The sequence below is a fragment of the Anas platyrhynchos genome, chromosome 21 (assembly GCF_047663525.1).
Source record: "Anas platyrhynchos isolate ZD024472 breed Pekin duck chromosome 21, IASCAAS_PekinDuck_T2T, whole genome shotgun sequence".
Classification (NCBI taxonomy): Eukaryota; Metazoa; Chordata; class Aves; order Anseriformes; family Anatidae; genus Anas; species Anas platyrhynchos.
Genome location: NC_092607.1, coordinates 7092130 through 7308686, shown reverse-complemented (window position 1 = coordinate 7308686; position 216557 = coordinate 7092130). Strand labels below are relative to the sequence as shown.

Below are 216557 nucleotides of genomic sequence, written 5' to 3'. Positions count from 1 at the left end.
CTGATCTCTGCAGTTGAAATACTGACTTTATCCCATATCCACAAGAGCTTTTCCCTTTCCCCTTCCTGCTCCCATTTATCACAAAACTGATTTAAGAAGAAAAACGTTTTAGGAATTGACCAATTATTTCTTCCCCCAGATACTACTACTCAAAACTGACGCCTGCCATCTACTGGCATTTTTCTCAAAATGCAGTCAAGGCTTGGGCAAAAATGCTCATTTCTCCAAGAAATCTTACAGAGTGGTGCAATTATTGACAGGAAAAAAACATGCAAGCTCTCGAGTACAAAAGCTCTGCAAGCCTGAGAACCAATGAGACACTGGACATAAGGTCAGTTTTTCTGTATGCACTTATGTACATCTTCCAGCTAGTTTGTTCCAAATTGTTTTTGTAAGAAAAACTGAACTCCAAACTCTCTTTGCCAGTTGTTGATAGTATTGCCACTTGATAAACAGCAATGAAAAATTATGGAACCACACTGATAAACAGTGATTCCAAGCTGCCTTCACCGGAGTTATTCAGAAGTGATGAACTAGTCCAGCAAAGGCCACTCACCAGAATGATGGGATGCCACCAGCTGCCGACGCATATTCATGCTCCCAAACACGTGGGTTCTGAAAAGCTTGTGGAAAAAAGACACAACGAGTTTTCCTTGGTAAAGAAAGCAGTTGGAACATCAGGAAAGATTTTGACAACTACATTTCAGAACAGAATCGCCCTTCAAAGCCAAAGGCAGTGTATGGCCTGGATGGTTTTACCCCCAGCGTGGCCAGGTGGGTTATCACCTCTGCCTTCCTGCAGCAGCAGCTGCGGGATGCAAACCAGCAGTGCAGGCCTCAGCTCCAGGACTGCGGGTCAGTGATCCTATCACAAGATACAGACATCACGCAAAGGGGACAAGCGCAGTGAGGCTGCTCAGCTAATTAATTCCTAATCAGCTTCTGGAAGTTTAGGTTCCCACCAAGCAAGCCAGCAGCTCAGTAACCACTTGTTCAGCAGCAGTTGGAGGAGTAAACAGGCAAGGCACTGCACTGAGTCACTGGGTGAACCAGTGATGAAGAAATTTTGCACCTATTTGCACCTTCCCTACAGATATTTCTGCCTCTCTACACTTTTCCCTCCTTTATTCCCTACAATGGGGGTTCCTGACAGAATCCAAGAAGCTGGCCAAGCCCTCCCTTGTGTTCAGAAATGTCTTTCCAGAATATGGCTGGAATTACCAAAACAATTCTGACGTGTTACAGCCCTGTCCTCCCTCATGCACCCTCCCCGTGGTAGCATCGCTGCCCTATTTCTCCATTTGCTGGAACAGGAAACTATTCACTGCTTGCACTTGCCCACAAGCTAGAAAAGATCTGAACCACAGGATCCAGAATGAGTCACACAGATATCTGACTCTAATAAACAACTTTTCAGATTAAAGATGCACACAACCTGACTTACTGCTTTTTTCCCATGCCCATATACCAAGTGCTTAGCGTAACATACACAAAATCAATCCATCCTAAAAAAAAATCATATCTTGAAGTTTAGAGAACACTGCTCTGTGCATGCCTCAGTTATGTATTCTATTACCATATTAATAATATTATATTATTATATTATATCAATATCATATCAATTATATTATTATAACTAATATCATAATATTATTTTATTATCATAAAACAGAATATTTTTTATCATAAAAAGTATTTAATCCTAAAGCACTGAGAAGTAATGGCAGATAAGTCTCCCTAAGCACTATATTTACACCTTTAATTTTAGCCAATAAATGGTCTCTTTCCTCAAATTAAACAGACAGAGCTGTGGCTGTGTTCCTACCCATTTAGCAGAATTATTTTAGGCTATAAGAAATACATTTCAATTAACAATGTCTTACCTGAATTTTTATTCTGATTTAGCACCATCTTATTCCACCACTGACAACACTGAAGCCATGAGCAGAAACACTGACAGCACTTCCTGCTGAACTTCAGTAATTTGAAATTGATGGATTGTAGGCTTACTTCTGAAAAACATTTATCTCCTTGTCAGTGGTAGCATGACTTCTATTTCAAACAGCATTTTAATTCAAGAGTGATGTTTTAACATCATTCCCTACAGGCCAGATTTTAAGTCTTAAACTGTTTCATAAACTTCCTTGCATTCATCTTCAAATGCCTCCAACCTCCCCCACAACAGCACACCGACTGTTTATCCAGCAAAGAGCCAACAACAAGGCAGAGTTGCCCATCTCCTTAATCAAAGTTATTTAAAGCATAGAGCTACACAGACAGCTGGCAGAGAGCTGCAGGCCACAATTTTATAAAGTAAAGACATTTTCAGTCCTTTCAAGTTTTGGGTCTCTGACTTCAAGCACCTTCAAAGGGTCCACCTTTCTTGATGAAAGCAGTGCTTTCTCTCTAAAGATACCTTAATATGGATACTAAAAACACTTATTCTTGCCTACATCTCTAGTATAAAGTCTACGTGTTCAACCTGTGTGTGCACCTCCGGCAATCCTTCTACAGTCTGTAAAACTACCTACCCACTGTGAAGACAAGTCTCCATTTCTGTTTTTGTTTATAAGACATATTGCACTTGTTCTTATAGAAGTACAATTGCTTGCAGCATGTTACAAAGCTTTTACATCCCTGGCTTCTGAACTTGGCAGGAGTCACAGTCATTCCAACAGAAAATTTTGCAGATGTAAAGCCAGGCTAAAGTACACCTGGAGAAGAGAGTTCAGACCCAGCTGAAATTCTCAAAGCAGCAAGTTCAGTGGCCACCCTCTGCATGCCAAGCACCACCCAGACCAGCACCACACAGCCACCCAGTATGCTGGGAAACCACCCTCTAGGCAGCCTGAAGTAATGCACTCTCAAGCTTCCTTGATTCAATGGTTTTTATTTTTTGTAAGAATATTTCCAGAGGACGGAGCGACACAGACACTTGAAAAGTCTTCATATTTAGTTCATTCTCTGATCCTTTGACAGGAAAAAAAAACTGCAAATTGATTATGTTCAATAAGTGCCGGCAATGCTCTCAGCTCTGGCTAGGAGACAGTCCCTGCCCCAAAGAGCTTCCATTCTAAGAAAGTAATACAAAGGTGAGGATCCCAGGGAAGACAAAGAAAGTGACGTGGTTTGTCGTGCTGCTGGTGGCTTACGTTGAGACTGGTCCATCTTTTTGTGCTGGCAACCAGTATGGAGACACTGCACAGACAACACGTTGCACATGACAGAACATATTCTTTCTGCAGGTGTTTGTAAAGGAGAAAGTAAAGAAGCTCTCACAGTTTTCAAGGCAGTCCTATTATGAGTAAGGCATTCACTCTACATAGAAATTTCTGCCTATTTACATACTGTTGCTTTTTTTTTTTTTTTTAAAAAAAAAAGAAAACGAAATCACAGCTAATGTGCCCAAAATATTCATCACATCAATTGCCTTACAAAAATAAAATTTTAGAACAATATGTTGTGCCTTTCTAAAATAAATATTGATAGAGTAGGAAAAAATAAATACATGTATACAAGCTATTTTATTAAAACACAAAAAATACAGTTCTTTACTGAAAAGTAGCCATGGAATTCTGGTTAAAGCAGGAAGTGTTCAGAGCATCCTTCTCTTGCAGTAACACATGCAGTCCCAGGCAGCAAAGAACAAATTCTTTTTTCTTATTTATATGTGTGTATATATATATATACACACACATACACATATATGTGTGTGTATACATACACACACACAGTGTTCCTTATTAGGAAAGTACAGAACATACTCATCTTTGCTGAATGAGACACTAGAATACGTGTTCCCTGATGATATTTTCTGGGATTTCCAGGCCAAAAGAGGCTAACAGCTTTTTCTTGTTAGAAATAAGAATAATAAAAAAAACGTAAAGCCCCATCTGCAAATCTGAATAACTGTTAACAAATATATAGTTCCTTGACTGAGGAAAAAAAAAATCCTTCTTAGAAAGGCTGAGCTGTTTCTCTTCCTCCCCCTCCTCAAATAACTATTCTCAAGTATGGAAATGAGACATTTTAGATATTATGCCACTTTCTATAGGACTGTTACAGCAAAGGAAGCAAGGGGCAGCTCAGCTTCAGGCAGGAGACTGTTATTGCTTGGGAGCACAAGTTGCACCAGTTCGGGATGGTCCAACATGAAATCAATATTTCCATGGCAGTCCCTTGTATTTCAAGGGCGACTTCCTTGCCCTGAGCTACCTGCTGTCAGGAGTCAGTCTCAGTTTGGCCGGTAGTAGTCACAGTGCTCTAGGTAATAGGAGGCAGGGTACCCTATTCCCCACTCTCATAAGGCAGCTGTACCACTCCAGGAAATCAGCTTCCCTCTTGAAGGCTTTTTTGTGGTCCTGTATGTCCTCTTACTTTTTTTTTGTTGTTGTTGTTGTTTGCCTATTTATTAAAAGGAGCAACATGCCTATATTAACAACAGTGGTCAATTAGGCAAAGAATAAAATGTCCACAATGCAAGCTCTACATAGGTTTACAATGTACTGGTCATGCATAAACCCCTACAGATCATGGCAGGCATTTAAACATTTAACTTTATGCAGGATCAAATTGGTAATGAACTAACTGCTGAATGGACTGTAGCCAGCTTCAGATCACTGGTAGGTTCTGCATCTGCTGTCACAAGTCATGTAAAGTCAGTGGTCATCCACTTTAGCTCTTTTGGCTTTCAAGGAAAGATGCTGCAAAAAGAAAAGAGAAACTTCATAGCACATACACCACAAATAGAAAAGAGTTCAACTAGAATGTTTTCAGTTATTAATCATAAATTAAATAAATCCTTAGACAAATATTACCCTTCCCAAGCCCTGCTTATTATTGATAAAGCTAAAATAAATACATGAAATCCATTAAAAAAAAAAAAAAGAAACCCACATGCATCCCCAAATAGTATTTTGGCTTGATATAAAACAGCATCTTCTAGTATTTCTGTATTGACTGCAAGCATATGAAAATTCCCCAGCTGAAGCAACTTGCCAACATGTGAAAACGCACATAAAGATAGATGTGCTCCCAACAATGCATCTGCACAAACACCAGGAACACATACACGAAGTATAAGATTTTAACTAACATATTAACTCTGCAGCCGTAGTTTCAGTGGAGCTTTGCATCTATTTCTCCTAAAGAAAAAGGCATGCCAAAAAGCGCAATGGAAGAACACCCTCCAAAACCACTGCAAAAGTTAGAATGAAACACAATTGTCTGAAACTGTAATCAACGTGTAGAAAAAAAAGTCTTAGCAGAGAATCTATTCAGTTCTAATTTGTGTTTTTTTTTTTGTTTGAATGATATACGAATAAAAATCCTAAGATTTCAGAAATATTTAAGCAGAAAGATGTGTTCTTCAGTATAAGTCTGAATTAGTATAATTCAGCATAAATTTTTGTGCCTTGCAATTGTTTGCATATACAAAATTTACATCTATAATTCAAAGCTTTACACAACAGATATATATCTGATTTTCAAACATTTTTATAAATACATCCAAGCCTTTTGGCTGATGAAGATAAACAGAGGCTGACCAAACTGAATAAGTTTTTCAAAAAGTTTTCCTCAAAAATAGCACCACCTTCGGTAACTTCCATTACTTTAGGATGAATGCAATGCTTACTTCATCATGCAAACAGATCAAATCTAAAGAATGGCAATACTAAGAGTTAGGTGATTTTATGGAGCATCTGCAACAGTGGTAATGGTGCCTTGGAAAACATGTTCTCTCAGTCAGGTAGGTAGTACAGCTCGAGACAACTCTTATTCGCTTACAAAAAGCGATTCTATGAGTCACTGAATCACATTTCCCAACACCACCTATTTAAAGTAAAACCTCACACTGAGTTTTAGCCCACGGAGAGGTCATTTCCTAATGAGATGTTGTGTTACATATGGGATGTTTCAACACGTAAATATGTGAGTCAAAAGGATGAATTATTCCAGGAGCAGATTAGATTAAACACGAACATTGGCTCATCTTTCTACACCATGCTTGCAGAATGCATCTAACAGCAGCTAAAGACTCGAGGGACTACCCTGCATGGTCATTACTACCTTTGTCAAACGTATTATAGAGTAAAAGGCAAAAAATACTCAGCTACTTAATAAATGTATTTATAGACGGCAAATGTCTGGATAACCAAGATGAATTCTTCAAGCTCAGCATTCATAAAAATAAGAAAAAACACCCTCTCAAGTCAATTGTATGGATAGATGCCAATTCTGTTGTACACTGAAACCACATACATATGTTCTAAGACAATCCATGTAGCACAATGTTTTTTGTTTTTTTTTTTTTCCCAAAAAAAACGAGAAGTAGAAAAAAAAAAAAAAAAAAAAAAAAAGCGTAGCAGATGTATAAACCAAACAAGCATTTTTGCAACCTGGCTGCTCATGTGCTCAAACAAATCTCATTTTGCATTATTCTGATAGGCAAGTGCATTTTTTCACTCAGCATTTTGGAAATAGTTCACTAATTCATATGACTAATGTTAATCCCAATGGGAAACTCGCATGCAAGACCAATTTGGTTATCTTGCCTTTATGGTATCTACATGCAATGTGGTATCAGAAGCTTTGGCATAAATAACATTTAGATAATTGTGAAAACTGGATTGGCATTAAATATTATCAGTGAATACGTCTTGATTGATGAATTTGCATAGGGCAGAGTAGCTAAAGAACGATAGGAAAAAGTGGTAACTTAAGAGATATCTGTGAAGAACAGAACCACACACAGGATGGTTGAGGTTGGAAGAGATCTCTGGGGTCCATCTGGTCCAACCCCCCCGCTCAAGCAGGGACACCTACTGTAGATTGCCCAGGGCCAAGTCCAAGCAGCTTTTGAAGATCTCCAAGGAGATCTCCACAACTTTGGGCAACCTCTGCCAGTGCTCTGTTACACACACAGTAAAGAAATACTTCCTGATGGTTAGACAGAACCTCCCGTGCTCCAGTTTGTGCACACTGCCTCTTGTCCTGCCACTGGGCGTTACTGAAAAGAGCCTGGTTCTGGCTTCCTCATGCCCTCCCTTCAGGTATTGATTAAATTGATAAGATCTCCTCCTGGCCTCCTCCTCTTCTTCTTCCTCTACGTATGTATATAGTTATGTATATCACACGTTACAGAGCTTAAAGTAAAGTTTTGCACAAATAGCAGCTATTCTTTGACATTTCGTGTTTTAACAGATCAGAGCTGACTTTTGCAGCTCTGAATCATGAGCAGGCGGCCTGGGATTTGCACAAACATTTGCAAAGCATACAGAGACTTAAATTTGTGAAAAGCATGACCTCTGCCAGTCCTAGTGCTGCTCCCAGAAGTAACACCAACCACCTACATTAAGTGTAAAATAGTTCAAGGTTTCATTTACTGGAAGAATATACTATTTTATAACTTTGAAATCATGCCTGTTAGTTGGATAACTTTTGTATTGTTACATAGATGAAAAAAAAAAAAAAAAAGCACTTAAAAGTTCAGATACAAGAGCTGTTAATACAGCAATGGTACCGTTTGGGCTTTATGCCGATTCCGTACCGTTCCTTGCTGGTAAAAATGAGGTGCCAGTTCCAAGAGCCATGCTGATTCAATGGCTGTCACATCTCTCATGTAGTATTTGGCAGTCTGTATGACTTCATTGTAGACTACCCTAGGAGAAAGAAAAGAAAAAATAATGTACTATAAAGCTATGAGGGAGGCAGGTGTATAATGGCATATTTAAATAGTTTCTCATACAAGCTGCTAGAGGTAGTATTCACAGCACAAAGAAGTCTATAACTTGTATGGTCTCTTACCTCTTTCCTTCCAGTTGCTTGGAGTGCTCTACATGAAGACAATTTCTAGACTACCATTAAAAACACTTTCACATACTACGATGACAGACTGCTACAAGGTATAAAAATAATGGTGCCAAGGGGACTCAAAGCAAATCCTCTGGAAGACAGAACATTACTTATTCTGTAATATCAGGAGGAAGGTTGTCAAAGGCACCAAAACCCTGTGCCCGTAACAAGCTGGACACAAATACAGCATGACTACCCCTGGTGTCTGCAAGCAAGCAAGATAAGGATTTGGAAAAGAAATCAGCTTCATACCCTGATAGGAAATTTAGAAACAGTCACATGGACTCATTCATTACTGCCTGCATGAACAGAGTGGGCAACCCATTTCAGAAGATAACCTTCTGCAGGGAAAGTCAGTTTTACCAAGGAAGCACAAACCCACGCTCTGAACAGTTAGTCACCAAAGCCAGAAGTTATTTGCCTTCTATAAGCATAAAGCTGCCACAAGGTTTGTGGTCTCTCATTAATTGATATTTTGCTCTCAAAGCAAATAGGAAAGAGTCCAAAATTCTCTGCCAAATGCAGCCAGACTCATGCTAACCAATCCAAGTAAAGAGAAATCAAAGGAAGAGAAACAAGAACACACTATGAACACTCGTAACAGATCAAAAACTGAAGTTCTCAGTACAGGAGGTGCTCTGAGACAGAAGTAGCACTGAAAGCAGGGTTGCCAGGTAAGTTAAACCCCTGTCTTAAAAGATGTCCTTAGCAAGTAGGGTGTTGGGGTTGGCAGTGACAATACCACATGGCCTTGGAAGACAGCTCCAAGAAATTACTGCTGCCACCAAACAGCCAGTGAAGCAAACAAGAGCGTTCAGGTTTTACCAGTTAAGGCTTCCAGCTATCCACAGTTCTGATTTCTGGAAGTGCCCAAGGCTAGGATGGAGATTCTGCTCTGACCTCACTTGAAAACTGAACCCTGCAGTACTTGAGCCCTCTGCTAAGAGATTGCAGAAAGTGTGTGCTGGAGCAAGGAATTCTTCCAATGCTTTTTTACTGCTGGATTTTCTTTACAGATTATTTTCTTCTCAATTTATTCTTCTTACTGTCACTCTCCCATAACAGAACCTCTTTCAGGATGTCATCATCTTCAGCAAGCTAGAAAGTTTCAGAAGTGTATCTGCAAAGCATTCTTTTCATCTTTTCAAACAGTTTGTGTCTTATTTTCAGTAGCAATGACAGGAGGTTAAAAAATAGCGAAAAAGGGAGAGGATCAGGCTGGTTTCATTGGCAAAAATTACTGTAGCTACACTCTGCTCGACTCAGCCCTGAAGAATCGGTCCAGTTCACACCAAGTGAGAGCTGGACTCATTTCTGTTTTGTGAGCCAATGTAATCGATGGCTAAGTTCCAATCAGTTACGCTTCTGCAAACCATACGCACAAGGCGTAGGAAGCCAGTTCCAAGATAACAGATAACACAGGCCAAGTTTACCCTTCAAATTCTCACCTACAGGACAAGAGTCCAAATACATCAGGTTCATCATGTTGATCTGGCAGTTGGAAGCACATTTCTAGTTATTTGAGCATTTTTGGCATAAATGGAACTGTAATATCCCAGCTAAGAGGAAAGTAATACTATTAATGTCATCTTTTAAACAACCATATCTCATCTCAAAGGATTCTGGATCACGAAATTTATATCTAAGCCCTCTCCCAGGAATCCAAGTGCAAGTACTGCAGCATCTATTTGATAGGACATTTACTTACTAGGTTTAATAAAAGCAACGTAACTCTAGCCACATCTAGGTACAGTGACCACTCAGAGAACAATTTGCAGTGCAAGACATGGTGCCTATTAAAAGGGTCACTTGCCTCTCCTTTCCAACCTCTGCAAGCTTTTTGATTGTTAAACATCATTTTATTTCCCTGATTTATTTGGATACTGCCTATAAAAAGTTGCAAAGGAAACACCAACCAAATTATCTCTGTGAGAACCATGGCCTGCGTTTATCTCTCTCTCCACAAAAAGTCATTCATGAAAAAGTCTGGATGCTCAAAACATCTTCTAAAGATCACAAAGCAAGTGCAAGTTGCTTTAACTTACCAGCGTGGAGGTTTCTCTGCATACAACACTGAAGTGGGGTGGATATGAAGCTCATGGTCATCACGGATAGTCCTTGAAAGCAAGATACTATTTCAGATCATGCACAGATTTATTATTTAACATTTGGTTTCTTCCATCCACAGTACAAACGTTAACAAATGGCAACAGTGAAAGAACTGGAGCAAACTAAAAACATTCACATTTAATGAACAGGCTTTCAGCTGAAACCAGGCTTAAATCCTGGCAAAAGGAAAAAATTATAATTTAATGATCTAGAAGAAATCTATCTGTATTAAATGAAGAACTAGTGTTTCAGGCTTTTATTCAGCGCTCTGAAGCACTACAAAGACACAGTACTTGCTTGTATTAACACAAATAATTCCTATTAGTAACAGGTTCTTGCTATCAATAATTCTAATCATATTTGCCAAACAGAAGAGAGAAGAATTGAAGTAGCTTGAACACGCAAGCCTTCAAAGATTTAGCAAATCAAGTGCCATGTTTCTTACTGCAAGTGCCTAGAAGAGCACCCATTTGTTGATTTATCCAGTCAAAACTTTTAAACCAAGCAACAGTTGTAATGAAAGTACATATATTTACCTGTAAGCACCGGTAGAGTGGAATTTAGCTGCGTTAGCAAAGAATCCAGAAACTATGCATCTCAAAACAGGATCTGGATCACCTGAAGAAAATAATGTTTGTCTGTCAAATTCATCAATGTAAATTTAAAAAAAAAAGTTTGATTCATCAATCAAACTTTGATAGCAAAGGCTTGAAGGCAAACCCTGCAATCTCTTCTGACTTCAATTTCACAGCAAGTCAAAATTACTGTGAAAAAAAATACTGTTGCCACTGATGTCTCCATGAAGATAGTTTCACAGTCCTTAGAGCAACCTTGTGCGACAGCTAAGCATTGAAGTCTGATTTTTCAGAGCAGTTAGAGACAAGTTTTGAGAACTAGTCATACCATCCACATCCTCACAACACAGCTGGAAATCAGATCCCAATGTCTATGCATTTTGAACATAGTAGAAAGAAATGCGTTTTTTGAGAAGTCAAATAGGTCACCCCATTCCTTCTTTTATGATTTTTGTAAAATCTGTCCTTTAAATATATAATCAATGGTGATAAACTCTTGCTGGAAAACTTAACTAATGAAGACTGGACTAAATTCAAATCATAAAAATGGGCTACATTGCTCTTTTACAGTCATTTTTATGGGAAAAAATATGCTTTTAATTAATGTTATTTTTAGGCCATAGAGAAAAAAAGGTTACAAGAAAAGTAAAAGGCAGACTAACAATTTGGAAACTATCCTCAAAGCGTATCGGACATGTTGTTGTTTTTTTTTGTTTGTTTGTTTTGTTTTTTAAAAAAAAAAGCAAACTTTCACCTTCACTGGACTTCTTTGGAACTTTAAAACGTACAAGAAGCTTTTTCAGCTGCTCTCTTACAACAGAAGCTCTAACAAGACCTTTGTAGTTTAGAAAGTGCTCCTGACACCACTGAGAGCTCTTGCTGTGCTGTAGAATGAGAAGAAAAAAATTACAGTGAAATACCCCCAGCAAAACAAAAAACAATCTCTCTTGGATCACAGTCTCATTCTGTTTTGTCTCCTACAACACTATTTATTGTTCTTTTCCCTGAAAATTATCTGCCTACACGGCAAGTAACATGAGTTAGTAATCGACAGTAATTACAGAACATGTTTGAAGCAACTTCTAAATGGCAGCAGAATAAACACTGTGAGGATATGTTCAAATAGTGTTCCTCATTTCTTCACATGTGGTCAAAGAGAAAAGCATCAATCATTTAATTTTCACACACAAATGCATTATATCATAAATTAGTCTGTTTTTAATCTGAAAATGTAAACGAACTTTTCTGTTTACTGTTTTCATTAGTTCAAATGTTTTCACTATTTCTCCAGAAGCCAGCACTTACTCCAAGAATCTCTGCAACTGGCTACTTCTGAGAGAATTATGCAGGTACAAAATCTAAAGGGCAAATTTTTGGTTGGTACCTGAGCTTTGGTTAGTACCTGGAGCTGGGGAGAGGAAAGTCACTTTTTTTTAAATAGTAGAGCTGTTATACTGGTTCAACTCAAGACTGTTGCAAATATATTATTACAGACATGCTTTATACCAGCAAAACATACTTCTCCCTAGCAGGTATAGTACTTCAAAACTAATAGGTAAAACCTCAGCTTACAGAAAAGTATTAAGATTGCTGTTAAACCTTAAGGTAAATACATAAAGTTACTGAAAAAGATGATGCATTGATCAATGAGGCAGCTATTTTAAAAAATTGCTAGACTTGAATGCAGTTTATCATCAGTAAAACTTGGCTACGTTTATAAAAGATATGGTAACATGAATTTCACTGAGAATTTGAATACACGTTTTTCCTAGACCTGTTCAAAAATTCCAATGGAGACAGTTCTCCACAGACAAGAATTTTGTGCTGTACCCAAACCAGAGAATTTTTTATTTCCTGTTCAAGGTCTATGGCAAAATACAAACAAAGCAGAACTATCATTTAATAGATTTGGCAAGTCCTCAACTTTGAGGATGCTATATCCAGAACTTCCAGAATCAGAACTGGGGGATGTTCGAGTTCCTTACATTTCTGCAAATCCACATACACTTGAATCAACTTACTTTGACAAAGGCTTCATAAACGTTAAGCATAGTGAGGTGATCACCTTCTTCCACAGCAAACTTTCTGTGTTGCCTGGCCTGAAAAATAAATATATTTTTTACAGGCAGATTGATTTTTTGCAATGATCATGTCTAATACCCTCAGTTCCCATTATCTCCACGTTGACTGTCAAAATTCTTACCATAAAGAGTAGTAGTTCTAGGCAACATCAATATTCTACTAGCCCACCTACATTGAGGTGGTGTTCTAAAACTTAAATTAGAAAAGTGAACTGAGAAGGAATGCCAAAAGTATGAGAAGGATGCATTAAAATTAGGCTCTTACTACCTTTTAAGAATTTGCTACATTCTAATACTTTTTTTTGTTTGTTTCTCTCAAAAGGAAAGTGACTTGGGGAGGTGTTTAAATTTTATTTGTTTCTTTTTAACCCATCCTTTAACAAGCCCTCATGCTGGTCAATATTGGACTATAACCCTCCGCATTTCTGATCCTCAGAAGGAGGCTTTTATCACTGGCAAGGAACTCCAAGGCTCCCCCTGTTAATCAGATTCTCCTTTTGCCTATAACCAATAGGTAGAGTTTAAAACTGTTTCATTTTCATGTAAACTTGCAGTATGCAATGAGCATCAGTATAATACCTTACATATGGAACATACAAAACAACACAGTTGAACTTACAGCTTGAGATTTTTGATTTGGAGGGATCATAAAAATATTTTGAATCTGCATCATGGCAGCAATTGTTAAAATTTCCTGGGAGCAGCCAAAATTTCCTGAGGAGTAAGTGGAGATATTCAGTACATGAAATCTTCTATCATTCAACTTATCGCCATACAAAATAAAGAGGAAAAAAAAGCACGATGTATTTTTAAAGCATACAAAAATGCAATATCTAAACTCACGGATTTTCTTCACAAGTATAAGAATGAATGTTTTTAATGAAAAATAACAAGACAAATATGTTAGACTTAACAATTATTGATGTGTTAATTGGTTTAGACACTATCAGAGAGGACCATGAGTTTAACTACTCTTTTTACTAAGCACCACGCCAAGATGAAACACTATATTTCAAGTTTAGCAAATGTCTAATACTACTCTACAGTTACGAAAGGCAGTATTCACTACCCAACACAAGACTATGAAGAAAAGTATGAGGTGGTTTTATATTTTTTCTTCTTACCTGATTCCAGAAGCATCTTTGCAAACATAGGATTCAGAGGAAACTCTGCTATTCTTATTCCAAGAGGCTCTGTTAAACGGCAGTGCATATCCAAACCTGCAGCACATTAATAAATGTATCTGTGATACAGGCAGAAGTAGCACAGAAAGACTTCTTTCGGAATTTAAAGTGTACAGAAGAGCAGAATTAAGAGCTAAAATATAGCAAATACACCTGGGAATGGAAACAGTTTTCTGACTTATATCTGCTTAGGTCACAGAGAAAAATAATTCAATATAATCTGAACCAGAGATGCACAACTGCTGAAGATTCTCTGCAGTTTATCCTGCCTCATGCATCAGTTAGTGAACTGGCAGCCACGTTCCAGTTGTAGCCTTTTTACTGGAGCTGAAGCAGTACAGGACGGAGGCATGGCAGCTTGATTTCAGTGCACGAGAGAGGCCACACAAGAAGACTACGAGGAGCACAGGAGCAAGACTTTGGAGCACCGCAGATTGCGTAAATAACCATAGAGTATTCTGAGGAAACATAACTGTGACCCAGGCATTATATAAGCATGGTATTTGTCAGACGGCTTGGTGGCAAGAAAACCACAGCTGTACTTCAGCTGTGTTTCACAAAGAAAACCAAAACCACAAATCATTTCAAAGGAGAATAGCTCTGAAAACTTGTGTCAGCATACCTAAAGCCATAGATACCTCTATCACAGTTACTTTCTTTTATTATTTGATATACTTTTATAGAACTTCTTATGACAATGTAGTAAGTCCCTCACCACACCCCTACACTAACACTTTAAGACATTTCACATGTCAAAATATTTTCCTCAGAAGCAGGTACAACAGTCAGCTTACGTGAAGTGATAAAGTTAATGAATTTAAACACAAAGTAAAAGAAATTGCAGAAATTAAGATATGATTAGCTATCATTTGACCAGCACAATAGAAGAGGCTTAAGTGCTACCACCATTAATACAGAATCATAGAATATCCCGAGTTGGAAGGCACCCATAAGGATCATCAAGTCCAACTCCTAGCACCACACAGGTCTACCCAAAAATCCAGACTACATGACTAAGAACACAGTCCAAATGCTTCTTAAACTCTGACTGGCTTGGTGCTGTGACTACAGCCCTGGGGTGCCCATTGCAGTGCACAACCACCCTCTCGGTGAAGAACCTCTTCCTGATATCCAGCCTGAACCTCCCCTGCCTCAGCTTGACACCATTCCCACGGGTCCTATCACTGGTCACTAAAGAGGATTGATCAGCGCCCTCCACTCCCCCTTGTGAGGAAGCTGTAGACCGCAATGAGGTCTCCCCTCAGTCTCCTCTTCTCCAGGCTGAACAGGCCCAGGGCCCTCAGCCGCTCCTCATATGTCTTCCCCTCTAGGCCCTTCACCATCTTTGTAGCCCTTCTCTGGACACTCTTCAACAGTTTCACATCCTGGTTGTACTGTCGTGCCCAGAACTGCACACAGTACTCAAGGTGAGGCCGCACCAGCGCAGAGTAGAGTGGGACAATCACTTCCCTCGACCAACTAGCGATGCTGTGCTTGATGCACCCCAGGACACGGTTGGCCCTCCTGGCTGCCAGGGCACACTGCTGGCTCATATTCAACTTGCTGTCAACCACAATTCCCAAATCCCTCTCTGCAGGGCTGCTCTCCAGCGTCTTGTTGCCCAGTCTGTACATACAGCCAGTGTTGGCCCATCCCAGGTGCAGGACCCGGCACTTGCTCTTTTTAAACTTCATGTGGTTGGTGATCGCCCAGCTCTCCAACCTGTCCAGATCTCTCTGCAATTTAATATCTTAGAATAAGTAGCCCTTCATTTAGAGATAGTTAACTGAGTTCCCAAGTATGGAAAAGGAGAAATTAACATTTTTTCAACTTTCTACGGGTACACCAAGCCATAATCCACTGGTTTCTGCTGAATTCTATAAATCTCAAAGCAATTATGCATGAATATATACAGCTTGAGCACAGATGCCTTTGTAGCAATATGCCTGATTATAAACCAAATAAATCTGAGCCCTGCTTAAAGATAAAGATATTGCTAAGATTATTATTGAACATGCTCAGTAGAAATTATTCAAGAGTCTTGTCATTAAGCTTCAAGTAACAATCACTAGTAAAATGTGATGGGCTGAAGGAGACAAACAATTATTTTAAGCTTAGCTGGAGTGGTTGTTTCTGATAGGCAATAACTTACAAAAATCTTCACCAAGATCCTGGATCTGAAGTAATGCTAAAAATTAAGTCACTTTTTGCCTACTTATCTGTATTCCCCTAAAACTTATACCAGCCAAGACCTATACTTAAAACTTATACCAACTGAGACCTTCAAAGGGGCATCAAAGAAGGCTAAGAGGTGCTCCTGATGTAATCTGTTTGCATCACTGTAAAAATAATCGGTCTGAGAACAGTGATGTGTTTATCCAACAGAACTATCTCAGCCTTAACAGCGTTTGCTCTGCACGTTTCTCTGTTGGCACTGCAGTGGCATAATAGGGTCCTGACCCTAAACTGCACATTTGCATGCTGTTACAATGCAAATGATGAAACACATGTTCATACTTGCATAAGGGATTTATTCCTGACTGCACCTGCAAACTCTTGGGCAGCTTCAACTCTGCAACTTAAAAAAAAAAAATCTATAGTAAGCCACTGAAAACCTTAAACTTCAGCAAAAAATTGAGAGTGAATCTATATCACACACATACATTCCTTTCCATCTCAGACACCAACATCAGCGTTTCTCTGCTTTGCTACAAAAGCTGGACAGCCAACAAAGTAACAGCTCTACACTTTCCTGTGAACCTACCACGAGCATAACACTTTTGCCAAAACATCAAACAGCTAATCAGTGAGTTTATTGACCTTTCCTCTCCATTTCCCTAAGGTGGCTTTGGCTGCAAATTCATCCTTGCAACACACTTTGGAGCCAGTGTGCAGGTACTTGTTCCAAGCTTGAAATGGCTGCCAAGAACCAAGTGCCTTGAGTGAAACCTTCCTTCACAAGATGGAAATGAATCAGCACAGAACAAAATCACGGCCAAGAGAGCTACAGTTCCATGAGAATTAGAATCGTGCTGACTGCCAGAACTTACAACATGGCATTTGTAAGTGATGTAAAACCAGCTCCAAATGTCTAGAAGCTTCCAAACTTCACAGTCTTTTTTACACTACCCTTTTCCTAGTGTTTACATTATGTAGCAAATATTCTTAACCTAGTATTTGTAGTTAATTAAGAAGTAGAGCAGACTTTCATTTTGATTACTTGTTCCTGCAATTTCTTGTTTTGCTTTAAGTTTGTTGCACTCAAAAAGATTAAATAGCTGTCAGAAAAGAACTGTTCTGATAAACAAAATTAGATGACATACATTCTGCTAATCACAACAAAACTGAAAATTGTGTATAAAACTATTGCTAGGGTGTGATTTTGATGTTAGCAGTACTCAACAGGAGCGTAACAAATACAAACCAAAATGAACACATTTAACCTCTATCGAATTTGAGAACATGATATGAATAGTAATTTAGAAAATATTATGAAAAGATACTCTATTAAGTAACTAATAAAAAGTACTTTGAATTATATTCTCATGGTTTTCCACGTGCCTTAGCATGGTTTCCAGGAGGTTCTGTCCCATGATCTCGTCAGGCACAGAAGTAAGACTGACTGGCCTGTAGCTCCCCAGGTCTTCCTTTCTTCCCTTTTTAAAAATAGGGGTTATGTTTCCCCTCTTCTAGTCAGTGGGAACTTTCCCAGACTACCTCAACTTTTCAATAGTTGAATCTTCTCACAAAAGTACATGGCAATATGCAGAAGATAGCTACTAAGTACACTTTTAAGCAACCTAAATGGTTAAATTATAGTTTTATATTCCATTTATCCAATTTCTAGTTGCTCCCATAAAGTTACTGCTGCTTTTTGCTTGCTTACCTGTGTAAAATAACCTTACAGGAAAAGAAAGTAAATTCGGAGGAGGCTGAAATACTTTTCAAAAAAATAAAAAATAAAAAATAAAAAAATAAATCTTTCACTGGTCAAATCTGTTATTTCTCTTACTCTGTTCTCAAAAGCAAACTTAATTAACATCCATCCAATCACCAAATCCAAATTAACAATGTTTTTCATAACTTCCGTAAGATAACTAAGTAAAGCAAAGTATATTCTCACCTCCTAAAGCATACAGCAATTCCAAAGCTTGTACCATTGACTGTGCAGGAGGTGGCTGTGAAGAAAAAACATGAGTTGCTTAAAAGTTATCATCACAGAACACATGAATTTTCACAAAAAATCTTCCACAAGATCATTACATTCTAATTATCTACTTTCTTTCTTAAGCAAAATGAAAAGTTCTCAGACTCTTCCTGTCAGCTTTCCATTAACCACCAGTGCTGCAAGCCAAATCCATCTCAACAGGTTCATCATGATTACTATGACACTTTCAAGATCCTATCTGTATACAGAATTAGGCCAAGATAGAAAAGGCAAACTTTCTTTACCCAGAAGTGACTGCCATAACAATTGCTTCTTAACTGTCTCTCTAATGCTATCGTATCAGATTTAGTTATCAATATAAGAGTAGTTAGAAACTTCACAGAAATATAAAAACTGGTATTGCTCTTTTTAATGAGACAGATTTGGTTCTGTAGATATTTCTTTTCCCCCTGAAAATTTAGTGTAAAACAACTAGTTAGTATTGCAGAACCTTACAAGTGTTTTTCTTTCCAAGCTGTTCTCAGCACTTCTAACAGCAAACTCCAGAACACAAACAGTTATTTCCAAGTTGCCACACACATTACTTGTACTAGCTGATTTCCATAGAGCTATTTTACTGCCTGATAGTAGGCAATGAGGCATGCTTTCCAAATTAACAGGGCAATAATTACTGGTTCTATGGGTTACCAACGAGTCATCTCACGATATCTGTTCTCACTAAAGAAAGATGACAGAATCCATTTTCTAGGACTCACTGAAAGAAAGTGGAACCTGAGCACGTTGTCAATTCCCAAAGCCTTCAGTTGCAAGATGACAGGTGCAAGATTACTGCGCTGCATCTCAGGAACAGTGGACTTCGGCAACTTCTCAAAGTCTTCCTCTGTTGCAGGAGAAAACAAAGCCATTTTGGATTCAACTCTTACCATGGGCAAGCCAACATGATAGAACTGTACCCATTTCAAGTTCAAATTCAATTTTAAAGACCAAACAGGTGTTAAAACAACTAACTCAAAGATGATGTTTCTCCAATTACTGTATATAAAATTACTTTAGTATGAAAATTTTGTTTTATCTACACTGCTGATTCTGTACTTGACCCACATTTCAATTGGAAATTGAAATTCTTCATAAAAATCTGGAAATACTTTATTTTTCTTCCCATAGTTTGTTGTAATACTATAAAAAAAGCTTTGATTTTTAAAAAGGGACAAGGAAAAGTTCAAAACAAACATGTTCTCAATATAAAAATACTATTTTTAGTAACTATACAAGTCAATGAGGTTTTAAAGTGTATTGAAAATAACAACTAAGGATTGAAAAACAAATTTACTCAACAATGCCTTTTTTTTTTTTTTTAAGGCATACTTACTATAAATTCTAAGCATGGAAAAACACTTCACGTAAGGTCAAAACCCCCGCAACCTCTCTATCCATTTCTTCTACACACACACACTCCTATGCTAAACTCACCCCAAATCCAGAGAAGAAATGATTCTTCTCTTAAGAATCATTAAGAATGATTATTTTTACCTCACTTATTTTTCATGTCCAGACAGAAACTTCCTCCATTTCTGATCTCTCTCATAGCTTCACTAAGACAAAGGTATCTTACCTTTCCTGTGCTTTGGTCCAGTCAGTGCACCTTTTATTTATTATTTTTTTCTTTAATGTTTCTTAAAACACTCATCATTAGGCCATCTCTGGGGCACACAAAAATAATTTAAATATAGTCATGTAAGAGATTATGTTGACAGGAGCACTAAAACCACAAAGGTTGACTAATCCTGGGACGCAGAATCATCATGGCCACCTACAGAGTAAAAGTGCTCAGTGCCACTGCATATGTTGTAAGAGATCACAGTGGTATCACCTGAATTCTTAAACAATGCTCTATGGAAAAATGCTGCAAACCTACATGGGAAAAGGTGCTTTGAAAGAAAGATGCAAGGACCACACATGCGAAAGAAAGCTATGAAATAACTTTTTTTTTTTTTAATAAGATGTATCAGCAAGAAAAATGCTCTGTAGTACATCCAAACACCTACCTCATGAAATGCGAGCCGATCTCACACAGATGTATTTTGACAGTATCACCAAGACCTAATGACAAATTATTAATCTCAACAATCTACTAAGCACTTGCTTTAGTCTGCAGGCTCTCGTCCATTAAAACGTCTGCTAAATTTAAAGCTAAAGCAATTCCATTCACTCTCGTTCTTCGCTGGACACACAAATTTAGGTAATAAATCACATCTTTGTTTAATGCAGCAACTGCTGGAAATCACATGTATGTTGCAAAAAGATAAGCCTCAAAGCTACAGTAAAACTAGAGGGAACCTCAGGCACGTAAGCAACTACCATGCTCAACTGTAAAGCCTTTTCTCATTAAACAGCTGAGAATAGAGACAGTTGGATTGCAACTTTCTGAACACTGCCGGGTGGGTGACAGATTCATTTATAACAGTTATTTTTCTACAGTGCCAGCCTAAATAATTCAGGACAGCATTTGGGGTTGGCACCTATTGCTCTGAAAAAGAGACCACATAAAGAAGTTTTTCTCAACCATCTGATGAATCCTTTATTAAACAGAGTCTAAAGGGAATTTTAGTCACAGAAGAGTGTCACATGTGAAGCAAAGCCTCAGAAACAAAAACAGGAGTGTTTTTTTTTCTTTTTTAACCAAGAAAGGTAAACTGAGTAAACTCGTCACTCTGAAAGGTGTCAGCAACTGCAAGCCTGAAATGTTGATGCAACCTCACTGCACTTTCCCTGCTCAGTTTGTATTTCTGTTTCATAAAAACAATTCAGTTTCCAATGCTTAGCATGTACAAACAATGCACTTTTAAATATGCCAAAGGAATAATGAAGGGAAATTTCTGTCTCTTGCTGAAAGAAGAAAATGCAGTTTTGGTTCCCTTTAGCTAATGCTAAAACAAAACACAAGTCATACCAGCAGGTTCATCTTCCCTACACAAATTACTGACCTGTAAACAGTCTGTAACATTTTCCAGAGCGGTTCCGTCCGGCACGCCCTGCTCTCTGATTAGCTGACGCTTTGGACTCTGGCACCACCACGAGGCATTCAATAGCTGTTTTTGGATTATAGGCCCGAAGCTTCACAAACCCACAATCAATTACAAATGTAATTCCATGAATTGTGATAGAAGTCTCAGCAACGTTGGTGGCTACTATCACCTGCAGATATGAACACAAGGAGGATACAGTGAGATGCCCCAATTTCCATTACACTGTCAAGCCCTACCATCAGTGCACCAGGACTGAAATACAAGCCACCATTTGAGATTGAAAGATCTCAAATACGACAGTTCCAATCAACACACTCTGCAGCACAGAAGGATACAGCAGACACAGCAGAAATAGCTGACAGCTTAAAGTAAGCCCAGTTTTTTACAGTTTCACAATTAATTTCTTATTCAAATTTTTTTCTCCCTTCAGAAAAGCAGTAGAACTTGGCTGTATTTACAAAGAAAACCATAACCTGACTGTAAATTTAACGTTTTTATGTAGTGAACTAAAATATCTCCTCTCTGCTTCTCAGTTACAGTGACCTGTTACTTGTAACACTGGTGCAGGGCAGGAGATAAGAGAGGGGCAGAGCTGATTCATTGTTCCACGTTCAGTATTCCTGCAGAGATGTCCCAAAATATTAAAAAATAATTGCTCCCTGCTGACAGGGGGAATTTTAATCCTTATTTCACTTAAAAAAAAAAAAAAGTAAGTCTTGGCAATTAATTGACATATCCTGGAGAGAAAACAAGTACTTATCACTCAATGTTTTCCAACATCAGATGAACAGCTTTACTCATTAGACTCCAGCAGGCACAAGAAGTATAACAACTCACCCCTGGGTAATTGTCAGCTTATCTCAGCCCCAACACAGGCTCTGCCTAAGCAAAAAGCACTAATAATTGTGACCAATTAGATGATAGTTCTGTGATGTTAAACATCCAAACAAGACTTTCAGAAGTCAAAACAAAGCATTTTCTATGTAAGCCAAGCAAGTCTTAACTTGTATCTTAAGTGAAAACAGAGCATTTACCCACTGTCATTATTTTTTCCTTTACTAACAGAAAATAGACATAGGCAGTCCACAGAAAGGAAAGAAAACAGGTGAAAGCAGAAGACTTCAGAGTGTAAGAAGCTGCAACTTGATATAAGCAAAAGCTGCAAGTGGATACAGATATACGTGGCATGTAAAAAGGCTCTTAAAAATTGAGAGCTGAAGTAGACAGGAGAGCTAGAGCTAACATACCTAGGAACAATGGAAGATGAAAAGGGAAGCCAGAGAACATGTTCTTGGTTCGCGTTATGAAAATAACAGGCACTATCAGGAGATGCAAAAAATCTTCCTTCATAAAAGTTCACAACAGTCTTGTGATGAGAACGCTATGAATGGTACCTGTGAAACACAGACGCCCTTCTGGGTGGTAGAAATGAAGACACAAATTACAGCCGTACCTTCCTGACATTTCGAGAAACTCTCTCAAACACCTTCATTTGCTCCGGATAAGGCAGCCCAGCATACATGGGGAGAACACGGAGGTGTCTTTTCATTCCAGTACGAGAAAGGGCCCGAGCCTGTTCTATAAGCATAGAAACAACAGTCTCCACTTCCTCCTAGAACCACAGCAAGACAAAAAAAAAAAGGCATGAGGAAGTTTTCACTTTAATACCATACAGCTATCACCTGTTAAAAAAAAAAAAATGCACGAAAATAATCCTAATATAGTTTTAGTTGTTCAAAATCCAGGACCACATGAATAGCTCCCTCAATTTTGAAATATTCTTATATTAATTGCCATTTATATGAAATATATATTTACATAAAATATTTATATCCATTTATTCAAAACAGCGTTCCTTCACGAATTCGTGAGAAGAATCACAAAGGAAGGACTGAACAAAGCTCAATAAGTAGGAAGCAGGTGTTTTTCTGTGCATCTCGTTGCATGAGAGAGCAAAATGAGAGGCCATATTTTGACTGTGCTGTGGGTCTTGATGAGGCATGACACAGTACCAGCATTAACACCTATCCTCACATTTTCTCCGAGATTACATTCAGAGATCAGCTGTGGCATCTCACTCAAAAAAAGACAGAAAACAAAATGTTTAAACATTGCCTTATCATATATTAAATTCACTTTTTCAAAGTTGAATCAATAACAGGGATGAAAACTTTTTTGTAGAAACATGCAAGATGCTAGTGAAGCTATTCAAGGTAGCTTGCTCTGCATTGGAAGAACCGTAAGCCACCTCCCATTTACTCTTCTGGGCTGCAAAGCAAGCTGACAGGCACAAACAGAGCAAAAGGGACTCGCAGATCTCATAGCAATTTGTTTTTCTGTCAAAGACATCAGATTTTAAGCCTAACAAATGAAAATTCCATTTGCCCTATTAATGATGATTCACTGTCAATTTTAACAACTTTGTAGGTGTGACTAGCACCAAGAAACAAGCTGTTCCACATTATCAACAATGCCATAACCATACAGCATTAAACAAGGGAAAATGTTAACCATTACTAGCTCTGATAAATTCAGACCTAATTACATTTTCTGAAAGTCCTTGGGACTGGCCTAATTCTGCTCCCATTGACCCAGAACGGCTCATCATCTTTAACAACTGTAAAGTAAGCACAGCTAGGGAAAGACGGAGACTTTGCAAAGCCAACAATACAGCACTGTAAAGCAAAAAAAAAAAAAAAAAATTGCTTTTGTCTATACCTGGCCAGTTAAAAATGCCAGTATATCACCATCATTCTCCATCTGGTGAATTTTCATTGCAGTTTCCACAGTTGATTTTACGTAGTCCGGAACAGGACTGTGGGGAGAAAAAATAGCAGAGATGTTAGTAGAAAAGTAAGTACAGATGCCTCGCTTATGTAAGAGTAGAATAAAAAGCTAGCTTTTGGACACTGTAAATCACATGCACATTTAATTCAGGATGTATTCTTACGAATCAGCCTTTGACAATTCATTTGTTTCCTTGACAGCAATGTGAGTTTAAAAAAAAATAGTCTTTCTACATGTGTTTTGCTGCTGTAAGCAACATCCCATCATTTCAAGGGCTTTTTTTAATGCTGTGTTTCCAAGCAAATATGCGAATGCTTACTTCAAATATATAACAGCTATGACCATGGGCCTGCTCTAAGGAAAGAAATGTAACTGTAAGGATTATCATATTTTTCATACAATCAATTTACCATTTATTAGACATGTTCCCAAACACATCCAAGAACTGGGGCATCTCCCCAGAGTGAACTGACATGACCAGAGCTGTTTGTACAAATGTGAATTCACGTACGTGAGTTAGAAGGCTCTTTTGAGAATTCTGTTTTAATGATTTCCACTTCAGGGGCTTTCAAGAGCCTATATGCATTTATTGCAAAATGAAACTGATGGATCAAGAAAAGACCCTTCAATTTGTCCACAGTTTTCACTGTTTCATCACTTTTGTACTTATGTTCCTGTTCTTCACAAAGCCAGAAGAATCATTCAATCTGAAAACAACGCTGCACTTATATCCTTAATTTCTTGGTATGAAGACTATGAAAATATTTTGAAAGAACGACTGTTTGCCAAATCAAACATTACACCTCCTTACTACTGGTTTGTGTTTCTGACCTTAGTCAAAAATGATACCACGGTCAGACACCCTCCTAATCATCACTGAGAAGATCAAAGAGAAACACACCTTTGTAAGTAAAAGATGTCCACTGGAAACGTCCTCCCCTCCACAGTAAGGATCACGCTGGTATCTTTGCTGGGGTCACCGGTGTCATTTTGATTAAAGAAATCCCTGAATTTCTACATTAAAATAAAGACAAACACTTTCAGTTTGTTAAATTCAAAGAAGTGAGGGAGAGAAACCTCAAGACAATAAGAAGTCAAAATACTACATTACTCGACATATTCTTCACAAATTTGACAGTCTTTTGATACAGTACTAAATTAAAAAAAAAAAAAGATTTTGTTGCCTTATATTCTGGTTAGGATTCAGGCACTGGAAAAAGTAGATGTATAATCTTTTTACTGGATCTTCTGAAGCTAAGTAGAACATAGAAATTATTGTTCTTACAAGTTTGAGTGAGGCTTGCACATTCTTACCTATATTTTTTGGATGAATAAGTAAATTTTACAGTTTCTACTGAAAACCAAGACCTTTCTTTGTAAAAGCAGAGTTAAGCTGATTTATGTAAGTTCTGGACTTGTGAGAGACTTCTATAAATTTTAAGTTTAGAACCATGAAATATTTAAATACACAAGAGTGAACAGCAAGAACGCAAATAATCCATCTCTAATCACAGAGATACTGCAAACTCGCTGTATTTAAACATATGTATATACAGTCACTAGTTAATGAGTAAAATTACTATTACTTTACACTCATTGCAAAGGCAGACCATTGTCATGTTCTCTAATGTAACATACAGAATACACAGTATTGTAAGTACCGCCAAAGCACAGCATATTATCACTATTTATTGCATATGGTATTTGTCACTTAAGGAAGTCTCAGTACACCTGCATCATCAGTGCTAGATACAGCTCCCACCACCACATCTCATGAAAGACACAGTGGAGTTCAGAGAAATACAGCGAAAAGCAGTGAACATGATGAAGGAGAGAGAGTAGCTGTCTTATGAGGAAATGCTGAAAAGGCTGGGACTCCGCCTGGGGAACAGAAGGCACACAGCTGAGACTTACAAAATCAAAGGTGAGAGAAAACGTTTTTTTGTTTGAAAAAATCCCATACTACTTGAACTAGGAGGCACCTGATCAACCTAGCATGTTTAAGAGTATCTCATTAAATAGTAGGTGTTCTTACTCAAAGTTACTCTGTTCTTACTCAAAGTTAAACTAATGACATTTTTAGTAAGTTAAATTCCCAGAGGCTGCAAGTCAATCACAGAGTTTATTTCTCACTGAAATAAAACCTCCTTGTCTGTCACTTATTTTTATGGTCTATGTTTGTCTCAAATTATTGCTATCAGTAAAACAGAACTAAACCAATGTCTCTTACTAGATTAGATTAAGCCAAAAGAACATCTTTTTATACAATACCACTAAGATGGAAAAAAGGCATGAATATATGAAAAACAGATTAATATTTAAACTTACTTCCAAAGAAGTTTGGTAATGTAATATGTAAAGCAATATGTAAAGCAAACACAGCAACCTAACTGTAGCAGATTTTTTTCTTGCATTTGTTCCCCTCTTCACCCCTCAAACAGAAGCAATACTTCACAAGAAGAAAGCAGCACAGAAGACAAGCTGTATATAAACAGAGGGAGAGCTGCCACTTCAGGTCACTTCATTACAAAACACAATTTGAGAGATATACCTCTGCATCCAAGGTGGCTGAAGCTACAATCAGTCGAAGATCCCCACGCTTCTTTTGAATCTAGTATCAAAGAGAGCAAGAACATCCAGAGTAAAAATTATTTTCTGAGGTATAAGGCTAGAAGCAGGCTCCTAGAGCATCAACCAGAGAGCTGTGTGTGGAGCTTTATCTAATTAAGAGTAAAAACCAACTGGGGGTATTCAGTCTGTAATCACAGTTTACTCTTAATTTCTGGTGGTAGTGAGGCCCTTAGTAGATTGAAAGTCAGCAGCTCCCTGTGAGATTACTTCACACAATCATCATCATCAGCACCAAGATTGTCTTTTTGATATCACCACGGAGAGAAAAGGCAGCCTTACAGGGAGGAAGAAGAGCAACCCAAGTGTCAGATGTATAATGTATAATGGGCTGTAAGATAAATGAGGAACTAGAAATCTCCCTCTCTCAAATGGGCGCACTAATCAGCCATCAAGACCAGAGGTCTAGCAAAAACAATAGCAATGAAAAGGGTTAGAGGACACTAAAAAAAAAAAAAAAAAACAACCTTTTTTAGTAGGCCGATGGCAATATCTGTATAGAGAGTCCTCTCATGGGCTTCATCCAGCATGAGAACACTGTGAATAAAGCAGAAAGATGAGATTTTAGAAATGGTTAGATTAACACCAGAATCACTGTCTTCCTATGTTCTATGAAATATCATTGTTTGAAATTTGTTGCTGGCTTATTAGTGTTTACAGCCCCTTAAAAAAATGTGGAGATAAAATAAAGAGAACAGAAGCAAAATGGGAGGGAAAAAGTAGCTAATGCATGTGGTACATACAAAATGTTTATTCAGGCTGTTTTTTGGAAAGGGGTGGAAGAAGCAAGGTTTATCTTCACTATACTGCATAGGTTTTGTTTAGAATAAGCCTGTGGTTTTGTTTTATTAATTATTATTATTATTATTATAAGAAAGAAAAAAAATGAGTTTAAAACTAGCATATGAATCAATTCAGACTCCACAAGGTACATTTATATTTTGTTCCAAAAATCACAGCACCACTGCTGGGTTTGGCATTGCAATGATCAGTTGATTTTCTAACAGGCTTTACAACATATATCTCCTGAATAATTTTCACATCTTTTTATTTAACTTATCATACCTCAGCCTAAAAAAAAAATAGAAAAAACTTCAGGAAGCATCATTCCATGTTTCCTTACCTGTATCTTGTTAATAGAGGATCAGCCATCATCTCCCTCACCAGCATACCATCAGTTAGGAACTAAAAGTGAAAGCAAAGAAAAATGTTAAAAAACAAATGAACAACACACACCCTAACAGATAGTCCTAATTACCCACGTGATTTTTTGATATGAACGATTTTTGCCTTAAGTTTTACTTGTCTTTCATTTTCTAACGATCTATTAAGCTGATCTACTTCCAGCTACAGAAGCCAAATCTATTTCTGAGTATTAGCCTCAAGATAAGCAGAGAGATTGGTATTTAATCAGTACTGAACTGTTGAAAATGAGTTGTTTTCAAAATGAAAATATAATGGACTGGCAGCACTGGAACGCTGCAATAGAAGTTTCTTCACTCGTCTGTAACATGACAATCTCTTCTACAGATAACGTTCTCCATGTCAGTCCAGCTTTGACACTCTCAAAGCAAACTACTTAACAGCAATCGGGCATCTGACCAGAACACAAGCCTTAACATTCCAACAAAATACATGTTCATTTAGTAATTTCTTCTTACTAGCCAGTGGAAAGAAACAAGCTTCACATAGGCATCAAGCAGAGTTTGACTGAGGACTCCAACTTTGACTTTGAATTGGGCAAGAACTTGTCAAGGTAAAAAGCTCCAAATTTCCAACCCCAAACGATGAATCATCATCATCAAAAATGAATAATAAATCTTTATCTCTTTCAAACTGCTCTTAGCCTCAGAAAAATAAAAATTCGAAGACTAAATTCTCATTCACCCTCATTCCTCTTCCAACATAACTAAAACAAACTCGTCTGTACACTACACAAGCAAAATATTGCTCAGAGGGCTAAGGAACAGCTGCAAATCTCGCTATTTAATCCATATTAAATTACCCTCAGTTAGCCTGCTCATCTTCCCTTTTATTTGCACTTTTAATCAAAATCTATTTTTAGGGTGGTGAGAATACTTCAGCTTTGATTCACTGCAGCCTTTCGCTATGACTTTGAGCAGTGCATCAGGTCACACTAGCACCGCATCGATAGCTAGCAACAACTAACTTGAAAATCTCCTTTACTTTAAAAAGGTGGCTGCCAGAGCAGCAGAACAGAGCATATCCTAGTAAGGTCTGGAGAGCCACAACCATTTAAGCACACTCTTGGGGTATGCACTTGGAAACCAGAAATGCTACCTGTTCTCTTTACTGGGCATTACAAGGTTCTCATTAATTTTGCAAAAGCACTTTAAGAATTTCAGCTAAACTTTTCAGAGGAAGCACATACTGTTTCACCTTAATTCTTGTAGCCTGGGGATCCGTGCAGTCATCAAACCGAATGCAATATCCAACTTCATGACCCAACACTGCACCCCTTTCATCAGCAACTCGACCTGCGACCTGAGAAAAGAGATCCGCATAAACAAGAGACAGCTCACAGCAAACTTCTTCACTCTATCATCGTTTTGTCTGTAGGGAATTGGCATTACAAAAGGAATAGAGCTACTGCTTCTAAAGAACTACAACTTGTTTTTAATGAAATGCAGTATTCTGTTTCACACCACAGTGCATACCTAATATAGAACTAGTAAATACTTTTAAGATGTTTCAATATAACTTGAATCTGTTTCACACTGCTTCCACTTAGAAAAGCTACAGAAGTACTTCTTTGTGATAAGGGCTCTGAGATACCTACAAAAGCAGCCCCTCAATCAGTCATAAAGCTGGGGAAGGACTCCATACCTGCAATTGTGGGAACACAGTTTAAGAACACAGCATGCAAATAGGACAGGTACATAGCATGCAGAAAAAAAAGTCATCAGTTAAGCTGACCTGTCCCTGAACTTACTCGGACTTTTTTTTCTTTATTTTACATGAAGATGCTACTCTCCATTTCATAATACAGAATCCCCTATGCAGAAATCAGACAGAAAAATGGCAGAATAATTAAAAGCAACAACAATTTTTGGAACAGTAGATCTCTGAGCCAGTTTAAAGCCAAGAGCTCATTTAGCTAAATCTCAAATCACTTAGACTTATCCTACTTAATATTATGTATTATCAGATTATGATTTCAGCAAAGTGCAGAAGACATTTAAAACCTGAAAACACAATAAAAATCCAGAATGCATACATTAGTTTTCTTTAAATTCCAACAGCAAGCTACCTTCAGTCACTTGAATGACATTATAAACCATACTGGTAGGCAATGAATTCATTTTCACTTAGGATCTTTACACTCCTTCACTTTCAGGCAAACCTTCAGGATAACTGTCAGCCTGAGTTATACAAGCAGAACTTCAAAAACTTCTAAACTGCATCTTGTGTCTCTGCAACTACTGCTCTTCACTTCTGACAGCCTCCATAGTCCTAGCTGAGAAAGCAGGTAAAATTTTAAAATAAAATTAAAAAAAAAAGTTTCAGTTCAAGACAAAGCAATATATCATCAATGTCTCTCATCTCCCTGCAACTGCCAAATAGCACAGGCAGTTTGTAACAACATTCTTAAAGAAAAATCCTACTGTGACTATATGCTAAGCCCTAATTGAGTAATCCTATTTTAGACTTAAAAATAACATGCTCAAAGATAAAAGGGAGAAGAGAAATAAGTTTGCCAGAGGACGTCATTGCAGTATATGCAACATCTTGTGAAGAACCATCCAATGTCAGATGAATGTCCTATGAAGGGGAAAAGGAAGGACACTGCAGGCAGAATGCCCAAAGCTCAAGAGGCAGCTCACTGCTAGGGACTGTTTCCTTAACCACAGTGGATCTAGTCAAAGACTGCTGATGAGATGATACATCCAGGTAGACAACTGCTCAATCTTCTACATTTTTACAAGAGACATACACTGATGTACTGCAGTTACAGTTTAATGCCATTAACAAAAAATAAGCAAAAAGAGGATTACAAAAAGGCACCTCAATTTTCTATAGAAAGAAATCAGGCATGAATTGCTAAAAAGAGGTACACAACCTCCCATTTCCTCCACTGGCAACGTTACTGCACACAGATCTGCATCACTACTTTATTTTCAGAGAGCAGTTAGGGGTTATGCAAGCATTATTCTAGCTGAGAGTCAAACACGGCTCAACCTTGCACAGTCCTAACTCCCTGTACGGTTCTGCTGATGCAACTCAATTTTATTTCTAAGCTTTTACATCTGCAATTCTGGGATTGGAATCTTTGGCAAGACCTACTAATCAGGTTGAATTCAGCATATAGTACCAGCAATTCTGGAAGGAAGATGAGCAGAAATGTCTGTTCACTCAGGAGCTCACAGAGTTAGCAGTTTTGCTGAAAAGCAGGAATGACAAGACATCAGAGGTTATAGTGACAATAAAGTGAAAAAACTGGGGAGAAACTCACTGAAACAGCAGCAACTCGACGAGGCTGCGTCACCCCAACAACTCTTCCTTCGGCTGTCCAGCCAGCTTCTGCTAGGTACTGCAAACCAAAATGAAGGATAAGAAATGAGTCACCCATGTTGTGATTACAGCAAAGTTTTGGTTCTCCACACTCTACATTTCTTCCTGGTTCTGACACAAAACGATGCATGACCCTAGGCAAATTGGTTACTTGGAGACCGTGCATTATTCATCTCACCATTAAAAACAATACGGTACAATATTACTTCCTAAGCACATTAGCTTCCAGAAAGCATTCTAAAAGCAGTTCTTTGGGTCTCAATTTGATTTATTTTTTTCCCTTTTCTTCTCTTTATTTTATAATCTCTTTGAGGAAAACAAAACTAAGCAGCACAACTCCAGTGGTCACACTGAAACAGATGGCATTCATCATTAGCTTGTAATTATTCAAACTAAACCCAAGAACTAACTTCTACATATTCTTGGATTTTCTTCATTCCTTTCACAACAGAGAAAGTTTTAAGAAAATACAGAAATATGTACTTCAAAAATTTCCAAGAGCAAAGCTCGTTAGAAACCTGCACTTTTTTTCCTACTCAAAAACATATTCTCTGCAACATTTTAAATTTCAGCTAGACAGAATAAGGACACCTCCTATAGCACAGTAACTACTATTTGTACCAGCATAATCTTGTTTTGTGTGGTCCTTCACTGTAGCGAAAGAAGACTTTGTATTACAGATATATGGGCTCCTGCTATGCAAAATTAAGCTTTATTTTTCTCTCCTTTTGTTCACACACACGAAAAAACACTGGTAAATTCCCACTCTTAAAGTGCGGTTCTGAAATGCTGTTTCAACATTTCATGTAAAATTCCCTGAGGGAATACTTGATTTTACTGAGCTGAATGCACACTTACTTGTGGAATTTGCGTTGATTTCCCACATCCTGTTTCCCCAACAATCACCAGAGTTTGATAGTTCTCCACTAGATAAAGTATGTGATTTCTTAGCTGAAAAAATGACATTTTAATCTCAAAAACAGATTTGTACAAAAATAAGAAAATAAATTAACATTACAGTAGTTACATAATGGCACAGTAAATTCATTTTACAGAGTACTTACTATCAAAAGTTAAGTCATACTTTGAGATTTACATGCATTATACATACAACACATAGTAACTTAAATCTACAAAGCCTGTAGATTTGCATAAAGGAAATAAACTTTTGCAGGAAATTTCCTGCCTAAAGGAAACGCAACTATTGCTGTATGCTGCACAATGTTTGTATGCTTCTTTCCCAAAAGAAAACCATGAAAGCCAGGCACCACACAACAGATTTAGTATTCCCAAAAGAACGTCTGTACCTTAAAAACGGGCAGCTTTTGTCTTTGTTGTTCAATAGAAAGGGAAGCATAAGGATTATAGATGATAGTTACACCACCGCTCTCAGCAGGACTCTGCCTCTCTTCTGAAACACTGACACCAGGACCTTCTGTGCCTAAAGGACATAATTTTAATGGGAAAAACACACTTCTGTCAGCTGCATCACAGTACTGCCAGAATCAGTATGCTCCTTACAAAGAAGAATCATGCATAGCAGCATGCATCAAAAGACCAACTTTTCTAAGAAAATAATCAAAAGCATTCAATAACACAAGCAAGAATTCTTTCAAATGAAGTATCTTTCTCGAATAAGTGTATGAATCTTTAAATGAGCCTTGTCAGGTTATGAGGTACACCACTCACTTCAGCTCTGTATCTACCTTAGTAATTGAAATTTGATTTATGTCTGCTGCAAATTAACATAAAACTACTGACAACCACAAATACTGAATTATGTAAGCAAACCTGAAGCTAAAACTCATCTCAGTAAAGGAACGTATCATCTGGGGGGATGATACGTTCCCGATGAATGTTCCTGATGAACGTATCATCAGGGCTGCACGTTCAACTGGGGAAGCCTGAGAGCAAAGAGAAGGCTCCTCCAGTTTTGTAGGATTTGCTTGTTTGGGCTTCTCCCGCTGTTCAAGAACAGTTAGTCCCTACTCAAAGCTGCCCAGCTGGGGCCATCAGGAAGCTCAGCAGCCTCTTGTCCTGTCCCTGGGCACCACCAAGGATCCGCTCCAGCACCCCCCGCTCCCCCCAGCACAGTTTGTGCACAGAGGCACACCCCGAGCCTCCCCTTCTCCAGGTGTCCCTGCCACCCCCTGCACCGGCCCCACATCACCTCAGCGACCCCTCGCAGACCCCCCCCCAGCCCGGCCCCTCCTGTGTGGTGCTGGCAGCCCACGGAGCGCCCCGAGAGGTGCCGCAGGACGGCCCGGCTCCCCTCCCGCACAGCCCCTGGTGCCGCCGGCCTTGCTCCCCGCAGGACCCCGGGGTCCCTCCAGGCCGAGGGCACGGAGCCCTCAGCGGTTGGGGGCAGCCCAGGGGAGCGGAGGAGGCCGGGGAGCCCCCTCCCAACCCAGGCCTCGCCGCCCTCACCCGGCTTCCAGAACTTCACCGGCCCCACGGGCGCCGCCATCTTGAGGCGAGAGGCGGGGACGCACCGCCCATTGCCTCGGCCCCGCCGCCACAGCGGGGAGGCGCCGAGCGCGGCTGCTGCCCTGTGGGAACGGCGGTGGGGGCCGGGACAGAGCCCGTCGAGCAGCAGTCGGAAGGATCTCAGTCTCCAAAACGGCCTTCTGTCGTTAATTAACTACAGTTAATTGCTGCCCTCCCCGCCGTGAATGATAGCGCCTCACTGCGAACGCGAGGGACTGAAAGTGAGCAAAGGGACAGCTGCAGGCACAGTACTGCAACCAAAGGGAACCATTACTGAGTCACATCTAAGCTACAGTTTGAATTATTTAAGCATAAGCTGAAGTAAAATAATAATAATAATAGATTCCAATAAGGAATGCTGTCAAAAACTCACACTTAAGGAAAACAGTAATTCCTGCTATGGCTCTAGATAACCTGCCCATAAAACCCTCATTCAGTTATAATTAAAGACATTGTTACAATTCTAGCTACTTATTTCAATGGAGTTGTCACATAGGAAAAAAAAGTATCAAAAGTAAACACAATTGTTACCACAGAAGTTTGTACCATCAATATATTAACAGCTGCTGAGAAGAAAGTCCTACTGCTGAGCAGTGGAAGTAGTAAGTAGTGCCCTATTAAAAGAATGAGATGAACAACAAAGTTAAAAACTTGTATTTGAGAAAACAGATATACAGACAATCATCGCCGTGAAATATTGCACAAACAACATTTTTCATAGAGTACAAAATTATCTTTTTTGCCTTTATGGAAAATATAGTTAAGAATAAAAATATACATTTAAAACTTTTTTACATCAGGATAAAATTTAAGACTATTAATCTATAAACTATTGAACATTTACAAATTAGGAGGCAGAAATATTACATTTCCGTGTTTGTAAGTGTAGAAGAAAAAGGACACACAGTAGTTGTATCCTAATCAGTACATCATTGCATTGTCAGTAAAGAGCATTCCTGTACACTCTCACATTCAATGTAATATCGTCCTACTGGCATTTAGCATAGGCCCATACAACATGCCCCAGCTAAGTTTATAGATTCCCCTTTGAGGCCCAGAATCCACAAGAATCCACAAAGGCAAGAATGTACCCAAGATTTCTGCAGCAGCAGAGCCCCAAGAACAGCGTGGGACATGGCTACTACGTTTGGGTTAACAGGAGTTTCTGCACTGGAAGGCTGGTGGAACGTCAATGCATCTAAGTACAACAGTTTGGGAGGATGTTTTATTCATTTATTTTTTTTCTCCAGAAAACAATGGATTTTTAAAAAATTGAGCTGGCATGAAACTTTAAAATTAAATGCTTCTGACTTCCACATTATTACATGTCAAGTAGAAGTAAGGTTTGTTTTTTGTTTTTTTTTTTTTTTAGAAGTAGCAGCATCTTCACAGATTTCAGATCTAATCAGCTTTTCGCCATAAGATCAGGCAGCAGTAGCAACCACAAAATAGGTATGTAATGCCAAAAAAAAAAAAAAAGTATTATTTGCTACAAAGATTAGTAGGTTCTTAGTAACATTACCCCTTGATTGCAGGCATTTAAAATACATTTTTTGTGATGGTCAACAAGTATTCTTGTTACCAAAAAGAAAAGGTAATTTGAAATTCAGTCATGGGAAAACCGTGATGGCCTGATGTGTTAACTTGTTCTGCCAGCTGCACAGCGTCATGTAAAGAAGATGTAACATCTGAGAACCAGGACTGGTAATTATCTAGTTTCTAGATTATGGCTACTTCAGTTCTGTCACAAAACGGTTTGTTGAACACAAGATCAAGCTTAGAACGATTTCAGAAATGTACAGCAGTCCATTCATCCTTAGAAGCCCATTAAGCAATATATACATATTTAAGGTATTTGGGTATAGAAAATAAAGTTTGAGTCACTTTGCCAAGACATTGCTAACCCATTAGCTTAAACCATTCAAGAACAGGTTGAAAAATGAAAAACTGACAGAACGCAGTCAATAATGGCTTTCCAGGTGCTAGGAGTTTTGTTGTCTTTGGCATTGAAGCACTTCTTAGCCTAAGACAATACCATAACTGTATCTGCTGCTCAGCATTATAAAAGTGTTCAACTGAAACCACAGCTCCAATATCCCTTTCTCTCAGTTTGAGGTTGGTTTCCCAGCTGCTTGCAAACACACGCTGTTAGACAGTATGTCATGTAAGACACGGACCATGGGACATGGTTTCGAGGTTCTGCATCTTGCTGTGAGTGAACTTGCAATTCATCTCTCTATGATCCAGTGTGGCCTCATAACTTGAGAGCCATTCCTCTTAGTCAGTGGTGGAGAAGCATGCATTGCATTATTTGACACGTAGACTGCCTCCCTCGAGGCATGCAGCCAGTTTCGTTTCCTTTTTAGATTTCCTACAAATGCTCTAAGATACAAAAACTCCATTCTCAGGAAGTTTTCTCTGGTTAAGTCTCTGGAAGCCACTGTTATCCTGACCAGCTGATCCAACACCTTACTCTTCTTGCTGCTGGAAAACTCTCTGAGGTTGACAGGTTTTGACCGTGCATAAAGAATCCGAAACTCGTGGTCAAAGTGTGCAACTGCAGGGCCTGACAGGATCAAAATGTTACTGCTGTTCAGCTTCCCATCTGTCCACGTAAAACTAGCAAAAGAAGAATGAGAAAATTTCAAGTTAATTCAAAATGATAATAAAGAATATCATTTATTTAAAGATTATTAACTGAAAATTCTCTTAATGATGTGCCTTGTTTTAAGGCTAAATATTACAAGCTGCTTGTTAATAAGGAAAGTAGTTTTGAAATGTAACTATTCTTGTCCATTTAAAGAAAACTGAAGTTAAAAAAAAAAGAAAAGAAATTGCCACTTGCCTGTAGGAGCCTGTTGTCACTCTAATGCCATCAATTAACATGAACTTTTCACGGACTTTTCCAACAATTTTGGCACCTGACCTTGTGTAGTATGTATTCCCAGTGATATTTCGGATTCTCATCGACTGTTAAAAAGAAAGATGTAGAAAGATTATGTAAATTTCAAAGTTAAACGATTGCATTTAAAGGAGTAACACATGCTAATAAAGATCACCGACAAACTACAAAGGTTGCTGTGCAGCAGTGCAGATTTCACCCTCCAGAAACAATTTTGTATTGTTTTAGCAGGCAGAGAGAAAACATGCTAAGGGACAACCCCATACGCTGGCTGTGCAGAATATGATTGTAAAAAACGTTGCCAAATATCAGAGGGACCTGAACTCCACATCTTCTTGAGAACATCCTCCATCAGCCTTTGAAAGCTCAGCAAGCCTGAGCAACTCCAGTCATCCTTTTAGAAACCAGACATTCCTCCTTCATTTTCTTGGATGCTCCACTAGTATTTGTACTCAGAGCAACTGTGACAGCCTCTTGTAAAGATTTCAGCTTTTCTATTAAGTACCTTCTTTTGCAAGAATGGTTACATCTTACAAGAGAGTTAGAGCTACATAAAACCCAATTTAAGTTGTCAGCAGGCAAGAAAGTGTCTTCTAACAGCTCAAAGATTACAGTTATTATAGGAACAACTCTCTATCCCCAGAAATATCACAAGGCTTACCTTTTCCTGTTCAAGGTCAACTCCTAGATCTCTGCACATTTTCAGAAAGTGGGAAAATGAAGACTGATCTAGAAGGATATATGCTTTAACTTGCCGCTGGCTACAAGCTTCCAAGAGGTCTCTGAAAATATCGGTATCTGTGAAGGAATCCATAACCAAGGCAATCATCTGCAACAAGTTTCAGAAGAAATCATTAGGCTGTTTCCACAGCATTCTAAGAGAGATGGCGCATGAGGAATTTGCCTTTGAATTTAAATATTTCCCCCCCTATTTTCTTCTCTTTGGTGGTTATGCAACCTGGCAGTCTTCTACAGTACAATGCATTCTTCTGTTGTTCACAGAACCGCTGAAACATTTAGGAGACGTATAAGAAATAGCAGAGAAAGGAAGAAGTAACTGACTAAAACGAAGTTATGTGATGAGGAGGGTATTTTGGTAAAGATGATTACAGACTACAGTACACCGAGGTACAGGAGATACAACATACTTCACTACAATCACTTATTCATGTCTCTGTATAGTTAAGAAAACAGTACATACCGAACTCAAGGATGGAACCCATTGCTATTTGCCCCAGTTTTGGTGTTGCTTGACTCACATATAACAGATAATATCAATTAGGATTTCTATTAACCCATTGTAAAATTTCCCTTTTTACAGTAGTTAGAGCTGTAGTTTTTGTAGCGACTTTGAAGCTCCTTTTGCCAGGATCTGTATGGGTTTGGTTCATCTGGTACACGCAAACTAGACTGAAAGCCTGTTGAGGAGAAACACCCCTTAACTATTTTTAAAAACTGGAGTTCATCACTAACTGCCAACAATGAGAGCTCCTACACCCGTTCAGTAACACACTGCTCATGGCTTTTCATTAAGGTGGTACTAAAGCCTTCCCCTTTTTTATTCCATAACTTCACCTTCAAGATCCAGTTACACAGATCTGAGCATTTCTGCCTCTTCCCCAACCTCTGGAGTGGTCCAAAAGACACCTCAGGACATCCAGGAGACTGACACCTCTCCAAAAACTGAGCGAGCTCATGTAAAAAGAGTCCAAAAAAGAAAGACATTTTGCTGTTGGTCTTCTTTAGCTACACTGCTCCTCCAGCTACACACACTGCTTGGTGTGACAGGCGCACTGAGCTCACCGGGGGCTGTCAGGGGGTGAGAAGATCTCACACAAATCAGACCAGCGGAAAACAAACGTGTTGCTTCAGGATTTTCTTCATCCTCCCAGGTGCCAAAAGAGGCGTCTGGGTAAGACAAATTTGGTCTCTGATTCCTGGATAAGAGCTCTTCTCCTGAGGACAGTCCCCTTGTTGTTAAAAACACTCTACAAAAATTTTAAAACATGAGCTTATTTCCAAAACATAAATGGGCCGAAATCTTTCAAACTTTTCGAATAGGAAGCCAAATAGGGAAAAAAACCCACCTGCGTCCACCCGTGGCTGCTCATCGCACCTTTTTAAGATACACCCGAACTTCCCCTGCAGCTTACGGTTCATTTTCCCGTGACGCGCCCTCACGGCTCCCTCACGGCTCCCTCACGGCTCTCCCGGTGCTCGCAGCCCTCCCACCGCCCGCGTGCCTTCGGGACACCCCCTGACGGGGCACTTATCGTGCTTTTTTCTCCTGCCGAGGCAGCGCGGGGGCAGCCCCCGGGGAGTCGCCGCGCACCCACCTGCCGCGCGGAGCGGATCTGGCGCCGCACCGCCTCCTTGCAGCCGCAGCCGCCGTCCCCGCAGCCCGGCTGGAAGTGCGCCTCCACCCGCGTCAGCCCGCGGAAGGCGCCGGCGGCGAAGCCCGGCCAGCCCAGCTCCAGCGCCGGCGGCTCCACGTCCGAGCGCTCGGGGAAGTAGGTGAGCGACGAGGCGGCCGGCGAGGCGCCGAGCGACGGCGGCTCCTCCTCGGCCGCGGCGGGCGGCACGGCGCCCCGCGCGATGGCCTGCACCTCGGGCTCCGACAGGAAGGGCGGCAGCTGCTCCCGCCGCAGGAAGGCCCGCAGCGCCTCGGGGCCGCCCGCCACCAGCTCCTCCAGCGCCAGCCGCTGCGCCTCGCTGTACAGCCCCGGCCCCGGCTCCGGCCAGCGCCCGGCGCCCTCCTCCAGCCACTGCGACGGGTTGGCCATGGCGCGGCTCGCTGCCCGCCCGGCCCGGCTCGGGATGCTTTATAGCGGCCCCGCTCCCCCCCCGCAGCCCTTCCCCGCCTCACGTCCGGCCCGCCCTGGGGCGGGGAGCGGCCGCCGGCGCTGCCCCGGGCCCGGCCCCGCGCTCCCCTCAGGGGGCGCCGCGAAATGGCGGCGGGGATGGGGGGCTGAGGCAGCCCTCGGAGCGTCCCGGGGAAGGGGGAAGCAGCGCGGCCCCAGGGCTGAGCTCCGGCTGCCCCCCGTGAGGTGCCGTGTGAGGGCAGGCGGCTGCCTTCCCTTCTGCCTTGCCTTCATTCCGCAGCAGCCAAGCGGGCAGGGCGGCGGCCAGCGGGATGCGGAGGGACAGGTACACAGACGGCAAAACGCGGAAGGGATGCGGCGAGAACCCCTGTGGCAAAGTGAGTTTATTTATAAAAAAAAAAAAAAAAAGGTATCGTTCCTGGGAGAGCTCCAAAACAACCGTACAGGGCACCGAAGCCAAGACCGAGAAGTACAGAGAACAAACGCGGTTTTCAGGTGGGTTTCGTATACATTCAAGCATTGCCGAACACGAGGCTTTTAAGAATACAGCTCTGACATTGGTCTGAATGCGTATTGCAGCTCCCTCTTTGCAACCCCCTTTCGTCTCTGTTCCAGCTCTAGGAGCTGTGCCCCTCATCCATTTAAGCAGGTGCAGACAGCTTTTCCCTTCCCTGCACCTCTCTGTACATCTGCCTTGCAACTTTAGGAAAGAACTGGCTGCTTTAACCTCCAATCTATAGAAGTAGCTAAGCCTCTTTGTCAATACAGGACTCAAATATAAAAGTTCTAGTCAGTAGAATAAAAGTGCCGCTGTCTACACTGCGGTTGCAGCTCTGCGGAGTTTGGGCTGTTCCCTATTCATTCATTGCCCCTTGTGGAAATAAATAACAGCTGAAACATGCCACCTACTGGACAGACATGCCTATAAACGAGAAGGAAATACCTCACCCAGACTCTGATTTGACTGAAGAATACCACATCAGGTTGGTCACTAGAACTGTTGGCACACAGGTCTAAAGAATAATATCACAGGTCAGATTTCAGAGAGAACTCGGAAAAACTCACATACTACTCAAAAAAAAAGTGATCCATCAAGCATGGACACATGCACAGTAATACTAACAAATATTTGTGTAGTGTCTGCAGACTGACTTAACCCAAGATTCAGTTAGTGTTGAAAGCAGAATATTTTCAAAAGCTAGAAAGGCACTTAACTCTTTGAAGAACCTATTAGTGGATAAAATACAGACAGAGCAGGAAACAGAATACTTCAGAAAGCACAGCTTAGGATAAAAATAAAAACTCAAAATTACTTGTAAAAGAATAAAAACAATCTATAATGTTTTTGTAGTGTGTTTGAGCAGGGGCTTTGTTATGCGTCCTCAGTGATTGTTTCACCACTAGGTTGACCCCAAAGATGCCATTTACAGGTCTCTTAACAGAAGCAAGATCATGGAATCATTAAGGCTGTAAAAGCCCTCCAAGGTCATCTGGTCCAACCATCACCCTACTGCCACTGTCCCCCACTAAACCACATCCCTAAGCACCACATCCTGCCTTTCCTTGAACACTGCCAGGGATGGTGACACCACCAGCTCCCTGGGCAACCCATCCCAATGCCTGACCGCCCTTGATGAGAAGAAATGTCTCCTAAATTCTAACCTAAATCTCCCCTAAATGGTTCAGAAACCTCCAAGACCAAGCTAGAATACAGCTTGGTCTCAATTCTGGGAGAGACATCGAACAAAAGGCATCTTCTAAAGTTATGCCAAAAGGGGTGTACAACAGGGGCACATTGTAGTGTCTGCTATGAGACACTGAGCTCCAACTATTACCTCATCTCCTGCTCACAAGCAAGATTTGCACCCCCAAACACCTCATTAATACATTTACATTAAAATTCATACAGATCCAACAGGTGCTTCTAGTATTCAAAACTAAAAGCTAGTTAAATGAGGACAAAGTTCCCCTAAAATAGGTATGGCTGTCTTGGAGTGCTAGGTTGCTACTTCCTTGACTTTTTAAAGATGCTCCTCAGAGAATGTGCACATGTATACAAATGTGATACAAATGTGTATGGAGAGAGAGAGACAGACATGAGGTGATCTAACTGAATTGCTGGCTGGCTCAGTACTATTCAGTCCCTTTCAGAATGCTTAAGCAATGGAAAGGGGATGCAGTAAGAGATACACAAGAACCTGCAACTGTTCCCATTGACCCTTCACAACTTTAATGGAAGGGTAATATTTCTTTCTTTTTTTTTTTTTTAAATCTGTGAAGTCAGAAAAAAAAATAGCTTTATGATTAATTTTTCCCCCTAATGCTGAGTATAAAGTTAAAGTCCCAATATTAGAAAGGGGAAAAGAGTATGTATTGATAAAGCCATTCTGAGCAAGGTCAGTTGGACTCAGATTTTTCCAAGTTTACAGAATCACAGAATTTCTATGTTGGAAGAGACCTCAAGATCATCGAGTCCAACCTCTGACCTAACACTAACAGTCCCCACTAAACCATATCCCTAAGCTCTACTTTTAGATAACTTAAAGCCAGAAAATTAGCAATCCTGAAGAGTAAACATATTAATGCTTTCTAAGTCAAGTATACAGAAGTATTATACACCTTTACCACTAATGCATATAAGAGAAACATCTAAGTGGTTACGGTATAAATAAAAACCTGTTCTTTATTACTTAAATTGCATAGTATAAAACAAAGTGCTGGCAAGGGATTTACTCTTGTTGGTATGTGTGCAAGTACCGGAAGGAATTAGAAGAATCAGTAGACAAACAAGTGCATTTTGAAACCCAAACTTCTGTGCTCTGCATTCAGTCCAGCTGTCATTTATTCAGAGAAAAGAGGGAAACATCCCGGAGGCTGCGCAGGCTGGTACTGATGTCTCGCCTCTGATTTAGATTGCATTTTCCAGTGTAGTGGTTCATGTAGTTTTCAGGCACACGCCTCCTTCGGGACAGGATGTCCACCATGTGGCTGAACTTTGACCTGATGGTGGAGTAGTGGAATTGCCTCTCCTTATGCAGTTTCTGGAAATACTCTGCCCTGTGACTGCTGGAGTATTCGATGGAACAAATAGAAGAGAGCGAGCTGGTAGAGCTCGTAACAGAACACCGGGACGACGATGAAGACAGCGATCGCAGGCTAGAATTTGATACAGACTTTCCAGGTGGAAAGGATTCTTCTTTTGATGCCCTTCTGTAAAGCAGGGGTGTTTCTGCACACTCTTCCTCCTTTGTCTGTGTCACTGCAGTCTTCAGCAAAACTGAGGTCTGAGTCCCCGTCATTCTAGCAGCAACAGAAGTTTGAGTGCCAATTTCATCTGTGAGAACATTGGTCTGCGTGCCAGCATTACACACCATCACTGCAGGCTCCTCTTCCCACTGGCCAGTTTGAGTTGATGCATTCTTTTGCTCCGCTGTAGCCTCCTGATCACTGAACCACTCCACTTCACTGATGCAAGAGTGTCCCAGGTTACAAGGTTTGCCTCCGGGAGTACCTTCAGCCAGATCTAGTCCTTTTAACATTTTTTTGGGAGTACTAGACATCCTGGCAAATTTTGCTCTCAAATTGCTTTTCACAGAGTATTCTTTAGAGGACTCTCTTCTGCTCACCAGATGATCAAACATCCCACTGTTCCTGGAGCTTGACAGGCGTTTAGGGCTGATAGGGTCTGACTGGGCATAAAGAATTCTGAACTGGAGGTCAAACTGTTCAACCACTTGACCTGACAACACCAGCAAGTTACAGCTGTTCAGCTTCCCATCGGTCCATGTGAAACTATTGAAAACAAACCAAGATTCACAGTTAAATTTCAGCTCACTTCAACACATGAAGTTACAGGTAACAAGACAAGACTCAGCTCAGGACTGTTGTGCATAAGGGAGGTATCAACTTGAGTGAGTGTTCGCTCTCCTTCAGGAGAACCCCTACATAGCCATGGCCATGTTCCTTCCTAGCTGTGTAAGCCAACGCAGTTTTCCCACTGTTTCTCCAGTTTTGTGTTAGTTCCACTTGAGTCAGATAGCCCACTTTATATTTACCAGTACCAAGCAAACAACAGAGTTAATACACCCTTCCTGCAAAGCCTCCCCCTTTTCACAGCATCATCAGGCACTGACAGACCCCAATACTTGCCTGTAGGAGCCCGTTGTCACTCTGATGCCATCAATTAACATGAACTTCTCATGGACTTTCCCAATGACTTTGGCGCCTGACCTCACGTAGTATATGTTCCCAGTAAGAGTTCGAACTCTCATCATCTGTTTCAGGAGAGAAGGGAAAAAGTAACATCAGATTTCAGTTAAAGCTTTGAGCAGTAATTCCGCATAAAAACAACTAGACACGTTATGGAAGATAGGAATGAAGTGAGCCTCCTTACATTATTCAGCAAGTGAGTCGTACTAATGCTAAATTTCTGTTAGTTTAGGAGAGGCTGTAGAGTCAGCCTGGAGAGAACTGCTAATTACTTCCAGCTAATTACTGACCGCAAAGCTAGGAGTGCCTCCCCATCCAGAGAAGCTCTCACTTGGGTCAGCACAAGCCTGTCCTAGCCAGGACATGACGCAGTCACGTCAGCTTCCATTCAGAGGAATTGGGTAAGCCACCTGGGTCACATCATGCAAACCCTGAATTAGAAAGATGTTCCCAAAGCCATGCCACCCTTGAGCTTCCTGTCTTTGTTTTCCTTGGAGTCACTTTTCCTTAGCAAGCTCAAGGAACCCATTCTTGGGTTAAAAAGAATAAAGCTACTTAGATCTTGCAAAATTAAGTGCTTGAAGTTAGCCACTTCGTCAGGACGCTCCATCCAGCACACTGGGAAGCTGCACAGCCTGGCAGTAGCTCCTACATACTGGTAGCGTAGGGTAGAAGTAAACGTGCCTTTTCTGTATGGTTTTCAATGAGTTTGTGAGCAATTTAGGAACATTGTTTAGTGGCTGATACTGGTAGTAGGGTAATGGTTGGACCAGGTGATCTTGGAGGTCTTCTCCAGCCCTCATGATTCTATGATACTAGCCAGTATTGGGCCTTGATCTTCAAGAGTTGAGAAACATTTCAAAACCAAAGCAAGACACCACCACGCTTTTACTTCAGTTACCAGACAGACGGGATGCTTCAGTCTTCCAGGGAAGATGATTTACAGAAGGGTGTCTGTGATGTCCAAAATCATAAGCAGTAACACAAGAAGTAGAAACAAACCACCTCCCCTTCACCATGTTTAGTACTTACACTTTCCTGCTCGGGACAGACTCCTAAATTCTTGCACATTTCCAAGAAGTAGGGTAGAAAGCCCTGGTCAAGAAGGATATAGACAGGGACCTTGCGCTTGTTGTAGGCATCCTGAAGGTCACTGAAAATATCAGTATCCGTGAAGGAATCCATCACAATGGCAATTACCTGTAAAGAGAAGTGGCAACACTTGTTTAAGAGCTTTACCTTACACAAGGCAAGATCATTGCCTCCCCCATCCATTTTCTCCTGCTGTACTGTCAAAGCCAAATACATATTTCTTTGCCCTGCTGCTTTGGCCTTGGCAAGTTTTAAACAACTCCTGCGTTCTCCCAACATTTATATAAATTCATCGTGTCCTGGTGTGCAAAGCATGAGACTGAAGAGATTTTTCCAACATCTGCTGCAGCGTTTGTGCTCAGCCTGCTTTCCTACCTCACCTCCCATGAGCTGACCATTTCTTAAAACCTGGGAAGCTGACACGGCAGAGTCAGCAACCCCAACAGGCCATCCCCGCTCCTATGCTTCCCGAGTGTCAGTAGCTGCAGGGATTATGCTGAGTGAGGAACTGCCATATCCAAAGAGCAGTTCTTATAGAGTAAGAAACAGGGAGGTTTTAAACTAAACCTTACCAGCTTGTGCCTCCTGCAAAGCATTCTCAAGACTCTCTTCTGTGGCAAACCTGCTACAGACAGCTGCTTCTCCCAGGAGAATTAGCTCAAACAGCCTCTCAGTGTCACAGACAAACATCTCAGACACTCAATGCTGTCTCTTCAGGCCACACACCCCTATGTGAATTACCATGACAAACTAGTTCTGTGGCAACAAAATAAACTGAATACGTCCCATAAGAGTCTGGAAATGGCATATTCCAAGCGTCCACCCAAAACCCACACAAGAAAGCCATCCAGCTGCCCAGGAGCAGATGCAGACTTGTACTAACAGTTCTTCATAGCAGGCAAATCCCAAGATGAAGATTTCCTTCCAGTGGGACGAAGACAGAATGGTCTTACATTTGCAAACAGCCTCCCCATTCAGAACAACACCGTGTGCCATTTCTGTGCTAGAATCTCAGCCCTTCAAAACCGGGAACATGCAGCTGTGTGGGTGCAGACACAAAGGATTTGGCTTCATTACTTCCCTTATTGTTCCACTAGACCAGCATCAAGGACACCAGTTGCAGAAGCGCTGCAGTGCCTGCTTGTATCAGATAGGGTGTGTGCCCTACTACCACATGCCCAAGGCATCCATGCACGCAACACAGCTGCTGTGTGTGGCATCCCCTGTGCTCAGAGGAAGTGTTTCCCACAAGAACAGACTGAGCTTTGCATTCACACCTGTGCCCTGCTCCTCAGGGGATTGGCTCTAAACAGATGATTTCTTAGTTATAAAAAACACAGACACATTGGTATTTCTACATAAAGTTAGTTCACACCTGTGCTTCTTACATATCTCCTCTGGTCTTCTGCACCCTATCACTGCACTAAGTGCCAAAGTAAGATAGAGAAAATTAAGATATTCTGGACGAGACCAGGTGAGTAAGAAGTTAGCCCCTGAAAACAGAACGAGGGGTACACAGTTCACAGTAAGCTCTTTGGAACACAGCTGCCTTCAAATGACTACTCAATTGGAAGAGCATTTGAGATCTAATCCCGGAATTATAAACTGAAAAAGAAATAAAGTTGTACTCAAAGTGAGCAAGAGCACAGTGATGTGTGTAGGAGGTAGAGAAAACATTTTTCTCCTGAGCCATTCAGGATAGCAGAGGCAAGACAGCAACAGTGCCCAAGGTAGTCTCTCAAGCCAGCTGTATTTTAGCAAGCTGAGAAGGAACTACACAGCATCTGCAGCTTTTCTGTTCCTCACATTAACCCTGGGAGCTCAGCTGTGACCACACAGCTGCTCACAGCAGCTCAAGTGACAAGGGTCAGAATTCTCCCTGTTCCACACCCACAGAGCTGTCTCCCAGGCCAGGCAGGCACGCTGCAGTGACCAGCACAGCTCGGTGGCTGTTGGCTCCATACGAGGGAAGATGCTTTGGCCAGATGCTGCAGGCAAGAACGTGACAAGCAAGAGCAGCTTTTTGGAAAAACAGGCGTTTTCACGGGGTTTGCTTGAACCACCAGACTGCTCACAGCTACCTGATACAGGCCCTTTGCCAACAGATCTTTGTGTGCGACAGCTTCTGGCAAGAAGCCCACGCTCCTGTCATCCTCACACGCCCCAGGCTTCTGCTCTCGGGCAGGCTGGGACCCGGCTCCTCGCTAGCTCTGGGTGTGCCTGTGTGAGCACCTCACCCACAGCCAGGCGTTGCTTCACCTGGAGAGGAAGCTGAGCTTTAAATTCTGGCCAAGCCAATCGAGTGGCTGCAGGTGGGGAAGGAGGCTCCCTCCTGGGACTGCAGTTAGAGGCCGCCAGCTCAATTAGCGCTGCGAGTTACGGAGCACAGTTACAAGTTACTCCTCAGCACGGCTTTTCCAGGCCATGCCCTGCGCCAGATCAAAGCCCCTGTGAAACGGGAGCCCCCCACAAAGCCTTGGGTCAAGCAGCGAGCACAACAGCAAAGAGAGAAGCTGCTGACAGCACCGCCTCGCCACAGCCGAGCACCCCCGGGGCCGTGCCCGCCGCGCACCCACCTGCCGCGCGGAGCGGATCTGGCGCCGCACCGCCTCCTTGCAGCCGCAGCCGCCGTCCCCGCAGCCCGGCTGGAAGTGCGCCTCCACCCGCGTCAGCCCGCGGAAGGCGCCGGCGGCGAAGCCCGGCCAGCCCAGCTCCAGCGCCGGCGGCTCCACGTCCGAGCGCTCGGGGAAGTAGGTGAGCGACGAGGCGGCCGGCGAGGCGCCGAGCGACGGCGGCTCCTCCTCGGCCGCGGCGGGCGGCACGGCGCCCCGCGCGATGGCCTGCACCTCGGGCTCCGACAGGAAGGGCGGCAGCTGCTCCCGCCGCAGGAAGGCCCGCAGCGCCTCGGGGCCGCCCGCCACCAGCTCCTCCAGCGCCAGCCGCTGCGCCTCGCTGTACAGCCCCGGCCCCGGCTCCGGCCAGCGCCCGGCGCCCTCCTCCAGCCACTGCGACGGGTTGGCCATGGCGCGGCTCGCTGCCCGCCCGGCCCGGCTCGGGATGCTTTATAGCGCCTTTGAATCCAAACAGCCCCGCGCCGCCGCCGCCACTGGGGCAGCCTCGCTCCGCCTCTGCCGCCCGTTGGCTGCGGGACGCGGCGCGGCCCCGCCTGGAGGCCGGGCCCGGGCTCCCCTCAGGGCCGGGCTGAGGCGGCGCCGCTGCCCTCACAGGGAGCGGGCTCAGCCCACGAAGCCCCCGTCAGAGCCCCGGCCTCCAGCAAGGGCAGCCGCGGTCTGGGCCTTCCTCCCCGGCCCCATAAGGGACGGACAAAGTTAAAATTTGTCACACCCGCCCCTGCCCGCATCTACCCCTCCTGGCAGTAACAGCCACAGGAGCGGCAGAGTCACTCAGGGAGGGTCCCAAACCGTCAACCAAATAATTGAAAACCCGCGGGCTTTTCTGTATTATTAAAAGAAATTTAATATAATTTTTAAATTAAAAAATTCAATCTCTATTAAAGACACAGGTCAGGTACTAATACTGTCAGACATACCCTTTTGGCATGGGTTTTACATACAATTTATGATTTTATGCATTGCTTCAACATGTTAAGAAACCATCTCTTCATACTTACAGTAGCAATAAAGTCAGTTCCATACAATATCAAATATCCTTTTTTAAAAAAAAAAAAAAGTTTTAAATATATTAGACTCTGATTGCCAAAATGCCATTTTATACACAAAGCTGCTAATACAATATACACTTCTTACATTATTTTTTTTTCACATAAAATACATTTCATCAAGTTTTATTTGTACATCGTTTACTACTGATCGATGGAATTAGGAATTATTGCAGAAGGCGTGCCATCGAGTGTCACCTCCCGTACACGCGGCGGTCGCACCGGGCTGTACAGGGGCTGCCGGCGCTGCCGTCGTTCCCTCGTCCCCTCTCGGGATGCCAACAGCACGATCCACAGGCTGAACGTGCCGAGGTGGCAATGCTAAGGCTGCATTTGCACCATTTTAAAACCCGTATGTCCCGGCCAGGTGGAGACAATTGTATTGGTGTAGATTTGGAACAGGTCTCTTGAGCACTGTCTCCTCTACCACAGCTTCTGCAGTTGAAATACAGCAAAATATTCCAGGCCCTATTTTTGCCATGGCAGATGTTGCCTGAAGAACCCAGTGGTACTCGAATCATGCGGGGCCACTGACAAGTCCATTACCAGCATGGCCAACACCAAAACAGCAGAATAAAGCTGAAGAACAACCAGGAACAATGAATTATGTTGTACAGCCACAGACAAAACAAAACTAAATTCCAAATATTAACTGTTCTGTGGTAAGAGGCTAGGGCTTGCTACTCAAAGTATCTTCTGGGCTCTGTGGAGAACTGCTATAACTGAATAGGTCTAATTTGTTAAATTAGAATGAAGATCCTGATCATTTCCATTCCCTGTGTTTAGAAATGGTGATCATGAGAGAAATGAAAGAATGAAAATTTCAGTATCCTACATGCTCTGAACTGCTTTCTTCTTGCAATAAAGAACGGCACAGCGTAGTCACTGCAAACATTCCAGAGACCAGAAACCAAATTCATTTCAGCAAGTGTGATAAGGCACAGAAATATCCAGCCATAGGGAGGACACCTTCCAGCAGATAGACAACAGTAAATCTGTGGCTCACTACAGACCAGTGCTATTGCTTTCTCTGTTAAGATATTCCTATTTCGTGGTATTGCCAATTTTGTTTCAGCATAGATGATTTAGGTAAACAGAAGTCCAAGATTAAAGCAAAAGGACGCCGAATGGAAGTTCTGCCATTGGGAGATTATAAATGCTTTCACCTGCAACCCCATGAAATAAGACTCGCTCAGGGTACTAGAGAACCCACTGCCTCCACTGCACATTGGACTGATTTGTTATTGCTATTGCCCTGCCATGCTCTTCTCTTCCCTACCAGGAATTCCTCAACCATGTCATTCCCCAACCACGCCTACAAGATGGTGCAGAATCGCATCAGCTGGAGTCAGTTCTTACCAAAACCAGGAGGGTTTTAAGATTCTGGAGCACCACAGAAGTGAGGCTAACTGAGATAAAATCGCATCACTTGGTACATGAAGCACAGACCCGGGTCTGAAGCCAAACAGATCCCAGCAATGGTACTGGAGCCCTTAACTAATATGTCATTGCTGGGACTTTCCTGGTGGAGTTCAGCAAAGCAGATACACTATTTTGAGATACTTTTTTTGCATCTAAAGTCTTTCAACATGGGAAGTAAAGCTGCTCTCACTAACTAGTTAGTTTGCTATAAACACTACGACTAGCACTTTGGAAGATTTTGCAAGCAGAATTACTCCCACGTGCAGCTTTGCCTACAGCGGGCCTGTCAGCACACCAGTGTTCTCAGATCCTTGCGTAGCCTGCACCAACTACAACCTTCAGCTTACAGCCGATGAAAGTGGGACTCTGAGCTGACCTTCCATCTGCATGTAGAGCTTTACAGAACCTAGAGTCACTGAGCATGGTGTAAAACCCCCAAATCTTCCTCTAATAAGCCAAGTGCTTGATATCTTGCCCGTCACAATACGATTCACAGTTTCTACAGCTTTTTAGCAAAATGAAGATCCAGTGAATTATCCAAGGTGCCTTCTGCTATGTACTCAAGAGCTTTCCACTGGGATGGTCTTATTAAAATGCACAGGTATTTGAGAGCACCACCATGGTAACATTGCTAAATTTTACAATGAAAAGCCCTGTTCCTAGAGGTAGACTCCTGCAATGCACGTACAAGAACATCTATGTTTTTATTGCTCCCTCCGAAGCCTGTTTGTCTCTACAGCACTTTAGAAGCAGGCTGAATGCCCGCTGTACTGAACCGCTCATCCCAGACCTCCACCCAACAGCTCTTCAGGCAGCATAAATTATCAGCTCCTTCCCTGAGCTCATTTGCCAGCGCCCCGTGGGCAGTGACTCTTAGATCTGAAATGTCACCAGTACAAAAGCATGAATCCATTTTAGGTCACTCTTCAACTGTCTTCCCAAGTCCCACTCTGATGCATTCTGTGCAGTGGAAGATAAATACTTGGATTGGCTGTGAAACAAATCCTGGGATATTTATCAATTACCAATTCTCCCCTCTGAATGAGAATTGATTACATTTGATCAGACAGCACTTGACTTCAGAGGGAGTGCTAGCTTACAGTGCTAACGCCACAAGAGCTGTATTATGGCCAATTTTACAATTGCAACGCAAAGTCCAATTAATGGGATGCTTTATAATCTAGAATCTGTAGCTTTTTTCTCCTGATAGTAAATCAATTGTTGTTTTGCTCAAATCACAGCTAGAATAATGAATTTCTGGGGCTTCACACATAACCAAAGTGAGGTACCAATGAACTCAACGTTATTTGTCTAGTGTGCACTGGCGTCCTACAGCTTTGCTGTATCAGTAGCTCCTAGTGAGAGCAAGGCTCTACCTACTTAACACCATTGCATCCAGCTGCCTCCTTTTCACGTGCGTGGAGCTATGCAGCATTCAGGGCACTCATAGCACAAAATTCCTCTGAGAAGGAAAACGGCCCCACTCCTCCTACCTCCAAGAGGGAAGGCATCAGCGGGGCCAAATCTTGCACCACTCACTACCTGGTGGGTAAGAGCACCAACATTTGCTATACTGAGTCCAGAATGCTCGTGGGTTTGGATGTGAGGAGGCAATCCCAGCACCATGGGAGAGCAGGGGAATCTGGAAGATCATCTTCCCCCACTCAGTAACACCCAGGCTACACTTGGTTTTATCCCAGATAAATTTTCTCTAGGTAAGCAGAAGACCTACACACAGACGCTGTATGGCCTGTCCAGTTACTAAATCATCTTCTTCCTACTGGATAGTCTTTTAATTTCCCTTAAGGTTAAGCACAAGAAGGATTTTCTAGTCTTATATTTACACTATGCATTCCAGTGACGGAGGGAGATCAGCTGAAGCCTGCACATTAGCCACAAACAGGGCAGCACAAGCTACTGGCTCTGTGTCAGAAAAAGCCCAACTTCTCTGTTTCAGAACAAACACAGGAACCCCTTAACTGAAGGGAGGGTGCAAAATAAATAGATAAATAAATAAAAAAGCAGACCGACTGCTGCCATTTCCCAATTCATTCCTAAACAGGCCCGTGGCCCTGTGACATGACACAGCCAGCCCCAACGAGGGGCCAGACCTCAGGGCACGCTGCCACGGCTGTGCTGGGAGCAGAGAGAGCCTTCCCTCCCTCCGTGGCGCTGCCCAAAATGCTGCACGTGGAGATCGAAGGATGCTTCTGGCTGCCGGGGAGCAGAGGGTAGCGGCTTATGCTCGCTGGCAGCCTCAGCCAACTTTTTATGGCCTAGAAAAAGGCAAGGCTGTGGGGATTCCCAGAGAGGAAGCGTACATGTGAGGTGTAATACTGATGTCTAACAGCTGCCAGCTAAAAGGATGACGGGTGGAAGCTGCGTTTTCTGTTGCTCGGCTGAAGCACAATTACACTGCTGCGAGCATGATTTAACCCACCGATGGCTTACAGAGCCCCGAGCAGGCGTGTTTGCAGTCTGGGATTTCAGCTGCCCAAGATGACATACTCATAGAAATAGTTATCTGTGGGACAGCCCCTGTGCAGAAGAAGGTTTGAACATCTACAATTATTTCTGCAGATGCAGCTTGTTAGCTCAGCTGTAGCCAGTTCCTCAGAGCTGGCTCCCATGGGGCACTTTCCTTTCAACCTCACCCAGGTACACAAAAAACATGACTTGCTGAAACAGCAGGGCCAAAACCCCCTGTTACACCGTGCAGGAGTTTCTCAGGTACGTCAGAGCTACATGAACTACATCAAAGCAGTGGTGTTGCTGTGCCAACCTCTGTACAGCAGAGAGGCTTTGCTGAGGATGGTGTGGTGCTGGGTGCCCTGGCACACAGGGGCAGTTCAGCCCCATTCTGACAGCTACTGATGGTGATGATTTCATCACAGGAGCAGGAAAAAGCCAAAAAGTCTCCTGTCCTGCTGCAGCATTCAACTACCAAAGCAATGACTTAACAGTTATTCATCAGCCAAAGACTGCAGGTTAACCCAAGTGTTGTAACATCTGGGGAGGTTAGAAACATTTTCACATTTTTCTAGGTTAGTGCAGGCAAGCCTTCCCTCCTCTTCTCTTCCAAGCCCTGTGGTTCTGGAAATCCAGAAAAATCTGAACACAAAGCACACTGCCCCAAGGATCTGTGTTGAGCATACAGGGTAAACAGAATCAACAGGAAAGTGAGATCAGCAGAAGTCTTTTCAGTTTTAAACAAATTAAAGTCTAAATAGTACAAATAAGTGTTTTAAATTACTTATCCCAATATAGACCTTTGTCAGTATTTTATTGCAGTAAAATTCTATTGCCAGGGCCCCTTATTGCAACACCGGTTTTAAAGCCTGTCGAGTGAAGCCTGTTCCAGGAAGAGTTCTGCTTAAACCCTGACAGCAGTCTGCATGAGGAGTTCACACGAGCAGAACAGGACCCAGCCAGCACACAGTTTCTGATGGTGAGCTGGCACTGCAAGGAGACAACACCTCGCAAACTTCCTAAAGCAGGCGCAGCATCCACAGATGCAGGATCCAGCTGCAGGGAAAACAGCTCTGTCCACTCGTGCAAACCTTGTGTTGGGGCCGACGGCCCCTCCAGGACATGTGCATCACCCAAGAGTGAAAATTCAGGTCTGGACTGCCACCCTCCAGAAGCGTGGTGGCTTGCAGCAAGAGACTCAGATGCAAATATATTTTAATTCAGATCATTTCTCCTTTCCAAACCATCCCATGACTCCTCAAGGATGGGAAAGCAGCTCATACTTTCTTCCCCAGGGGGAAAGACATGGGCATCTCTTTTGACATCATACCAATGCATATCCCTTCCTCTCCTGGGAGCCTGGCTCCACCTGCATTACTCATTCAACTTCAATGGAAGTAATTGGCAGGGTAAAGTACAATTCAAGATGAACGAGGCGACACAGTCAGGATGTCCGTAACCAGATCCTCCCCATGGAATGCCAACAACCTGGCCACAGTGATAGATCCAACCAGCCCACCCGCTTCTCGTTTCCTCTGGGGCAAGCGGCAGGTGAGACTAGGAAATTCTGCAGCACCCATGCACCTTCTCTTCCATTTCCTCCATGGGAGCTTTGAATTTCAAGAGGGGTGGCTCACCACTGGACACCGTGTAATACACCGAGGTCCCATTGGAGCTGTAGGGAGAAGTCCTGGATCCGATTAGGTGCGACTTGGCCTCGCCCCCATTTTCGGCAACTCCTCCCATGCCACTGCCAAAGTGGGTGCTGAGGAAGGGGTGGTTGAGGAGCTTGGCCGCAGCTCGCTGCCGCTTCAGTTCTGAGAGCGTTTGGTGGCCGTGCTCCTTGTAGGTGCCCCAGAACTGCTGCGTGTCGGGGAGCCCGGGGTTGCCGTAGGGCAGCACGTGGCCCGGGCTGCCATCAGGGTCGGCGTGCATGCTCCAGATGTCCCCGTTGGAGAAGGTGTACTGGTACGTGCTGGCCGATGCCATGAGTCCATTCTGCAGGGGGATTTCGGAGTCACACTGGGTGCTCTTGTTTGCTAACTCTGGAAGGAGGGAGGAGTTCTCCAGCACTGAATTCTGTAACAAGAAGACATTAAAGAAGAGCGTCTTCCCCTGTTCTCCACGTAAAGTTCATCCCTGTGACAACTTCCTAAGCCAGCTCACACTCAGTCTGTCAGCCAGAGGTAATGCAGCAAAAACACCAAATTCACCCACCAACAGGAGCCTACGATGCTGTAAACCCCAACCAGGGGCTACTCCCAGCCAGGAACACGGAAATGTTAGCACAGAAGGACTCAGAAAAAGAAATATGGATTGACTGACATGCATGTTAACAGAACATGACAATAACTCAATTAAAAACAAGTAACTGCAAAGCAATATAGAAATTCCTTTGTGATTACCCATTTGTTAGCCCTACAGAGAAATGCATGTGTCATAACTAACTATTCAGCTATTTTTTCTGAACACTCTGGTTCACTAGGGTCATATCTGAGACCTATTTAAGCAGCTGTAAATCCCAAACAGCCTTTCCACTGTAGTGAGATATTCCTGTTTATATATATGTCTTTTGCTTAAATCTGATGGATAATAAATAATAAATAAATAATAAATGTTTACAAATTTTTCAGCCACGTCCCACCCCAGGGCACCCACTGCTATTGGGCCTGCACTACCCGCCCTCCTCTGAAACTCTTTAAGACAACTGAGATTCCTTACGGGGTCTGTGTTCTCCTGGTCAGGCCGAGTCTCCCCTATTTCCCCAATGAGACCCGAATTCCTTCCTTCTTCTGCAGCCCCCAGCTGCTGCCAGACGATGGCCTCTTTCTCGCACTCCTTCCTGTAAAGGTTTGTTCGGTCCGACAGGCTGGCCCTCCTCACCACCTTCCTGCAGGACACGGGGAAAGAGCATCAAAGCTGTGAGCAGGATACGGAACATCTTACCCTCTAACTCCTCTCACCTCCTCCTCGTGCTTCAAGGCATCTCCCACTGGAAAGTAACATGAATTTAGCTTCCTGGCACCCACGCGAAGCAGACAAAGGCACTAGTGTGGATATTAAAGGTGGGAGGAATTTTAAGTTTTAAAGTAGTACTGCAAATGTGGGTTAGAGCTCACACAGCTCACCTGATGGATCTACTCTGCAGCCAGGGGAGTAAATACAGAGGGAAAGGCCCGTGAGACGGGGGAGTTCTGTGGTCTGCAGGACTGCTTTGATGTCTAGCAAAGGTCTTATAAAGGCATTTGCAAAGTGTCTGAGCACAGAATCTTGGCCATGAGAATTTATTGCTCTTCATTCCCCTTCCCCTCCTCCTTCCTCATTAAAGCTGTCAAGAAGCTCAAGTTAATCCATCTGAAGCGCTGATTCTCAGTCCCAACATCCAGCGGTCCAGCAGGGAAAATCCTCACCACCTGGCTCTGCTCAGGGCAGCTCTAAAGAACCCCTTGTCAGAGGAGCTCTGCCTTCCACTGACAGCCAGCTTCTGCCTTCCAGAGTGTGCTCTGAAAGGGCAGACGGGCTCACTCTCTGCACGCTGCCCGCGGGGTGCTCACACCTGGGGGGCCAAGCAAAGGCGCTGGGTGACCTGCGGGGAACAAGGCACTCACCCCCGGCTGCCGGTGCTGGAGGTCCTTCGGCTCAGGGAGGATTTGTGCCTCAGCTGCGACTTCATGATCACATCGTGCTTGTGTTTCAGCTCCAGAAGTAAGACTTTGAATTCCTCTTCTTCACAGAGATCTACAGGGCACACAAACCAGGCCATTAGTCAGACCATTCACACATGGCACCATTCACAGCATGGTACCACCTGCATCTTCCTAGTATATACAACTCCGAACAGCAGGAGGAGGAGAAAGGAAATTTAAGCAAAATATGCTTAGACACGTTCATCTCCAAACAAACTGCAGGAGGCACAATGGTTTGGACACCTAAGTGGGATCAGAAAACAAGAGCTGCTCACTGTGACAGCAGCTCAGCTTTGCAGTGATCCAGCTATTCAGCTAGGTTTTATCCCATCTCTAGCAGTACACTCTGCCTTTACCTGTGAAGGGGTGAAAGAAATATTGACCAGTGTCTCAATACTTCAAGGTATGAGGAAAAGAAATTTCCGTAATTACCAGACTGCACCTCCCCTGGTTATAGCATTTTTACTTAAGTCTCCAGAATTTAAGACTAGACAAAGGCAGAGCAGGTCAGGGTATGAGAACTTCCACCCTTGTAAAAAATCCTGTAGAAAAATGAGGATGCACAGATTTTGCAATTAAAAAAACCTTCATGCCAAAACCTGAATGCTCAGAAAACATTTTGCCAAAAGAAAATGTGGCACAAGATAATAACAGACATGGTCAGATGCTAACACTGGCATTTTTACTTCCAATCTGTTCCAGGACTTGTGTGTTTTCTCTTCCCTCTCCAACCCTAATAGGTCACAGCACTTCACTGCATTAAGGCAGAACTAGAGACACACAAGTTTTAGGGCTGCACTCAGCTTTAGAAGTAGTACACCAAAGACAGGTCTAAGACCATGATCCAAGAGCAAGGAGACTCCAAAGCACAGGAACATGAGTGTGGACAGACAAGACAAAAGCTTGGTGCTCAAAAAATTCATTCTCCCTTCTTTTTTTGAGCAGGAAGAAGCATTTTCGGGAGTAACAAAGTAGGCTCTTTAAAACTTCAATCCCTGTTAAAGTCCCTATAACTTTGATTCTAGACACCTGAAAAATGAAGTGTTAATGCTTCTGAAAACACCATCTGAAGACTCCAGCAGGCTTAGAGGCAAAAGCTTCTAAAGGATTTTCTTAATGACTTTGATCTCGTTATTTAAGATTAGTAAACCCACCTATTGGCATCTCATCCAAAGATGTCCTGGCACTCAAGCTAGCCCCATGGGACACAAGCAACTCAGCCATCTGCATCTAAAGAAACAGAAAGAAAACCCAGTTGGCAGAGGTATTTTAGGAAATCGTTTCCCACCTCAAACTGAAAAGTTGGAAGATGACAAGAAGCAATAGGATGCATGCTCAACTTGCCTCACATTTTTCTGGTACATGTGTGATGTTAAGCATAGTTCCCACCATTCAACTGCACAGACATTCTCTTACTGAGCTTTCTCAGCAAGAGCTTCTTTTTGGAGCCCCGTGGATCTCATCTGACACCATCCAGCAAGTCCAGCCCTAGTACAGATTGCTTGTTTGTACAGGGGGAAAGAAATGTCACCCTCGTACACGAGTTTTGCAATAGAATCCTTACCTGTCCCCAGAAGGCTGCAGCATGAAGAGGTTCCCAGCCGTCCCAGTCCTTAACATCCAGGCTTGCCCCCTGGTCAAGGAGGACTTCAGCTGCATGCAGATACCCATTGGCCGCAGCTATATGCAGCTAGGAGACAAGGAACAGAGCAAGGACCATGAACATTTTTTCACACTGAGCTTCAGCGGAATTTCCTGGATGATGTCTGACTCTGGATTTAGACATGTTGGGCATTTGGTAGATGCACTCCATCAGGTCAGAAGCAGGTTGGTCCTGTTACTGATACTCGGTATTACCTGCATGTAATTCTGCTTGGAGAGGAAAGTGCTCAACAGTGCTTAAGTTATCTTACATATATGGCTTAAAACATAATGTTTTCAAGTTTTAAATCAAGGGCTCCTAAGTGCTTCCCAATCAGCACACAAACAGCACCATCAAAATGCAAACCTGCCAGGGAGAACATCTAAGGCGAACTCTACATCCCTCATGCCAGAAAACATCCCCTCTTCCCCACTAAGTGCTGTGGATGTGATTTTTTGATGAAACGGTCAGCATGCTTTAGTCAAGACTCCCTTTGTGCAAGTGCACTTCCATGCAGTCTGTGATTGCTTTCACCATTTGAAAATCAGAAACATTTAAATTCACGGTGACTTCTAGTTAAAGAAGTCTGATTTTTCAGATACTGGCCTCCAACTATACTCATCACTTTGGAGACACGAATAATCATCTCCTGTACTCCACCATGACCCTTCATGTCTCTGAGGATTTTCATAATTGCTGTCTGCTGCTGCCTCTCTGAGCACACCATTGACCTGTACGCCATTCTGAAGGTATGAACTTCATTCAGAGCTCATCCTACTTCAGCTGTGCTAAAAAGGAGCACAAAAGCGTCTTTTCAAAATTTTCCGCATGAATTCTACCTCTTGAAGTTAAAACCTCATCTGGAAATAAAGTCTGATGCTTTCTGGCAGTTCAATTAATTTCTACATAAATTTTATGGCACGGGGTCATTTCCTCTAGAGGTCGTATGATTTAACAAGGTATCAGTTAATGCTCAGAAGCAGTCCAACAAGCAAATGCGAGCTTGAATCTGATGCTGAGAGTTGTTAAAGCAGTTACCAGTTTTCCAGGACTGGAAGGCAGTTTCACAGCTAGACCCTCTATGAGCAAGGTGGGGGTGATACAGAAAGGGAAGCCAATACACCTGTTTCTTTTTTTAAGTATATAAGCCATTGAACAAGTATTATATGTATAAATTTATATCCTCATTGCAGGATATTTTGAACCTTTCTGTGGAAACTGCTGGTACCAACCACTGTCAGATGTGACATGTAGGACCTGACCCGTAGGACAAGTGGCGGAGGTCACAGCAACAAGGGATTTGCTTCAGAAAGCTCAGGGTTAGGCACTAAGTTATGCCAGCTGTACTCATGGACAGAGCCCGTTCCTACGTGACGATACTAAAACAGAGGAAAAGATCCAGACAGCTTCCTCCCTCCTTGTACGTGTTGATTTTGTATAACCTCCTGCCACGGGGCAGGTTTCGTAACCCACAGGCTAAAGGAAGGCAGAAGCGAAGCCGCGGCAGTTTCACTCACCAGCGTAGCACCCTGGGCATCAGTCCTGTTCAGGTCTTGTCCAGTAGCAAGTATGTCATGAATGTCACAGATCATGACCTGCTCCGGGGCAGCCCGCATCTCATTGATTTTTTCCTGTGTAATTCCTGTTAAAATTCCAATTGAGGAGAAGAGTCAGAAAGGATCCTTGTCTCCACTGGTTGAGCACAATTATACTCATGATTCCTTGTTGATACGGCCTCATGTTCTCTCCAGAGGCTGAGGGGACTTCATAATTTAGGAATCAGAGAAACTAAACAGTTCCAAAACATTACACCAGGCAGCAGCTCTCTGCTTCTCTCAGGAGGCAAAGCAAGAGCTGAGAAGGTCATTTAAAGTACTACACTGGCCCCTTTTTGAATTCTACATGTTCTCGGCCTCCTTACCCTGATAGGCCATGCAAGTCTCGATGACATCCAGGGTTGGCTCGTCTTCACAGAGGTCGTACGGCATGTTGCCATCCGCGTTTACTGCCAGCAGGTCTGCTCCACTGCAAGGGGAAAAAGGTGTCACACGAGAAAGGATTCCCATATTATCCTAGAGCAGACGGTGCCAAACACTGCGATAAATGTTTGGCAAAAAGCAGCGGGGGTCTCACAGTTGCCCAAATGTCACCAAGATTTGTTTGAGAATTTAGATTTAAAACAAAGCCATGGAGCTACGAGTGGGGAAGAAGACAAATTCCAAAAGCAGATGAAAGGCAGCCCCTCCTTCGTGGGCTGTGGGGGACACAAGCCACTGAGCCGTTCCTGTCCTCTCCTGACCTACCACTTGTCCTGGCACTGTACAGACCAGCAGCTTCTCAAGGATAGAAGTGATTTATTTGCTGAATTTCTGGATATTAATGCCAAGCAACTACCAGGTGCTTGTTATTTGGGCACTTGGCAGCCCTTGAACAAAAAGTTCACGAGGACCGGAGAAGTTGTGGGAGATACAGGCTGAGTGGTGGAGGGAGCCTTCCACCTAACCAAGAGCACACTGGCAAAAATGAAAAATAAAATAGTAACCATACAAATTTCTGGCAACTGCTGAATTTCTCCATCTGATTTTCCAAAAGCACTCCTCTAAGCCACTGTATCACCTCCAGGAGGTACTATTTGGAATGAAAATAGTCACTTTTATTGTTCACTAGCCTCATATTCTCACATGGTAAAAGAATTTCCCGCACCTTCTGAGCTTTGCCATTTTAGCTAGCTGTTAAGAACTCCTCAGCTGACCTCTGCTCTACCTGGCAAGATGGCAGACAACATCCACTTGCATTTACATTCCTGTTCCTTTACTTTTTTTCTCCTCTCTCTGCCCGAACAGAGCAAACTGCACTGAAAATCACACCTGCAATGTTCCTGTGTTAGTTTAATCAGCAAATAAAAAAGTAAGGAACTGAACATCTCGTGTGGGCTGCCACCTCTGATGGTCTCCCGGGGCTCCAGGTGCCACCACCAGTACCACTGCCTTCCCTGGCAATGTTTAACCGGCCATTTGATGTGTGAGACCTGCTCCAAAGGACAACTTTCATCATAGCAAACAGATCGCCCATTCCTCAAAACTCCAGTGGAAGACTCTTTCTGAGCATGACACTATGCCTGCATCCTCTGCCTCACCTCCTTCATTTTAAGTCAAGAAAGAAGGGCAAAAATTTCCATGCTAATGTCCCAGATGGCAGCACTGTGGGGAGAAGAGGCTCTCAGGGAGAGGTGACAGGCTGTGATGTGCAAAGCAGCACAGTAAAACCCCAAAACACATTTTGCCCTCTCTACCATCACCCTGGCAAATGGAGGAGAGTCCTCTGTTTGCAGCCAGGACTGTCTGCTCCAGCAGGTGCTCATTAACAGCTGCACATGGTATGGCTCAAAACGCCATCCTTCCTCTTCCTCCTTGCCAACAAGCCCAGGGAAGACACGAGCTTTGTGGTCCTTGAAAAGGCAAGGGGGAGGTACAAGGTGAGCGCCCTGCGTCATACGGCTGGGGAACAAATGCATTATGAGCAGCTATCTGGTCACTAATTAAGAGCCAGTAAGGCAGGTCAAAAAGTTCAGCCAAGCACTCAAGCCATAGGAACCTGCTGTCCTCCTGCATCGGTGTCTGACTGTGGCTGGAAGATCTGAAGCTGTGTTTAAAAGCCTGAGAGTAGGTCGTGCTGGCTGCTCCTGTTCCTACCCATCCAGCAAGCGCAGTTCAACAAGCACAAACACAAGGCACCTACACACCAGAACACAAGGCAAAATGGGCAAATTTCAGCCCAGTCCTGAGCACCTTCCTGAAACTGAGTCAGGCCACCTGGGGTTTTACTGCATCTCCTCAACCTTTCTGCTCTTCCTCCTCCACCTCCTCTTCCCCCACGCAAGAAGGAGTCCCATAAACGGCCTGTGAGCAGGCAGCAACCACCACCAAGAGGTACCAAGCAGCCCCAGTGCCCACCCAGAGAAGCTGCAGGTTAAATCAGACTTGCAGAAAGGGGCAGACACAAGAAGCCACCTACTGCTGGATGAGGATCTTCACCAGGTTGATATGACCACACGTAGCTGCTGCGTGCAAGGGAGTCCACAGCTCGTTGTCCTTGGCGTTGACGTTGGCCCCGTGGTTGAGGAGAAGCTTGACTATCTCTTCGTAGTTGTCTATGCAGCACTGGTGAGGAAGAGATGTAGACAAATTGTTTCGGTTTGCTTTTTACTTTGGGAAGGTGAGGGCTCATCCCTGCTCACCTGTACCACGGTACCTGGACACGGGGACCTACTTTATGCTGCGGTATTTGATGAGCCTCGCCAACAGCATCAAACACCAAGTTCAACACAACCAGGCCAGAAAGGCACCGTGCAGAACACCCACATGGTGGACTGAAGGTCACTGGTGTTCTGCAGGGCCTTCTGGCTTGGGGCTTGAGCAGGAGGGGAACATCAGCAAATATGCACACAGCTGCTGCTTCACTGGCTCTTCCATATTCAAGAGCAAACAGAGCAGAAATTCAAGGTAAGCAGCACAGCTGCATACCGAGGGAGGAGCTGACAAGCTGACATTCCCTTTTCTTAGGGAAAATCCCACGCACTGGCACACAATGAATAAAAAACTTCTAAGCAGCTCACGCTACCTACCACAGTTATCTGAAGAGATGCAAGGTGGATTCCCAACAATATGAAGTGCTTCATGGGGCATCTTTCGTTTCCTGGAAAAATTGGCATCCCCCATGCACTCACACCAAGAGGGGCCTCGACTGCTTCCTTTGGGGAAGGTGGAATTTGCTCTTTGACCCACCTCGTGCTCAATTTTTGATATGAACGTGCGTGTGGGACACTAAAATAAGATCGGTCCTTGTGCAGAAAGCCCGTTTGTGGTCTGCCCACGCTGGAGCCTCGTGGCCCAGTGCTCCAGTGGAGGCTTGTACAGGGGCCGGAGCACACCCACAGCAAGCATCTCGGCAGCCGAGCGACAAGGACCCTTTGTGTATTTCTATTTCTGTTTACTATTTATATGTGGAAGTGAGGCTAAAATCATGCCTGTCAGACCGCCAAGTTATCCCAGAAGCATAAGCCGCATCCTTCACGGGAAGCCACTGCCAATGGGCATTTGTGTCCGTCTGGCAGCTCCTCTCTGTTCAGGGATACAATTAATTCTCGTGAAGTCAAAGCTTCCACCTCAGCCCCCAAATGCACCTTTACAAAAACTGATCCTTTAGTGGGCAAAGCCTTTCACAGCTCCAGCAGCTGGCGGTGGAAGCGCAGAGGCTGCCAGCAGCACCAGCTGCCTGCGTTTCTGTGTGCAGAACAGCATCGCTTTGGAGAGGAGGTGGCAGGAGCTTTTGCTCTTCTAGGAGCCGCTTTGCCTTTTCAAGCAAGCATCCACCCAGCTTTGAAGACAGAAAGCGACTCGCAGAGGAATCCAAAATGCCAAGTCAATGGGAGCATTTACAGTGGGGACAAATGGAGAGAAAGCCGCGTGTCCCCGTTCCACCCTCGGAGCGAGCTCCACAACTACACTGTTGTTTTTGGCGGAGGCGGTGGCTGCCAGGCACGGGGAGCCCCACGGGACTGCCACGGGGACTGTCCTGAGGCTTTGGCACCGAGCATCTGGGCTCACGAGGTGGGGTGGGGACGGGGCCGTGGGAAGAACAAAAAACCCTGGCAGCACGGAGGCTCTGAGGAAGGACACAGGCTGGCACCCCAGGACAGCAGCCCTGTGTTTTCCTGCAGATCTGCTGCTGCCCCTCACACCGACCATGAAGTCACACAGCCTGCGGAGAGCTCTTCAGACACCTTGGGCACCATTTATCTAAGCCCCTTCCAAACCTTGTAAGGTCGCCATAGTCTCAGAGTGAATTAACCAGCTTGAAGAGTTTACCGCCCAGCCCCATAAAGATTATAGTGTGAGCAATGTCGGTGTTGGTGCCTGAAACCCAGCCCCAATTCCTGAGCCCTTACCACCACAGAACAAAGCCTTGTGTGCAGCACGAGACGGGTTTTATCTCGGCTCGCTCCCGGCACAATGTGGCAAAGCTTCCCTGTTTTATCTGAGCGAGGAAATGAGGCAGGGAGCGTTCCCCGTGCTGTGCCTCACCTGATGCAGTGCGGTCAGTCCGTCTTCATTGCACAGGTCGGGGCTGATGTTGCTCTTCAGCAGGTAGCACACTGCAAGGAAGAGAGGAGAGGGCGGTCAGAGCGGGCACCTCTGTGCACAACCCCAGGCAGCGGTGGCAGCGGAGCAGCCCTGCTGGCTTTATCCAGCAGGGAGCAGCAGCACACAGCTCTCCCCCCTGCCTCCTTCCAAAGGAGGCTTTATGACAGCCATCATTTCCACACGGCAGTGCTGGAGCAATTTATGTTTTCTTCTTTTGCTTAAGAGACAACCGGGAGCGACCTCTGCACGCTGCAGCCCAGGAGAGCTCCGAGGCGATCGGTGACTTTTGGGTCCTGAGCTACAGCCATAGGAGACATCACAGAGTCACAGAACCATCTAGGTTGGAAGAGACCTCTAAGATCACCCAGTCCAACCTCTGAGATCTCACTCTGGGAAGATGAGGTCTTGCCTCAAGAAGTTATCAGCGTGGTACTGGAAGCCCAGTACATTCATGGAACATCTAAAACACACCAGGGTTGCTTTGGACACTTCACATGGATGGGTGGGTGTTTGAGGAAAGCTTTCCAGAGGCTTAACTTTTAAATTGCTGCTTTGAGGGGGAAAGGATAGGTTTTATTCCATTAAAATGCAAATTTGGGGAACAGATGAAAAGCCTCCAGGTAAAAGATGAAGTTTGCTCTGGGGTGCAGCTCTTCCATGGGTAATAGCAATAAGGCTGGCAGAGGGAGCAACCGAATAGCAATAGCAGGAACTTGCAATCTAATGAAATCAAATTCACTGACAGGTCTCGGTGATCCATACCTGTCTGCTGGTGCTTGCTTTCTCCTTCCCTGCTTTTTCTGTAGATGTTTTCCTACCTAATGCTTTTCCCACCCCAGCTGTCGCTGCCAGCGCAGGCATAAGCCAGAGGTTCGCAGTCATTTCCTTGGGGCCAGCGCAGCAACATGTTCCAGCCCCACCTGATCTGTTGGCAAGGATACAACCACTGAGCGAAACCAGAGCTGCAAAACAAGGAGCAGTAACGAAGCTAAACAGGCAATAAACGTCAGAGCTGGCAGTCAGGAACGGCTGCAGGGCCGGCCGCTCCCAGAGCGCCCGTGGTGCTGATGCCCACCATGGGCAGAGGGAGCTCCCTCCCAGTACAACTGGGGGAAACTGGGAGCAGGGCAGCTCCTGGCAGCCAGTGTGGGGCCTGGGGGCTTCCTCGCTGGAAAACAGGGCCAGGAGCACACTGATGCTGATTTACGAAGCTTTGTTCAAGAGAGGTGGAAAGCACACTTGTAAGTCAAACTGGAAGCAAAGTGGGATTTTGTTTGGACACCACCGGCCTCATGTCAGCAAAAAGGGAGGCAAATGTGGACAAAAGAGGAGTAAGGCACTTCCCATCACGGCACCGTTTCACCAAACGCTGGCGTTTCCCTCAGCTGGAAACAACCTGCAGGCATTGACACCTGCTGGGTAAACCGGTACAAAAAAGGGAAAGACAGCGAAGAACAAAACTCGCCCCACACCACGGCAAAACCCCCTCACCACGGCGAGTCCAAGGCATGCCGGTTTGTTTCCAGCTCGGAGGCCAGCACAGGAAGCCTGCAGCTCCTCCAGCTCCCCCAGCACTCTCCTGCGTGCCTGCATCGAGGCGCTGAGCTCCCTCCGGGCAGCACGCCCACCACCACCACCGCGCTCCTGCTGCCCGGCCAGAGCTCTGCTCTGCTCATCGGGGCTGGCTGAGAGGCACGTCACCCCCAGCGGATCTGCTGGCCTGTTATTTATTCTGGATGCTCTGCCATTAAGGCTTTAATTCAATCTGGGCCATTTAAGAGCCATTGTGTCCTAACGACAAGCAGCTCCATAATCACGTTTCGCCTGATTATGGAGATTTGGACAAGTAGATGCTGGCGGATCGACCTTGCGAGTGCTGTCCCTCCGTGGGGAAGATGCAAAAGCATAAATCCTGGCTCATTAGGGTGTTTGGGGTTTTGTGCTGAAGGCTTTGTGGTCACGGCTTGACAGAGCTCGTGGGAGTCTTTAAAGGGTTAAGAATCAGACAAGGATTTGTCTTACCCTAAAGCAGCTTTGAATTCTCCACTGACCCCTGCAGCAGCCCTCGTCTTGGCTGTGCACCACGGCTCCCACCTGCCCGCGGGACCTGCTCACCACTGCCTGCAAAACATTTCCCTCTACACCCCGACACACCAGAGACTGATGGTCACGAGACACCAAAAAAAGCCCCACAAGGTAATAAAGCCCGTCATGGATAGGGTGCCAATGAATTCATGAGGACACTGCTTGGGTAAGAGGCCAGACACCTTGCCAACTCGCCCTAAAGTCAAGTTGGCATCGAGAGGCGCAGCAGTGGGAGCACAAAGCTGGGCAGCAGCAAGTCCTGGCTCCTTCCTCCAAAGCCAGAGGGACGTCACATTGAGTGCTCGCCCACTGCCTGTGCTCCAGGCAGGCTGCAGAGGGACACTGAGGGAGGACGTGGACATCTTCATCCCCCTGCCAACCACCCTACAGCGACCTGGCTTAAAAACATCCCTCCCGTGTGACTGGTGACACCAAACCCGGCTGTAGGAGCAATGTGCATTTGTGGGTTTTCCAGTGCCTGAATAAAGGGGAGCCCAGCTGTGGAGCTTTGCAGTGCTGGAAGACAACCCACCACTTCCAGCACTGCCCCCGATCCCCTCCGCTGTCTGCAGCACGGTGCGAGAGGCAGGGACCTGAGCGAGCAAAGCGCTTCTCTTCGAGGCTGCTGGTGCCACACGCCTGGCTGGGAAGCTCAACTCCTCCTCCTCCCACCACAGCACCAGCGAGGCCATACAGGCAGGAAGGATACGCTCCAGGGATGCAGAGCGATCGCCAAGAGCAGCCGATTGCCTTCTGCTGGTAAAGCCTCAGCACACCGCTCGCAGGGACACTGCTGAACTCAGGCAGCACAGCAGGAAGGGCTGCAGGGGTTAGCAGCCAAATCGCTGCCAGCTTAAAGGGTCGAGGTGACTGCAGCCTGCAAAATGGGCTTTTATGGGTCACATCTGAGCGATCAGCAGGCAGCAGCCTCCACTTCAGCACTTCTGATTAACTCCACTCTGACACTTCTGATTAACTTCTTAAGGAGAGCTCAGTGCCTGCGATGCTGAGCTCTTTCAAATCTGTCCTTCGTGGCGTGTAGGCGGGGGGAGGTGGGGAGAAGGGGCTGGGTGCGTGGATATACTTCATTACAAGTTGTGGGAAGCAGTTCCAAACGCAGAGCAAATGAAGGAACGAAAATTATTACAATAAGAGTGGGGGTGAACAAATTGTTGTGAATAATTCATTGCAAATGATATTAACTGAACAATCACTCAAACGTATTTTCCATTATTCTGCTTGCTCTGCCTATAATTGAACCTTTCACACGCCAAGATGCTGTACATTAATCTTCGATTTATATTTTATCATTCACATCTGCGCTGAGTTAAATGGAAAATGCTCTCACAAAAGCTGTGAAAATGGATCCCCAAAGCAGCAGGTTTTAAGTCACCCTCTGCCCCAGGTCCTGGGGCAGCCCCACGCAGATCCTCCTCCCCGCACACCACAAACCCACTGCCAGCAGCTCCCAAGCCTCGCTTCTCCTCCCCCAAACCTACAAATCAGGGGGAAGACAAAGAAGCCGCTGCAGAGGCCCTAAGGAAAATTCAGCGTGGGGTAATCAGCTCTCTCACCTGAAGAGACAGGACAGCGCTATCATTTTACATTTATTTTACTTCCCACAGAGGTTATACGAGAAACAAATGTTCCAGGAAGGTTCCTGAACCAGATGGAGACTTCTCCGTGGAGAAAAATGCCTTTGTCAGTGCAGTTCCCCCAAAGTCAATAAACTACACCATAAAATTCTGGATAATATCACACTCCCATCTATACCTGGCTTCTGCATACTTCAAGTATTACTAACCCATCACAGACAAAGCCAGCTGATACAGGGAAGAAAAATGAACAAGACAACAAACAAACAAACAAAACACCTTTCTGATAGCAGCTCCCAAAAACATTCAGTTGTCCAGACTGGCAAGCAGGCTTCCCTGCGTGCTCCGAGTTTACACACACGCACGGAGTTTTTGCAGGTCCAGGTTTACGTACAACCTTTGCACTCAGCGACTTCTTTTTGAAAGTGATGTGTAAACTCTTCTGTTTCACTGTCTGGTTCTCCTCTCCTGAAGGACACCTAAAAGCTGCTCTTGCAGTGAGGTTCCTAAGGCAGTGGAAGGATTCTCTGACATTTACACACGATTTCACACAAGTTTCACCTGGGTTACGGTGCACACGTCTGTGCACCAGTAGAAGTCACTTCCACCCAAACACAGCTTTAAGCCAAGCCCCAGTTTGGCAGAAGAAACTCCTCCAGCATCACTCGCAGTGCTGTACGGGTGGTGCCAGCACCAACACGTGTGCCAGCAAAGGTCTCGGCAGCCTGACCCCCGGCCGGGCTCTGGATGGGCTCAGCTACTTCATGATGGGCTTCTCCTGCTACGGTTTTGCAGGGATGTTTATCACATAGGAGAAACTTTGCCAGAAAAATGGTATTGAGGCTACGAGTGCTTTGCCAGCATCGCATCTAGCTGCCTAACGCCACATGCCATGATATTGATATTTAAGAGCCCAACTAAACCCCGAGCAGTCCCAGGAGGAACGTACTCAGCCCTGTCCTCTGCTCCTGCACCGCACCACTGAGAGCCCAGACCGGCCCACTGACAAACTCTGCAGCCTCCTGGAGCTTTCTGAAAGACAAAATAAGCCGTGGAAAACAAAAACCATGCTCAGCTCAAACATTGAGCACGCCTAAAAATAAATATGGCCCGTTTTGCCTGCTGAGCTAGCAGGCGAGACATCCCACCCTGCTTGATGGCTGAGCTTTCTCAGGCAGGATCAAAGCCTGCGAAGACACCTCCCACCTCGGTTACGGCTGGGCACACACGTCCCTCCTACCATACCCACCAAATCTGGCAGGTTTGGAAAGAGGCCAGCAGAGTCCCGTCTGCTTTGTGCCACGTGCACGAGGGCAGGGAACATTTCATTTCATCCTCAGCCCAGGAGCTTGCAAGGAAAGCCTATTTCTAACTGTGACACTTCTCGACCATCGGAGCGCACCCGCGGCCACCCGCAGAGCCAGCCATAGCACTGTCTGGTGACTGCTGCCTACAGAGAAAATGCTCTTTGGTCAGTGGGCACAGCCAGGTGCCCGAGCCCTGCCGCATCCCACATTTCCCATGTTTTGTGTCTAGGTTCACCTATAATCCACTTAGCGCTAGCGATGCCAAAGCGTCTTTCCTTTATGGCGGCCATCCACCTGGGATTGCTCTGACCAGTAACACTGTGCGAGCTGCCCATCTGCAACCAGCAGTGCTCAAAGGACACGGTAGAAACAAAGCCAAATTCGTTTCAATAGACAAAATAAAAATTATAGGAAGCTGCCATCTGATGAACCCTTCTAAGGATGCAGCATCCCGTTAAAAGGCACCCCCACCCTCTCCTCCTGCTCAGGCTAACAGTGAAATTGGCCCACTCGGGAGATACTAAATACATAAAAGAAAGCTGAGGTCAGAGACTAGTTTTTCAGTTTCCTATTCCTCACCTGCTATTGGAAGAATAAATAAATCATTTTGGTATGGTCTTTAAACAGATGATGGTCTCAAAGGGCTGAGTGTTTTATGTAACCTGCGGGCTCAGCTGCCTTCAGCACGATCGCTGTGGGCAGGGAGCCAGGGAAGCAAATTCCCCAATATCTTTGTGACAGTGACACCTGGGCTGCCAAAGAGCCTCTTCTCTCTTTAAGAGGCACTTTGGAGTAGGTATTTGTGAATTGTGCCTATTTGAAGAGGGCCAAAAAATATTTCTGTCAGATTTACGGAGCTGTGATCAAGGAGATCAGGGCCAAGGTCCCCAGGGTGACCCAGAAGCTGTAGCCACGAGCAGAGCAACGCCAGCTTTTGGGGTGCCGTGGTGCTGGGCAGAAGTCCCTGCACAACATGCAGAGAGACTTGCCCACTGTCTTCAGAGCCCTGTGAGGCAGCAGCCTCAGCAGGGAGGTCCAAGAGAAACGAGGGCTGGAGGACAGCCACGTCCTCCAGAGCGGCTCGATAGGAACCTGCACCCCCCAGCCCCTCAGCTGGCTCCTCACACGTGGGGTCGGGTGCATGCAAGCAGGTAAGCAGCACGCCTCGCTCCTTGGTGTCTCAGGCAGAGCCAGATGAAGGGCACCTCCAGGATCAATAACTGCTGACCAGGACCTCCTCTTCTCCTACTGGCCTCTTCCAGCTTTCTTCCCACAAAAAGTTCTCCCTGGAAGTCGTGAGAACACCTTCAAACCCATTCAGACATCTCAACATCAAAGCCTTTTATCCAAGTAGCACAGAAGATCCCACTTAAATACCTGTTCAAAGACCGCTTCTGATCTGCAGGCCCAAAACCTACCCACTGACACGTGCCGCTGCAGCAGTCACCGTCTGTGAAGTCGATCCTAAGCCTATTAGAAAATAAACCTTTCAGAGCACCGGAAAGAAAAGGCAGGGAGAAAAAATTATTTGGCTTTAATAGAAATCTAAACACTTCTTCAGCTGTAATAAAAGGGAGCAGCGGTGTCAGGAGGTAAATTTCTCCAGCTACCCGAGTATCGCAGAGCTCCCCCCGTTACCCCACTGCGGTGATGCAGCAGGTGAGCGGTGCCTGGGGAGCAGAATTGCTCCGTGCAGCCTGGCAGTATTTGCAACAGGATACTCGAATACGCTCTGTATAGCAGGAAATAGTTCGTATTGCCATTTTAAAGTGTTACTTGGTTCCAGAGTCAACAGCCTCTGCCCCAGCTCGTATTTCAGGCATTTATGGGCTCAGCTCGGCAGCTGTACGTTGACCTGAACACCACGAAGGCTTTTAAGAGCCTCAATTATAAAACAGGAAACTTTCTATTTAGAGTAACGGGAAAGAGGTTTTGCTAGAGGGGTGGGCAAATGTCTACTTGCTTTTCAAGCCGCCCTGCATTAACACCAAACGATCCCCTTCAGGCAGAGCCTGCGGGCTGCAGCCTGGCTCCTGCTGCCCAGCCCCAGCTCTGATGGGCAGCTCCCACCTTGCTGCTCTCCTTGGAGGAGCTCCTGCTGCTTTGGGTCTTTCCGTCCCTTCTTCACCCTCTGCAGCACCCCCTGTGACCTTGATCAGCACGTTGAGGTTTTTTTATTTCCTGTGAATTTGTCTACACATAGTACAGGATGAGTACACACAGGATGAAGATCTTCAAGAGATGAAAGACCAAATCTCGTAGGGAGGTCTGATCGCTGCACTGATGAAGCAGGCTTGAAGCAGGCTCCTTCCTACCTAAACACTCGAGAGCACGGTGTGCCAGGACACGCTCTGTGACAGAGCCCTATAAAACCCCTCCTGGTGTGAAACAGCACCCGCAGGAGCCAGTGGCAGCCCCCAGCTCACCCCGACCACACCACTGCCCCGCATGGGAGACCCTGGGGGCACGGCAGGAGTTAAAGCTTAATCTGCTAAATCATCCCCCCCTGCCCGACAGCACGGCTTCTTACTGGAAACTCCGCACTGCGATGCGGTGCCGGAAGGGAAATGTCTGTCAAGGAGAAAGTCCCCGTCCCCCCCCACGCCTCTTTTTGCTTTGTTAATAAAAAAAGATTGTGGTTTCCTTTTAAAAAGCAAACGCTACAGAAATAAAACTTTCACACAAGTTTAGCAGCACCCTGCACTGTACCAGGGAAACACCGGCTGGTCCTCCGCAGATCCTCCCGCTTCAGCAGCCTGCAGTTATTCGGCAGCAAGTTGTAAGCGATGCCGAGATCTGAATTTCAGCACAGCCTTGCAGGCAGAGATCTCTGCAAGCCCTGCTGCCGTTAGCAAAGCAGCTCCAGGCTCTCTCCTGGGATTTTACAGCCGGCATTCGCCTCATTTCACAGATGTGACATCTCAGCCTGAGTTAGACCAAAGGCTCTGGAGGCTCGGGTTTCTTCACCAAGGTCACAGCGACGGTCCCTGGCACGGCTGTGACGGTGCTGGGAGTCCCAGCTCTCCTCTCCTCTCCTCTCCTCTAGGAGAGGCGGAGAGTGAAGCACGTCAGGTCACCAGGCCTACCTTCTACAAACGTCCCTGAGCTCCACCAGCAACCCAGCCAGCCCAGCTTCTGTTTTACGGTGTTCTTTTTAAGTCTCCCCTCTCACAAGCCTGAGAAGTTTGCCGGTTTTCAGTCCACACTTGGCTGCGTATCACAAAAAGACAAATCGCACGGCTGAGAGCCTTGGTTTTGGTATCAAGGAATAAGCACGTTTCATTTGCTCTCCAGGCCAAACACCTCCGATCTCAGGGACTGCTCCAGCTCGAGCATCATCCCCGGGCAGTTGCTGCTCGCGGTGCCTGCGGCAGCCTGACGCCAGCACAGGCAGCTGTCACGGCCACCAAGCAACTGCACAAAGTCACAGAGCCAGCAGCAAACAGCCCCTCGAAGGGACCTGGCCTGGAGGCACAGGAGGTATTTGGACCATTGCGAACCAAGTAAAGGTGTTTCCAGGAGGCATCCGCACTCCTCATGCCACAGGTTTGGTTTCAACACGAGCAAACCCATCACGAACTGATTGCCTGCAACACCACCACGCTGCTGGGGAACAGCAGCCAGGGGGTGAGAGCCACGGGGACTTCTCTCGCAGCTTTTGGCAACCACCAAACCGTTGTCAGAGCAGTCGGAGATGGAAAATGTCAATGAAGGCACAGAGCGCTGCGTGGAAACTGATTTTTTGCCTCGTGGAGCTGAACCTGATCCCACTGAGGATGCTCTGCTCAGTAAAGACCACAGCATAAACCTGCTTCAGGTTGCTACTCCCACAAATCCTCCTTTAAGCCCCATTATCTCAAGCATCCAAGTTAAAGAAAATAAAAAAGGCCCCATTATGAAGAACACGACAAACACTTCATTCCCTAATTTCACAGCAGAAGCTCTGAAATCCCCCATCACGACTCCTCAGAGACTGCACAAAGACAAAAGACCTTTAGGTTAGGTCAAAGCAAGTGACTCTAAGTGGTCCCTAAGTGACCAGAAAGTGCTCTGCATCCAGACCAACTCGTTTCAACACTCGTGCTACCTGCCCCATCACACAGAGCTGAGCCTCTCTCCTCCTGTCCCAAGTTTTATGTGATTTCTGCTCCCCACAAAGGCACCCGGTAGAAGCTGAGCGCTCCCAGCCCTGATGACGCACTACAGGCAGGAGGAGAGCCCACAAGGAAGCAACCTCAGAGCCTGACGTGCCACTTGGACTATTTTAGGGGTAAAAAAAAATAGCCCAGCTGGTTGCCTTCGCCCTCAGCCAGCTGAAGGCTTTCACCTGCAAAAATTGAGTTGAATTCAGCAAAAGCATTCAGAGCAGAGCTGGGGAGCGAGCCAGCTCCTCTTCACAGAAAGGGAAGGGAAGTCTGGGGCCCGAGTGTATGGGCACGACTCCGACCAGGACTCTCAACAGTTAGAGGAGAGCTCGAACAGGTTTAGGGTCAGTCTAGGGTTCTCTGGGCTCTCTAGTGAATGTTTAACGTAAAGTGGAAAGGAGACAGCTGAAATTCTCCTCCACAACTTGCTTTGGCTTGGTGCTTCACACCGGGTCACTCGTGGCTCAGATTCAGGGCACACATCTCTCCCAGCTGCCGAGGGGAGTGCGTCAGTCTCAGCAATGGTTTTGCTGGGTTTTTTACTTTTTTTTTCACCTCATGAGCTTGCTAACAAAAGTTACAGTTTAAACAACCAAATAATAAAGAAATAAGTAACCATAATTCCTACAGTCCTTAGGCAGGTGATTAACCTGTGTTTAAAGCATCCCGTTTCTCAGAGCAGTGTCACAAACACCGAGGATGTAAATCCTCGATGCTGGGAGCAAGGAACTGCACCTAACAGCAGGGAGCAGAGAGAGCACGATGCGTCCTGCTTCCCTCCCTTCACCTCTCTGAGAGGTTTCCTGACCTGGGATGAAATACTTTGTCCAACCTGGCATTTGCTCTGCAAGTCCATGCCTCCCACTCCCTCTTCAGCAAAGAGCGAGCTCAGAGGAATTACCATTTGCCTTTCTGCAACAGTGGAGAAAAGCCTCAGTTTGCCGAAGTATATTGCATTTCCCGAGAAGAACAATTTTCAAAATAATTGAGTCATTAAAATCTCCCATTAGGCTACACCATTAGCAGTGGCAGGACCATTTCCTCTCCACGGTGGTGGCAGAACTCCGCTAACTTCTGTATTAAAACAGCTTTTTTAATGACCCATTTTATTCTGTCCCGTTTGCTTAGCAAAGGATTCCTTCCCCAGCAGATTCCCCACGTCGGGGAGTTTTTCGTTACGCATTTCATGCTACAGGAACCCCGCCATCGTGGGCCACAGCCGGGTGTCTCTCGGCTGTCACAGCACAGGAAAGGTGACATCCATCCTCGGTGCCTGCATGGCAGGTTGCCCTGTGCTGCCCGCATCCCTCACACCCAGGTACCAGCAAACAGGGCAGAGATGAGAGCTTCCCCATGCTCCCCTGCCACGCCGTGGCTGGTTCTGCACCACCACTGAGGAAAGAACAGGTGGTTCCCTACAAAATAATAGAAAAAAAGCTCAAAATTAAAAGAGAAGAAAAGACAGGCACAAGCTTGGCATCACCTCCCACCAATTCCACAATCCCGTAAGTTGACTTTAAGTTTACAGTAATAACAGAATGCTTTAGGAGCTAAGCCCACCTCAGTAAGTTCATTAAAGCAATTAGTGATGCCTGAAGGGGCTGCTCACCCCGCTCTGCTGACAGCACTGACAAGTGGCTGCGGGGGTGGATGCCAGCGCTGGGGGCTCGCACGCGGTGCTGGGAGGGGTTGCAGCCCCATCCAGCACCCACCACCACCTTTTCCTACTGAATTTGATTTGGCTTTTAGCACCTCCAGCACGGAGCGTAGCTGAGCACCTTTGGCAGAAGACCACGCTCAGAGCATCCTGAGGACGGGACTCAGGGGGCACGGGTTGCTGGGGACACCAGGGGCATTTCATCATTTGCAAAGTGACCCAGCAGGGGGGAGCTGTCGCCCCCACACCCTGCAGCAGGGCTCCAGCCTCCCCCTGCCAGCAGAGCTGTCCCACCCAGGCACCCAGCTGCCTTGGGCGATGCAGGAGGCCTGAGCCTCACCGCCAGGTCTGCGGTCAATCACAGAATCCCTCCCTCCTTTGGTCCTCTCACCTCTGGTCCTACCTTCTCCTGGCAAAAGCAGTCTTTAAAAGAATAAATAAAGAAGTTTCCAAGCAGCTGTTTGTGGCAAAGGCTTCTGAGGTGCTTCCCGCAGCTTACAAAGAGTGAAGCAAACCCCTTCCAAGCCCCCGCTCCCAGCCCAGGCAGTGCTGCAGCAGAGAAGCCCCGTTCCTCTCTGTACATCTCCCCCCAAGGCGTTATTCCCGGGGCCAGCACCCAGCCAGACCAGGAGCAGCCAGCAAGGCCCGCGTGTCACCGAGCAGCTGAAAGCAGCACGGTTGTGTAATGGAAACCTGATCTTGGAACCTCGAACCAAATTCCAGCTATTCCCCCTTGAAAAGAGAGCAGCTGGAGCCGACCCCGCACACCTCTCCGGCCCCGGCTGCTGCCAACGATTTCAGCTGGGACCCCCCCGTGGCTCCCAGCCCCCCGGGAGCATCACCTCTGCTGCACGGAAACCTGCAAAGCAAAAAGCAAGTGAGGGTGGCAATCCTTTCCTATGCTGCTGCTGCTTCTTCACCACATCCTTTCCAATATTCTTGCTGGAAATGAGAAGTTTGCTGCCGAAGCACGTCCCCCGAGCACACCAGCTTCACTGCTCCCATTACCGCCACGCAGGGCGATGCGTCTCCCCCGCCAGCTGACCCCTGCACAACAAAAAGGGTTTGATACCAGCTGCTGACCCCTCTGCTTAGCACGTGAGACAAATGAAAGCGGGAGGCAGGGAACAGCCACGCGAGCCTCGCTGGAAGATGCCCACGTCGGTGCTAGAGACGACGGGAGCACGGTGAGACGTATTTTAGACATCACACGTGACTGCGCTGGAGGATAACTCATTAAAAACCTGATTTCCTTAACAAACATCACAGCAACTTTTCTGCAAGCGAGTGGCTTCACAGGAAGCCGGTGCCCCGCTGCCGCTCTGAGTCACGGGAAGCGCAGCTCGGCGGCCAAGCCCCGCAGCGAGACCGGAACATCTCCGCTTCCCCGAACCGCTCTTATCTTGTCTCGCAGTAACTCCAGGCTTGTTCTCAAAACCAGGCCCATGCAAAGCAAACAAACAAAGCACGGCGTTCACTGCACCCTGCTGCGTCTGGGAAAACACAGCACATCACGGGTGCGGGCAGGATTTGCGTGCAGAGGTGATGAGGAACGCGCATTGGTGAGGACTCCACAGCACACCAGCAGGTTTTTGTCCTCCTAAAAACAGGCACACCAGCACAGGTCACATTTGTGTGCCCTTAAAAACAGGTGACTTAAATCTGGGGCTGTCACAGGTTTTTATCTGGAGCTAGTTATTTCCTCTTCTATGCCCAAACGCAAGTCACCATCATCCAGAGGGCAGAACTCACCGAGATCAGCTTTCCTGAAGACAGTCAGAGTACGAGGAAGCAATGCTCTGCACGGCAAAGCAGTTCAACCACTGCCCAATAAAGCAAAGATCGATAATTAGCGATTTAGTGTGTTCCTTCTGACAGCCAGCAGCAAACGTCCTCTCCTTAAAGCTAGTGCACTTGCCAACTTAAAACGAATCGGTCTGAAAATGAAACGAAACTTCTGGAAAAATAAAAATCCCAGTGAATATTAGCTAAGATTGACAAAGTGATACACCTGCTGCAGCGTGAGACAATTCAGCCATAATTAAGGCAGAGCTGAGATGGCCTCGTGTAAAGAGCCACCGGATGAATGGAAAATGGATGGGAATAAAGCTGCATCAGTTTGGGTTTCTCTTAACAGGGACAGATCAAAGGAAAACTAACCTGATTAGGAAGGAGAGGGAGGCTGGTCCAGATCTGTCTGGCAAAGCAGATCAGCTCTAAAGTGACATTTATGGTTATTATTATGGTCAGACAAAGCAGCCAGCATGTACCAGCGGATCTGGCCCAGATTTACAGGCCAGGGGTAGACTCTTTGAAATAAGGGCAGCTTCCTTCCCTGTAGCTTACTTCCCCAGTCCAAATGAAATAGGCCATAAAAAAAAGCCTGGAAAAAAAATTAATTAGTGTAAGCGATGCTCACTGCCTGCTGGCAGTGTCCCCCTGCCTTTGCTGGGCTGTCCCGCTCACCAGCAGGTCAAAGCCGTGCTGCTCGGCTCGGCCCGGCCCCGGCAGCAGGCAGGAGGTGGCTCAGGTGCTGGCATCCCACTCCCAGGAACTCTTTCCTACTGCTTTCTGGAGCTGTGCCCATGCCAGGGGACGCACCGGAACAGGTAGATGTCCTCTTTCTTGCTCCCTGCATGCTGAAAATCATGCCAAATCTCAAGAAACTTCTGGTCCTCCACGAGGCTGTCCTGGAGCTGGGGCAGGCGGCACCCCAAACGTCTCTGCAGGGCCACCAGCCGTGCTGGGTGCCCTGCCCACGCTCCTCCTGCAGCTCCACGCCAACCACGCTCACCCCAGCGCTGCTGCAGCTTCCCCACTTTCCTCCTGCAACGCCTCCATCAGCTTCTTCCTCATCCCTGCTAAATGAGACTTTCACCCAAGGCTTCTCATGCTGTCCAGGAGCTGGATCCGAGCGGCATTGGGTTGGACACTGTTAGGTACTAGGACAAAAAAAGCCCAGCATGTGCTCAGGCCCCTTTTGGTTTCTGTTGTTTAATGCCAAGAACACACGTACTAACCTGGGGGGGATCTCTGGCCCACACAGCCCCCCTTTGGGGCAGGACTGTCTCCTGCAGCCCAGCCCAAGCACGGTCTGGGGGTGCCCACCAGCTGTTCAGCTCCCACTACATCTCCCCCACAGGGATTTGAAGCACCAAAGCTCCAGCATTCCCACCCCAGCAGCTCAGGACCCCCAGGCACGATGCTGCAGGGATCAGCTCCTTCCAGTGGGCACAGGGAGCCGAGGCAGCTGGCGCCCGTGGCGCTGCCGCCGTGACATTGCAAAGCCGAGCCTGCAGTCAATGGCAGCAGCTCAGCGGGCAGCTGGCGGCATCCCCTGCGTTTTTCCTGTTCCTGGGGAAATGCTCCTCCCTGCAGCAAGGAGAGAAGGCGTTTCCACTGCTGCTGGGAGCTCCTGGGGCTGATCGGGGCAATCCCCGAAACCCACAGCAGTGTGTTTGAATGCCCCAGGACAGGAACGCCTAGCTGGGGCTCTGCACGCCCTCCTCCAGAAGGGAGCTGAATATTCAGCAGCCAGACTCTGTGTTCGTCAGGAGAACAAAGGCACGAGGTGACCAAAACAAACGGACTTGAGTGGAACTTAAAATACCCCGGTATCTTCACAAGACCTGGGCCAAAATGCTCCAGGGCGCACAAGAAGCTAATGGCAGCTGACTGTGCTCCTACCAGAGCTCGGTCCAGGAGCATTGTGCTTCTGGAGGCTTTCAGGATGAAAAGAATAACAGAAGGATCAAGCAGACAGCCAGACCTCTGCCTCATCACCACCACACTGCTCAGGGCACAGCTCCTGCACCTCCAGCTGCAGCCCAAGCTGCCAGCCCACCTTGCAGGAGTGATGAGTTGGTCGGCACTGCCCTGTGGCTGCCAGGAAAGTCTCTGGGTGCAAGTGAAATGAGAAATATTCCCTGCTCTCGTTCCCCTTAGGATAACTGCACAGACCAACACCATGAATGTTCCCATCACGAAGTGCATGGGAAATCTTACAGCACTGACAACGCGACGATGACCCAAATTTTGAATCCGTGGCACAGCTTCGGCACCGACCAGTCCTCGAGTGACAGCTTTCCTTGCTGTGAGGAGGGATGGAAAATTGTCACAGAGCAGAATAATTTGGGCCAGGGGGCAGAGTGGTAGCTCGTTCATGGCTACTTTGCAACCGCGTGGTTCAAGTTCTCGAAGAATAAATTTACTCTGAAAGCAGACAGGGAATCCCTTTGGGTTGCCTTTTATCACGAAGTTTTAATGCCACCGGCCTTCCTAGCAGGAGCAAGGCGCTCTGTGAGCATCTCTCCAAGACCTGCTGTCACCAACCAGCCCGGACACGCTGCCACTTCGGCACAGCCCCCAGCAGCAGGTTGGAAGTTGACTGCTTACAGCCTGTGCTGGAGCTTCGTATCACATCCAGGGCTAACATCATTGTTTTGACAGCATCGCTGTTAGGAAGGAAGAAAAGCTCTGCTCAACAGCTGACGGCCAGGAGAATGTCCCCGTGCGGGTCCACGGGGACCGTCCTCCTTTGGGGGAACTTGGCCCTTCCTAAAGGCTGCTATTTTGGGCTACCAAACCAGAGCTGGAATTAAAAGACGAGTCCCATTTAGTGCCTGTGGAGCCCTGCTGTGGCCTAACAGTTTGCTAATTAGAGATGAACCAACAGAATCTGAAATGGAAAAATAAACCAGGTCGGAAAAGTTCGAAAGTCACAGAAAGAGTCTGAGCTAAGTAGGTTGAAACTCGGGGTCTGTGGGAGCCCCATGTGTCATTTCTCAGCCAGGAGCTGGTCCCTGCAGGGCTGACAGACTTTCCTGGGGCTTGAGCACAGCCCTCCAGCTCAGACCTCTTTCGTCTCCGTGGGCAGTACAGGGGACACAAACCTCACACAGGCAGACAGACGCAGCAAGTGCTCTCCTTTCCACATCCTTAACACGAGTGAAATGTCTGTCTTCTGCTGCAGGGCATCGCTCCTTCCCCCCTCCAGAGGCTGAGGGCTGGCAGGCATTGCCAGGGGATTTCCTCACCCCAAGGCAGGGGCAGAGGGTAGGCGTCCCGCCGCGGTGACACCTCGGCACAGGCAGGCTGCTGTATCCCCCTGCAAGGGCTTCACGTTTTCATCCAGGAGTATTGTCTGGGTCAAAGTTTGCTTTCATTGAAACTGACGTTTTTGACAGAGAGGATCTTTCAGACTGGAAAATGCGAAAGACTTTGCTTGACCGCACCAAGCCATTCCGTCTCACCCTGTGGTCGAGCGGTATTGTTTCAGCTGGCACCGGGCAGCTATCAGCACTCGATCTCCAACCTTTTTTGTTCTGAACCAGACCAACGTGGAAATACTTTGCCAGAATCCCCACCCACTCGAGACGTGGAGGTTTGCAGACAGATGTGGGTGTCACACAACCAGGACAAGATGCAAGCTGCATGCAGGCAGCGCTTCTCCGCCACGCCAAGCATCAGCTGCCAGCCAGGTTAGAAGAGGGCTGGAGAAGCCAATGAAGGCTGCGTGCGAGCACAGTTTACTAATAAGATCTCTCTCGTCAGCCCAGGTGAAAGCACACAAATTGAAATGAGTCTTTCGGAAGTTCCCCGTGGCAATGAAGAGCTTGGTGCTCAAGGCAGGGCCGGGTGGAGCTGGGCAGCCCACCAGGAAAAAGGGGAACCAGGATGGAGCTCGAAATCCTTGGCCAAACCAACGGATGCTTCAAGCTGTTACAAAATGCACATTGAGCATGAGAACAACGGAGCAACTTGAGGCACTTTCCTACACAAATAACGTTTACAGCCAGTCCGCTTCGTGCTATCCAGGGAATGCAGAGGCCAAATTCAGCACTAAGCGGTTGCAAATTGCAGGGACCTCAGTGGAAACTGCATCTGCTTGCTAGGAGCTGCACATGGGCTCTTGTTCCCCGAATTAAAAGGAGTGCAGGGTGCTTGATTGCATCTCAGCTCTTGATTACAAAGGCATCAGCAGACAGCATTAAACAGTGTGCTTCCTGTCCTATTTAGCATCCTCCGGGTGACGGCTCAGAGAGCAGGCGAGGCTTAGGACATTTTTAATAGTGGTGCCAGAATCTGATTTTTTTTTTCTTTTGTCAACTGCAGATGATAAGGTTTCCCAAAGATCTGGCCAGGCTCCAGAGGAAAAGCCAAGCAGTGAATGTGTATGTAAAAGCAGCTCTGCACTAGGTTAGGAGGCACTGCCTGAACCAGCTGCCATAGCAACTGCTATTAGAGAAAGAATTAGAGCATTCTTCATGGAAGTAGGAAAACTCAGTCAATAAGCATAAGGATGGGATGCAAAGAAAAAAGAAAAAAAAAGAAAAAAGAAAAAAAAAGAGGATAAATAGGATAAATATAAGCAAGTGGGAAGAATGCACAGAACTGAAGGAGAAGCTGGGCTGTTTGCACAGGTAATATGTGCTCTTGTGTGGTGGAGATGCCTATAAATACACTAAGATACCTAACTCCAGCCTCATTAGCAAGCATTTTAGATACAGTTGATCCTGCCTTGGGGCAAGAGGTGGATTACATGACCTCCCAGGGCCCGCTCAACCTCTATTTTCCATGATTCTAGGAGGAAGAAACCTACACCAGCTGAGCAGGGCTGGCCTCAATCCAGCAAGGAAGGAATTTAAATCTGGAAAAAATAGATTTAATCCACCTTTAAAGTTCTCCTTGGCCAGGAGAGGGGGCAAAAAGCAGAGCCTGCAGCCATGCACTGCCACAGCTTGCAGCCAGGTTCCTCCTGTGCAGGCACGACACCCAAACACCGTGTCCTCAGGTACACGAGGGTAAAGCAGAACTGCACAACTTGGTTCTGCAAAAAGGCTTCACCTCCAGAAATATTCATTTCTCCACCACTATTCATTTACAAAGAGTTGGTCGTGGAACCATGCCTCTTTTTTTTTTTTTTTTTTAATGTACATATACAAACAAAACCCACTTGTAAACACAATGATGCTGCAAAATGCCAGTAACAGTGAGTGCTTACGAGCAACCACGCCGACACCGTCCCTACCCCTGGCAGAACTGGGTTAGCTGTCACAGCACAGCGCTGCACAGAGCCTTGGCCGGGGAGGTCACAGCCAGCGTGGGCACAGAGCCGATATTTCACTCCGGGTTGCTGCTGCTTATTACGCAGAAAATACCCGGGGTCCCTGACTGAATACGCTCTTGTTGCTCATTATTGGAGTGGGACAAGAGCACAGTTATCTGAGCGTAGGAAAGAGCACACACCTGGAAGGCAGCCAGGCAGGCAAGAAGCACAGCGAGTGCAAGAAACCCCATTTCACAGCCCCTTGGAGCGAGGAGCTGCAGCATCAGCCCTCCAGCCTTATCCCACCGAGCAGACAGCCAGGCAAGCTGTTTGGTCCCAGCACCATCGCTTCCCTTCCGTGCCTTGGTCCCCCTCATCCAGACAGCAGGCAGCGGTTCCCCCTGGGGAAACCACGAGGACAACCAAGCTGGGAAGTCACTGGCTCGAAACGCCAGCAATAGATCAGCAAATATTATCGGGCAGAGATTTGGAAGTTCTGACTTTGACATTTGGCAGCCCATAGATAACAAGAAGAACAACAAAAAGCAGCCACTCAAGGCTGCCCCATCATCGGGAGCAGAGCAGCCAGGATGGAGAAGGGAGAGGTTTAGTGGGGACTGTTAGCGTTAGGTCAGAGGTTGGACTCGATGATCTCGAGGTCTCTTCCAACCTAGAAATTCTGTGATTCTGTGACATGAGGCATTTAGCACTTGGCTGTACGCACGAGCATTGCTGAGCACCCGGCTGAATCGCAGCAGCAGCAGCAACCCACCTTCGGCTGACAGAAGCCCCGAGGCTCCCAGCAGAGGCAGCCACAGCGCCCGAGCCCTCCCTGCTGCGATTTGGCCGGGCAGGATTTGAGAGCAGATGGTGACCTGACGTATCCTACCTGCTGCACCGCGCCAAGAGCTTCAGCCTCTGCTGCCCACCACCTCCATCCCCTTCTGAACGCTCCCTTCTTACAGGTGCATGAGGAAGAGACCATCAACAGCACAAATACGTTGTGCAGGATTTAAACATGAAGCCCATGCACCCTCGTCTGCGCAGCATCCCTGATGCACGGCAACAGCAGATAGGAGCCATTCACTGCCAGGAAACTCAACTTTTTAGCGTGCTTTTCTAAAAAACGAGAACTATGTATAGACTGCTCAGATTTTTTAATGCAGCTGAGCAGATGGTTCCTGACTTTCACTTCCACAATATATTGTAGGCAAATTTTAGAAGCAAATTAAGGTGATTTAAGTCTCTTTTAGTAAGAAACAAAACCTGGGAGTGGCAACAGCCTTTGACTAATCCCTCTTTAATTTAAAACATCTTGAATCCAAACAGAACCACCATCCTAAAGGGACGAGCAGTTTGAACCCAACATTTAGTGTTTATTTGCTACGATTATTACAAGATACACAAAAAAATACTTTCAGTAGTATGAGAAATGGTAGAAACTGGCACACATAACAGTCAGAAACTGAACCAACATGAAACCAACCCATTGCCATGGCGCGAGCTGACAGGATGCACTGCTGAAACACAGCACAAATGGGAAGATGTGCCCAGGGAGGTGTGGGTGGGTAAGCAGGCATCCAAACATTTGGAGGTTTCATTTCAGTTAAAAAAAAATCCCATCCAGGATCCCTGTATTTCTGTGTCTTAGCAAGGACAGCCAGGATGTGTTATTACAGTGTGCATTTGCAGTTCGTTTTAGCCAGGAAAAGCACTTGCTCGCTGGGTGCAATGCTACAAGCCTTACTAGGAATTGAGAGACTCCACAGATGTAGTTTCTGGTGCATACACATGGGAAAATCCCACTTCTCAACTCACACCTCGAAACGGCACACTGCAGTGCTCAGCACACCCAGCAGCCAGCACCCAGCGAGCAGGCACCCCGGGTCTCCTGCAAAATGACTGTCATGAAGAGGCTCAACCTGCTGAAACCAATGCTCCTCCACAGTGGCTTATGCAACATTAAAAAAAAAAATAAAATTAAGGGAATATTTTGTTTTGATATTAAAAAAAAAAACAACAACATGCGTTTCTGGTCATGTCTTAAAACTTGTTGAAATAGAGTTGGAAACAAAAACGTTTCAGTTGACTCAAATCTGGGGAGGTAGATCTGAGATGGACTTTCAGCAGTAATTTCCAAAAAGGAAAGTTTGCATTTCAAGCTCTTATGGAAATAATGTTCCCACTTCACTGAAACTCCAGCAAGTCAGGGGGAAAAAAAAATTACTTGTTATGACAACAGAGAAAGTTGCATATTCAATATTGCTTGTGCTCCCAGCTGACATCTCGTTAGCTGTCATATGCGAGCTACCCCGCCTTGGCATCAGGTTCAGATTGTGTGAAAAAAAGCCAAGTTAAATCTGGCCAAGTGCGTGAATCTGCTTTTGGAAGACATACCAACTGCCATTAACAAAATTAACAAAATCCGTCACTGCCAAGAGCTCCCACACGTAGCTTCTTGAAGAGAAGGGGTTTCATTTCCACACCAACGGAGTTTAAAAACCCGAGAAATGCTTTTGTTATTGAGCAGAGACTCTTCGCTTCTGACTCGAGTCATTCCCCAAAAGCACAGGTACACACTCAGACTGCTGGCAATAAAAGACACTTTCTTTCAGAGCCCTTCAAAGGGCACAAAACCCAGGAGAAAAATCTTCTGAAACAGATAAATGCACTTGCTCATAGACTTGGACACAGGAACTCTATGTAAAAAGCTTCAGGAGACTAATAATGTGGGTGGAAAATTAAGGCACCTCATAAAAGGTTTTTAGTAACAAGGGAACAGATCACATCAGCTAGGAAAGGTTAACGAAAGCAATTTATAGACACTAATTAGGGCCTCTCTTTAAAGTGCCTTTGCAAATGACAAGGTTGGTTTTATTCCAAAAAGTGGAAAGAAGCTGCCCGGGGAGGGCTGTGCTTCTTGCACACAAGGGCTTCTCACCCTCCATATTACCAAGCTTTTAGGATTTAAGGGTCATTATGAAGGGAAACTTGGGGGACGTGCTTGTATGAATAAGCTGTGCAACACTTGCACTCTTGTGGTGGAAACCTTCTCAACAAGATGAAAGGCCACCTCAGCTTGCCCTGCACTACCCCATACAGAGTGTGCAAGGTGGTGGGGTGGGGGCACGGGCCCAGCAAACCCCAAGCTGCTCACAGGAACAAGTCTGCTGGATGCCAGATCCAACACTGAGTTTTCATTCCCCTTTTGGCACACCAACCATTAGGATCTGCGTGTTTGAATTCCTCCAGAAACAGTTTTACGTAACTCTCCGGCCCTGACAAAGTTTTGCTCACAGGAGGTGGGGGCTGAAGGACTTCACCGCGTGCAGTGATGCTGCTGGAGCTGCGTCCATAGGGATGGGAACCCATAGGGATGGAGCAGGAGAAACCAGGGCACTTCTAGCACTGCGGGAAGGTGAGTCAGTCCTTCAGCTTTATTTCTCTGATGGTTTCCTGAAAGGAGCACAGCTCGCCCAATAACTGAGGTGAACCCTCCAGCCCCCCATTGGGGTAGCAGCTCCCCCTGCAACTTGGCCAGGCATGCAGAGGCACTTCCAGGCAGAAAATGCCATTCGTCCTTGCACATGGCCACTGAGAGCTTTTTTTTTTTTTTTTTTTTCCATTTACAGGATGCCAGCCTCTCTCTCAGCTCCCCAGAACTGCTCTTACGGCAGCTCAGTGATGCAGAAAGCCCCAGACTCGACAGCCCGACAGCAGACACCACCCTGGGACCAGCCTCCTGCCAACAGCATCCGCCTGCCACCTCACAGCCTTCGGCAGCCCTTGTAATTTCTCGGAAATTAGTACAGTAGCTATACAGTTTTTTTGTATTATAAAGCAAATCTCCTTCCTAACTGTTAGAACTGAGGTTAAATACAACACCACTATACCACAGCTAGCCTGGGGTCCTTCCTCCTAGCTTTACCCCAGTGTTCATCCATCTCCTATCCCACAGCAGATGCACTTCACAACAAGCACAGAGCTGCCATTCTGTTTTCCCTCCTCTCATCCCCTGTAAGTGCATCCCCTGGTCCAGCAGACACAAAGGACAGATCTCCTTTCCAGATCTCTCAGTGACTCCCTCACCCATCCAACCCATCTACAGCATCATCCTGCAGCCAGCTCAGGTTGTGCCTAAAGCTGGGCTTGGGGCTTCAGCAGATTTTCATTTAGATTAACTACTGGGCATGACGTTCCTCCAGAGCGTGGCCTTCACAGCTCCTCCATGGGGGAGGATGGAGTGGGTCCTGTCTGGCACCTGGGAGCCCCCCACTCTCCCCTCGGGGCTGTCTGTAGGCACTTCAGCTCCAAACCGCAGGTCCCTGCCACCACTCTGCAGCCGAGGGGGGCGGCTGGCCCAGGCCTGGTTCTGTCAGCAGAGATCTCAGCAAGCATTTCATAGCAGCTTGTTTGCTAAACCGGGGACATTTTGACAGATCCGTTGCAGGAGATGCACACAGCTCCTGCCCACATGCCCCATCAGAGCCATCTCCTTCAGCCCCATTTCACTGCCTCGCCATCCCAAGACGGGAAGCTGTGGTGGCTTGGCCTTTGGCTGAAAGGAGCAGGGGCGATGTGAACCCATCGTAGTGCCTGTCATTGACAAGCCATGCCCCACAGAGACCTACAAGGCTCCACAGAGATAACTCTTTCTCCAAAAATCCCCTCACATGACCACACCACATCCCCAGTGCCACCAGCTCGGGCCCTGGGCTGCACACGTGGCAGCAGGACCAGGCAGCTGCGCTGTCACCTCTCCTCACGCCTGAGCTGCTCTCAGCGTCTCCGCCCTCCAAGCAAACACTTCCCAGGCTGACACGGGATTTTGAAAGCAAAATGTTGTTTTTTGAGCAAAACAAGTGCTGCTATTTCAATCACACCCGTGTGAGTCGCAGGAAGCAGCAGACGCAGTCAGCATGGCCAGGCCCCGGGGGACACAGAGCTCTGAAGGGCAGGGTCAGGTTCCTGCCCTGCTGCTGCCATCTCGTGGGACTTGGCCCACCTCCATCAGGAGGTCACACCACAGCACAACACGCCTTCCAGAGAGAAAGCTAACTTGCTCTTCACCTCCGCTCATCCCTAATTTCATTGCATGGCACCTACTGTCATCCCTTCTTCCAACTCAGGAGTGAGAATGTTAAAAAAAAAAATAGAGAAAACTAATAAAGGATGGAAATTGCACGCCCGCTCAGAGGTAGTTCAGAGATGACGAGTGCTAACGGCACCCCCAGCCCTAACTTTCCTCACAGAAACTTCTCAACTTTTTAATAATGTATATTTCTCCTCCCCCTTCACTTCCCACATGGAAACAAAAGATGATTCATATGCTGAAATCATCCCCTGGGACCTTCAAAAGGCCATTAATTCACTCACTTTGGCCTAGGGCTCTTGATAAGGAATTTTCCCTGTTTGGCATCTGGGATCGATGCTATCCCCTCCTTCCCTTTATACTGGTGCCACACCACAAAAGGAAAGACCCTGTCCGCAGGTTATTTTTAGGACTTAATTGACCACCAAAACCATCAGGTTTAAGAAACTTGATGCATCTGAGAAACCCAGCTACGCAGGTGAAGCACTCATGGTTCAGGCCTGCAGTCGCGACCTGGGCTCACCAAGAGAAAGAGGCCAACACGATGACAGCCCCAGCGCTGAGTGGATGCACCACTGCTGTGTGAAGAGGGGGACAATGAGGTGCTTACTGCCCACCCCAGCACTGTGACCACCTGCAGTTGCGCCCAAAACCCCACTACACGCCACCAAGTGTCTGTCAGTACAGGCATGGGTGATAAATGCCATATATCTGTCATTTCAGCTGATGCTAGCAGATATAATTTCACGGCATGGCTCTAGTTGGCTTTGTTGATGGGGCTTTCCGAGAAGACCAGAACTGCTCAGAGTGAGAAACACAGGCTCAGTGGAGCAGAGAGCTGGAAGCAATTGTTAAACCTTTAAAGCAAGGAAGAAAGAAAGAAAAGCCTGCAGGTTGCTACGCATTATCACAGGTCTGCTCTCCCATGGGGAGATAACAAATGAATGCACAGACACAAAGCAGGACTTGGAAATGCTTGTAACCACATGGGCAGAAACGAACTCCACCACCAAATCCCTCTGTTTCCAAACAGCATGAAACGTGCACTGGTGAGATGTGAGGGCAAGCAGTGGTGCATGAAAGGCCTTCTCAGAAACAGGAACCTAACTCTGGGGAGGTTCCTTACAAGACAAGGTTCTTACTTTCCACACACATACACTGCTTCTTGCAGAAGATGCTGGAACCAGAGCAACATTCACTAGTAGAGATGCAACCCAACTGGTCAGGTTTCCTAGGCATCTTCCTTTGTCTCTGCGACACCAATGGATGATGAAGATCACACCAATTTCACTACCTGGCAGAGCAGCAACCCCAAAGACTGCTCCAGGTCTCCTCAGAGAAATGTTTTTACATCTCTGGGGAGCATTTGTCCTTATTTCCTAGTAGGGAATAGAGCCCTCGATCTTCACTTAGACTTTTTGAGTGGTACACAGTGACTGGGTTGGTAGGAAATGAGGCAAAGATGGAGGGAGAGGTGAGGCAGACAGATTTCTGTCTCTAAAAGGTATCTTCAGCAATGGGAAACCAGGTGTTTGCCCACTGCTTGTAGTGGCAGGACTGGGAAAACAGGTGACCCGAGCTCTCTTCCCAGAGAGGACTTCTCATTAAAAATGTTACTGTGTTGGAAGACAAAAGTTCTGCATTTCATTTATAGAACTCACAGGAGAATTGCAGTGGCCACTGTAGGAACAAAGCCCCAGTTCTCTCATTTGGCAGAGTAACAGAGGCCTCTTTCGTTGTCCCTTCAACAGGGCTGAGGAGCCCTCCGACCCAGCAGCAGTGTTGCTGGAAGCACCAGAGCTCAGCCCAGCTGTCCCATTTCCAAACCACTGCCAGAGCCCTGGCTTCCCGGAGCTTACAGGTTTTTCCCATTGCATTACTAAGGGTAATTTGGATTGACTTTTAGACGTTTTTTTCCCTTTGTTTTAAACAAAAGCAAAGGATTTTGACCCACTTTGAAACGGAGCAATTAAACTGATTTCTGAACAATTTGGAGTTTTCTATGGGAAACATTAAGCACAGAAACGAATTTCAGTATTCTAAATGAGAAAATTCATACATCGAGGTAGCTCTCAATCCATCCCCCAAGCAGAAAAGCTGAAAAGATTTACACTGACATGTAAATCCCTGTGGCAGACTTCTAAAAACCCTCTAAAATAGGCACACCCAAAAGGCGAAGGAGTGTTTCTCACCTTCTGTAAATGGGAAGTGTGAAAAGGAAAGAGATGAAAGCTGTCTTCCTTTTCCCAAATCTTGCTGTTAACTCCTGCCCCATCCTGTCACTTGTGCACCCACTCCTGGTGTCATCCTAGGTAACGATGGTGTCTTACCATGCTTTCAGCACCCCAACCCTACAGCTATGCCAGAGATGGCAACACTCTAGAGATCAACACATGCCAAGGGTAGTCTTGTCCATGGATGTCAATGCAGATGCCTCTGCACGCCGAGGAGCTACATGGACCTCAGCAGGCAGCCAAAAAAATAAATTGCCAGATACAAACATCCTACCTTCCTCCAAGTCATTCCTCAGAGAGGCCTCCAGCAGAGCAACACTGGCTTCAAAAGACACTTTCTTCTGGTTAACAGCATTCCTCTTCTTTTCATGCTTCCGCTTCTTGTGCTGCATCTCCTTCTCATACTGTGCCCACTTCTTCAGCTGCTGAGCCCTCCGCTTCTGGGCTGCCCGCAGCCTCTCCAGCGTGGGCACCTTGTCCAGCAGCTGCAGCTCTGTCAGGAGGTCCACGTGGGCATCCATCGCCTCTGCCGGGAAAGAGGAGGTGAAGGACGTCCCAGCTGGAAATGATGTCCTTCCACAGGTCCTCAAGATCACGGTGGCCTCGTGCTATACCAGCATCTTGGGGCTGAGCTGGGAAGGGCCCATCGCAGAGAGTGGTAGGAATGTGGTGGAAGCCTGAAATGAGGAGGAAAGTGTGAGGGATAAAGTCACATCCACGTATACAAATGATTAAGACCAGCCCACTGGAAAACTCAGCAGGCAACACCTACCATCTCAAAAGACGGCTCTTTTTATTGCATTTTAATTGCTTGGCTCTTCTCACTGGCCTTTGTGATTCCACCTCTCACCCACTTCAAACACCCAAGCAAAACCCTCTTGACTAGGTAGCAGTTTTAGCAAGCAATTCCTTCATGTCTACAGTTCAAGGTAGCCTTCTTTTATCAGCAGAAAAAAAGTCTGAGTGAGCTAACAAAGATCTTACTTAGTCTTTCACAAATGTCACTCCTCAGACAACCTGTGAGAGAGATACCAAGACACATCCTCAGGCAGGTTTCTACCTTCCACGAGCATCACCTGTGCTCCACTTCTTCATCCATCACCCCTTATTACTCCAGTCTTGCCGAGGGCAGATGGGTTGGACATCTCCCAGAGAGGCATTAGCAACACTTTAACCCCCTCAGCTGCATAAAAACACGGTGTTTTGTGTTCATTTCACTTCTCCCCAGATATTCTCTTCAGCACACAGTGGGCCGTTCTGATTTTGCTGTACAGGCTCCGTGCTCAGAGCAAGGAACACAGTTAAATCAGAGCTGGACTTGTGGTGTGACCACACCACCAGCCAGCAGCCCGCAGCAGCACCCACAGAGCAGCCAGCTGGGAGGCCCACAGGCAGCCGCCCCATCACCTGCTGCACGGCAGAAGGAAACGTGCCCCAGATTCAAGGAGCTGCTCGACAGGGAAAGATGCACATGAAATAAAGTCAGTGCCGCAAGCAAACTGAGCAAATCCAATCCAAACAGACCCATGTGTAGCACGTCGAATGGCAAGGCTAGCGTGCCAAATCAGGGTAAGCTGCAAATAACCACACACGGTACCAGAGCTCCGAGTTGCTGCTGGGAGATGTCCAAGCCATGCTGCACGCCCGCAGCGTCCCAACAAGTTGCACAAGGCAGAGACATCCACTCCTTTCAAACATTGCCACAGCCCTGCCACCGGGGTTTGACCTCACCTATAAATACCTCGGCAGACTGACAGCGAGGCATGTCCTTTCCTCTGCGAGATAATTGGGTTGAAAACTGAAAACAAACAAACTCAGCCAGAGTACACAGGCAGCTCCTGGGCAGTTGCTTTATCCAGCAAGGGGCCAGCAGAGGCCAAGGGCAGCTTCAGCAGCACCTGCAAACCTTATTTTGAGGGTTTCAGAATAGATCTGAACACAAAAAAAATCTGTTTCAGTCCCATGAGAACTCAGGATCGCAAAAGTAAAGATTGGATAAGTAAATAAATTATTAATAATAATGAGAATAGTAATTTAATATTCTGTTCATATTCAGTAATAATCATTTTCAGTAATATTTCAGTTCATATTCAGTAATAATTAAATATTTCAGTTCCACATAGGTACAAACCCAAATCCTTGCAAACTTTTTCATCAGAAAGACACCACCAAGAAATTCAAGTACTTGCTCCAGCTGACCTCCTCCAGCAGTTCTGCGAGGTTGGCACCAACGCAGACCTCTTCCCCAAATGGTTTTGTTTTGGGACCAACGCCTTTCCCAAGCACAGGCATTTTGCTGGGAAGCTCTTCCCCACCTCCCATGGCTCCTGCCCCGCGCAGGCGTTCCTGTGCAGGTATCTCTTTTGGCGATCTCCGCTGCAGTAACACAGGCTGCAGATCTGAAGCCCGCTGACAATACCTCGAGTGGCGGAGATAAGGGCAGGAAATGCCTCTCAGCATACCACGCCTGCACTCCCACCCGGCGCCTTTCCCACCCCGCTTCCACCATTGTTTGCTGAAAGATGAACAAATATTTCCCAAAATACACCTGAAGTAGAAATGATGGCCGAATTCTGCAGGTTTTTGAACGCATGTGAACTATTTCAGTGCTCCTGGTTACCCCAGAAAGCCGGGAGCTTTCCTCGTGGACGACACCTTGGAAGGACAAGAGGCGAGGAGAAGCATGGCTTGCTCTGCTCCCCGTGTTCCAGCTCTCCTGGCTTTCCTGCTCTCACAACAGCAAAAACAGGGAGGGGTGAGCTGCCTTCACAGGGGAATAAATGAAATGGCAACAGGGGATACACAAACACCAGGAGACATCTGCTGCTCCCGTGGGGATCAAGCTGCCCTGGCACCAAAACCAGCCCGTCCCCAAACCACCTAGTGAACCTCTAAAGGAGCAGAGAGGTCCCCTGGAGAGGACTTCTTGAAGGGGATACAGGTCAGCTGCTTAGGCACAAGTCCCCTAGCACCCTCCGCAGACCCCAAAAGCCTCATGAAGACTTTAGCTCCATCACTCCAGCTACCTGGTTTCCAGCAGCCTGGTTTCTCTGTACCGAAAGATGGCACATTGCCTTCTGGTCACACAAACCAGTCGGTGTCATTACAGCAGAGGTACAGGCCCAAGCGTTTGTTTACCTGCAAAGTGACACAGGAGCTGGCTGTGTGGGTGTCTGTGGTTTGCAAGGCATCGCATTTTGGTTTCTGTTTTATTTAAAGAAATGAAAAAAAGCTCCGTTCCTTGCACTCGGTTTCCATGAGCTCAGCAGATCTGAGCCCCGGAGCCGAGCACATCCTGTGAGGCGCAGGGACAGCGAGCGCTGCTGTGTCGGGGCCAGGAGGGAGGCGAGGAGCTCGCTGGTGGGTTGTGCTCCTGGCTTTCGGCAGGGAAGGACCCACTCCAACAGTGCCAGAGAGCAGGCCCTGCACAGGGCGTGCAAACACAACCTTTAAAGAACTTCGTATTTCCTACATACTTTGCCTCACCTTAACACAAGATAGGTCTGGCTAAGCTCAGAGGGACTCTTTCAGGGCATTGGTTACTCACTTGCATTACCAGAGACCCTGATTGTAGTGAATCCCTGGCTGCAACAAGCTGCTGCAGTGCAGGGACTGGCGGGGGCCTTCATCTCCTGTACACACACTTTTTCCACATCAGATTTAGTGGTTAGTAGAGGAAAACACCGAGTGCATCTGTTTTCCTGTCCCAGCAAGCACTCAGGGCTGCCCCCCAGTCCTTCCTACCAAGCACTCCACTTGCAGCCACTTTGCCACAGCGTCACAGAGAGTGGAGCTGGATGCGTTCAATCAGCACCGCTGCTGGGTGATGCCAGAGAGCACTCTGCTCCCCCCGTCGGAGCTAAGACCTGCAAATCCTCTGCCACATCTCCTCAAGGAGCTACTTAAAGCACAGCACGACACCAAAGCAGAGCACACACACTTGCAAGAGTCATTTGCTTAAGTACCATTAAGTGATTTAATTTTTATTCCACTTTAAAAAAAATAAAAACAAACGGGAAAAAAAAAAAAGCACACACACAAACTCTGGCAGAGCAACCTTTGAATGGGACATGCTGAAACAAAATAGTTTGGCAAACAAATAATTCCTTTAAGTTGTGCACCTTTCCAGCAAAAGTAAAATCCAAGGCCTGTGTACACGAGCAGACTGCTGAAGTGAAGGAGATCGTTTCTCTTCCCTGGATCGCTTGTGGGAAGACACCTGCAGGACTGGGCCCAGCTGACTGGGTGAAGTGTCTGAGTTTGCAGCATGAAGTCAAGCCAGTGGCATGAAAAGTGACAGAAATAGCCCACTCCTCCCCACCTCACGTTAATCTTCTCTGGGCTGGAATTGGAAACCAAGTGCAAAAGCCTATAGCAGGGATCTGAGCACATAAGCAGCCTGCAGCAGAGGTGGCTGCCCGATTTATTTATTTCCTTAGCATTGACTGCTGCACCACAGCAAGGTGAGGAGTCTCCAAACTTACCCCTGCTCCTTCTCAGCAGGACCCAGGCTCATCCATGCTATTCTGGATGACCAGCCTGTTGCAGTCCTGAACCCATCCTCCAGCAACGAGCACCACTGATGAATTCACAGGCTCCTTTTTCAAGCAGTACCCTCAGCACTGTCACTGCTCATCAATATGAGACGTACTGCACCACGGCCTGGGTGACCAGCAAGGATCTCTCTCCCCAAGGCCTGGAGAAAGCAGTTCTTCATCATTTTCTTCCCAGCAGCACAGCAACACGGTGAGGGAACAGCCAGAGAGGTGCCAGAAAGCCACCAGGAGCGGGAGGTGACAGGCTGTGGGACGGGCAGGAGGAGGCAGGCACGGGAGCTCAGCTGTCCCCAGGGAAAACCAAGGCAGGAGGCAGGCGGGGTTGCCATTCGCACAACGCCATGTGATGAGGACGGCAGCAGCGTCCCCCTCACACACAACAAGCTCTGAGTCATTTCCTAACTGGTGTCACTGCGGGGATCTTCAGGAAGAAGATCCACTTCCAGATCTTCAGGAAGACGAGAAAGCAAACCCCTCTCCTGGCTTGAGGCCAAGTGTTACAGCCCAAATGCCCGAACCTCCTCCACCTCACACTCCTGGAACCGAGGGCTCAGCTGCTGGGCCTGCCAAATGCAAAAGGACAGAGCACCAGGCACCAGAGGCCACACAGGCAACTGGGAAGGGAAGGTCAAAGCACCCAGAGCTTGCACAGAGATGTGCCTGCCTCGCCAAGGAATCCCAAATGCCAATTTCCCCCCACAGTGCCACAGGAAAGCCACATTTCCTATTAACCCCAGGGGAGGGGGATGCCAGAATGCCCGTGCTGAAAGGCCGCAACGCCGTGTTTCCAGGCCTCATGAAGTGTTTCCTTCCTCCTTGAAACCCAAATGTGCATTTCCCCAGTCCCACACCTCAGTGGGCAGGTTGCACCCTCACCTTCAGCTGGATCTCCAAGCAACGAGGGTGCCACTGGCTGTCACCTCCTCCAGGACGGCCCGGCCAGCAGCAGAGCTGAAGGCAGAAACCTGCAGCTGGTAACACACAGACCGCGAATGCAGCCCAAGGCAGCGCGTCAAACAACCCATTAACACACACCTGAGCCAGTGCTTTCAAGATAAAAAGCAGCAAAGCCTTCTGCGGGGGTCAGGAGCCTGCACAGACAGGCAGGGGGAAGCAGAACAAGGTCACCTGCCTGGCTGCGGGCTGCAAGCTCGCTGCGAGAGCCCCCTCGGGACTATTATTTCTGGCTCTGTGCTGCACAAGGTATCGGTGAAACCCTGCTCGTCCCCCAGTGCCACGCTGACAGCTCTGACCGTGGCTTCTGGTTGCAAATTATTCTTGCAGGCACCATGCAATGCTTCCTGCGCCCTGCTGCAAGCCCCACAGCACCCGCAGGTCAACCACACGGAGGAGTGAAAATTCAGAGTCGCTGCCACGTGACTCGATGTCACTGCTATCTCCGAAGCAAACAGCTCCTTCCCTCGCTCGGCTTCTGCAGCATTTTGAGCAGCACACGTGCAGCACGACTGAACGAAAGGAAAGAAGGTCAAAGTGGCAAGGAATGTAGCTTGAAAAAAAAATTAAACACAAGATTTCAGCCAAGACCCCTCAGGGAACGCAACTCCTACAGGCTGCCGTGGCGTGCTGGGGGGGGAGAGAGGGTACAGAAGTCTTCTGGGTGAGAGATCTCATCAGAAACTAGGGGTTTGGGGAGAGATTCTTGGCTTTCCCACAGGTTTCTTGTATGCAAAGTAAGTAACTTAATCTGTGCCCCAATTACCTTCTTAAAGCGAAGGTACCGCTTCACCTGGCTGCCACAAAGGAGGCTCCATCGCTGGTAAAGGTGAATTCGGTGAGGAAGGTGCTCCAGTGGAAGTTGTATTCCTCACTGGGTGGAAAGCTCGAAATTTAAAGCTAGGCTCTTCCCCAAAGAATTGAAAACATTTTGCTTTGGCTGCGTTAGCTCTGGTTTCAGATAATCTCTCCCTCTTCAGTGAGCTCTTTCCTAGCGGTGGGAATGAAATTCGAGTAAGAAGGAAAAGGAAAAAAGTGAAACAGCAAGTCCAAAGAATTCCTTGGAGCTGATGCTGGTAGGAGAAAAATGTAAGTGCCTCATTCTTTTCTCCTCCCAACTGTTCCACTCTTAACAATATTGGCACTTGTTTGAGGAAAGCCCCTCAGTATTTTCACCGTGTATTTCCTGTAAACACCCAGCACAGCACAATATACTTTCTTTTTCCCAGCAGTATTTCAGCATGGGCTTACTTTCCTTGCTTCCTTAATAAAAAGCCCTCCCCTGCCAAGCAGTCCTCCCCCACACGTTGGGAACCACCCTGCTCCTCTGCGACAAGCAAAACAAAGCCAGCGGTGGTCCCCAGGCGTGTGCACGCTGCCCTCGAAGCTCCTACAAACAAGGGGAGAGCTGTACCTTCAGGGCCAGCCTTCACCACCAGCTTTGCTTTAGGACATGAGTGGGATGCAGGATGCAAGTCTGCTACAGCACCAGAGCCGGGCCGGCTCCTGTCAAACAGCAGCAATTTTACCACACAACGCTTGTGTCCCTCTGAGTGGGTCATGGGCAAAGCCACTCTTTGAACCCGATTCCCATTGCAAGGCAGCAGGACTTTGGGGCGTTTTATAAAACCTCAAGCCAGAGAAGAACATCTGCTGTGCAGAGCTCCTGCCTCTGGTCACCACAGCGCCCTCGAGGCTGCTGCCCCGCTGCATTAAGCAGCCCCCTTTGGCTTTCCATGCACAAAACTGCAGTTTTGCCTTTTGCTTCCAGGTCAACCTGAGCTCTTGGTCATCAGCTTCCAATCTGGAGAAGGGAGAGGGACATTTCAATCAGCCTGAATGTGGAAAAAAAAAAAATCCAATTATGGTTTTGAATCAAGTCCAAATTATAACTGAGTTTGGGGCTCAGTTTCAAACTGTACACCAAATGAGTCTTGTGCAATAGAGAAAACTGCTCAACAGCCCACAGATCTGCAGAGACCGCGCACCAACTGCACCAATTCCTCTTTTTCCTTCAATTAGGGCCATATGCTTAAAACCAGGAGTGAAGTCCCCACTGTGCCCCTCTGCCTGTCCCCGAGCCAGCGCAGACACTGGCTCAAGGGCAGCACTGAACGACTCCAGAGAAGATGATGCTTGAAGACAAGGAAATTTTATTCCTTCAAGAATTCATTACACACCACTCCCCTCTCCCCGTTGCTCTCCCTAAGCAGAGTATCTGCTAACAAAATTTATCTCCAGCATCAGAGGAGCAGCAGGATCCCTACCCTTAGGCAAAGAAAGGAAGATCAGAGCAGGATTTCTGTGCAAACATGAACCGAATCCCAGCTTCCCTCGCACGGGAGCAGGCCCATCCTCTGAGCCAAGCAGCTAAATAGTGAAGGAAAAGCATGCAGCAGCGCCGATTATGTGGAACAAAAATTAATTGAGGGCATAAGTCTCCGATTCGGCTCTCCATTTATTTTTCCACAGCAAGTTATATGTGAGTGCAGGTTGCAACGCAGACACCTGCAGGGAAAGCATCCCGACCCGACTGTGACAGTGAGATTACCTCCTTTTATTTGTTTTTCAGGGTAAAGCTTCCATTTTTTATCAGACCTGCAACAGGCAAATGTACACGATCTTTCAGCCCTGCATCCCCCTTCCTGACGTTTTGAACTACACGCTTGGAGATTCTGAATGTGAAAAACCACAACAAATGCCTGCAAAACAGGCTTTAAAGTAAGAGACAGAGGGGAAAAATAGCTAATTTCCAACAGAACCTCAAAAACACCGCTGCAAAGCCCACACCCTTCCCGTACGATACCAGCCGGAGCCCTGTTTGCCTGCACACCGCTTTTTGACCGAAGTCCTTTCATTGTGCAAAGCCACCCGCACACATTGTGGCACATGGAAAAAACACGGGGAACAGCCCTGCTCCAGCCCAGCAGCCAGCTCGATAAGGGAACGGATTTTCCATTTGCAGCTCCGCGGTACCTGCGGCCGTGCCAGCCCTGGGACTTTTCAGCCACACCAACATCAGCGCTGAGAGCCCACCGAGAGACACCCAGCCCTCGGCACTGGGTGGGCCCAGCAGGATCCAGCCCAAGCAGAAGGTAGGAGAGGTTCTCACACCACGAGGCCACAGGGCAAGCACCGTGGAGCCCGTCAGCTGCAGGCCATGGCACAGATGTCACCTGGGCAGTGACAATGGCATGCGGTGGGAGGAGAGGGCTTGAGAGCCTGGGAAGCAGCTGTGCCGTCGGAGTGGTGTGCTGCTTTTGGAGTGGAAATGACTGACAGGACCTGAAAGCGGCTGCTGCACACCTGACAGAAGGGATATTGATTTCTGTGGGAGATGCAGGAGAGGATGCTCATCCCCATCATCTGCTTCATTCCTTTTAAATAGCAGTTGTGTTTAATTATTGCTAACCACATGCCTTCAGCCCTAATGCTTGCAGACATTACTGAGCTCATCCATAAGCATTCCAGTGATCCTCGAGAGATCTTAACCAAGTAACACACAAAGGTGCCCACACATCTCCCAGCTGTCGAGGAGCCCCCACGTCTGCCCAGCAGGGAGCCTGCAGGCCCTGCAGGAGAGGAAAGAGGTGAGACCTTGGGAAAAAACAATTTATCCACACTACAGCGCATGAAATTTTGCTCCATACAGCTCAGACATCTGGATTTCTGTCCGAGGCACTGCCCTTATTCCCTGGTGAACCCCACAATGCCTTATGGATTCTGCTGCTAAGCCACGCACACGCTGCCCCTCCACACCAAGAAATTCACCCCCTTGTCCGCCTCTCCCCCAGGCTGAGGCCAGCCATGAGCAAGCACGAAGGGAGCATGAGGCTGCAGAGGGTCCGGCTTCCCTGCAGCATGGAACAGTTGCTCTAGGGTATGGCTATCAGCTCACTCACAACAGCAGCAAGGACCAGCACCACCAGATATTGTTACTGCAGGGCAATCACCAAGATTTGTGTCTCCTGAATCCCACAGGAGTACCCTAAGTGCGTTTTCCAGAAAGCTGCCCCCTAACATCTCAAGAGCAGACCAGCAGAAGCCCTGCACGGGATGCCGTTTGCTGCCAGCTGGGCTTGGCGAAGGAAAAGCATCCCCACCAACAGCCCCACCACTGCCTCTCAGCCCGAGCACAGCTCGAGAGCAACTTGTCTTATCTTAGCTGCAAGCCGTCAAATCTAAACAAACACACAGCCTTCTGCAGCGCTAACATCACCAGCTTCAGTCTTAAATCAAACACTCAGAGCAGCTTGCCACTGCCTTGCTTGCGAGGCAGATTTTGCGTTTCTAAAGTACCTTATTTTTAGGCGCAGCTATCAACCCGTACGTCACCATCCATGTCCTACTTTTCATGTTTTCTGCATCTACGCTTGGCCACAGCCAGCGATGGCATGGTGGCTTCACTTGCTGCTCTGACCACACGGTTGCCCTTACATTCGGTTTCAGACCTTTACCATTTATTGCTTCGCAAACATGATTTAGGATATTTCACACGGACTTGATTACCAACACAGCATCAGAACTGCAGGTCCTTCTCTCCTCCTCGGCAGTTGCTTTGCTTCTGCAGCTACGAGCAGCAGGGCTGCCCGGCCACAGGTTCCTCTCCTTGTCTACCCACGAGCACAAGGCTTGGCCTTCCTCCTCTGCTGCCTGGATGTGCAGCTCTGCCTGGATTTGCAGACACACAGACTGGCCCAGGGGAGAAAGACTTCCCCAAAATACTGAGATTTAAGGGCCAGACCTCAGCCAGGAAGAACGGCTGCTCTCAAGGGAGACTTTCTGGAGTTTTCCAGGCACGGGTACCCAGCTCGCCGTTCTCGACCTGCCTCAGCTGAGCACTGCTCTGAGAAGCGGCTCTAGTTGGGTGGCAGAAAGTTGTTCTAGTTGTGAAAGTCATATTCAGGTCACATCTTAAAGCCAAAAATCCAACCCCGCAGGTGGTGGAGATGGCCCTCCTGTATCCCACTGCCACATCTAAAGCACGGCTCCCTCCAGTTGCTTTGGTGGCTCAAACAGGTCAGCAAGCACAGCCCACCCAGGACAAAGCCCCTCTTACTTTCACATACCAGCTGGATGCTGCTTGCTCAGGACCTCGGGAATAAAAAGCCAAGCCCTACACAAATACCTAAATCTCAGCTTAGCGCCAGGCAGCAGAGCACGATGGTGGATCTCATTAGACACTTCACAGCCAGCACAGGGCTCACGTCATCCTTGGTCTTTCTCTGATGGGTATTTGACCTCTGAGCTGCTCAGCAAGCAGCTCCGCAGAGCTCATGGCTGTGCAATGCTGCCAGCATCCAGTATTGCTACATGGAGCTGCTGCAATGCCTCGTCCTTGGGGTTTTCCCGTACAGACCATCAGAGGTGCCATCACTGTACCATGAGGTCACATGTGGCAGCTGGGACAAAATTAAGGCAGCTGGGACAGGTAAGTGAAACCGTGCATCTCCAACCCTCTCTCCTAGCTGCCCCCTCTCGTCCTTCCTAAAAATGCTGGACCTGCAGCTCCCGCCCCCTCCAGCTGGAGGGCAAAACCCCAGGGCGCAGGGTGCTGAGCAGCCCCTCACCTGCAACGAGGAGGCAAGAGCTAATGAGCAAACTCACAGGGGAGGTCTCTTGGCAACACGGGGTGAGAGAAAAGGAGGGGAAAATTGCTGCCAGCTTGTTTGTGTGCACTTAGGGTGGCATTTCCAACCCTGTAATTGTTGCATAATGAATTTAGCAATGGAGTTCAAGAGCTATGATTCATTCAGGCCAAAAAAACATGAGTCAGCCCCCAAAGAATCATGAGATGTTAAAATTATATACATTTAACTTGAGCCTGACAAATCCGAGGGAGCAGCGTAGCAGCAGAGTGTCTCAGCACAACTCAAAACATCATGCAAATACCCTGCAAGGCGAGCACCGGGCAGAGCAGCGAGGCGCGCCGGCAGCGCAAATAATTTACGGCCGGCACCTGAAGGCGGCTCAGGTGATCAGACCCAGCTGGGATCCGGGCACCTGATGCTGTGTCTTACCTGGCACTCAAATCGCCTCCTGGGTTAAAGGGAATGAGGTCCCGTCCAGCCTGGCACAAGGGCCTTGTGCCACCTCCCTGCGGAGAGGAGCACTCGAGATGCTCGCTGCTGCGTGCGAGCAGCACAAAGGCCGGACAGACAACAGGGGAGGAGAGGAGAGGTTGCTACGGGGAGCTGGCACTCCGGATGTTAAAACAAACCACAGCGTGGGGCTGGAGAGGGAGTGCGGATCTCTGCAGGGGACAGAGCAAGAAAGAGGGCAGATTCATTACGGCAAAGGATGTCTACATTCAGGAGTGTGTGCGGATCGCCAGGAGGCAATGTGGAGAAGACCTCGGGAAAAATAAGATTATTTTTCCTAGCTCTGTTGGGTGAACTTGCTTAAATCGTGCCCTGTATTCTGTGCTTACGGAGCTTATGTGGAAAGGAACATTATTCTGAAGATAGGGTGCAAATTCAAAGCAGAGCAACTATTCTGGGTTAACTCCCCAGGTGGCTGCTTACTCTAGAGTGGCAGTACCTTTTCCTAGTTTAATTCACTTTAAAAATAGATTAGGCCAATGGTTCTGATCCACAAGGCCATCATAGCTGGCCGGCTGCTTTTAGAGCACCCTTAATTAGAGCCTGGATATGGGGACCTGTGGGGCTCTGGGATGGTCCCAGTTTGGCAGCGCTGGGTTAACCCCGTGGGAAGGCAGGAGCTGCCTGCAGGAGGGTCTGCACGGAGCCCCCCTGTCCGGGAGCTGCTGCCCAACAGCCATCCCACACGGACACGTGCTCCCTTCTCCTCCCTCTCTGTACGACAGGGGACAGCCGGCACCACGCGCTCTGCCCAACCCAAGCCAGGCAGCGCTACAATGAGCCTGCAATCCGTGCCGGGAGTGCAAGCAAAAGCTGCCTTACACAGCCGTTTTTGTTTAATGTTCATTTGAGTTTACCGTTTATCAAAGTTCTCTTTAGCCTCATTAATCACAGCCTATCAAGCTCTTTCGAAGGCAAACAGAAAAGAGCACCCAACAACTGCACTTCGTGCTTTATCCTTCTCCTCCTGGAATTGTGGAAAGCCACGAAGCAGGAATGCCCACCCACCTGCCTCCTGCTTTCCAACCACTTCCCATGGGATTAAATCAGCTGACTACTCTGGAAAATAAAAATTATATCTCCTTCTAGCAATATTCCAGGAGAGCAAACAGTGTGTTGTGCTGGAGGAAGAGCAGAGGGAAGGCAGATACACCGCTCCCAGCTCTCGGCAGCACCGGTACCTGCATCAGGACTCGGGTGCAGTGTCTGAAGGCAGGGATGGCCAAGCCACCTTTGTCAAAGGCTTTGTCATTTCCTACCCGGGCCTCTAGAGCTGGAAACCCTGCAGCTCGCCTAATCCACATCAAATATACCCCATTTGTTTGCTTCATACCGGTATCGAGGCTTTGTGTTCCTAAAGCTATTTGTTTTTTTCTAGGTGTGGACGGGGCTCAGTTAACCACAGTATTTACACACTTCTGTGAGGCCTCGAAGGAGAAGGTCCATCAGAAGAACCGCGTTACTCTGGAAGCTGTACTTGCCCCTGCAAGGAGGTGACACCGAGTTCAGGCTCACACCGAGCAGCCCAGCAGGACCCGGCACAGCAGCAGGCTCTGGGCTGCTCACCTCCACCCCAGCCAGCAAAGCACCAGCATCACCTTAGAAATAATTCATTATTACTAGAAATATAGAAATATAAACATACAGAGACAGAAAAACATGTCGGGGAGCAAAAAGCAACAGGCTGCAAAGGAACATGCCCAAAGCAGGAGCACTTGGGCAAGACACAGGCAGTGCCGACGGGCAGCAGCGCCGGCAGCACGGTGCTGTCGGGATGAATGTGCGAGGGAGCACGTGGAGAGGAGCTGAGGAGAGACGAGCAGATTAACAGAAGACAACAGATTTCTAGTAAGATTGCGATAAGCCTCTTTAAACATCCCTGAAGGATGAGCCAGCTGGCAAGGCCGTCCTCCGAGGTGGTGTAACTCAACTCGGAGCCTTGCTAAAAGCGAGCAGCTGACCCCTTTCACACATCCCGGCTCGCTCCTGCAGCTCTTTAGGCAACGTGGCCGAACGTGCGGTGCCTGGATGCTTCTGCACCCGCCAGCAGCCTGCAATTACAGCCTCCCAGCAGAGAGGAAGCCAGCCCTGAACTATTTTCAATGAGCAAACAAGACGCGAGGTCGGGCTGATCGTTAGTGCCGGCGGAGCGCACCGTTCCCCCGGCCTGGCCAGGCAGCACAGAAGGCAACGCGCTGTGTGCGCGGGCTGATCCCGAGCCACGTCCCCAGCACGAGGCCGTGCCGCTGCCCCACGCGTGCCGGCAGGGCTGGGGGCAAAGGCACATCGCTCCTGGAAAGGGCTTTGCCAAAGCAGGGATGGTGAGGTGAAGAGGGGGGCCCCGCTATGGTGCTCTCGCCTCCTTCCAAAATTCAGCTCTGCCAGGCTAGGGGCAGAGCCGAGTCCCCTTCCTGGGGACACCACATCCCCGTGAGCAGTGCCCCCTTATGAGGAGGAAGAGGAGGGGAAGCAGGGGAAGGCAAGCTGCAACGTTACCATTCTGATGCTTTTTTAAGGGACGACACCTGCAAAACCTCCTGAAGCTGGAGTGGACCCCTCACAGGTACGGCTACGGGAAGAATTTGTCCTGTCCCTTTTCCAGCACCCCAACAAAAACCCACAAGTATGAGCAACCAGAGGGATCACCTGGAGCAGGGGAGGGCTTCAGAACGAAGAACAGCAGCAGCGGGTTTGTTTGATATCAGGCAAGATCTTCTCCGGCCAATTAGCTGGTGATACAATTTGCCCACTCGGGTCACTGAACCCCCATTTAGCAGCTCCGAACAAGCCGAACTGAGGCCAATCTTCCCCCTCCAGCAAAACGAGTGATTCAAAGTGCAGCTAATGACAGAGGGTCAGGAGGATCTGGCCGAGGATTTGGCCTGCTGCTTTGAGAGGGCCATTTATTGCCCAAAAAGAGACTGACCTCTTTCAAGCCAAAGAAGTTAATCCTGTGAAGACGAAGGACCTGAATTCCCTATCTTAATTCACAACCAACAGTGCCAGAGAGCTGCCAAACTTGAGGCAGATGCAGGTAAAAGCAAAAAAAGAAAAAAAAAAAAAAAAGAGAGAATCACACCCAAAATCAGGTTAAGGAAGGTCACAGTTAAACCCCCCTTCATCTCCAGAGAGCAAGAGACATTTTTAAGGATGGAAATCGGAAAGGACTAACGTCTCCTGAAGACTTTTTAGCACAAACCCTGCTTTTTCACTAATTTACATAAGACAAAAATGAGACATCCCCTCACCCACAAAGGCTTCATTATTTGTCAGCCTCAGACTCTGTAACCATTATTCCAGCAAACATTGGTTGATGTTTTTCTTCTTACTGGATGAAATGTGCCTAGAGGCAACAGGCATTTTATAAATTATTAAACCAAGGGAAAATGAGGTCCTAACAAAGTGGCTGCAGAAGCGATGCAGAAGCACCAAGGAGCCGGTACAATTGGTACCAGCACACTCACACAGGGTCATTTTTCCAGCACTGAAGGACTCAACAACAAGACATTGTCTGAAATGGGCAGCCTGCTCACACGAAAAAGAAAAAGTTGTATCTCAGTGCTTCATCACATCCAGCAGACATCAGAAGTTCAACACTTTAAAGCTTATTTTTGTTATGAAATCCCCATACGTGTCTTTCAGCTAGAAGGAAAATAAGCTTTTTAACCTCACAAGAGATCTCAGAAGATGAAGCAAAACCCACAAAAATAATGTAATGAGAGGACTTTCTAATGTAAGAAGAGTGTTTTCAGGATCACACAGAGTTTTTGAGCAAACCCTTAGCACAGAGGTGAAGCCAGGAAAGCATAAATGAAAAGGTGCTCTCCCTAGTCAGGATTTAGCACGTCTTTCACAAGAACAACACAACCCCTCCAGTTTCCTTTGGCTCCAGATTGGAAAGCCCGTCCTGCTTTCTGCCCGACGGGCACCGGGCCCCTCTCCATCAGGAGCAGGGCACCCGGCGGCAGCGGCCAGCTCGGGGCAGCCGAGCCGAGGCAGCCAGGGTCAAGGTGAGCACTAGGGCAGCCCCTGGGCCGCTCCTCCCCAGGCTCCCCGAGCTCTCTGGGAACACCAAGGGCTCAAACCGAGATCATCGGCTTCCAGGTTTGCGACCCTCGTGCTTTCCTCCACCATGGCGAGAAGCCACCTTCCCTTCTCCTCCCCTTAGCTTGAGTCACCCTCCTCCAGCAGAGTTAGCCCAGCGCAGGAAGGACCTTCCCACGATAAGGAAGCGGGGTTAGGAGCAAGAACTTCTTTTCTTGCCAGCAGAGCCAACCGAGAGCATCCCCAACGCCGCAACCCCGGCGCTGCGGAGTTTGGGCTGCGCTCAGCCCTGCTGCCGGTGCCTGAAGGAGCCGCTCCCCACGCGGGACCTTCAGCGCCTCACACGCAGCCCAGCTGCAGTCCCGGTGCCACTGCAGGAATTACGGCTGCTTATCTTTATGCTGCCTCAGGTCCGTCTCTTCCACAGCACGCTTATGCCAAAGGGGAGAGGGTTTCCAAAGGCAACCAGCAAAACCCCTCGGTGAAGCGAGGGAAGATTCCCCCCTTGGGTTCCTTGGGCTCCGGGCCATGACCCACGGCCCAAGGGTGTCCTCAAACACCAAACGCAGCCCTTGGCCAGGGGAGCAGAGTGCCTTAAGGACCTAATTCCGTCCTCAGCGCTCGATGTGTCCGAGATAAGGTCGGACACATTTATTGTGGGATTACCCGGGTGCCTTGAGCCACCGGGGGCGGGCAGCGGGCTGCATTATTTAAGCGGCTCTCACCAGCCCTGGCTAGGATTGCACAGGGCTGGAGTTACCGAAACTCCGTGATTGCAGCCACCCGGGAGAGGCGACAAGGACCCCGGGGGGAGGTGGTGGAAGGGGGGGGGGGGGGCACCCCCACGGCCCTCCCCTCTCCCAAACCCACCCTCCTCGGGCGACGAGCTCCGCAGGGGCTGTCTCGCCCCCGAAGGGGTCATCACCCCCGAAGCCCCTTCCCCGGCCCCCCCCTCTCCATCCCCGCTGCCCCGCACTCACCCGATGCGCAGCGGGGCCCGGCCGCCGAGCTCCCAGCGCCCCGGCTCCGGCTCCGGCTCCTCCGGCGGCGGCGGCTGCTCCGCCCCGAGGTGGGGCCGCGGCTTTCGGAGGCGCGGCCGCGGAGCTGGAGGCGGCGGGGGGGCCGTGTGGGGCCGTGCGGGGCTGCCCGGCCCTGCAGGTGGCCGCCCGAGCATCCTCCGCACCAGCCCCTCTCGCAGCATCCCCCGGGGATGCTCCGCAACGTCCCCGGGGGATGCTGCGGGAGGGGCCGCTGCGAGCGCTCGGCTGCGAGCCTGGGTGTGCGTGTGATAAATTTAATGACAAAAAATGGAAATCGACACATCCATCGCCTTTCTGTCGCAGCCACCGGCCGCGGCGAGGCTGCTGGCTGCGGCTCTAGGTGCGGGTTGGGCTCGCAGCGCGCTGAGCCGGAGTTGGAAGGTCTGGGGAGGAAATCCGGGTGAGCGGCCTCGCTGCCCTTTATTTTCAGCACACACAGCCGAGGCCGGTGGCAGGTTCCTGTTTGTCACAGAGCGGAGTAACAAACGGGGGAAGGGGGCTCTCGGGGAGCTTTTAGGGGAAACTGCGAGCCAGCCCCGACGCCACGCCGCGCTCACATCAAGCTTGCAAAACACGGCGATGCCGAAACCAAACGGCGTGCCCAAAGTATGCCTCATGCCCATTGCACAGGCCGACAAAGCGAGGCAGATAAGAGGCTTTGCCCGGAGCCCAAATCAGTCACCGAGGCTGGGAGCGCAGCCAGGAAGCTCCAGGGAGCTCACACTCACCTCACAGGGCTGGGGAGCACCGCCGAGGGGATGCTTCACGCTGCTGTCAGATCCTGCCTCCGTGCTTGTCCCAGGGTGAGATAGGTTTCGGTAGGGTTGGAGGATTAATCACCTCCCGCCCCGTTTCCTTTTGGGAAAAGGCCTCCACACAGGCTCCGGATAACAGCAGCGGGGAGGCAGCGCTGACCATCGAGCTGTGGGATTTCCTTACAATGTTCTTGCTCTACAAAGAGCTGTTGGCTGGGGTCACAAATTGCTCCTTTGAACTGGAAGTGCTTAGGGGTAACAAACCTGGATCTTTGCAGTTGTACCTGGGTGTGAAAGGGCATCCATAGCATGAAAGCCTTTAAGGTGGGAGTCTCCTCCGGTGTGTCTCAGGACATCTATCCAGAACTCACGTACAGCACAGCAGAAATGGGTTTCAAGAGTCACCAAGTGCCTTAACTTGTCTTACTGATGGATTTATAAATGATCAGGTCTGGAAAACAAAGCTGATGAGAAGGAATTACGGCCACGTCCTCCTCCTGACTGGATCCACAAAGGTGTGGGTTGGGGATGGAAGAAATAAGAAAAAGTTTAGCCAAGGTAAAGGTTAGTTACAGAGCTGGGACCAGACTCAGATCCTCACCAGCCAGAGGCCTCAGCGGCCCCGAGGCTCCCAGGGAGGCTCTCCAAACCTGACAGCTGCAGCCCTAGCCCAGGGCGCAGGAGAGCCAAGCGACTTAGGATCGTCCTCTGAAGTCCATAATTTAGTTTGTTTATTGAAGAAGTGTTATAAGCACAGCTGCTTTCTGAGGCACGTATGGTAATGAGGGGGGGAACCATATAAATAAACTGGCTCCGTGCCAGAGCAGTGAGTCAGCGCGGAGAGCTGAAATGCATCCGAACAGTTACAGGAGCAAAAAAAAAAAAAAAATAAGGCTCGCTTTCTGTTCAGGCTGGGGTATGAGCATTGCAAGCAGGACAAGAAGCCAGCTCCCACCTCTGCAGGCCCTCGCCGTGCCCAGAGCCCAGCAACGGAGAAGGTGGAGAGCTCCAGGGCCGAGGGAGGACCCGCAGGCATCTGCATGTCCTCCTCCTTGCTGGCAGATCAAAGCTCTCGATTCAGTTGCCAACTCAAAGATTTGGAGATAGAATAGAAATACAGCTTGTTTGTTTTCTAATGCAGTCAAAATTCCCTGGTCAGGTTTTCATGGTTTTCTTTGGTACAAATTATTAAAAGAATAATAATAAAAATAAAAAGAATGCAAAGATTTAGGTTTAAAACAAACAAACAAACAAAAGCTATTTCAAACCTAAAGTTCCACAAAAAGCACTCCTAAAGCATGCAGCATGTTCAAGGACCCGGTTCCTAGCATCTCTTTCCTCATCCAGACTTCAATGCAATTTCACAGCTAGTTTTGGTCCCTCGGGTTCCTTTCTTTAAGATCACTCTTTGCTGGAAAAATTTAACCTGGGTCTAAGAAGAGGATTTTTCTCGGGTGTTTTCCCAACAAGCAAGTTACTCAGCGTGCAGACCAGGCGCTGACAACCAACTCAGTCTTCCAGAGAATAAAAAACAAGTGGGAAGCTGCAGCGATTGCGGCAGCTCATGCACACAGAAGGAGCTGCCAGTCTTGTGCTGGGGATAAAAATGCAGAAGTGAGGGGATGGCAGAAACCAAGTCCCTGCTCTTCATGTGTACAGGGCTCGTGTGCTTGGCATCCCTGCATCGTATGTGTGTGGGGAAATCTCGTCTCAGCAGGGACCAGCCGGCACCAGCTGAGTGCCCTGGGAGCCACACAGGTCACCCCGTGCAGCAGCCGAACCCACTGCCTTGTTTTCCCTCTCCTCTTCATTTCATGCTTCCAAAGATTTCTTTTCAGGTTCTCATGATGTATGTTCTTCCAGCTGATGGTAAGATTTCTTTTTTTAAAGGCCTCAAATGGCCCTGAGCAGCCCCTGTCTGTGCTGAAACCTGCCCCAAATGAGCACAAGCCTCTACGAAGCACGGGAGCAGCCCAGGCTCCAGCATCTGCTCTGCTGGGCAAGGCTCACAGGAGACATTTGGCAGCACCACCAGGGCTGGGGGAAGAAACGAGCCACGAGATAAGAACTGAAGGCACATGTTGGTCATGGCAATGGGCTGCTTTGAGCACTGGGGCTGGCCCAGGGCAAGAGGTGAAGTGAGCTAGGCAGGGGCACAGAGGGGTGGGAGAGATAGGGACAGAAAAGGGGGATGAAGGGGGAAATCTTGCAGGTTTAACAATGAGGATAAGAGGCTCTGAACACAAATGGTGGGAGGAAATGAGCAGTGCAAGGGGAGGAGTGACCTGGCTGTGGGGCCTGGCTTGTTGAGGAGGAAGCTGCCAGGGACAAGACAAGGAGACGGGGCTGAGATGGGTGCTGTTGTGGTGAGACCACGGCTGAGAGAAGGGTGCCCCAGCACGAGCACTGGTATTGGTAATTCACTGTGAAAAATAAACTCATTCAGGGGCTTGGGAAGTGCTGAAGTTATGGGAAGGCTCTCAGTGCCTTGCAGATAGTTACATGGCATAACCAGGGCGCGACTGGAAAAGGAGAGCTGGAGGAAGGAAATCAGCAGCGAGGAGGCAGGAGGGCACCCAGGGAAGGCTGAAAGTGGCAGCAGAACCATGGGACTAAAGAGGCAGAGGGGCAGATCGGCTGCCTGGCACCCGTTCCTCCTCCTCCCTGTGGGCATGGAGGCCAGCTCACCACAGGTAACGCGTGTCACACCAGCTCCAGCAGCAACACAGCATTAACATCCAGGCCTTACCCAGGGGAAGGACCATTTGTAGGCACAAAACCAGGAGTAGGCTTAGAGCAAACCTCTCCAAAAGCTGGAGAGAGCCAGGGCCAGGCTGACCTGTGCACGTACTGCAAGAGTTCACACCCTTGGCAAGAAAGAAACATTGCAGACCGATGGGCAGAGATCCATGGCCTGCAGGGTTCCTGGTTAAAGTCCCTGTGGTCAGGAGCTGGCCACCTGCCCGGTGCCGAGCGTGAAGCTGAGCTCTCCTTTCTATCCCCATGCTCCTCTCCACCCTCGGGTGCCTCGCCTGGGGCACTGGGTGCTCAGCTCCCAGTGCAGGGCTGCCGAGCGCCCAGCACTGACACCTGGGGCTGGTTTCCACCTCCCAACACTGCACCAGAGTCGAGTCCACCTCAAGCACCAGCCCTTAGCAATCGTGGCTTTAATCCGCTAATTAATCCCTACGTCTTTGCTAATGCCCGAGTCCCCTGTGCAGCCTCTGTCCTGCATGGGGCAAGCGCTGTCCCAGGCGGTTTCTGGGGGAAGCCCACCTGGACAACACTGCTGCGGTCTTCTTCTGCCTCCAGTGTGGTTTGTGGGCTGAAAACCTCTTATGCTATCACAGCTCTGCATCTTACTCCTCTCCTCCAATCCCCGAACCGCAGTTAATGCCTGTTACTTACCTTCTTCACAGCAGGGTGGGGAGATTAATTAGAAAGATTGTCTCAAGGTGCAAACTTTGCATCTGGCTGGAAATTTTGAAGGTCAGAAGTAAGCTGGTCTAACCCAGTGTTTGCAAGCCTCCGAGAAACTCTGATGGAAAGACTTTATGGGCCAGACACAACTTAGAGTCAAGACACAAGGGCATGGCACGCTCCTGGTGCCACACGAACTCGCTGTGCTAACATTAGCGCAGGTGCTGCCATTGGAGAATTTGAAATGACAGCTCAAAGCCACCCTCCTGTGCCAAAAGGGCTTTGAATCAGAAGCAAGAGCTTCTGGCTACCTGAAAACAGACACCCCTGGGCAGCCCAAGGGTCAGTGCTGAAGAGTTTTTGTATGAGAAGTTGGTCAAAGCAAGGCACTCCCAAAGCACCACCTGGATGCTGGAACTTAATGAAGGGTGGCTTTGCTTTTAGATAACACAACGTTATTTTATTTTCAGCTATGCCCACTCCCCTCCTGTAACTAAAATAAGCCATTGCCGTGGGTAATGGTCTTGAATTTTAGAGAAAGACTGGCACGGAAAGCCAGCAGAGAAGTGGCTCCATCCATGCCTCGCAAAGAGCAGAGCCTGCCCCACAGGAGCGAGGTGGGAGCCACCAGGAGGCTGCAGCTCAGCCCCTACCCTTCCCCTTCCTTCTAGGCCAATGGCTCAAGCTGGATCAAGACCTGTCCTCAGAGGCAAGCAGGTTAGTCACAGCAGTCGTGCCCATAATTTGCTTTGATATTTCCTACCCTACCATTAAAAGCCCTTCTACCTTCAGCTGGACACCTATCGATTGGCAATTTATGACATTATCTCCGTGCACTGCACTAGAAACTCATCAGTGCTTTGTTCTCATCCGCGAGCTTTCTCCCCAGAATAAGCAAATACTGTCCGATAAGCTGGTTTGCACAGCGCATGGAGTGTTTAGCCATAAAATCCCCTGTGGCATTCAGGTATTTAACAAGCTGAAGTGTTTAAGGGTGTGTCTGACATTTGTTTAATATACAATTATTTAATGTATTATAAATCCAATCTGAAAGAAACTTGGCCTCGCAACCTTTGGGAACAGAAAAAACGCAAAGGGGGTTCCTGAATCCCAAACCCTTGTTTTTTGTGGGCATTTTTATCCTGGAGGCCCTCAGATGAAGCAGCCCTGCCATGTCCCCACCTGCTGTTTGAGGAGCTTCACCTTCCAGGTGCCAGGTGAGGCTTTTCCATGGAGCTGTCTCTGCTGCCACACTCAGGTCCCTCTCCTCTCCCAGGAGCATCCCCACACTGCTCTCACCCTAGAGCAGAGCCCCAGGAGGAGATTTCCTCCTGACTCTGAGCCCATCCTTACATCAAGGCACCGATGGCTCTGCCTGGACAGTCTGGCTCAGACACACAGAGCTCATCAGCTCCTGACCACAGGAGAGGAGCCCACGGAGAATTTCAGCACTGCAGCCCCCACCCAGACCCAAGCAGCCCTCACCAGCCCACCAGGAAACAGAGATGCCACAGGCCATGCATCTTTAATGCTGCTGCTCGGTGGAGCACACATCTGATAGCCGGAGGCATAAAAGCCTCGCCAGGAGCAGGCGTGTCAGAAGTCTTTGTCCATCTTTTAGGGCCAGATCTGGTTTCTGCAGTTAATGAAAGTCACCCCAGTAGTTTTTGCAGGATTTGAATCAGGGCCTGAGCAGCCTCATGCAAGAAAGCTACAGCCAGGACACAGCGCTGCGAGAACCAGGGAGCAGGTCACAGGGATGTAAATGCCTGCTCCATGCTTATGACTTTCTCCTTCCTAAAAACGGTGGCCTTACCCCTCAGGTGCACTGACAGTTTTACATAAGCAGCAAAGAGCCAGTACGTGGATGGCTGTTGCAACATAAGAGGCACTCCTGCCACCAGCTCCGGGTTTATTCTGCAGCAGCCCAGACTTTCCCCACTCACTGAGCTTTCAGCAAAAGCAGAAAGTTATCTCCTTTCTCACTGCATTCAGCAAACAGCCTAGATACAGCTCTACAATTACTACAGGTCTAGTGTTTTTCCCCCCTAAATTGTTTCCATATGTAATCCAGTTAACTAGGTTCGTAATGATATAGAGGAAAGGAAAGGCCATCTTTTCGTTCACATTCCAATGAGTAAACAAAGCCAAAAAACAGCTGTAACAAGAAAAAGTGCTAATGACAACACACACCACACTATAGTAGTTACAATAAGAAAAAAAAAAATGTTTCTAATCAATACTAATTGGAAGTTTCCTACTTTGAGAGCTTGTTAAGCATCTGTCTCCCCGTTGTACCAGCTAGTCTGATAGCAGGCAAGGCTCTCCTGCTGTTTGCCAAATTCATCCTTCTGTCTAATCATATTTCACAAGAAAGATAAATAGCAAAAGAAAAGGAAAAAAAAGAGAACAAGATGGCTCTTTCTCAGGTGAGGTTGTTCACATATCCCTCATTTTCATAAGAAAAAAACCTCTTACTCTCGAGTTCTAACCAGGAGACTTGCTGAATAACCTGGAAGGGCTTCACATGTTCACTGATGCTCTGCATCTCCTCTTTCCTGCAGGGAACTACCACTGCTCGACTAACAACGATGGGGTTTAATCATGCAGTTATCCGGCTGCTATAAAGGTGACTGCACACATGAAAACTCACACCACCAGGGATGAATTCATTAAAAATGAGCCTCTGCCACTGATGTTACATAAGCATCTGCAACATATGAATGCCTATTTCATTCTGAAAGCATTAGAGGTGTTGACTCATTAGCAAGGAGATGAACAGAGGTACTGAACTGTTCAGCTTCCCAGGAAAATACGAGGGCAGAAGGGAAGTCAGCTTTACAGAAATACAAAAGACTTTGGGTAAGTTATCACAAAGCACGTGAGATGCTTCTGGATTTTGATAACTGCTTTGCACGTAAGTTCTCTTTTAATTCCACCCACAGACAAAAGAATAAAAGCCCAGTTTTAGAAACAAGTCACCCCCTAAACTCCCAGTGCAGAATCCTAACCAAGTCACCGCTGTGATGACTCAGTGCACGTTGCCAGCAGGACTTCAACTTGAGATGTGCAGCACTGAAGGCAAGGGGGTGTCTTCCCACCCCTGCAAGCCTGACCCAACCACACAACCAGGGTTTTTAACAGGGGTTGTGCTGGAAAGGAAGGCTAAAAGGGGGATTTGCAATGCTTAACCTGAGTAGCCTTAATTTCTCAAGGAGTCATAATGTTTTCGTATTACCACACCCAAGAAATATAAAACTCTGCAGCTTCTCCACATTGAGGGAGTTCAGGAAGACTTTGGCACTCCAGCCTCTCCCACTAACTTACAGCAGGCTGTAAGGTGCACACAGAGCTCCTCCATCTGTTAAGATGCTTTGACATCAGCGTTTAATTATTTCCAAGGGGGTTCTTGCAGGAGCTGAAGCCTGAGACATTGGTCTGCCTCATGCTGACAGACCTCTACATCCAGCTTGGACAAAGGCTCTCAAAAAAAAAAAACCAAACAAAACAAACAACAACAACAAAAAACAGCCCCTCAAGCTCCCAAAGTGTGTCGATTTAGCTACCTAGCTCTTCCTCAGAAGCCCTTGCTCAGCATTTCAGGGCTCTATCACAGAGCACAAAATAGTACAGCTAAGCTTCTTTGGTAAGGTCTTAAATTTTCTTGATAATGGTGTTTTAGAGGCACATGGAAAGGTTGAAAGGCATCAGCGAAGCCACCAGAAATATGTAAGTCTGGCAGCTGTAGCAACTGCTCTCAGCAGAAGTGATTTTCCTTGCCATGCTTTAAATCACACTCCAAGAAAAAGCAGTGATATGTGGGCTAGGGGAATCTGATGTTAAAATACTGGTACCTTGCATCAACCCCATCCCTGACCATAAAGTCATCCCCGTAAGCACCAGGACTGTGGTGGGAGGTGTGCTGCTATCCATTAGGAGGTATAGCAAGGGGTATGGGAGAAATCCCACCGTGTCTTTTCTCTAATTCCAGCAGGCAGCTCTCAGCCCCTTTCTAAAGATGAAAGCTGAAGTTAATGGGACAAAAACACAGAGCAGCACTGAATGAGAAATGCCAGTGCTGTTTCCTCCGGCTATCACGCATCAATGGCACTCCACACTGTGGCCTGAGGGAGGCCTCAGCTGGGAGACCCAGCACAAAGACAAACGAGAGCTCTTGCCAATGTTACAACAAGAAGGGCAGAAGGTGCCTGGAGGTGCAGGAGCAGCACAGGGAGCAAGCCAAGAGCTCAGGTGAGGACCCACGAGCAGTACATAACCCCTGGGACACAGCCTTATTTATACCCTGATCGTTTCAACCCTGTGCTCCAGGAAACCTATTTGCTGTGAATTTAAAAACAACCCAGAAGTCCACCCCTCAAGGCTCTGAGTGCCCCAGCACTGCCCAGAACAATAATCAAGTCTCAGCAGCCTTACCTCCGCAACAGCTCTGGCTACACCTCTCCGTCTCTTCTTTCCCATGGGTGTCATTTGCTTTCAATCCTTTCAAAGTCCAAGGCCTTTCTGTACTGTGCTGAGAAGGTCACTAAACCAGATTTGTGATTTGAAGTGCTAGCCCCTTCTGTGCCTCTTCATCCAGGGTCAGGGCACACTGCACCTCCAGGGAGTGACGTAGGGCACCATAAGCCTCTGACCAGACACCTCGCTCTCAGTGTGTCTTAAAAAACACAGCCAGACGCATCCGTGTAGATCAAGCCAGCATCCAAACCACAAGCCAATGCCAGCAGAAGGAAAAAAAATGCTTGAATAGTTCATTTGTGTCCTCTCCAGCATCACCCTTCACGTGCACTCATGCAAGACGACAGCCCCTTTCCTCTGGCAGCATCCACAGGGCCAATGTGGCCGCTGCCAAGCTGGAGCTCAGCCAGTCCCTGCAGGTCCACAGAGCTGAGGGGTCGCTCCTCGGCCTCACTCACACCTGGCTGAGCTCCTCCAGCCCCAGCACCTTGCCCCAGCCTCCACACAGCCCCAGCACCGCTCGCAGAATGGACCCAGGCCGGCCTGTGCCACCTGGCACCAGCCCTCGAGCAGCCACACACCGCTGTGGAGGGGACGTTCGTTGTGGGAGGCCCACCAGGCCTCAGAGCTGCTGTCCGTGCTGCCACGGACACTTCAAAGCACAGGAGAAAGCAGAGCTGCAGCAGTTTTTTAGTTTTTCTTCCATTTATCCTCCCCGACCACCCCCAGCGTTCAGCCCAGACTCACACAGCTACACCACAGCAGGGTTCACAGGGCAAAAGTTAACAGCAACAGCACCAGGAGGAGCACTGCAAATATATATATATTTTTAATTACCTAATGTGAGCCTCTTCCAAGCAAGGCAGAGGTAGGCTGCAGCCACAAGAATCCCACAGCTCTGTGAGGCCAGAGACCACAAATGGGGACACTGCTTAGTCAAAGCACCTTCTGAGCCCCACGCTGGGGCAGCTGCTGGTCCCACAAGGCTTACCCCAAGCAAAGAACTAGCGCAGGAGTCTAACAGGAGCAAGAGCACCTGTTAACACCCAGCTGGGTACTGTGCCACACAGCAACCCCAACACAGAAGGAAAGCAGCACCTGACAAATAGGACCCATAGCATCCCACATGCAGCCCACCTCCTACACCCACCTCCCTAGAAGTAGACTTCAGTGAGTGAAATCCAGCAAACACAGAGCTTCTGGAACCCCAGATCAGCACCAAAGCCCTATAAAGTAATACACATTACCTAGCAGAAGCCCCCAGCACACCCTCCCCTTTTCCCCACCTAAAACCCCCAGCCCAAGGGCAGCCAGGCACAGCTGGGCAGCATCCCCTCCACTCTGCAAGGATTAGCAATGCTCCAATCAAGCTGACCATCTAATTACTGTCGTTACCAAGCAAGGTGGAGGGCTGAGTGGTTCCTGCTGCCATGCTCAATTGCAGGTGATTAGTTAAGTTGTAGGATTTTTTCCCCCTCCTTCTTCTGTGGAAAATTCAATTTGCCTTAAGGCAGTCTCAAGAGCTGATACCGAACTAATCCCTCAGCAGCCCAGGCCTGACCTGCTGCAAATTTCTGTGTCTATCAATAGTGCAAAACCACATTCCTCTCCTGAACAATACAATGGCACAAGGATCCACTTACCTTCAAGCCCTGCTTAAAACCTGTGTTGCAGAGCACTTTATATAATCACGAATCAAAAGTCAAATCCATGTGAACCAGCAGGTGAAAATGCATTTTGCTTGTTTGGCAAGCCCTAAAAAGCATTGTTAAATATTTTCTATAGTCCTTTCTTTAAAGGCTTACAGTCTTTCCTTCTCCTCCCTTCCCTGCTATGGGCTTAAATCCTTCCTGCTCAGCAAACATTAATTTTCCTTTGTCCCAAAGCGCTAAAATTGACATCTCTGTTACTCCTACCTCCTCACTTCCCCATACAACTAATTGACCATTACTGCTAATAATGTCAGCAGAGATCTGGGAGGGATGCTTAGTGCTGAAGTACTACTAAGGGAGTACTGCAGGCAAAAATAAGTGCGTGTTTCTCCTTTCAGCCCTGCAGAAACAGCTAGCTGAAGTACACTCTCCTCCCCCTGCATTCAGAAGTTTAAACAAATAATTCGGAGGTCAAGTTTGAGATCACAAGTTATTTCAACACCCTCTTGACGACTCCCTGGTCAGATGTATCCTCCCAAGGGTGAAATGTGAGTGTAAGAGCAGCCTTTTCCCCTGGCTGGGCTGATAAAGGGGTATCGCTGTGGGTAGAGGGAATGGGTGTGAACGTATTTGCACCAAAACCTGGGGGTTGTGGCTGTGCCCCGAGGCAGACCAGCAACCTGAGGACAAGGGTGAAGCACACGGCGTTGGAGTGCAGGTGAAGCAAGCTCCAGTCACCTAGCTCTGCTCCTGCTGAAGCCATCAACACTGAACTGCCTTCACAAGAAGCTAAAAGCTGCCAGGCTGAAGGACTGGACAGGACAGCAGAGGACGTGCTGCACAGGAGACAGCGGGGTGCCTACCAGGGATGCCGGCATGTCGAACCTCGTGGGATGCATCAGAGCAGTGCAGGGATGGGCACAGCGCTGTGCTTGCTTCACCCTGGGGCATGAGGATACCCCTGTGCTGTAGGGGTGTGCATTACAAAGGTGCAGCAGCATGCCCTGACAGCAAAGGGTCTGCACCGCCACGCTTGGTGCTGACACGCACGTACCTGGAGGCACGTGGAAACGTCTCCCTGCACGCAGGCTCGCAGGTTTCACAAGCACCCGCTGAAACGGTGCAGGTGCATCAGCTATGAGCTATTCCAAAACCAAGCCTCCAACGCTGATTCAAAGCTTGGCAGAGCAGGGCTGAGTTAAAAGCCAGGTGCTGTGGTCACAGCGGGGAGCAGGGGCTGGGCAGCGCAGGCCCACGAGCAGCACAACCCTGTTCAGCCCCAGCTGTCAGGCACCATCTCTAGAGGCTGGATAGGACAGCGGGGTGGTTGGTAGTTCTGCATGCATTTGCTGCTTCCAGAAAATGGCTGGTAGACATACGTTAGGCAAAAATGGGAGATAGAAATTAAAAGATGAGGATTTCCAGAGAGCTCTTTTCACTCTGGGTATACCATGGGATGGCACTGGGAAGAGGAAAAGGGAGGGCTCCAGGGGACATCTCGCTGCACCCTGATCCTGGCTGGGAAAGGGGAGAACAGAGGAAGGGTCACCAGGACTCGCTCCCCATCTCTGAAGCAAAGCACTCTGCATTTTTTGTCCTGCTTCAATCCTACATGCTAACAGCTCGAACTTCTTTTTCCAAAAGCTAAACTGTTAAAAAATCTTTTGGTTTAGTCCTGTGAGGAAGCTCTCTTTTCTCTGGAGAGATTATTCTATCTTTATGCTCGGTAGGGAAGAAACTTAAACATGATCATATTAATTATGGTTCCTCGTTTAACATAAAGCTATAATCAAATGACTTATACGTCTAAACAGTTGTGGCAGTGGTATTAAGAAATTATGACATTAAAGGCTTACACTTACATTCAAAATGTTCAAATTATACATCTCGGAAGAAGCTGATGCCACATTTAGAGAATTACAAGCTTTTTATTTTCAAGTACAAACACGAATCTGAAGGAGCAAAACACTTTCAAAATAAACATATTTTCAACTTAATTTCAAGAAATCCTTAGGATGTTAATCAAACAAAACTAGATTTATTTATATTTTTTTGCCTAGATTTGAAACACAGCACCTTCTTTAAAAAGAAAGGGACACCCTGGCAAAAACCTGCTGAGGACATGAAGTCTGCAGAGCAGGAACTACCAAAATTGTCACGTTTGGCAGGACTTCATTCACTCGGCTTCTGCCAGCCTGACGGGGACTTCTGGTGTCTGTGGCCCCAGAGGAGCCGGCCTCGGGTCCGAAGAACGACTTCCTGAGCCAGAAAACCCTGGAGCACTTCTGTCCACATTTCAGGAAAGGACTTCCTTCAATTCAGGAGCTGGGGCAGCTCAAACACCCTCCTACAAAGAATAAAAATAGAAAGCGGTCAGCCTGTCTTCTGCTGAGAACAAGGCCTGGGAGGGTCTTTCTGTGGAAAATACTGAAATCGGAACAGTGGGATTTTTTTTTTTTTTTTTTTTTTGGGGGGGGGGGTTAATGTTGTGCTAGGTCTTTATGTGTGTATGGTTTTGGGGGGGTATTTTTTTTTCTTTCTTAATCTCCACTTCTTGCAGCATAGAGACCGTCACGTTTGACCCAGGTCTGCTTCCCACAGGGCCCTGCATCAGCGCTGCCGATGGGCTGTGCAGCTGGGTAGGGGAGAGAACTGAAAGCCAGAGGTCTGCTTGTTATAGGGACAGCACACAGAGCCGCCCCACAGCTGACATGGGGACAGCACACCAAGACATCCCACAAAGCCCAGGCTAGCAGCAAAACCTGCTCTGGCCCCACCTCTCAGGTCTTTGATACCCTATAAAAACACACCTTCCTGAGGGCTGGCTCCTGCTGAGATGGGGTTTGTTTGCAGAATCTGCCATTCATAGCTCATTGGATTTGTAATCAAAGACCCATTTCAGGCCTGCGTAAGGCACATGGCACAACCAGGGCTTGCATTTGTATTTCAGATCCCAGCACGCAAAATAGCTGAGGAGATTGAAGGGTGATATAATACTGTAAGTGCATTTTGAGTTGTGTAAACACACTTCAGGGTTTTAGAGCTCCTGGGAATTGCCTTGTCTGGTGCCTGGAGAATCTGTTGTGTTGTGAAGAAACAGCGTTCACGGGGAACTTTAAACTGCACTTGAGAGAAGGAGCTGAGAGGTAGCAATCGTGAACATGAGCTGTCTCCTCCAGGTTTGAGCATTGTCCCCAAGCCATCATGGACAGCAGGATGCTGGGGACAGGGGCCTGGACATGGCCCAGAGAGGTGATGGGTGGTGGGTATCTCCCGACACCTGCAGCTGTAGATCCTGTGTGGTGGACATCTACTGACTGCTGCAGGTGCAACTCTGCAGCTTGAACACAGCACAGAAGCTCTGCAACGTCTTAATTCTTTTATTCATAGAAAAACACCACAAATTCCCATAAAAGCCAACTGCTTCCTTGCATCTTACCTCTCCACCCACTGGCAGTGCAATGCCATCAGCTGCTCCCACCTGAGCTTGAGCTCTCGCCGTGCCTGCTGCTCCCCTGGCAGGCTGTGGTCGCAGGGAAGGGCAGGTGTTGGGCACAAGTTGTCATCCTGGGGACAGCCCCTGGCAGCACACAACTGTCTTCCCCGGGAGATGGAGAGCCCCATCTCTGCCAGGCTGCAGTGTGCTGTGGGCAGCCAGGCTCAGCTCTTCCCGGCTGGAGCTGGATATCAAAGGCCTGCTGCAAACAACATCAGCGAGAGCATAAACAAAGCCAAAGCAGAGGTCACAGCGGCTCCACAACCAGAAGTCACCAGCGCCTAACAAAGGATAAAAGCAAACCAGGAGCCCCCAGCCCCCAGTTCCTTCCATCTGCGCCGCCCAAGGTGTCCATGGCTGGGGATATCAAAGCTTTCCTCCCCGTTGTTCCTTCCGCAGCCAGGACAGCCCGTGGCCCTCTGCCACCACAGAGCTGGATGAAAGCAGGCCGGTGCCTTTGTGTCTGCTCTGCAGTTCCTGGCATCACGAGACTGCAGAAAAGCCCCTGTGTGGAGAATGGGGCATGGACCATGGTGTGGGGCTACCACAGCAGCATCTCAGTAGGCTCCGACGTGCTCACAGCCCAGCTCATGGTGCCTCCAAAGCAGATGCTCATGGCAGCACATGGTGCTGCTACTCCAAAACCCACTGCCTTGCAGAGCTCTGTGGTTTGTGTTCCTCAACCTGCCCTTTCTGACGGGTGGACAAGGGCAGAGCCCTGCGGTGGTGATGCTCTTCTCCCTCAACATCTCCCAGGGTCCACCACCAGGTCCAGGCCGCAGCTTTATGTCCATTAGGGTAAACTGTCAGAGCCTGGAGCGGAGCTATTTTCCCTCGACAGCTTTTACGTTGCCTTGTCTGTATGGAGAATTTGGCCAGATCACAGCGACTGGCAGAAAAGTCAAATGCCAACAGCCAGGAGGGGCACGTGTGTCCCCATCCTACAGCAGCCTGCCCTGCTCCAGCCACCAGCCCTGGAGCTCGCCCCAACACCACAGCACAAGCAGAAAGTCACAGTCAAATGAGGAACTCCAAACTGTTTGCCATTACCAGACAAAGCTAGGTCTGCCATGCAAGGACTATCTTTCAGGGAGATTTGTATCCTAAATGGGGCTTTTCATGAGAAATCCACTTAGTATTCCTCTAAAATTCCAGGAGGGTGAAATCCCCCACTCCCTCATCTCATTAAAGATGAAGGAATGCCAGGTATGTGGCAGGAATCTGGGGTGAGAGGAGGAGTGGGGTATATTTTAACCAAGCTGCAGCACGGAAAAAGAAATTATAGTGATCTAAGGACCGGGGTTTGAAACATTTCCCAGCGCTGAGCAGCAGTGCCAGCCAGGAGCATCCTGCTAATGCACAACGCTTAACCCAGGGGACGTAAAACTCAGTTTAAAGATGACAGGAAAAAACCCAACCCTGCCACATTCAGGAACCAGAGCTGCTTTTCCTAATACTTGACAAGCTGTGCAAGGTATTATGCAAGCAGCTTACCAAGAGCTCACAGCCAGCGCTAGCAGATGGCATCTACCTGGTAACAGCCCTCCTGGCCTCCCGTAAAAACCCGAGGCGGATCCCAGGGGCACGCTACTGTGGGTACATCCGAGGGAACAGCTGGGGACATTTTAAGGGTATTTTGCCTCCGGAGAGCTGGCAGCAGGTTATAAAATCGAGGAGTAAACAAAGTTATTTCTAGAGTTGTGCAGAGGAGCCCTGCGAGTGCCTGCCAGCCCCCAGGGCAGGCCCTGCGGGGCTGGTTCTCCCCTGACGTGGCTGGGCTGCCACTCGGACCACAGAAACCAGCGTGAGTCAGGCTCGTGCTCCTTATTTATTACCCTTCTCCTTTGAAGAGAGCGAGAACACCCCAAAGAACAAAATCTCCACGTCAAACTCTTTCGGGGAAAGATGTGGCTGTCCAAAAACCGCTGTTACAGACTGGACCTGGCCTCCCAGCCAGCCTCAGAAGAGGCAGCGAGCCCTCGGCCTCCCCTCTCTGTCAGGACAACCTCCCCTGCGAGGTTGGGCCCGGAGGATTCAGCAGGAAGAGGTGCAGAAAGAGGGAGATAATTTAGAGAGGTGGGAAATCAGCCTCAGCCAGCAGCCTCCGGCCCCCCTTCTGAGCACGGGGGCACAGGACAGCCCATACACAGCAGCCCCACGTGCCACCACAGCAGCTCCAAGGCTTTTGGGGCTGCAGATCACCAGCGTCCTCCTGAACTTCTCGCACCCAGAGGTCCACAAGGCTCCCTTGCCTGAGGGAGGCACCCGACACACCGCCGCCTTCCTGATGGCAGCCAGAGGCCCAAACCTCATTGCTCCCAAGCAGTTTGATGCATTTTGAACCCTAAAACCTGAGTGATAGGGCTCCAGTTTAAAGGCCGCCTGCTCTGTTACCCCAGCGCATGTCCTCCGAATGCAAAGAGCTCAGATGCTTTCCAAAGGTCTCTCTCCTCTGGAATATATGTCACCTAGGTTTGAATAAAGCCATATTTTTTACCCGAATATTGTAAAGTCCAGTCAGACTTGCCACAACTGTAGCCCAGAGGATCCTTTGGGGATGAGCTTCCTCTTGATTTAACAGCCTGATTTCACAGCTCTTGGAAATGCAGGAACCCAGATGCCTACAAGGAAGCCCATTGGCAACAAAAAAGATGTTTTCCCCACCAGCACGTCACTTTTATTTCCTGACAGGTAAAGGGAGAAGCTGCTTTGTACTTTACCTCCCTATTGAAATAAATTAATAGGCAAAGAAATCCTGTCCTGCCTAAAACCAGGAATTTTAAGAGCATAAAAGCTTCTGAGTCAGCCCATAAATCCGGCTTGTTCCATATTCTGACAGTGATCAGTAGCAATTGCTTAAGAATAAAAGAATATATAGAGAGTGATTCTTACCCCACTGCCTGCCTCACCCGGCTTCAGGCAATGGGCGGTTGGAAGACCTTCCACCTGGCCTAAATGTGCATTAAATGAGCACAGCCCCATTCCCCACAGCCCCATTTCCAGCCTTCCCACCACTCTTACAGTCTTCTGCAGTTTTGCACCGCGTGAAAAGTCTCTGCCAGCATGCCTCCCAGGTTAATTCTGCTGTTACAGATGCTGAGACAGAGAACCAAGGTCGAAGCAAACGAGCACAAACTGGCTTGTCAGGAGTAAATAGAGATGAAAATTAATGCACGTCTCCTGGCTCCTGATGTAGCGCTATCATTATGGTCTTTACTGCATTATGAAATTGCAAGCAAAAAGAAAAAAAAAAAAGATCCCTATGGATGGAGAAAACCCAATACAATTAAAATCAAACAAACAAACAACAAGAACTTATGGCACTTTGCCATCCTAAGAGCTAGGGCTGGGCTCGTGAAGAAGTGGGGCAAAAGGTGTGCATCACCTAAATATAGCAAACCCAGCCTCTGAAAAGAGGGCACAAAATGCGGCGTGAAGAATCCCTGGCACACCAAGCAGCAGCCTGAGCCTTTTAAGAGCGAGCAGTTTTGTTGAAGCTGATGCTCGGGGACTGGCTCGCTATCGCACGAAGCAGTGGGAGTGAATAATGGGACTTGGAACAGCTGCTCTGCGCCTGACGTGTCGAACCGGGGTGGAAATCCCACCATCTGACTTGGGGGATAATGTTAAATCCATTACAGCAGCCTGCCCTCCCCTGCTCATCCCACACAAGCTTCAAAACTTCTCGCTTACGATGGGCTGCTACAGGATCCTTGCAGGCTGCCTCTGGAGGGATAATCCTAAATTTTAAGTGACAGCTCATGGGCATCTTCTCTTTCTTCTGACATGCTGTCTTACACAGCACATTAACTCTTCTGGAGATTAATAACTGGAGCAAAAAGCTCTAATCTTGATGTCCTAGTGGAGATTTAGCAAGGAATGGTTACTGTTTGAAGACGTGATGGCGTAGGAAATGTAAGAAGCCTCCAAGACCAAAAGCAACCCTTGTATGCGGCTCGAACGGAAATCTGGGACAGCAGACACGTGCTCTGTTTGGTCTCCAGGGCTCCTCACTGACGTGGTGTTTCCACTCGGAGCAGATCTTAGGGACCCTGCAAAAGGTGGAACCCAGATTGAGTTCTCGTTTCCATTAAATAGACGAGCTCGCCAAGCCTGACGAATTGCAGCTTGTACTTTTGCCTTCTTTGACCTCAATTAGGCGATAACTTGGTTGCATAATAAGGTTACAGCTTGCTTTGAACTTCAGGTATTAAGGACCAACCGTGAACCTCTCAACTACCTCTGACCTGGCAGCTGCACTTGTCGGCGTGCAGGATCGGCTGCACTTGTCGGCGAGGACAAACACCCTACAGATTTTAGGGCTGCTTACGCAGCAGCTCACTCAGTGGCACCTCTACAACCGCTTGGCAAAGGCCCTCACAGCGTCACTTCAGGTTTCCTGTCCACAGAACTCTTTTCAATATCTGGTTTTCTCATTGTAGCAGTTCCTCCAGTTCCACGGAAGTCCCAATAAAAAGAGACGAGGAGGTGCTTTCCTGGCCTCTTCCTGGAATAGGGTGGCATAAGCCACTGCACAGAAGAAACGTTCCAAGCCCCTTTGGGTTTGGTGAACCCTGTGACAGTTACATGGAAAACAGACACCCAGCTCCTGGCACGGGCACGAGAAAACCCTGCACAGAAGCATCCAAGTGGTGGAGCTCCAGGAGAACTTCAGCCAACGCTGCTGTCAACATGAACACCGCTGCGTCTGCCTGCCCTCAACATCCCACCCCCGTCCCACTTCTGTGCCACTGCTCATGTAGCACTACAGCAAACGTACCAGGGAACCAAACCCAAAACAGGCAGAATTCATCCTGCTTTGCCACATCCATGCTTTTCACATTGCTACTCCAAGCAATTAAGTGACCACCGGCATATTTAGCACAGCTTCTGGCTGTAATCGTAGTGCCCAAGGTCATTCATTACCCCAGCTGCTACAAGGATAAAGTAACAAATTAACTGCTAATATTTAGGACAGGATAAAATTATGCTTCCTTGAAGGTGTTTAGGCAGCTGATCTGGCATTTCTTTACTCCATCAGACTTTGAATTCCCACAAAAAAGTGGTTGGAATGATTTGGCCGAACATTTAAAGCAATGTAACCATCCTCTGCAGAGACCCTTTCAGGTTTCCATGCTGGAAGTTTTCTGCACAGCACCCAGCGCCAGAACAAGTTTCTGCACCACAAGCATTGCTCCTGCCGTGACTGTCAGAGGGGTCAAACAGCAACAGGCCATCAGAGCCTGCACTGCAGCTCACCCACCCGAGCTGAGATCAGAAGAGACACTTGGCTGGGGTGTAACATTTCTGCTGTCAGCACAGCACGTTCTGCCACATTCCTTAAACACCTGCAGAATTGCCGTAATACTCCTGAAAAGCAGCAGGCCTCCGGGCAGCTGGGGACAGAGCGGCAGGCCGAATCTGAGGCCATCTGAAGGTAGCAAACTCCCTTCCCCATCCAGCTAGGGCCAGGCTACGAAGAGCAACCAGCTCAGGGAACCACACAGGAGCAGGTGACAGCTCTTCCCCCTGCTGAGCCATGTATGACTGCAGGACTGCCTGCACACGGGCGTGCCCTCGGTGTTTGATAGCAGATTTTTCTTAAGGTCAGGTGTCTGAGTAATGCTTTCTGAATCCAGCAATGTGCGTATTGCATCCTGTGGCAATAAACTCCACGCTTCAGCACCAAGTACCTCACATCCTTTGTTTTCACTCTGCCAGATGACTTCTCTTGGAGCTCTGCAGTTCTTCGGGGACTGCAAGCCACCACCTGTTTACTTTCCTTATTCCAATTATGGTCTGGATATTTTCCCCCTAGTCTTACCTTTTCCAGACTAGAGGTTTACTTGCCAAACTGCTGCAGTCTGCTTGGGTTTCGGTTCAGCATCGATTATTCTTTTGGGAAAGCAACAGGGAGTCGTTCAGTGTGAGAACTGAATCCCTGGTCAAATTTCAGGTGGAGAGTGCTGTGCAGCAGGACAGGGGCCTGGCTCAAACCCGCATTTTTCAACAACGTACCATCACTCACAGCCTGCAGTCATTAAAGAGGTCAAACCACTGAAACACACACAGCCATGGTAAAGCAAAGAGTTTGCTTTACTGATGAAGAGACTTTTGATGACCATCATCTACTCTTAGACTGCAAGCAATTTAAAAGGGATTTATTATGCCAAATCCGAGCATCTGAAGTGGCTGTCAACCCTGATACATCAGTGTCAGCATTCATCACAACACTGAGACCACCTCAGGCGTGGCGGGGACACAGCATCAGTCCTCTTATTTCCCAGCCTTGCACCAATGAAGCTGACACCGATTGTTTCAGGGGATGTGCTATCAAGAGGCTTCCAGTGGAGGAAGCCAGTGGATTGTGTTATCATGAAACACCAGCAAGCTTTTTGCAGCTAACAGGTGCTTCCAGCCAGCTTTTGAAGAGCAGCAGAGGAGATTCCCCCCCAACCAAGAGCTGCCCTGCTCAGCCACCACTCCTGTAAAACCACCTGAGCACTACGTGCACCTCAGCTTCCTTCTGGACTGTGCTTTATGGGGGGCTGTTTCTGTACAGCTGGACCACACGTTACGTCAGGTCTCCAGTTTCAAGCAACGTCAGTAATACCAACAACCACATAAAGCATCCAGAATCCCCCTGATTGGGGGAAGTTTGGCGGAAAGCACGCAGCGGGATGGACATCGGACAAGACACAAGGCCAGGGAGCCTCAGGAGGAGGCAGAGAGCAGCCCCTCTGGCCTCCAGCAGCATGACACAGCCTGAGAAGCACTCGCTGTGACGAGCGAGGGAGACGCCTGCTGGACTGCCTTGCATGATACAAGTCGAGCTTCTGAATCACACCACGAAAGTGGCATACAAGCAGTAAGTTTTAATAAAAAAATATAAAACATTTGCAAAATCCCGAAGTCTTACTATGAGAGTTCCTAAGGCTGTACTTTTCTCCGGAATGCACTTTTCCTGTGTTCCTCCTTGCCGACTCGCCCTCCCGCGCTATGCAGCAGCAGCGCTGCGTGTGCCAGGTGCTGCCCCAGAGCAGCTCGGCCGTTTGCCCCTTCAAGGGGCTGGATGAGATGCTTTGTGCTGAGGCCTGTGCTCCACGCACAGCTCAGACTGCAAGACCACAGGGAACTCTTCTCTTTGCTCTTTTATCTCCCCCTGGGGGGCTGTGGCAAAGGCTCTGTGCTACGCCTGCTCACAAGGATTGCCCGTGCTAGATGTCAGAGCTCTGCTGGGTGCTAGTGCCTCTGTAGTCCGTGGGGCTTGCTTTGGAAGTCTGATGGGAACATAAACGTTTGAAGCACAGTGTTCCTTGAGATATTCTCCCCCCTTTTCTTCATAGTCCTTCCTGGTTATCCAGCCTTCCTCACGGGTCATGTGTTCCACTGCCCAGTCCCTAGCCCCATACCAGGCATCTAAAATTGGGCTGGAGGCAAGGTGAACCTGGATGGAAGGAAAACACAACAATAAATGTAGGAGAATATTGAGTTGTTTAAAAACTAAACACAGAAAAGTCCTTTTTATGCTGGTTAGAATAGTATAGGATGCAAATCACAATTTCAGAAGTCTCAGCTGATAATTCAGTGCTTCTGAAAGGAGCACTAGGGAAGGATCTGACATGTTTTCACCTTGAGATCAGTTCACCATGAGACTGCAGTTTCTACAGACTACAAAGCCTGTATTATCACATTCACAACCAGCAGCCCTCACAGCTGGAAGCCAACACAGGAGGACCTGGTAGTAACACAAAAAAAGTATCAAGTGCTCCATTGTGAATTCCAGCAATGCTGCAGGCTAAGAAATCACAGTATGTGGGGAAAAGACCACACGTGTCCTTTCCACTGGTGTAGATCCCATTTCTATTTAAGTGATTCCTGTCACTGCAGCTTAAAATGCTTTCCTGCTGCAATTACAGGCAGGCTAGACTAGACACCGTGCAAGTACCATATGAAATATCTGAAATGACAGATTTTTGACAGAACCAAACTATGGAACATATTTTAATGGAAAGAAATCCTTATTCTGTTAGAAATAGTGATATTCAAAGCAGCTCATTCTCTTCCCATTGACAACCTATGGACCCCAAACCAGCAAGCAATATCCTTCCTAAAATTGCCAGGTACATGGTAGTTTGTCAGTCACACCCTGCTCAGAGCTACAAAAAGTCACTCCACACAGCAAGTGTTACAGAACCTGTTACAGGACCACAAACTGCCACAAGATTTACTGCTTTTCTTCTCCTCCTGTGCTTAAAGCGATCTGCTATTTGAGACAGTAGTAGATTTTGGTACATAAGCTAGTTTCAGACCAGCAAGAGAGGCTTTTACAAAACGCATGGCAAGCTCTGGGTCTTCCCCAGCTGGGATAGTGCTATTGAGAAAGTAGCAGAGGACGATAGGTTTGTAAGATAGGTACTATTATCTGCTATCCCACAGTTGTTACATTTAACAAGTCAAACAGATAACTTCATTTTGAAATGAGCTGTGTTCGTCCCAACTGCTATCCCTAACAGAGACCATTTGTTCCAGATGCCAACTGTCCAAATTGGCAGATTTCCAGCCAAATGTACCTGCTTGAGCATGCACAGTCTTTTGGGTAAAGGAACTTGTCCTTTTCCAAGGCAACTCTACCCTTGATAACTTATTCAGACATCAACTGTATCTTTGCTTCACCATCATTCTCGGAGTCAAAGCAGCTGTCATATGCCTGGTCATGGAACATTCTCCATCCCATGCTCTAAGTACACTCACTCCATACCTCTCCCAGACAGGAATACTTTTTAACACATGATGTTTTTGTGAAGTCTGTTCATCTGTCAGTACACGTACCTGAAAAGATGACTGGAACGGCCTCATTTCGAGGAGTTCTTTCTGAACTCTAGCTTTCAGTCCAGGGTACATCGCATTTCCACCAGTGAGAAAGACATTCTGGACAAGAATAGCTTGTTGCTCCTTTGGATACCTGCAAGGAACAAAAGAGCTTAACCTTTTCCAAGAGCAATATTCCTATAAACTGAACAGCTATGGAGAAAACACTGATAGTTTGCCTTCAAGATTCACTTTGAGAAATTTCCTTCACTTCACCAGCATGAGACCCTGTGCTCATTTGGTTTCTACAAATTCCTGGGGTGGCAGAAGAAAACCTTTAAAGTCCTCTGAACCATACCCCCATAAATCAACAACTCAGCAGATCTGGAATTCTTGCCTCCCAGAAAATGCAACCTCACATGTTCTCACAGGTTGAGGGGTTACATTTGCTAATGTTAATTAAGTTGGCCAGAAATAGGTGTCCAGCAAGTGTGCCTGAACCATACCTTACAGACACCACAGATGGCTTTGGTCTTACAAAACATACTGCTAGCATATTGTTTCTGGGGATGGATATTTACAAGGGTTCTTTATTTCCCTCTACAACTTTTACCAGTACTTTCTGAAGTGGGACATGAGCAAGACAATCCATGGGTATGTGGGAAGAAACTATTTTTCACAGTATCACCGCATCAGTTATGTTGGAAAAGATCCTTAAAATCAAATCCAACCATCCACCAGGCACTACGAAGGCCACCACCAAAATAAGTCCCTGAGCACCACATCCACACATCTCTTAAATGCCTTCAGGGATGGTGACTCCACCACTTCCCCAGGCAGCCTGTTCCAACGCCCACTGCCTTTCCACGAGGAAATTCTTCCCACTATCTAGTCTAAACTTACCCTGGAACAACTGGAGGTTGTTTCCTTGTATCTTATCAGTTGTCACCTGAGAAGAGAGGCCAACACCCGCCTCCCTACAACTTCCTTTCAGGCAGTTTAAGAGAGCAATGAGGTCTCCCTCAGCTTCTGCTTCTCCAGACTAACCCCATTCCCTCAGCCACTCCTTATACACCTTATGTCCTTGTTCTTTCACCAGCTTTGCTGCTCTTCTCTGAATGCATTCCATCAACTCAATATCTTTGCTGCACTGAGGGGACTAAAACTAATTTCTGTAGCATTAATAAGACATTTCATCCTTTTAAAATTTCTATTGTGTTTTATAATGTTAGCACAGCATCACATATCTGTAATTTATAAATATACAAATATTGGGGATTTGTGCCTTTTTTTTTAAAACTATACGGGTGCATGATCAAAAATTTTTGGAGACCACTGACTTAGAGGCGACATGTGGCCTTCAGACCAGAAAGACATCTCTAACCTGCAATGCTCAAGCCTACCGAAAAGAACTATTCAAACATATTTCTCAAGTTCTTTTTAAGTAACCACCAGTATTGCAAAAGCTGATATTGAAACAAGACCAGCCTGTTTGAAGAACATGCCTATTAGCTTCAAAAACTCACCTCTCAAGGACATATTGCATAGTTTCTGCTATACCAGCCTGGTCTTCACCTATCAGGGAGGGCTGGAAGACAATCTCCGGAGCCCTGATTCTTTCAGTGCCAAGAAAGAGTTGGTGGTACTCTGCCAGGTTAAACACGGGCTTTAAAAACAAGATTGAGAAGTATTAGAAAATTATGCTAAATAGTAACATCCTATAGTAACTAAAGTTTTCAAACAATGCTTTACAAAAAAAAAGTCATTATCTCAGAGAAAGGACAATGCTGTAAAAGGTTACAAAAGGTTAAAGAAAATGGATTTCTCTTATTCCTCCCCCCCAATTTGTTGCCACTCATTTCTATGGCTCAATCGTACCAAATGAAAGTTTTGTTCACTGCGATGTGATATTGGGTTATGGATCACACACACACAAACTTAAGCAGGACTTTTTCCCCCTAAAAGCACAGAACTGCTATAACATGCACTGCCTGTAGAGATAAGAGTGGGCACATTCATGCCCCAAACCATCAGTTATGATGGAGAACATTTCTCCTCTTGGTGTTCTGTTCAGAGGGTTAAGCACCTCTCCCAAGAGCAGACATTGTCTGTATTTGGAGAAATGTTAGCACACTAGCTAGACTACCAGTAGGCAGTAACCTTTGGCATGAGAAGTAGATACAGAATTCAAACCTGTACTGTAGCAACAGGCTTCTCAGCTTCGGGCTGGTCCTCAGCAAATAAAGGTTCAAACTCATTAATACTTTCCACATCCTCCAGTGACTGTTCACTGCCCAGTGGATCCAAATCAGGGGTCTGGAAATAGAGAAGGTTGTGGAAGGTTAGCTCAGATATGGTAGGCACATACATGACTTCAATTCTGATGACACTTGGAAAACTCGACCCAGATTCCCTCCAATCTCAACTCTAAAACACACTTGAAACTGAATATGCTGTTCTTCAGCACTGAAGGAAAAAAAAAAACAAAAACAGAAGGATGACCAACCTAGAAAAGAGGTGTTAAGAAATACATTCACTCAAAGCGTAAAAATCAAGCACTTTCAAAAAAGTTATCTTGAGGTCAGCTCAGAAATTAAAGGTCTTAGTCACCAGGCTGACTGCCAGGACCACAGCCTAGCCGTACAGTGTAACGTACTCCCTAGTACAACAACGTATTAAAATAGCTCTAAGTTGGTTGAAACTTGGTGCTCTCACTGCTCTAATTACCATTTAATTCCCTGCTCTGTTTGTGTGGGACTGGAAAACAAATATTTGCTAGCTACAAAGCTAGCACACAGTTTTTGACAGTTGCCTAGTTTCAACTGCCTAGCATCTGCACATGGGCTACACTGAAAAAAGCTGCATTTCACACAGACACGAAGCTCCTCTGCTCCCAAAGCTCCTCTGTAATGAGAAGTATCACGACTAAAGCACTGTTATGAAGTAGGGACAATTCGTTATTTCATTTATTTCTGTATTTTAATGAAATAGCTTTTGGATTTTATTGCTGAGGGTTTGGTTTTGTCATTTTACCTTTTTTAAACAAAAATCTGTTGCAACATTTAGCAAGTAATGCCAGCATGGGATACAACTAGATCATTTAAGCCTTCTGAAGTTTACCTCATTTAAAAAACAAGCAGCTACTCAACACTGAAGTTCAAGCTGTATTGATTGTTACAGCAAACAGTAGTCACCTGAAGTTGTCTCCATTTTTTTTTTTTGTCTTCTAACCCCCTGCCCACAAAAAAAAAAAAAAAAGAAAAAAGCAACAGGAAAAAACAGAACTCAGCTGAAGAGTTGGCACAGACCCTGGGACAGAATAATTAGCTTTTAGTCTCCTTTATACAGCCTATACATATAGGAGAGCCAGCCTATCTTCACAAAGGGATTTGGTGATAATAGTACATTTTTTCACAAAGTGCAAAATGATCAGAAAGGCTTGCCAATTAATTTAAGGTCTGAGACTACACTTAGCAAACAGGAGGAGTGTGGGATCCAAAACGGACATGTTGGGACATGGGCACAACCACCTGGCAAAGTCACAAGGAGCTGCTCGTCTCTTTCTACAATGTTTTCTTTTGACAGAAGACAAGTGTAAAACCCATGATCTACCTCCATTTTGCTCAGATACAGTCCTCCTGATTCTTACACAAACTTTCCTGATAAGGATAGGGGAAGCAGCACCCAGAAGAAACCAGCTCACCAGCTAGTTTTGGCTATGTCTCAACTGCTAAATAAAACACAAGAACTCCATCTGGCATCACTCACCTCTATCCTTCATTTTTATGTTTTCTTCTCTACCTTTTCCTAAGGAAAGGCTAATAAAACTATAAAGGTTTTATACAACTTGAAAGGTGAACATACAAGCAGTCTTAGACAATGTTTTAGAACTGGTATGTACTGGGCCTGTGTTAGCCTGGCAAAGCAGACAAATATGCTTCTCTTCTTCAAGGAACCTCCAACAACCAAACCTAGCAATTAATCTTTCATTGTTAATTTAAAAGAATAAAGCATCCTACTTAATTGCACCAAATGTAGCCAAAACAAAAGCAAAGGGTTAGCTGTTTAGCATGGAGTTCCCTGCACCCAAAAGCAAAGAACATAAACATTTAAAAAAAAAACCACATAACTTAATAGTTCTTCTCTATCTTTAATACTAGGCTACAGACATTTAAGGATGGTTTTTGACCTGTAAGTACTTAAATCTCAAGATGTTATAATCAAAATGCCACATCATTAATTCTCAGACACTGAAAAAAGTAAGGCCTGGTATGCCAGAATCTTAGAATCATTAAGGTACGTTAAAAATCAGTTCACCAGAAGCAATGCAAAAGTAAAGACAGATTGGTTTGCAGCATGACCAAGATCGGTATGTTACCTGCTGCATTTACAACCCCCAAACCAACTCACCCTGAAGTAAGGCCACCGGCCAGTACATGCTGCCAGCAGTAAGTACAGAGGGAGCAGTACCTTCAGACTGATCTTACCTTTTAGGGCTATTTTCCTTTTTCCACCCCCAGGTTTTTAAAGATAGTCAAGAAATCTTTGAGGAAACTTAACGATTTAACATAGCTGTAACACTTTAACTAGTGCCATGAAGCCTAGGTGTTCTGCTTAAAGTTACATGGAATCAAGCTATCAGGTACTGCACAGTGATCTGGGATGAGCAGCACAAGATGAGTGATTTCAGGCATACAACCAAAACTCCCTTTCTGTAACTGCATAGGAAAGATGGAAGTGAGGAGCAGTTGCCCAATTCACAAGGAGTGTGTTAAAGGAGAAGCTTAGCTCATCAATAATGCAGCTATTTACAGAAAGGGCACATTTTAAGGCACAAACTTGATTCTCTCAGAGATAAGAATGGTGAAAACGTTATACCTCTGGTTTGCTGTCCACGACATCCACTTCAATATTGACTTCTGCCTGTAGGATTTTTTGCTTCGTTTGTTCAACGGCCAGGCTCAATTTGTTGATATAAGATTGAAGTTCTTCTGCAGAGTCCATGTTCAGCTCCACCAAAGCTTTGTGGAATTGATCCATTTGACCATCTTCTAGAAGTTCCTACAGACGGATCAGAGCTGCTTGTGATGAACTCCACGTGGAAATCAACTATGGATGTACATAAACTCTGCCTTCATTACAATAAATGATGGCTGTGCATGCTCCTACAGCAAGCAGAATACTTCACAAAAGTACTATTCAAAACCTGCAAGCATCACCTGCATCAATTAACTTCTCTTATGCTGCAAGTAACCTTGAAGTTACATATCAGAAAATGCCCAGGACAGTTACAGCTCCTTTACAGTGACACAGAACCTTTGGGTAAAGCTCAGAGAGCAACCTACACTTCTCCCAAATGACTACCCAGAAATCTGCCATTGTTACCTGTACATACAGTAGCCTGTCCAGCCTTTCTTGGTCGAGTTGCAGCTTCTCCTCTCTACGGCGCGCATTGAGTTCTTGAAGCCTACGCAATTGCTGCTGTCTCCTCTCCTGCTTCTCCTCGGATGTCAGGGTGCTTCCCAGTAGTTTGTTAGAAAAAGGCAGCTGCATCTTGTGCACATTGTTCTCATAGTACTCCGGGGACCTCCACTTCTGTAGTTCTGAAAGTTTTGAGAGTAAAGGAACTATTTTACCAGGTTGAACAGGGTGATTCACATGTGTATACACTCCATGCTAAGTTCAGACTTCAAAGAAAGACAACAGTCCAGCCTAGGATCCTGCCCACCTCTTGGAAGCCACCCCCTTATTTAGCTACCTCTATCACTGCCTTCCAGCCACACACTCAGTGCAAATGGTTTTTAGCACTCTGTTCTCCAGGGTGAAGTAAACACTAAGTACTAAGAAGTGGGAAGTGCACACTAATGTCTCTTCTCTCCTCCCAGCCGTAATGGAGGGAATTTTCATCTGCAATAATCTATTATCATTCACAGAGAAGTCTGACCTAATATGGAAAGGATTTCTAAAATTCAATTTAGTTTCATGAAATGCTACAGAACTCTGAAACTGTTGACAAGCTTTTCCTGTGTAATAGACTAAAAGAAAGATCCCCATAAGAAAAGCAAAATAGAAGCAGAGCGTTTGAGCCTGAACCCTAGCCAATTTGAGAACAACGAGTTTTCAGATCTAAGGTTCCGTGAAGGGTATTTTGTGATTAATAAAGTGTTTTTACCTTCTATATAGTCTTCTGCAATGTAGCTATGCTCATGAAGTATTTCCTCCATGCGACTGAGAGTGATGGCAGCAAAATGTCCAGGGTATTTCAGCTGTAGGAGGCGTTGAAGATACACAGCTGCCTGACACCCTCCAATATTAATACGTTTGCAGTTTTTAGCATCCAACCTGAAAATGCAAGGGAAACAAATGGAACTGAAAAGATTAAAAGTTCACTGTAAAACAGACCTCCTGCTTCATTCAGCATTATTCGTTTTTAACACGGTCAAGCGTACAGATGATTATTAACATGGTAATATTTTAAGAATCATTTCTCCGAAAAAAATCTGTTATTTTTCTCAGGCAATAACCATAAACACTGCTTTGTTTGCAGATGCATTCTGAAAGGATCTGCTTTAAAAATGATAATTTCAGTTATGGCAACAAAAGACATTGTTTTATTTTAAGGAGGGAAGTTACGATTCTGTGCAACTATAAGTAGTCCCTCTAACCTCTATAAAACTTTGCAATTGGCCAGGTGTAAGCTTTGAAAATCTGAAAGCTTTGCTGGATGTCATAAAGCCCCCTCATAAAGCAGTAACAGTTAAAAAATTAAAAATAAATAAAAAAACACAAAAACAATGCAGCCACATAATCAGAATGAGCAAAGTCTTAAGGACTGCAGAAATCTCAGAGAACACTTTCTTTTGTCCCAAAGCTACTTTAAATTCAATATGCTTTTTAATACCTGATCTTACTTAAGACAGATATCCCTGTCTGCATTTGAAAGTATGGATCTACGCATGAATAGTAATTAAAAACAAGTTCTGCACAAGGACAGTACTGCTTTTTCAATTCAAAATTCAACAGAACTTCACAAGATATGAAGACCTAGCTTTTCCTCTTCACTATATATTAAGACTGATAAGAACATATTCTGCAGGAAATGCAACAATGAATGCTAGAGAAACAGGTATTGTATCACTGAAAAAAAATAAAAATCAATGACTGACAAAGAGGCTGCACTGTACTTAAGACATCAAGAACTCACCTGCCTTCTAGGACTGGCAAAATATGCGTACACTGATAGCCTGAAGATATCACCAAACCACTGCAGGGCCAGTTCTGCCTCCTGTTGTGGTAAAAACTATACAAGCTATCCACACCATAGGACACTTTGGGAACCTGGTAACATTCGAAGAGGAGCTCTGACATCATTTGCCTCGAATACAGCGGATTGCACACTGCTTCAGTCAGAACAATGGGATGATCAACACAGCCCTGTGAGAGACAAGAGAAAAGAAACAAATGAAAGGACAAAGAAAATCCACAGGTAATTATCCTTCCTCCTCTTTTAAAGATCAGCAACAACGCCTCCAAAGTAGCAAGGAGAAAGCGCTTCACTTGCAGGCTGCTGAATGCTTAAGTTAAATTACACCTGGCACTTATGGGGAAAAAAGGCTTGTCTACAGCAGGGTTTTCAGTTTTAATTCAGCCAAGGAACAGACTCCTAGGAGTAGAGAAAAATGGATGTTAAAAGCATATATACACTGTTGAAAGTACACATGAAGAAAAATCCGTGGAACGAGTAGGCAAAAGGTGACTGAGAATTGGCAGGGGCTTAGTTCAGCCCTAGGCAAAGCTTTTGTGCCCCAGAGCTGGCCCAGGCCACGGCTCTGCTGGGCACACACTAAGGTGTGGACGGGAGCTGGCCACACACCCACAACACCTGAACTGGAAGGGACCCTGCCAGCGGCCCCTGCCGCTTCCCTTACACACCCAGCGCCTCATCGCCACCCCGGGGGGCTGAAAACACCCTGGGGACCCGGGGGGGGACAGCAGGGTGCAGGCTGCGGGGCCGCGCCCCACACCGGGGGCTCCCCTCGGGCACCCCCGGGCGGTACCTGCGAGGAGACGCCGAGGCGCTGGAAGACGTGGTCGAGGAGCAGCTCCTGCAGCTCCAGCTGCACGGGCACGTTGCGGTCGAAGGGCGAGCGGAGCAGCCAGCGCAGCGGCTCGGGGCTGCCCAGGTCGTTGCCCACCTGAGTCTCGGCTCCGGCTCCGCCGCGGGCTCCCCGGCTACGAGCCGCCAGCGAGCGGAACCGCAGCAGGGGCTCGGCGGGGACGGAGGGGTCGGCGGCCGCCCAGCCCGCCCGGGTCTGGAAGGAGCCGTTGTCGATCACCAGCGGCACCGGCTGCGGGCTCCGCACGGCCGGGCTGGGCGCCAGCACCGGGTCCGGGGCCCAGCGCACGTCGCGGAAGGCGAACACCCGGCCCGCCGCCATCTTGAGCCCTCCCCGCTGCTGCCTCCGGCCGGCGGCGCCGAGCCCTGCCCGTCGTTCCGGGGCCGGGCTGCCTCGGGAAGGCGCCCGAAAAGGCAGATTGTGGGGTTTTCAGTCAGAGGGGGGCTGTCCCGAAAGGCTGGGGGTGCCCTATCTCTAGGGGTGCTCGGGGTTAAGCTGGGTGAGGCTCTGAGCAGGCTGTGTCCCTCATAACTGTTGCGGGGTTGGCAGCTGAGGTGCGGCTGACCCTCACCCCAACACAGCAATAACTAACAGCAGGGCACGATAACCTGCTGCAAAAGAAGCATTACGTTAGAGTACGCAGCCTCTAACCAGGTGTAATGGTACTAATTACCACCAAGATGCTCGTTTGTCCCCCCAAATGCTAATTACCATGCTTGGAGGGCCCTGTGCCACTTCAAGGCTTTGAAGGGCAGAACCCTCGAGCTCAGCTTTTATTAATCACTTTTTGTTAAGGACCAGTAGTAGCTTACAAGCTTCAAAATTCATCTGTCAGGTACTAATAGTAACCCCTCCCAGCAGGTGTTACTTCCCCAATTTGTGTGCTCAACATCTAATCACACTTTTCACATAATTGCCTGACCTTTTTCAAGTTGAAGAGCCAACAGCTGCTCTGATCCAGGTGACAGCAGCTGCCCTGTGCTACCTGTCCTGTGTCGGACTGCCTTTGGAAAGTCACACGTATGTAACATGCATTTCCTCAAAGCCTTGTAGTTCAGCTTTCATCTCTTTCTGCCAAAACAGGGAACCACGTTCAGAAGGCTGCAAGCTGTTGCTGAGATGTCCTCTCCCTTTCCACTGACTACTGCTGAATTTGTGCCCCTGATCCTTCGTGGAAGAGGCAAGTGTGCAAAATGGAAAGTGTCCTGCTGCAAAGGCAAGCTTGCAACACCCACAAACTGAATGGGAACAACTACGCCATTCTCCCAAAATGTAGCAGCGAGTGATTAGCTTAGTGAAGAACCAGGATATGCCCTGAGAGGTTCAAGTTTCTCACTTTGGTGACAGCACCACTCGATATAACAAGGTAGGCATGAGGAATCAGGGGTTTTCTTTAATCGTTCTACTGTGTTGAATGGATGTGCCTGGGTTAGTCTTCTGTCATTGTTTTCCTTTTCAGACTTTCTAATTTAAACTTGTGTATCCAAATGTTTTCATATTCTACAATAAGTTTGAATTATTATTTTTTTTTTCCTTTTACATTGGGATTTTCTGCACATTTGAAGTTTAAATGCACTTATGACTAGGAGAAACGCGCTACTACTAAAACTCCTGGATTTTGCTGTCACTCTTGTCATTGTATTTGTAGATTAACCACTAACATCCCATCCATCCAGAAATGCCAAGTACCTACAACAACTCCCACTATGTGAAATGGGGACTGCAAATATTTAGCATCCTTGAAGCTCAGGTCATTAATGGCTTTTCTCACTTGTTTACCCAATGCACAAAGTAGGTATAATAGCTGTCTTTTATCACACGGGGTTGTTATTAACATGAGCTAATAAGAATTTGTAAAGTTCATTTAGATCTTTGGATTAAAAGGCTCATTTCAAGGGGCTGTTACTATGTGAAAACAAACACATGCACACAAGCAAGAACATTAAATGCATGCAATCATTCATAATGTGCACTTACATAGCTGCTCTTATCCAAGGTTTTCTGAGAGCTACACAAACAAACAATTTTGCTAAACAACCCCCCCCCCCCGTAAGGTAAGTGATAGATAATGGTTTTATTTTATTGAGGGAGAAACAGAGACAGGTTAACTGGTTTGTCTACTGCTGCAGAAGTGATATCAAGTAACCAAGGCTATATATCTGCTCCTTCTTCAATTACTACTAAACTTCTTTATTAAGAAATGTGTATATAGACGCATCCTATGAGACATGCTAGCTTGCCGTTCTTGGAATGAAGGGAAACAGAAAGTCAATTAAAATATGAAAGTTTATTTTCCTGGTGGATTCACTAACAGATTGAAAGATACAGACAAGGTTAAAAATAGAGTCCATGTTAATGTGGGACATATATGTGGTCCATGTCCAATGAGAGTGCCTGGGACAGATATTTTTTAAGTAGCTGGTAGTCATCATCTAAACAGCTCTGCAAGTCTGTTTTATTGGTTTCTCAAGAGTCACCTTTGTTACCCAGTTCCAAGCAGCAGTTCAAGTGCTTGGTTATCTCCCCTATATCAGAAATTACAAGCTTACCTTTAACTGCCATTTTTAACATAAGCCTTGAAGGCTTTCTAATTAATATTTATCCTTTAATTACCAGCTGAAGGAAGGACAATCAAATCAGATGTTTTCTCCCTTCTCCTTCTTAGCTCATACTTAATCCTTTTTATTCCCTCGTTGCTCTTAGAGGGCTGTCCATTCTGCTATCTATGCTGAGAATATTAGCAGTCCTCTTGTGATTAAGACAGTGATGCAACGGGAGTTATTAAAAGGTAGTTAGTAAAGTGGAACAAGCAAGCTGTTCTAAACCTAGCGTAACCTGAAGCAAGCAATGAGGTACCCTCTGGTTCCTTTGGTGAATGAGCTGACCTTTCCTCTTCTTTTCTTCTGGTTTTGTTTGCCATTTGTATTGCTATTGATCGTACTGATTTTCTGGCTACAGCTTTTACTTAATGAAGGTAAGTTCTGCAGTTGACTGCATAAATGCTTTTGCATAAAGACTTTATCTATTAACTTCATCTCTAAAGCATTCTAGGTGCTATTTTTAGCCTAACGCCACTCATCGCAGAAAGAAACTAAAGCTAGTTTTTTAGATAATTTTTTGTACTATTGGTGATATAGGAAAAATCAAATCCAAATTGTTATGCTTTTCTGTTAAAATGCTTATAAGAAAACTAAATGCTGTCAGCTGTTCTTCCTTTCCCTTTTTCTCAAACATAATTTAATTTATGAAAGGTAAAGGATGAGTAAATATTTCTATTAAAAAAAAAATTCCTCCCCTCCCTGCCTCCCAAGAAAAACAAGAAAAAGCCTAACCCAATAATTTTGTATGCTTTCAAACACCAGTGTTATACAGTTCTCCTCTGTGGGTTAGGGGAGGGAGCAGACTTTACTGGGGAGCTGTTAAAGGATTCTCTTAGTAGTGTGGAGGTAGATTAAAATTGTTTTTGAAGGGAACAGGACATGAGTTTTCATTTATTTGTGTATTGTGCATCTATTTCTGATCTGCTGCTGATTCTTGTTTCTAACATGTCAGTAACTACTTACAGGCTTTGATTTAGGCTAATAATAGGCTTGTTGATGTACTCCTGGGGATAAAGCTTTGCTGGTTTTGCTAATCCTGGAGCATAAGCAATTGCAGCTGAGGAATAAATCGTATGTTCAAAAGCAGCAATTCTGCCTTTGCAGGACAGCTATAGGAAGGGAAATAAGAACAAAACTTGACTTCAACAAACTTGAAATAAAATTTTACTTCTACTTGGTGCAGTCAGTTCTTACTTAGCATAATGGCAACCAGTCCTATAATAGGTCCCATAGGAGTAATGACAAGAAAACAATTCCTTTGGACCCACAGGCAGCAGTGGAACAGAAGGCGCTCACCACAACTGAGGCTTATGTTTTTCCCTCCCTTCCTGTCCTGCATGTGTGTGGTCATTGCAGTTTTTACTCTCAGCTCCCATTTTTTTGGGCTTAACCTGTAGCTGATGCTCATAGAAGTCTCCGCTTGCTGCTAGCTGTTTCTCCACACACTCAAGTGTGCTCTTGTGGATAAGCAATGACAGTAATTAAAGAACGCAGGCATATGAAGCTGTGATAATGGTACAAAACTACCCTGAGCAGTATAGGCATGGCTTACTTCTGATTTTTGTAAAACAGAAGAGAAGGATGTACGTATTTTGAGCGGGTAAGGGGTAGCTCTGCCACATGCTTATGCTGTGCTTGGGCATCAGCTTTTGTCTGGACACAGCAACTCTGGAACATTTTCATGTCTTAATAGAAATTTTCAGGTTATGTGTACTGCATTTACTATTATAATATCTTGCTGTGGGATGACTGTTGTTGGCACCAGGCCTTCTAAAGTGCTTCTAAATCACTCTTAAGAGAACAAAATAGAACTGTGCTCTTTTTAATGTCTTTTTGATTAATTAAGTTATATCCACTCATTTTATGCCTCTTTACATCAGGCATAAGTGGGGAAAAAAAAAGCAATTGGTGCATTATATTAGTCCCCCCTAAGATAGTTGCTGGTTACAATCTAGTTGGTTAAAATCAAACACTTCTTCAGGCCTCTTATTGCCTAGCTGGGCTTGGAAATCCTTCATTTCAGGTGAAAAGGATTCAGAAAACCTTGTCCAGATCATAGATAGAAGGTACAAGGCTTTTAGCTAGAACAAAAAATGTTATGTACAGATACTTTACATGGTATTTTAAAATCTGTTTGTAGAACAGGTACCCCCTGCAGAAGAAATAAAGAAACAATCTTCTGATGAGTTTGAGCCTGATCCCAAATTTGAAGGTGAACCAGCAGAGGAAGAAAACCAGAATGACACATCCAGTACAGAATTTCAAGAGGATGCATGTTCAGGTGGGCCTATGGGAAAAATGAGGCCTGGATTTGCTTTTCTAAGTTCAAAACTAAAAAGCCAAAAGCAAACTTTTTTTTTTTTTCCCTGCAGCTTCAGACAGCTGGTCTCAGAATCAGAAGATAAGATCCTCCCACAATGAGAAGAGTGCTCTTTGTAACATCATGATGGTGAGTAGCGTGACCAGTCTATCTCTTTGCATATCTACTGCTTTTGTGCCTCAGTTCTTATTTTTTTCCCTCTGCCTCTTGAGTAAGAATGAATCCTGTTATAGACCAAGCTAAAGGTAGTACAAGACTGTACAGATATAAATATGTGTATATACATTATTAAAGGTATGTATGCATCTCCTGGGGAATCGCATTTGAAACAATGAAAATTGCTGCCTTCTCTAAGACTAGGGGTTTAGCTCAGCTGTATCTAGAAACTCTCCTTTGATTTGCATGGTTTGAGAACTTTGATATTATGTATTCTTAAAAGCTGCTTCAGATTTCTTAAAAGGCATATGTAACAAAACTTAGACTTGCTTCTTCCCTTTCTTGGTAAGAGATGGAGCCAGAAGTCCCCTTGCAAATGTTGCAGTTCCAATCCTTTTACGCTTCATACAAACCCCAAGAGATAATCTGAAAGTGTTAGAGATAAGTGTCTTGTATGTCTTCGTTCCCTGTTCCTTTACTGTATGTGCATTTGCAGAAGGGGCTCGGAAGGAAAAGCTGGTCTCTGCCTCCACTGTCACTGTTCAGTCCTGTCTACTCATTTCTGTTGCTTGGATTTTTGAATTACAGCTTCAGAGTTACCCACATTTACTTCTACCAGCTTTGCTGGCTGCTTTATTAGGCTAGAATAGTTAAGGACTGCTATCATCTTAAATTGCTGTAGCTGTTTGACTAACCACGCCTTGAAGCTGACCTCTAGCATGGAATCAGGAATATCTCAAGTCAAGGTATTTTTGACTTCACTAGCATCACCAAGGCAATACAGAATCAGATAGTGGTAAGATTTTTTTTTTCCCCATTATTGTTGCTTTAAAAATAGAGGGAAAAATGCTAAGAATGAGCCCAGGCTTGGTCAGAGCACCATTTGGTTCTCCTACAGATCTTCACAAATGCACGTATCAGCTTGAACAGAGCAGTCTGAAGAACTGGAGTTTAAACTTGTCCCTCAGATGACATAATGACAGCAAAGGGCTTGTTAGTTCGTTGGGTGGACAAGAGAAGGAAGCAGTTATGGTCCCACACCATTTATATCCTACTGAAAACTGAACCTCTTAATGAAAATATCATTGTCATGACAGTTCTTTCCCTTTTTCTTCACCAGCTGTTGTGCACCATGATTTCTTCTCTCATCTGGAATTTTCTCAGCCACTTGCTCCAGATCTCTAATGTCCTGAGGATTCAACTGCTGCCATCCTCTCTGATTGTCCCTGTCACTCAGCTTTTTGATTTACTGGGTGACAATGCTATGAAAATCCTAGGCTCCTTGAAGCTTGAAAGCAGAAGGCTGTTAACTTCAGTCTTGGGGATGAGATTCAAGAAAACTGGAATGCTGATGAAGCTCAGAGAACCACCTCAGGGTGGAAATGAAAAAGGTAGTCCTGAGACCATTGGCAGCAATCCTTTCCAGCGTCAGTGAAAGCTACTACAGAATGGCAGAGGGGGGTTATACAGTATTGAGTGGCTGTATATTAAATGGACCATAGCCAGTAGCATCTTGTCTGGTGCTTGAATATGTATTCTGCTACATTCCCACTTCAGAGAAGGATGAGTCACTTTTACAATGACCAAACTCCCCTCTGACACTACTGATACCTTCTGTTTATCACCACTAACTGATTTGAAGCCAGTAAGAACAAGGTAATAACTCTCAGCAGTTATTACTGGATCTTAAATGCAATATAGTCCAGTGAATATTTTACTTGTACCGCAATCAGAACTTTACTGATCTCTAACTTGGGTGTTCTCAGAGTAGGAAACACCTTTTTCAATGCTCAGTTCTAACACACGAAGCAAGTCCACCTCCACTTAAGAAATAAAGCCCTCAGTGGATGCAGAGCATGCATTTCCTTTGCTTCTATCCGGAGTATACACTTTCAGCGCGTCTGACAAGCAGATGTAAGGTTAGATGGGTGGTCAGTGAAACAGCTCGATTCTACCAGTTGGTGGGGCCACAAGTAAACGGGCAGGACAGGGATAAGGTACGGGTTTGTTCCCTGAAGGTTTATCCAGTCCATAAAGAGCACAGCTATTTGCTCTGTGTGTTGAGGCACACGTTCAACAGACTCTTTCCAAAAGAAGTGTTAAAAATAGGGAGTCATACCCCACAAAACACACTGCCACTTGAGAAAACATTTGTCTCTGCTCCCGCTGTAAACACGTCCCTCCGCAGCCCTGCATGGGCAGGCTGTTTTACTAACCCATACTAATTACGCAGCGCGCCTTATGGCTGCTTATTTTTCCCTCTCCGTCCCTTGAGGTCCACACACCGAGCGTTTACCCGTGCTTTTAAATAAAAACCGTTTCCTCACGATCTTTACGCGAGCGCCTCCTTTATTTAGAAAGAAAAACAAAACAAAAGCCATTCCCCGCCGCTCTCTGAGAACCCCCCAAACCATCTCCTCATCCCGGGGACCGCCCAGGGCCCGGGACTCTCCCTGAGGCGCTGAGGGGCCGGGGGCCGGGCAGGTGCCGCGGCGAGGCCGCCCCGGGGCGGGAAAGGCGCCGCCCGAGGCCGGGCTGCGGGGCGGGGAGGAGCCGCGGCCGCCTGAGGGGACGGCGCGGGGGCAGCGGGAGCCTGCGGGTAACGCTCGGGGGAAGCGGGGACGGGTCCGAGGGTGGTGCTGGGGGGGTTCCGGGGCTTCTCTCCAGGATCAGGGGGGGCTCCGCTATCTGCTGAGAAACCCTCGCGGCTTCATCCCCAGGCGGTTCCCAACCCAGAGAGCTCCGAGTTAAAAATGCCGTGCTGCGGCCAGCCCAGCGAAGGGGGAGATAAACCGAGGGTGTGGGTAACTGAGCGGGGGTCTGGGGGGCATCGCCGCTTGTTGGGTGGCACGGTGATGGTTTAAAGCCTGCTGGTGCCAAGGCGGGTGTCCAGGGCAGCTTTCGGTCTGTGTAAGCGCCTGGAATAGCTGCAGCCTGGCCGGGCTGTTGCTTGGGTTCCCTGTCCTGGCAGCGAGGTCGGTGCCAGCGTGCGGAGCCTGCCCGAGCAGCCTGTGAGGATTAGTGGCTCACACCGAGTCCCCTGGTACCACAGCTATGGCATGGCACTGCTGGCTTCTCCTGCTTTTCCTCTCTCTGAGCTGTGGGAAATGCCGCATGATTGAATATTTGGGTATTAGAAATAAAGCTTCTGTGTGTGGGCTCTGCTAAAAGTAATACGGAAAGCAGTTTTGGCTCTGTTTCGGGACTGTGGTTTTTGCTAGGGGTCAGTGATGCACGAACCCAGACTGGAGAATGGGCCCAGAGCTACAAAGGTGGGGACTTGCTCTGAACCTTGCGTTTGTCTTTGTTAAGACTTTTTTCTGTCTGAGAGTCTGCCTGCAACGCGTGCCCTGGAGCCGGTCAAAGTGGGGCACTGGGAGCCCACGGTGTGAACACAGCGCGACCTCACAGCTACCTGGTGGCAGTCTGCAAGTACCCGAACGGCACCGGTGAATTTGTGCTTTGGTTTCTCCTAGGTGCTGCATACAAAAGCTGCTTTTGTGGCATTAGTAGCAGCATTAGAGCCTGCAGACCCTTGTGTGGTTGCAGAGCTTCTTCCAGCATGCTTGCTTGCAGTGATTGCAAGTAGAAGCTTCTTTAAAATGAAGGCTTCTCTGTAATTGTGGATTTAATTCACCTGTGAGGTCCGTTCAGCTGGGGTAAAGCACCATTTCTCATGTGCACTCAGCAGCCTTTGTCCCAGAGTGTTCCTGTGCTGCAGCAAGCACAGATCTTGCTACCAAAGCCTGGAGGAGCTCTGAGCGCAGCAGCAGAGGTAGCTGCTTCTGCCCGAGTTGCCTTTCCCAGCTGTGTTTCGGTGGTTCTTTTGTCTGGGGTTAGGCATCATGGGAGATAGAGCAGCCTGCCTGTGCGTATGCTGAACTGTAATGCTATAATGTAGCTGTGTTGAACATTAATTAATCTTTATTTTTTTTCCATTCTTATTTGTAAAGCATTTACTTTGCAGGCATTTTATAGAATGGGACTGGATAAGTGTCTACTAGGAAGCTTTCTAAGTTGAAAAACTTAGAAATCGGTTTTGCTCTCTGCTGAGCTCTAAACTCTGGAAGAAACTGCTAAAAGACCCAAACTCTAACTCAGTGCAAACTGGGATGAAGTAATGTGTTTTGATGGATGCAGATAATAAACACGTCCCAAAAGCTATGTGTCAGAGCGCTTTGGGATAAGGCACTGCAGCGCGCTGTGCTGCCTTGTCGGCAGGGCCTCGTAGGGCCAGCTGGGCTGCGTGCTGCGCTGGGGCTGTTTACAGTCTTCTCCTGGAGGAGTCATGGGATGATTTAACTGGGCTGACATCTGGTTTGAGTGAAGAGAAATTGGGGTTCTTATGTCCAGCTGCGTGTAGAAAAACAGTGCTTGAGAATTGGCTCGTCGTGCTTCGTGCCCCAAGAGGGCGCAGCAGCTCAGTGCTGGGTGTAATCAGGAAACTTGAGGGGTTTTTTTGTGGTGGTGGTAGTTTTGTGTGTGTGTGTTTCTTTTTTTGAGGTGGTGTTTTTGCCACTGAAAGGAAAAACCCGTGAATGTTGGCTTCCAGTTCTCAGCACCTTTGAGTAGTTGGATGCTCGATCACATCCTTGTCAAAGCAATATAAATCAAAACAGGTAAGGGTCCAGCTTGCCGTGAAGAAAAATAATGCTTCCTCCGAGTACAGGGAGCAGTGCTGTTGTGATAGTTTGTGACCAGTGTGGCTTGCGCTGGGTCCCTCTGTTCTGGTGGGGTGAGGAGGGAGCTAAGGGTTAGGAGTGGAAATGCTAAGCACTCTTAGCTTTTCTTAATCCTTTGAAACTTGGGGATCACAATGCATGACCAAGGATGCTGTATGTTCTAGCTCTGTATGGCTTTTAGGCTCTCAGTTCAGCAAAACTTTTGCTCGTTTTGGGATGTTTTGGCCCACGTGCCAAACTCCAGGCAGTTTAAGTGCTTTCAGTTTGGAGACATAAAAATGTCTTAGCTGTGACATGGTGTTGGAGCTTTCCTGTTGCAGATGTAAATTCCATATGGCATTGATTCTTAATTGAAACCTGCTGGAGTTATTTTTAATCGTGCGATGTATTACGTGAAATATGCTTCATGTAACCAACTTGAAAGGCTTGCCCTTAATTAGATGTTTCTAATCAGTCTGTGGTGCTCCTTTCCGTAATGCTGTGCCTTTCTAAGGAACGTGACTTTGATTTATATAAGCCACTTGATTTCTTAACTCAGAAGTTAGCCTTCAGCTAACCAGTGCCAGGCAGGAGCGTGAGTTCCACTGGTCTGTGAGTGTTAAATAGGACAGGAAAATGATTGCTGAGGAAACCCATCTGCATATCAGACACGACCCGTGTGCTTTATGCTGTAGACTTCAGGTGGTCATTCAGAGCATCGTTAGGCATGTGCCTGAGTCCTTCCAGGTGAGTCGTGTAGTGAAAAAGCTCGTCTGAAATCTCTGAAAGCTCTGGGTTTTAGGTTGAGGTGTTTGTAATGCTTTCTGGTATTTGCAGTTCGGTAAGACCGTTAGGTCAGCTCGCAGGGGAGCGCGTTTTGTGATTGCAAAAAGGTTTGGAGAAAGAAATACAAAAGCTGATGCAGCTAGAAGCATATTCCCCAAAGCAGATTACTCCAGGAGTCTGGAATGTGTTGGTGGGAGGCTTCGGTTTTAGCGAGACGTTGCTGTGTGCATGCAGGAGTTCTTCCCCTCCGAAATAATTGTTTCCATCTGCACAGCTTGTTCCACCAGCGCCTGGGCTTTGGGCTGCGTGCGAGATGTGGGGCTCTTGGTAAAATGAGGGTCTTCCACTGAGCCCTCCGTGCCAGCTGTGTGTGAAGGGAGCTTTGCTGTTATCCTACAGGAAAAAAAAGAGGGCAGTGCCCACCGGGGGAACTTGTAAAATAAGCAGCAACCTGCTCTGTCTGCCATGTCCTTTTAAAGGGTTAAAGGGAGAAGTTTTGGGACCCTCAAATCTCCTTGCATAATGTCTGGCAAGCGCTGATGTTAATTAATGAGTCGGAGTTATTCGTTTAGTTTTTATGCAATGGGAAACTGTGTCCATCCATCATACCTGGAGGTGTCCTAGGGCACTATTATTGAATACTGCGGCTTCTTCTCCGTGAGCTGGCCGGGTGGGCCCACACGCTGCCATCCTATGGTGGAGCCTGAGCAGAGGGAGCGGTACCGAGCAGGCAGCGCAGCGAGAGCTCAGCATTCCAGAAAACAGCTTGGCCGGGGCCCAGCCACATGGATTCCTCTTTGCTGAGTTCTGCAGCGCTAATGTGCTTAGCGCCTTGTCCCGTTTTGCCCTTTTACAGACCGTATCTCCTGGGACGAGGGACGTGGTTAGCAATGGAGGGTCGTGCCCACACGTTACTGGTGTGTGCAGTTTGGGATGGGGCTGCCGAGGAGGTGCTGAGCACGGTGGTGAGAGGCAGCTCACCCAGCACGTGCTTGTGGAGCAGCAGCAGCAGGGCAGGCAGCCTGTGCTTTGGTAAAGCCGTGGCAGCAAGCTCCTGAGCAAGCATTTTGCTTGTTTTTTATTTTTTTCATATTTCAGTTCTCCCTGCCCGCTCACCTGACGCAGCCCAAGAGCGAGAACCTTTTAACGAAGGAGTGGTGTGATGACACAAACTGGGGGCACTCAGCTCCCTCGCCTGAGAGGCTGTGTCACGCCTGCTGTCTCCTCTCCAAAGGGCCAGGCTTCTCAATTAGCTGATGCCAATTAGTTGGGGTCAGGGCAGTGCCCACTTCCTGGGGGGGGTAGCACGATGTGGCTTCAGTTCTGGGTGAGCCTCCACCGCGCTTGGTGTGCTGTGGGTGCAGAGGGCACACGTGAGAGGGAAGGAAGGAGGTCTGTGGGGGGGCACGGAGGCGTTCAGAGGGCTGTTTTGTAGGGCTGCTGCTTTGGGGCAGGGCGATGACTTTCACATGACAGCTCTGGAGCTTGTGCTTGCTGAGGGTGGCTGCCACCCGGCTGCTGTCAGCTCCGACTTCTTCAAGCTGCTGCTCTCAGTGAGCTCCTGTGCTGCTGTCCTGGGGTCTGAGATTTCTCAGCAAAGGACAATGCCTGCAGCTGGGCGCTCCCAGGCAGTGAGAAGTCAGTTCCCTTACACCAGCGTGTGGAGTGAGGTTACAGCACGGACAGAAACGTGTTTCACAGATTTGTGTGCTCGGGAAGGAGCCCAGGTGTGATACCTGACCAAACATCCAGCTGGCTGAGCTCATGCGTCTGAAACTTGAAATGAAAAACATCCTTTATGGTCCGGGAGGAGAGAGGACTGCACACATCGGGAAGGTGCTGCATGTTCTCAATCAGGCTCCTCTGTAGCCTAGGAGGAGTTAATGTCAGTTCTTGGGTGAACAGAAGCCTGAAACTCTTGGTAGGTCCCCAGCAGGTGGCCAGTATATAATGGGACTGGAAGGATATCCTCTTTTGGCAACAAATAAATACAGCTTTGCTGATGAAAGTTGTTTTTCTCGGTCAAGGTAAAGCTCAGACAATGTTAATGTTTGCAAACTGCCAGGCCAACACAGTGGAAGGAAATCCTCGCATGCCTCATAGCGGAAGGTGGCCGTGAGGCTGCGACGTGTACATCCCTGCAGCTGACCCGAGGTACGGTTGTTTTGGTCAAATACTCTGCAACCCTGGACTGGCTCCAGCTCGTGCCTAAGAAGGGTAAAAGCAGATAAAGGTACCGGCTGTGTTTAGGTACAGCGTTTCCTTTGACTCGCAGGAGGGGAAGGATCCCTGCCACGAGCACCCGCTGCAGGAGCTGTGGAGTTCCCTCGCCGCGCGCTTCCTCCGCTCTCCTGGCTCCACGGGGCAGGCGTGGAGCTGGCGGATGTTTGCAGGCCAGGAAGAGCCGGGACCGAGCACAGAGCTGCAAGGTCAGCTGGGAGAACCCAAGGCTTTAGTGAACACCAGGATGTTGGGGAAAAAGCTTTTTGCAAAGCTCAGGCTGGCGGCCGGGATGCGTTAGCTGGAAAACAAAAATGAGCCAAGGCCAAATTAAGAAGTAGGATCGAGGAGAATTCCTTCTTTGAGGGTTTTGTTAGCTCAGTTAGGGAGGTTTGTGTAGTTCTGTGGTGGGTTACGCTGCCAGTGGGAACAAAGCAGGTGGCAAGGAAAAGCTGCTCTTTGTGAAGGTCCAGAAGTGTGGTTGCTAGCTGTGGATCTAGGAATATTGTTTAGCCTTACGTGAGCATGTCTGGCAGTGACACCGAGTCAAGCGGCACGGTTTGTTTAGCCCTCTCGTCTACAGGACGATGTGCCATACGAATCAATCATTTCATGAGCTCTTTGGGTAAAATCCAACAAAGGCTCAGCCCGAGACTGGTGTACCTTGTGCATTTCCTAATCCATTGCTCCATTGCTTCACAAACTCACCAGCTCACGTGCTTATGAGCGAGCCAGTTTCCCGGCTGATGTTGGGAGCTCTCGCCCTTCTCCTCCGTTACGGTGCCTGCACCTCCCGCACTGCAGCGGGACGCCCGAGGCCCTGCAGGTGCTGATGGCTCTGCCCGAAAGGCTTTGGGGCAAGCTGCTGTACTTACACCTCCCAGCGTGGCAGCTTGGCCCAGCCCGGTGTTGGGACCCGCGGCTCTCAGGCTGGCTCTAACAGCCCGTTGGGCTTGCTGCAACTGAGTTAAAACACAGTGCAGTGTGCGCGCGCTTGTGTGCATGTCTTTAGGTTTACTTTTATGAAATGTTCTTAGTTTCCAACTCAGCTGGATCAAAGGAAGCAAAAGCAAGGAAGCAGGAGCAAAGCAAGGTGTGTGTAGGCTCTGCTGGCTCTCCCCGACTCCTGGGCTGGTCAGTGCGCAGCCAACCCCACCTGCCCTGGGTGGTTCTCTAAATCCTGCCCTACAAAGCAGTTTGGCAAGGTCTGGCAAGCTCTTTGTTCCCCTCAAGTCCTAAATCACGGCCGCAATCTTCTAGTTTTCGTAAAGACTCACGTAATGAAACTTTGTCGTGAATATTTTGGAAAAACTGACCCGCCCCTGGTGAGCTAAGGAAGCCCTGCCTGCGACCAGCTCCATCGGAGTGGCTGCGTTGTGAAATCGGCTCCAGCATTCCCCACGAGCCCCGTTCCAGCTGTCGCATCGTTTATAGACCAAACAAGTACGGACAAGCTCCGCGTGGTGGCTGTATGGCACACGTGGTGACAGCTGGCTTGGGTTTAACCTCCGAGCCTTTGAAGAAGCGTCCCAGTTCTGTTTCTGTCCCAGCTCCCTTCCAGAGGAGGGGAATGTCCAGAAATACAACCCGTGGCGTGCTTCTCATCCCTCCACGCAGAAAACAAGCTTGGATTTCTCCCAGCAGACCTGTCACAGGGGTGACAAAGTCGAACAGAAGCCTGCTGGGGCAAATGCTGGCACTCCTGAGTACCGGCACAGCGGCTGGGTATGGGTGGAATAATTGACACTCGCTATTGTCTGCCTACTAATTAAAAACTTCTGCTCCTAGGCTGGCTTACACGTTCCTTTTATTTTGGAACTGAGTGAGAGGGATCTGTAAAAACGCTGCTCCCTTCAAGAGGGGAGTTTCGTGCTGTCCCCCACAGCCCTTGGCAGGGACGGTGCTGCTAACGCAGTGCCTCTGCTCTCACTTTTCCGTGCTGGGGACCAGCACAGGGAGGGGTTCCCAGGCCAGTGGAAGAGGGTGGGCAATGCAGGCTGGCTGCAAGCTCCGCCTAACTGCAGCCTGAGAGGTGGGAGCCCCCTGACAGCCTTCGGGAGCTTTTCTTTGCTCCTAGGCGAGAGACCCGCACGTGAGCAGAGGGGCATTCGATTCCGAAGCAAACGCCCTGTGTCCAGGAGTATGCAGGGACCTGTGCGGTAGCTGTTCTCCTTTGGACCTTGAAAGAATTTGGAGCATCTGGGTAAGTGGATTCAGTTTTCATTATTTAGGAATATTTTATTATTTATAAAAACTTCTGGGGAGATTTAAATCTTAAAAGGTCGTAAAATTGGTCCAAATGAGCAAAATAACCAAGCTTTTTTCCCCTCCCATTGTCTCAGCAGCCGTGTGGAAGCTCTGGCTGGCCTGAGTCAGGCCATCAGTTGTTCAGTGTCTCATCGCCTTGGTAGCTCGGAAGCGTTTGCTCCCGTGCCGGCCGTGGAGCTGTGCCATGTGCACCTCTTCTGAGAGTGGCTGCCTGGCATTCCTGGGGCCCGAACTCCCGTGGGATGCCTGTCAGCACCCTGACTCACGGGGAGTTTGTGGGGAGGAAATAAACAAGGTGACAGCCTAGCACATCACGGCGTGGGGCTGAGAACTGGGGCGGCAGAGTGAGGGAGCCCCTTTCTGGCCCCCCTGTTTGCAGCTGTTGCCCCATCCCTTTCCCCAAATAGGAAGGAAACCCAATCTGCAGAAAGCAGAGGGAGGGGTGTGAAGGGAGGAGAGGGTTTTTGCAAGGCATGGCACCCAGTAGGTGTCAGGCGTGTGTTTGAACGGGGAGGCAAACAAGGCCAGCCTCGCAAACCAGTGAAGGTTTCTAATTTTGCTGTCTGAAAATGCCCAGGAGGCAGAAGCACATTCAAGTTGAGTAGGTAAATAGGCCCTGGTTATTCATCAGAATAAGTGTTTTTGTGCATTAAGAATAGCTGCTGTGTCTTAGCACTTCCTCCTATTGTTACAGCTCTTCCTTCAGCAGTGGAAATGTTTTGGGTGGTTTAAATTACATTTACAGTAGTAATTAGGTTTAAACAACATTGCAATTCACTTATCTAAATATACACGTGCGTAAAAAGCTCTGGCTTCTTCCTCCTCCTTTCCTCCCCTGAGCTGTGGCAGGCTGGCTCGGGCTGCAGGCCCCTGGCTGCTCTTTGCCTTTTGCATTCATCCTCAAGGTGAGGTGGTGGTGAACTGCCTGCAAATAACCTTGTGGGTACTGGCGCTTGTAGGAAATCTGCTGAACTTATTTTTATGGCTTCCACGTTGCAGTTTCTCGCACCTAATCCGCTCATTCTTGTGCACGGTTTCAATGTATGGTAAGAAGAGAGGAGCAGGAGGTGGCCGTGCAGCCTGGCATGGCCAGCGTGGGGATCTCTGCTCGGGGCTGGGGCTGCTGCTGCTGCCTGGGGTGTGCCTGAGTGGCTCTGCCTCTGCCTGCTCGTCCCGCTCCACTGCAGCATCGCCTCCACGCTGGTACCTGTTTTATTTATTTTTAGTTGAAGACTGATAGCTATTTGTGTGCAAACAAGCTCTGCTTAGGAATCATCCCCTCTTGCTGCTCACCCACCGCCTGAAGCTCTCCCTAATCCTCTGCTGCAACCCTTCGGCGCAGCAAAGCAGCTTACGTGCCGTGACACGGAGCTCGTGGCTGTTTTACAGTAAGTGGGGTCGGAGCCGTTTGTTACGGGCTCTGAGCCATCCTCAGAGCAGCGGGGCAGGGGCAGCACTGGAGGGCCAGGACCTCCGTCACTCCCTGGGTTGATGCAGCAATACCAGTGGGTGCTGGGGAGCTTTCCCAGTGAGATGACAACGCTGCGTCTTGCACCGCGGAGTAAAATCATCAGCTGGGGCACCTCCCAGGGTCTGAGTGCTGCGTTTCTTGCTGGCTGGGAGATGTTTGCTTGATCTTGCAGCCCAGGGCAGGGCAGTGAGGCTGCGTGAGGCTGCCTGCTGGTAGCTGGGGCCTGGTGCACAGCCGTGACTGCAGCCGAACGCTTTGCCCCCGGGCACAGCCTGGGTGCTGCCTCCCTGCCAGGCTGTGAGCAAGCTGGGGCTTGGGTAATGGCACAGCCCTGGTGGCTCCAGAAACTGGAATAATCTGCTAAGTGTAATGGCTCCATGTGGCGGGTGGGTAACGCTGCCTGGGGATTTCCTTGGTACGTGATGGAGTGGAGGAGGGGGATAAATTATTTTCAGGTTTTCCTAATAATCTGGATTCCATAAAAATGAACCTCCCCAAGGAAAATGAATGGTGTTTAAGGGATTTCAGCTGCATTCAGGCTTTTTGCTCTTCTTCAGGTAGTAGTGCCTTTGACTTAGGTTTGATTTGGGGATGAAATGCTGCCCTAAGTTCTCGCAGTGCAGCTCGTGAGCATGTGTTGAAACCAACCTGCAGGTGCTGACAGCCAGCTCTGTCAGGGCAAAAGCTTGGTGCAGCCCTCCCAGACTCAGACCCTGGCCTCAGGTCTCCAGGCATCACGTGCTTTGCTCAGCTGAAATTCCCGACTATCCGAAAGTGGGTGGGATGTTTCCACTCCTTTTTTTTTTTTTTGGTCCTGGAAAAAAAAAAGGTTTCCTGAGCAAGCCAAGTCATGTCAGTCTGGCAGGGTGCACAGGTCCCTGCAGAACAAAGCCCTGCACTAAAGCAGTGTTGTTGGCAGTGCTGGGCTTGTACCAGTGAGTCACTGGAACTAACTGTGCCTGCTGGGAGCACTGGTACGTCTCTTTGTTCCCATGCGTGAGTAAGGTGATCCCGGCCCGGTGAGCTTGGCTCATCTTTAATGCCACCAGGAAGTCTTTCCTGGTGAATGAAAGCTTAAAACCCAGGTTGGAGTATTTAGCCTGATCCGGTCCATCTTCAACTCCAGGCTCATCTGGCCCCTCTGTCCTATTCTTCCCCCTTTCTCACAAAATGGGAAACAAACTTGCTGCTTCTCTCAAATACCACAAAGAGCTGGAGCCCAGACAGGAGGGAAGGTGCGAAAGGCAGTAGTGGAGGTACAGCTGCTGTGTGCGCACCTCAGTCAGTGAGATCTTGATTTTTCTGCAGTGCTTGCACGCTGCTTTGTGTGAGCAATTAAACGTCCCATTAAAGAATTCTCTTCTCATCCTGTATGCTTTAAATTCTCCCCAATTTTGCAACAGGCCTGTGATGATGGAGCTGGCTCATCCTCGCGCCTGACAGAGCCGGTCTGTCTGAAAACCTACCAAAAAGTAAAAGCATCTGGCTGCAGTTCTTAAAGGCGATGTAATGAGAAGGAAAACAGCTGAGGGATAAAATAAACGCAGTTACAGGCTGGCGTCATCTGCCCCCAGTTCTGGCAGCCTCTGTGTGCTTTTGTGCAACCGAGGCTTAGGGCAAGGTGTGCTTGGTGGGAAGCCTTTTGGAGGGGCTGCGTAAATCTGCCCGGTGTTGCCACTCCTTGCTCTCCTGTCCCGAATGCCGGGCAGGCTGTGCTCACACGCGGTGCCTCCTCCTGTCACACCTGGCTCTGCAGCACCCCTTGGCCTGTGAGCCTGAGCGGGAGGGTAAGAAGGTTTCCCTGCCTTTTTGCACCTTCGGGAGGTCTCTGCATTGGGTGCGTTCTTACAAAGCGCTGCCCACGTGTAATTCAGAGCTGTTGTGCAAGCTGCAGCTCGTGGATGGGCTTTTGTTGCAGCTGTGGCTTTCCCAAGCTGGAATTCTCCCAGGCTGATGCCGTCTGTGCCTTATCTTGGTGTGGGAGAAGCCACACAGACAGCCTGCGTTGTGAATTCGATCTCTTGTGCTACTCACGAGGACCACCTGTGGTGAACAAGCTGAATAAGAAATTTAACATGGGATGTGTGTGCAAGAGCCGGGGTGTGCTGGGAAGAGGCAGCCAGCTCCAACCCCAGCTATCTGGGCTGATCTTCCCCCAAAACCAAGCTGTCAGGCTGTTTGCTCATGGGTCCTGGCACGGATTGGGGTGGCAGGGTGGTGTTACTGCTGGGGCAGATCAGCTGTGAGGTGGGGTTAAAGTGTCTAGACTAAAGCAGTGGCTGAAATAAGGGCTGCATTAATGGGTCGGGAACTAAACTGGGACAGCTTCTTTGCATGCTTTCATGAGGGGCTGTCTGGAGCAGCTGCTGCTGCCCTTTCAGGCTGTGGCAGGCAAAGCAGGCTGACCATGGAGCCAGTCCTGCTGGGAGCATGGGGAACCCAGCGCGTTATTACCTGGGCGAAATCGCTTTGCATGGCTTCATTAAGGAAACTTTAAACAAATAAGTCAGCTGTTGCCTTAGCTGCAGGAGTGAGGACGATAAATATCAGGGGAAGGGAAGAGAAACGCTGTGAGAGGGGGTTTGGTGGGGAGAATGGGAATAACAAATAGGAATAAAGCCTTGTGGGCACGGCAGAGAGAAAGGGCTTTAACCCTTGGCTCATTTGTGTATGGCTTGTTGATGAGATCTTAAATAGGGATCTGCATCTTGCGAAACACCCTCTGTAGGTGGTTTGGGTTTGTGCTGCTCTTTCAACACTGGTGTCTTCCACAAAGCTGTGATTTACGCAGTGCTGAGCTACGGCAGGGTTTGCTGACCTGGCTTTTTTTTTTTTTTCTTGTAAGCGCTCTGTTTGTTGGTGCTGGTGTGCTGCTTTTTATTTGCTGCCTCCCTTCCACCCTACACCCAGGCAGATTTTTTTTTTTTCCCCCTGATGTTCTCTTACTCCTGAGGAGCTGTTACTGAGGAGCATAGCTTGGCAGAGCAAATCCCGTGTGTGGCTCCTCCTTCCCAGCGCTGCTTGTGGGAGTTACTCCTCTCACACGGCTGTGACTCTGGTTAATATTTAGCAACCTTCAGCTTCGGTACAGGCTTGGCAACAACTCCTCGCTACTCCCTGAGTCCTCTGAGCGCCGGCCACTGCCTCAGTGCTGCCCTTCAGGCGTGAGCAGCTCAGCCCCTGGCCTTGGAGAGTCGCAGGGGTGCCGGTGGTACCTTCTGCTCCGTGTCCCGCAGGTGTGCAGGGAGGAGAGGCTGGGTGCAGTGCCAGTCGGTGACACCTGCCAGCTGACGGAGCAGCTCTCAGCAATCGCTTTCAGGCTCCTGGGCTTGGTGCGGCGTGGATGGACTGAGCACTGCGCCCCTTCCCCGCCGGACATGGACAGGCTGGGCAGGCAGGGCTCGGCGGTGGCCAGGACGCGGATCCCCAGGCCCCGAGTGGTGCTGCAGCCCATCCAGGCGCCTGGCTGCTCGCCGGGCAGCAGCAACTGCAGGTACGGGGCTCGGTGTGCACGGCACGGCTTCAGCGGGTGGGAATTCCTCCCCAGGGCAGGCTGCGGGGAGACCCGTGGCAGGACGGGTGGAAATGAGATGGGTGACAGCTCGCTTGCCTCTGGGAAGCTGTTCTTTAAAACTGTGCTCTCGCTGCCTTGCTTATGGAAACCAAACGTTAAAAATTCCTTTTATTTAGTGTGAGCATAATGGTTTTTTTCAAGTGGTGTCAGTCTGGAAGTCGGACCTGCAGGTGTGTGTGTTTGGGGGTGGTGCTGTGGGAGCTGGTGAACGCTGTGTGCGTCTTCACAGTTCAGTAGTAAAGATGCCTTCACAGCTGCTGTGTTTTGAAGGCTTTTCAGTTACTTACAGAACCTGTAGGAAGGTAAGAACTGCTTATTTATAAATATTCTGCAAACCACGTGGAAGGTACAATTGAAAACTGAACGCCTGCTCGACAGACACCGTCCTCTTTGAGTGCTAACAGCACAGTAACTGACTTAAGGTCGCATTTAAAACCTGTTTGCATCAGCCTAAAAATTGCACCAAGTTTCGAAATGTCTCCCTGCTGCGGTGACCTAAGTGTGTTGGTTCTGTGTGAATACGCTCGCAAGCATCTTGTTTATAAACGTAGCATGCTTTGATGTTTGTGTCCGACTTCTCACTTTGCCTGGTCTGTTTTGGATTTGTGCGTAGAAGCAAGAAAGGAAGTCTTGAGAAGATCCCAGGCAAAATTTGAGATTCAAAATGAAATCTTAAGGAGATAGTCAGGAGTAATGTGGTAAATGACTTTAAACTTAGCCAAGTGTAAGAGAATCAGATGAATCCTTAGAGGTTATTGCAGGGTTTCTTTGAGAAATCAAAATATCCAGTAACAATATTTTTTTTGCCAGGCAAGTTAGATTTGTGTTCCAGGGTCTTTACTGGTGCCAGAACCTCCGTGGTCAGATCTGAAGGGGCGCTGCAGCCGCAACACCCCCTCGGCTCTCTGGCTGTGACCGTAACATTCAGCCTCTACCGAGGGGCAGTTTGCAGCTGCTCAGCCAGCTCTAACCAGCAGGTGAAATGTGTCCCGTGCATAACCAGCTGCTGTGGTAGCTTACACCTAGCGTGTGCCCGTGCAGTGAGGCAACTGGGAAGCGATACGCAGAACATCCTCATGGTCTAATTAATTGTCTTTAATGACTGTTTGTTTTCCCGGCGGTGGCTGCGGGGATGCTCACTGGATTCCCACGCGGAGCATGTGGCGGTGTCACGTCTCCAGAGCGCTCCTGAGCACAGGCAGGTGCTGGTCCAGCTCTCCCCACCCCGTGCTGCTCCTCTGAGCTGGTGCTGTGCAGGGTGCTGGCAGGCGGAGGCTCTGCAGGCAGCTCCTTGCTGCTGCGTGGGGTTAACCTGCCCTCCGCAGCTGCCTCGGATCAGCTCCCTGGCCTGGCTGTTGTTCTTGGAAGGCGTGCTTTCTGCAAGGCCAGCGTTTCTTCCTATTGCTACATGGCCTCGAGTGAAGTGCTATTTATAGGGCTTAAATGAGAGGAGGATTTTCATGGCGATGTAACAGCTGAGCAGTTTGTCTTTGGTGTGATAACTCTCCCCTGAGAAATGCAAGCGAGGAATTTACACCTGTCTTTCCCATGCCCCAGCATCCCTAGACTCCTTATGCACGAGGCATAGCTCGGTTCCGCAGCACATCTTACTGTGTGCTGGCCAGCAGCTTCTTCTCACCTCCGCTTTGTCGTCTCTCGCCTGCTCCCACAGGTCTGAGCAACACATACTCACTCACTCTCTGCTCTGATGTAGGCATGGCTGGTAGAATGGGCTACAACAAGAGATGAGAACAAGTGGTGCCATCCTTACTCTAAGTTCAACATCAAAGCAGCTGTAAGATGTTTAGTATGGGTGAATCTGTGCTTCTCTAAAAAGTCTTTGTTATAATGAATAATGACATGTCAAAAATGCTCTGAGCTTATTTGTAAAGGATTCAAACCTAATCTTTCCTCTGAAAGCCACGTGGTCACTCTCCTGCTCTGTCCCCCAGAGGCGTACAGGGGCTGAGCATCTTGCCTAGAGTCCCACGCAGTGGAAGTGAAGTTGAGCAGGCGAGGGTGGCTCATCGCAGGAGTGTGTTTTGGGGATGTGTTCAGTGGCTGGGAGGCATTGACTCATTCTGGCCTTGCTCAAGTCCCTGACGCTGTGGGGATGTGACAGGCAAGTCCCTAACGGGCAGAGTGAGTGCCAGCACCTCGTCAGAGTCCCGTGTGGGTGCTCTGTCCATGGCATCCCAGGGGGTGCGTTGCTATCTCTGCGTGGGGGAGGCAATGGGAAGGAACAAGCGTGCAGGAGCCCTGTGTGCTGCAGGAGGTGCTAGCTGCTCTGTGGGGTTTGGCAAGCTGGTGCCCTGCTGGTAGGAGAAACTGGTGTGACAGAGCCCTTGCAGCTGCTGGAAGGGAAAAATGTTCTGAGTTGGGGTGTGCCTGGTTCTGGCAGTGCGTGAAGATGGAAACAGGGCTGGAAACGCTACCGTTAATTAATGATTCTCATATGTTCATATGGCAGGTCAGCTCAAACTCGCATTAAATCTCAACGCTTTGTTTTGACCGCGTGCCCCTTTCTCCTGCAGGATGTCCGTGTCGGTGCAGGGCCTTTCCTGTTTGGCTTACCTTGCTGCTGCAGGGAAAGTCAGCCCTGGGCTCCTCTGTGGTGACCTTGTGGTGAAACAAATGGAGGGAGGGCATGGCTTACGTCTCCTGAGGTCAACCCAAACCTTAATACAACGGGGCAGGCACCTAAACTAACAGACTAGACTAAACAGGGCTTGGAGTGTTTCTGATTTGGCTGTGTCTGCACGGGTTTATCAGTCCCGTGTTTGTTCTGTTTTCAGTTTCAGCCTGAGACACCTCCAGGCAGATCTGCAATTTTAGGCAAATTTTGCTATTCCTTAGCTTGTTTATTTAGACCCTTACCTAACGGGAGAGGAGGTAGGTCTCTTCCAGACGATAGGCTGAGATGAGAGTATTGAGATGGTGTTTCTTTGCCCTTAAACACTGTGATACCAGTGTTTGGGTTCAGGTAAGTTTTATAACCATGCTTTATCCAAAACCTGCAGCGCTGTGGCAGAGGGAGCCTCCAGAGGTCAGGTCCGGATGCATTACACAAGAGCATCCATGTGCAAGCGTTTCTCTCCCCGTAGTGCTGGACAGATAACGACTGTTGTCTTTCTGCTGTCACTGCGGGTGTCAGGACAGGAGCTGGGGAGTGGCTGTGCTGTGGGGGAAAGCTGGCTCTGGTCTGCCCTGCTCTTCATGTACACAGAGTGATGTGGCGTGTCCCCTTTATTGCTTGCAGAACAGGCTTCTTCACAACAGCCGTCGGTGACGCTGCTCCCCAAGCCACTTGCATAATGGCACGTCCTGATGAACTGATTGCTGTGGTGCTGCAAACAAGCTCTAAGCTTATTAGCAGGCTGCACAAGTGACACCTTAACTCTTCTGGCTCGTGCTGTAGATACAGACCTTTGAGTGCGTTGTCCCATAGGTGCCAAGTCTGTGATAAAATGCCTTCATACAAACAGAAGTGGTGTTAGGCAGCAGTACCACACGAGGCAGGGAGGGTTAGAGGCACTGTGACTTTTTGTAGGGGATACACCCTGAGACAGTCTGCGTGGCAGTGTGTGTATGAGTAAACCCCGTGTGGTTACGGGTATGCAAAGATCCGTCAGTGGTAGGCTGCTGCTGTGATTGCTGTAATGCTGACTCTTAAACTGCTCTGGGTTGTTAAGCCAGGGAAAGTAAAGCATGCTAGGGGTATATTGGGTAAGTTATTGTTCCTCTTTGCCACAGTAATTTGATAATTAGTCTGTCTTTATGGTCTTGTCCAAGAAGCTTGAACAGCCTTGTGCTCGCTTTCTCCCAAGGGAGACATCAGCACCGCTCTTCTACTCCACGGGTGGAGGGAAGGGGGAGCTGGCAGGCTGTGCTGCAGGCTGTGCGCAGAATTTGGGGGATTGTAAGAAGAGTTAGACCTTAAAGTAGGACTTGAAGATTTGCATTAGCTCTTTCTTTTGAGGTAGACCTTTGGCTGACTTGCTATGAATTGGTTCTGTTCTGTTCATAGAAAAGTTGTGGAACTTGTGTCCGTGACATCTCTGGTGTTAAACTTGACATCTGTGCATTGGAAGTTGATTATTTATTTTTTTTTTTGTAATTTTGCAAGCCTGAATGAAATCCCAAATTGTGCATCACCTAAGGTTGTGCTTCATCTAAGGTTTTGATGAGTAGACTGTTGTCCTTCAACAGGGATCTGTTACCACATTAACACTGATAGATTTGAAAGAAGGACTGAGGTGTAAACTTCCAATTCTTTAAGTAAAACATATATACTTATATTTAGGTATAAGTATGTAGATATATCTATACATGACTTAGGAGTATTTGAAAAAATAGAGAAAATCCTCACGACTATTACTTCTTGATGCCTTTATCTCACCACTTGGTCTTAAATGAGAAAATCCGTCATGTTATGGAACTGCGATGGTCTGATCTTCCTGGTTCTTCAGCTGGATTTAAACTGCTTGCTTAGGATAGGAACTTGGAAGCAAATTAAAGAGGGTTTTTTTCCTGCATAGGCGTGCTTGGTTTGTTTCCTTGAATCTTATGTTCTTGTACTCATTGACTGTTTTTGACCTTGATGTGAGTTGCTGGTGCACATGTTTTGTTTCGTTAACATATTTTTATTCTCTGACTTAGCATCTTTATCTGTCAAAAAATTGCAACAAGATAAAATAATTTCCAACTCTCTTCTTTCAAAAGAGTTCTTGTTTTGTGCTAGTGATCCAAATTGCTATGATACGACTCGGTGTGCTGCTCATAGCTTGCTCTTGAGGTTAACTCAGATTCCACCTGTTTCTTTGTTTCCTGTGTCTCTTTGTGCTTGCTCCACATTTGTGGATATGCCCTTAAACTGAGTGTTTGCATGTGCCTTACATAACTTCATTGTTCTGTTCTTGTTGCCTTCTTTCATCTTATTTCTTCTGGAAACAGCGCTAAAGGAGTTCCATTTTCTTCATTTACACTTGCCACCTTCTGTTCTGTTTGCAGTACTTAAGAAGGAACTTCATTTATTCATCTGGTAGGTGAGGAGAGGATGTTGAGCAAGCAGGGAAGCAGTCCAGGCAGCTCTGATCCTTTGAGAAAGTCTCTGATGAGAATGATTCAACCCTGGAATGAACAAATGCTAAGCAACACTGTTTATCTTATTTTGATATTCAAGAGGGCCAAGAGTTTCTTGAGTGTTTACAATGCATTTGCTGTGTGTTGGCAGTATCTAGGAACAGATCAAACACTGCTCTGAGGTTTCATATCCTAGCCCAGGGCTGGTGAGCCACCAACACTCAGTCAGCCTTTAAGGGCTACCAACACTCTACACAGAGAGGATTTGTAGAAAAAATAGGAAAATGAACCATAAAAGGACCACACCAATCTAGTTTTGTTTCTCATAACTGCTATTAATCAGGTAAAATCAGGCTAGACTGAATGTGTAGGTGAGCCAGGTGGATGAATCCCACTGCAATTAGCTCTCTTAGACAAGAGGAGGAGATGGCATTAGGATGGTTGGTCTTCCCAGAGTTGTTCTGTAGCGTTTGCCCTTAGCTAGGTGTTTCTACCCAGCTCGCTCCTCTGCTGGGTTAATTTTTAAATCTGACTGATGTTAAGCTTTTTTGTAATGCTTACAGTGCATCTGAGTGAACTTGATTATTCCACTTTGCCCAGTTGCAACTGAGCAATTAACATTTTCAGCCAACAATCTACACTTGAAATCTAAACTGTTGCTATGTTCATACGTCACGGATTGCCCTCTGCTGACTTGGGAATGCAATGAGGAAGAACAATCTCATAGGTGACTGAATCTGAAATTAACCTTCCACTTGACTGGTGGCATTTGTAAAGTGTTGTGCAGCGTGTTCAAGAAAAAACAGACCAGAGAATAAAGCATTTTCTAAATTTTAAGGTCTGACTAGCTCTGTTATCTAGGTGTTGTCCCATCTCGCAGGACAGCCACAGGAGCTCAGGATTTGTAGAGTTGGGCTTTGGATCCTGCTAACGCTGTGCAGGGTTGCTGTGTGTTGGTGAACCAAGGCATAGTGCGTCACGCCGTGGGGATGTCGAGAAGAAAAGTTCAGATGGCTTTTGGGCTGACCAACCCACAAACAGTTCGAATATGGCTCTCCTGTAGGAGACATGCAGTGTGATTAGCAGTGGAGCTCGTTGATGCAAGGACTTCTAGCTCACCTCAGTGTCCTTCCAGTGGAAGGAGGCAAAGTGACAGTGGATGGTACAGAAGCAAGAGCCGCAGTGGGATGTGGGTGCTTACAGCAGTTCCCCTGGTGTCTGACAAAGCCGCATCCTGGCTCCATGCTATGTTGTCATGATATGGAGCTGAAGGTGCTGGTAGACCCGAAAGAGCCAGTGGCAGAAGTGCAGCCTGAAGATCTGGACTGTAGGGATGTTGTGACCCTTCTCAGACATACCCCACGAATCTGCCCTAATGCTTTAGGTGGGCATTCCTTCACCTGGTCCTAGCACCTCATGGACAAAGCTTGCAATCAGAAGCTGGTGTCTGGATAAATCGTGTGGAATACCTGAGTAAAGTCACCCTTTGAAAGAGTTGAAGATCATAAATATGGCCTTTTTGTTGTTGTTTGTTTGTGTTTTTTTTTTTTTTTTTCTTTTAACTTTTTTTCCAGGCAGGCCAGTGGCAGGTGTGGAGAAGGGTTTGCCATAGCTCTGGGTGACACAGGCTTGCTGCAGAGCTTGTGTTAGATAGGTGTTGCTGTGTCTGCAGCCTGGATGTAAATGCTGTTCCGGTGTGAATCTACAGATGACATTTGGATTCCAGATAAGTCTGCTCTAAATGAGGCTGAACATGAAGGAGAGGTACCTTTTAGAGTTACTTTGATCTGTGTAACTTAGATTCTGAAGGATACTTACATAAACACTGCACTGCACGATCCCACCATGGCAGCTTATGGCGAGAGGAGTAGTTACGTGCCTGCTAAGTGCCTCCAGCATAGCAATTTAGGACAGCTTGTGAGGCAGCTCTTCAGCCTGTTTGGTGTTACGTGTTGAGAGACTGCTCTGCAGTGCAAACTTGGCTGCGTTGGTGCTTCTGGAAGTGATGCTGGCCAAAAGCACATCCCTCAAAGTGATCAGAAATTCTTCTCTTAAACTCACGTCGCACGTGGTGATCTCTGACTGTCCTATAGCAACCTAACAGGACATCATGGCAATGATGTACTGAAATAGGCTTTTTGATGGTAGCAGGGTGGCCTTGTTTAAACCTAATCCTCTTATGAGAAGGCTGGCAGCCAAATGCGAGGAGATGCAGAGATGTAGAGGAGTATTGAAGAGTTGATGTAAGCAAAGTCAGCTAAAATTTTAACTCCTGACCTTGGTTTTAATTTTAACTCTTTACATTTACCCACCAGGATAAAGAGTTTAAGTGTGAAGTTTAAAAGGAAAATAATGATTTAGGATGGTAGCTGTATGAGAGCTGTGAAAAATGGATGGGAACTATGAAGGTTAAAAACCAATAATAAAATCTTAGATTGAATATTTAAGTGCTTCTCCATGCTGTGAAGTGGAATCTCAGCTGCAGGTCTGTTCATCTAGGAGTAGGAAGGGAGAAAAGATGTGGATGGATAACAAAGCAGGCAGAATGCCTCTGCCTTTGTTGGAAGTGGGCTGTGTGGTGCAATAGCTCTTTTCAATTTTTAACTTTTGTGTTCCTGTAAAACAAACAAAAGACTTACTATTCATGTTCTCCACTCTGTTGCTGCCTCCAGATGTTCTGCAGTGATGGTTATCGCTTCAGTTCTGACCTTTAGAAGAGAAAGGCTGGCTGCATGCATGTTAGAAAAGTATAAGCAGAGTATGCATGTACATGTGTAAATATAAGAGCAAAATGTCCTCTACCATGTGCCTCCTAGTTCTTAGATCTTCACGTTTGTTATTTTGAGACTTGAAATGCTTCTTATAATAGCAGTTTGTGCCAGAACTGCTAGTAATGGCTTTCCAAAATGAAGGGAACTAAAATTTGCAAGGTATTTTGCCATCAGTAACTTTCGTAGTCCTTCTGTACTTGTGAGGTTAATTTAATTTTGGTGGTGGTTTCATTGTCATGTTCTGTCAAAGCATAAGACTTAACTGTTGTTTTTTGTTTTTTTTTTTTTTTTTCATCTTGTGACTAGGAAGCGATTCTGCGCTGTGTTTTGTAGTGGTGGCTGTTCACAGCTATTCTTGGAACGTTTTTAAAACCATGCCGAGTTGGCATAGCATGCGGTCTCTTGAGTTTTGCGTTCCGAAGTTAAACCGTTGAGGTGTTTATATAAGTAGGCTACTCTTACACCTACTACTTTTTGTCTTTTAAAAAGATACACAGCAGGATTTAAAGGGCTTACAACCCTTTGAAGAGAAGAACAAATTCATTTTAGGAGAGGCATTTCTTATGAAACGATGAGAAACTCACAGCTTCCTTTAGGGAGGCTGAAAGCTTAGCTGAACAACGCCAGTCAGAACTTTGGCTGTCCACGAATTACTCAGCAGGGTGGTAAGAAAATTCTGTATGTTTGGGTTTCCCAGGACGCTTCCACTGTTTCACAGCCAAAAAATCTGGTCTGGGCAGGAAAAGAGGGCCTCAAACATCTGAGCTGTTCATTGCGTGAACCGAGCTGCAGGGCACAGAGCTGTGTCAGATTTTGCATACAGGGGACAAGACTCCAGAGGTTCATCTGCTGTGGCTGAGAGTCGTCGGGCTTGCCAGATAGGCAGAGCACGTGTGTGTGAAGTTTGAAATGTCTTGGTTGTCTGTGGATCTAGAGGATGTAACAGCAAGCTTACAGGGGGATCTTGGAAGCAAGGCTGGGAAACGCAGGAGGTATCTCGGAGGTTGATGGAAGGACAGCATAGGAGGACTTGTGCCGATATTGTGTCTGCTCAAGTGTTTGGACAGTAGGTTTTTTGTTTTTTTTTTCCCCTGCTCTGGTGGATTTGATCCCAACCTTGTCTGTTATTGCCAAAAACTAACAAAAAGAAGTGTAGTACTTACCTGTGTTTGGCTTTTACTGCAGCCATTAATCAAAAAGGATGTATTGTGAATGCCATACCTGAATATGTGCAGCTTAATCTCTCTTCCTTATCTCTTCCTCTCTCAGTACCAGACATTGCCCTTGCAAAATGAACCAGCTTCCTCCGAAGAGTCCTTTGGTATCCCCGTTGTCAGAGAGCGTCACTTCCAGGGTAGATTCTTTGGACAACTTGTCAATGGACAGTTTTTGGCTGGAAGTAGAGAACATTAAACAGAGCACTGAAGCCGAGCAAGAGGAATGCAGCCTTGCAGATGTCAAAGCACAAGAGGGTAGGTTGCCAAAAACATCGGGAGTGAGGGGAGGAAGGAAGATGTTCATCTTTGAAAATTTTCTTATGCACCTGAATGGTTGAAAAGCATGATGGCATATGGTTAGAATGTTACCTGGCAAGTCAGTTATGTTTATATAGAGATTATTTTTTTTTCACTGGATGATGGCTAATTCCATGCAGAAGAGGAGTGCTGGCCTCACCTAGTTTCAGCTTCTGAAAAAAAGCTGACTGAAGATGGGTGAGAAGTACGTTCATGGCTCCAGACTTTTTAAAGCAGCCACCACTAAGTGTGGGTGCCCTCATTCCTTGTGCACCAGCTGTGTGGTGAGCATGCCTTGACAGCTAACAGCATTTAGGAAGGGTTGTTTGTGTACGTGGTCCTGAGACTTTATCATAGTGGCTTTTACGAGAGCTGCCTTTGTGGAAGGCAGACTTGCACCCTCTGATTCTCTGTTAAAGGAACCATAACACCGAGTATGACAAGAGTACATCCACACAAGACTTTTCTGATATTGCTTTTAATTTTCTTTTCTTTTAAAGATCACTTTATGCATGTGGGGTGTTTCAGTTGGGCTTTCTAGAGCATTGGTTTTATCCAGGATTTTGGAATAATTGGAGTCTGTACCGATTGCCTTTTGACATGAGAGTTAAAATAAATATCCTGGGGTGTCGGAAGACTGATGAGCACCAGGCAGTTCCATGGTTGGGGCTCTCACATTTCCTGTGTCCATTCCAGATGATGGGATTGCAGCCTGCACAGCCTACAGCTGTTGTTCTGGCCTGATACTGAGAAGGATCTATGAGTGTAATGGAGAAATGTCTGAGTGAAAGTCCCGGTGTGATGCTATGTTTGGGAAGGGTAAATAACTATGCTGGGTTCATAAAGGGGCCCTGGAGAGTAGGACAGGAAGATAATCTGCGCTGGCCATAATGGGCAAGACACAGAACATCAAGGCCCACTGTCGGGCATCAAAGATTTAAGCTTGTGTTTTGGAAGTGGAAGAGATACAAAAGTGACTCAGAAACTGACTGCGTCAGGGAGGAGACTCTGGAAAAGAGGGCATGCCATTAGATGAAAGGCTGTCTAGGATATCCGAAATACTGATATGCTAGAGGCAATTTGGTTGCTGTGTGTAAGCAGGGACACAAAGAAAAGTTTCCTGTAATGCTGTGCGTTAATCTCGTAGGTAAGAGCTAACTGCTTAATTAGCACTTGTAACCAGACAAACTTGAAGTAACGCTCCCGGTGGCGAAGCCTTCCTGGCAGGCCGGGGAGGGCGGCGCGGTGTGCACAGCCTCTGGATGCCTTCTGGGATGGAGTACAGCCAGCAAGCCTTGTGCTCGAAGGGTAGATAATGAGGGGAAACTCGAGGCTGGCCTAAATGCAGGAGGCCAGGCTGGGCTGGTGCCTCCTGGCTTTGTGTCTCTGTAGCCTCCAGCCGGAGCCAGGTGAGGTGGCCGCGCGGCTGGGCCGCTTCAGGCCGAAGGCACTGCTGCTGTTTGCATACAGGCTGAGAAGCTGGGCTTGGGCAGCAGGTAATAGCTCTGTCTGGAGCCGGTGACGAAGTGCTGATAACCATCACGGCGCGGAGGCTTCGTGCAGATAAGGCATCGCACAAACGCTGACCCAGTTGGAAGGTGATGAGCCCCGCGTGAGGGGTGGTGAAATGGGAGGCTGCTCGTGGCCTCCCACTGACAGCTGGTCAGCCTGTAACCTTGGGGAAGAACTGGGTCAGCAGAAAGGTGCTGGGGTTTCGTGCTTGTGGCCTCACCCACAGTTGAAATGGGCAAAAACTGGCTTTTTTCTCCAACAGGAGTAGTGTAGGTTTTTCCTAGCTGCTTGCTCCAGCTATCTCCAAGGCCCATGGTACAACAGATGTATGCATTGTGCGTGGTGGTGGCACTAAAGTATCTGTTAGTATCCTCATAACATGCAGATATTTCCAAGAAACATCTGCAAAGGCTGTTTCTTCTCTTCCTCTGAAAAATAAGTGGGAAGTTGTACATAATGTTTGTCTGATATCGTAGGATGTTTAGCTGTCATTCAATTTTTTGGAAACTAAACATAATTATTATGAATATTAGTTTTGGTTAGCTCATGTTTCAAGTCAGTTCTTGCAACTGGTGTTCTTTAGTTTTCATATTTATTCCCATTTGTACCTCCTTCCCCAAATGTTGCTTGTCCAGATCTCACAAGACAAATGTTTAAAAACTCTCCAGGCTTGAATCTGCAGCCAGACTGCTGTGGACTTCTCAGTTCTGGCCTATTCCTCTCTGATTTTCCTCTTCTTCCCATAAATAACCTATTTTACTTGTTTCCCTTTGTGTTACTGGTAAACATAATTGGGCCAAAAATATTAAATTGAGAAATTAACATCTGAGCTGCTTTGGCATCAGATGGAGCAGTAGGCTTAAACGGATGTCCGACTCGTGGTCTTCTGCTTAGTGTTGTGTATTAGATTAGTTTCCTGTTATGACTGGATTTGGATATTTTCAAAATTTGCAAGCAATACTCTAACTTCCTGTAGTTCCCAAGGACAAAATAAAGAAGTCTTTTGCACGCTGTGCTTCTGTGAAACCACGGATGTAGGACAAATAGCTGTATAGGGGGAATTAACTAATGTGATTGAGTCCCAACCCTACACACGCATGAGTAGCTGTAACCAAGTGAGCAGTGCCAGTGGGGATGCTTTTAACTGCTAAGCTTTTGGAGAACTGGATGTGAGAAGTGCCCAAAATCAGTGTGGGAGAGCTAGCCAGTTTGCTATTTGCTCTGGTGTAATGCTCAATAGAGCTCTGTTTTCATGCAACTTGCAAAAAGATACTGTGACTCCAGTAAACTCCTCAGCTTTTGGAGCGTGCTCCTTCCATTCTTAGGTGCTGTGACAAAACAGCAGTCTCTCCAGAAAAAATTAAACAATTTAATCTCATAAGATGATCTGTGTGGCTTTTATTGATGCAACAATAATGAGGTTTTGCCCAAGCAACTGTGATAGATAAGAAATACAAGTCTGCATCAGAAAGAAAGAATGGGAACGAACTATTCAATTTCAGTCAGTTCAGGTTTTTTTTTCCCTGGTATAACCTTAGGTAGAGTTGTGCTGGAGTTGCCTGCAGTGAATGATTGTGGTACTTAAAATTGAAAAGGTAAAGACTCTCTGGTGTTCACACTATTCAAGTTGAAGCCAGCTGCTAAATTGCTGCTTTTATCCTTGGATTTCAAGTAACTGCCATGCTCTGGGCACTTTCCCACTTGCACAAAAGGCACATCCTATAAGGGAAAATTGTCTTCCGTGTTTGAAGTGCTACTTTTGTATTGGAGATTGGCATGGAGTTGAGCTTGTTTGAATAATGCTGCTGTTACTGTCTCCAGGCTTGTCACACTTTACTTTGGAACTGGAATGGTCTTTAATTTTAGAGGTGTTTTGAGTAGATACAGCCATAAGTGAATGCACAGAGCAAGAATAATACTCTTGCCTAATGTCTGTGTGGGTAGCAATCCACTTAAAAACATAATACAGTAAAGGAGCAGTGATAGTGCATGCAAATAATTCTGCAAGTGTATTAAATAAAATCCATTTGAATCTATCAGACCAGTATCTGGATTTTTTTTAAGTTGATACTGAGGCATGCATATGGATAAATAATAATTAAAAGAAATGGCCAAAGGATTGGGAATTGTATGAAAGCCAAATGGGCAGTGTTAGACGTTGTGTGGTTTCTCACAGACCTTTTGTATGCTGTCAGAGGACCCTTTGTGCCCAGGGAGGCAGTGCTGTTCGCTCTGACTTACTGTACTGGTGTACTTGTGCCTGCTGCCACAGCTCCTCTTTGCATGGATAGTTGGTGTGAAGGCAGACTTGAGCAAGCACAGTTGCCTTTCCTCCCATATCCTGTGAAAGCCCCCACTGGGTTCAGTTCCTCTTGCCGTCCTCATGCTAATGCCATACAGTCACTGTTGTGCCCCTTCTGCCCACCATGTGTATTACCAGGGGCCTGGTAGCACACACATCTCTGTAGTCTTTTTCTCCTCACCCTAGGTGAGGAAAAAGGAGTGTGTAGACAGTTAGAGCAGCCTGAAGTGCTGTCTTTTGTCTGTCTCAAGCCTGGTACTCAGCCAGCTACCTGGGAGCAGGATTTCAAAGATGTGACTCTCAGTCATTGCCACCCCAGAAAGGGAATGGCTCGGGCTTCCCATTTTCTGATGTTTCAAGAACTCATGTTGCTCTTCTTTCTCTTCTTGCTCCCTCTTCTCGTCCATTGTTTTTCAGAGGGAGAAGCTGAAGCTGAGTGGCTCCAGGACGCGGGCCTGTCAGACCTCATCAAGGACCATGCCTCTGAAAATGACAACGTGGTGCTGCTCTCCACCCTGACGAAGACCCAGGCCGCTGCTGTGCAGCGAAGGTTAGATACCTACTCCCGGTCTCGGAGGAGGAAGAACAAGCATCCTGTGCGTGATGTTCGAGACATTTTTGGAGTGGTCGGCTCTGGGGTATGTTGAGTGGAATCTCCCGAAAAGTTTTGTTGTACTGTGGTAGCAGCCTCAGCTTGCTGCACCTAGGGCTGCTTCCATTTCCAAAACAGATGGCTTCATCTTTTAAGCTGAAATGAAACTGAGATTGCAGAACTTCTGCATCCAGGTTGCAGGACTGAGAAGAAATAAGTACAGAACCTACAGTTCTATAATCTTCCTAGAGACTGCCGGAAGAAACACTTTGTGTAGCACCTACAGCACTGCAGCTTCATGGAGCTCTGATATCATTTGGAGCCCTCTTGTGTTTTCTTTATTCCAGTGACATTTTATTCGAACTGCAAGTTGTTCTTAAGTTCCTCAATTGAAATTCAGAAAGTTTTTAAACTTGCATATTAAATAGAAATCTGTTGTGTGCTCTACTGTATGGGAATGAAGATTTTTAGCTCTTAACCTGAAGTGCCCACCCACTAGGTTTCTTCTATTTGCACTTGAAAATCTGAAAAACTAAATCCAATCTGATAAAGTGACGTTCTGGTGTGAATTAGTTACAGATGCTAAATGGGGTGGTTCTGCTTTCATGGTAAGCTCATCAGCCGTATGCCTACTCTAAATATATAGTACATCTTCTGTATAGATTAACTTCTGTCCATCTGCAATGACTTTGCACAGGTTCCTTTTAGCTTTCATTCATCTGTTCACAACTCCATGTCACGAACAGGTTCTCAGAAAGTTGCTAACTTCTGGTAACAGAATGTGCTTTCTTGTATTCTGACTAGTTCTAGCAAGAGTAAGGTTTTCATTAGTAGAATTGACTGCCAAATGTCTCTTTATTCCTTAAAGATGCCCTTCTCTCTCTAGACCTGAAGAGGTTACCATAAAGGCTGCAATGGGAAACTTTTAGGTGCTGATGTGTGACTAGATCCTGGGCAGTTTGCTCAGTACACTGTTTATTAGCCCCTCAATGTATAAACAAAAAAGACGTTAGCTGCTGATTATGAGGAAGTAAGTCTTGTTTGTTTTCATGGTGTAGAAATTCATCATAAATGCCATCTGTGAAAGTTTTCTGTTTTTCACCTGCCTGTCAAATCCCCTAATTGTTATTTGTTTAATAATTCTTAGTGTCCTGACCTTCAGCAGCATTTTCTCAGAGAGAAGCAAACAATGTCAGATGTTTTGTTTTTTCTACCAAAATCAGGGTGTCATTATAACAATTTCTGTTCTGCTTTGTGTAAGTAAGAATGTTTTGATTTACGTTTCAGGAGACAGTAACCGAGAAAGAGGAGTCCAGCCCAGATCAGTTGTGGCACAATCTACGGACTTCAAATGTTCAGAAACGTAAGAAGAAATTTTTAAATGTTCAGTAGGTTTGGAAATGGGGTGTAGGATCTGAAGTGGGGCTGGAACTGAAAGGGAAGTTAGGCTAATCTGGACTCTGAACTTGAGCAGCTCTATTTCCAATACTGGCTGTTACTATTAGGTAAGGCCTTATTTGTGTGTGGTTTTTTTTTTATTTTTAAATGCAAGCTTACAAATTTTGCTGAATGTGGTAAACTTTTCAAGGGCCTAGTGTTGTTAGGAATTAGCACTCGGTGATAACCCTCAATCTTCAAGAAAGTAATTAAAAAAAAAAAAAAGATCATATAGTGAAATCCTATACACAGTTGCGTGAAGAGAAGTTAGCCACAGCTATGTCCTTTAATTTAAGGGCATGCTCATGTCTTACTACTGACCTCGTGTTCATATTTGTAATCTTAAGGCTTTAAGCTAGGCTCACTGTGCTATGACAGCACTGTTTTCAAATGCTAATATGATCCTTTTTCTCTTTTCCAAAAGCAGTTGACTCGAACCATGTCTTAAGTGGCAGTTTTAATGAACTTGTTTTCTAAGCTTCACTCTTTTAGCTTTCTGAAATTCAAGGTGTTTTCTCCTCTGTAGCAGAAACCCAGGATTACTCCTGCACAGTTCGAAACTCTGGAAAAGAGGAGGTGTTCAACATGGACATTGCCTACTCAGAGCAAGCAGCTGTCCTACTCAAAGGATCATTCCTGTCTGAATCCAGGAGAATAATGGATGGAAACACTCTAACTGTAAGCATAGGAATAATTGTTCATGTTAGAGTTTAATTAGCTTCTCTTCTTGCCTAGGTGGGTGCAAGACATTTAATTGTATGATCGGCTCTTGGAAATGTCCTCCATAGATAATGCTGCAACAGGCCTGTACTAGGCAGGGGTTTTTGGATGGACAGTGGTGGGCAAGGATAACTGCTGTGTAGTGGGTGGTCAAAAGAAATAGTACTTGTGTGAGAATCCGTAGCTATTTGGATGTGGATCTGGGTTGTTGCCACTGGGAAAAAAAAAAAAAAGAATAACTGGACTTTCTTGCTTGTAATGCTAACAGTTTCTTCTTTGAAAATGTACTGGACTGCTTCCAAAGTTCACATGGATTAGGATGGGCATCAGGCTTTCTTTAATTTAGAAAACTAGGACCTCCAATATATTTGAAGAGTAATGCTGAAAAAGGGAAATATTTTATTGAACTACGGTTTGAGTAGAAGTAATAGTTTTGGTTATTTGCCTAGTGCTGAAAACAGGAGAATGCATAAATGCTTAGTTAGTGATAAAGAATAATGAAAATGCAACAGAACTTGATAATCACTAGGATCAGTAGAGTTGCTTGTACTGAACCTTTTGTGTATGTGTGTTTTCCTTTAGAAATTTAAAATCTACAAGGGCAGACTGGGAGTGACCAGGGTTGGAGATCTATCTGCTCAGGACATGAAGAAGATCCCCACACTGGCCTTTATTGAACTAACAGCTCTTTGTGATGTTCTAGGCTTTGAGCTGAAGAGAAACAAGGCAGCAAAATTGAAAACAACAGGTTAGTTGTTTGTTTTCTTGATTTTTAATTTTTTTTCTTTACCCCCATTTTGTGCCCCCTCCCTTTTAGTTGAGATTTTCTTACGAATTTGGTTTTCAAGTGGTAGAACAAAGAGGGTCTTTGGTAAGAAACCTTGTGACAAGTGTTTTTGCATTACTTTCTTCTGGAATCAAGACCTACTATCACCTTTACATCTGTTGTGTACATTTGTCCTATTACCTGTTCTTCTCTTTTTCTCCAGAACTTATAAAATGTGCTATCTTAGTCTGTAGTGCTAGAAGTATCCCTGACACCTGTATTAACAGTGGTACAGACTTAAAATATGTTTCTATTGTAGAGAAAAAACTCTTTGGAGTTCCACTCAACACTCTGCTGGAAAATGACCAAAAACTGCTTCCCAACACTAAGGTCCCTCTGTTACTCCAGGCAGTAAGTTTTCTTGATTTCATTCATGCTTCTGTTCCTCGAAGCTGGGAAGCCTTTGAGGCTTGTGATAAGGAAGGGCTTACTTCTCATCCTCTGTATCTAAGAGCTTTCTTTTTTTCCCCTTCTAATAGCTGCTATCTTGTTTGGAAAAGAGAGGACTTGAAACAGAGGGCATTTTGAGAGTTTCTGGGTCCCAGACTAGAATCAAGGTATGAGCTCTTCACTACCAATATTTTCAAAGGTAATCAGGGAGCAAGTTGCTGAAGCAAGTCTCTAAATAAGGTCTAATTTGAATTGTTTCGTCTCCCTTCCCTGGACAATTAGAAGTGTCCATTACTGGGAAATCTGGGAATGTCTGTCGTTGAGGGTATCTGCGGTCTTTTGATTTGATGTGTTGACCTAGTGTTTAGCTATAGAATTTTCATTGTATTTGCTTACTGAAGCATGTAATAAATTCCATCTGTTTTATAGAGTCTGGAACAGAAATTAGAAAGGGACTTCTATACTGGCCTGTTCCGCTGGGATGAAGTTCACCAGAACGATGTATCTGGGCTACTGAAAAGATTCATAAGAGAGCTGCCTGCCCCTCTGCTGACAGCAGAATATCTTCCTGCTTTTGCTGCTGTACAAAGTGAGTTCCTTTTTTGGCTGTTTAGTGTCAGTTTGCTGGTTTGTACTTTCCTAGTCCTGGTCTCTCCTGTCAGGTCTCCTGTTAGCAAGTGGATTTCCTGGGAATGCAGAGCACGATACGTGCTATAGGTGGTCAAATGCAGTTTGCTGGGTGTTACGTATACTATTATATATCAGCCTCAATGTCTTAGTCGCTAGTTCTTGGTTGTACCCAAAATCTTTGTGTAGGAACACTGTCCTGAATAAGTTACGTTACTACATTTGAGGCTGCAAGGTTACTATGTGAATTAGGAGAACCTAATTTAAAAAAGGAAAAAGAACACGCAGACTGAGATGTGGCAACTGGCCAGGGTGCATGATCTTGGACCGTCTGCAGCAGTGCAAGACAGTGCATCTTATTCTGAGGTTCGTGCCTCAATAGGTGACTTGAATGTTTTGAGCCAACTGTGTGTGCAATTTTTTTTTTTGTTTGACAAGAAACAGGTGGTGGGGTCTACTAGAGTACACATAATACCAGCAAGTCTTAAAAAAAAAAAAAAAAAGTCAGTCATCTGGAACAAAAGTGATTCACTTCATAAAGGCTGTATGAGCTTGATTTACTTCTAGGATTTGAGACCTTGTTTTACAGATGACAAATGCTACAAAAAGGAATTGCCTTAGCCCTGCTCTCAGTCTATGTGACTTGAGAACGCAATTTCCATTCTTAAAAAGATTGGTGTCAGAAGCCTGAACCTGTCTTTCCTTTTCTAGATATTCCAGACCTGAAGCAAAGACTGCAAGCTCTGAACCTCCTGATCTTGATCCTGCCTGAGCCTAACAGAAACACGCTAAAGGTAAGTCTACTTGTTCCTGATTTAACTGGAAAAACATGTTCTCATTCCATGTTTTTGTTTAAGGAACTCTTATCACCCTTTTGTAAAGGGGAGTGTAAATAACGTATTAGATGATTAGGAGGTTTTACTTCACTGACTTGAGCATAGAAACTTGTGATGGAGGGGAGTAAACAAATTTATGGGCTGGGAAGTGAATGAAAGCTGTAAACACAGTCTTCCTTTTGGGGATTAACTTAGGAGGATTTTTTACACCGTTTTCAGAATCATGTTCTTTCTTTTCAGTGTACTAAAGCACATCGCTATGGAGTGGAGGGTGTATAGGTCTCATCTTAGTGCACCCATAGACAATATATATGGGAGAAATTCATCAGCTTTGATGAAGGTGTGAGGCAAAATAGATCCAAAGGGTTTCATTTCCCACATCTGGGAATAGATGTGGCAGTTCCTGGGGAAAAAGAGGGTTGGATTTGGATTCTGTAACTTTTACAACTGGAGTTTGTAAATTGCCACCAGACCAGAAATAAAACTTACTTATTTCCTACGTGTGCTATCTTTTCTGATTCATGAATGCTGGACAAACCATCTCCCTGTTTGGTGTAGTTATTTGTTGCTATTCTATTATTAGAACTTGGCTGCTGTACTTCCTGATTAGAGAGTTGTTTTTTTTTTTTTTTTATGAATGTCTAGAAAAAGGTGCTGATTAGATGATCTCTCCAGCAATTGTAACTCTAGTTTCTTGAGTCCTATTAGGAGTTAAGATATTAAGTCTCTTTCCCTCTCCTCAGGCTCTACTTGAATTTCTCAGCAAAGTGGTTGCCAGGGAGAACAACAACAAAATGAATCTCTGGAACGTTTCCACAGTCATGGCCCCAAACCTGTTCATGCACAAAGGCCTGCCAAACAAGATCCCCGAAGGGAAGGAGAAACAGCTAGCAGAGGGGGCAGCTGACGTTGTGCGGATGATGATCCACTATCAGGATTTGCTTTGGACAGTAAGTTGCACAGGTGTTCTGCAGTATGGTATAGTAGTGCCTTGGTCTGGATGGAACTGGGGTAGGGAATGAGATAGTTTTGGAAATTTCAGACTAATTGATTGTTTCCAGACAAAGCTTCTGTATGAATTCCAAGATTGCCTGTTTTGAAGGTATATAGATATTTCATCTGCTGAAGGGGCTTCATAAAGTGATGTTTGGGTTTCTAAATGGCATCCTCACTTCTGCTTGATATATTTTAATTTCTGTGTTCTCCCTTCTTCCTTGCCCAGGTCTCCTCTTTTCTGGTAGCTCAAGTGAGGAAACTCAATGAGAGCAATAGTAAAAGGTACCAGTTCTGTGACAAACGGATAAAAAATTTGTTGCGGAAGATTCATGCTGATAAAGACAAGGTGGAAAAGAACCAGGCAGAGGTGAGATAGAACTGGTCTCTTTCACAAGTGCCAAATACTTTCCCATTATAGTATCTTCATGAGAACTTGAAAAAGTCTAAAGAGTGATGCTTTATACAGAGCGAGAGGGAGAACAATCTGCACCATCCCAAACTCTAGTAGCCAGATTGTGGCAAGGGCTGACCCTAACAACAAGTGTACTGGTTAAATCTGAAACTGCAAAATATTGTTAAGATGTTGCACGTTTACAGAAGAAGGGGGAAGAGACCAGGAGCAGAAATGCTGGATTTAACCTCACATGAAGAGAATTTACATAGCTTTAGGTGTCCCATGTGTTTAGACAGACATGTCTACTAGGATCAAGTCAGAATTCTTTGAGTGAACTTAAAGCAAAAAAATTTAGACCGCTACTGTAATGTGGAAGTAGGTTTTCAATCATCTTGCTGTGTAATGCTGCTGATCTGTATAGGACAAAGTGAAGGAGAGAGGTGAAATTTCTCTTATTTCACCTCTTGTGTTGGTGCTGGCTGAGACTTTTAAACAGATGTTGCTACCGGACCCATTTGAGTATCAAAGCTGCAGTCATTCTGCTGTTCTGGTTGCCACAGTTAATTGATGAGTGTAGGTCTGTAGCAGGTAGGTTACATTACACAATGCTGGATTTTGGGTATCCCGTAGCAGTGGCGGTGATGCTGGGATAATCTAAGGGCATGAGCAAAATGAAGCCTGCAGGTAGGAATAACACATGGAGAGCTTAAATCTGCATACCCAAAGAAGAGTTTGTATTCTCACAAGCCAGTACATCCCCCATCTTTCTGTACCAGTTGGGCTACTGAGATGTGCACCTAAAATTTATCTGGTTATGTATGCATGTCACTCTTAAAGGCACTTGCATTTCAGAAAGAATAACTACAATTTAGGCAGCCCAACAGGTGACTGAATACTTAGGATTTGTGCCAACAGTGCTTCCTAGTGGTGTGTAGCACTGCTTCTGCAGAACTAGAATTATAAAATTAACGTGCTTTGGTTTAGATCCAGTTAGAATGGTTCCTTTATCTGCATAAAAATTCTGAAAAGTTGGTTCATGAAAAAAGTGTTAATGAGAACAGTTGACAAAATAGCTCTCAGATTCTGTTCTGTAATAGTTCAGTGCTTCCTTCTTGAAGTTTTTGTTCTAAAATTCAGTAGTCTCTGTAAGACTGTTCAGTTGTTGTCTAAACATTATTCCTGTTGTTATATTATTCCATATTCCTGTTTTTAAATGAATTCTAGAGAAGTCCATCATGCTTGTGGAAAAACACTTCTGAATTTATTCTGCCAGATCCCAATTTCATCAAAACCTGCAAGTGCCAGTACTGTGTTTGAACAGCAGAGAGCACCAGCACACACCGATCAAGACTAGTGTTTTTCTCCCCAATCACAACACTGATGCACAGATGATTTGTTTATAATGCTCACTTTGATGCTTTTATAAGCTTCCATTCTCTAGTACATGGAATAAGAAACACAAATTCTATGAATGCCTGGCTGGATAAATTTCATTCTTCACATTCTCCAGTCTAGTTTAAAACATCAAGTTTCAGCTGATAACAAAGTCTTTTGTGAAGTGCTTTATTCTTTTTTCTTCTGCTTTTCTTGTTCAGCCTTCCAAGGTTGTGAAAGTCCATGCTTCACTTCTCCTGAAGGATACACTAGAGGTGCATCTGAACAATGCAACCAGAGTTGCTGATGTCTTGAGGCAGTTTCAGAAGAACTTGTGCCAGAATGGCTGGAATATTGTTAACACAGTCAACCTCCTCAAGTGGTAAGTGTCTTTTTCTCTGCTTATTTAGAGAAAATAAAATGCAGGTGGTCTAGTTATTATGTCTTCTGTCTTCCAGTGCAGCTGTTGTGATGGAACAGGGAACTGTTACAAACTTCTGTCTGCTTTTCCATTCTAGATTTTGGGAATGGTGTGTTGGGTGGGGCTGACAAATAGCAGTTGAGCTGGGTGATTCCATCACTGTGTTCAGGCTGGCAGGAGGATGGTGGTTCCCTCATCTGCTTGAAGGCAAATGAACCACAACAGTATGTGCAAAGCCTTGCTGGAGAGAAAGGGAAGTGGTGGAATAATGTTGACCATGCAAAATAAAACTTCTCTAGCTCTCCAAGAGAAAAGCATCACCTGTGTGAGCTACTTGCCTGGAACAAATATTTCCAGTGTGCATAGGTTCATGTAGGGGTTTCCTAAAATAAGCTCTACAGTTCCCTTCTGTGCTCCAGTGATGAATTGCTGAAGTAATCCCCAAAATGAACAACACAATTCCCTAACCCTGCAGGCATGTGCAGTATTCAATAGGTGAAATGTTAGCGCATCCCCTGACTGTGTCCATGGGCAAGAGATGCCCAGACAAAGAGGGTGGATGGGGAGTTGGCTGAATATGAGTCAGCTGGGAACTAGTATCTCAGTCAAGCTCCTACAGCCTCTGAAGTCTTCCTGCAGATGAGCTTCTCTTGCACAGGCTGTTGACTGTAGAGGAATGCTGACAATGACAGTTGGTATTTATGCCTTTTGTCTTTCTATTGAAGTGTTTGAAGTGTGCTTCTCATTACAAGTAGGGAATATCTACCTTGTTCTTTGCACAATTTTGGGTGTCATTTCCAACAACCACATAGTTCAGGAGAATCAGTAAGGTTGCTGTACTGTACAGCCTTGTAGCTTCCTTGACCATTGTTGACTTCTGCACCATGAGCAATTCCTTTGGAAGAAACATGACTGAACTACCTAACCTGCCCTTCACAGAGCTTTGTTAACTTCAGTGTGTTTTTCCTTTCTATAGTAACAACTCAACGGAGTGCACAAACTTGCTCCTGTATGAAGTGGGAGGCAATATTGGTAAGTCTGGGTGGTAACTGAAAATAACTTTGATATCCAGTTTTTATATCTAACTTACAATAGGAGGGGGTCATAAAGATTAGGTGATTTGGAGGGGGCTCCAGAAATTAAAAGAAAAATTAACAAATGTGGGTTAACCCCACCAACAGCAAACAGCAACTGTCAGAGCTTTCCTCTATCAATAGGGTGGTGCCATCAGATGGAAAAGAAATCTAAATAATATAACAGCAGATTGGGCAGGCCGAAAATGGAAAGGAATTCTTATGTCCTGTTACAACTGGTTCTGAAGATCATTGTCTACCAGAGTGATTTGATTTTTCTCTCAGTATTTTCCACAATGACATCTGTAGAAGGAAAAATCCATCATATCACATACAACTTGCTCTAGCTACTGGATTTGATCACTAACATATTTCAAAATGCATTTCAAAATGCTTTTCAAGAGATAAGGTTATTGGGTATGAAAGTGAAATTACCTTTCCACAGCTGAAGCTCAGCCTTAGTGTGGTTTTAAGAAATACACATTCATTTTAACATAAAGAACTAGAATTTTTTCAGTTTTGTCTAACTGCTTCTGAATGGTTGTAGTGTTGATATGAATGTGGACCAGTCTTCAGGGAGAAAGTAGTAACTATGGGACTAAAAATATAAGAAATGTTTTTTTCTGAATTTCTTGTTCTGAATAGGTGAACGTTGCCTGGACCCAGACACTTACCTCTTAGACTTGTATCATATCAATCCACATGCTGAGTGGATAATTAAGCAAAACCCATCGTATCCTCGGATGTTCTAAGAGAGCATGAACAAAAAGTTTGGTTGAAGCTTTTGGAAGGCAAGAGGAAGCCATGAAGATGTTCCCTATATAGTTACAAACTGGACAATGTTTGTGTCTTTGAAGGAGAAAAAATTTATTTACTACTTCCATGACAGCTGGCTGTGAGTACAATAGCCCACATGTAAACAGGGGAGTTGATAAACAGCACCAATTATCCTTACGTAGCCGAATTTGCAGGGATTATTCTTAAAAAGAATAAAAGACCCTAAAACACCCTGCAAACAAAGCTACAGCAATTATACAACAAAGATGGAATGTAAGACAAGAAACATCTCTTGAAGTTGGTAGAACACGTTTGTTTCTTCTGGATTTGCTGTTCTTTGATCACATCCACGTTTTGGAGGAGAGACAGTTACATGCTACAGCGGTACTAATCCTCTTGGTAAGATCCGCCATTCACTGTTGCACATTACCAGAAGAAGCTGTGATCCTGGGTTTCAGTAATAAGATGCTGTTACTTCCTCTGAAGAATGAAAAGGGATGCTTCCAAAAAGGCCAGATGGGATGCGAAGCTGACATCTTGCATTTAATGGCTACAATTAAAAACATATATTCAACACAAGAAAAAAATGCAGGCGTTTATTTTGCTGGAAAACCTATGTATCAACAGTTAACCAAGGAAATACTCTGAAGTGAATTTGAGGTTAGTAATCTGACCTGGAAGGCTCTGTGTGAATATGACTGTTAAAAACAAAACAAGAACCCTAAGATGTGCAGTGGCTCAAATAAGAGGTCTGTGCCTATATCTGTCTGGTCCCTACAGTGGGTACTAAATTGAGCTCTTTACCACTCCGACCACACGTTTTCATCCTGCAGAGCATGGTGGCTGTGGTCTGAAGAGTCCAGGGGAGAGTGGAGCACTTGCACCGTGCATTATTACATAACCAACATCTGACCTCAGTTCAAATGAGACTTTGCTTGTGGAAGAGGAGTGCAGAAATATTTTCTTTTGCAGTGATGCTGAAATACCTCACATGAGGGAACCTACTATGCAGTTACAAGTGGTGGAACATGCACCTTCTGAAAACCCTGACATTTTTTATACTGTTTTTAAACACTGTTGGATATTTATTCATGTGGCAGAAGCAGGGCTGCCCTGCAAGTGTATACTCAAAGTATTTCATTTGCCAAGTCCTAGCTGCACTAGTGACAAGCTCTCCAGTATTATTTCTGATGTTTAACTGAATTCATTTCCACTGCAGTCTGAACTTTCCCTCCCCTGTTGTGCCCCCTCCACCCTCATTTTGTTTGGCTATCCCTATTCATTTTCTGAAAGTCCTGATTTGTATTGTAAGAGCACTTCATTCTGTAGTTTGTCTGCGTGGTTAAATTCTCTTGGTGAAATAAGATCCTTGAGAAACAGGTGAGCCATAGGATGTGTTCTTTCTAACCTGCTGTGAATATGGTATGAGTGATGCTGAAGTTGTGAAATTATGCATATTTTAGTCTACTTTTTTTTGGTTGAGATGTTGCAGATGCACTGATTCAAGGGGTTATCTTCATAGTTATCTTTTTAAGAACCTGTAATGGTGTGTGTGGGGGAAAAAAAATCAACCCAGAACCCCAGAATCAAGACCTCTTGAGATTACTTTTTTAATAGGGCTTTAAATTGTGCCTACCAGGGCCTAATTGTTGCCCTTTAGGATGGGTGCTCTGCGTCTCTTAAAAGATAAAGCTGCTTTAAAATTGGGCATTAAAAATCAAAGGTACCTATTCACTCATCACTTCTGGAAATCTTTGTTGCAGTGTTGGAGCTTAGCAAAGGGCAAACGCCAGAGATGTCATTCTCTGAGAAATACCTAACTCACCAAGGTGTTTGTAGGAAAGACTGAAGAATCTGTTCTAGTTCAAAGGTGCTTTGTAAGCAAAATTACATCTCTACCAATCACAAAACACTGCATTTTCCTCCACCAGTTGTGTGCTAGGGTTTTTTTAATGTATTAGGTGAAGAATGCTACATTGCTGTTTCTGTGAACGAGAATTTTTTGTCTTTTTTCTGAACGCCAAACAATGTGAATCAGAGCTGTGAAAAACAGGCTTGGAGAATCTCACAATACAAATACCAGTTCTCAAATATGACAGATAATGTAAGAAAAAAAATCTCTTTCCAGATGATGGCTGTACTTTTTTTTCCCAAACTTTGTACCAAAGAACAAGTATGAATTTTGAACAGTCACTGATGTGCAACCTGCTTCTGGATGTTGGCTTTTAATAACTTTTTTTTACAAATTTTTAATTCTGTATTTAAAATTCATTTAATCAATGAGACAATAAAAATATGGTCACACTTCTTGGCTCCAGTTTCATTAGTGGAATGAGTTAGCACAGTAAATGGCAGCAGTCTGTGAACTCCAGCAGAATTTGCCCTGTGCCTCAAGAGGGATGGATGTACCCGGAGTCTACATGAGCTAGACAACTTTCATGTTACAGCTTCAGATAAAGTTCCTCTTTGGATGATCCTGTGAGGTAGCTGTGAAATAGCAGTCCAGGAGGAGGAAGAGATGTCAGAGTTGGGTTCAGAAAGCTTAAAGGAATGTTTGGAGCTGGTCTCTTGGCAATGAGTTGGCACCCGGTCCCTTCATGAGCAAGGGGCAAGGATTAGCACCTCCTGAAGGATGAAATGCCCTTGTTAAAGAGGGGAAGGTGTTCAAGTCCCATGGGAAGTCCCTCTTCAAAATCCTGTCAGTCCCTTCTCTGTTGAGCTGAGTTTAGGTGCATACATGCCTGGAAGAGTGGCCTGGTTAACCAAGACAGGAATCTGGTCTGAAAGTGTGGTTAGCTTATGGCTTACATTTTAGTGCTCAATATTCAGTGATGGGATAGGGCATAAATCTACTTGTTTGTTCAATAGCAGCCTGTCCAGTATTACAATAGGCCAGCAGGATCTGCTACCCTGTCCTGAAACAAAAGGAAAGAGGAGAGAATCTGAGTGGCTTTAGAGAGCTTTCAAAGCAATTATCTGAGGAAAACACCAGCTTATCAAACTCATTTCACCCATTCATCTTCAGTAGTATCAAAGTGCTAATCTCTCCCATCCCCAAGGGCGTTTTTTGATTGATCATTACACAGCTATCTCTTCTGCTCAGAACAAAAGCCCAGTTTTTATTCTGTATGCAACTTAGTCGGGTGTGCTGAGATAAGGGCATAGCATAAAAGAATCTTGCCAATGCTGGTTAAACATATTTGTAGGTGAAGTGGAACTGAAACACCACATCTTAAAATACATAATTTGCTTCAGGCAAAAGCTCTGCAGAATTACAGGATCTTTACAGGAACAAGTGAAGCTTCAGCACTTGGAAGGAAACATCACAGGAGAAAAACTAAATAGGCTTCCTGGAGCAAAGTAAGTAAATGACAGCAAGTAGTTGTAAACAATGCCACCCCAACACCCCCCCCCCAAAAAAAAAAAAAAAACATTTAATTAAATGTTTCTTTCCCTTAGTGCACTCCTTGTTTGTCTGTGACAACAAAGCAAACAGCATCTGTGTTTGCCTGCTGGCTTGTGTCTGTGAGAAAGAAACTTTCGGGTTCTTTCCAAATCCTATCTGGCTCCAATTATACACCAGGGCTGTGTGCAAGGTAATGCCCAAAGTGGATATATATACACACATATGATTCTACTGATATGACTAACTCAGGTTCTTGCAGCACACAGCCATGTCTTCGTCTTGAAAACGTTAATTTGATCACGACATGTTTTTAACCAAGTGGGGGAGTGGATGTGTGCTTGGAGCTCTCTCCTCTTGGGCAGACCATCAGTGTCCTGACTCTTCTGCACGGCTTGTGTGGCTGGAACCCCTCTGCAGGCAGCTCCTTTTTTCACTAGATGGATTTACCTAATTCTTATCTGCTTTCTCCAGTGGGGAAGGAAAGAAGAGGACATAGCTCAATGTTTTAAGTTATTAGAAAAGAAAATGCCTGGTAGTACTGATGGATCAGCCAGGAAATGTCTGTGGCAGGATCAGCTCCCATGTTCTTCCCAGACATCTTCATCCCCTACGGACTAAGGCTTGTAGCCTTTCTCTATGCTGACAAACTCTTGAAGCATCCCAGTTCCTTGTTGTCCAGAGAAGGCAGGCAACCTCACCTGCCAAAGTACTTTTCTCCGTCGCATGGCCACACGCAGGACCCAATGGGCTTAAAGTGTTTAAAGCAGTTTTCCCACTCTGTTTTGTTATGTAGCGCTTTCTAAAGCATGGTCTAAAGAATGTGGGGGAAGAAAATCTATTTTTCTATTCTTAGTTCTTGGAAGGAAATCTGATGCAATGTTTTTGACTGTCCCTACTTGCCTGGCTGGTGTAGTTGAAAGAGTGAACAACTAGGGGATGAAGGAGGAAAAGAGGAAGAACAGCAACAGAAATGGAGGCTGTAGGCTCCATGTAGGTCTGTAAGTATGGTTCTTGTTTTTTCTCCTTTCCCTTCCCTGGATTTGGAATTTCTGTGGATGCATGTGAGCTCTGCTTGCTACCAAACCTTGTTCTTGTCAGGTTGCATTAGAAACCTGCTCCAGTACTTCCCTACCCTTTGCTGGCTCAAAATTAAAGACAGGCCTCCAGCTCTTGCTGTACTGCTCTTTCGGTACTGGCCAGGGTGAGATGAGCCTTCAGGACTGCGTATGCTTCATCTTGCCCCATAAGTTTGGGAACAAAGTCTAAAGAGTACAGGGACTGCTTGTGATCACAGGAGCAGCATGAGCGCCATTGGAGGGCAGCAGCACCCGTGGACGCCTGGGCGGGATGCTGGGAGACCCCAGATCGATGTTGCCTTAATGCAGCAGGGTCTAGCACCTAGTGTAGGTTTTCAGCAAGCGAGGAACAGCAGCTCCTCTGCTGTTGGCAGCTGAGGCTGGCTCTGAGCGTGGTTGTGAACAGACATGTGCTAGCACAGTGATTACTATAGAGGGAAAAAGAAGCTGCCATATCCCAAAATTTGAAATTCTGGGGCCAGAATTTCTGCAAGCACAGGGTCAGCCACAGCCAGGGTTCAACTTAGATGTATGGAAATTATAACTGCTTTGTGTTTTTTGGGGAAAAGATGACATTTGGGGGAGGGTGTCTTATTGTTAGCAATCAGAAATTGTTCTTGGATGTAGGACAAAGACCAAGGTACCTGAAATTGAATCTTTTGAGCCTTTCTCAGAATTTTAAAGGTCCCGAGCCATGGGGTTGTACCTATCCCACTTGTGTCACCTCCTATCTCAGCAATTTGCATGTGCCTTGTCAGTGCAAGCCATGTAAGCCAGTCCCTGGACACAAGAGGCAGTCAAAAAATGGAATAATTGCTAACAAACCAGCAGAGCTGGCTCAGGGTTTCAAGAGAGACAATTAAAGATATTGCATTGTTTCCATCAAAAGGAGAAATGGACCTGGGGGTTCCCTAATAGCCCTCCTGGTTCAGCACTGTGCTCTTGGAGCATGTTGTTGTGGGTTGCATTTATTATAAGCCACTTACTATTATCCCTAATTATTTAGCTGGGGGGAGGTCTCTCACTAACAGGCGAATTTGTGACTTGATGAACACTCAGCTGTCTGTATTTAAGATAAAATTACAGTAATTAACAAATCGATCAACCCTACTTTTGCTTTGCTGGCTGGGACAGAACAAATGGGCTAAATGAGACCTATTTAGCATAAAGGTAGAGAAAGGGCTTTGCAGACCTCAGGATACACAGGCTTGAAGCTTTTTCACACACTGCTTTCAATGGTAATGTCACGTAATTATCTCTTGTTAGATAATTTTGTCTCTGACAAAAAGCACTTGTGCTGTGCTGTCTTCTGCTCAGCTCAGCAAGGCAGAGCCGCGGCTGGTGAACAGCCACGTGGGTTTTGTTAAACCCAAACCTCGAGCAGGGGTGAGCTGGGTTCTGTGGGTGATTTACCTGCTTGTGTGCAGAAACTGTCTTTGGGGAGAGCAAGAATCAGCCCTTAGGTGGTCTTGTGCTTGTCATATACCTGCCGATGTATTGCTTTTGGCGTTGGTTTGCAATCCGAGTTTAATGGGGCTCCTATCCCAGCTAACCACCTTCACACCCTGGCTAGGGCTTCCTGCACTGACCGTCCTAGCAGTGCCCCCGTGTGGGAAGAACTCGTCCCCTCTTCTATGTAACTGGTACCTGCTCGCAGTTGCTCACATAGAAAAAAAAATAATAAAATAAAAATCAAATAGCTTTTCTGCAGCTACAGTTTTGCTCTGGATTTGTGGATAGGCACCTGCCTAAAGCCAGCATTACTGAAGCTGCCATTATCACATCATGAGTGGGTTGAAATAGTGCAGGGTGCAGAATTGTGACCTGGCTTTGAATTCATGCCGTGACTTAGCTCACAGTTGTTTCCTAGTGAAACCCAATGTGTTTTCTAGACAGCACGTGCTGTCTAGAAAATGTTCAGCTGCAGGGATTTGTCCCTGTTTAAGCTTCTGAGGTATGTCTGGGTGCTTTGGCAGGCTCACGTTGCATGTGTTGTTAGCTCTTCCTCACTACCTTGTCACTCCAGGACCATCTGGCATCTGCAGTATATTTCGGGCAGTCCTGTTACAGCAGACAGGAATTTAGAGGGCCAAGGAACTGCTCCTTGTTTCCCTGTGTTTTGCTGTAAAACAAACTGGTACAGGGTGGCTCTGGCCGTCAGTGCAAAGATGGGGAGGGCAAGTAGGTCCTTCTGTGGGAAGCAGCTGTTCCTGTGAGGGTTTGGCAGTGGTGGAGGGCGAGACCGTCCCAGTTACAAAATGTGGCTGCTTCAACATCAACTGTCTGCTTGTGTGGGGGTGAGCTGGTGCTGCTCGCAGCGATGGCTGCTCCTGCTGTACCTACTTGTTCTGCAGAAGAGGGGTTTGTTATACGTAGGCTGTGTAAGAAAGTTGGGGTCAAATGTATTGTGACAGAGCTATATCTGTACTCCGCTGTGGTGTAATCAGGGTGTTAGGTATGACAGATACATGGGCAGCAGAGGGTGCCTGGTTGTTTTGTGGCCTGGGCCTTGTTTTGTGGTGTGCCTGACTGCCCTCCATTTTGGACACAGGTTTTTATGGGCTGGGCGTTTTGCTGCTCTTCTCCAACCCAGCAAATGCTCTCCATCAGGCGTTTCCTCCATCTGATGGCCCATCATCCGAGGGCCTTGTTTCACCGCATGCGTGGCTGCCCTCTATTTTGGATACGGGTGTTTATGGGCCGGGCATTTTGCCACTCTTCTTCAACCCTGCCCTCTCCATCCATCGGGCCTTTCCTCCGTCCAGCTCTGGAGACGTCTGTGGCTGGAGGGGACATCGAGTCGCTGCTGTGCCTGTCACACAGGCGCAAGGAAAACCCGCGCTGAGCCGTCAAAGGCAGAGCCAAGAGCGCCTGAAAGCTTCATTAGCCGGGCTTTGTTCTGAGGCGCAGTCAGGCGGGGAAATAATGCCCGAGTGTTATCAGCCATGTGCAGGCCGCGGTTGCGTAGCAACCCCGACGGGGCCTCGGCTCTGCTCTTCCCCGAGCGAGGAGGAGTGCTCGTTCCCCTCAATTTAGAGGCACCACAAACTGGAATTCATTACCGACGAGAACTTGGCTAGATTTTACATCTCGTAAATGAGATGGCGGCGGAGTTGGCCTCATTTAGCATCACGCAGGTGCAAACTCGCAGGCCGAATGAAGCTGGGATGTCCAGGTTTTGTTTGTGCCTTCAGCTGGTGTTCATCCCTCTGCCCTGCCGGGGCTCAAAATGGGAATGAGGACTGGAAACTTCATTGCTCCTTTCAGTTTTTTAAACTTCAGTTTTGGTGGATATTGGGTAGAAGCAGCTCCAAGCTGAAAGAGGGATGGGGCTGCTGAGGGATCCGGCAGGTGTTCCTAGTGAATCTGCCTGGGTTTGGCGTCCCCCTGCTGAGTCAGTAGAGGGAAGGGAAGCCTGTGCTCCCCTTGCCATTCATCCCAACAACACACCGGGCTTTCTAACCAAGCCTGTGCACCCGTTATACACCCCTCTCTGTGTCTTGAAGGGTGCTAGCACAGAAATGGCATTCCTGAAAACCACCAAATTAGACATCTATTAGACATCTTTGCTGCAGAATATTCACTGTACATCTAAGGCTGTGCACAGTACTGTGGAAATCACCATATCAATTTTGTGATCATCTCCTATGTCCGTATTGCCATTCTGCAGAAAGGTGCTGGTGTAGGCAGTGAGATTCGGGATCTGTGATGGAGGAGACCTGGAACGACCATCCTCTGTGTGTTCCCTCCGACTGAGAAAATGGAGGCATTTTCTTTTACGGATTAGCTAGTGGGTCAAGTGACAGCAGGTAAAAAGAATATTATTTGTATATTGGAAACTTTTTTTCCTCCGCTCTGTCCTTTAACTTGAGTCTTTCAATATTGAACAATAATACATCTTCCATTCTCATTAGTAATTCAGTCTGCAGACTGATTCAGATTAACTTGGACTCTCAGTGTATTAAACACTTTAAGGAAAAAGCAGAAGAGCTCAGGATGTTTATGAAAAGCAATTTCCTCAATGCCAGGCAGTTTAATAACTCTAGAGACAGTGGCATTCAGGCTCATTTATTTTAAGCTACATTTCCAAACTGTGACGGGTCAATAATAAATAAGGCAGGGTGGCAGGTTTGGCATAGGAGAGAGCTCATTTTGAAGAAAAGAACATATGCAAGTCCAGCCCAGAGTGCATGGAATAATGGGGATTTTAGGTCCACCAAATTAAAGGCTCATTTGAGAAGCTGAATCTTATTATAAATCAATATTTCCCTGGTGACCTATTGGCAATAGGTGAAAATTTGGAAGTGTGTGTGGCAAAACTCTGCTCATCTCTTGTCCAAATCGCTTGCTTTCTTATAATAGTACAGTTCTTCTGTGTATCGGTGTGGATTTTTCCTGTAATCGAGTTCCTGGTGGAGAGGCATGTTGCCCCCAGGCAGTGCTTTGCACCTGAGACCTCAGACCTATTCAAGCAATAAATGCAAGCATCACAGTATGTTTCAAAGGACTTGTTAAAAATATTGGAAATCGGTATCTTGTAGGAAACAAAGTGAGTTAATACCATTTGTTGAAAACACCTTGTACAAGCCATATGGGACACTGGGCAGGTCAACTGGAATGTGTAACAACATTCACCTATCTCCTGCTTCTCTCTATGGATATTTAAGCACAGATGCAGGTGGGTTTGAGTTTTATCATCTCCCTTTGAGGTATTAAGCATGCTGAAGAACCCAGCTGAATTGCTTTGCTTAGTCTCCTGCACCATGTATGGAAATTTGGGGCTCTGTAGCTCAGGAAGGTCTTTTTCTCTGTGTCCACCACATTTGGGGTAGCAGGTTCAGAATGTAAAACTTCAAAATAAATTGGAATAGCCAGCTTGTCATAAACGTACAGGTATGGGGAAATTGGCTTTTTTTAATGAAGCTTCCTTTCAGATTATTCCTTGGTAGAGAACACCCTCTTATTTTCTCTGTGGAATATGAAATTACTACAAATGGTTCTACGTTATTCAAAATATTAAGCTTAATTAAAGTGTTATCTAACTCCCTAATATTTAGCACGTATCTGTTGGATATCTTCTGTAAGTAATTGAGTGGGTAAGTTGTCTGTCACTTGTTCTGAACCCAGCCGAGAGGTTTTGCTGTGCAGGCAGGAGGCTGAGGTGGCTCTGCTCTTTGTTTGGTTGAACACAACATTTACAAATCAGGTGCCCAGCATGGAATTTATTTAAGAGTCCTAACTTTTTTTCGTAATGTTCCTGAGTGCTCACTTATTAGAAGGCTCACACTGTGAATCCCCAGGTATTCATGAGATGTTTTATGTGTCTGTATACTTCAAATAAGCTCACGAGTGCAGGCTGCAGGCCCCAGGTAGATGTGGAGTTGATAGTTCCTCCTAATTACTGTACCTAGGAGGCTGTGAATTGACATCCTCTGTCTTCCTGTAACATCCTCATGTTGAAAATCATGGTGACAACTGTTTCCTTCAAGCAGTCTTAGTCCTGAAATAATCTATTTCCTCAGAGTTTGAAGGAATTAGATCCAGGAAGCATGGCAGTTCTGTCACTTCTGCCAGCAAAGGTATCTGTAATGCTCCTGTCTGTGTACCTCCTGGGACCCACAGGCTTGACACAAAGCCTGGGACAAAGTCTCTGCTCTGATCCTCTCTCGTGATAGCCTGTGGTCCTTGTAGCACTGGGAAGGAGCTGTTCACAAACGGAGAATGAAGATTCAGAAATTGCCAGAGGTGGTGTGGGTTTGGACCTTGTGGTTAACCACTCTGCTCCTTGATCTAACCACTCTGCTCCTTGATCTGAGAACAGACGTGCTTTGTAGGCGCTGTGTGAAGTGCCACGGAGCTTGAAGTACCTTTGTGTGGTGTGACGTGTTTGTGGGGTGATGTGTGGATTTCCTGATATGAAGCATAGGCTTCAGTGGCAGATGGGATGATGCTGGAGTTATGGGGGCCCTTTCTTCCATGGTTGTGTATATAATGGAATGAGCAAACCCAAAAATATGTCCATTAGAGCTAATAAGGAGTTCTAATTAGGTCCATCACTGCCAGTTCATGACTTTAATCTGTGTTATCACAAATAACACTTTTTATATTGGACTGTCTGCCTGCGACCCTTGGTGTATCATTACCCTACAAGCATGAGTACCTAAAAATGGGATCTCTTGATGCTGTAGCATTTCAGCAAGGCTGTTTCTGAGATCAGGACTTAGATGTTTAAAGAAACAAACCCTGAAATCCTGACCTTCTAAGACAGGCATAAAAATATCTTTACCCCCCCTGTTTTCTCCTAAAGCTTCTGATCTCTATGACCCAATGAATCAGGACTCTCAGGGAAATATCTGTATCATCAGAGTGCTACAGCTGGCAGGTTAATGAGATGAACACAATTCAGCTGGAGCTCGCATCCCCACTGCGGCTGCTCAGTGCACCCATTTCTTCCTGTTCTGCGTGCCCCATCTCTGGGTACAGAAACACACGTGTGAATCCCTACAGTAGGATGCAAATGCAATACGCCGTGACAAATATTGCTGCCTTGGTGGTTAAAGGATTATTTTTAAAGCTACTGTTATAAACTGAGTCCTGTAGCTTGCTTGCATTAGCAAGGATTAAACGGAGAGGACATGATGCCTTGTACTCCTGCAGTCCTGTCCCCCAGGACGCCTCTGCTCTCAAAGCCATTTCTGAGTCATCGCTTGATGTGCTGGGCTGCAGGGCACTGACTAAGTCCCCACATACTCCAGGGCTTGAATCGTGGTATGCCGTGCAGGGATGCCCACTGCTGCATCTGGTGACCAGGAGCACGAGTTGCTGATGATTTTTTGGTTTCATTTTAATTCCTTAGATTTAAAGGCATGCTGCCAGCGTGTGGGGGGGTGGTCATTTTGCTTTGATACTGCTACTTATGGAGTCATAGAGAACAAGAATTGTCATCTAGATTAGATTTGTCTTTCCAGTTCATGTTTTGGCTCACAGATGCTTTGCTTTCGACCCAGATTTGGAGGACGTGACTTTTTTGTCTCTTTCCATCCCAAATACCCTGTCTAATGCATACCAAAGGTTGAGGAAAATCTCCATCTGAAAAATTGTACCTAGTTTAAGGCTTCCCTGCAAACCAGAATATCTGGTCAGGTGGCTGGATAATATGTAAAAATAGCAGAGAAAGCAAATAGTCTGCCAGTTTTAACAGTGCTCAGCTCAGATGATGCAGTCCCAGCTGTTTTCAATCTTCACTTTGCTAGAGAACCCATTTCCAAGACGATAATCATTTGACAGCTTTTAATCTTCCAGTGCAGATGTGACAAAATAGTTTCATAATCCGCTGCTGCGCTTTAGGCTGCTTGTCCTGTAGATCTGCAGCTGACTAATGCAGGGCTTTGTCCCATGGTATGTGACAAAACCACGCCAGCTCACGCTGCACAAGTCTAAGGACTGTCCTGTTACAGTAAATGCCTCCAGAAGTGAGTATGCTGCAAATGCATTGTGATTTTGAATGAGTTGGAAACTTGAAACAAAAAGCTACCAAAACAATCAAGATGTGGATAGCACCCTGAAAGAAATTGTGAGTCAGAGTAAAGAGAAATCACTGAGGCTGAGCAGTGCCCACTGCAGGAGCAGGGGAGTGACTTCCCTGTGCTGTGCCTGCAACGTGACTGCTCTGCGATCAGTCGTGTTAGACAATCTGTGGGTTTCAGGCCAAAATTAGGAGATGGTGACTCACCCTTGCTCCAAAGGGGCGTAGAGCAGCAGGTGACAGCACCCTCCCCTCTCTTACAAACGATGCTGATGAGTTGAGAAAACCCCAGAGATTTTTCTGTGAGTCATTTGTGGGCGAAGAAAGTGCAGGGATGATGGGGAACAATCTGAGGGCTGTGTCATCTGAGGGGTGCTTTGCTAGCAAACTCGTGGGAAGGGGACAAAGCGTTAGAATTAGGCTAATTAGCCTTAGTAATAAGGCTGCTTCAGAAGAAGGGTGGGGAAATGTCTGATTATACGTCAGAACATTTCATTGTAAGTTGTGCACGTGGTTGTTTGAGGTTGCGTGCACTTAATTTACACCAACAGTGCACTGATTTGACCTTGTTCAAGCTGGATGAAAGTGGTCAGTCCCTTACCACAGTGTCTGCATATTTACTTTTTCCTAGATGACCTTGTCAACTTAAAAATAGCAATTTCGACGAATCTCTATGTACTTGAAACAAAGATGAACCTGGATAAAATATCAGTATCTTAGTCAATCCTAGAATTTATTTCTGGGAGGTGGCAGTGAGCCATACAGGGGAAAAAATGGCAAAAGGCCTTTTTCTGTTGAGACCACATCTGATTAAAGAAGAAAGTTGTTAGCTGGAAATTCCTTTTTCTTTATGTGCCTTATGAATCTACTAGAAATCCCATGGAAATGTGTGTGGAACTCTTTGAGAATCTAGCAGTTGTTTTACTACTAATAGTAATAATAATAATACTTTAGATATAGGTAAGGATTGGAAGCTAGTCCAAAGCTGAATCTGGGCATAAATGCTATCATTTATAGTCTGTGTTTTCAGAAACAAGAAATGACTGACATACATGCTTAATTCAAACTAAATAGCCTATAAAACAAGTTCCCTAAGGCTAATAATAATAATATCAGGAGAAATGAATATAGGGATGATTGAATACAGGATACACTGAAGAGCGAATATGGAATATAGATACATATCGCGCTAGCAAGAATGGGCTGGTGTTTATGGTCTGCTCAAAAGTCCAATCCATCATCTGACCAGAGGATGTAATGCAGTTAGAATCAAAAAGGATGGCTCTGTTCAAAGCAATAGATGCCCATTATAAACCAGCAAATGCAAATAATCAATCAAAAGCAGCAAGCGAGCAAAAGGGGAATATCATCAAGCAATAATTCAGATCACAGCTGTGATTATGAGCAATAACCTTAAATCTGCTATTTAATTAATATTAAGCTTCTGACACCTTCTAGGATGGGAGCACGCAGACCTTCTCAGCCTCATATGATAGTAGTAAGACATAACGTTGTGCTCCTTACATATTTAAGGCAGCGAGTTAACCATTTATGGATCCCTCATCGAAAGCTTTCAGGTCTGTGTATAAATAATATTCCCTTTGTCCAGGTGCTGCTCAGGCAGTGGCTGGGCTGGGACCAAGCATCCCTTGCTAGTGACGCCAGCTGGGGCAACAGAGCAGATGTGGGGTCCCCGTAAGCTTTGGTCCATCTTGGTGGCTGCAGGAGCTCCTGTCCAAGGCTGGTGACTGAAGGGTAGCGTGAAGGTGCTGAACTCAAGCACCCAGCTTAGCTAAGACAATCTGATGTTTTTGGTAACCTCGTGTACACCTGGAGAAGTGGGTCCGCCTGCTCCTGTGGCTTGGATGGTCAAATGCACTTTCCAGGTGAGTGTGCTCGCTGCTAGATAGATCTATCTTTGTACAGAGGTTTTGTATTTGCATTACTGATGGAGTGACTGATTTCCAAGTGGGGGAATCAAGCAGCTTCCTTCATATTCCTGTGCTTTGTGAGTGTGTGTGTGTGTGTGTGTGTTAAATGACCTTTGGAATGAAAATATTAACAGAAAAGGAAAACATGATTGTAATTTATGAAATGTTAGCCCAGATGCCTCTAGGGGGGAGTAGACCTTTCAGTCTTTCAAGCTGATACATTGCTGTGGTGCCTGCATCGACACAGGTGCATTTAAAGAGTCAATTAAGGGAAAACTGTGTATTTACACAGGCTGGATTAATCTCATGTTTTGGCAACTTTCTTTTTAAATGGTTGAGACTGCTAGTATTGCTTAAAGATGTTGCTTGTTCAGAAAGTACTGGAGGAGGTACTGGAGGAAAGAAGTGAAGGCTGGACCTAGGGTAATAAAGCGTGGAGGTGGGCACGCTCCTCTGGGACTGGGCTGGAGCAGGCTGCAGGCTGACCAGCCAGTGTAGATGCTGGAGCAACCCTTGATGGTGGGCTTTGGATGAAACAGGTGTTGGCAAATGGCTGCAAATAATTATCAAATTGCCAAGGATACTCTCTGAAAGGGAACAAAGAAAGTGGGTACTCTCCTGGCAGTTGCTTTGTGCAATTCAATTTTCTGGGGAAAAGCCCTGAGTTTCTATCTTCATTCATTACTGGCTAGGAGCTTCCATGTAGGGCTGCAAAAACCTTAAAAACCTCTTTGAACTTTGAGGCAGATCAATGCAAAATGAAATGGGGGAAAATTGTTTATTGCTGAGGAAAATGCAGCACTGTGAATAATAAGGAACAAAATGCAGCTGAGGGCTCAAATTGAACCTCTATTATGCCTATGATTAAAGATAATGTGCTAGGAAGAGGGAATTACAGAAGGGCTTCTGCACTAGGTTAGAAGGCTGAAAATACTGTGATTGCTGCTGCTGAGCCCTCATTGGCCTGGCCTTGATATCTAAATCATAGGGCTATTACACAAAATGAGCTGGAGGCTCCGTCTGAAATGCAAAGCCCCTCTGCTGCCCAGCTGGCTGGGGGAAAGTGGTCCTGCGTGGGGCTTAGAGACAGCCTCCTTGCTTTCCTTGACAGCTAAAGGCTGTGGTGCTTTGCAGGGCTGAGGAGCTGGCGGGGTTCCTTCTTTGTCCTTTTGTTAGTGGTGAACAGCAGGTGAGCTCGTCTGATGCAGAAGAGAAGCAACGGCCAAAGCCATTTGCTTTTCTCCCCATGTTCTCTGTAGTGCTGAGCTGGAGCCTCTGTGGGGCTAGGGCTTGGATTATTAGAGTTGAGGCTTCCCTTGGAAAGCTTGGAAGTGCCAATGAAGGGGAAGAAAATGAAGCTGAGAGCCAGGGCACCCCCCAGAAGTGCTGGTGCCTGGAACAGGGGAGCCTGGTGGTGGGTGCTCGGGTGGGACTGGCAAGTTGTAGGGGCTGGGCTTGGTTATATCTGGTTGTAGGCATCATTACAACCCTGAGAACAACCATGAATGTATCCTCTGAGCATCTCTAATACCATGTGTAGAATAGAAGTATTCCCTTGGTGTACTTTGGTCTGTGCAGGTTTTAAGGTCTTTAGCAGTAGTGTGTGTGTATATGAAGAGATGTCAAATTTGGTTAATTTTTTTGGGCTATAGTAACATATAAGAATGTGTACAACATCCTTGGAAAGAAACTTAAAAAGTAGTAGAGGCCTCTTTATGGTTATCTGGCACCCACAAGCCTGAGCAGTGCACCCCTGTACAGTGGCACAGATATACAAATAAACCGCTTAATTTTACCTCAAAATTTCACAGTAGAGCAACTTTTTAAGACGCTAAAAATGAAATATGTATAGGTCCATACAATCATTTACTGTTCCACATAAACCTGCAGTCAGTTCATGAGTGATTGTTTGATTGTTTTGGTTTAAAAATTAATTTTTGATTTTATTGAAATCTGTGTCTCTTTATTGATAAAGGTAATGTAGGGGTGTGCATGTGCAAGATTAAAGACATTCTCAAGAACAAATGTGCTTTTAAATAATTAGGGTTGTAAGCAGTAGCTGAGGAGTTATTTGGAAAACTTAATTACATTTCAAATTTATCTGAGCTCAGAATTGGGAGATACCGCTTTCTGTTCAGAACAAAATTGTTTTCCGTGAGGATGAGATGATCTCAGTGACATGTTTTTATTTAGTCGTCTCAGGGCACTTTCCACAAACTTCAGAACCACTCAGTGTCACGAGCTGTTTTCTCCGGGAAATCTTTTCCTGCTCCACATCCTCAGCCCCTGCGAGCCAGGGTATCTCCCGGCGCATCTCCCCCGGCACACAGGGGACACTGTCAGCCGCCCCTCAGCCTCCAGCCCAGGGATCCCCCACAAACAGCAGCAGTGACCCCGCTGCCCTTCCCCTCTCATTTTACGGGGGGCAGAAAGCATCCTTTACTGTCTCTGTTTTTCCAAAGCTTGAAAATCAAAGCACTATTTAATGTGTTAATTGAGTTGTTACACAGCTGTTTAACCAAACCTTACTTTTAAATGTAGAATGACTTAAATTCAGCATTACGGGGCACGCGGTTATCCGCTCAGTCCCCAGTCACTCAGGCCGGGCCTACCTGTCCCACAGCGCTGTGGCACTGCTTCCAGCTGGCCCTGGTCCCGCTGTATTTTTTGTGTTCCTGGGGCCATTCCAGCTGCTGCTGCTGCTCTGCATGCCTTTACCTGGGCCATTAATGTTGCAGCTGCCATCACAGTGCCAAAATGTGGCAGCAATAGTGCTAACAGCGAGCTCCTCCTGCAGAGGAGGATTTGGGGCCCTGGGCCTGGAGAAGCTGTTGAGGGAGAGTGGCTGATGCGCCCGAGCGTTGTTTGGTGGTTATGTGATTTTACTGAAAAATCGAGTGATGTGTGCAGGGTAAGCTGCCAGCTCCACGTTCTGTGCGTTTTTAATGTCCTTTAAGGAGGAAAAATGCTTTGAATTCAGAAGGCCCAGGCTGAGGTGCTGGGCTGTGAGGACTCCAGTGGCGGTGCAGCGCAGCCGAGCCCCGTGCTCAGGTGATGGTCAGCCAGGGAAGACAAGGCCATGGCTCCTCCTGTACGTCTGTGAGTCTTCCAGCAGGCCTCCATGGCTGATAAGACATGCCTTTGTGGCTAGCTTGTGCCCTTGGCAGGAGTTAGCGTGGCTGTGCTAGACACCCACCTCCCCCTCTCGTGTCTCCTTGCTTAATGCAAGCAAACAAGGTCAGAGGTACCCTAACTCCCTCCTCCTCTTTTCGCAGTTGTTCTGCTGTAATTTTTTTTTTTTTTTAAGAGTCGGTCATGTGTGAAATCAGGCAAAGGTTAAATTGCAAGGCTCTCTTAGCTAGGAAAAGATTTGACTCTTTGCCTGAGGCAGGGGTATCCAGCGTGAGCTCTGTATTGCTTGTTAGGTGCTGGCTTTCCACAGACAAAACCCGTGGGCAGCGTGACCTCGCTGCACCCGCTTGCTGCGAGGAGTGGCAGGTTTTAGGCCATCTCTGTAAATACATCTCCCACACCCTGCTAACACGTCCCACCAAGCTTCAGGCTGCCAAAAACATGCGTTGTATGTTTTCATTGGCTTCTGCCAGGAAGAAGTCGTGTGTCTGCCTGCCTCTGCCGAGTGGGAACAGGAGTTTTGAGATGTCTCTTTGGATTTACGCTGTTCCAGGTAAACAAAATTTTGTGTCTTGTGTGTGTATGTAGGGCATATGCTTGGCTTGTGACATGTCCACAAGTGCTGACTGATGGCCTCTGCTTTGTAAGGGCATTGCTAAAATGTAACTTCAGTTACATAAGTTCAGCCACAGTGGGGTTTATACACATGCAAACTGAAGGCATTTTGCCAGCAGCACAGTGGATGGCACGCTTGGGTTTGCTGAGGGAACCTCTAACTGAAATAGCTCTTCACGTGGCTTTTTATATTAAAAAAAAAAAAAAAATGCAGCAAAGCGAGCCACCACCTTCCAGCTGTGGTGCAGGACCATCCGTATGGACCATCTGGCAGATCCCAGCGCCTGGCCGAGCCTGCAGGGCCCCGTGTCCAGTGACACACGGAGGGAAGCCATGCATGAATAGAGGCACAGCTCATTTTATCAGCAGGAACAGCGCTTATATTTGACAAAGGATTTTATAGCAACGGTCTTCTTCCATGAAGGCTCTGCATAGCTGATTTTTCTTCACGGTGATAGAGGCAGACCTCTCCTCTGCGTATGCTGTATTTTCTCATCCCTGTGTGGATGCTGCATGCTCCATTTTCTGGTCCTTTATGTGATGGTGAAGGAGGTGGTTTCTCTACCTGATCCTTCTGGATTTCTCTTGTGGTTTTTGGAACGTTTCTGATCCATCTCCATGTAGTTCTAGGTGTGTAAATACAGAGGAAAATTGCAAGAGGTCCAGCACTGCTTAAGTTTCAAATATCCATTGAGATGCGGCTCTCCTGGGCCATATCTCAAGAGTCATGGCTGTTGTCTTTCTTCCTGCTCCTTCTGGGCATCTCTATCCACCTAATAGAGTCACAAAACAAGTATGTTGATAATCAGGCCCCACATATGTTACAGAATAGCTCCAGACCTCTTGATGAAGCCCTTGCACCTATTTTGTGGTCACCCTTGGGTCACTGTGAGCCCTCCCTGATGCAGTCAGGGTCCAGCTCTGTGGACTGAGACTGGGGGAGCTGAGGCTGACACATCAGTAGCCACCTTCCTGGCAACTCACTGCCAAATTAAAACAGGAGCCCAAAGGAGAACTGAAGGCATACTAAGGCTGCTAGCATCTAGGGTAAATTATGGAAGAAAGCACAGCTGACCTTCTGCAGGCTGCTTATTTCTCCAGTGTCTGTACGCCATGTGCCCCCGCAGACAGAAAACAATCTTTGCTTTCGCATCGGGATTCAGATAAACAAAGGCATCATCGCCTACCCTGGGAGAGGCCGGGCTGTAATTGAGGTTATTAGCTCTGCTATTTTTCAGGCAGCAGACCAGGCTGGCAAGGGGCCAGCCCCCCCGGCTCCAACAGCATCCCGGCTGCTCCTGCAGCCCCCCTGCTTCTCCCCCCCCCAGGCTGCTTGTCTCCTGCTCGCAAGGGAGCTTTTGAGATGGCAGCTTGTCGGTTAAAAATGAAATGAAATTGTAATGACTGCAAAATGTCCCCCTTTCCACCCAATTGCCCTCTGGAGGAAGCATTGGAAGCTGGGGACTGTCCGAGCACGGTGGTGCAGGGGGATGCTTCCCACCTGCTTTACCTGGGCTGTGTGGTCATAAGGAGGAGAAAACAAACAGAATAGATATTTTAATTAAATGAATTCATCTGTGATTGCTTTTTAGTGGCCAGGGATGGGGAAAAGTGGCCGGGGGTTTGTTGGTTTTACTCTGTGGCAGCTTATATAGGTAACTGGGTTTGTATGGGTCTGGTAGAAACCGGTGCCTGGGTGCTGCATTTTGGGGCCCTTTCCAGCATTTCCAGACGTGCCCAAGCCTGGGTGTGGTGGGGGAGCTCCAGGCAGCAGCGCTGAGCACCACGGGAGCTTCACCGCAGGGTCCTGGCCTGGGGTGTGAGCACAGCCATGAACCAGGCTGCTCGGCGTGCTGTCCTGATTGTGTCACTTCTCCCCAGTTTTGCCCTTGGGACAGTGCCGTGTTGTGACACGTGGTGTTTGTGGGGGCTTAAACACGGCGCTGGGCCACTGCGCTGCTCCCTCGCCGCTACAGAGCCCACAGTGCCGTACCACCTCCGAGCCTGGTCGTATTTTGTGACCTATTGGATCGTTGCTTAAATAACTGATTTGGAGACACTGGATTAAATTGTAAATCAATAGCTAGGCAGTGTGCCTACCCAGAGAAGGGGCCGGGGGGTGCAATAATCAGAAGTGTTACAGCCCTTGCAGGTTTTGCAGCTGGAAAACGTGCTCCCTGTGGCAGAGCTCTGGAGCGACCTCCCACCTGTGAAATCCACCCGGAGATTTGCTAACTCCAGCACCTTCTGCTCAGGGTTCATCAAAGGCCTTTCCCTGCCTGGATGTCCTTGCTGGAAAGACTTGAGCCTGGAGCATCCCCAGCCGGGAAGAATGGAGCACCACGAGGGGCGGATTCGGTTCTGGTGTTGGTCTCATGGCAAGGAGGGACCAAAAGCAAGCATCTTGTAGCATCTTGTCGTTCGGCTGCGAGAAAGGTGCTGGGAACCCCGGCGTTCACCCAGGCTCTGCATTTGCTCCTCTGCTGGGTACGTGCTGCTGTGCTTCTGGACAGCCAGCCCAGCACCCTGCTGGGCTTTCTCTCCCTTCCTTACAGAAACCTTGTCTTCAGCAGGCACTTCTTCCTCCCGTGTCCGCTCACAATCAGAGAAGAAGCTGCAGTCCTTGTTTTGCCTGCCCTGCATCTTTATAGATTAACGTGGTGCTTCTGCCTGCCGTAATCTGATGAGGAGTGTGAGGTACTGGCATCCAGAAGTCAAAGTGATGGGTGCTTTGCGGATGTCTGGGTATCTAAAAATAGAGGCAGAAGACAGAGCTGCTCGTGTGTTTTAAGCAGAAGAACAAGCAATGAAAGCTTTTCCAGAAACGCTTGAGGGAGTAGCAGACTTTCCATTTAAGGCTGTATTATTTCATTGGATAATCTGATTAAACATGCAGGTTATGTGAGGACTTGATTCAAGCCTCCGTAGAAACTGCTGTGTATATGTGGAAGTGGCATCACAATCAACTACATGCGAGGGAGAGTCACGGTAAACACTTTTCTTGAGGCTGTTGCTCTGGAGAAATTGGTGGCAGATGCGTTGTGCCACCGTTTGGATAAAAGGGCTCTTCTCTCCCCGATGAATTGCTTTATGAACAGCTCTGAATTGTCCTTTTCCGAAATAATTGATTAAATCTGAGTCATCGGTACCGGGTATTTTTCTTTGAATGCGCCCTGTTTGGTTTATCCTGTTATTTACGTGCTGGGCGTACGTACACACACGCCACATGCATGTGCCCTTGCAGTGCCGCTGCCGCTGCATGAATGGACCTGAGAGGTGCTGAGGCTGCTGTTACATCCCTGTGATTTTGGTAGCAGTCCTGTGAGCTGTGCACACTGAATATATTTAACTCGCTGCTTCTTCTGTGCCTGAGCGAGGCACTTGCCATGCCCTGTGGTGGCTGTTTATTAGCACAGTTTAATGGCTGGCTATAAATAGAAATAAACGGAGGTGCAGACTGCGACCTGCTTGCCTAAGCTCTCTCCTGAGTCCTTGCCTGTGGTTGGTCTCTTTTTTATTTTTTTTTTTTCCTTTCCCCTTTTCCACAGCAATAAATAGTTAAAAGGCAATTACAATGTTAATTTGTTGTGTTAATGTGCTGCAGCAGGAAGCCGAAGGGAGCCGCGCGGGCGGACGCAGGAGCCCGTCAGTTCCCATTAACCATCCCGGCTGCTGGGGGAGTTCTCTGCCGTGGAAAAATGTGGAGACACAATCGGTGCGTTATCGAGTCTGACACCGAAAATGATGCAATCACGGTCAAGTGTCCCAGAAGGACCACGGCACTGAATAAAGATAAAGCCACTCAGCCCTTTCTTTCTTCGCTGGGGTCACTGGGAAGGGAAGGATATTATTAACCAAGCAATAAATCTCACTCCTGAGGTTTCTCTTTTTGGTTTTCTCTCCTGAAGCTCCCCTGGCTTGCTCTGTGGTTACGCGGGGATGCGGCTGGCACCAACATGCTGCCTTGTCCCCGTGCACAGGGCATCATGAGAGATGCCGAGCGGTGAGCATCTGTTGGGGCTGCACCGCGTTGCTTCTCCACGGCTCACCAATTCCAGACGCTGCCCTTTGCAAATCTTCCTGTGAGCATCCTGCTCTGGTCAGCAGTGAGCTGCAGCATCCATGGGATACAGGGGGGGGTCCCTGCATGGTGTGAATGTCCCACAGAATGAAATGGAGAGAGAAAGACAGCGACAGGGCTTTGATGCTTTGCATGGGCCATTTTTATGTGGGCCACATTTGGCCAAAATGGGTTTCAGTGCCCCCTTACAGTGCTCTTTGGGGCTCTCCCTGTTACCTACTGAAAAAAATAATTATTCTTGGCTTCAGAGTGGGCGCCTAGCTGTTCTTTTCATGGTTCTGAAGCTGCTTTTGTTGGTTTTTAGCATCCTTCTCCAAGCATATGAAGATTGCTTGTGTACCAGAGTGCCAGCAAGTGTGCCCACATTTTGGCTTATGGCTAATGTACTTATTCTATTTTTCCTGTCCTTGCTTCTGAATGATTATGAAGTAAAACCTGTTCCTGCAGTGCTCCATGTAATTTCTTGAATGATTAAATGCAGTCTTAATCAAATGCTTTTTGGTCAGGACATGCATGGATAGAGGAAACCAGTTCCCGAACCAGGTGACTTGCTGTTAATGGAAAATCCTTTTTCTACCAAAGCAGCAAACCTTCCAAGGAATTAAAACTCATTAGCCTCTCCCATTTGAGGGGGGAAGAAGCTTTTATGCATCAATTTAGAATCCATTTGCAAGCTCTCTCAAGGCCTTTTATTGCCACTTGGATCCAGTGAGAAGTCTCCCTAGTAAACAGGGGGAAAGTGCAGAAAAGCAGTCGTGATGTGGGGGGGAACTGGAATTTCCGAAACCTTTTTTTTTTCTTTTTTTTTTTCCATTTAAATACATAATGAAATAGTATATTAACATTCCAGGGTTCCTGTAAAGAGGAGAGAATTAGAAATTCAGTGCCAAAGTGTAGAATTATCAAAATCCAGGAGGATAAAAGGCGTGCTCCTGCTCATCACAGCCCTGGCCTGGCCCTGTGCTGAGTGCTTGCCCTCTGCTCCCCAGAAAGGATGAGCAAAACCTGTTTGTGTTAAAGTGAATGGTATTAAGCTGGAGCCCATTTATTTTTCAAAAGCTATTCAAGCACACAAGCAGAGCTATGTTAATATGCACAAAGCCAGGCGATGGCATGCTTTTTTCCCCCTCTGCATTGACTTTTCCTTTGAATTCCTGAGTGCTGAGAAGTTGCTCTTCAGCCACCTGTGGTCACACAGGTGCTCCCGTTTCCCTGGTTCACAACTGGTCTGAGACCCAATTTTTTCAGTGATTCAGTCCCTCAAATCTGCAGTTACAGCCAAGAGAGCTTGGATTTTGAACCTAAGTTGCTGAATTCAGTTTAAAATCCTGGGGGTTTGACTACGTAAAGAAATCCTGTTCTCTGTAAGTACCATGGGGTTGCTGCTGTGTCCTACTGAGTCGTCCTGCAGGTAGATTTGTTAGTGGTGGAGAAATTTGTTATTTTTTCTCGTGGCTGTGACAGGCAGGCTGTGGGGAAACAAATACTTCTGTGTTCGGCGCAGTGCCTGCCTCTGCGCAGTGCGTGAAGCTCGTGGCTGACAGCGACAATAAAGGGAAGCGTTGCTGGTTGTTCTCTCACCATTAACCTCTCCACGCACAGAGGGAAGGAGGACGTGGGGACGAGGCGTGTAGGATGGAAGGCTGTATTTTGGCTTTGCTGGGAGATGCTCGGCGTGCGCTGCACTGAGGGGCCACGTGTGGGAGGGAGAGGAGTGGCGGCTTGCTGGCAGAAAATCAAGGGGACCTCTAGACTGACTCTAAACGTGGCAGCCTGCCTTTACGAAGGGTTGGTAAGGACTGTCTGTATCCTGTTGGCATCCCCGGGGGTAGGATTTGCCCTTTGTAAAAATAAAACAAACAGGAAAAACATATGAAGTAGCCTGGAATAGAAGGGTAGTGAAAAATAGGGACATCAGCATTGAATTCCTGATTTACAAATGTGAAGCACTGAGATACCTCCGCACATCTTTCCCCTTACCACTGCTCGTTTGGATAACTCAGGTCCTGCGCGCCTTATCCTCGTCACAGGGACACAGCTCGTGCTGCTGGAGCTGGGTCTGCCGTGGTGCCTGTGAAGGAGCCTGGTATGCAAGACAATTTCCAGCTCAGGTTAAGACCCGGCAGGAAAAAAACATCTCATCAGTGGCCTTCCTGAGAGCAGAGATCACCAGCACAGTGTCGGTGCTGCTGCCTCCAACACCTCTCTTCTCTTTGGGTAGGGAGACAGAAAAAAAGGCAGCCAAGCTACCCTGCCTTTGCAATCAATTCCTGTTTAATGGTATATGTTGTAATAGCAAGGTGCATCACTTGAAGGTTCTTCTTTATTATTATTTTTTTCTTTATGTAGATTTAAATATTTTGCTGTATTTGCTAAGAGAGACCGATTGTTTACGGCCACACAAACCTTTTCCTCTCTCTTGGCACTCTCCAGTGCCACACAGCTGGTGTGAATTTTACTATTATCATCTGCAATTTAAAAAAATTAAGCCAATTTTAGAAGGAAAAAAAGGGTTTTCCACTAAGCCTAGCTCACCCCCCTGCCCTTTAAAACGTTATAAATAGAAAAACATCATCAACAAACTCCTTCACTGTGCAAGAGCCTAATTTCTTCCTCTCCGCTGGGATCTGGTGTGTTTTTCAGCCTGGCATTAATTGTGCTGTATTGTGTGCATTTTCTGCTTCACTAGTTAGTCAGATAGGCAGCAAATGGAGTCAGCTCTAGGTCACAGAACACAAAAAGCCAGCTCCTGCTGTCTCCCAATCAGGTAGAGATATTGAATTGGGCTTCGTGTAATTGAAAACATTAGCAGGCTGGAAAATAACCAATTCTTAAACACAGAAATCCTGAAATGCAGGAGGAAACAAACAAACAAACCAAAAACACACACAGAAAACGCAAGGTTTAAAATTCCTGATGGGTCTGATCCAGCTCCCACTAAAAGCTGTAAAAATTCTTCCACCTCTTGCCGTGGGATTAGATTCAGGTGCATGGAAAGAAATGCTGAAAGCATGGTGACTTAAAGGCAGAGATAAAAAAAAAAAAAAAGGTGTGTGTGTATATATATATATATATATATATATATATATATATATTATGATCCTTCACCAAAATCTGTGAATAAAATAAGGTTTACTGTTCCTATTTTTTCAATAGACATGCTGAGGCATAGGAAAAATGTAGTTTTATATGGTCTTTTTAAAAAAAAAATAAAAACGATCTGGACTTCTCTTGTTTACAGAAGGAATTCCTTGGCGTGTCTGATTTGTCCAGAGCTTTTCCTGTTTTTAACTTGATGCCCAGAGCTTGCCTTTAGTCTGTTCCCAATGCAGAGGAGATTCCTGAGAGGCAGCCCATGTCCCACTGGTGCAGTGTGCGCTTCCCCTGCCATCAGCTCGCATTTGGGACCTGCGCCTCCAACTTCCCAGTGCCGCTGTGCTTCCACCCCAGCTCCACGCCTGTGAGTCAGACGCTGGCCATTGCACGACCTGCTGGGAGCTTCTTTGTCAGATCCTCCAGAGCAGGGGATATTTAAAACTCACTCCTAATGACCTTAGGCAAGTAAATATTCTTGAGTAAAAGATGAACATTTCCATGCCTGTATGTGCATAGGCTGTGGGTTTTGTACATCCATAGCTACAAGTACTTGACCATCCTTTCCTCACCTTGTGTTTTTTTTTGTTGTTTGAGTCAGTGGTGATGGAGATCTCTGTGCCCATAAGGAGCTGCAGGGATAATACCTTCAAAAGCTTTGCTTTTTTACTTACAGCATAATGCAGCTGCAGGAGGAAACCAGAGGCCACAGCTCAGAGCAGTGCGTGTTGCAGGCAGGGCAGGAACGCTGCTGCTCTCGGGGATGGGCTGCTCCGCATGGAGCACCTCAAAACACCCACACCAAGTCCCATTCCTGATGTTATGCTATGGGGACTGGGAACAAAATATGCTGAATTTTCTGTGCAGACCCTTTTATTTTTTTTTCCTGGGGTACCTATCGTGTTGCTCCCCCCTGGCTGTCCCCGTGGCGTTCAGCACAATCTTGCACTTTACACTGTAGCATGCAAATATCAGGCGGCCTCGGCTGGTCTCCGCTGCAAACGCCGTGACACCAGGAGCCAACCCCTGCATTTTAATTAGAATTCGTTTGCATCTGCTTTCTCCCGCGTCTCCTCAGCTCTCAGAAAGGCACAACGCCCGCTGTGTCTGCGCGATGCGTGTAGGGAAAGACGCACGACACGCGGCCGTGGTCCCTTATCAGGCGGCGGCGCTGGCGGCCGCGTCCTCCTGGGACCTGCCGTCGGGAACGGCCAAGCCGACGGTGGCCACTGGGAGAGAGAGATAAGGCAAGGAACGAGTCCCCGACGGCTCCTGCTGCTTCGGGCCTGCTATCTACATCATCGCAGCCCCCTGCTCTGTGTACGCCTCATGTCTGGCTCTCCGTCCATACATCACCTGCGCAGCATATCGGCAGCACGGCAAAATGCTCCGGCCTCAGAGCTCCGAGCCTGCTTGGCTCCGTGTTGCTGAACGGTGTGAGTCGGGGCTTGCTGCTTGGCATTCCTGGCCCCAAAAGAGCAGGGTGAACCTCAGAGCAAGGGGGCCACTGGGGCACATAGGGTGGATGTTGAATGGCTGCAACTCCCCTATCTGCCCAGCAGCAAACAGAGAAGAGCCCCAGGGAGAATTTAGGGGCATAACAGGCCAGCTCACTCCCTGGGGAAAAATAAAATAAAAAGCAGTCTACTATAGCCACTGTATTTGTACATATAGCAGTTTTGTGTACGTACGGGGCACACACAGGCGTTTTGTCAACTCCACATGTTAGAGAACAACTCATTTTGTAATGGCTCGGGCAATAAACCTGCTTCCCCCAAGCACGGTGCCCTGCAGCAGGGTGTGTGCCCATTCAGAAATGCCTCTTCTCAGCCTCGGGCCGCAGTGTGCTGCAAATTCCAAACTGCTGAAATCTGTGTGAAGTGTTAAATGTTCGAACAACAAAATAGCTTAGCTTTGATTTTTTTTTTTTCAGTATCTCTGGAGTGCATCTCGGAGCTCTATTGCCATTCCTGATAGCAAACTGGTGGGGAGGAGAGAGGGAAGCACGGCTATTATGCAGGTAAATACATTTAATGTTGGTGATGATGCAAGCAGAAATCCCTCATCCATGGTGATGCAGAGGGCGGTTGGGAACATCTGAAAATAGCTCCATGGGATGCTGTTACTGCCTGCACGCTTCTCTGCTGCTGTAGTGCCGACTGTGCAGCCACGTGGTTTGTGAGGATCACAAAAACCAGCTGCTGGCAAGTCACCTTCAGTAGGTTTCAGGGTAAACAGCACATCGGGATGAATAAGGTCATTCATGATGCTCAAAGAATACTGAAGGATGTTGCTTTTAGGGCTCTGTAGGGATTTCAGAAAGGTGAAGATGGGTCTGCCTTGACCTGGCCGTGCGCAGTCAGCAGCCACCCTTAGCAGTGCTTTTCCTCCTGGTGCTGTTGGAGCACAGCAGCAGCCGAGGCACGTTCACAGCTCCGTGTGCGCACCGCCTGTGCAGAACCAAAGCAGGGTGAGACTCAGGCTCAAGCCTCATGCTTTTACAGGTGGAGTAGATTTGAAGCTGGCCCTGACTTTGCAAGCAGACGGGGATCTCGCGGATTTCACCCCAGGGCCAGTGACTTCTTGATCTGCTCGGACACCCCGCGCCCCTCGTTGGTAACACTGCTGTCATCCTGGCTGCCTCCTGCTCCACGGGGCTGTGGCAGCATCTTCCCAAACAGGTCGCCTTACATTTCAGTCCATGTCAACTGTGTGTAAGGTGATGCTGACAGCCAGAAACATTAGGTTAAAATGATGCTTTTTGGTGCTATCACTAGGACGCAGGTTTGGAACCTGGCACATTTTGTGTTTGTGTGTTCTCACACTGCGTTGTTGCTCACTGAAAATCAAAGGAGACTGCCTGACAGTAAAAGGAACTGAAGAAGAGAGAGAGATACAGATTTGATCATAAAATACAACTTTAATTCTTTTAAAGCCCTGAATGAGACACAGGAAAGGCAAATATTTGCTCTGCTGCTGACCTTCTCGTGCAAATAGCGCGTCAGGTCCTGGCGGGGCTGGAGGCATCGCACTGCAGGGAAGTGAGAAATCAGGGGGCAGCCGCTGATTGCTCGGGGGAGCCCCAGTGAATTCCCCAAATTCCAGTGTGTGGAGAAGCCCCGGTGTGGATGGACGTGCCCAAATAGCAGCTCGGGTTCTGAGTCTCACCTGTCCCAGTGAGCACGTCCTCTCCCTGCACCGCTTGGAGACCCCTGGGTCTGCTGGCACCTCCCCTCCTAGGTAACCCTTCCTTATCAGGTCTCCTTAGATCTCGACCACAAATATGCTCAAGTGGATTAAATGGCAGCGTGGACGGATGCAGCACCAGATGCACAGCGGATGGGGGGGACTGGGTGCTGCAGGTGGGCTGCACACCTTTAAAATAGGGCTTCAAAGGTGTTTACAAAGCGGAATTGCAAACCATCAGAGAAATGCATAGCTTGGGGAGAATAAGTTCTCTTGCACGATTAATGAAACAGTTGCTCTCTTACTCAGGTTTACTACAGGCTTTATAAAGCTTAGTAGGAAAGCATTCCTGTGTGTTACTAGCTCTTCCAGTACCAGAACTGGTCTATTTTTGTCCAGCTACTCATCACTGCTGCTGAAGAGAGCACAACTTGTTTTCGCTGTGTTTAGCGTGGAAATTCGCACACATTTCCAACATACCAATGATTTTCCACATGCGAGCTGTCCTGTCTCTGCTGCAGAGAATTATCTTTAATGTTTTAAGCTGAGGAATGACTGTTTAAGGAATTCTGGTAGAATTCCCTATGCCATGGCACCAGGGAGCTGGTCTGGGCGCCCTGGAGGCGCAGCGCCCTGCTTGCGCAAGGGAAGGTGCTCGCTGGGGATGGGGAGAGCCACCGTGGATTTTGCCTACAGCCTTGGACAGTGCTGTTGCTTCTGCCTGGAGCACGCCGAGGGATGGCTCAGGGGCCATGATCTCTACCCACGTTGTGAGTTTAAAGCAGAAAGGGCACCCAGGAGGAGCTCTGCAGGTACCCACACGTGGCCGATGCCACCCAGGGCTCCTGGTCCCTCGCCGTGTCCAGCCGATCGCCTCCGTAACGCTGCCGCTCACGACTAATCCTCCAGGATTAGGGATGAACTGTAGCTGCTGCAGCTTCCACCTTTGCCGCATAGCAACGAGAGTGGAAAGTCAATTAATTACCTTCTCGCTGGAATCCGGGGCCCTTTCGTCCTCGGCTCAGCCGAGTGTGTAATGGGAAAGGAGCGCGGCAGGCTGCGGCTGGCCAGCAGGGAATTGCACGACAAAGTGAAAGATGAGCTCCAGGAAAGGAGAGGGAGGGCGCCGGGGGAAATCCCTGTCCTACGGGTTCATTAGGAAAGTAAGAGGCTGCTGATTACCCAATTATTGACTTATCTCCCTGCTTTCAGCCCCGGTGACAGCTCTGCGGACACCTCCACCTCCGTCTCCTTGCCGGGCACCACCTGAGCTCCAGGGGATGTGGGCGACCTGCTCGCAGCCCCAGCCTGCTCGGCAGCTGAGCTTTCCAGAACTTTCTTCCAACAATGTTTGCTCCTTGGCTGCTCTCTCCTCGGCTGTCACCGCAGCTGGATGCCACCTTTGGGCTGGTGCCTGACCTCTGTTCAGCTGCCGTCCGAGCTGTTTTCAAGGTGACCGCTTTATCATTCTCCCAGGAAGCTTCCTATGGGGAAGGTTAATGGAAAAATCATTTTAAGGTTGAATTTCCTCAGGAAGCTTCGACTGATGGGTACAAACAGAACTGAGGAACCAAGGTGATGGTCTGAAGCAACATTAGGTCTGACTCGGGAGGTGTTTCTCCTGGTGGCTTGCCTGCGGCATGGGGACTTGCAAGGTCACAGTGACCAGGACCCAGTGAGCAGAGCCCTGAGTGAAAGTGGAGAAAAAGAAGGGCAGGGATAATTCCACATCCATTTATCAGAGCTGGCAGCTTCGAACTCCTCTGCAGTTGCCTGTCAGAGAGCACCTTCAGGGGACGTCCTGAGCAGCACCTCCTGGGGTGGGAAAGTGGTGGTGAGAGGGGAATGGGTCTGCAGGGTCTTCACCCAGCACAACCACATTTAGTCAGTAAATGAACCCAAACATCAGGGAGTTCAGGACCAGGAGGGAGCTCCCAAACCACGATCCTGCTCTCAGTTCGCACAGCTTCTCCTTTCCCAGGCTCGCAGCACTTCACACTCAGCTTTCTCAGGTGCTCCACGGAGAAGTGGCAGTACCTTTAAGGCTAATTTATCCCAGCCATAATTTGTGTGTGTGCAGGGGGAGGTAATCACAGAGCTGCCTTCCCTGCTGTTCTTTTCCTGAGGTTTTACACTCTCCAAATTTCTATTATTTTTTTATAAATCAAATTAACTAAATTGCTTAAGAAGTACTTTTCTATTAAAAGAAGATGCTGTCATGATGCCAAAAGGTTTACTCTAACAACCGCTTGATAGTAATCCTTTGAGTTTATGGGCTGCTGTCTTCAAAGTTGAAGGGCTTTGTGCCTTCTTAAGGCTCCCCTGAGCAATGACTATTCCGGTACACATCTGCAGAGGTCTAAACCAAGGTGTAAATGAATGGAAGGTCATAAATACGGCTCAAAGACTGGCTCCTGTATCCGAAGACCCCCGGATCACTGTGCAGGGCAGGAGCAGTGCCTGGAGCCTCGGAGGATCCCATGCCAGAGCAGCCCCAGTGCCAGAGCAGGGAAGGAGCTTTCACAGAGGTGCTGGCGCTGCGGGGCACCTGCCTACAGGAGGAATAACACAGCTGGGCCACAGCAGCACGCACAGACACCTCAAAGCAGCTCTGGGATCCAGACTTGCACATCTGGGTCTTTGTTACATTGGGGTCTCAGCCCCTCTTTCATGGGACACAAGCAGTGCGTCCCCCTCCTGCCCAGAGCTCCCCCGTGGAGAAGGCGATGCTGATAGCGGTGGGGGAAGAGCAATGACAGCAGCAGGATTCCCCTCATTTGAACTTGTGGTGTGAGATAAGGTGGAAGGACAACAGCATGGGAAGGTAAAACCCCTATGAAACCTGCAGTGTGACCCGAATGGCTGCAGGGGCTGGGATCAGCCCTGGGGTTTCTCTCACTGAGAAGGAGCAGAAATGCATGGGGAGCATGTGTTGCACTGCCTCTTTTGTAGAGGTAAAATAAAACCAATCTGAGAGAGAAGAAAATCCAAAAAGAACAAAACAAACAAAATAGAAAGAAAAACAAAACAAAACAAAACAAACAAACAAACAAAACAGAAGCAAAAACTGACACCCAAGAAAATATAATTATAATAATAATGGTTTTCAAGCTGGAAGAAAAGAGTATTTAAAATGGAATCAGAGCCAATGGCTAAAGCATAAAGTGAATGCTCCTCATGATAAAGGCACAGGCCTGGGACTCAGCCCCTGTTGGTGAGGAGGCTGCCATCAGGCAGAGCCTGTGCGTGCCCTCGTGGTCCGGGCCCAAACGGCTGCTTCTGCTGCAGGAATCCTGCTGAACCACCTGTCCTGGGGCCCTGCGGATTCCCCAGTGCTGCAGATCACCCAGATCACATGGATACGTGTGAGGAGAAAGAGGGCAACGTGTGAGGAACCTTTCTGCAAAACAAGTCACTGATGTTTGCTTTATTTTTTAAGAGTGGTGCTCTGCCTGCGCTGCAGGAGCCGAGCGCAGCCCCCAGCCCGTGCCCACCAGCACCCAAATCTCTCCCGCTGGAAGCAGGCCCACAGCGGACTGGTGACCTCCAGCACAGCCCGACATTTTGGGTCATCCCCTCCAGCAGCAGGATGTTGTGGCACTGATGAGGGGCTGAGCTGCCTTTCCCTTCGGATGGCGCAGTGCCGTGCCTCACTGCGCTCCTTGCTTTTCCTTACGCCTTGTGCGGCCCTGACCTTGACTGCTTCCCCTATGTGGCTTTTAATTTTGGCTTCTGGCAAGAAATACTTGCTGACACCAGCACGTGGAGGCTGTGGGTTTGGAAACAGCAACCTCTGCGTGTGGGCTGCATGGTCGTGCTGGCAGGAGCCGCCCTCAGAGCCATGAGCCCGACGTGCCGGGACGGTGCTGGCGGGAGGAGCGGGTGCCCGCCCGTGTGGTTGTTGTGCTGCTGTCAGAACCGGGCACAAAAGGGAGAAGGCAAAGGAGCAGATGGGGATGGACCTCGTTGAAATTGAGCCCCAAAGGCGAGCAGGCTGCCAGCACTGCTGCTCTGCTCTGTAAGGCCCTGCAAGAGCCTGCACGGCCTTAAAAAAATAAGAAAAAATAATTTTAAATCATGTGATAAATATACAGGATAAAAAAAATCTTCATTACTGGGATATAATCTCACTACAGACCGTATGGGAAGGAATTTCCTTTGCAGCCCAGCCCCTGTCCATTACAGCAGCTTTTCTGCCCTGCTTTGAAGCCTCAGTGCCCAGGCACAGGACTGGGCAGCGGGGCCGGATCCAGGCTGGGACTGGGTGCTGCTGAACAGGAGCTGAGCCTGCAGCGGGCAGCAGGGCTGGGGTCAAGAGGCAGGGGGCAAGGATACATGTGTGGCCATGGCCACAGGGTCTTCAACGACAGGCTGCAGCCACTGGGACTCAATTTGAAATCACACCCCCAAAATAATCCCTACACAAACTCAAATTCATGCTGCAGGAAGAGAGCTGGGCTGATTCAGTTTTGGAAAGCAGCACTTGGAGTCTACAGCTGCAGGAGAGGAGGGCTTTTTGTTTAAAAGTTGAAATGAAAATCTTGGCACACACAAAGCATGCTCTTCCCTAGTTTGTAATCATCTCTGTGAAACACAAGTGTGTGTACATACCTTCATAGTTAACAGTGACGGCGCTTTGGATATTATGTCAATGGAAGTCAAGCTCATGGGACCAGTACTGCTCGTGTAGAGACCTGGGAATTTGGCATCGCAAGTAACCAATAACTATCACTTAATTTTTATGACAACAATAAAGCCAAACTCTGAGTTAAATTTAATTCCAACTTATTGGAAGTATCGTTAAGAACATGTTGTGGTCAGATGATGATAAATGTTTAGTCTATAGATGATCAGGGTTTATCGTGGCTCTTCTGGGATGTGGCAGTCACAGAAATTCCTGCACAGGTCGTCTCCCTCTTATAGATCCCTGTTTGCAAACACTGAGGTCAGATCAAGAAGCCTTTATTTAGTTTTTATGGATTCTTCAGGTGGATTTTCTCCTGGGCTAAACCACAAACTGTGTTAATCTGTGGTGCCAGTATCACAGCCCTTCGCCTGCTCTTTGTTTTATGTCTCTGCAGTTTGGGCAGCCATTTTGTGCTCAGTAAAAGAAAAAAAAATAAATCCAACCCATCCATTATGGGCATTCTCCTGGAGACTTTCCTTTTGGATGTTATTCCATCATGCATTTCCATGGCAATTATAATTCAGCCTACAGTTAATTGTCTCTGACTCGGAAACCATCCTGCGAATGAATTCAGCCTCCCCAAGACCCCAGGTACGAACCAAGCAGCATCGTGAGTGAACGTTTATACCACATGCAGCATCTTCACCCCGAATACCCAGACAGCAAGGACTGAAAATGTGCAAGAAGGGCAAGGTGTGACCTGGGGCAGGGCTGTCAGCTCCATGCTCGTGGGGCTGCTTTCCCGGGGGGGCTCAGGCTGCCGGCTGCAGCCCTTCTTCCTCCAGCCCCGCTCGCCCTGTGCAGCGCGCTGCCACGGCTCCATTTTCCTTCCCTACCCTCCTGAAATTCCCCGAGCTATTAACTAGGTCACGGGAGCTGGTCCCCATCCAGCAGTTTGTCTAATTGCCTTTTTATAGTACACCGTGCAACTCTTCATTATCCTGTCAGAGTTCCCCCCGCGGTGCCGGAGGGAGGACGGGGCGGCGGAGCTGGGATGGAGCTCGCTGCTGCTGCTGGGGTGGGGGCAATAAATGCAGGGGGGGCTTCCAGCTGCGGCTGGAGGCGAGGTGGGCCTCTTCTGGCCTCTGCCAGCACTTCTGTAGGTACCTGGGCACGTGTCTGGGGCTGGGGTCGCTTCTCCAAGCCATGTGTCCGGGCTGACCTGCGCCAGGTCTGCGCCAGGTGGGTCGGTTCTTCGGCAGCTGTGGCCGGGGAGGATTTTGGCAGGGTTTTGGGGAGAAGCTGCCCCCCCGGCCTTCTCGGCACTGCGGCTGGCAGCTCTGCTGTGATGCCCAGCAGCAGGTTTTGGGGGGGACAGGGTGTTGGGGGGGAATTTTTGTGGTGTAAGCGTGGAGTCTGTGCAGGAATCGGGGGGCATTTGGACACCCACGCTCGTTGCAGAGGGGGATGAAGCACGCAGGAATTGCCTTAAATCCCCGTGTTCATATGGAAGCATCTAAATTTCAGCCGCGATTTGCGACACTGTGTTTGAGGAAGAACGCAGCCCCCAAAAAGTGCAGGAACGATTCCTTTGGGGTGGGGGTCCCTGACCGGGGGGCTGCCCGTCCTGCTCCCGCACCGCCCCGCTGCGCCCGGCCAGCCGCGGCCCGGAGAGGGGCTGGAGGTGCGGGCTGTGCGGGAGGGCAGCCTGCTCGGCTTGGCCTTGCCTGCCTTCCTCAAACGATTTTTTGAGCGTGAATAGCTCTTTTGCCCTCACTTGGTTAATCAGAAATCCCAGCCGCGAGCCCCCGAGCCTGCTCTGGGGAGATAAGGCAGCGGCGCGCCTCCGGCTGGATCTGCCGGAGCGTGCGGGGGGGGGGTCCCGGGGAGAGGCACCCCCAGGAGCTGGGCTGAGCCCCCCGAGCAGGGCCAGGACCCCCCAGCCCCATCTCTGCGGGGAGAGCGGTGCCCGAAAACCCCAGCGCCGGGCGGCGGGGAGCCCTCGGCAGCTCCGGGTTGCGGCTCGTTTGCGCGCTCTCCTCGCTTCCTCTGAAAGGATTCGCAGCTCAAACGCCCCCCTGAGACCCGCTAACCTTTGGATAAGGTTTGCCTCGGCTTATCCTGCTCGGGGTAATTAGGAGTTAGGGGGAGCCGGGAGTAACGCGGCCGCATCCCCGCATCCCGCACCCTGCATCCCGCATCCCCTCCGGCTGCGGGCAGCGATGGGGCGAGCAGCAGAGGTAAATGCCCCAGCCCTTCCCTCTTCTCTCCGCGCTTCTCTTCTCCTTCTCTTCCTCTGCCTCTTTCCCCTTTTGTTCTCTTTTTTTTTTCATTTTATGATTATTATTGTTATTGTTATTTTTTCCCCTCCCTCCGGTGCGCTTTGCCCCCGTTTCTGGCCGCCGCTCCAAGTTCAGGGTTGCTTTTCTTTCCATGCGCTGCCGAAGAAATTCTCCTTCCCCCTCCTTCGGGCCCGGGGCAGGGGGGGCGGCAGGGCCGGGGGTTGTGTTTGAGGGGGGGGCACAACGGGAGGGGGGAGACGCGGCGAGGAAATGCTGGAGCCTGAACCCGGGGGCACCCCGGGGCCACCTCCAGCACCCCTCGGGTCCCCTGCGCCTCCTGTCCCCTCGTTGTCGCTCACACCCCCCGCGTCCCCTGCATGTCCGCGCCCCCCCCCGCGCCCCCCCGGTTCCCATTGTCTCTGTGTCCAGGGCTCTGCAGGGGATTTGCCGGGGGGTCGAGTGAAGACCTCCCCCCCCCCGGCAGCTCTTCCCCAAGCGTCCTCCCCCGGAGGCACGATCCGACGGGGGGGTCGCAGAGCCCGGCCGGGGCAGCCCCCCCAACGGAGCGGGGCTTCTCCCCCAGCTCCGGGGACAATCTTTGATTTTGTTTTGTGGTCTTTTCGTTTTTAATTGTTTATTTTTTTTTCTAAAAAGGTGTCTCCGGAGCCCGACGCATCCTTACCACGCAGTGAGCATCCCAAAGCCCCCCTCCTAGCCCTCCCCTCCTAAAACCCCTCTCCCAAATGCCCTCTGCCAAAGCCCCCTTCCCCATTCCCCCCTCCCTAAGCCCCTCTCCCCCTCCAGGCGCGGTGCCGGGGTCCCCTTCCCCTCCCCAGGACCTGGGGGTGCTGGGGGCTGCGGCGGAGCCCCCCCGGCTGCGGCAGGGCAGGGCCGAGGGGAGGAGAGGGGCGGGGGGGTTGCGCCAGGGCGGTTTTAGGGAATATTCACGCACCAGACGGCGATTTGGGTGAATTTTCGTTTTGATTTTTTTCGCCCTCCCTGATGCCCCCTGCAGCCCCTGGAAACAGGTCTCCTTCACATCCTCTTTTACAATGAACTCGTCTTAGGCTAAATTAAGAACAAAATCAAAACAAAACAAACAACCAAGAAAAACAAAACAAAGAAACAACGACAACAACAAAATCGTTGAATTAACCCCCGAGGTGCTCATCGTTGCAGTCGTTGGGTTTTTTGGGATTTGTTTTTTCTTTTTTCTTTTGCTTTCTCGACCTATTTGTGCACTGATATGTGATAATTCCCCCGCACAGCGAAGGCAGGGAGACGCCGTGCCTCGCCGTCTTCCTTTCACTCGCTTTTATCATTTTTTTTTTAACATTTTTAATTTATTTTTTTTTTTAATTATTTGGGGTCCGGTGTCAGGGGGGAAGCAGCGGCCGAGAGAGCCCTGTGAGAAACCCTCACCGGGGATGTTTCTTTCTGACGCATTTCAGCCGCTTTGCACCCAATTTTCTTCCTCCTTCCGTCAAAAGGAAAAAAATGAAAGGAAAAAAAAAAGGGGGGGGGGTATTCAAAGCGTTTTCTGGAAGCTCTGCTCGATGCCGCATCCCACCTGCATCCGCATCCCCCCCCTCTCCCTGCCCCGATATTAGGAAATGATTTACCGCTGGCTTTTCCTTTCTTTTGTAATTTTAAAAATTTAAAATAATTGTAAAAAATAAAACCAATAAAACGGAGTTTCCTTTTTACCTTCCCAAATAAACAAACGAGCCAGCTGCCCCCTCCCTTGGGGAAGGGCCCCCTTTTTTTCTCCCGTCGCCGCGCTGGCTGCGCACCTCGAAAACACGCGAACAAAGAACCGC

The 216557-nt window shown here is 46.9% G+C and overlaps 7 protein-coding genes and 2 long non-coding RNA genes across 24 annotated transcripts; 3 read left to right on the top strand and 6 right to left on the bottom strand.

The window, feature by feature from the left end:
* Positions 1 to 2874: 2874 nt before the first annotated feature.
* DHX35 (DEAH-box helicase 35) lies at positions 2875 to 33633 on the bottom strand. 2 transcript variants are annotated; one of them, XM_072026643.1, is made up of 22 exons: positions 33373 to 33633; positions 32253 to 32386; positions 31804 to 31896; positions 30887 to 30964; positions 28813 to 28917; positions 27536 to 27597; positions 26880 to 26949; positions 26336 to 26395; positions 24686 to 24798; positions 23716 to 23812; positions 22451 to 22609; positions 20956 to 21166; positions 18727 to 18851; positions 17927 to 17981; positions 13744 to 13839; positions 13239 to 13333; positions 12560 to 12637; positions 11293 to 11422; positions 10500 to 10581; positions 9900 to 9971; positions 7523 to 7661; positions 2875 to 4703 (listed from the first exon to the last, which is right to left on the bottom strand). In XM_072026643.1, exons 1-22 carry the CDS (start codon positions 33410 to 33412, stop codon positions 4659 to 4661), a joined length of 2139 nt encoding a protein of 712 aa, XP_071882744.1. In that variant the 5' UTR covers positions 33413 to 33633; the 3' UTR covers positions 2875 to 4658. The 2 variants fall into 2 exon arrangements, with proteins under 2 accessions (XP_071882744.1, XP_071882745.1); XM_072026644.1 differs by having other exon boundaries at positions 7550 to 7661; positions 33373 to 33630.
* Positions 33634 to 34070: 437 nt separating this feature from the next.
* Positions 34071 to 39367, bottom strand: LOC101805309 (protein FAM83D-A). The gene is made up of 4 exons (XM_027472991.3): positions 38671 to 39367; positions 36996 to 37163; positions 36278 to 36402; positions 34071 to 36051 (listed from the first exon to the last, which is right to left on the bottom strand). Exons 1-4 carry the CDS (start codon positions 39115 to 39117, stop codon positions 35661 to 35663), a joined length of 1131 nt encoding a protein of 376 aa, XP_027328792.1. The 5' UTR covers positions 39118 to 39367; the 3' UTR covers positions 34071 to 35660.
* Positions 39368 to 41813: 2446 nt separating this feature from the next.
* On the bottom strand, positions 41814 to 47729 carry LOC101805107 (protein FAM83D). The gene is made up of 4 exons (XM_027472990.3): positions 47034 to 47729; positions 44398 to 44565; positions 43306 to 43430; positions 41814 to 42948 (listed from the first exon to the last, which is right to left on the bottom strand). The coding sequence occupies exons 1-4, from the start codon at positions 47478 to 47480 to the stop codon at positions 41994 to 41996; spliced, it is 1695 nt and encodes a 564-aa protein (XP_027328791.2). The 5' UTR covers positions 47481 to 47729; the 3' UTR covers positions 41814 to 41993.
* Positions 47730 to 48137: 408 nt separating this feature from the next.
* Positions 48138 to 115224, bottom strand: PPP1R16B (protein phosphatase 1 regulatory subunit 16B). 3 transcript variants are annotated; one of them, XM_072026645.1, is made up of 12 exons: positions 115158 to 115224; positions 113966 to 114816; positions 88936 to 89338; positions 63439 to 63509; positions 61370 to 61515; positions 59277 to 59380; positions 58873 to 58997; positions 57278 to 57403; positions 56868 to 56943; positions 55636 to 55765; positions 54749 to 54917; positions 48138 to 54106 (listed from the first exon to the last, which is right to left on the bottom strand). In XM_072026645.1, the coding sequence occupies exons 3-12, from the start codon at positions 89180 to 89182 to the stop codon at positions 53585 to 53587; spliced, it is 1716 nt and encodes a 571-aa protein (XP_071882746.1). In that variant the 5' UTR covers positions 89183 to 89338; positions 113966 to 114816; positions 115158 to 115224; the 3' UTR covers positions 48138 to 53584. The 3 variants fall into 3 exon arrangements, with proteins under 3 accessions (XP_071882746.1, XP_038022047.1, XP_038022048.1); XM_038166119.2 differs by lacking the exons at positions 113966 to 114816; positions 115158 to 115224 and adding an exon at positions 105297 to 105450; XM_038166120.2 differs by lacking the exons at positions 113966 to 114816; positions 115158 to 115224 and adding an exon at positions 94938 to 95259.
* Positions 68975 to 76065, bottom strand: LOC119713324 (uncharacterized). The gene is made up of 2 exons (XR_005260463.2): positions 69863 to 76065; positions 68975 to 69771 (listed from the first exon to the last, which is right to left on the bottom strand). It is a non-coding gene; the product is annotated as an uncharacterized lncRNA (long non-coding RNA).
* Positions 115225 to 126010: 10786 nt separating the features above from the next.
* ACTR5 (actin related protein 5) lies at positions 126011 to 136878 on the bottom strand. The gene is made up of 9 exons (XM_027472951.3): positions 136024 to 136878; positions 135171 to 135400; positions 134139 to 134308; positions 133352 to 133569; positions 132845 to 133027; positions 130160 to 130282; positions 129493 to 129632; positions 127988 to 128120; positions 126011 to 126602 (listed from the first exon to the last, which is right to left on the bottom strand). The coding sequence occupies exons 1-9, from the start codon at positions 136402 to 136404 to the stop codon at positions 126345 to 126347; spliced, it is 1836 nt and encodes a 611-aa protein (XP_027328752.1). The 5' UTR covers positions 136405 to 136878; the 3' UTR covers positions 126011 to 126344.
* A 1708-nt stretch (positions 136879 to 138586) lies between these two features.
* ADIG (adipogenin) lies at positions 138587 to 143026 on the top strand. 2 transcript variants are annotated; one of them, XM_021266927.4, is made up of 4 exons: positions 138587 to 138871; positions 140824 to 140964; positions 141056 to 141132; positions 142280 to 143026. In XM_021266927.4, the coding sequence occupies exons 1-4, from the start codon at positions 138850 to 138852 to the stop codon at positions 142592 to 142594; spliced, it is 555 nt and encodes a 184-aa protein (XP_021122602.2). In that variant the 5' UTR covers positions 138587 to 138849; the 3' UTR covers positions 142595 to 143026. The 2 variants fall into 2 exon arrangements, with proteins under 2 accessions (XP_021122602.2, XP_012947641.2); XM_013092187.5 differs by having other exon boundaries at positions 138670 to 139057.
* A 601-nt stretch (positions 143027 to 143627) lies between these two features.
* On the top strand, positions 143628 to 182087 carry ARHGAP40 (Rho GTPase activating protein 40). 11 transcript variants are annotated; one of them, XM_072026269.1, is made up of 16 exons: positions 143741 to 143758; positions 150904 to 151029; positions 165262 to 165464; positions 169738 to 169958; positions 171200 to 171275; positions 171876 to 172027; positions 172652 to 172817; positions 173155 to 173246; positions 173375 to 173452; positions 173715 to 173874; positions 174624 to 174706; positions 175492 to 175698; positions 175971 to 176111; positions 177734 to 177894; positions 178910 to 178965; positions 179652 to 182087. In XM_072026269.1, exons 3-16 carry the CDS (start codon positions 165284 to 165286, stop codon positions 179756 to 179758), a joined length of 1881 nt encoding a protein of 626 aa, XP_071882370.1. In that variant the 5' UTR covers positions 143741 to 143758; positions 150904 to 151029; positions 165262 to 165283; the 3' UTR covers positions 179759 to 182087. The 11 variants fall into 11 exon arrangements, with proteins under 11 accessions (XP_027328751.1, XP_071882370.1, XP_012947639.1 ...); XM_027472950.3 differs by lacking the exon at positions 150904 to 151029 and having other exon boundaries at positions 143628 to 143758; XM_013092185.5 differs by lacking the exons at positions 143741 to 143758; positions 150904 to 151029 and adding an exon at positions 143843 to 143959.
* A 2570-nt stretch (positions 182088 to 184657) lies between these two features.
* On the top strand, positions 184658 to 200616 carry LOC110351350 (uncharacterized). 2 transcript variants are annotated; one of them, XR_002398642.4, is made up of 4 exons: positions 184658 to 185503; positions 187936 to 188074; positions 197327 to 197406; positions 199612 to 200616. It is a non-coding gene; the product is annotated as an uncharacterized lncRNA (long non-coding RNA). The 2 variants fall into 2 exon arrangements; XR_002398641.4 differs by lacking the exon at positions 187936 to 188074 and having other exon boundaries at positions 184761 to 185503.
* The last annotated feature ends 15941 nt before the right edge of the window (positions 200617 to 216557 follow it).

Bases quoted from the DNA above. Each gene is read 5' to 3' on its own strand.
- DHX35 (XM_072026643.1), bottom strand. From the start codon at position 33,412: ATGGCGGCGCCCGTGGGGCCGGTGAAGTTCTGGAAGCCGG. The intron at 21,167-22,450 runs GTACGGCTGTAA...TCATATCTGCAG, and splicing joins TTTCTCGAAATGTCAGGAAG to GTGATAGTAGCCACCAACGT. The intron at 10,582-11,292 runs GTGAAAGTTTGC...TATTTTCTTCAG, and splicing joins TCCAAAGAAGTCCAGTGAAG to GTGATCCAGATCCTGTTTTG.
- PPP1R16B (XM_072026645.1), bottom strand. From the start codon at position 89,182: ATGGATGCCCACGTGGACCTCCTGACAGAGCTGCAGCTGCTGGACAAG. The intron at 57,404-58,872 runs GTGAGTGAAACT...CTTGTCTCCTAG, and splicing joins ATGCCCAGGGTGCTACGCTG to CTGCATATAGCTGCGGCCAA. The intron at 55,766-56,867 runs GTGGGTTTACTA...TGTGCCCTGTAG, and splicing joins TTTGGATGAGATGCCAATAG to ATCTCTGTGAAGAAGAGGAA.
- ADIG (XM_013092187.5), top strand. From the start codon at position 138,931: ATGAGGTACCCTCTGGTTCCTTTGGTGAATGAGCTGACCTTTCCTCTT. The intron at 140,965-141,055 runs GTGGGCCTATGG...TTTTCCCTGCAG, and splicing joins TCAAGAGGATGCATGTTCAG to CTTCAGACAGCTGGTCTCAG. The intron at 141,133-142,279 runs GTGAGTAGCGTG...TTTCTTCACCAG, and splicing joins CTCTTTGTAACATCATGATG to CTGTTGTGCACCATGATTTC.
- ARHGAP40 (XM_005011682.6), top strand. From the start codon at position 155,943: ATGGACAGGCTGGGCAGGCAGGGCTCGGCGGTGGCCAGGACGCGGATC. The intron at 172,818-173,154 runs GTTAGTTGTTTG...TTTCTATTGTAG, and splicing joins AGCAAAATTGAAAACAACAG to AGAAAAAACTCTTTGGAGTT. The intron at 173,875-174,623 runs GTGAGTTCCTTT...TTCCTTTTCTAG, and splicing joins TGCTTTTGCTGCTGTACAAA to ATATTCCAGACCTGAAGCAA.
- ACTR5 (XM_027472951.3), bottom strand. From the start codon at position 136,404: ATGGCGGCGGGCCGGGTGTTCGCCTTCCGCGACGTGCGCTGGGCCCCG. The intron at 133,570-134,138 runs GTAAAAACACTT...CAAAACTTTCAG, and splicing joins TGCAGAAGACTATATAGAAG to AACTACAGAAGTGGAGGTCC. The intron at 129,633-130,159 runs GTTTGAATTCTG...TTGTTTTTAAAG, and splicing joins AGCCTGTTGCTACAGTACAG to CCCGTGTTTAACCTGGCAGA.
- LOC101805309 (XM_027472991.3), bottom strand. From the start codon at position 39,117: ATGGCCAACCCGTCGCAGTGGCTGGAGGAGGGCGCCGGGCGCTGGCCG. The intron at 37,164-38,670 runs GTGGGTGCGCGG...AACTTGTTGCAG, and splicing joins AGATCCGCTCCGCGCGGCAG to ATGATTGCCTTGGTTATGGA. The intron at 36,403-36,995 runs GTAAGCCTTGTG...TCTTTTTAACAG, and splicing joins TTGACCTTGAACAGGAAAAG to TCGATGAGAATCCGAAATAT.
- LOC101805107 (XM_027472990.3), bottom strand. From the start codon at position 47,480: ATGGCCAACCCGTCGCAGTGGCTGGAGGAGGGCGCCGGGCGCTGGCCG. The intron at 44,566-47,033 runs GTGGGTGCGCGG...TTCTCTTTACAG, and splicing joins AGATCCGCTCCGCGCGGCAG to GTAATTGCCATTGTGATGGA. The intron at 42,949-43,305 runs GCAAGTATTGGG...TGTTTTCAATAG, and splicing joins GTGACAACGGGCTCCTACAG to TTTCACATGGACCGATGGGA.